Here is a 288358-nt window from a genome sequence, read left to right as displayed (position 1 = left end):
AATTCTGTTAGCATTAACATTGTATATGGAATTAGCTTTTTAAGGGAAAACATGAACTAATATAACAAAACAACATTGCCTCACTGCAGAGTCACAACACACTTCCTAGACACTATAAAATGTGACTTTGACTTTTCATGGTTTAAGTTTCCTATTGTGCATGACCTTCTTTCCTGATTGGTTCAAGACCAAGACCAGTGCAAGGGATCACTTAAGGAAAAAGTTTCAAGCGTCTTAAAAGCACGTCTTCCCTGGAGTAGAATCAGAGGATACAAACTGTCCCATGAGAATTTATATGGGGCACGAGGAAGAATTTTCAGCCGTGAGGTCTTTGCAATATTGAAATAGATTGCTGAGGAGGGTTATTGCTAAAAAGGATTTTCTTTCTCTAGACATTTTCAATTCCAGAGATGTTCCACTCTCTAGCAGCTAGTCAACACACAATTATTAATTGCTCACTGATTAAAACTCTGACTTTCTCCTTATCTTGTCTGAGGTGGTTAGTTGTTGAGCTGGCCATAGAGCTGATAGACTGGATGGATTGTATATTGTCCCTGAGGTTTGGTGACCAGCTTTATGCTCTTACCAAGCCAGAGTGAAAGGCTCACTAAATTGCAATAAGGGAGAGGAAACCAATCTGAAATAGAGAAAAGGAAGAATTTTCTAATGTCTTTCAAGAAATGAAATTTTATTCAAGAGGCCAGAAGTGCCACAGGGTAATGGGACCATGACCAGCAAACACCTATACCAGATAAAAGTAAATTTTAATTAACATATCAATAGTTTGTAGATCTCAGGTGCTTCCAAAGTGCTTGAGGGTGTTTGACAACTTTTTCTTCCCTTAAGCTCTTCTGCTTTCTCTTTGAAGAACTATTTTAAACAAAGAGAACCCCTGTTCCAATCTATTTTGATCTCAAGGATGTCTGATTTAATGTAATTTTCTCACGTTCCTACTAACTTGCCCAAGGTGAGGAATAATTTACTTTGTTAGAGCAAAAGAACAAAGAACTTTTTGGGAAATGGTGAACAGTGGACTTCCTATAAAAATAAAAAGGGGACTGTAGTTTTATATATCCTGGCAAAACTGCCACCCGTCATTTTTAAACTTTTGCATTCTTACATGGTCTTGCATTTTGAGGCCTCTGTAAATGTGTTCAAATAGGCAGTCATGCAAAAAGAGGCTGTTTGCTGTCAGTGGTCTCCTGTGTGTTTGGATTTGGTTGATGGGTGTATTAGGAACAAGCAGAGCATGGGTGATTCCAGCCCATTGGATACCGCAGGTAATTACCTCCCTGATTTTGGAAACAGTTAAATAAACGCCCACTCAAACAATGAATGCAGCCAAGGCCAAGGCGGGCAGAGGCTGGCTGGCTGTTCAGCGACCATGGTCGGGAAGATGCGTGTAGGAGGAGAAGACTCAGTATCTTCTTCTAGGATTATTAGAACTTAAATAGGCCTAAGGGAAGGACCCGGCACATAGCACACATCCCATACAGGTTACTTTCCATCCTCACCCCCTCTTTCTGCTTTGAGTTGCTCTTAGCAAGACCTACTTTCATTCAAACAAAAATACATTTGTTTTAAACCTGCTGCAGAAGCTTCAAGGTCCCTAGGCCTCCTCGGGCTTATAAATAGATGGAGAGGTGTATAATATATACTGAGAAAAAAGTGAAATGAGAGTTATGCGAGGAAAGACGACTGCGTTCAACAGCATCGGCCGTGCAAATGTGAAGTGAGTGGCAAAATCAGTGTGGAAAATAGAAAGAGTTTTGAAAGGAGGGGATGAGGAGAGGAGGAACTGGTCCAGAACGGTTGAGGCAGGCTTCATGGGCGTGAGTAGGATTTGGATGCACGGGGAGAAGGGATCACAGGTGGAGAGAGTTACAAACTCCTGACGAGCAAGCATGTTTTGGCTTTTTAATTCATTGCTTGTGTTTGGTGGATACGGTATCACCTTATCAAGGCAGTTGTTCTCTCTCTAGCTACGTTGTTAGTGCCTGTGGGAAAGGCTTATGTGTAATATTTTTGTATTCCTCTACTGGGATGTTGAGCACGTAGTAGGTGCTGCCTGAACTCTCCTCCTCCTCCTTGAATAAAATGGCCAACGACACAGGATGCTAAGATTTGCTGGAAACTAGAGTTTTGTTGGGCAATTTTAGAAAAAGTTTTTGTAACTGTGGATTGCTTTGCTACCAGGGAAAACAGACCCACCACTAGGACCTGCGTGACCCCAGTGGGAATGAACTCATATATCTACTGTGAGAAATTCCTTACCGCTAGTGAAGAGAAGTCTTGATTTTCCTGACAACTGATTTTGTAGATGAACTTGACCCATACTGCTTCTACATTATGACAACTTTTAGGCATTATAGACTTTGGTTTATGGTGGTCTAATCTGAAGAATGAGAGTGGAGCTAGTAGTTACCTAGTATCTACCGTGTACCAGGGAATGTGTTCAGTGTTTTTAACTTTCACAATAGCCTTGTAGATATTATTTCTACCATTTTAAAAGAGAGAAGCTCAAAGGATTTAAGCTCAGAGCAAGCTTGGCCAAGGTCACGGGAAGAATAACTAGTGAAAGCTGAATTTGAACTTAGGACTCTGATCTGGAGTCACACTCTTTCTATTGTGTTATGCCGCCCATATGACACTACACCTTCCTGCGGGGCTGGATTTGACCAGGCAGAGGGGAGAGAAGAAGCCATTTCAGGTGAAGAGCAATGATCAAGGCAGAAGAGAATACCTTCAAGGGGACTGATAAGAAATAATCTCGAATTCCTAGGGTTGGGTGGGATTCCAGAGGGTCTTGGAAGACTTCAGACTCTATGAAATGTCATGGGAACCACTGGAACTTTTTTAACTAGAGGAATGACATGATGAAATTTTAATTAGGTAATGAAACACTTATTGAGCATATATCATGTGCCAAGTTCTGTGTTGGAGCAAATCGCACATTGTTCCAACTCTCACAAAACTTTTCATTCTAGTGGACAAGATAGATTTTAGTTAAATAATCTCATAAGTAGCATGCATACTTATCACCTGTGAAACATGCTTCAGAATAAATGTATAAGGGCTATGAAAGGCTAAAATATGAGACTCCCCCTTGTCTGAGGAAGTGACTTTTGAGCTGAGATGCAAAGGGGTGAGTAAGGGTGAACCAGGTAAGAAGAAGAGGGCTCCATGCCGAGGAATGGTACATGCAAAACCCCCCTGGCAGGAGGAACTTGACTTATTTGAAGAATTGGAGAAGGCAACTGTCAGTGCAGCTGAGTCGAGTGAAGAGGACAGAGGGGTAAACATGGGTGAGAAGTAGGCAAGAGATATGTCTTCTCAGGACCTTACAAACAATTGGCAGGTGTCAGTCTTTATCCACCTTTACAAGGAGGTTTCGTGCTCCTTAAGTGGCAGCAAGGGTGAGAAGGGAGAAGAAGATAAACGTAAAAGCTGCTAGTGGTGGAACCCGTACGGCCTCTATTCCAGAACAAAAGGCAGAACTCAAAGGCACCATCCTCCTGTTGTGTTTGCAAGCTGTTGACACAACCTGGAGAGGTTAAGAGTTTTCAACAGACTTGTCAGAGTTTGTGTTCTATGGAAACTGACAGAGCCTACAAGCTGAGGGGCTAATTTTAATGGAAATAACCTGGGTGGGTTTGTTAATTTTCTTCATTCCCTCGATGACCTGTCTGCATAGCGTGAAGGTGCTTTGATGTGACGAGGAGAACAGAAGGATATTTTGTGCATAGCCGACCGTGAGAGGAGTGCTGGTTTTGCAGTGAGGAAGCGCAGGAAGATGACAGGTGAGTTGTGCGTGAGGGGGGGATGAGAACGATGAGAACACGCATCGTGTGGCTTTTCCCACCTCCCCAAATGCAGCCCTGTTTATCCGAGATTTGGCTTTCTTCTATCAGAGAAGTAACTTTTGTGAACTCAGGGTGTTCATAGTTCCCCAGGAAATTTTAAAAATTGGTGAATTATTTTGTCATTGGCATAGTGTGACCATCAGAGGAGGGGAAGAAACCCCTTCTGCTTCCCTCTGATTCATTGAGTTTGTTGTTGGTCCCCTTTGGTTTCATAAAACTTGTGGTCCTTGCAGAGGGTTTTTGGGTCCAAGCCGCAGAGTACATTCTGCCCGGGTAAATGGATGGGAGGTGGCCTCTTCCCTGCATGCAGATGATCCTGGGGTTGCCCGTTTGTGGAGGTCTTTGTCTGCTGGCTGCCATGTCTGGGGTCTTTTGAGGGTGGGGCAGTTGCCAGGACAGTTGAATGCCCTGCGAGTGAGAACAGAGCCCTGAGCCTGTGCACGCTCTGCCTTTGGGAGGCAGGCAGAGTCTCCATAGCCTAGACAGGCCAGATGCTGGGGACGGTATGGCTGTGCAGGGCCGCAGTCTTGACGTCTGGGCTGGTGTTGGGTTGCAGAGTCAGCTTGATGATGGGACAGTCTGCTCTGGGTCGCACCCCCCTCTCCACGAGGCCTTGGAGAAAGCCCTCAACCCCATGGTTTACATCTGGAAAGTGGAAGTCATTACACTCTCAGCGCTCAATTGACCAGAATCAGGGAGTGGGGAGGAGCAAAGGCAGGTATGGATGACCCCGAGTCCTATCCAGCTAGGTCTTAACTGTCTGGGGGCCGATAACCAGTGTCACTGTGGGGGAGGCTCCTCCCTGCCTGTCCCTGGCCACTCACTGCCAGTGCCGATGCTCAGTGCCAATGTTCCACTGCCAAATCCTCAGCCCCACCCCGCAGGGCAGGGCAGCCCACGTCCCTCTGTGCCTCCCCGTGGCTAGTCAGCAGGTTGCTTCCTCTTGACTTACCCACCTGAAAATCAGTGGAAGGATTCAGAGAGCAAGGGAGATCTGAGTGTTTGAATAAAGACATCTATTATACGGATATCTCTCTGCCAAGCATATAGTAGACACTCAATAATTTTTGTCTAGCTTTCACCCCACTGAGTATTCAAAATTAAGAGACATTCATATTCTAAGTACAGAATGACTCTGAAATAGAGGAATGGGGTCTCTTGCTGGGGCTTTGAAAAGCTTCCGGTGGTCCCTTTTAGAAAAGCATTCAGTCCATTAACTGGGAGGAATCTGATTGTATAAAATACCATCACGTAGGGAAAAGAATAGCCAAGCAAGAAAAGCTAGAGAGGAGTGTCGTGTATTACAAAAGAAAAAGGAAAAGTAGGTGCATGTTTCCATGTAGGAGGCAGCCCTGGAAGAGAGGGGCTGAGAGATGCTGAGGAGTGAGCCCACCAGCCTGGGGACGTGTGAGCAGAACCAACGAGTTGTGGGTACACAGAAGAATGTGGATCGTTCTCTGGCAAGAAAACAAAAATGTGCTTTTGACAGTAGGGGCCACGTAAAAGGGAAATCGGATATCAAAGGATGTTTTAAGAAGAGCTTTGGATGTCAGGGGGCTGGAGCAGAGGGAATACAGAGCAAAAGCAGAAAGCTCGGGAGGCCAGAGGTCCTCAGCTGCGGCTCTGACAGTCGGGGCAGCCAAGGCCAAAACTCACAATGGGAAGCAGGGCTTTTATTTTGTTATTTTAAGGGGAGGATGTTTACAGGCCACTGAGGAAGAGAAGGAGAGATTAGATTTCACTGTCTGTGTGACATTTCGTAGCCCAGTCATTGGCATCCCTGACTGAGCTTGTCAAGTTGGTAGGGCTCAGGAGGGACTTCTCCTGTGGTAACCCCCAGGGTGGGTGTCTGCACTCTGCTTGACAGGTGCTGCCAAGGAGGAGAGCAGGGATTCTCTCAAGCATCCGCAGTCTTCCGTGGGGCCAGGACGTGGACCAGGGTGCAGAGCCTTGTGCTGAGTGCTGGGAGAACTGTGTGTGCAGCTTCTGCCAGGACTGTGATCCAGGGGGACAACCCAGGGCCTGATAGGGTGCATTCTTAACCAAGGGAGATGGTTTGGGAGATGGGGCTGCTACCACTGCTCCTGGTGGTCCAGGTTGGCTTCGAGCGCGCACAAACCTACAGGCACTCTTCCTCACTGGCATACCGAATCCACCACCAAGACCCTGGGAGCTGTTTCCAACATTCATACCAGACCTCTCCGCTGCCCCCACCCTGGGCCAGGTCCTGGTCCCCAGCTCCCAGTGGCCCTCCGGACAGTCTTCCCCTTTTGCTCTTGCCCCCCACCTTTTCCTCCACCACCTCACAGCAGGGAGAATGGTCTTTTGGAAACGCAGCAGATCTGGTTCTGCCAGTCTCCTGCTGGAAAGGCTTTCTGTTTCCCTGAGGATAAAATTTAAAGTCCTCCCCAGCTTTACAAAGTCTTGCATGGTTTTATTTTGTTATTTTAAAGGAAGGATGTTTATAGGATACTTGGGGGAAAGAAGGAGAGATTAGGTTTCGGGAAGATTAGATTTCCAGATCATACCTTCCTGTTGCTGAATTCTGGCCACATTGATCCATCAGTTTCTTGAACATGTAGTGCTCTTTCCCACCTCAGGGCCTTTGCACATGCTGTTCCCAGTGCCTAGAAAATTTTGTTTTCTCCCTCTCTTCTTGCTAACCCCTACCGATTGTTTTAGTCCCAGAATAAACAAGCCCTTCTTCAGTCTCTCATGGTCTCTCATCGCCCTCACTTTCCTTCCATTCATTTTGTTACAGTTTGCAATTGGGTGTTGACTTCTCTGATGACTTATTGAGTGTCTTTCTCTTTTAACCATAAACATCCTAAGATGTCTGTTTTGTTCATCTCAATGTCTTCAGTATACTTTAAATATCGGCCGAATAAAAGAGCGAATGAGTGAATTATAGCAGGTTGCTCTGACGCTGTGCTTCCATGGAGAAGAATGTAAGCAGTTATTCATGATTTCTTTAATTTTTTCATTTTACAAACACTTGATGAGCAGTTAATATGTGCAAACCAAGATGAAGACGTGTCTCCTATCTTTAAGGAGATTCTGGTGAAAGAGACAGTCTTATAAACTAATATTCCACACAGTACAATAAGTGTTATAATAGAATTATACACAAGGTAAACATCTTGTGCTGGTATTCCAGGCAGATAATTAAGTATAACTTTCTGAAATTAAAGCTGGTAAGAGTCAACGTTATCAGGGATGGTGATTAGCCATTCCCAGATCTCAGAAAGACATTAACCTAAACCATAAGGAGCACAAGGTGAGCTGTGATCGAGTTACCTGTACCATGAGGGCATGCGTTGGTGATGGATAACGTGGTGGCTGATAAGGAATATTGAAAATCAGAGCCACAGGAATGTGTCATTCCCTTCACTCTCTAGGGGAGAGCAGACCTTTCCAAATGAATGGTCCCAGCTGTCCACAGACGACCCTGCAGTGGAGAAGGCAGATTGTTCTGCTTCTTTCACATAAGACCTGAGTTCTAGCTCTTCCAAGTACTATGATTAATTAATTGGGAGAACAATTTAAAAAATTGGCCACTCATTCCTAGGTACTGGTGGGAAGAGGAAAGGAGATAATTTCTGGCTCTTTTGAATTTTGTTCCTGTAATTTAAGATTATTGATGACTTTCTTGGATTCAGTACCAAACTTGTTTCCTTCTTTTTAAATTAAGTTGGACAAAAGATAATAGTAGTGAACCCAAGTTTTCTATTTCAAGAACTGTCTTCAATAACTAGAAGGATGGCATTTAGGTAGTTACTCTGAGAGTGTCCTACAAACGAGTTTCGTTCACCTAAGGGGAGAAGGATTTGAACTTTATTTCCTGACTTGATGAGTATTTTATGATAAACCCGTTCTGGCCCATTAGTTTCATTTCTCAAAACACAGGTTTAAAAAAGAGTGTTTCCTAAAGGAGTTGTCACTAAAAATGGAATGGATCTAACTTGCTGGAAATAAAAATGGTCAGAGCTAAACACGATACACGATCTTGATGAAAATAAATTTTGTTTTTTTTTTTGGAGGGGGTCTGTGTGTGTTAGTATTGGAGTGATAAGTAACATTTTATAAATAACCACCAACACGTGTCTGATCAGCAGCCTCACGTCCCATAGCTGTTTGAGGATGCTTGTGATGTGTGAGCTTACCTTCCCATTCCCTTGTAGCTTCCCTAATTTATCTAGAAAATCAAATAAATAGGGAGGTAATGTTCCAAGAAAGCCTTCCCCCTCCCCTGCTGGAGATTTAGTGGGGGGTAATATAGACTGTCCTTTAGGAGATAATTGGAACCCATATCTATACAGGCATCTGAATCTATAGATAGATTTATGCCAAATTAATTTGCCCAAACCCTGCACTGAGAAGCTGTGAACCAGAACCGCATCACTGAATTCCATATTGTGGAGTGTCTCATCCAAGGAATGTCTGCAATTCCCGTTTCAATTTGAGTAAACAGGCAGCGATATGAACAGTCGCTGGGGTAAACCGTAATTAGGTATGTTCTTTAGGTTTTTAGAGTGATTCTTTCATACCTTTGTAAAACTGACAATACGTGAAAGATAAAATTTCCCCACAGATATTTCAGCTAATTGTACCTTCTAGGTAAAGAATGGCCCCATTTCTTGGTCTGTCTGATGATGACTTTTCATTTTCTGCCATAAACGAACCTAATTTGCAAATGAAAAATTTCACTGAAGCATACGTTGCCTGCGAGGGAATTACAGCCCTGAACCTTTGAAAGTGCTCAGTAGAACACGCAATTGCATTTTAAACAAAAGACTTATGATCTTAATTTACAGTTAAAAAGCAATTGCTCCTAAGTAGTACTTATTATTTTAAAAAGTTTAGACATTCCAATAACAGTAATCAGGAAGGAGATAAGTTCCCTTTAAAGCAAAGCAAAGGAGGAGTAATTGTCAAAACTTGCCTAGTATTTCCTGTTTATTGGGCAAGGTTTTCCTCAAATCACACCACATGCCCTTGGAAGCCCTTATGGCCTGCTGTCAAGAACAGGAGTAGCAATTCTGGACTAGTCCCAGCGTACCATGCAGAAGACTTGGGTTCCAGCCTTAGTTCCTGCGGTGAATGACCTGTGACTACCAAGAATGAAGGTTCTTTGCCCTGATTATCAGTTTTCTCAACTGTGAAGTAGGAACTAAAATGCCAAGCCTGCAGACTGAGATGATCATGTATTCGAAAGCTGCGACAGTACATGGGGAGTAAAAGAAAATGGAAATGGTGTATCAGACTTAATACTAGTTAGTTCTTGTGGTTTAGGGAAGGTGAAGTGATTTATAACCCAGATAGATGTATTTTAAAATTTTAAAACAGCCAGATGAATTATCCAAAAGGAGGTCCTACATTTGTCAACTGTTTTCTACTCTAGTTGAGAACTTTATTTTATCCACTTATTTATTCCACCCAATACTAATTGAGCGCCTACTGTGTACCAGGCACTGAGGATAAAATTGTAAATAAGACAAAGTTCCTGCTTTGATGGAGTGTGCCGTCTAGGTAGAGGGAAGAAGGTAAGTTGAAAAGCCTGAAGCCCCCATGGAGGACAAGGTAGCTGCAGTGAGGGGAGGAAGAGGATGGCTGGAACTGAGGTCAGAGAAAGAGGCAGGGCTGGGAAATGCGAGGCTCTGGTAGATATTTGGGAAAGGTTTGGATATGGTTCCAGGTATGTAGGAATTTTTTTTTTAATTTACTTTGCATGCAGAAAGCCTGTTAAAATTTAGGTATTTAACCACCCTAGTGTGCCAGGAGGCAGACAAGATGAGGCAGGCTTCTCTCTCCTGTATCTCTGCTAGTCGATCTTATCTGTCTTTCTGGACCCCGCTCAAATCTTGCTTCCTCCATAGGCTCCTCCAGTGTCTGCCCATTTGGAACCATTCCCCGCTCTTGTTTGCTTTTTCCTCTTTATAGTGCTTCTCACATTCTGCCTTGTTTTAAAATTCTTGATGTTGGTCTCCCCTGGTAGAGTAAGGAGCCTTTGGGATGCCAAAACCTTAGGTTACTCACTTTTTTTTTTTTGGCATCCATTGCTGTGCACATGTACCTTGTACATGGCCAATGCCCAATAAATATTTATCGAGTTAACTCAACTCTGGATATCAGACTAGCAGAGAAGAGTTTTCCAAAGCATTGCACCAGAGAGAAGCCTATCTGAGAGCACCATGGGAAATGTATCATGAGCACTCGCAGAATGGTTTCGTTATTCTGTCTTTCCCTTTTGAGGAACTACATGGGTCCATTGCAGATGGTTGCATTTACTAGATAGATTTAATTGCAAGGATTGTTAACCTGGCAACTTTTAGAGTTAAATTCCACTTAAAGGGAAGACCTTTGTATCCATTTGTGAAATTACAAACACAATGCATACTTTCAAAAAGTCAAATACCTAACAAAATACATAAAGTGAAAAATTAAAATCACACATCATATCCCCAGTGGTACCCCCTCTTCAGAAGTAATGATTGCTAAGAATTCCTTATTCATCATTGTTCCAGAATTTTTCACCTGATATTCCATTTGTTCTTTGTCCTTCTCAGTACGTATAGATTTGCCTCATTCTATTATGTCTTCTTCCTTAATATGGGTATCTTATTTACACACTCCTTTAGTGGGGGCTATTTAGATTGCTTCCAATTTCTTGCTACTATAGTGAACTCTGCACAGATTGCCATACCACTCACTCTCAGTGGTATATTTTGCTGGGTCAAAATGTGAGTGTACCCTCCATTTTTTTTTAACATACATTTTGATTGCCTACTGTGTGTCTTGCACTTTGTTTCCGTACAGACCACACAAAAATAAATTAGATATGGCCTCTGCTCTCAGGGAGCTCATAGTCTGGGAGGGGAAAGCTGGCTCTATATAAGTAAATTGTACACAGTGAATGAGAGTTAGACCAGAGGAATCTGCAAGGTACCATAGTTACCTGGAGTGAGAATAATCAGCCTAAACTGGTGGGTACTGGGAAAAGCTTTGCCAAGGGGGGCTAAACTTGCAAGGCAGGGGGGGCTTCTGGAGAAGGGCATTCTGGGGCAAAGGAAGCACCATGAATGGTGTGGCTGGGATGCAGGATGTTGTGGGAGGGGGAAAGTAGAAAAGGTGAGATCAGATAGGCCAGGACCAAATCACAGACCTTTTGTGCTGTGTTAAAGGGCTTGAAAGAAACCTGTGAGTAAGAAAGAACTTGGAGTTTTTCATGAGCTTCTTTCTCACTGGGCTGCATTTAAGGCAAATATGCAAGAGATTGCTGCATATTCAAATCCATGTCATAAAGAGCTGTGTTAGGAAATAGTTCCCTGCTATTTCAAAGAAGCTTTGCTAATAAGCTAGTTTCGGAGCAGAGTTGACGGTGCTTTTCAGCAGGACTGACCCCGGGTTCTGGGAAGGGTAACTGGGTCACATTTTTCTTGCCATCCCCCCACTCCCACCCTCCTCTGCCTCTGTGTGGTCCAGCATGTTTTGTGGATTCTGCACATACACGGATGGGACTGGTCCCCAAGGATGTCAGCCTGGCAACCTTTAGAGTGTAAAATCCATTTTAAAAGGGATCAGGAAAAGAAAATCAAAAGGAATGGGAAAGACTGCTTAGATGGGGTGGTTTATACAGTTAGTGGCTTTAATTTTTATTTCCTGGAAAAGGGTTTGCGAGAAAGACATGCCAGGTAAATTCTCCTGTGAAATGCTCATACAATGGCTGTCCCATCAGCAAGGAAAGCGCAGACCAGAGCATAAGTACTGTGAATTTAAAGCAACCTTGGATTAAATTCCTCAGGTAAGCTGGCAAGTCATGTCTCCCCAGTGCATATTTATCCAGATGTCCTTTTGGGATGGGACAGGGCCGATTTTTAATGACTCTGAACCGCCTTCCCTAGGCACTTGCAGGCTGCATTTTGCTGACTGTGAAAGCTCTTTGTGTGAGCTCCACAGACAGCTGTGTGCAAAGGAAGATCCTGCTCTCCTCTCATCGCTGAGAGTCTTCTCACATCAGTTTCCCCATCTCTGAAATGGGGATTATAACCTCTCTCACAGGGTCTTTGCAGTAGCAAATAATTTTGTGGGACTATTTTGTTAAGAAAAATAAAGAATTTATGGTATTAAAATATGCACGTCTAAAATAGCTTCCAGTGCTGTTTGGCTGTCTTTGCCTGAATTTTACTATGTCTGCAAGTGATATTCAGCATTTTCTTGAGGACTGTGAATTGTTGTTACTAAATGAGCTTGTCAGTCTCTGCTAAAGAACAAAATGTCCTTGGATTTACCCCACATTGCATTGCTTTGCCTACTTATACCAGAGCACTGGATATGAAGCGTACCAAATTCCAGTTTTTCCTGAGAAGGCTGCAGCTCTATAAGGGACACTGGTGTACGCAGTCACTCCCCAAAGCCACATAGAAGCTTCGGGAGCCCTTATACCTGGTTCTGCCGCAGACTCCTTCCAGGTGGGTGTGAGGTAGGCGAGGTGCTGTCAGCAGGGAGACTTGCTTTCCTCACCTGGGAAGTCCCAGCTCTGGGATTCACCAAGAGGAGCCAGTCTCTTGCTGCGCTCACTTGTCCCACTTGTGGACACACTTTGGAGGTTTTCCCTTTGGCCTGTGATTCATAACTGAACTTCCTATTGATTATAAAATAAGCAGCAGGAAGTAACAACGCAGATCTTTTGGGGTACATCCCATCATTCTGAGGATCAGGTTTTTAGTGTGGAAGATGGGCCAGTTTGGAAGTTTTCCTGACTTTTGGAAAGAAGTCTGTACCCCAAGAAGCTCCGGGGGAACAAACATGTTTGTTCAGGGCCTGTATGTTCTGAAAATAACAGATCTGGGGTCCCAGGGCCCCTAACACTCCACTTCAAACAAGCATCCCTGTTTATTATCTGATTTGCCTACAGGATTTTGCATAAGATTTTGCTGAAGGAAAGGGTTCTGCTGCTTAAAAGAAAAAAGGTTTTAAACCTCCAGTCAGTGTACTCTTAGATTTTTGTATCCTTGCACAACCTCGGGGCTGTCTTATCTCATTCTCCATAAAATTGGAAAATGCATTTGTCGCTGGGGCCTGGCCCCCAGGCTGAGTTGCTGTTTACAAAGTAGCCGGGATTCCTCCAATGGGTAGCTATTGACTTTGTTTAGTCGTCTACTCTCTTTTTATTACTGGTTTTATCTGTAGCTTCCTTTAAAATTATTAGTGCATGTTATTAAAAGCTCTTTCTTTCCAGGAAGTAAGCCTTTTCAAATGCATTATCTTTTTTTAATAAATATTTTTTAAAATATCTTTTTGGTAAACAAATTTCTACTGTAAGTGCTAAAATACTTCTGAAAACTACCTCCCCTGATAATCTCTGCACACCCTGCTCTTCCCTTCAGACCGTGTAAAGCTTCCTACCTGGGCATTCTAGCTTATCCTTGGACAAGCCGGCTCACTCCTACTCTCCAGACCACCAGAAACATCTTTCGAAAAGGAAGCTCTGACCAATGACTCCCCTCAGTACAGCTTCATGCCCAAATGACAGTCTGTCCATCCATGCCCTGAATATTCTGATTTATCCAGTAACGTTTGCTAAGTGCCCATGGTGTTTCAGGCACTGTCCTAGGCATAGAAGAAGCAAGGTTGATGCCAGAAGAATGTGGGTTCTCGAGGAGATACAGTGCCATCTTTCTGGAATCCTCTTTCCCTCTTCTCTGCCTGGAGAAACCATTCGATACCCAGCTCAAATAGTGCCTATGTGCATCCTTCTTCGTTTAGACAAAGGAGCGCCTCTTTCTTGTTCCTGAGGCACTTTGCACATACATCTATTCTTCTACCTTAGGCTAATTGTAGGTAGTTGTGGGCTGGGTGGACAGTGCCCCTGAAGGGCAACAACTGGGTTTTATTTGTCATCGTATCCCCAGCATCTGGCCCCACCCAGGATACGTATTAGCTGTTCAAAGCCTGTTTCCCATTTCCTTCCTGATCTTTCCTATCTGCGCTAGAAACCACTTATCTCTGCTCAGCATTGCCTTTGCCATAGCGCCCTGAGCATAAGATACACTTGTTGCATTTTGTGGAGCTTTCTGCATCTTGGGTGGGAGAGCTAGTATCACTGATGTTAAGATTCCTTTTCCTGGTCTGCCCTATACCCAGTGGGTGGACATCACCTAGGGCTGGAGCAGAAAAAAGGCTGGGCTCCATGCTCCTAAAATAGACCAGACGGTAACAGCTGAAATATCCACTACCTGGATCTGCTTGATTTTTGCTATGTGGTCATATTTGATTACTTACAATAAATAAGAAAAAAATTTCACTCCTAGATCAGTTTGATGGTCTAGATCTTCCGTCTTGTAACTGGAGGGTGAAGCTCCGCCACCTAAATCTATAGGTCTTTCTGGGTGCAAGAGTTCTCAATATTCTGAGATATCCTTGGAATCTATGGAAATCTCAGTATTTTTCTTCACTCACCTAAAAGAGTAGCTACCCCAGGAATGATGTCTCTTGATGCCCTGTGCTTATGGGAAAAGACTGGATCTTTCTCATGAATATCATACATTTGACCTGCCAAGTTCACCAGCATGAGGCTCCTTCTATGCCCAACTCCTGCACTGAGACAAAGTCCTGGGCCATGTTGAACCTTAGAAAAGATCTCTGGCCATCACATGCCCTGAAGGACTCAGCAGTGGAAGAAGAGAGGTCTGTATTTCTCCCTTGAGGTAATTTCTGTCCTCCATGGGTCATGGTTATGGTAAACATTATTTCCCTTTCATTCAGTATATGCCTGCTCAAACCCCATTTCATGGAGCTCTGGCACCTCTGTCAGTGGGTAGCTGACTTCTCCTAGACCTTGTGGGGCAAGAGAAAGAGTAGACCTGCCCCTTCCTTCCCTTCCAGTTTGTTAGCTTCACAGACGGCCATCACTGATTGGTTACGATGAGAACAGCTTTGCTGTGGCCACCACCTCCAAGGGGTTGATGTGAAAGGTGCTTTCCTCCTGCAAATCTGCAATCCTACAGGAGTCCAGATGAGCATGCTCACTTACAGTTGGCTCACCTGTAAGTCACCACTGTATCATGGAGGTCATGCTGTGTAGGTTACTCTCCCATATGCTTTTCTGCACCTCCTCACTCTCCAAAGTAACCTCTGAGGACAGGGATGAAAAAACCAACAGCTCTGTAGCCTTTGCATTGGCAGCCTGTGTCTCCTGACATAGAGGGTAATGCCCAATCTGCCAAGTGGCCTCGTACCTATATCATTTGTTTGGCTGGTGCCCTTGGCAGACCCACACCTGACAGCCACCTCGTGCAAGCCCTTGAGCTCTGTCTTGGGGAAGCTTTGAGACCAGGGTGCTCTCTTATGGCACCTAATGCATTCATATTGAAAGGAACACAGTCAAAGGAAAGGAAGCTTTTCTTTCTAGTTGGGATTATTTAAGAGAACTATTCAAGATGGAAGAATATTGACCTGTTTTGTTTATCTCTTTGTGGCATAGCTGAGTAAATATTGTGACCCTAGTCATGTGAGTGAGATAGGTGTTAGTCATCAGTCTAACCAGAGGATCTAAGAAAATAACTTCAGAAGAGAAGTCTGGGAGAATTGGGCAGCAGTGTTGACAGCAAATACAGGAGGAGCTGTGGGAGAGTGGAGTGTGGTGCTGGAGGTAGGGAGTGTTTAAACAATTGGGCAGAGAGGGACAGTGTCTTACTTGGTCTGTACCTGCTTCATCGGTCACCTACACTGTCATCCGAGATTCCCCTGGAGTTTATCTGGAGAAAGGAGCTGTGGAGAGCTCCCAGATCTGCAGTCTGAATGACCACACTGAGCACACTGCTTCAAACCCTCAGATGGCATCTGTTGGCTGGAGGGGAGCGAGGTTTTGACTGTGGTTAGTACTCACCATTCTTTGTGTAATGTCGGCACCACCCAGGGCAGTTCACAACATTCTAATTTTCTCATAAAATGTGCTTTTATTTCACAATATATAAGCCCCTGAGATTGTGAAGATTTAAGTAAATGGGGAATGTTATTCAAATGGAAGCTCATGGAAAACACACCCAGCAATCCTTTTCATTCATATTTTTACATTTCTTTTGGCAGCAATAACGTAGTATTTCTACTTTTCATTTTTATGTAGTGTTATGGGGCATATTCTTTGAGGGTTTAGATTCCAGAGTAACATATCTGATTTATACTTTATAAAGCAGTGTTTGCCAAGTAATTTTGTTGAAAAGCAGCCACTTAGGCAGAAAGGGAAGAACCTACTATAAAAAGAACAGCATATTATGGAGCTGCAGTGTAGTTCATTGGGACCAAGAAATGTTGGCTGCCTAGAGGTCCAGAGACTAAAAGTTTGCTTGATTAGTCTTAAGTTTCAGTTTTATTTCACATTTTTTTGGACATTATGCAAGCCTTTAAGTTAAATGAGTTTCATATTTGCAATAGCACCAAGACCCTTGGTTATTTCTTCCCTGTAGGAATGGTTATAAAGCTAAACAATATAGGTGACTATATATTTATTGTATCCATGGAAACTATTGTTGATGATTTATTAAGCATTCTTTCTCCTGATCTCAAACAATGCATTGTGTTGGCCCAAGTTCCCTAGAGGATTGGCTTTTCCCTTATTGTGTAGACCAACTTTAGCTTTATTTATGTCTTGGTTTATTCAATTGTTTGACTATGGTGTTGGCTTCTTGAAACATAAAGGCTAGTCTTGGGGCCACCATCAAGTGTTTAAAAGTGTTTGAAAGTGTTTGAAAGTCGATTTTAATATTGTCGTTGTAGAACACATCAGGAAAAAGTGAACCTCACTTTATCTGCTTGCTTGGATATGAACGCACGGAAATAGTACTTACATTTCTGATAATGGTTGGGTGTAAGTCCTGGCACTGCAAGGCACTCAGCAAATGTATATTGAGTCTACTTTTCCTGAATTAATTCTTGTTACGTGAAGTCGCTTGTGGATAGAGCATGGCACACATGCCTCTGATCGTCAATCTAGGAAGGAGGGCAGACTGAGGAAGCTGGGTGGGATAAATTATTCAGTCCCAGGACCCTTATCCTAGAAGTCTTTTGAGTGTCTTTTGTCAGAGCCCTTCTCTGAGGACCGCCCCTGGGACGGGGGAGTCTTTGTGTGCCAAGCCCCGGGCGCACGGGGCTTCCTTCATTACACAGGCACTAGAATCAGGCTCAGCGGCAGCAGTGCTAATGGCCGCCCATTTTGATGGCAATTTGGCAGGGAGTCAAACTTCGGCCCTACAGCAGAGGTGGTGCAATTAGACAGCTGAGACGCATTCTCCAAACACACACTTTTAATTGATTTCAGCTTGTTCAGTTCACAAAGATAGCGCTCTGACACATAGCAGCCTTCTTAGAGGGGCTTATTTTTACTTTTCCTTTATTCAGCAGCGTAATTCAACAGCAACAGAAGCAACAATAATGCAAAGCTCTAAAGAGCGCGGATTTGGCATGGCTCGGATACAAAAAGTATTATTAAGAACTAATGAGAGAGATAGTTAGATGTTAACCGGAAAAGCATTAATGAGCAGAAGAGAATTCTGGCATCAACATCTGTTTCGGAGGCAGATGTTACCTTGCAAATCTGCTGAAGAAAAGCCTGTGTAAATGGAACAGTGGACTGTTTTAGGTGATAGCAGGGACAGACGAGACTGCGAGGTTTTCAGACACCGTTTGCAGTTCTTCTGAGTAGCACACATGACCGTGTGTGTTGAGGTGGTGAATTTAGGGGGACATCCTGGGGGTGGCAAAAAATATCAAGCAGGGATGAATGACAGTGGCAGATCCCAGCGAGCCTGACTGGATGACATGGTAGCTGGAGACCAGGGATTCCTGCTTCCCAGGGAGAGATTTGGAATTCTCATTAACTAAATAGCTTGTCTCTTGTCTCATCTTGTCTCGAGCTCCATAATCATTTCAGTGTTATATAGATTGTGGCTGCCGTCATCTTTGTGGGCTAGAGATTTAAGACCTGTTCTGCCCCAACACAAATTACCTAACCTTTGGCTGACTTACTGGATAGCTTACTTTATGGCGGTGCTACAGGGCCGATAATGAGTTAATGGGCATGCATTCCCAAATTACACTTTGAGGACAGTTTAGTGTCTTTCAGTCCTTGATCCAAGAATCACTAGGTGGGAGGATTTTCAGAGCTCTCCAGTAGAGGCTGGGGTATTCTCTCAGAGCCCTCCAATGACATTGTGTTGGCAACTGTCTCATTCATATTCAAAAGGAAAACTTGATTTGGGTTATTTTCACTTAGTATCATAAAATAAACTTAGAGCTGGAAGGAAGCTTTAGGATTATTTAGTTGATCCAAACCTCTTAGTGAACAGACTAAAAAAGACGAGGTCCCGAAAGTGATTCACCCAGCATGACCCGGCAGCCCGTGGAAGGGTTAGTCAGAACCCAGCACAGAGCTCCTAGACAGGCAATCTCTCCACTTCACCCCACTCTGGGGCAGAACTCTTGCATCCTTCTCTACCTATTGAAGGTCAAGAATGTACAGTCTTCCCAAGGGGGAGAAGTCCCCTTGGGAGAAGACCCTGGGCTTATCCCATTTGGTGCTTTGAAACTTAGAAGAGATGAGAATGAATTCCAGCCCCCAGGCCCTGTAGTTAAGGGTTACCCTTGTGTGGTTCATTTGTTTAACTATATCCACCCTCAGAATGGTCGTCAGTGATTGGGAATGTTTTACCATCCATCTTTGGAAAGCTGTGTTTGTCAACCGCATGCTGAGACAGTGACTCCCTCAGGGACATATTTGGTGCCCACAGCTTATCATGGTAGGTGAGCTGCAGAGAAACCCAGCAAACACATCCCAGAGACCAGAGCTTACAATGATGGCTTTGCTACAGCTGGATGGGTCTACTCTCCACCACACAAGAAGGGGGCTTCTATCTGGAGACCATTTAGAAGTGATCCCCAAGGATGGACTGTGTATTCAGACAGCTGAAAGGCATCCTTTCCACCTTGCACCAAGTTTCTGAAAGATACAGGTCTCGGCCATGCAGATGCAATGATTCCCTTTTTTCTCTGTGTATGTATGTGCATGTGTGTATGTGTGCATGTGTGTGTGCATGTATTGTTCATTGCGGGGAGTTAGCTACGCTCCCTGCAAAGAGGTTTTTTCTCTTTCTTTGGATCAGGTCTCTAAGTTGACCATGCCAGTTTGTGGGGAGTTAGCTACGCTCCCAGCAAAGAGGTTTTTTATTCCGATCAGATCTCTCAGGCAGGGGTCATCGCAAAGGATGAAAAAATAGTAGGAAACAGAAATAATAATAATAATAATAATACACAGAGCCAAAGATATAGTTTATAAAGTAAAGGTTTATGAAAATAGATAAAAGGAGGGTATCTGGATGGGGATATTTCCTCCTGCCAGAAATATCTCCAAAACTGAAAATCCACACAGGTATTATATAGGGTAGATACATGCTCCCGATACTAACAGGCAGTTTGGTTTAGGGTCAAAGTCTTCTAAAAGGCTACTACAGATCCTTCAACTAACTCTAACTAGGGGAACAATGAGTTGTAAAATCTTCTTGGGGCAAACTTCTAAGTTTTCTGATAAGGCTATTACTTTAGCAAAAAACAGAGACATCTTGGCTCCGGTGATTGTGTTCTTGGAGACAGAGATGATTTCAGAAGTCAACATGAGCTGTGCTTTGTGTTAATTACTTTAACCGCATGGTTCCTTCTGGGCCCGACTTGGGCATTAGCATCTCTCTCTGATCAGCTCTCATCTCTGGGGTCCTTGCCAGCTCCGGCAGTCCATGGCTCTAGGAAGAGGCCTGTCTTGTCTTTCAAACCAGGTGAGAACCATAGGCCCAGTTTACAGCTGTCTCTTTGAAGTGCAGCTATTACTGACCAAGGAGACGTCCTCCTTAGACAAGGCAGCTTTTGAACTAACACATTTCTTTTTTCTTTAAGGCAAAGCCTTATGTGACTTCTGAAATCAAATCTTGTCTCCAGAAATACAGGGGGCATTTCTGTAACTCAGTATTCTTAGGCTCAACAGTTCATGCAAGAAAACACAATGGAAACAGCCACAGTTGGAAGAAACAGGATGGCTTCCCAGGTTACCAAGGTCTGTGTTCTTGTGTGGAGTTCCTGTTCACGTAGACTTAAGGCAGGCCCTGGTGAAGGGTGGCCACTAATCTTTGACTTTTTCCCAGAGTATAGGGATTTACTCATAATCATGAGGGGCTTTTTATTCTAAGAGGAACTGGAAAAGCTCCTGTTAACAGAAAGTTCTAAATTAATTCCTTTTGTTATGCTTCAGGTGCTGAATCATTTCTCCTGAAAGAAACTTTGCATCTGCCGTGTGGCTCCTGGCATGTCAGAAGTGGGTTTTGCGTTACTTCAAGGGGAAGTCTGTTTCGCACCCCGATGGTGCTGGGGACGCGTGAAGCGAGCAAGCTTGTGCTGAGTTTAGACATAGAGGAAGGCGCTCACGGGGCCACCGTTTTGAACAGCGCCGACTGGCTTTGTGATTCTCGTCTCCCTGGCAGCGTTGCTTTTACCTGCATGATGGTGGCACAGGTGGATGGGAGATTTGAGATGTTTTGCTGTGCCTGTCAGTTCCTCTTTTAAATGACTTCTTCCAGCATTCTTCAGTGCTGATGAGGGAGGTTATAGATGGAATTCTTTAAATTAAAAAAAAAAAAAAAAAGATCTTTCCTAACTATACAGGATGAGTATTTTTCCTGCCTGGTGGCCTTGTTGTTGGCTGGTTGGTTTACGAGCCCATTTTGCTCTCAGGACCCAGCCATACATCCCTTCACCTTCATACTAACCCTCTGCAGTATACATTACTAACCAGGATGCTGGGGTTTGTAGGATTTGGCAAGTTACTCAAGGTCGAACTTCTGGTAGGTGATAGAGTCAGACTTTGAGCCAAGATCCAGCTCATGCCTACACTCCCTCCACACTATACAATGTTGTCCCCAGCCCCGCCCCTGCCGCTTTATGCTTCCTCAATACTAAACTACATGTGCATTCTGGAACAAATCATCCTTTTTTTTTTTTTTTTTTTGCAGCTGTTGCTTTGTTTATGCATTTTTTCTTGCATGAATAGCACATGCACACACAGAGAGGCAAACACAAACATACACAGATACACGCACATACCTTTCCTTGCTTACCTGTCCTTCGAGACTTGGTTCAGACATGGCCTCCTGCAAGCAGACTTCCACTGACTCTTGTCCTTAATGCATCCAGTCTGTTTTAGCTCTTACCATGTCTTACTGTGTATATGGCCTAGTGCCTGGAGGTCAAAGGCCTTGTCTCAGAGCCTAGCCAGGCACCTGACGCGTTTAGGCCTTGGTAACTCTGCAGTTCTGAACTGAACCAAGTCCACAGTGGGGTTTCAGACCCGTGTGGCATTGGTAATATAGACGACTGGAACTTCAGGAGCTGGCACAGACCGTATCCCTGAGCAGGTCTAGAAATGGTTTGCTAACGGAAGACATCTGTGTCTCTCTACTTTTCAAGCACTGTGACAATCTCCACAAGCAAAAGGTTTAAAGAACTATAACATTTATGGCTCCCTGGCCATAAATTCACTGCAGAACACATAAAAAATGCCATTCCCACAGGGTTACGGCAGAGATTCAGTATTGCAAACATCTGCATATGAGCAGTAAAGCTAACCTCTGGTGTGCAGCACTCGACTGTTACCGACATATATTAACATTAGTGACAATTGAATGTGATCATCTGAGATGGCATTTTATCTGCCAACTGCAGACTTATGGCTTCTAAAGACCTCATTTCTCCTCTTTCTCATATGTTGTTTTTATATGACTCAAATCACATGCAGAAATTCGTGATTAGTGTGTCTCTCTGCTTTTATTTTTTGGTGGATATGGGGTGTATATATAAATTTTCAGTACTTAAATTGATTTTAGCACTTGAATAGAATAGGCTCTCAAAAGTTTGTTAAACAGCTGAATGAATTTCAAAGCATTATCACTTTACATCTGAAGACACTACTGAGAGCCAGGAAAAAGAATTAGATTCTGACATTGGCTGATAGGGTTTTGATCCAACAGGTTTGTATTATAATTAATTTATTTCGTAATTGGTTGGAGTATGCAGGTTATACATTCACATCTTAAGGTTTAAATTGTCATTATTTCCTTTCCATTATTTAAAACAGGATTTGGCAACTTTTTTTTGTGAAGGGATAGACAGTAAATATTTTAGGCTTTGCAAATCATATGCTTTCTGTAGCAACTACTCAACTCTGCTGTTGTAGAGTGGGAGTGCCATAGACAATGTGTAAGCAAATGAGTGTGGCTGTGTTCCAATAAAACTTTATTTGCAAAAATAGGCAGCAGGCCATAGTTTGCTAACATCTGATTCAAACAAATACAGATTTTTCAAAAGCTGTTGGGAAATTTAGGGAAAAAATATGTTCAGAACTTTTGGGAATGGACCCCTATGTGGCTTCCATTCCATTTGTCAATTTTTAAAGTGGCCAAATCTAATTCTAAGTTAAAGCTAAAATTTTTATGTATAAATTTTATTCCTTATCCTAGTGCAACGGTTCTTAATATTTATTTGATTTTAGTTCATCTGATGCATATAATGCATTCCTAATAATAGTGGCTCACTACAGCAAACATTTTCAAGAAGGGAGAAGGGATGAGAAACACTGGGCTGGTAATGTTATTCTGAGTTCTTTAACTTCTCTTTTAAAACTATGTCTTAGTGTTAGCTATTGTGTTCAAATAAGTAGAATTTCAAATGGGCAGAAATATTTAGGCATCCAAAAGCAGGAGCTTAAAACCAGAATTCCTTCTCAGACATAATTCCAGCATCCTCAGCCCAGTACTGTCTCTCTTTTACACCAGGCTGTGTAACTCTGTGAGAATGGACATGTGCAGGAATTTGCAAATATTTGATGGATGACAGTCCGTTTGCCAAATGGCAGAAAGATTTCTGGTTTTGCAGTTTGAAAAGGATTATAGAGCTAGGAGCAAGGTAAATATCTGAGGGTGTACATGATAATACTACTTTTCTTATTGCTCTAGAGTTATTTTTTATGCTTCTTTACATAGTGCATAAGACGGCCAAATTTATATTGCACTGTTCCAGCTGACTTACGCAGTTGGCAAACTATGACCCGGCATGGCACCCTAGGCAAGTGGAACCCATATAATTTATTCTTATTCTTACTTTGCTATTTTGAATTGTTTCTGTCTTGTAATTTCAAATGCCCTCACCAGTGCAGCAACTACTGTCAGCTTAAAGTTAAGCCAGTTGCTCTCCTCACCCATATCTTTGCTGCTTATCTTTGCAAATAAGAGTAGAAGTTGGGGGTGAGAAAAAAAAAAACTATGCAAGTGTGGGAGAGCCTGTAATTTTTGTAACTATTTGTGGAATTTTTCACAGGACCAGGGCCAAATAGTTCTGACTGCTCCTGTGCTATCCTGGGGACAGAGCAGTAGAATGTTAGGGATGAAAGAGACCTTGGACCAGTGGTTCTCCAGATGTGGTCCTTAGACCTGCAGCATCAGCATCACCAACAAATTCTCAGGCCCTAGGACTAACCTACTACATTAGAATCTTGTCAGGTGGGCCCAGGAGTCTGTTTTAACAAGGTCTTTAGGTGATCACTCTGCATAGTGAAAGTTTGAAAAGTCCTGCTTGATTCATCATGCAGCCAGATGGGTCTAGGCCATTGTTATGATTGTGGAAATTGAGGGCAAGAGAGGGCAGGTGACTTGCCTACCATGAAACAGCTAGCTGGGGGCAGGGGCCTGGCCTCCTGATTCCCAGTCTGGGGCTCTGCTAGTCACTGTGTCCATCCAGGTAGACCACAGGGAAGTCAAAGGCCTTGGAAAGAGTAATGACTTAGGACTGACGTCCATACATGCTGGGGTCACAGGAGATATGGAAGGGTTTGTGACTTCGAGCTCTCCTCCTACCCAAGGTGGCTTCTCTCCATTTAAAAGCCTGGTGTGACCCTGCTATGAACTTCTTCTTTTAAATGAACAGCTCCCGAGAGCATCCTTGGCTGAGCTTAGCAACAAGGGGGGAGGGAACGGGGAGGGGAGGGAGGAGAACGGGCGCCCGTTATCATGTCAGTGCAATCACTGGGAATTACGGTGGAGGATTAAGAGTCACTTGGGGATAATTCAGCCAGGCTGGAGAGGGAAACACACACAAATATACACACACACATATGCACACGCACACACACACTCACTCACAACATAAACAGATTGCTAAAACTCGTGGCAGAAAACAAACAGCATAGGGGGGAAAAAAAGGATGGGTGGAACTGAAAGGGCCTGAATTTTGAATAGGTGGTATAGGTTCCAGAATGATCTGTTTCCTAAACACTTTTGGTGAAGTTGTATACACAGTGACTAGAGCGGAGCAGCTGCTTCCCCGGCTCTGTGCATTGCTCTGTTTCAGAACTCATAGCATCCCTCTCCTCCAGGCATCTGTTCCTGAGAACACTCGAGGGTTCTGCCAAGAGAACTCAAACTGGCAATAGAAGAGTTGAAATTTAGAAAACGAGAGACACACACAGAGATATTCCTTAGCTTCTAAGAAGATACAGCAGATCCCAAAGGAAAGTGTTAAATATTTCCCTATATTTAGGCACCTCTGAAAAAGGTCAAACAAATTACCCATCTCTTGTGGCTATCTTTGGGCTTCTACGAGAAACCTCAGCATGTTAGCGGTCTGCTTTTCGCAGAGGGGGGAAGCCACGTGCTCCCTTTTCGACTTTGAGTCTGTGCACTTGTTACTCTGGTTTCTCCCGACACGATGGGTGAACGTCCGGGTTGGTGGGCTTCTCCCGAGCGTGATTGATGGGGTCCAGAAGAATCGTGTGCTTTTCCAGTGAACCTAGAGAGGGCTAAATAGACCAGAGCGCTCTCAAGGAGAGAGAGGAAATGATTTGTTCGCCATCACTGAGAGGCTTGGCAGAAAATTCGAGTGAGGAGGGTGGCGGAGACAGCTCCCTTTGGGGCCAGTGTGAGGTGAGAGCTCCTTTGGGCCCTCTTCTGCCTCTCGCTTCAGGCCGGCTGCAAGGGAGTAATCTCCGTGGTAGGGAGCCTCTTGCCCACTTCCCCCCCCAGCTGCGTCCTGGGCCTTAAATGTTGGTTAAGCCAGAAAGGGGTGGAGACGGAGCACCAGGCTTTCTGTGCAGGAGAGGCCCAGGGTCTGTGTGTGTCCTCTTAACGTCATTCCGAAGCCAACCAGAAATGACTCATGAGTTATCCCTTATTTTTGTCCTCGCCCTTTATTTTTCTTCATGCCTTTAGACTTGATAAACAAGAGGGGCCTACGTATTCCCATCTTCTATTTGTCCTGCATAATGAGGCTGATTCTAGTTGGTTTTGCAGTCCCCAGAAGGAAGAAAAAGAAGGTGCTTGGAGAAGTGGGCGGAAGTGCGAGCTGAGGGGGCTTTTTTTCCCCTTTCCTAATTTCACCCTTTAGCGTTCGAGAACTACAGAATCCTTTCCAGATGAACAAACACGACAACAGATGTGGTGTCGGCAACAGTGTATTCTGGGGTTATTTGGGTCTGTTTAAATCGGGCTTTTCCTGCACCGAAGGATTTTGTGAACTATGTTAGGCTTTTGAACATGGAGAGATTTCAGCCTCAGATTTGGAGGGATGAGGAAATCAATTACCCCATTCCAGAAAGTCAGTGGGTACATATGGCTTTGTATCAGGGGATACGGCCTCGTGCTCCGGTAATCGAAACGAACAAGCCTCCTCTTTAATCTGATACCCACTGCAGCTAGGCATTTCATAATCTTAATCTTCTACTTTGGGTTCTGCCTGGAATTTTAATCACATGGTCGCTACTAGTGAAGCTGGTGTGACCCATTCAGATGCTCTGGGAGCGGGAGAAGGAAGCCATGTGGGCCTCAGGGAGGGCCCATCAGTCCTGCCTGCCTGTTGTGGAGGTAGGAGGAAGAATCCTGCAGGAACTGTCAGGTGCAGCCCTCATCCACCAGGCACAGCTTTCACAACAATTCCACATCTTTATGACTGGGAGGCTTTTGTGATCTCAGATACGAGCTCCACGTGGAAAGCCAAAAAGGCAGAGTGTGTTCAGCATGGAGTACTGAACAGGGATCGAGGATCCCTTCCATCCCAGCCTGGTTTTGTTCTTCTCCATGTCCCCATGAGGAATTCATCCAGCCTGTCTCCACTTTCGCTTCTTCACTGGCCAAATGAGTGGGTTGGACTAGAATTAGACGCTTTCTAAATTTCTACTAAGGACAACACTCTCCTGTTCTTTGACTCAGTATTTAACTGACCAAATAAATTATGCACAGTTTACCTCTTCTCTTAGAATCTTAGAATGTCTTCCCTAAAAGAAACCTAAAGAAATAATGGATAAAGATTTAGTTATAAATATGATTTAATACTTGAAAAAATACGTTGATGTAACTCTTTCCCTGAAAGAGCAGCCCTGCTGGCATTTGCCCTTCAATTCACATGAGGAACCACGGCCGTCCCTTGGTTGGTAGATGGGGGGATTGGTTCCAGGATCGCCCTCCTCTACCAAAATCTGTGCAGACTCAAGTCCTGCACTTGATCCTACACAACCACATACATGAAAAGTCACCCCTCCATGTACGTGGGTTTCACATCCCCAAAACACGCATGTAATTCAAACCCCTGTTGTTCAAGGGTCAGCTGTAGAAAGATCTGTTACTACTAAGAAGTACAGCACTTTATAAAATTATTTTACATAGGACTGTCACAGCAAACCTGTGAAGTGACTGTGTTATCCCCATAGTGTAGAAATGATTAGTAAATAGTAAAGCTGAAACCCTAAATATCGGTCTTCTGTCTCCCAGTTTCCTAGAATTCTAGTTATTATTCCCAGGGCTAATTTTAACTAACTGATTGTGAGTCCTGGTTATTCTAATCATCAAGTAGGTTTCCAGCACCTACTATATAAGCTCCACTTAATAATTTTCTTTGAGAAGTAAAAGAAAATTGAGAATAGGGATAATATATACTGAGGATAATAAGACCAGTTTGTATTCAGTGATGTGCAAATGTGTATATTTTTTGGAACCAAGCTTGTAAACAATTTTAAAAATGACTCACCCTCCTGCCTTTTTATAAGCCATATCTAGTTCATTTTCCTCTTCCAAATATAAATCCCTAAAGGTTAAGAGTACTCTTATTTTTAAGGCAATAAGGAACAGACAAAGTTAGCCTTTTCAGGTATTTTCATGTAGTCAGGGAAGCTCTCTCCAAGGGAGTGAGGATAAAATGGCCCAGTGCCCTCAGGCCTTTAGAAAACATCTCATGGGGATAAATGCTTTGATTCCCAGTGGTGCAGGAGGTAACAGATGTGAGGCTCTCCATGGTGCTTACCAGAAATATGTATGTACTGTGGGACAGAACAAGGTGCTTTGAAGATTGGAGAATTCGTCGGCCCTGTGACTTCACTTTATTGCTTTCTTCCTGTGCAGAATGTCTCTGGACCCAGAGGGAGAGGCACCAGCCAGCCAGTGAGTCAAATGACAAGTTGACAAAATGGTTGTAATTCTAGAAGCTGCAGTCCCATCCCCATCTCTTTATGTAGAGGTGAGGATGAAGCCAAAATCTAAAACAGTTCCCAGGACAGCAAGAAGATGTTGTTACTAACGGTTGGTGACCCCAATTCTTCCCACATTTATTTATGCTAGACATTGGTATAAACATCTGAATTGTATCTGCATTCATCTATATCTAGCAACAATGATCTTATTAAGAAAGAACCAGCAGGCCATGTAATGCACTCTATACCCACTTTGTGGAGGACAAGCAGCTGATGTTGTGGTAGAAAGTCCTCAAAGTGACACCGAAAACATTCCTGCTTCTTACCCAAAGATTTTAATGACACCAGGCACAAGACAGGGCAGCAAAATTTGATGCCAAATTTGAGCAAGGCCCTTTTTATGAAGGGCAGATTTATGCAGGTTTAGACATGGTATCTCTTTGTATTCATCCGTTTATCTTCTAAGCAAATGGTTATTGAACATCTGCTACTGTGCATTATTGTACTCAGAGCTGGGGACATAGCATAGAACTGACACATGGTCCTGCCGTCTAGTTTCTCACACTCTGGCCTTCCGAGAGAGTCCCTAGGCAAGAAAAATGGGGTCTCTCAAGGGCAAGTGACAGGTACAAAGATAGGGCTAAGCTTAGGTGCTCTTGTGATCAGATGGGAATTTCTGAAAGAAAAGGAAATGGAGGTTTAGATTAGACTGAAGCATAAATAAAGGTTAACCAGGTGAAATTTGCATGAGGTGTGGAGGTAGGGAAGTGAGAGTTGCAACCAAGGGAAGAGAATGCAAAGCTCTGAAAAAGTAAGAGAGAGAAGCTCTGAATAACTCATGGTTCCTGAGCTGCCTAAGAAGTGGCTCCAGTCAACCAGCTAACTTCCATCCAGCTGTGTGCTGGGTCCTTAACTCTAATAATCCTTACTCTATGCTGGACACATGCTGGCCTCCTTGTATACATGGTTTACTTACTCCTCCCCACTCTATTATTGTCTCCATTTACAAATACAGAAACGAAGTTCTCAAGAGTTTAAATAACTTGCTCATGGTTGCACAGGACATAAAGCTATAGAGCCAGGTTTCAAACCAGGTGGAATTCAAAACCTGAGCTCTTCACCACCACCTTGCAGAAGCAAACATAAAGCTGTGGAAGCTGATAATCACTGTATGGTCTGAGCATCTCCCTTCTGCAACCCTCCAGCCAGCTCTTTGAGGATGAGGGCAAGGAATATTCTTCTGGATATCTAGTGCCTGAGACAGAGAGGGTACATTATACCTTCTCAATAAATATTTGCTAACTGAAGCTCTACTCTACCTCTGTTCTTTTTTCCATCCTGAGCACAAGAGTTTAGAAGAAATTCAACAATGAGATTGGAATCATGCATTTTTTACATAATTCTTCTGAAACTGGGTAGGAGCATCAGTAGGAGATGAGCTAGCTAGTTGATGTAGCTACTATTAAGGGACCCTTGAAATCGTTATATGCTACTTGGTGATGCAAGTGGAATCATGATTGCTGAAGAGGGAGAGAGCATATCTTGCCGCCAGGGAAATAAAGTCAGGCTTGTGTTACGGAGAAAGTTTTATAAACTAGATGAACAATATAGAATTGCATTTATGATCAGGCAGTGAAATAAGTAATTTAAATCTCCTTAATTGATCTATTATTATAATATCACCATTATAAATTTCAATTTTGTCGGTTTTCTTTATAGTGAGTACCTTTTACATGAGAATTTGGAGGCAATGTCTAAATGAATTGGTGGCATCATTTTTAATGCTCAGAATATGTAAGATCCTCAAGGGTGTTATAATAGTCCTGGATTAGAGTTAATTTTTCTTTTTTCTTTTTTTTTTTACTGATTAGGAAGAGTATGATAATAATCTGTAATTGGTTAGTAAAGGAATTTTGGGCAAGTGGAGCCAGGAAGGCAGAGTGAGAATCATGTAGACTTCACTAATTTAATCGTTTATACCTACCACTCATAGAGACTTATGCAAGTTAGTCCATCATATGGGCTCTGGGTTTTCTTGTTTGTTAAATGAGGGTAAAAGAACTTACCTTATATAGTTGTTGTAAAAGTTGAGAAACAGCATATGAAAAACAATCGTCTTATTGCCCAAAATGTAGTAGACCTTTAACCCCCTGATTCTATGAAGTAGGTAGGTAGGTAAGTAGATACATAGATGATAGATAGATGAATACCCTCCTTCCAATTGTCCCTGTGTAGAATGCAGGTGTCCTGAAACTATGGCATAGTTTCTGGCCATAAGTAATAGAATATCAGAGCGGGGACACCAAAGTCAGAGAGGTATGATTTCACATCATGACTGTACCCTATCATTAAGACTTCTGCGATCTACTTACCCCCTCCATGGATCAGCTTTCTTCTGTGTATCATAGGTATCATGATAGTATCCACCTAGTAGGGTTATTGTTGGCACTGAATGAGTGAATCTGTTTAAAGCCCCTCGTGTGGACTTGGAACTTATCAAGCACTAAACAGATGCTAATTATCATTAGCTACTTTTTTCTTATTATTCACTAGCATGTAGGTACCAGGCTTCTCCCAATATGAGAGTGCTTGCTCTCTTGACTAAGGCTTGCTTTCCAAACAAGGCTGCGGCTTAGCGTTATTGAGGATGGGACTGTAGCCACTGTGCGGGGGACAGAAAACAGGAGCCTGACCCCACCTTCCCCCATGCAGGGGCTGTGGAACGCTCAGGTAGGAGGGCAGGTCTGCCTGTGAGGGTACAGAAATGGACGGGCTACCCCTGTAGGGCAGTGCAAAGGGCATTTAAGAGAAGAAGAGAGTCCTCAGGAGAGGGTGGGATGGGAGACTTAGAGAAATGTGAGCATTTGTTTTTATTTTAGGGACCTAACAGCACAGAGAAGTAAAAGGGCACATTTTTCAAAACGGACTTTGCTTGGAAGGGCTGCATCTTTCCTAGGTAAACATGAAGAGAAGTATTTACAAAAGGCTTCTCATTGGCAACACGCTTCTCAGTTGTGGCATCCCCTTTTCCAGTCCCTGTAGCCAGTGCCGCCTGTACAGAGAGAGGGCCATGGCTTTGGATGGAATGGCAGTGTGGCCACAGCAGCTTCTGCCTCCCCACGTTCATAACCCTTCCTGGGCACAGGTAGTCTAGAATGAAGGAAATGGTTCAGAATTCTCAAGATGTAATAATTTATCTGGTTCTATCCTGTTACAGGGGTGTAGAAAGATGGTAAATCACAGGAGACTGAATCCAGAATTCTTTGGTTTCCTTAAACAGTGTCTTCTCCATTAGGAACCTGAATCTGCTGGGGCATCCGTAACGTGGTATCCTTCTGAGATGATGTCTCTTCCTTCTCCCTCCTTCTCTTTCTCTGTCTCACTGCTGTCTGCCTCCCCCCATACTCCTGAATTAATATATTGCCCTTGATCACACCTGGTACCATCTACAATTAAAGATTTCTTCAACTGCTGACGGTATCTCAAGCTGTGCTCTGAGAAGGTATCATTCCACTAACAGTGGCCCGTGCCCGCTGATCCCACCGCAGTGTTTTCTCTGCTCACGACATTGCCTCAACAAAATCTGTTTTAGTGTTTCCCTTGCTTCTCCACGCTGAATTACAGTCACAGTCAACGGCCCACTTGTGTGTAGTTCAAGAAGCAATTAAGGGCTTTTTTCTTTGAACAAGCGAGGGAGGGGGGTTGAGTGAAAGATGATCATTATTCTGATGATTCCTCTGCTTAGCTGAACAGTTCACAGATCTTTGATACCGTGAGTCACCCACGTTTAAACCCATTTCTGTAACTGCCTGCTGCAGCCACGCCTGCTGTCAGAGCCACTCGATGGCAGTTCAAGGACTCACGTGCCATTAGGTCGGAGCAGCCCAATCTGACTTTCGAATTGTGATTAAATACAGTTGTAACATCTGCACAGTGATCTACACAGCATGATGATGGTATCAGGGAAAATTAAAAAGTGCAAACTTCAGAGACATCCCGAGGAACCTTGCAGTCTCTGTTGCAAGCCTTTTGTTTTATTCGGTGAGATTTATTATAATCTGAATCGAGTAGTCTTATCTTCCTATGCATGCCTGCATGAATTGTGTCTGTCTTTAGCTTACATGTTCCTAGAAGGCAGGGCCTTTTATCTAACTTTTACCATTGGGTCTAAAACAAAGCTGATGATAGATGCTGCTGAAATGTGTTTGTTGCAATGACCAAGGGATACCCTGCGTAATGTTTGCTCAGTAAGTATCTCTGCTATGTGTGGAGTGGTGCACAAGGCCCTGGGAAGGCACAAGTCACTGTATGTTGATGCATCTCTCTCCAAGGGGGAGTCCCTGAAGCAGAAGCAGCATCACCTGGGAATGTGTTAGAAATACATATTCTTTGGTCCTCCCTAGGCGACTCTGGGGGCCAGGCCCTGCAGCCTCTGCTGTAGCAAGCTTTCCCCATGCTTCTGATGCATGCCCATCTTAGGGGATCATGGGGCTACATCCCTGCTGGCTCTTCAGCACCCCACAGCCTTTCCTCTGATAAGAGGAGAGAGACCTAGCATAGTAGCAAGTCTAGAGGGTAGGGACTGAGCTTTCCAAGGGGAAGGCAAGCTTTGATACAGCCTGCCAGCTGCCACAGGAGTGTGACAACATGCTGACTTCCCTCCTTTGGATGCTGCCTGGCAGCTCCAGGAGCCAAGTAATTCCAGAACCCCCTGTGGGGCGGGTGTGATTTGGGACAATTCCTGCCTCAAAGGGAATGTCTCCTTGCTTCTTCTGTTGAGTATGTGTGTTGAGGCAGAGAAGGGCGCACTGATTCTTGCTCAGGACCTAAGCAGCTGTGGTGTGATGAGAGGAGGTGTAGACGTGGAAGACTTAGGTCAGGGCACAGCTCTGCTCTAGTGGCTTTGAGACTCTGGGAAAATCCATTAACCTCATTAAACTCAGATGGACCTGAGTTTTCCCATCTCAAAAACTGAGATAATTATATCTGCCCTGTTTCATAGGACGTTCTGCTCAATTAAGATAGGAGTTGGGATGGGATTTTGCCCAACCCAAACCCTTACTTCTCCACTCAAACAGATTCCTGACTGAAGGTGCCCTGCCAACGAGAATCATAGCCCAATGGGAGCAAAGTACTTTGATGATTTATTAAGCTGATGCATTTGCATTTAAGTGTGCAAACACACGTGTGTGTGTACAGATGTATACCCACTGCGGGGCTTCTCTAGTAAGGGGTGATAGGACACAAAACTAAGTCATGTCAAGGTGACCTTGGAGGACAGGGACACTGAGGACATTGAGGTCTGATGGAGAGTGCCTCCTTGCTCCAAAGTTCTTAAATTTCCAAACTTTCTCAGTTCATGGTGTCTTTCTGTCTCAGAACTTTTTCATACTCCCCTAAAATAAGAGATGATACCTACCAGTTTCATCATTTATTAGTAGTTACTTTCTTTTCTTTTTTCTTGTTTTCCTTTTTTTAGAGACAGGGTTTAAGTCCATCTTCCAGGCTGGAGTGCATTGGCACAATCATAGCTCACTATAGCCTCAAACTCCTGGGCTCAGCGAGCCTCCTGCCTCAGCCTCCCTAGTAGCTGGGATTACATGCATGCACCGCCACGCCCAGCTAATTTTTTTTTTTTTTTTTTTTTTGGTAGAGACAGGTCTCTCTATGTTGCCCAGATTGGTTTTGTTCTCCTGGCTTCAAGCAATCCTCCTGCTTTGGCTTCCCAGAGTGTTGGGATTCCAGTCATGAGCCACTATGCCTGGCCAGTAGTTAGTTTCGAAGAACTTAATAATAGTACTGCCTGCTGAACCTGACAGATGTTGCTGTGTTATGCAGCAAACTTTAAAATGTCCCATGGCTTTCCTGTGAGTTAGTTGTATCCCACAGCTTGGGAACCATAGCCCTAGCCTCACCTGAGGCAAAGCAGATGGAGCTAGAACATTGAAAACCATTTCCAGGACTCTGCTAACTTCATGACACTTTCCCCTAGAACAGTCCAGTAAGATAATGAGAAAGAATGTTTACCTAGTCCTATGGGAAAGAAGGATATTTTGATGAATGATAAGGGATTGATAGATGTGGTCTATTTCCTTACCAGCATTTTAAAGTCAGGATCAATTTTAGGCCAAAGAACAGAGCTTCTTACCGAGGATCTGTTTAAACCCATTTGTAGACATGCTGCCATAGATTAGAAGAAATGGTTTCTGTCTGAGATAACGGAGTGACTGCCCATATCTCACGTCTATTCTGTGTCTGTATCACTCAGTGGACCTTTGGCTACTACAGGGCAGGGTCTGGGACAGAGTACGTGCTTTTTGTATGTTTTTTGATTTACAGTGAGATGGCTTTGGATAGTTGTAATTCCTCAGGTGGCTTCTCTAATGTATACTACCACTCATACCATTCTTTGATCTTGTTCTTTGAGGCTTGCAAAGGGTCGTGGGAATACATCCAACGCTGCAGCCAAGGCTGCATTTAAAGGCACAGGCTTATGCTCTCAAGAGTTCCTAAGGAGAAGCAAGATCAAAGTGTGCTGACATGGCAGCGGGGGTCCTGGGAGAGCTTTCTTGCTTCTCATAATAGCAGGCACATCCTTGTAGACTTGTATGTAGGCTCCATCCTGTGGTTGGCATTGTTCTTGAGTCAGAAACCATTGGAGCCTCATGCCACCCCACGTTTTACGGTTAAGCTTAGTTATGAGTGGTAAGGCACGGGAAACAGTGTCTTATGTTCCTTGAAATGGAATGCTTGATATTCTGAAAAACGACCATGTCTGAAACCAGGGAATGCCTTTTGAAATTTAGCAATGAATTCAGCAACGCTTGGCATTTGTGATAGGAAAACATGGTGGAGAAGTTGTGTAACTCCAGAAAACTCCAACATTTTTTTTTTCTTTTAAAGTAGATCTATCATGAGTTGCCTGTCCCTAATCTGAAGATGTGTGAAGCATAATCCCATTGATGTAGGAAGTAGCTTGAGAAGGCAACGTGTGCATTCCTACTAAAGGTTTACCTTCCTTTAAGTCAGATACCTGATGAATTGAGATGAGAATTTCAATTGCGGGTTTTCTCAACTCTGCACAAGTCCATTTTCCTTTATCCTCTAGGCCAATATCACTGAGACTCCGTTAGGTTGAGACAAGTCACAGCCCTGCAATATAAGCAGCGTAGCTATTCATGCCATTTGAGAATTCGAACCACTGAGCGATGACAGATAGTGCTACAAGGAAGAGGGCCTAGACAACCTTTAATGTCCGTTCCAGCCCTGAGAGAGTCCATGCTTTTGAGATGTGTGCTATTAACGATCCCACATGGTCATTGAGTATCTTGGTTTTAAATAAAACAGGAGAAGTAAGGAGGCTTGTTGTGACAAATAGTACACCTGCGCTCTGCCCTCCGCCTTGCCTCACAATCCAACAAAAGCCTTTGGCATATGAATCTCAGGAAACTGCTCAGGGGAGCCATTTACAGCACAGAAGCAAGAGAGGGGAAACCATGCGTGGCCCTTGGCCAGTTGTCCATCAGAGCCAACATGTGCTGCCTGCTCTTTCTCAGCTTCTTTTCTGCAATGAGTTAAGAAAAGAGGCATTTGATGTGCTGAGAAGTGGATGGGAAACCATCGCTTTTCAAAGTAGTCTTTTGCTACAAAACTGTCTTGGGTCTGCCCAGACCTAAATTCCTGGAACTCACTTTTCCTGGAACTTCAGTGGAATGGAAACATTGACTATGAACACTTAACATTATTCCAACACTTTTATTATATTTTATTTTATGTGTCCTGTTCTGAGCACATTACATGGGCTTTACTCATTTAATCCTCAAAACAGTATTACAACCAACGAGGCAGGCCTAATACAGTGTTCCTTCCATCCTCCTTAGGGTCATATGGTAGCCTCAGATATATATCTTGACTGCCATTAGTTCACAAAGACATTTTTTATTGTATGTGATAAGAACCCAGCTTATACAAAGCTTCATTTGGGTTCTTTTAAATTCAGTTTTTTTTAATGGTAGACCTTTTAGGATAGATTTATTTGAAAGTCATAGATGTGTGTAGTTCTCAGGATGATTTCTCCATTCAGCACTTAGAGTTATATAACCTGTGCACTCTAATGATGTCATGGAGTAGCTTAGCATATGGAAATGTGAGTGGTTTTGCCTCCATCACTTTGGATATAATCTTATGGTCTAAAGTCATAACATAAAAATATAAACTTACTAGTGTACCCCTTGTAGGCTTACCATGTACTGCTTGTAGCTCATTGATGGCAGTGTCCCCTGAACAACTGAGAGAAGGGGGTGTGATACAGGTAATGATATCGTTTCACGAAATGAAAGAAATGGAAATGTTTTGGCTTTCTTTCAGTAACATATAATTTGTAATGTTCTTCCCCTCATTTATAATCCTGCCCATGTATAAACAGTAATTTGCTCTTATAAACACATACTGTAGTTAGAGTTCTATTGGGAGCAATTGGTGTTCTTTAACTGTGACATCATGAGCATTTAAAGAACAATAATTATAAATATCCTCCAGAGTAAAAAAAAAAAAAAAAACACAGTAAACAGAAAGAATTAGAGGATCTGTCTAGAGACTTTAGCTGTTTCTTATTGCTCTGTCTTTGAGTGTCCTGCCTCCATCTCTATACTGTCCCCGGCCCTGCCGTACACACACATCTTTCAAAACTCAGTGCAGCTGGGTGGCTCACACCTGTAATCCTAGCGCTCTGGGAGGCCGAGGCAGGCGGATCATTTGACCTCAGGAGTTCGAGACCGGCCTGAGCAAGAGCGAGACCCCGTCTATACAAAAAATAGAAAGAAATTAGCCGGACAATTAAAAATATATATAAAAAATTAGCCAGGCATGCTGGTACATGCCTGTAGTCCCAGCTACTCGGGAGGCTGAGGCAGTAGGATTGCTTGAGCCCAGGAGTTTGAGGTTGCTGTGAGCTAGGCTGACGCCACGGCACTCTAGCCCAGGCAACAGAGTGAGACTCTGTCTCAAAAAAAAAAAAAAAAAATATATATATATATATATATGTATATATATATAAACAACTCAGTGCAGATGTTACCTACTTGAAAGCTCTGAAAGTGTTATAACTATTTGGAGAACAGTATTTAGTAACCCTTGGTCTTTACATCTGAAATAACTTGCTGCTATTGTTAACTTTGACCTTCAATTCCAAAATCCAAAAACTAAGCCTGTGTTCCTTTGCATGGCACGTGGGTTGTGTTTTATTTCTTTTCTTTTTAAAATCCAACGATGTACCAATGAAATCAAGGTTTGTGTTTCTCTGAGTGGTTTGAGTTAGAAACAATCTTGTACTGGTAATATTGGTTAGTGCCATGAGACATATGCTTAAGTATGTAGGGGAAAAGGGATCAATGTATCAAAGACATGCTTCGATTCATAAAATTTGCAGTTACAGAGTGGTGTTTCCACAGATGAGATCCTTAGATTACTAATGGGGTATTTACAGAAGAGGGAGCAAAACTAGAATGGAATCTGAATATATAAACCGTTTATGTTCTTAAAGTCCAATTTATACCAAGCTTTTTGTAACTCGGAATTTATTTCCTGGTAGGAACTATATTGTCATGCTTTGCATTCCCCAGCTAGCTTAGGAAAGCCTATGTCAAGCATAATGCAGTAATACAGTTTTTGGGAAAGAGCATGAATTTGATGTCAGATAGCCCTGGATGTGAGCACAAACTGTAGCACCTACTAGATGTATGGCCCTGGGCAGGTCACTAAATGTTCTGATTCTCAGTTTACTCACCTACAAAATTTAGCATGGGAAATGTTTTGTACATTGCTTTCTCGGGTGCAGTGTAGCATTTGATATAGAGCAGACATTCAATAAATGTTTGCTGAATGAATGAGCAAATGAATAGGCATGCATTTTATTTGTGTGGGAAAATCCATCCAAAGAACTAGAAACTTCTACAACCTACATGGCCTCAGGTGGTGATTTCAGGTCAAGGTCTACAGAAATGGAGACATCTTGAGGTGTTCCATGGCTGCTTATATGGTGTTGGAGTCTCCTCTATAATACCTCATGGCTGGATTTCTGGGTTCAGTAGCTTCAGAGGCAAGACTAAGGCTTTTGGCATGAGTTCTGTTATCTTTGGATGAGAGGCTTTTCTGGGAGGCACAGAGTATGTAGGCTCCCATGAGGGCATTCAGGGGTGTGTGTGTGTGAATACCTTTACCTAACCCTAACCCTGTGTGTGAATACCTTTACAGGCTCCTATACAGGTAGTTTCACTCATCAAAGGGGTATAGTAGCCATTTGTACATTTGACTCATGCACAAGTTAGATCCTTGCAAATCGAGAACTTTGTGTATTCTACCTCTGTGAAATATAACAAGGTATAAAAAAGATTATTATTAAACATGAAATAAAACTACATTTTTATTGGCCCAAAGGAAGTAGATTAATGCATTTGAAATAATGAGAAGGAAGAATATAAACATACTTTCAAAAATCAGATTATGATGTTATTCCCAGAAGGGAGCAAAACGACAGAAGGTATTACAGCCTTTGAGGCAGTTGTGCTGACTTTGGGAATGGACTTCGGGTTTATTTTAACATGACCCTGGCTTTTCTAATTATAGTCAGTTGTGCTCAAACAGACACGAGGTGGAGTAGTTTTATATCTATCTTCTATAATATTTCGATAGGCATACCTTCTGAAAATCTCTAAAATTTCAAGAGGAGGTTTTCTTCTTCCTCTTCGTTTTTTTTTTTTTTTTTTTTCCCTTCCTTAAGCGATTGCTGTTTTTTGAGCTCCAAGGGTTGACAGCTGTTCTAGTTTTGCTTGGGGACTTTTTCACAATGTGGATTAATCAATGTTATGAACTGGGTCCGTGGGGTTTTGGGAATGTAATTGGTTTCAGATGACACTTTGCTAGTCAATCTGTGAAACAGCCGAATGTTGACACAGCTGAACAATTCCAGCTGTTTCCACTCGCCCCTTCCTCTTTCCCTGGACGCTACATCCTTTGCCTTTATTTGTGTCTGCCCTCTCTCATTGTGACTTTGCTAAACTAATTTGTTATCCTTTCTGAAATTTCTTTTTGCTCTTCTGTCCTTTGGGATGCCATGGCTGCCTGTTTATTATATCCTCCACCCAATTTTATTTTGCCAAACTTTTTTCTTGGCTAGTATAGTTTTTAAGGAAATGATAGTTTTACCATTTAAATTCTTTTCATTTGTGGCAATCATCTAGATTTTTATCTAAGGGCACGCAGCTACAAATGTAGGTTTTTAAGTAAGGGCTTGGATTCTGCAAATATTTGGTTTCACAACTAGTTGATTAATCTTTTTTTTATATTATCAGAGGCATACCATTGAATAAACAATACAAGCTATTTGCTTTATTGAATTCATAGCTATTTTTGCTATTGTATTTCCCTCTGAAGCAGTGAGAAAAAGAGATTCAGGTGTCAGTATTGCTGCTAGAAAGGTACGTGATTAGAAGGAAGGAATAAAAAAAAAAAGACCAACCCTGAATTACATATAGTATATTAGGAGTTTATATACTGTCAGGGGAATAGTTCATAAATTGCTTTCAGTGGTTTTTCATTATCAGACTAATTTCTCTTTGTTTTTTCAAGAGTACTTGTTTCTTCATCTCACCCAGTGGAAGAATGGCTTTAACTGCTTGTGTACCCAATAAAAATTTTTGCTGTTTTATCAGGTAACGTACTGGAGATCTTGAGCCAAATGAGCTACATCAGCGAATAGGGCTGCACATACGTAGGGGAATGTGGTCATTCTCAATAACTGAAACTCTTGATGTGGGCAAAGAAACCCTATTTTTCCCAGAGCGGTTTATACTTACTATATGAGTGACTCAGATTTATAGGACAACCATGCAGCTGTATATGCTGCTTTGCTTATGTAGACTGGTGATACATAGAGCCATGAAATATTCTGAAGTCAAGTCTCAGATGTCAAAGAACATAGAACAGTTGAACAATTATTGTGAGAATCTGACAAATAAAGGTAATTGACATAGTGAATTTTTCCAGATATTTCCTCCTGCTAAAATTGTTAATGAACGTAATATCAGAGGAAACACTCTCATGGGTGGGGACTCTTATCTTAGAGACAGGAAACAATGGTTAGATAGACAATATTATTTCTCTGAATGTAGAACTATAGCCAGCAGAGACCTTTAAGCATTGATTAGGGATGATCCAGTTTAATACTTTTATATGATCGTTTGTGTAGTGAAACTTCTGAATCTAATAGTGAAATACTAAGCCATCATGGGCCAGGTGTGCTAAAAAGAGACAGAAGAGAATCTGTATTAACGAAGCCTATGAAAAAAATAAATTGTACTTGGAGGTGAGAAGCCAGAATTATAGGCAATCTAGTAAATGGGTTTATAAATCATTGCAAACATTTCTCTGAAGAATTTGACCAAAATGTGGCTTTGGTTAAGAAGGCAGACCAAAGGCTGGGTATAACCATGGAGGGTGCTGGAATAAAAACCAGAAGCATGTCTCTGGCCATAGATTCATAATATAATCTATAGCAGGACCAAGACACTTCAAGAACAAGCTGACAAAACCAAAGAAGCATCTGAGAGGAGTAATTTAAGTAGCCAATGGATTTGAGATATTAACATAGGAGGGTAAATAAATATATTTAGCACCCTTGATTTAGGGAGTTACAAATGGATGGGATAAAGGTCTATGCAGTTACAGAGGGTAGGATGGTGTGAACTTGGACTTATTTCCCAAACGTGGCAGCAGTATAGCTGTATATATTTTGAGAATGGCACCATTTTGTACTTGAAAGAACACCAGTCTCTAAATCCTTGTTCCAGTATTTGTCTGGCCACAGGCATTTTACCTAATTGTTCTGATTCTTGATTTTCTTTCCTGAAAATGGAGGAAATAATCTTACAATGGTTTTGAAATCATTAAATGAAAAGTGTATATGGAACATGTACCATAATTTTTGAAATTTTGTGAAACATTTGACAAAGGACTAGCATTACCCTCATTGTCATCAATATCATCAGTATTTTATTTTATTATCACTATCATAAAACTTGACAAAGGTATTTTTAAATTATACAGATTAAAAATTAAGGGGAGTTTACATGTTTAGTCCAATGCATAGATAATATGCCAATTATGGTTAACTAGGGAGAGCTAGAGACATCTGGGCTAAATGTTTAGCCTTTGACATTGAAATGAGGGTTGTATTCATTCCCTTCCACAATTGTACCTTTAATACAGTTGCCAAAAATGACAGTGCCTCAGTGGACCAAGGCCTAGCCTATCCACGATTTTTTAAAAATCTTATTAACCCTTTTCTTTCACAGCATGGGGATCTAGAAGGAAGAAGTTTTGGAGTTTATAGACATGAGAAACCACATTTTTACCTACTTGGTTCTAAATTACCTGTAACTTCTTGAAAGGATGTTATTTTTCTTGAGGAATATGCTTTCTCTTCTGATAGTTGTATAAATTGTAGACTACTCAGATCTTTATCATTTGCACCTTAAAAAAAAAAAAGTTTTCTCTGGTGAAACTCAAATTTTGTAGTAAATACTTAACATTCTCAAGATTTTTTTCCTGAAATGTTATTAGGGCTAATGAACATGTTGCATAGTCCTGTTCATTTCTGGTTCCACAATGCCTGTCTACCACCATGGAATCATTAAGCTGTGTTTGTTAGAAGTTGATGGGTGATAAGTGAAAATGGGACAGTCATGTTGGACTTGGAATGTAGAAGAGTTTATTACTCCTGAAAAATGTGTCCTTACAGGCAAAAAACCCCACTCGACTTATTAGTAAATTTCTCAAACAAGTAGGCATAAGAAAAAGGCCCAAACCTTACTCCAGAAGAGGAACATTGGCCATGGGATTCAACTGTTGGCTTTCCACTAGGATACTAAAACCAAGTTGCAAACAACCTTGAAGGGAACACTGGACATGGTAGAGAGAGAAATTCCCTGATTTTGGAGTAGAACAGAGAAGTCATTAGAGAATATGAAATGTAGTCAGATTAAAGAACTAGGACCAGAGTCTTACAGGAAGGAAATGGATTATGCAATGGAAATAAGTTCTTAGTATACCATTTTTGTGTTCTGAGAGGGCCTTTCTCTCCCAGTTTCAGAGTCAAAGTTGTACCAGCCTGAGCTTTATACTGGATTCCTTGAATGCAAGAACAGGAAGCAGCCAAGATCAAATAGGGTTGAAACTATCCAGGTATCCATCTCTGCCCCATATTCTCTGACTAATCTCTTCAAAGCTAGAGTTGTTGATCTCTGAATCCATTATTCAGTAGATATTATTTAAGTGCTTTCTTTGTGTTAATCTTCTTTGTTGCCCTCATGGAGCTAGTAAAGGGCAGAGACATTGATCAATCAGTCACTGAAATACATGGAAAACAGAAGCATTATAAAGTGTTTCAAAGGAGAAGAACATGGTGCCATGAGCAGTTACAGAAAAGAGGTTTGACTTGGGTCAGGGAAGTCTCTCCGGGGCAATTGGCAGTTCTGCCCAGATCAGTAAAAGTTAGCCAGGGTAGGCAGAGGGGAACTGAGGATGTAAAGTTGGTATAGATCTAGTACCTACCTGCAAGGAGCACATGCTCTAAATAAAACAATTACAGTACATGGTGATACTTGCCTCCTGTGGTGAATATTTTCCTGGGAATGTTATGTTATTACGTAGGAGGGAAATCTAAGATTCTGTAGGGGGGTGTCCTTAAGGAAAGCTTCCCGGAAGAAGTGACATTTGAGCTGTGTCTTGAATGATAACACTACTGTGAATTCATGAAACATCCTGAAGTCTTAAATACATTGTTTTCTCAATTGCTTTGGACTCATGTTTTCCATGTCAAGTACTGGAAACATGGAATGATTCTTGTTAGTCTCTGTTGGAGGCAGATGAGGAAGAGTGAGTGACTAGCTCAGGGCAAGCTATGAAGCTGCTTTAGGCGTGACAGCACACATAGGGTGGGGAACCTGGGGAATGCTTATTGCTCCCAAGTTGGCTTGTATCTTAGAAATTCTAGAAATCTGCTTCTGTGCCAGGATAGGGGATGGGCAGATTGGGCAGTAGCTTTTCTTGCTGCCTAATGACTAGGGGAAGCACAGAAGCCTCAATCCAGGCAATGGTGGTCCCTCAGCCATCTGCATGGTCTCCACCAATGCTATCCATGATGAATCTTGGGGAGATTTTTTTTTATAGTATAGAACATTGACATCAGAGGAATTTGGGGAGGCTGTGAAAAACAGCACATCCCTGGACTCACAGAAGCCCTGCAGAATCAATATTGGGGACAGGAGTCTGTATTTTTAACAAGCTCCCCAGGTGACTCCCATACACTGTAAAGTTGGAGAACCCTAAAGTCTGCACTAGGGTTTGAGGTTATGTGGGAGTACCAGCTTATGGTCCAGGGATAATGGGATGTAGCTCACCAGTTTGATATAAAGCCAATAAGAATAGGCCACGTAAATGTGCCTTTGTATCACACAGTATTATAAAAATAAAGAACTATTTAAATATTTGGCACCATGAAGGTACAGACTAAAATTACCTGGACAACCTTCTTGGCTAGAAACTGTGACTCCAGTGAATCACAGTTGTTCTTCCCGATGATGTGACTTGAGTTGGTGTCTCTCCCTTCACACTGCGATTGCATAATTGCACACAGGCACTCCCTCCCTGGGGCAGAGGGCTAATTACATAATGCGGGCAGTAGGCCCCATCACTCTGTCCTCTAATTATGGTTTATAAAATGTACTGTGTTGACTTTTGCCATCACAGCTGCCCTAGAGGTTGACTCCAGAATGTTACGGCTGGAATGGGCTTGATATGTTACCGAGCACCAACTCCGCTCACACTTTATTCTGGTGCACGAGACAGGCCCAGCAAGGTGAACTGACACGTCCAGGTCACACAGAGAGGTCACTGAGGACCAGGACTAGAACTTGGCTTTCCCAGCATTTTTCACATTTGCAAAGGCTAAGCCAAACGTGCTCTTGCTTTGTCTTGCAACACTGGCTCGTTTTTCTCTGTTTTCATAGGAAACTTGATTTGGGATTTTTAAGTTGAAAAGCTGTCATTTCTGGTGCTTTTTTCTTTTATAATAACAGTAGTTAATATTTATTGACCACATGCTATGTGCCAGGCAGTGCCCTGAACACTTTATACCCATTCATCATCTGATTCCCTCAGCAGTTCTAGGGAGATAAATGTCTCCATTTTACAGATGCAAAGAATGAGGCTTTAGAAACTTTCAAGAATGTTCCCAAAGATATACAATCTATGAGACCAAAGATTTCAGCCAGGCTCATCTGATTCCAGGATGTCATTTTATATTTTAATTACACTATTTGTGCATCAAGCTGATGTACAAAAATTCCTTTTGTAGAGCTGCAAGGTCAGGGAACCTTATCTGAATTACTTTTTACACTTAAGAAATAAAAGATAGAAACGTCTGTAACAGGTTCTAGGTAACTGTTTGCTTTATCAAGTTACATTTTTATACTCTGGCATGTTCTCCCCAGGTGGTGGCCGTCTTCTGTCTGCCTTTTTCCCTCCAAGATTTTTTTTACAAGCTTGCTTTTTATGAAATAAGATAACCCAAGATAAGGAGAATCCATGTTTTCTCTAGAGCCTGAATTTTTACTTAGGATCGTCAGCAGTTCCACAACGTGTAGGGATCAGATATTATTTAGTCTGCAAGGGGAGGCTGTGTTGCTGGTAGTGCCATTAGGTGGCACGTCGTGATTGTGGGCTTTGCGAGGCCAGCCTGGCCCTTGCAACTCTGTCCTGCAGGCCAGCGAACACACTGAGGAATACGTCTGGCTGTGAGTTCCCCTCTTCATGCCTTACATTGCAATCTTTTCCTCGTGCAGTGGATCTTAGTCTCAGATAATATACTTCAACTGTGTAAATTCTGTCATTTTCAGATTATCATAATAAATAAGAAAAAACAAGTGTGGAAAAGGAGCTCACATGAAGTAGAATGCCTTACTCTACTACGTCTTCATCACAGCCTGTTCATGGGGAGCATGTCCCTGCACCTTGATAGTGAGCACGTGAATATTCACACTCAGAGATGGAGACTTCTCCATGTAGACTTGGAGCTCCTGTTGCATCCCTGTGCAGCTGGGAGACGAGAGGGCCTAACCGCTGTCATCACTCCAGAGATGAATGCTGTGTGTATGCTGAACACATAAATTAATACACACAGGATTTGCAAATACTACCCAGGGACTCCTTGAAACTGCTCACCTGAGAAGCAGTGGTCACAAACATACTGAGCTTTTATCCAAGCTATTGCCTCTGCCGGAAACACCGTTCCTGCTCTTGTCTTCTGGGCTCACTCTTGTCTTTCAGCACTCCCTCTAAGTCCCCTGCTCTGAGACCTCTTCCCTGACTCCACCCAGGCAGGGGTGGCGCTCCGCTCCACTCACACGCTCCGTGCAGACCTTGGTCAGCTTCCACACCATGCTGGGTTCTCATTTTTAATCTACTTGGCCAGTTCTGATTTTCAGAGTTCCCACAGGTCTCTCCAGGGCAATGCCAACTCAGAGGAATGCCTCTCGTCAGCAAAGGAACAGAGGTGAATCCTCTCCTTCCCTCTTTGGCATCTGGACTACTTGCTTGGGGAGCAGGGACCAGCATCATCAGCACTATGGGCCAGGAGCCCCTGGCGACACCCTAGGGCTTATCGCCTAGGTGGGGAGAGAGGGGAGACTGTCGGAAGGAGAGTGGCGCAAAGAGGCAGGGCTCCCAGTGAAACTCAGGACCGACCGGCAGTGCAGCGCTGCGGAGATGAGAGGGTGGCTGAGGCTGGGGGTACTGACCTGCATCTGCAGTGAGAAGCATGGCCCCAGGATCTGTGCTTTGGCCGAACAGAGTAGCAAAAGCTCTGGATGGGGACACAGGCCTTTGTCCCTGTTGAAGGCACTCTTCAGAGCCAAGGTGACTTGGAGAAGAGGTGGCCGTGCCCCTTGGGGTGGGGTGCTGGCTTCAGCTGTAGTATTTCCATTCAGCTCATGGACAGTTATTGAGTCCTCACCATATGCAATGCCGATGCAGTGATGCATAATACTCTAACTCTTTGCAACTAAAGCAGTAGGTTAAATTTTAACTCTTTTAACTCTTGCTATTGGAGAGAGGCTGTGGAAATCTGAATTATTTTTAATATACCTAGGGATGAATAAACCATCAAGGGCCTTAGCCTGGTGCCTAAGAATACTTAAAAGTACAGGAATTACGCTTTAGAGTGAGGGGTGAGGTCCGAAGCCTGTCTACCCTGTCCCACCAAGCCCCCATGAACCCCATCCGTGCCTTGGGTCAGCACATAACAGCTGTGCCTGCCACCCACACCAGCATGACCTTGACATCAGCACATCCTGCCGTGCCCCTTGAACACCAAATTCCAGGGAGGAAGAACAGCCGCTCCTTCCTCAGAAAGCCTTTGGAGATATCTGCTTTAGGTTCAGGCTTGACATTTTACGTTGTCTTTGATGTTGGAGTCCTGCCATTTTTCTCCTTTCACCAAAAAGAATGAGGTGGCCTTCCCGTTGAAGCATCACAAGCTCTTTCCCTGCGTGCTTTTTGGTGTGATAAGCAAAACCTCCAGTGAGGGGTCCACAGTTTCCCCGAGCAGCTGACGGTGATCCAGGGCTAAGAGAGGTGTCATCAACTGGGCAGGGGATCTCCACACTTCATCCCCTGCCATGGGCCTCAGGGTCACCCCTCACCCCTCCTGCCCTGAGGTGTACCTGGAAGGCCCGGTGCCTGCTCCTGGGGTGTTGTCACGGCAACCACCTGGGACCAGGCCAGGGCGAAGCCGGCTCCTGCAGCGCGTTGACTGGCTGGAGCGGGATGAGCAGGAGAGGGAAGGTGAGCCACAGGGAATGTGGGAAACGAGATGCCAGGGTCCCCGGGACGTGTTTATCAGGTGTTCATTTTTGCCCAGCATGATGCCAGGTGTGGGGGAGCTCCCGAGAAGTGTGAAGTGTCTCTCTCTGCAAGGAGTTAGTGGACAATCTACTCACTATTTACTGAGCTCTAGATCCACGCCCTGCTCTAGGCACTGAGGATAAATCAGATGAGGCAGAAACCCCTCCCCGTCCACGGACGTGAGTGGTGAAAGGCAGGGGAGCCAGCCCAGTAGAGAAGAGCAGGAAAGGTATTAATATTTCAGGCACAGGGAACAGCTTGCTAAGAGCCCTCGGCACGGTTGTGACCGCTGTTTCCCCAATGAGTGGCCTCAAGGAGTCCCTGCTGCTATTTGCAAGTTGAGTTGTACTTGTCAGAAAGGCTTTTTTTTCCCCCCAATGTGGAACTGTGGTGTTTGGGTCCATCTTTTACATTTTATGAATTATTCTATTATTGAAAGGAACCAAATCTCTTTTTCTTGATTAGGGCTATCGGCTGCCAGAACTGAAAACTTTGAATCCACTGTAATTTTTCTCCTTGGTACCGTCTGTCCTTGTCCCAGCTTTCAAGCTGATCCTTATTTGGGGGCAAGACAGGTAAAGAAAACTGCAAATAAGAATCTTTTATTATAGCCCATAAATAGCAGGAAATCCTGGGCTCTAATTTCCTGGTGGGAGGAAAGGTTCTGTTGATATAAATCTCAATAGCGTATCTCACAGCAGATTTTGAATGGAGTACGGAAGGTTTCTACAAACCTCTATTCTTTCAGAAACATTCATAATTGATTATACAATGGTCTTATAATAAATAGGTGCATTTGAGTAACTCTCTGCTAGGCAGGAAACATAAAGTGAACTATCTTTCAAAGAGTGACAATTAAATATCATCGTCTACAGCTGAGTAAACAGCACTCCGAGGCATGCAGTGAATCTCTTCTACCTGCATTCATCTGGAGATGGTATAGGTAGGCTGCATTTTATGTGCTTCCTTCAGGAGGCAAGAATCGTGGTTGTTCTGACTCTTACAACAACTGGGAATGACGTTCATCTCTCTCCTCCTCAGCATAGATGCAGGTATCCCCCCAGGGTCAGTCACTGGCTTTCTTGTCTTCTGTCTACTCTTTCTAGGAGACCGGTTTGTCCTCAGAGCCATATCACTCCTCTGCCCCTTGGAAAGGAAAAGCTGTAGTTGATAGACATTAGCAAGGAAGATGGAGGGGTAATTGTGTATTGTTGGAGCGGCAAGGATGGTTAGCAGTTAAGGAAGAAATCAAAGATGACCTCACTCTCCCGAATTTCAACATTAGTCATGCCCGTGGAAATGCATAGTCACCATAAATTCACCATTTTCCAGCTGACTACCTCGTCTTTCTCCAAAATGGAACCTGCCTTGCACAACAGGTATGCATTGAACAGCTCTTTGGGGTTAGGTGTTATGCTTCGGGTGCTTACAACATAGAAAGGCAAATAAGATACAGACTTTGTCCTTGCCTAGTTTAGTCTAATGGGCAGCACTGGCTAATTATAACACAAGCGGTTTTATCTGGTTAAAATACAAAGTGATAAGTTTTAGAAATAGGAACAAAGGGCCCCCTGAATTTCCTGACTCTGTTAATACTGTCATCATTCTTCTTTGCACATCTTTCTTCTCCCCTCAAAGACCTGGTTATCAGAAATTTTGTTCTCTCTTTCCCAACTCAGCCTATGATATTCAATTAGTTTGTAACTTTCCTAGCATTCTTCAGATTCCCTTCTTGCTTTCTTCTGCTATAGCCTAAACACAGGGCTTTTCTCCCTCCTCCCTGTATTTTCTTTCTTTCCTTCTTTTTCTTCCTTCCTTCCTTCCTTCCTTCCTTCCTTCCTTCCTTCCTTCCTTTTTCTTTCCTCTCTCTCTTTCTTTTCTTTGCTTTTCTTTTTCTTTTCTTTTCTTTCTTTCTTTCTCTTTCATTTAGAGACAGGGTCTCACTCTGTCACCCAGGCTGGAGCACAGTGGCATCATCATAGCTCACTGCAACCTCAAACTCCTGGGCTCAAGCAATCCTCCTGCCCCAGCCTCCCATGTAGCTGGGACTACAGACCTGTGCTACCACACCTGGCTAATTTTTCTCTTTTGTGTAGAGCCGGGACTCTCACTATGTTGCTCAGGCTGGTCTCGAACTCCTGGCCTCAGCAATCTTCCCTCCTTGGCCTCCCCAAAGTGCTAGAATATTTTTCTTGCTTTCTAAGGGGATTTGTTTGCTCCTGAACTAACTTCCTTCAAAGGCATCCCGGACTGTGTTGCAAGATTAATGTTCCCTAAAACATTTTCTTCCTCCAAAGATTTCATTTCCTGCACATTCACTCCTTCAGCAAATGGTTAAGGCATGCTGAGGGTCACTCAGAAGCCCCGCATGGATGGACTCTGAACCTCTAGCCTTGTCCACTCCGTGGCACCTTGCTTTTCTGATCTCTATTTCCCCTATCTACACATGACCTTCCGGCCAACACTGTTCCTTAGCCTCACGCCTTGCCTTGCACATTCTCATCCCCTCCTTTGCTCTTGCTCTGTTCCCTACGAGGGCACCCGGATGCCCCAGCACAGTCTGATTGAAGTCCTTCCTGTCCACGAAGCCTCCCTGCCTACCCCAGCCTGCGAGGGGCTGGGACTGAACAACAGAACACACCCTGTTCAGCCAGCAGTAAACCATGCTTGTGTAAGAGCGACTCACAAAACCCCTGGTCCCACTGATTCTGTATTGAATCTCCTCTTTAATGCCTTTCACATCCAGATGCCTATCCTTCAAGCTTCCCCATCCATAGTGGTCTTTTTTTCCCAAATGAAGAGAGAGATTTTAGCAGTTTTAGAGTTCCAAACCCTCCACCTAGCTTTATCACTGTTCTCTAGTAAATCTGGGTGAGATGCTGAAGGTTGAGGGATGGATCCTGATGGCGACTTTGTACAAAGGCTGATATTTTTGTGTGGTTTCCCCTCCCTTCGGTTCCCTGTTTTAAGAAGAAATGAAAGAGGCAAAGAAACAAGTTTCTAGAGATGTGTTCATGCCTAAAAGGTGACCACTAGACCGCGAGCTGAGGGGCGCAAGAAGCGCTGTACCTTAGAGACGAGCCTAAGCATTTGTTGTCACTTTCACTATTACACGTCAGTGTTACAAGCTGACTCCAGATTTCATGTGCTTTCCGTTTAAAAATGCTTCATGACATCTAAAGAAATGCTGAAGGCACTTGCCTTTCCAACAGAAATTCTAAACGTGATCATTCTGAGAAATGCTGGCAGAAAGATCACGTGTGAGTATGGGAGATAGAAGTCAAATATTGGTGTATTTCCGCATTTGGGGGCTTGACAGTCAGAAGTAACATTCTGTCTTTTATCCTGTGTTTCTCTTTCATTCTTGACTATTCCAAAGCCAGGTGTAATGAGGTGCGTAAGATAGAATTAGAAGCAGGTTGAAACGCCTTCATTTTACGTCCACTCTCCAGCGAGCTTGCTCGCGTGTCCTTCCTCCCTCTCCCTCCCCCTGTCGAGTCTAAGGAGACCTGGCAGCCTGAGATACCCTTGGGTGTTCAGGGAGATGGTTGAAGGCAGGCGCCTTTGATGTGCTCACCTACCAAAAATGTCACAGCCCCACTGGTTCTGTTGTTTCACACTGAATGTGAAAGATTCGCTAAAAGGTTAATTTCAATTCTTGTCAAACGGAGATCATTAAAGGCATTGCCTTTTCATGGCACACCTAAAGGACGTCAGGGGCCACTAGGGAAGGCAGATGCAAAGGCTGAACAGGCCAAATACCGTCAAAAGCACTTTGGACAACCGCATCGGGTATTTTTATCTCCACTCAGCAGAAGTAGCGAGTGGTGACTATTTACAGAAGGAACCTGGACGGATGTCTGCTTTTGTTAACATTAAAATAGGCCCTGTCTACTCTAGGACTGGTGCTGGGAACTATTTCTCATTCTTTGCCTTTAGTCTAGAGATTGCCCATGTTTTTTAAAAAATGTTTTTTATGTTTCTATTTGTTTTGATTTCTAGGACCGTGTTTAGATGACAAAAACACCAGATTGAAAGAGGGTCCATCTGGTATCTTTGGCTTTCATAAAAGCCAGTTTGAATCACATCATGGTTGATCCGATGGCTGGAAAACACATATTTACCCAAAATATGGTTAATTCCATGCCTGTGAATAATCCCAGGTTCTGTGTTCTTGAACGGGTCAAGGTTCTTCAGTTTCTCCCGTTTTTGCTTTCCTCGATTTGAGAGGCGCTGTGACCAGTGGAGGGAACATGGGGTCCCAAGCGTTCCAGATAGGAATTTCAGTTTTTCCACTTAAGAGCTTTTGCCTTTGGATAAGATCCTTAGCCTGTCTGAGCCTCAGCTTCTTCATTTCATAGAAGGATGTTAATACCCACCTCATATTTAGGGGAGAGCTGAGAAAGCCCATGGAAGAGGACCTAACGTCGGAGCCAGAACTTTAATAGTACACACTCCAAAACTGGCATCCACTATTGATAGTGTTGTTTCCTAGTTTCTTACTTTCTTGATTAAAGTTCTTTTTATAAAACCTGCTTTTACTCCTACCTTAATATTTTTCTTTTCCCTTTTAAAAAAATAGGAGTAGTATGTGGATCTTTTTATGCATTTGAGTTGGTAAGTGATTAATTGAATATTTAAGAGTTGTTTATTACCTAAAAATAAGCATGGTTTTCTAAGACATGGTGTTTCATGAAAGCATACTTTTCAATAATAATAGTTACCTTGAACAAACTGGGGTTACAGTCCCACGTAAAGGAATGCTACCTGTCAAGAAACATTTGCTCTGCTGGAGGAAGAGTTGAGGAGGACTACCGCGATGTTAATTATTTAAAGCCACTTTTTCTGAAAACATTTCTCAAATCCTTATGATGCAGTTCATTGTCTATAGATATTAGCAATGCCATTCTACACTTTCAATGAAATGTTGCTAAAAATATAGGAAGGAAATTTTGATGTGCGATGAAAGTTCAGGATGATCACATTTCTCTCCCTGTGTTTGTCTAAATATTGCTTTCAAAAACCAGCTGGAATTTTTGAAGCAGCCTCTTTATTTCTAAAATTATTTTGTATGGTGGGCCTAATAATGGCCTAGCACATAACCCAAAACCTCTAAAACACCTTAGAGAAGCTGAAACACCTGCAAGGCGTTGCCAGAGTGGTGGTACAAGAAGTAAGGCGAGTGTGTTTTCTTTGGAAAAGGAAGAAATTTTCTGCCAGACAGCTTAAGGTGCTCTGTAAACATTAGCCACAAAACAAATATTAGTCCTCACTGTGGTCCTGGTCACTTAGTGAAACCATGCTTACTTCATGAAGGGTGAGGGGAAATCTGAATGAAAACCAACCCATAAAACATATTAAAACTCACACTGTGAAACTTCACTACAGAAAGAGTGACTTCAGACTTCAAATTAAAAAAAGAAGAAAGAACTGGGGAAGAGAAGAGGAGGCTTAGGATGATCAGTGGCATCCTTAGCACCTTGAATTTACCTAGATAAGTTCAAGACTGTGTTTTATATTCAGGAGAGTTAAAGCGAGAGTCAACCATTATTTCATTAGTACAGCCCAAAGAATTTGGTCTTTTTCACCAACAGTACCGTGTTCGATCGATGGTGTCATTTACCTATATTATTCGTATGCCTCCAGCTCCACGAAGGTAATTAGACTATTTAAAACAGTACGCTTAATGATAGGAAATAGAACATAAAAGTCCTCATTGAAGGTGCTTTATTGGGTGCTGATTACTGCTTGGAGCCTAAATCAGAATGCCTGGTGTTTCTTGGGGCCAGGTGAGGGTGAGAAGCGCAGGTGCTGTGGGTTCCAATCCTGCTGCTGCACCCCTGGACTTTTGTCTCTGTTATCCCTGCTGTCCTCTGACTTCGTCCTAAGGAGGACACCAGATAGCATTTGAGACTTTTCAGAAAAAGCATATGGCTGTGCTCACTAATGAAGATTAATTCTGTTGCATCTAGGAAAGAACATTTGTTTGGAAAATAAAAGTTCTTTTTCAAATGTTTAGCTTCCTGCCTTACTCCTTCTGTTCCCCACATGATGTTGTTTCCTCTTGTCTTTAGGAGAAGCTACATACATGTAAATGCAACAATTAGGTATGAAGGTGCTGACTAAATCCATCTTTAAACCTTTCCATTTATTCATCACTATTCTTTTCACTTTTGTTTTTTTCATGCTCAATCCAAATGGGTTTGCTTGAAACAAACTATAGTTTTCCAAGTCACATCTACCACCCAGCAGCTTTGGGATAAAAATACAATGGAGTCTATTTTAGTTTAAAAGGATTCGTTTTAAAGAAATAGCTTTGCAGCAAACAAAGAAAATAACCAAAATAAACTGTCCCCCCTACTTCCTCTTTTCCTGAAGTATTGAATTTTCTAGAGGAAATCTTCCCCGAGGAATGCCATATATATTTATAGGAATGTGCTTTGAGAGTGCTAAAGGAACAACTGAGGTCCAGGAACTCTTTATGCTGGATAGATTCTTAAGGGAGCACATTTGTTTGAACCTATGCCCACTTCTTACACTACTTCTTATCTGGCTGCAAAAATAACCATCAGCCGTGTTGTCTCCCTGTAGCCCCTTGAGAAGGGGGAAGCAAGAATTTTGTTTTCTGGAGATAATCTCAAAGGCTGCGCCTCCCAGCTTTGTTGCCGGAGCTCCGCCTGCCTTCCCTGATCTCTGCTGTTTGCTGGGCACCAGATCCGGAACCCGCGGGGACTGGGAAATCAGGAGAGTCATCCTGGTGTCCACCCATTTGTAACTGATCAGAGCCCTCCTGGTGGCTGTCATGGAGCCCTGTTCACAATGATGCGCCCTCTCGCTGAGCTCCCTCTGCCGCCCAGGGGGTTACCTGGGCAAGGCCTAATCATACCTGGACAGGGAGGGAGCAGAGAGAACCCGGGGCCTTTGCCTTTTTTGTCAGCGTGAGTCAGGAGGCCACCATCAGTGTCTGTAGGGAAGGGGTTGGGGTGGGGAAGCCAGATTTTTTGTGTTTTAAAAAAAAATGTTTTCACAGCTGACAGCTGTATGCAAACAGTCACAGTACATTGCGATGAGCATCTTAAAATATGTGGAATCAAGACTGTTGACTTTGGGTGAAAAGCAAGTGATTCTGGACCAAGTGATTGAGTAGCTCCAATCGGGTCTGGTTTTCTTTCTTCCTCATCACACAGGCATTAGTCGTTGCAGGAAATGCAGGAGTGATGTACTTTGGGTAAATCTTTAACAGTAAAATAAATTAAGAATGGTGAATATGGAGGGTTTTGTCCCTTAGGATACTTATACTGTGCTACAATGGAGTCCCAAAGGCACTTTTAGTGCATTAGAAAAAAGTGTCACTTCCATAATCCTATACCAGGTACACAGCTAGGTAACTGGGGGACAGGCTGGACATTGTGTACAGGGCACAACCCAACCAGCTGTGCATGACACACTGCCTGACATTTCCATCTTAGCGTCTTTCTTCCCCATTGGTCTTTTTGTAGACATTTGTGCTTCTGTCTTATAAAAGCCGTATAAAGGCCATCAAGAGTGCATGAAAACACACTATGACTTAGAGTAGAAACAATCAGTGAGGGAACTGACTACTCAGTCTCAAAATACACACTCAGAACATCTAGAATGTTTCCCACAGAATTGGTGATGATGTGTCGAAACAGGCCGTCTTTGATCTAGTGAAGCAAATCCATTTCCAGAAGCTACAATCTGATAAATATCATTCATCCTCCATTTCTCTCCTGGACTGATGTTTCCCTTCCTTGTGGAAAAACACAGTCATAGCTCATCATATGAGCATTGTATGACACTAGAACCACTGCTTGCAAGCAGTGTTAGTGGTACCACTGCAGTAAACTGTAATTCGAAGGTTTGCCACCCGGACTTCTAGAATTCTAGCTTTTCAGTGGACCTCTTGCAAGGGATCTGAAATGGAGAAAGAAACAAAAACATTTAGTATAATTTGACCAGAGTTTCTCCTAAACCTTGATGTGGTTTAAAAGACCTTTCCCTCCACCGCTGTGCCTGGTGGAGGGGTGGTCCCATTTAATGAAAACACTAGTTACTCTCTGCATGCATGAGCTACACCCACATGGCACTCATGATTAGCACCTTTAACTCTTGCCACTCTAGGATGGAGGACAGATCCTCACCAGGCATCCTCTGTCTTTTCTGTTTCTGACTACAGACAATAGCATTTTTATTTAGTTTAGGAAGCAGCAGATGCTGCATGCATAAGACTTCCACGCTGTACGATAAAGAAAGCAGGTTATCGCAGTCACAGTGAGATGTGGGAGGAGGTACCTCTTCCATCTCCACTGGAAAGCAGGATGCGGGGGGCAGTGTCTGCTGTGTGTTCTTTGGAAATTTGTGCTACAGAGTTGGGCTGTGCATTCTTAGCATGAAGACACTCATGTCCTCCAGGGTTTACAGGGAATGGTCAGCGCAGCTACAAGAAATGTTTTGAAGCCAAGACTGAGACTTCAGACTCTTTTGCACATGGAAGTGTTGGCAAGAAATAGCAAACGCCAAGCCTCCTTGAAGCCTCTCCCACGCTGTCTGGGATGCAAACAGTACATGCAAGCATCACTAGGTGGCATAGCTGCCCTGGTGTATTATTCTTGTGGAGTGACACTTAGAACGGCTGTGGGAGGCTTTGGTGATATACCTGATAGGATTCTTGCCCAGAAGGTGCCAATGCAGATCATTCTGGCCAAGGAGAGGATCCCATTCACAGGGTACTGATCTCTGGATTGACTCCCAGAGAAAGGGCAGCTATGCATTCAGCTCTGTTACCGCAAGCACCTGCACACCACAGTTCTTCCTGCCCAGGCCACTGCTGAGTGGAGCTCAGGCTTTCAAGTTTTTAGATCAGTATGCCCCACAAGGTGTGTTTATCTCTGCTCCACCCCCTAGGGGTAGCAGGGATGGGGGAAGCAAAAGGTAGGTAGGTAGATAGCTCCTACCTTCTGCTATCCTCCCCCCCCAAAATGTATATATATTTTGCAAAACCTTCCTGCTTCCTTCTAAGTTGAGAATGTGGCAGTATCACTTCCTATCTACCCTGAGTGCCTCGCCTCTCCCTCCCTTCTGGCGTCCTTCCATGGCATGCTCTGATGCAGTCTTCAGCATGAGCCATTCAGCCCACAGTAACCTCCCTACCACCTGAGTGCTGGAGCATTTCGCTCGGTCAATAAACACGGGCTGGGTGTTGGAGCTTAGAGAGCACTGCCTTATCCACTGCTCTGTGACTGTCACCTCTGGGGAATGCGGAGGATAAGTGATATCCCTAAAGGAGCCACTAAGACATAGTGGTTACCTATCCATCAACTTGTTTGTGTTCTTTACCACTTACTAGGTATGTGCTTTATTTGGATGAGTGAATCAACCTGAGACTCAGTTTCCTCACCCATAAACTGAGCTAGTAATAGCTACTTCATTGTGATAGAATGAACAGAAATCCTTCATGGAAAGCAATTGGGATGGTGCCTGGCACATAGTAAGTGCTCAGTTAAAAGTAGATCTTACTGTTATTTTAGGAGAAAGTGTCACAGTCAAGACTGAACCCAGCTCTTTCAGCTCCAAGTTGCATGTGTGTTTTACCCTTCCACACTCCTGGTTCTTCCCACTGTGTCATATGCCTCCCTTGGTGTTAGGAACACCTCTTGGCCCGAGTTATCTGTGCCTGTTGTTCTCTTTTTCACATACTTGCCTTCCAGACTAGCTTGTGAGCTCCTTGAAGACAGAGGCCATATATAATGGTTCCATGTCTTTCTACTTTATTGCCAAGATCCTTTAAGAGAGTTATTTGCTGTAGTCATTAAACAAATTCTACTACCCATGGTAAGCTTCTCCATGTTGACTTAAAAATTTTGTTAGAAATATTGATCCCAGGAATGAAGTGGGTTTCCCAAACTGTATTTCAGAGGACAGGATTGGCAAACATTTTCTTTAAAGGCCCAGAGAGTAAATATTTTGGGCCTTGTAAGCCATGTGGTGTCTGTCTCACGACTCTGCTCTGTGTTGCTGTGTGAAAGCAGCCATGGACAACACACGTACACCAAGGAGCCTGGCTGTGGGCCAGTGAAGATGTACAGAAGCAGGCTGTGGCTAGATTCGACCCCATGGGTGGTGGTTTTCTGACCCCAGCTCTAAAGAATGATAAAAAGTGTGGTTCAGGGAAGTGGGTTTTGTGGTCAAATCAAATGCATTGGCTATATACTGATTTCAGTCTTCTAACTTCACAGCACTCACTTCACAGCACTTATTACCATATTAAAAGCTCTGAGAAGTCCTGCAGTTAATAAACACCTTTAATTTTATCTAACCTGCCGTTTTCCCTACTTCTGTGAGCATGGAATGCATTGTTCATAGCCTATCAATTAGTTAACATTTTGCAGAACTATATTCCTCACGGTACCAGTTAGAAATGCTGGATTTTTTGTGTTGACTCAATTAAAATCAAACCTACTATATTTTTTTAATGGTAGCATATTTGCATTTACGAAATTATTTTCATTGGAGAATGTGGCCTTGTATGATGACCAACTTCTACAGTTTTCTGTTCGTCCACAGAAAGAATTCAGCTCCTCATCCAAGATGAGCCTTATGCCTTAAATTCAAATGGGAGGATATTAGAGAAGGGGATGTCACAAAGCCGGTCTCTGTGCCGAGCTCCAGTGTAAGTGGGAGTTCTCAGAAGCCGTGTGGTTTAATACATCTGTCTCCTTGGCTGCTGTGCCAGCTCTTCATGACAGTGCTTTCCATCATCCGAAACTTGTAATTGCTTTTGACGACAACAAGAGAGTTGTGGCAAGAGAACTCTCCGCAGTTTCCGAAAACACTGAGCCGCCAGCGTTTCAGGTCCAGTCGACTTCAGCCGATGCAGTGTTGGGACGTGAAGGGTGTTCAGACCCAACGGGGGTCGCCAAGGGGGAACTGTTCAGAGCTGCTACCTCAGCGGCATGTTTGGAAAGTCAAACTTTATGGATGGAGATTTGTCCAGAATACAGACATGATGGAAAACCGAAGCGGAAGGTAGTGAGGAGGAAGAGGTCCAAAGGTGATGCTCAGTGGTGTTGGCAGCAGGGTGACCATGGCTGTATCCAAGGCCGGAAGTGGGCCTTGGCTCCCACCAGGCTCCAGGAAAAGGCAGGTGCTTGAAGAGCCGAGTCCCGAGTAGAAGAAGCCTGAACCCCACTCTCTCCAACGGCCTTTATTTAAAACCGCCCCTTAGGCTTCCCACACAGATGAGAATTGTTCAGAGGGATGATATGAATCCTGCTGGAATCGACCTCATAGTCTCCCTGAGTCCTGAGCTTATGAAGTTTCTAAAGCCGCACGTGCCAGCAGATCGTCCCTTGCAAGCAATTCGAATGACGGGAAGCAGGCTCGCTGCTCCGCCGGGACGCTCCCTGGGCCTTCGGGCCAGGGGCCACCAAGAGGAGATTTGGGGTGTGGGGTGAGAGGAAAAACAGTCCCCTCTGGGACAGGGGTCTTGTCCTCTCTTCTGTGTGGCTCATCGCAGCGGGCCGAGACCCTGCCTCAGGGGCGTGTCTGTGCCACGCTCCCGTCCGTGGTCTCGCTGAGCTGCTGACACCCCGGAAGCCCTGGCTAACCGGCAAGAGGAAACCGGGACACGGTGTTCAGCTCTTGTTCCCGGGATAAAGTGGGCACTCGGAGAAGTGGAACTGCGTAACCTAGGAGCAAGTTGTCAAACGCTTATGGGCGAGAACAGGCCAAGCAGACCTGCATATAATTGAACCAGTCATACCAGCATACTCTTACTTTAAAGCATCGTTGATGTTATTTGGTTTTTAACAGAATTTAAAGAGAAGCAGTCATAAAGGATGCTGATTTAAAATACGCATGTGAGAAGATGAATCATAGTGCACTTTTGGACCTGCAGGTTAGGCAGGTTATTAGAATGCTGGTAGCCTCTGTGAGGCGTGTGCTGTCTTTTCCAAAGCTATATCTAAATACTTAGTTACATAAACACATGCGTCACTTCTGCTTCCTGGAGAGTTTTAAAGTTGCTCTTTTTTTCTTTCTTTTTTTGGAGACAGCCTCACTCTGTTGCCTTAGGCAGAGTACAGTGGCGTCATCATAGCTCACAGCAGCCTCAAACTCCTGGGCTCAAGTGATCCTCTGGCCTCAGCCTCCCAAGTAGCTGGAACTACAGGCGCACAACACCATGCTGGGGTAATTTTTCTATTTTTAGTAGAGATGGGGTCTCGCTCTTGCTCAGGCTGATCTTGAACTCCTGAGATCAAGCGATCCTTCCGCCTCGTCCTCCCAGAGTGTTAGGATTACAGGCGTGAGCCCCTGCACAGGGTCTAAAGTTGCTCATTTTTGTCACTGTAGGAACAAGTGTCTTAGTTAGGATAGTTCTATCCTGGAAAATGGATCTATTAAAAAATGCTTGTTGAATGAATGATTTTATCTCCCTTTTAGTAGCTGGGAAAGCAAGGCAAAAAGGTTGTGGCCAGAAGATCAGGCTTCCTCTGCTTTTCTTCTGAGGATATAAATGATTTGGGGGCAATAAAGGACTGAGGTGTTTTATGTAGTATTGGATGCAAAAAGAAAAAAAAAGGAAAAAAGTAAAACTGATTTTTTTTTTAAGGGAACAATGCAGTAAAAAAGATGCCTCAGATTTTCAATGACTTTTTTTTAAACCATTCTCAACACCTTCCTCCTGATTTATTTCTCAAGAACAAGGTAAGAGACACTCCAAGGAAAAGTTCCATTTGCCCTTTCGAGAAGGTAGAGAACATATCGGAGGCTGCTATTACCAAGCCCTCTAGAGGCACTTCTATGGTTTTAATGCATTTTGTTCCTTCCTGCTTGCAAAAACCAGAGCCCTGTTGTTTTCCTCTTCAGGAAAAATGTGGGTATAGAATGAGAAAAGTGGTCTTCCTTTTGCAATCCTTCAAAAGTCAAGGGACATCAATCAGTCCTATGGAAAACCTGCCTATTTCCTAAATTCTAATCCCATGTGGAAAAGGCTTCTGGGGGGCGACCCAGGCCACGTGCTGGCTGACCCGAAGAGAGGTAGTGCAGCTCCCTGGACGCTGGGCGTGAGGACAGCTGGCACCCGTTCATGCATGGCACCAGAGAAGGCCCTCTGTGCTGCTGGGGCAAGGCTGTGTGTTGCCACTTCTCGGCAGGCCGGAGACCCCCACCCCTTCTAGAATAAAAGGAGAAAATCCTTAGAGGTTTCACAGCAGAAGTGGCTATAGTATGGCGGGTTGCCCCATTCAAGGTGAGAAATGAACATGTGGATGGAACTGCCTGAGATGAGCCCCTCAGGTTGCCCCAACAATTGAGAACACCAGGGCAGCCCTTTTGAGCAAAAATGCTTTCCAAGAAGGGCCTTGAACTTGCAAATACCAATTCCACCTTGACCAGGTAGGCTGTTTGGCAGGAGGCTGGCTCTGAATACCACTGAGAGTCCTTGTTTTTCATCAGAGCAGACTCCAAGTCAGAAGAACTTGGCTTTGAGTTCACACCAGAAGAGGGTCTTCCTTCCCTGTCTGTTGAAGGCCTGTTGGAATTTATCTGGTAGCAGTTCTTGCTCCTTTTTCCTCAGTTCAGTACTGGGTCCTGCTGTGTAATACCCCACCCGGTCTAATTGGAGTTTCTTGACTTTCTTAAAAAATATTGAGCAAAAACTGGCAAAAGATCCCCAGGTATAGTGGCTGGGGATCACCCGCCACTCGGCACGAAGACCTGTAAGTGACCCTCCCGCGGCTCACTGCTGGCTCACTCAGGCGGAACTCCATGCTGCTCCAGCCTGGGTGCAGGTGGGGTGATGGTGACATGCAGCTCCATGTGTCTAAGCCCCGCTTCTCCTTCATGAGAGGCTCATCAGCCAGTAGAAACCTGCTGGCTCTATCCCCACAGCCTCTCCTGGGGGAGCCTGTTCCCTGGGACAATTGTCAGAGTGAAGAAAGAGCTGACAATGTTTTGCCAGAATTGGGTGGAGGAAGTTGAACTTGCACAAGGGCCATCCTGTTTTTCAGTGCTCTCTAGCCAGACGCAGGCTCCTCTTCTTCCTCGTGCTAATGAAAAGGGAAATTCATTTAAGACACACCTTCGTATTCTTCCTCTCCTCCGATCCTGCCCACCCTCTCTTCTCTCTCCCACGCTCACACACGGCTTCTGGTGGAACTTCCGAGACCTGACTCCTTCCTCTCAATTTCTTTTCTTTTCCCCCTTTCTTTCCCTGTTCCCTGATTTCTTGGTCTCTGCTCACTTTCCTCTCTACCCGCCCCCACGGCCCCTCCAGCCCTCCTTGTTCTGGAGTGAGGTTGGCTGGTGCGGCTGTGGATGTCTGGGAGAGAGCGCCAGGAGACACAGACAATAGCTGCGGCTGTTGTTCCCTGCATGCCACGCCGTCCTTTTCACTGACCATTTGCTTCTGATTTAAGGGGAAAAAAATGGCTTTATATGTTTTTATAGCTAAAGTGATCAGACATTCCATTTGTGTTGAGGATTTTGGGTCTAGAAAGGAATGAAATGGAGAATTGGGCTGTAGACCAATCCCTTGTCAGCGCTGTGATTTTGCAGACACTGCCGCGTGCCTTGGGGCCCAGCCTGTCCTCGCTCTCTGCTCCATCTGCCCTGTTCTAAGGTCTTCGTCTCCCCTGTACACCTGGTGCTGCCTCTTGGGGGCTCTGGGTGCCTTGTGATCCCAGCAGAAGTAGTTCTATCCAGCTTGGTCTCCTCACGGTACCCACCTTCCCCACTTTCTGTCCTGGTCTCAGCCTTTTTGCTTCAGTGTGGCGATTGAAAGACCCCCATCCCATGCACTCCAGCTTCTCAGTCATTAGAGTGTTTGCGCGTCACCTAGAGGTCTATATATGACCCAGGTTCTGAATCAGTAGGTCCGGGGAGGAACCCAGGATTTTGACTTTCTAACCTGCTCCTATGATGTCCAGGCTGCTGGTCCGTGGACCACGCTTTCTCTTAAGGACCATGTTCCCTCAAGTCCTGATGCTATGGTCCTGCTAAAATGAAAGGTGATTAATCTGATGGGCACATCCATATTAATGAGCTAAGAGGAAAGCCAGGAACAGGCCTTGCCTTTTCCCCAATTGTCCCAACTGCAGCAGCTTTCTAAACATAACTCATTTATTCATTCAACAAATATTTCTCATGTGCCTCCTGTGTGCCAAGCCATGTTTTAGGCCCCAGGGCAGTGCTTCTAAATGTTAAATGTTCATGCAAATCACCTAGGGGACTTGTTAAAATGCAGATTCTGATTCAGCAGTTCCGGGCTGAGGAACCTGAGAGTCTGTGTTTCTAGCAAGCTCTCCATCGATACTGATGCAGCTGGTCCCTGAAACACATCATAGCTGGCGAGAATCTAGACCAGTGCTGTCTACTGGACATAGGGCATAAGCCAGAGTGACAGCCACGTGTGCAATTTTAGTTATATGTGTGGCCATGTTTTTAAAAAAGGACAAAGAAACCGGTGAAATTAATTTTCAAGATATATTTTATTTAACTCGATATATCCAGAATATTATCATTTTAACATGTTATCAATATAAAAATTATTGAGATGTTTACATCATCTTCCGAATCAGGTGTGGATTTTACACTGACAGCACATTTCAGTTTGGACTGGCCATGTTCCAAGTGCTCAGCGGCCGCAGGCAGCTGATGGCTACTCTATTTGCTTGGGTCCAGATAACGCCCTCATCGCTGGGTGACTCAGGAAAGTGACTCTGAGAGGAGCAGAAGGTGCCACCAAGGGGACTGGCACTCCAGTTACAGGGCCTCGTGGTCTCCTCACTTGAGAAACAGCCTTAAAGACGTGAATCTTAGACCAGCAAACTTCCCAGCCCCTTGAGGAAAAATGAATAAGTCAGGACTCCAGCACAATCTCTTTCTACCGGAGGAAGCTAATTACTTTTGGGCCGGTCAGATTTCCTTTTCTTCCCAAGCGTTGTGCCCGTCCTGCTTCATTAAATTGGGATCTCTCTAAACCCCACTGGTGATGAGTTAGGGAGGGGCTGGAAGGAGGCTGGGGTCCGTGGTTGTGACTCTTTCCAGGCTTGTTTGTGATGTCAAACCCTTTGAGCACAGCTTTGCTCTGGGAACCAAATTCTGGCTTGTACGTTACCACAAATTCTCCTGGTGCTCCAGGCTTCCCAGTGTAATCTGGAGGCGAGAGCCAGGTGCGTGGTGTTTAGGAGTCACCACCTCCACTAGTCACACCAGACAATCGGAGAAAAGGGACAGGTTAGAGGAGGTGGGGACATTTAAAAAAATAAAATCCTTTGCTTCCTGCTTCCTTGCCTCCTGCCCTCCTCTCTGTTCCCCAGCCCCTGTACTCTGTGCTTTTTTTATAAGTGCGTCAGAAGGTACCTTATCCTTATCGACAGTGCGTTGGGATGCGGCAACTGCACCTGCCCCGGGAGGCGACTGTATGACAGGCATAAACCCAGGCCACAGTGCATTTCCATGGTTAGGTGGGATTTTCCCCAGTGCTGTGCCTGATGTCCAAGTATTAAATTGCTCTATTAGAATAAAATACATTCTGAAATGGAGTTTAAGGGCTGGTGTAGTGATAGCAGTTAACATTTATATGCCACTTCCTGGTTATGTGGCTTTTTGACCTTCTCTCATTTCATTTTTACGAAGTTCTTGACAGGTAAGTATTTTCTGGAGGAGGAAAAAGCCCTGAGCTGGAGTGCGCCTGTGTGAGGTGAGGAGTGGGGAAGCGTGGATCTCTCCAGCCCCATCTGTCCGGCATTCTGTCATCTGGGGTCGATTTGTGCATTTCAGTGTCCAGCCCCGAGAGTGAGAGCGTGGGCTCTTGGGTCAAATTTCCTAGACTGGACTTTGGGGCAAAAATGTTGCCCTCTTGAGTCTCAACTTTCTCTATCCCTAAAATGGTAGTGATAATCATACTCACCACCCACGGGTGGGAGAGCATTAAATGGGATATCTACGTAAAGCACTCTGTGGGTGCTTAGACGTCTTCCCATTGTCACCATCGCCACCATTATCATCTCCACCTCCGTCGCTCTTGGCCGGGTCTCCGTGTCTGGCTGCAGTTGTAAACGATGTGAGCAGGGTGAAGGATCTAGATGACATTGCCCTTGCTCTGTCCTGTTTCCCTGCCAGCCTCATGCTCCAATACACTGTCTCTTTCCTGCATTGTTTCAGAACAGGAGAGTCTGGGTCTCTTTGCTACTGTCTCCACTTCCAAAAGAAAAATGGAAACTGGCCCATGGGGAAACTTGAAAGCTACGAGGTTGAATTCCTCCAGGCAGGCAAAAATGAGGTAAATAAAGTAAAGGGCTTGGCTGGCAATTCCCAAAGAAGCAGGCTGGGGAGGGACGATGTACCGGGCAGGTAGGAAGGCTTCTGTGGAGAGGCTACTGGTCCACGCGCTGGCATCATCCCCTATTGAGTTATCACGTGTCTGCTCAGCCAGCTAAGTACAAATTAATCTCTCGTGGCTGACCAATTACGCACAGTCTTTTGTGAGAAAACAAGTTAAAAGAAACGCGTTAAATAAAGAAAGGGCTAGTAGCTCTTGGGGTGGAAAGAGGATGGGCTCGCACAGTGTCAGAAGGCATCACGTCTGTAGTCCAGCTGATCTTATCAGAATGTGTCTGAAAGTGACTATATCTAATCGTGTGTGTGCACACGCATGTGCACGTATTCATTAGGACTGGGGTGCCCTGACACCCTTACCTTCCTGAGACAGTTGCAGGTTACAACTGTCATCCTTGGGTGAATATTAATAGCACCCTCTTTCACTCCCAGGTGAGTTTTGGTTTGGACAATAAATTATATGATCACCTTAATTATGACCACATAGCACGTCTATGTAACAAAAACACGTGATTTATAGTGCTGGGAAAGAGTCTAACAGGCTATTGCTGAGATATGCTTGTTTTGTTTTCTCTAGAAACATAAAATCAAAGTTGTATCCTGGAAAGAACTTGGCCTTTGGGAAAAGGCCACCCTAGAGCCTATTGTAGAGAACGGTCGGTTGTGGTAGCTGAAGAGCCTAAGGTCCAAAGCTGACCGTCTGGGTTCCTGCCCTGCCTCTGCCACTTACCACCTGTGACTACTTGGGCAAGTTACTTAACCTCTCTGTGTGGTTTTTTCCTGTGACTTCTAAGAAGGGCGTAGAGGTGCCTAGCTCATAAGGCTGAAAGGAGGATTCTGTGAGTTAATAGTTAACGCACAGGAAACAGTGACTGAGGTTAAGTTCTCAGTAGTAAATATTTGCTATTACTTTAGTCCCAGCTTTAGTCCCAAGCATCAAGTGGGATAATGTATGTGAAGAGTTTAGTGTGGCACCTGGTTGTCAGTGGATGCTCAGCAAATGTTAATCTCTCCTCCCTCCCTGCCTGCCTTCCTCTTTTTTCCCTAATAGAATGGGAAACATCTCTGATAGCTCTTCGCACTCCTCTTTCCTCTAGTTTGCTTGTTTCATGGGAAAATTTAAAGTTGTTTTCTGTGTCGTCACTGGCATGAGGCTGTGAAACCTACCAGTGAGATTAGATAAACTTCCCAAGGGTCGCCTCTGTCCTGTGCACGATGCAGGGAGGTTGTGAGCCTGGGATGCTCGTAGTGATGACAGCAAAGAGAGTTATTAATGAGGTCTTAATTTTTATGGACTTTTAAAGGATCTATTGCTGAATGCCCTGGTGAGGTTTGGGGTTTTTTTTTCTCCCATCTCCTTATGCCTTTTCCCAATGCCCCCTCCCCTCCACTCACCCAATGTCTGTGAGGTATTTTGCTTCTAGTAACATTTCCATTAAAGTCATAACAAAAATGAAACAAGCTGAAGATTACAAAGAAAAATCTGTATGATTGCTGGGATTACAAAGGAAGGTGTGTTTATATTTGCTTTTGGTTTCTGTGGGGTAAACAACACCTAACCAAGGGTTTTATCAATAAGAACAACCTTTGGAAAGGTGAGTGGTTATCAGTTAACATTACAAACTGTAGATCTTTTGAACTAGCTTTGTTCATTCAGACAGTCTTGAGACAGGTGAGATTTTACTTGTTGTCTATCCTACAGCCATCCTTTCATTCATTTTATTTATGCAATAAATATTCATTGAGCACTTACTATGTGCCAAACACTGTGTGATATTTGGGAGATACAACTGAGAAAAATGTCCCCATAGAGTATACAGTCTACCTAGTGTATACACCATTTGCTTGTCCTTTAAACACACTCCATGACCCATCATCTGTCCTGAAACACATAAGAAAAATATAAAAATTGAGCTGAGAAAGAAATGTAGGGAAAGGATCAGTATTATTGATGTAGAAAGAAACAAAAAGCTTTATATCAGCATTTTGCAAGAAGATAAAATAGGTTGCTTGAGCTGAGGTCATGCAAGCAGACTGGACTACAGAAATGAAGCAAACATTTCATGTTAAAGCTTCCAAACTTCTCTTGCTGCAATTACTGGTTTCATCTCAAACCAGAACCCATATCCTTACTTTGCTTTTTTACCTCATTTGCCTTAGACAGATTTTGATACAATGAACTAGAGTGTCCCATATACCACCTACCTATTTAAGATAAAGCCTACTTTCAGCTAATAGAAAATGATTATACATGTACAAAAGCTTGAGATCATGGCCATTAAAATCGTGTTCTTATGTTACACACAATTTATGAAGTTGAAAGTGGTTCGGAGAAATGTAACTGGAAAACCACCATCAAAAAATGACCCAAATCCTTTACCAAAATAGTGTGAGTTATCAATGTTTTCCAAAAGTGGCTGGCAGAGAAAGTACATGAGAATTACCTGGGCCCCTTGCTAAAAAAGCAGATTCCTGATCCCAGCCTCACCTGCTCGGTAGGATTTCTGGAGGTGGGATCTGGGGATTTGCATTTTTAACAGCTCTTGTAGGTTCTCCTGCACGTTGATGTCTCAAAATGAGCAAGCTGATCCATGTATTTTACCAAGAAAGAGCGTGAACATCAGCCTCGGGAAACTGTTTCTCTGAGAAACAGGCAAAGCCGTCATGCAGTGCCTAAGAAAAAAAGAAAGAAACTAAATGCTTTTCAGCTTCTTCAGAATTCCAAAATTCCAAAATTTCTAATGTTTGAAGTTGACAAGAGCCCAAATGGATTTCGCCAGAAGCAGATTTTTTTCTTTCAAATTTTACCTCCCTCTCCTATGCATTTTTAGGGAATTCAATCCATGTGTTCTTGACAGTCCTGCCCTAAACCTATCAAAAATGTCATTTTGTAACAGTGGTTTGGTAGCCCTGTCGTATTTCAAAGTCTTTTGTTCCTCCTTAGAAACCGGAAGTTGTATTTGGCCAGGGAAAACTAACCCCAAACAGCAAGAGGTTTGGGTTGGACCCAAAGCACAAGCCCCACAAATATCCTGTGAGTCTCCCACGGGCTCTGGGCTCTCTGTTTAGAGTTAGAACCTAACCTTCAAATATTCTCATCCTCTTGCCTCAAAAGAAAAAAACAAAGGCGGCACTAAATAACAGCAGCATGATATCCTAAAAGAGCACTGGATAGGGAGAAAACTGGTGTTTTAGACTTGAGTACTTCACCAGTTAGCTGTGCAGCTTTGGGTCAATATGTTAACCTCTCTGGTGCTCTGTTTCTTCATGTTTAAATGAGGGGATTAAACTATATGACTTTTGGGTCTAAAGTACTTCTCTGTCTTCAGTATCATAACAATTATAGAAATTGCTGCCTAGCATCTTCCACTACCACAGTGTATTTTGGTTGGCCTATCTGTTTATTGCCTTTGCAAACACAACGCATTGCTGTGTCTTTGGCACCTTGCCAGGAAAGACGAGCCAATTTGATGGTGTTTCTTTAGGATGTCAAAACATTCTCATCTGACCGTGCCACAGAAGAAGTTTGTTGAGAGTGTGACTGACTGACATAATGACTGATTGGCTGATAACGGCAGCTGACAGTGATTGATTGAGTGTAAAATTATCTGCTCTCATTACTTCTGAAATTGAATTCACATTGGTTCTATCGGAGGGTTTCCATGGATACCATAACCTGCTGTAGCAGGTGTTTGTGGATGCAATGGTTTATTGTGATCAATACCTGTTTCCTGTGCTGGTCTGAAGAAATTATTAGTGATTGTAGTCAGGTAGAAAGAGGCAGCCATATATAAGGGAAAAAAAAAATCACATTTTGTCTTACTGTACACAAAACAAACTCGGGCCTTCTCGGAGTTCTGCTTTGGCCGACTAGTCCGTGGTACATTTGATGATTTGCCGTCCTTATTTTGTTATTAACTCAGAGGGTTTGCTTTTGAAAGAGGAAAGTATTGTAAGATTCTTTTTCCCTTTGAAGAAGATCAGACTAGTAGATGAATGTTCATACTTGTTTTTCTTAAATGCGATATATTACAGTAACAACAAACATTTAATCAAATCGTAAGCACACCCATGTTAACGCAGAGACAGGGATGGTCCCTTAGGCTTTTTTCTGGATTGTTTCCATGAATGAAAAAGTCATTAAACAATTTCATAGGCTTGCCTTATTGATCTCTCATGATGGCACGCTATGTCTGCTCTTTAGGGAAGGCTTTCCTAACTGCCCCCATCAGAGTTAATTACTCCTTGCTGTGCGTTCATGTGGCGTTCTTCCATCTTCTATTATAGCATTCGGCTCGGGCGACCTTGCCTTCAAATTACTTTTATCTCTTTCACTCTCTAGATTATGACCTCCTTGAGGACAGGGTCATTTTCTTGTTTCTCTTTGGATCATCCTCAGCATCTAGTGGAGTTCCTGATACATCACAGGGGTTCAATAAATGCCTGCTGAATTGAGTTAACTGCATTTGCATTGCAAGGTCATCTCTTCCCAGACTGGTGTCGAATGGGATTCCTATGAAGTGAGGCAGCAGGACGTGTGCTTGGTGGTTCAGTTGCTTTGTCTCCTGCCCTGTAGCTGCGCCTATGCCTGAGAGGGTTGTTAGGAAATATTGTGCTACAAGAGATCCATATTGTATAGGAGGTCTGTACCTTCTAGACTGGAACTGACCATGCCGAAATGATGGCGGAAGGATACCCTAATAGGGATTCAATTTTATGCTTAGGTGGATTCATTTATTGGTTTGGTTGGAATCTGCCTCAGTTTACCCACCCTGCACCACCACCACAAATTTGGCTCCTTAGTTGAAAGCACTTTGGGATGAATCCACTATTAATAGCAGCTAACACTTTTTGAGTACTTACTACATGCTTGGTACTATACTAAGAACATGTTTTTCAATTCTTACACATTGCTACCATTATCCTACTTTAAAGATATGGAAACTGAAGCACAGAGTGATTAAGTCATTTTCCTAAGATCACACAGCTAGGAAGTGGAAGACCTGGGATATGAACCCATGTAGTCTGGCTTCAGACCTCACTCTTAGACCATTTACCATGTTGCCTCTGGACAAAAGTGTTTTTCAAAGTTTAGTGAACTAACTGCATCAAAATCACCTCCAGTGTTTGTTAGAAATGCAGATACTCCAAGACCTACTGATTCAGATTCTTTTGACTGAGGCCAGCAAATCTGCACCAGGATGTTTTATTCTGTTCTGTACTTCAGGGAGCTTTGATGTTGGTTTATTTTCTTGTTTTGAGAGTAGGAGGGACAAGTGATTTCAATACTACAACTTTATAAATCTCTGCTCTAGGGCAAACACACACCTTGAGGCTTCCAAGGCTTTTGGATTGTTGTTTCTTTGTAGTGCCTAACCTTAGAAAGAACTGGAAGTGGTAACACGAAAACATTTTTCAAGAGAGTTATCAGGAATTTTTGGTAGAATGAGTGTTTAATGGAACAGTCCAGAGAACTCAGCAAAGATGCTCATTAAAAGGCACAGACCTGCTCCAAATAAGGGCCCAGTCAATGGTGTTAACAGCAAAGGGACTGTTCCAGAGGCGTGCCCCACAGGACTCCCGCCCCAAGTACCAGGGATTTGCCAGTAACTGGCAAATGAACTTCATGCACTTGAGCTTCCTGAAGCACATACAGATCCTGCTTTGTATTTTCCTTGCTGTAGCAAACACAAACCAATGGACACCTGAAGCAATCTAACAGCAATGAGGCAAACCTCTACATCTTCCAAAAAGGATTGCTGCTTCTTACGTTGTCTTCGCGGACGCTCTCCTCCCGTCCCATCCCTGCCATGTCTTCTTTCCTGTCTTTCTAGCAGAATTGTGGCTGCTCCAAGTGTCTTATAGGAATTTTCCCTGGCTGGTGCCTCCAAAGAGAGGCTCCCCACATGAAAGTTGTAAGAGGCTTATGCCTCTGGGGTTAATTCAGTCCTTGCTCTCACCTTGTTTTCTATTCCTAGTAATCGTTCTGTAACTTGTTTCCTAATCTACTCTGAAGGGCATAGACTGTCTCTTTGAAGCTCTTCTGTTCTTAACTCCCTTACTCATTCTAGTAACAATGACAGCATCTTCCACATACCAAGGCCACACTACCTCTTAGCATGTATATCCATGTCATGTTTTTGTTGGTTTATGTGTTTATTTTCTGCTCCTTAACATTAGATTACTTGTAGAATAGATGAACATTTATGTGTTAATGGATTTTTCTCCATAATGTCCTTATCCCAACTGTTTCTCTCTCCTCAGTTGCTTAGAAATGCTTCTGTTCGTGTATGTATATCCACCTTCTGTGGGGAGGGTCATGAACCTGGTGTTTATGCCATCAGTGGTATTGCAATTTTGTATGTAGCATAACCATTTTAAAAAATGACATTTCATACATAGCCAGTGATTGAGACACCTATCATTCAGCTTACCTGCTGGGCCTTTCAAGGTGAGCAAGGCCTCTGTTTTGTTCTAGAAGCTCATCACAATTGCAAAGTCTCCAGGTGGTTTGTTTGCCCCAGGGGCCCACAACCTTACTGTAGTTCAGGAATGCTTCTTGTGACCCCAGCAGTGTGGTTCATGCAGGATTCTTAGGACTCTTAAGTGAAATGGAACAGAAAATTGCTTGATGTATTTTGCCACATGAAGTACATTTCACTGCTGCTTGGTTCTTTATACTCTTTGGATTAAGAACTCTTCTAACATTGTGTGGGTAAGTAAAAATTCTTTTTATTTTTATTTGTTCTGTTAAAAAAAAAAGAAAAGAAAAAGTCTAAGCATTGTCAAAATATTTGCTTAATCTTGCAGATTTGGGAAGTTGTATAGCTGCTCACTCTGACAGACCAGAACAATGGTCATTAAATGAGAAGCAGATGCAATAAAGTATGCAGTAAAAGCCTTCTATTATGGGCTGGAAGGGGAAAAAAAATTAGTTGTTAACAGAACACAGTGAGCGTTACAGAATAAATCAGAACAAAACCATTCCCAATTACTGTACAAAGATAATTAAAGTCTACAATGCTAATTAAGTTCTGTTTATATCTATTTCTGTTTGTGTACAAACATATGCACGTAGTTAAATATTTTCTATTGTTTTTTATGCAATTCTAACTTCCTAGCTGAATTTTTCTGAATTTAACTTTTGTTTTTCTATCACCAGGAAGTACAATCTGCAGAAACTGAAACTCCAGCTTTTCCTCCTTGATCTTACTTTATTTTTCTTGGCTAACTTCAGAAAATTCTTCAAGTATGTAACATTACTTCCTTGAGTGGATTTTTTTGGTCTGTGATGATTTTAGTAGGATTAAGCAGGGTTCCTGCCCCTTCCCATCTTAAAAAGAAAAAGGATTTTTCCTTGAACTTGACCAATATGCCAAATTATATTCACACGTTAGCGTTACATAGGATTACAGAATGTCCTTTGGATATGAATCTCAAATAAATTCCAACTTGAAGAATGAGAAATTGATAAATAATCCTCCTTACTGGCAATTCCCCAGGGTTTTCTTCACAGACTATAAATATCACATAAATATTCCCTGATCTCTAAGCTATAACTTTTTGGATGGATGTCAATGGTTGTTTTAAGAGGGACAACAGTGAACTATAATTGTCGCTCAGAAGTGATCAGCTAAACAACTGGAAAGGCAATAGCTTTCAACAAAGGTCCAGGAATAGCCTCTATATATTGTACTCGACTCAACCTTGTGAATTGGGAAGAAACTTAATTCTAACTTGCTATTGACTTTCTTTTGAAAATCACTTTATGTCACCAAATGAATCAAGAATCACATTTTAAAAATAAAATGCTTGATACTCCTTTTTTCTTTTGATCTTCTTTCAAACCCACCTACTTTTTTTTCCCCTTAGTCTCAGTCCATCTAGGATTTAATACAGCTGCAATTTTAATACAGTTCTTCCTTCTAGGATTAAACTAAGACAAAAAGAACCTGTATATGACACAGAACTTTAGCAGTCTTTAAATAGGTTTGGCAAGACTTCATTCCAGACCAGGATTGGCTGATAGGACTATAATGCAAGTGGCGTATGTAATTTAACATTTTCTAGTAACCACATCAAAAACAAAAGTAAAAAGAAATAGCTGAAATTAAAAACAAAAGTAAAAAGAAATAGGTGAAATTGATTTTGATAATATATTTTACTTAATCTAATACATCCAAAATATTTTTAATTCAACATGTAACCAATATTAAATAATTGTTGATAAGATATTTTCCATTCCTCTTTTAAAAAATATTAAGTCTTTAAAATCTGGTGTATATTTACATTTATAGCACATTGCAATTCAGACTAGTCACATTTCACATGAGCAATAGCCACACGGGTTGGTGGTGACCAAATTAGACACCATAGCAAGTAAATAATACTTGGAGAAGACCCAGTGTTAAGTTAAAATCTGGAGGCTTGAGTGTCTTGTTTATGTGGAGCTGTTGTCTAGGTCAATTTGGAGATGAACAAAGAATCACCCCTGTCTCTCATTTGGTTGGTGATGGATTTGGAGGAAGAAAATGGCAGGAGGTCTTATAAATTTGAAAGGTCCCACTGAGCATAGCTGTGTGTTTTCAGAATAAAGCTACAGATTCAGGGCTCTTGAGTTTTACTTGTAAGTGAGGACTGAACTGGAAGCATTATGGGGAAGAATTAGTCCTTTCTGAAAAAAATCTCAGAACAGAAGGAACATTTGGACTAAGGGAAACCTCAGTACTACTCTCTGCTGCTTGCCTGAGGCAGCTCGAAGACTCACTTTGCCTCTTCCGCTTTGTATTGTAGCCATAGAATGGAGCCTAAATTCCTTCCAAGCTTAGTGATCAACATGCACAGACTCCTTGAGGTGTAGCCAAGAGAGCATAGACTTTTTAAATTTGATAGCCCCTGGTTTAAACAGCTGGGTAATATGAAGCAAATTGCAGATCTGAATCTGTTTCCTCCTCTGGAAAACAGGAAAGAGAATGCCTACCTTGCAGAGTTGTTTGAGGGAAAAGGTATCAGAAATTATACAAAGCACCTGGCAACGTGCCTGACAGTAGGCAGTCAATAAATGATAGCTATTATTATATAATATAAATATATAGATATGCAATGTTTAAATAGACATAACTAATAAGAAATGATTCCTTATTTAATTATTGTCTCAAACTACTACTCTGGCCTTATTCACAAGAATCCCTTGGATTGCACGATGGTCCATGAATGAAAACTAGTTTCCAAGTTTATGATCTTGTATGAAGATAATTGGTGAGATTGGGGTAGGAATAGGTAGATATCTGGGCTGTGTTAGAAAGCTCCTACACCTTCGTTAAACTTAGTGTCTTCCTCTTTTCATTTTCTTGGGATGACTTTAGCTGTGAATGCGAAATGTGTCTAACATCTATACTTGGTCCAGCCTGGGTATGTGATTGAACTCCTTAAGGTTGTCATCTGAAAAGGTGAAGCAGGCATGCTTTGGTCTACTCTGTTTACCAAATGTAGGTAAAATTCTTGGTCTTTACCTTTTAGGGGCTTGTGGTTTTCTTGGAAACCAACTTTTTATTATTTCTATTCTGTAATTAACTTTCAAGGTTATGAATTTGGCCAAATCTCATACTGACTCATTCTCATGCCCAGAAAGGCACCAAGGCATTATTTGCCGGATTTTATTTCATTTGTGTGTGTAGAGGGGTGAGGGTGGGGGGTAAGGGTAGAATTGTTCTTCAGTTCAATACTCTTTGCTTTAAATTATGTTTGGGCCACATTTTATGGTTTTTTTATGATCCATAAAAGTGGTAACCACAATTGGTTAAATGTGATGTGAGCTACTTGGAAGGGTTTTCTTTGTAATTCTGCATAGTTTCAAGCACTCTGCATGTAATTTTGCTAACCAGTCAATTAACCGAAGAGTTCTTCCCGGGTAGAGCGTGCGCTGAATCTGACGTACACAGCTGACGTGCAATATGTCCTTTTCACAGTGTACTTCCTGTGACACAGAGAGGCAGCGTTTTAAAGACAAACACTGTCAGGTAATCAGTGATAAACTGACCATCCTTGGCAGAATAAGTAGGAGGGACAAATATCTTACAGCTCTTTGGAAGGGAAGTAAATAATATTGAGAACAAAATTATGAACATCTTTCTATATTCTGCATAAACATCTGTTTTTGTGTGACAAGGGTCTCTAATCGTTTCTGTGGTTCTACTCTCATCCCTTGACTCCCCCATCACAATGGAATAAGTAACAGCAGACCTATCCATTCACATCTTTCTCCTTGCTATTACAGATGTACATATGTATAGATTTACAAATAGCAGGGTTCTCTGTTTTTTTGGTATGAAAATCAAATTATACTATGCATTTTTTTTCATTTAGCAGTATACCATGCACACCTCTGAAAGTCAGTAGATATAGCTCTAACCCTATCCTCCTCCGACAATGTGCTAGGAAGATCTTTAACTGCTTCATACATGCAAGTCTAGAACATGCACACAACCGCATATTTTAAAACTTTAGTGACAATATTCCAGGTAGTTGGTTGATTTCCTGAGCTTAGTCAAGTGTCAGTTCAAATATGCATCCGAGCTAAAGCCAGACCAAAAGAGTATTCCCATTTGGTATAGACCAGAAAAGAAATAACTCAAATAAATAAACTGGAAGCATTATCTCTTATAAGCATCATAGATCCTAGATGAAGATGTGTAAAATAAAGGTTTCCTTTGCCTGGAGATCTGAGAAAGAAAGAATATAAATTGTACTTTTATAAGTATCTCATTTCACTGGATTTGATGTTCAGAAAGAATTTTTCTTTACATCATAATTGAGTTTCAGCTAGCTAATAATACCTTTAGATTTAATATTTTTGAGTAATTGAGTCTGTTACCCTTTTCAATTGCTAAAATCTTGTCAAGAGGCTAAAAATTTGTAAATAAATTCAGTCTAGTTCAAAAGCTATGTATTGAACAGTTACTAATGCCAGCTCTTTTTGGTCTTAAAGTAAGTCTTTGGATGATGATATTTTAAATAACCTGTGTTTTTTTATAAAAATGAAATATATGTGTGTATTTGTATATATGCATATTTTATATATATGCATACATACACTGAATTTAACAGTTTTGTGAGTTTTAAACTATCTATGGTTTTCTAATATCTTTCACAATTATTGAGTTTTTTTCAAGTAAAATTAATGGGGAAGAGACACTATAAAGTATAGTTTATCTGTTATTAGAAATAAACTTGTTGACTAAGTTGGATATACACATAACTTAAGGAATCTGTTTTAAATACAACATTTTAAAAAATTTCTTGAATGTGGTTAAAAGTCATGACATTGTTTTGTCCATAATCCCCATCCTGATATGGGCCACAAACCCGCCTGGTGGTCTTCCTCTAATTTTCTGGCTCACTTATTTCCCCACACAACACAACTATTTCAGGTCTCTTCTCAAACTTCCTTTGCTTCAACTCTTCCTTCTCAGCACCTGTGCACAATGGATTATTCCTTCTCTTCTATAAGCTGCTCTCCCTTTCAAGTGGATCACGCCCACTGGCTTACAGAAAAGTAGCAAGACTAGTACAAAGAACTTTGTTTTCTTCTGGATCGTCTGAAAATAAGTTGCCAAACTCATGCCCCACCACCCGGAATGCTTTAGTCTATAGTCCCTGTGTGCAAAGATACTGTCCTGCACATTCATGATACAACCGTCAAAATCAGGAAATTAGCACTGATACATTACAGCCTTCAAATCCTTTCACCCCATTCAAGTTTTACCAGTTGTCTCAATCACGTAATAGATAATTTTAAAGGTCCTGGTTCAGGATTACCTATTATGTTTAGATGTTGTGTCTTTTTAGTTTCCTTTAATCTGGAACACTTTTTCAGTGTTTCCTTAACTTTTGTGACCTTGACACAGATGACTCTAGGCCACTTGATAGAATCAGTTTGGGTTTGTTTTATGATTGGATTCCAGTTATGCAACATCAGGCTATAAAGTGTCAGGGCTCCTCAAAGCCCAGTCTCAGGCCCTCCTGTTTTCCCACTGAGGCAACCTCATGCACACTCACGTTTCCACTGGTCTCTCTTTGAATGAACCACAGATTCACATCTCAAGCCCAGGCCTCTCCAGTGAGCTCTGGAATCATAGCACCAAATGTTTCCCTAGTACCTCCTTTTGGATACCAAAGGCTTTCAAACTCAACGTCCACAACCAGACTCGATATCTCTCCCTGATAACTTAGGCCTCTTACAGTGTCCCATGAATGTCACCACCAACCATCTTGTTACAAAGCACAAAAACCTGGATTCATTCCTCTTCTTGACCCTCAAATCTAAACTATCACCTTGTCCTATTGATTCAGCATTTTAAGCATCTTTCTAATCTGTTCACTTCTGCCTGTTTTATGCTACCTCCACCCTTGCCTTGGACTCTCACAGCCTCTTAACTGCTGTGCACGTACGCTTTCTGGCCCCCACATATCTATTCTTCTTACTTTATCTGGAGTGATCTTTTCACAACACAAATTTGATTGTGTCATTTCCTCCCTGCCCTGCCCCTACCTCTTGTCTGCTTAAAACCCTCCCATGGCATCCCGTTGTGTTTAGGGCAGACAGAGCATCCACGTGGCTCACGGGGCCCTACACCGACTGGCTCCTGTCTCCATCTGCAGTCTGATCTCATGGCTGACCCTCCCTGGCCTTCTTTCTGTCTTTCCAGTTGTGCTCATTATCCTTCCCCCACCCATAGGACCTTCACTCCTCAGCTTGTTATTTTCCAAACCTTTCAGTGTTTTCAAATAGCTTTATTGAGATGTAATTCACAGACCATACAATTTACTCATTTAAGGTGTACAATTCAGTGCTTATTAGTGTACACAGAGGTGTGCAACCATCACCACTATCTCACTTCAGAATATTTTCAGCACCCCAGAAGGAAACCTTGTACCCACTGGCAGTCACTCCCCATCATACACACCAGCAGTCACTCTTCAGCCAGCCTCATCACCATCAACCACCAGTCTCGAACTCCTAATCCCAAGCAATCCTTCCACCTTGGCCTCCCAAAGTGCTGGGATTACAGGTGTGAGCTGCCAGGTCCAGCCAACAACCACTATTCTATGTTCTATGTCTATAGATTTCTCTGTTCTGGACGTTTCACATAAATGGAATCATATAATATGTGGCCTCTGTTGTGTATCTTCTTTCACTTAGCATAATGCTTTTCAGGTTCATCTATGTTGTAGCATGAATCAGCACTTTATTCCTTTTTATGGCTGAGTAATTTTCCATTATGTGGACAGACCATATTTTATTTGCCCATTCATCAGTTGATGGGCATTTGGGCCAGCCTTCAAATCTTGAATCAAGTGTCCCTTCCTCAGAGAACTTCCCTGACCCGCCCAGCTAGGCCAGAGCCTGCTAGACAGGATTTCATTGTCCTCTCTCCTTGCTAGCATTTTTCATGGCTGCAGTCTTGCTTTTATTTGCATGACTCTTGGCCTGACTGAATGCTGTTTTTTTCTAACAGACTATAAACTAGAGGAGGCAGAGACCACATCTGTTTGGACTCACCATATTATTCCAACACATAACAAAGGGTCCTGCACGTAGTAGGAGCTCAGTAGATATTTGCTGAATGATTGAATGAATCCTAGTTAAGGCTGTTAAAACAAGATCATTTCTAGAGTCTTCATGTCTGGGCTATTTGTATAAATTTCGTTGGCATGGCCTCTCTTGTGCCGTAGATTGGAAGGGTCCTCTGTAAACCACTCAGCTTTTCCTCTTGCCCCCAGCATGCTTTATCCAATTTTATTTCTTAATAGAATTCAGCATTTATGGTATATATTTATTTGAATTAAGTTGCACAAATGTAGAAATAACCATGACAGGCAAAAGCAGAGCCACATGCTGAAGTTAATGCATTGCAAGCTAGTAGCAGAGCTGGAGAGATCTGGGTTATTGTCAGATGTCAAGAGAAATGGGATTCCTAGAGCAAGCTTTTGTCAGTATTTGGGGAAAAAAATTTTTTTTAAGCAAGTTTCTTCTTTGTCATTAAAGTGTAGGAAATAATTTATGATAGAAACATTTTTGTTTGAACAAGTGGTTAGCTATAATGACAGTAGCTACCCTTCCTGGAATGCTTACTGTGGGTTAGGCACTGTGCCATGGGCTTAGGTTTGTAGAGTCATTTAATTCTCCCATCCACCTTGTGAGATGAGCATTGCATGTTACCATTTTACAGATGAGTAAACTGAGGCTCTGAGAGAAAAAGTAATTTGGCCTGTATCCCATAGTTTTTCTAAGTCCACATCACATGTTAATTGCTACAGTTTTATGTACCACCTATCTGTTTTGGGGATCTGGGGTCTCTTTTTAAATTGGAAGGTTTAAAACAGGGAATTAAAGTAGAAAATTAAATCTATTAGAGATGATGCTTGAATAAAAAAACCTTTGCTGTAACAGAGCAGAGGAAATAGTTCGGGCCTGGGAGCTAGATGGATCCAGATTCTACCACCTAGGAGTTGAGCACATTACTTACTTTCCCCGAGCCCCAGCTTCCTAAGTTTAAAAATGGAGATAATTCTGTCAATCTCAGTGGTATAGTTAAGGATCCAATGACACAAAAGGAACAAAACCCCAAGCCAGTGCCTGATACAACATAGGTGCTAAAACACACAAACAAAAAAGCCATCTCCCTTTTCATTTCTTCTGCTTCTTTATTAATGGGTAAATGAGTGGCTTCAAAAGAAATTTCAGCTAGCACTCCCAATGAATACTTTTTCAGGCCAAGACTAGAATGAAAAAAAAAAAGGTTTAAATGTTTATTAGAAATAGAAACTTGCATTCTCAGCTTAAGTATTCTTCTCTTCATTTGAGTGAATGTCAAATCAACCAACACCACTGCAGCCCACAGATGAATGTGACAGTAATGGCCCCTTGCCCACAGTGGGCTCATAGTCCAATAGAAGACACATAAACAAACAGGCTTTTACAATCCAACCAAATACAGCTAGCTCACTTCCCATGATTAATGCTGTTGAAGTTGCATGGGGAAATTCAACGGCATTTTTTGCAGGCTAGAAGGCTTTCTAAGTTTGCTTCTGATGTGGTGAAAACTCAAAGGTTTCTGGAAGCCAGTGAAAGGTTTCTCCTCACCTCTGACTGCAATGTAATTTCAAGGGACAGAACATTCAATGTGCTTTATGAGGTCAGGGCTCCCATTAGCTGTTAATGGCATTGTTCCGATGTGCCACCTAGCAACTCCTCCCAGAACCAGAGGTCATCAGCCATCGGTGCTTCCTGTGCCTGGTTTTTAAGAGCTTAAAACAGGAATAGACTAAGGACACCTTTGGTGGCCAACTGGAAAAGTTTAATTCTACTGATAAACATTTCTTATGACTCTGTTGTGAAATAGAATTTGTGAGGCCAGCAAGTGGCTTATTTTCCTACTTAGGAGGCAAGCGTATTAAATATGATATAGACCAACTGGAATTGTGGATGGGATTTCATAAAATAGTGTGTCAAATATTGCAGGCACAGGAGACAGGAAGAAGTGTACTTCAGTATACTTGATTTCCTTGGGAGTCACTTTGCTCTTACCCAAATTCCTAAAGTTTACACACATTTTCGTGATTCCTTTGTATAAAAAGTGAACAGAATGGCTACCATTGTAATTCTGCTGCTTCTAGCAATTCACCAACAGAATACATCCCGAAATAGCAGATATACAATGCAGCATATGCCTTGGTGAATCTAATAATCTCTGTGAACTCCTTCACTGCTGGGTTAGTAATCGACATAGCTTTAACGGTGAACTTTATAAAATTTGGAGCCTCATGAATCAGAAGGGGAAAAACAAAAGTGGACAGTTTTAACAATGATGGATGAGTTGCTAGGGAGTGAAATTAAATGGTTGATAATAATTGTGGTAGCTCACAAAGACTGATGTTATTTACAAAAGCCCCATTTTGCATGTAATCAGATGTCTATTCCCATGAGTTGGGTCATAATTCATATTCCACTTTAATGTTCGTGGAAAATGTGCTTCTCTCTGTGTATGTATTATTTTTAGGATGTTATGTTTCCTTGGTGCATACACAATGAGCCTGAAATCCTTTAGGAATGTGTTTAATTTGAAAGTTTTATCCTCTGGGTCTGGTTAATTCAAATACACGGCTAGGAACATTACTGTGGGGCCTGAAAGAATGTGGGCATGGCAGATTATGTGCACAAAGGAAGCCCAGCTATTCTCACCAGCACTCATTTGGTAAAAGGTAGCAAGGAGAGGATTTTTTTCCTTTCCAAACTTTTTTCTTCATCTGTTCATTTAATTTTTCGTCACTCATTCTTTACCATAATAAGCTTGATTTATACGGGACCAGATTTCTCCTGCTTTTAAACTCAGAACCATCTCTGGTGGCTGCTTTGAATGGTTAAATAAAATGGTCAACCCAGGGACCTTTCATTGACTAGTGTCTTCAACCCAATAGCTCCAGGATGTCCTGTCTTCTACCTAATATTCTCTCCTGTTCTTGGTCACAAAGACGGTCTGAGCTGCATTTTCAACTCTAGAAGTTGGACTAAGTTCTATGAGTGTGAGGTAATAGCTCAAGGACAACAGCTGTCAGCAATGAATGGGGTTTGCCCCACTGCCTCTGAGGAGGTGCTCCCGAATCGTGCCACCGAAGCACAGCTGGGGCCTGGGAACTTGACCCAGCAGCCCTGCAAAGGGATGAGTGGCTGGCTGGGTGCTGAAGTAGAGACATTTTCACAGGCCTTTGTGATACCCAGCCTCACACGTGGACGAAGATGTGTCTTACGATTTGAGAAGTCTGAAGAGAAATTAAATCTTGTCCCAGAGTCAGTGCTGTGCCAAGGCAATGTCTAGAATATTCCAGAGCATCCCGGAGCCTAACACAGGCTCATCATCTCATACCTAGTGGGGCTTTGGCGTCACGGAGGCTGCTTGATTTATTAGATATGTGATCTGGGACTGAACTAAGACTTCAGGGATCTTAAACATCAAAAAGTTTGGGGGGCTTTTGCCTTACCCTCAATCATGTGATACAAAAAACGGAGCAAAATAAACAAAAATTAAACCAGAAAATGGCTTTAAAATCACTTCTCGGCCTTTTGGCTAAAATCAAGTGCAGAAAGGGGGTATGATGAGATCCAACAAATTTCTGCTTTTTTCTACGATGAATGCTATGTGCATAATTTTTTTAGATACCAACTTATTTCTCCCTAAATTTTTCTTGTGCCCCTGTTATGCTTGTCTCCTTAGCTTGGGTTTTGTGTAGAAACCCAACCTGTGGGGTTACCACTTCTCTCTATCTTGGGGTTGTCCATATTAAAGAAACAAAAGTATGTCATGAACCTTGTACAGTGCTGGGTATGTAATCACCTCTCAACATTGGTTAATTTTCTTTCTCATGGCTCACTTTTTGTTTCTTTATAGACTCTTTAGAGACCAGTTTAATGAGTCCCCAGTGCGATGTAACTGGGCATTCTGAATTGAGATTAAGGAGGTAGGAGAATTCCATGGTTATATATATATCAGTGTATACAAATTGGATACTTCTGTTATTTCTTGAGTCACTGGGAGTTATCTGGTGATGAAGACAGTGTGACAAGGTCTCTCATCTCATGTAAAATCATGACGAGGAAGGAGTCAGGGTTGATTATTTCAATAAATAAAGGTGCATTTTTCATAGATAGTTCGTTTTAGTGTCCACTCACACGGAGGGAAACCCAAAATTGCTTAGACAAAAATATCCAAAGCTCTCCACTGGAACATTGCAGGAACACCAACAATAGGTTTGCCTTCTTAAAGGTTTGTAACTGATCCTGAAATAGCCCCACCTTTTCATAGACCTGCAGAAGCCGAGCGTCTAGTTCTGTCTTTCCTTGAGCATTGATTACCACCAGGAGCACTGCTGCCTGCCTGCATCTCTTTCCTGAGGAGCCAAAGGCAAGATGCAAACTTGGATTTATGTTCAACACACCATTTTCTCCTACCCTCGTCTGAACAGCAAAACCACACGTGTGGTTTAGAATGGAATTAACCAGTTAGTCCTCAGTTAACCCTTTCACTTCAATCTGTAGAATCTTTGCCACAGTGTGTCTCAGGGGTCATAGTTTTACCCAGCTTTGAAATAAGAAAACACGAAAGTACAGAAAGATGTGTTATTGATTATGCAGGGCTCTGAATATCACCCCATTGTGTTGATGAAATCCAAACTTATCTTCCTGCAGCGTCTTAGCAGATGACACAATTGCCATGCCCATTTCCACTCATATACATTGTTCACACCAGTTAATGAATGTGTGTGTGTGTGTGTGTGTGTGTGTGTGTGTGTGTGTGTGTGTGTGTGTTAATTAATGGCTGCCAAAATTTGGAGTCTTTCTATGTCAGGCATTTTACATGCACTACTCACTCCATGGCCCCAAACTTCCCTATAGGGAAATTTCTTTTATTGCCATGGTTTTACAGATAGGGGAACAGAGACATAATGTGAGTGAAGTAAGATGTCTCAAATCATACAGCCACAAGTGGGTAACCTAGTATTTGAATATAAATGATCTGACATAGAGCCTTTACCTTTTATACTCCTCCTTTGCCTGAGCACATCCTACTCACCTTTCAAGCCTCCCTGACGTCAGCACATGGTTAATTGACCAAGGACGCTCACTCTGAGCAGAGCATCATAGAAAGCGCACCAGGCGATGTAGACATCATTCACACATATCCCTGCCCTCACCGTCCCAGTGCACTAGTAAGAAGGAATGTGACGGGTGCACAAGCACTGCGGGAGGTTAGAAGCACAGGTGGGATGTTCACACATACTGGGTAGGACAGTGTGTTTTCTTAGTGTAATTAAGAATCATTCTTCCGTTCGCCTTAGACACACCCTACTTAGGATGATACCATTGCCCTAGCCGTAGGAGGACATCAGAAGATTTTAAGGAAGGAAAGGGTGCATCTGGTTGGGAGGATTACAAGCAAGATATTCTTCAAGGAGAAGGTTGTACTTAACCTGTTGCTTTCCAGGCAGCATTGTGCTGTGGCTACAAGTGTGAGATCCAGAGTCAGGCTGCCTGTGTTTGAACCACTCTCGGCCTCAGTATCCTCACCTGTGAGGCTGGTATAACAGTACTCTTACCACAGGGTTATTTGTGACTATTAAGAGTTAATACTGGCCGGGCGCAGTGGCTCACGCCTGTAATCCTAGCACGCTGGGAGGCCGAGGTGGGTGGATCGCTCGAGGTCAGGAGTTCGAGACCAGCCTGAGCAAGAGTGAGACCCTGTCTCTACTAAAAATAGAAAGAAATTATATGGCCAACTAAAATTATATATAGAAAAAATTAGCCAGGCATGGTGGTGCATACCTGTAGTCCCAGCTACTTGGGAGGCTGAGGCAATAGGATCGCTTAAGCCCAGGAGCTTGAGGTTGCTGTGAGCTAGGCTGACGCCATGGCACTCTAGCCTGGGCAATAGAGTGAGACTCTGTCTCGAGAAAAAAAAAAAAAAAAGAATTAATACCTATAAAGCATTTGGAGCACTGCCTGGCCTGTAGCAAGCACTTACTAACTGTTAGCTATAATTATTTAAATAGACACAGGTTTGGAAAGAAAGGACATTTTAAGTTTCGGCAGTGATATCTAGGGTATATATAAGGAACTCTAAGGGTTGGTTACTCAAAGCCATTTACAGAGCCTGCCTTCTCCCTTGCCAGTCTCCCACTATAGAGGCTAAAAAATAACAATCACTTTTCCAGCCTCCCTTGCAGCCATGTGACCCAGGTATGGCCAGTCGGAAAGTGGGGGGTGCTTGAGGAGAACAAGGCAGCCTTCTCCTGCTCTTAGCATTGGAGCATAGACACAGGTGTGGACTTGGCGCTTACAGCTGGTGCTACTGTCATCTCCCCCTGGAGGGGAAGGCCAGGAGAATTCCCAGCTGTGGCTTGGAGCCCTGAACTTGTGCAACCACTGAAGCAAAGTTCAAAGCCATCTGCCTGCAGACTTCATGGAATGTGAAGAAAAATAAAAGCTTAGTCATTTAGGCCACTGTCTGTCAAGACCCTGATTCTTACAGCTGAATTCATCATAACTGATGGGCAACAAGAAATCACCTAGTTTGGCACAAGGGTCGGTTATCATTTGGGAAGTAGAGGAGATAAGTGAGGGAGCCTAAAACGTCCTCACACAATAACAGGGAGACCTTGAAAGTTTCTTAGCTTGGGAATAATGTGATTTGAGTTATGCTTTAAGAAGGGAATTCTGGCTTCAAGTTCTGTGAGGGATTACAGCAGAGTCTCCAAAATCTAATTGTGCACCAAGATCTCCTGGGAAACTTTTCAAAATAGAGATGTGAAGGGCCTTTTGTTGATATTCTGTATCAGAATCTCTGAGGGGGAAGGTTTGGGAAGCACCTGGGTTGGAGAAGCAGGGCCTTGGTGGTTGTCACAGTAGCCAGGCATTATTATTTTCAATAAGTGATAAGAAAGGAGCCTCATTCATATTTTAGAGATGGGAATATTGGGTCTGGAAGGGACCGAGTCACTGCCCAAAGTCGATTTGTGAAGAAGCAGCAATTCTGATTAGAATCCTGGCTGTTCTTTCTCCAGGGCGTGCGTGCTTTCCACTGTGAATGCTGCTTCTGAGACAAAGAGGGCACGTTCCTCCTGGGCTTCAGGTGGGAAGGCCTGGACTTGAGTAGTGGGAGAGAGTGGGGAATACATGTGACAGCTGTGAGAAGCTACGTGGAGGTGCTGCTCCGATGCTGACTTACTGTGGGAACCCAAACGGGGAGAAACAGGAAGACCCATCTAAGACATTTCAAGCCTGTGAAATCCCGACAGTGGGATAGCCTCGTTGGGATGTAAGGAGAAGTAAAGTGCACAAAGTTACATAGGGGATTCAGAGGGGCTTGAAGTAGCCAGATGGTTTACTCTGTTGGGAGGAGTGCTGGAAAAGGTTGGGGTCCGGGAGGCAGGAGAGTTGCTCAGTATCCACCTCTTAAGGAACCATTCCAGTCCAGAACAACCTCTACCTCTTCTGAGCACCAACAGCAGTTACCATCTGAACCAAACTATTCAGCACTAAGACTAAATCATCCATTGTCCACTCCTTGGGGTGCAAGTCTGGTTAAAATCATTCAGACTGTGAGTCAGTAGACAGGATTTGCTATATATATATACTTGATAGTTGACTGACAACACCAGGAATTACTTCACGAAATGGAGGAAGAACCCAGGGGAAGACTTTTTTTTTTTTCCTTTAAAGAAAGGGCATGATGAAGGACAGACATGGGGAAAATTCTGTTACTTTAAACTGTGGGAAGCAGTGCCTGAGAACAAATGGGGTTATCATGACAATGTTAGAAATTTGGGACGAGTGATGCCAGCAATATCAATTTCAGAGGAGCTGCGTGGAGCAGTGTGTAATGTATTCCGCTGGGCATGTTCCGTGGAGCTGTGAAGCCAGTGCAGTTCTTGTGCCTTGCAGCAACTGGGTCCTTTTGTATTAGAGAGCTTTGGAGATGTTAAGAGCATTTGGGGATCTTAGCCGAACTAAAAAAGATCCTTCCTTTCAGAGGGTGTATTAGATAAGATGGAAGGAAACTCAGAGGGGAATAGAGCTGGGTAAGCTCTGTTTGCTTTAAGTTCTTCAGCCTGGATACACAGGTCTAGATTTTGTCTTGGGCCATTTCAGGTACTCTGCTGCCAGGTGCACAGGTTAATCAGCTCAGGTACATGCACATTTAATGTGTGTATTGGCACATGTAGACACACCCTCACAATTTATGAGAGTGTGTGTGTGTCTATATATGAGTAGATGTATATGAGTATATCATCATATACATATATATTCATATGTGTTACATATGTGTTTAATCTGATGTCAGTATATTCATATAAGCATCTGTACTTACCCATGTGTACCTATACATATATACATGTGTGATATGAGCTGAATCTGCATGCAAATGTATGTATAATGTAAATATTCATGAATGCAAATATATGCATATACATGTGGTACATGTGTTTACTACACTACACACACATCCACATCCAAACACACTCATAATTTAGAGACCAGTGACACATTTATGAAATACTTTCCATACTTTTCAGATTATTTCCGTATCCTTTTTCCCCTCTTTTGATTTCCAAAGCAATTCTGGAATGTTAATGGGGGAAGAAAAGCCCATAAAAGAAGGAGGAAATAAGCCATTGAGGCTCTTGGCCTCTGAGCTGTCCAATCTCCAGCTAGAGCCAAGAGAGGTCCCAGGTCCTTGTGACTCTCAGCCCACTACAGTTGGCTGAGGAATTAGAATGTAAGTCCCTCTGAATTAGCGAAGAGCCTGGGTTATGGACAATTATGAAGACATCCAATTTTATCACTTTTCTACTAGCTATAGTAAGATATAAGGGGCTAACAAAGTATTACATAGGAGAGTTCTTTGGGGGGATCTGTTGTGATAAACAGAAAAAGCACTTGAATAGTTTTACCCATTTTCTATATAAACAATGCTCTAAGTGCTTAAGCAGGGCTTATTCCATTTTGCACGTTGAGTAAGCATGCTGCAGTGCTTTTTATGATATTTATTTGCTTTGTCAACACTTTCGCTCTTTAAAGGTAAACTTCCGCTTCACCCCTGTGGGAAGGATCAACGTGGAGGATGAGTGGAACTGAAATTCATAAGGTTTTACTGTAACAGCAATTAGGAAGGCAAGCACATGTGTTTGTCTCCAGGAAGGTTAGAAATGGAAATAAATGCAAAAATATGCTTTCTGGCAAGTCATCATTTTTAATACAAAGATGGAAAGCACCAGACAGCTTTGTTTTGCCTTTTTGGGGGGCTTGTGGCTGATTTTCTTTTTTTGCTTCCTGGTTTTTGTTAGAAAGAAACTTGTTCATTTCCCACCTACTCCACGCCCCCTCCCCCAAGCTGAAATATCCATCCAAGATCATCCTTTCAAGTGTTCAGTCTTAGAGAAGTGAGAAGAAAAGGAACTGTGATTTAAAATATATATGTACATCTTTTTTTTTAAGCTTGCAAACTGGGATTTCTAGACTCAATTTGTGTTCTTGAGACATTGGAGTCAAGTTTATATATAATTTTTGATGTAGGACCTAATTAGGCTCTCAGCATATCTTAATACTTTCTGCTACATCTGCATTAAAGATAACATTGCATACATTTGCATTTCATTTACATAAAAAAGTTAGCCGTGCTGTATGTAACAATCACTTTAACCAAGTACCATTGACAGCAAATATTTTGAATAAGCATGTGAAAATCCATGTCTACACAAAGCCTGTCCTGGATTCGGTCCAATCTCTCACATTTGGAACTTGGTTTTGTGCACCACACTTACTCCAGTGGAGCCCTTGAGTTTAAGCTCACAAATAAGGACATAGGAATCGAAAGAGTATAATATATGTGACATACTCAACTTGGAAAAGAAAGGCTCGATGGATATTCTTTTTGAGTCTGTTTATAACTTTAGCAATAATGATAATGTTAATAATAGTGGTGTGAGTTTTATGATATGTTTTATAGGAATTTGGATTAAAAGTGTTCATTCATTTCCTTATTCATTTATATGTATTCGGCTGAGCCTATATGGGGCAACCTTATTTCCAGGTCTCATTGAATGAGTCTCAGGTTTATTTGGGCCATTTTACTTTAAAAGTAAGGTTTTACCAGGTGACTGCTCTACTGGCTTCTTCAGAATGAGCTGCTTCTTGCCTTATGCCCTGCGTCCACCAGGCACGTTCCTGTGTTTCAACCTGCCTAGCGGCTGCCTCCCCAATCTACCACATTCAGCTATTCTTTAGCCCTCATGGGTCCCAAAACCTCTGGACAGGCTCTCTGGGGTGTGCTTCACTGACATCAGATGAGTAGGTTCTTCTGTGGCCATGGTACCCCAAGCTTATAGAACATACTCCTTCCAAGGAATGTTCTTTAAAAATGATTCTAACCAAACAAATTTTGGAATTGTTACATACCTTTACCTCTTCTTGGAAAGCCACAATGCATAGAGTAAAAATTTTACTTAACTTTCTCTAAGTTGGCATTTCCCAAACCTTTGGAACCACGGAAGTCTTTGTTGGCATGCCACCTGTCTACCCCGGGAGACCAGTTTTCTGCAATGATTTTGGCAAGTACCATTCTATTTTAAGAACCACAAAAATAACAACAATAGCCACAATAATACTAGTGGCTAGCATTTGCTAAGGGCTTCTAGAATGCCAGGTGCAGTGGTTAGTGCTTTATTTATATTACCTTATCTAAATTTTCTCAAGAACTGAATAAAGTTAAATGCCATTGTTAGCACGGTCTTAGAGATGAGAAGACTCAGACCCAGAGAGGTTAATAATTCACTCCACTTTGTGGTTCTAATTAGAGAAAAAGGGAAGATTTGAGAGCGGGCTATTATTTTTATTTATTGTACTCTCTGCAGTCTCTCACAAAGCCTGGTACTCGTGTTTCCCGCAGTCATTTCTCAGTGTCATGACTCAAGTCCCCTCATTGTCTTGGCCACTTTCCCCATTGTTTATCTATAGTCCAGGTAATCTGTGTTCGTTATACTGAAAACAGACGCCCCACATGAATCCTGAGGACCAAGGAGTCAGGCAAGGCCATTACCTCCTTTGTCCTGGACACTGTACTTCAACTAATGCAACCTCAGGCTTCAGTAAGCTCTTTTACAGGTATATAATTAGTTTGTATCATTTGAAGCACATTCTTAGAATTGTTCAGTCTTCTTTTCCCGTGGATGCAGCTGATTTAATAAAACTGAGATTTGTGATCTACAGCCAGTTACTCAGCCTCCCTTTTCTGATGATTAAAACAATAGTACAGATTTCTTAGAGTTGTGGTGGGCAACAGATGAGCACCTGTGCTCTCAGCGTCTTGATAACTTTAATAAATACGAACTAGTATAACCATTATTGTGTCATTGGAAAATTACAAATTGCAGTTGAGCTAAACACTTCTTCCAAACAATTTTCTGTGCATTTCAATGTAATTAATTTTTTTTTGCTTAAAAATTTTGTAATTAATATCTCAACTTATAAGAGCAGCTTTGTCAGTGCATTTTAAATGATTCTCACAATGCTGATTTAGGCATTTTACATTCTGATATGCATTTTTAGCTGGTTTTCAAAGTCACAAGACTCTAAGGAAAAAAACTAATCCTTAGTTGGCAGGAAAGTCCCTCCCTAAATCCTTGGATTAAAATAGAATCTGCCGCCAGGGCTTTCCTTGTCTCCTGTGATTGAGATCTGTCTCAGGCAGTAAGACATCCAATACCTGTGCATGGCAAGTTCATTCTTTAGAGGTAGAATGTGCAACTTTAATATTTATCGATAGGCACACTAATTCTCTTGATGATGGTAATTAATGAGGTGCTTATATCTTATTTTGCGGTAGTGTAACGAGCTTTGGGCTAGGGGGGAGATCCGGTGCTTGCTGTAAATGCTGAGAATCAAAGATGCTGGAGGAAAATGCAGAAAATGAAGCAGAAAAAATAAGGTTTTAGCAGATAAAATGCCTCAGATTAAAAACACTCTGAAAACAAACTTTGGTAAGGCAGAAGCGTTTAAAAATCAGTAAGAGCTTTCTGGGGAGAAAAGTCACATGTTTCCCATTCCTTTTTCCCCTAACCATGCTGTTAATTTTGACCACCTATTTGTCTTTCTACCCCTTCGGCCTGGTCTGTGTTAGCAATGTGAAGTGAAAAATTGATAGGAAAATGTATTTCGTTTCTTAAGGCTTAGATAGTTACAGCCAAAGCATTTTGTCGTACTGGGTTTTGAATAATTGTGCCAAATCTACACTTAATTTTACCTTAGACAGCTAGCCTTATGACCCTAGTTAACCTGTGTTTTCTCTTGCTCTTTCATGCTTTGGAAATGAGGTCCACAGAATACAAATTCGGAAAGGCATAAATTCTAACTCCTCAGAAGAAGACAGGAATAGAAGTCAAAGTGACCTCAATAAATCAAAAGCAAGTTGAAGTTCAATAGGGACAAATGCAAGGTAGGATACTTATGTCCAATAAGTGGACTCTCAAATTTAAAATTGTCTGGGCGCTATTGTGATAGAGAAGTATCTTGGTCAATGACGTGAGGAAGCTACATCCATAGCCTTATCTAAGGACCTACTATGTTCCGGGCATTTTACATGTCAGGTTACTTACAAATATGCTGTTGGAGTCTCTGCGGTAACTTCCTGAGCTCTATATAATTTGTTCTCTCCTTTTATAGACGTGGAAGCTGAGGTTGAGAAAGGTTAAATAATTCGCTCAAGTGTTCACAGTGAGTTAATGATTTAACTGGTTTTGGACGGTGCTGTTTCCACTTGACCAAGAGCACTTCATTACAGAGCTGTTATTTAAAAAGCCAACCCAGTTCTTGGCTGTATTAACTTAGATTTCACTTGAGAACCAGATAATAACCTTTCCAGTATACTATACATTAATTAAAATTTAAAAGGAAAATGAACAGGATAAACTGGAGCAAGTCCGAGAATACCCCACCCAGGAACAAAGGCAGTGAGAGAAAGTTAAAACTGGCCGAATAGACTCAAGGTGTTTGGCATTGCTTAGCTAGGAAGAATGCCGCTATTGGGGTGAGTGACACACTAATTGCCTATAAATGTCTAAGAGGCAATAATAAAGATTTATATTCTACATAAATATTTGCAGTTTACGAAGCACTTCCAGATCACTTATCTTACTGGTTTCTCACCACAGTCTTCTAGAGCAGGAGTCAGCAAACTTTTTCTGCAAAGGGGAAGATAGTTAAATACATTTGGCTTTGCCACCATATGGTCTCTGTCACAACTACTCAACTCTGTTGTCGTAGCATATGAAAGCAGCCATAGGCAGTTCATAAACAAATGGCATGACTACGATCCAGTAAAACTCTATTTACAAAAAAAGGGGGGCAAGCCAGATTTGGTTTGCAGCGTATTAGCAGTATGAACACATATTATTGTTCCCATTACACAGATGAGAAAATTGAAGCTCAGAAAATTAAAGTGACTTGTCCAACACAACTGAGTGAATAAACGATGGCTCTGAAACTAGCATTCAGTTTCTCTGGTTCACAGTGTGCTGCTCTGTGCGCTACATTGAAGACATGTCCCCAGAAAGATTCCTGGGTAGTTTGTCATCCCAAGATACCACTGGCCTGTGATAGTAATTAAAAGTTGGGAGCAGATAAACCAAGAAGCTAGGTGACAACCTGGTGTAGTGAAATAATGTTTGCTAGGAGCTTGAGAAAGGGGTATCTGGTCAAAAAAACATTTCTTGGCTAGCCTGAAATTTCCATTGTTAAACAATTACTTAAGAATTTTCCTGAGACATGAATTTCATTTGAATTACAGCATTCCTGTACCTGGGAGAGAAAATACATTAGGTGGCTTATGAGTTTGCTGTCCAGTTATCTTGTTAGAACTGATTTTTAGCCAGCAGAGGGTATAATGGAGAGGGAGTAAGGCAGGAAGAACAAGTTAGTGTTTGTGGGACTTGGGATGGGGAGAAAGGTTGTTGAGCAAAGGGTATTGTACCAATCTGGGTGCCCTATGGTAAGAAACGGGGAAAGCAGTGACATTATCAGCTAAATTTACTGCATACTTAATATCATCTTCTAGTACACGTTATATGTGACATACTTGAATTAATTCATTTAATCCTCCAAATAATCCTGTGAAGTAGGCGATATTATTATTTCCATTCTAGGGTAGGAAAACTGAGGCACAAAGGCTCGTGGTAAGTATAGTGGAGGTGGCACATAAAAATCATGTTTTCTATAATCTGCTAGCATGAGCCCCCCCTTCCTGGTCAGCTCTGGGGAATGGAAGCTCCACACCACTGGGATGTTTGGACTGTGTCCCCACATAGTCCTTGCAATTGGGGGGACCAGGTGACCTCCAGCTCTTTGTTTCTTTGAGAGAGATGTAAACTGAGGTAAGCTGTGGAGAAAACAGGGCATGCTCTCTGAAAATTAACGCATCGTTCGTGGTCAGGCTTGGTGGCATGAGCTCTAGCTGAAGAATGTTTCCTCTTGTTTGCTGAAAGAATCCTTAAGTGGGCACTTATAGCAAGCTTGGTTAAATCTACCCTGCTTGGGGTTAAACCCTCATAAATCGGAATAGCTCAAGTGACCCTAGTAAATGCCAGGTCCCTAGCAACAGCTAGAGTAACTCGGCTGTATAAGTGTCAAGTAGCTGATACTTTCTTTTTCAACAGTCTTTTTTTTTTTTTTTTTAATGTGTAGGAAAGCTTTTGCAGACATACTTACAATGAGAGTATTTTCCCAGTATCTCCCCTGAGAAAATAAAAGGAAATGCTGCTTGTGTTTCCTCTTTAGATTACGGTTTTATTTCAGACCACACACATTTAAAGTAGATAAGATTTATACATTTAAAATCAAACAACAAATATACAACTTTTGTTGTCCTTTTATTAGTTTTAACAACCTTAGTTTTAAGATATCATTATTAGAATTCCTTCCCAGTATTCTGTCTTCTCTTAGAATTCAGGAACATTAATACCCATTCTGTAGGAGAGAAACAGATTGAGTAATGAGATAATGGATATTTATAAAGTCGGAGAATGTGAAAGATACAGATGGTGGGAGGAGAAAGAAAGAAATACAAAATGGAGATAGGAGGGAAAGGACAGGAAGCCCGGAGTGTGTGCACTTGCATGAGGAGGCAGGGAGGACAGCTGGATGTGGAATCACGACATCTGGGTTCACTTCCCAGCTCTGCCCTTGCCTGCATGACCTCTGCCTTCTCACTTGACCTTCATCAGATGCTTTTTATATCATGTGGGAATAACCATATGAGCCTTACAGGGTGCTTAGGTGACATGATGTGGGTGAAATGTGCTTGGTTTAATCAACATACATGTGTGGAATCTAAGTGTCTTGCAATAACAGCAGAACAGACTCAAGGAACCACACTCAGTGATGTAAGTAGAAACAGAGGGTAAATTAATGCGGGTGTTCCCGGCCAACAATCCTCATCTCCAAGGCATGGGACGTTCTCACTGCCTACTGTGTGTTACACAGCACCCCCTTTGCAACGAAGTCCTAATACCAGCAAGGTCCCTAATTTTCACCAGAACCTTATAAGCCAAGAATAAGGTCCATCTTAGAGATGGATGCTTAAAGGGATAATTTTGGCACTTCAGGGACTTTTTAGATAGGACTTAAGATGTCTTTACTTGAAACAGAACCTCTCTATGATAGTATTAGATTCAGGTTCCAATGTGCCCTAAAAATTCTCTATGGAAGCATATCCCAAATTCTCTCAAATAGAAGTTTTCCCTCCCCAAAGCTAGGGATTTTCATAAGCTAGATTTACATTTAATTCTTCTCTTCCAGTGTCTTTCTTTTTAACTCACCATCTGACAGGGAATAGTTAGTATATAACCCAAAGCATATGTGGTAAGCTTGTTCCTCTCTGCCTAAATATGAGTTTAATAAAAAAAAATAGCAGTTAAACATATGTTAAAAATGAAGCAGTACAGTTGGGGGCAAAGACTAAAAGGCAACACAACTGTTTATTAGTTGTGTTTTTCATTTTCATGTTCAGAGAATTTTAAGACTTGAAATTTTTTTTTCCTAAGCTGCAGCCAGATCTACATGGTTACACACCCTGTTTTGGTCTTTATTTCCTACAGATAAACACTAGATTGACAGTGTTGAAGCTCATGTCCAAAGTCATGCACAATCAATTAGCAATTTAATGCATTAGAATCCTTTTGAAGTGTCAGTTGTCCAGGATAATAATGTTTTACCTTGGGAGAGAGCTTTGGCATTACTTAAAGAAATCAGTTTAAGAAAGTGTTAAGTGACCTTGGTTCCCTGAATTATAGTTCAAGGTTTGAGAGGTCTAAACATAGTCAAGACAAATCAGATGTTTCCATTTCTCATTGCTGTTAACAGCTTTATTAAGACCGTCCATCTGACTTAAAATTAGTAATTTGTCCCGACCTTATAGGTGTAAACAGACAGTCCATTAATTTGCCAATTGTCCTATACTGTGTCATAAGGATGACTCAAGGTAGAGACATCATTCATCTTGGTGTAACTGTCTACACCAAGCCAAACATAGTTGTTTAAGAATAGGACTGTTCCCAGAATATGGCTGTTCTTTTCATTGCAGTGGAACCAGGGCTGCAAGCCCTAAGCTTTTGCTGAAATGTATATTCTTCTGATAATAAATTTTTGCTCTGTGTTAATGAAATCAGTGGCCACTTTTCATACCCATCCTTCCACTCAAATGGGCTGCTTTATAGGGAAAGAAAGGTGGCATCAGGACAGAGAATGGGATGGAGAACACAAAGTTAAGGTTCTTCTTCCAACAGTGTTGGCATTGAACATCTTTGAATACTCAAAGGGATGAATCACTAATGGCGTATAATGTTCTTTCAGAGTCATACTCTAATTTGCTAATCACAGCCATCTTGTGAAGTAGTAGGCAAGGTGTCTGTTTTCAACTCCACTTTAAAGATAAGGAGATCAAGACTCTTGAGAGGATAAGGACTTACACAGAGCTGGCAAGAGGCAGGACCCGGTTCTTTCTGGGTCCCTTGCTTTTCCAATTGCATTGAATGGGTCACTTCCTATTCCTGGAGTTGCCCCTGGTCAGAGTTGGTTGAGAGGAGGAAAGGCAGTATGCATATTCTCATAAGTGTTCTATGTCATTTATTTCCAAGTCATTTTCATCATTTGAGCATGGGTGTATGTAGGCGACTTTCCAAATAACATAGTATACTTAGTGGAATTTTGGCCTAATGAAATTAGAAATCATTAAAAGGTGGTAAGTCAGATGTGGACAAAGGAGAAGAATTCCATCTCCATGCTAATTTTTTCCATAGGATCTCTTCCATTCTTGCAAACGGTAGCATACATTACCTGAGTGTGGCAATAAGACACAAGTGGGAAATTTAGTTTCCTTTCCTTCTGTAAGACAAATCAAGTCCACCCATCAGGGCAGAACCCAATTTCAGACATGGCCTTTTTCCTCGGAGCTGACCCCTGCTCATTCTTGTTCATGCGTTCCTGATCATCTGCTCTACTGGAGACCCAACCAACACCTGGCCTATGGGTGTAGCTGGAGTGTAGACAGATCTCTTAAGAGGACTAAATCAAATATTTTCTTTAGCCCCCTTAAACCCCCCTCAAAATAAATATCATTCTCTTGGGTCTCATGGAGAAAAAAAAACAGTCATGAGATGTAGTAGACGGTGAATTTCATTTTTTTTGTTCATTTACCCCTCCCCCCCATACACAGAAGAAAAAAATGTGAAATTCTTTGTACCATCTTGCACATGTTTATTTAAAATTTGACATTTAAATTATTTCATCATAATTTTATAGTTTAATAGCAAAATATATAATTTCTGGCATATTATAAATATTTACATTTAAAAATAAAATTCTTCTATCAGTTTTGAAATGTATCCAGTAAAATCTAAATACTATTTTTAGTAAATATTTGCCATCATTCATTTTTTAAAAAAATACATGAATAAGCTCTTCAATACCCAAAAATTTTGTATATTTTTTTCTTTAAACTTATATTTCTGTGGAATTTTATCCTGATGTTATATATTTTTATGCTTAAAACTTTTTTGTAGATCATGCTATCATAATTCTTCTTTTTGAGAAGGAAAGAGAAGTTTATTATTTATAATAAAAATATATATATAAATTAAAATTTTAAAAATACTGGGACTGTAAAGCTCTAAGTAATAAAAAATTCTTCTAGATTTATTTATCATTACAATGATTTTTAGTGCAAAGTGGATCAAAACAATACAAATGTACTAAATATTTCAATAAATAATTATTAAACATAAAAGTAAAAATTTATTAGAAATGCATTTCTTAATGAGATGGATGGGACTTTATTTCCAATTAGTTCATTTACCCATGGGTGAAAATTAATGCTAAGGGTTCAATATCAGTTCCATTCTTAGTTTTAGTTTGTATGATATAAATGGTGAGAAACATTGTCTACCTGTTAAGGGATGGGAACAGATGGGGTTTTGTTAGAACAATGTCATTTCTGTCTTTGAACTTCTGAATTATATGCCAAAAACAACCAACCACCAGCAGCAACATTGAGTGATCTGTCAGCAGGAAAAATGATTAAGTCTTTCTTTGATTCTGTGGAAAGCAAAAAATCGAAGGACACGTGGGTCCAAAAGCATGTGTTAAACATTCATACAGTCATCTGCTTTCTCCACCTACACCAAAAAGTGTATCACAAAGACTTTACCAGGATATCAAAAGGCTAAAAATTATATCTACTCTTTCACTTAGTGAGATGCTATGTAACCTGGTCTACTTAAAAACTGATGGTAGTGATTCAGGAATGTTGGTAATTTTAGTATGTCTTTGCCTGCCACACATTATTTGTATATAATTATGGTAAAAATGCATTTTATCACATCTTTTAATATATATTCATCAAACCTTGGCTCTGCAGATTTAGCTCATGTAAGACATAGAAAATATATCCTAATTGTCCTCATTATTTAGTCAGCCAGCCAAATCGGATTTATTTTATGTCAGTAAAAGTTTGACTTCATTTTTCAGTGAACACATTTTTCAGTATGTTAACATGCATCCTTGCAACAACGATTATCACTTCTGAGTTCAAATTTTAACATAGAATTTGACTAAAGTGCACCTATGGGGGGGTACGATTTTCTAATTTTTTAGATTTTTCATGGGTGTGGGTATTGTTCATTAAACATTTGTCAGGGGGGGAGTTGGAACCGTGAGCTTGTGGTGTCATAAGGCTGCACAGCCTTCAGTAGTTGTCATTGACTCCTCTTGGCTCTAGTGGGGTTTCTGATAACAGCTGAGGGATAGAAGAGAAGGTTGTCAAACCATCGTTGCCATCATTCCCACCGCCCCACTCCACAGATTTGAATTCCACAACAGGTCAAAATGCCTTATTTCTAACTCTTCATGTAAGACCCAAAGTCCTGCCTACCTTGGATTTGTAATGCCTGGCTTATGGGAAGCCTACCTTTAGCCCTTGTAGCAAATTGGCTCTTTCGGGAACACTCCAGTGGTGCTCACAGCCCCGGGCACTGCCCTGTAGTGGATTTGCCAGGGGTGAGAGTCACGTCCTGCTGTAAAGTAGGAGAAGGACCATGTCAGCCAGCAGGTGGGTATACTGGCGTGAACCCTTGACCACAGCTGCATTCTCACACAAATTTAGGAAAGAATCAGGGAAATTGAGGTTCTGGATATTAATTCCCTTAAAACTATCTGTGCCATATGCTTCTAGGAAGGATTTTTGTGACACTTTAAGGGTATACAGTTTTTAATTTGAAGACCACTGTAATAGAAAAAGAAAGAAGCTCCCAAACCCCAAGACTATAATTTAAAGAGGGCTAGAATTTGGGAGAGGAGGCACAGTCATTTGCATCTAGTGGGCATTCATGAGGCATTCTTCAGGCAGAATATATTTCCCCTGGATTTTGAGTTAATGGTCTTCCCTAAGACAATGAAAAGTATAAATTACGTAGTGTTTGGAGAATGCCACTCCTGAAATGTGTGTGTTTCAGAAGACTGGCAAGGGAGAGGGAACCAGCATGTCTTTAGCATGTGTTGTGCATGGCAGGGTGGCTTTACATATCTTATTACCTTTATTTCTCACTTTACAGAGTCAAGTGACCTTTCCCAGAGCGCATGGTCAATAAGTGCCTGGCTCCAGAGTCCAACCAGGGGGAAAGTGTCTGTTAGCTACTTTCTCCCTCTTCTTGATAGTTTGGGTCTCAATGAGTCAGAAGATAATCACTGTCAGAATAAAATCTCAAAAGAGGAGCTAATGACATTTTTTTCTTAGTTGCAAAAGAAATACTTGGTAATTGTAAAAATCGTGGAAAACACAGCACAAAGCTATACACAAAGATTATCACTAAGCCTACTACTAAGAGATGACTATGAACATTTTAGAGTATATTGATGAGAAAGGACACATGTACACAGAAATACACATGCTGACACTCATGGTAGAAAGAGTAAGTTTGTTTGGTTTAGATCAGACTACGCCTGGGTTTAAATTTCCATTCTCCCATTTTCCAATTTCTCTATCTGTGAAAGCCGAAAGCCATAAAATAGTAAAATACTTCATGGGGTTATTGTGAGATAATGCAAGTTAAATGAGATAATGCAAGTACAGCTAGCTCCATGCTTAGAACACAGTAAGCATTATATAGATATGGAATATACACACACACACACACACACACACACACATACACACACACATTTTAGATTTTGTTTTTAGGTTAGCAACATTTCCTGAACATTTACCCATTTCACTAGTTATGTATTCCTCTAAGCATGACTTTCAATCATATCCATTGTATGAAATGTAACACAATTTATTTAACCAATTGTTCTATTGCTGAATACTCAGGTTGTTCCCAACAATTTGCTATTCTAAACAATGCTGTGATGAACATCCTATTGCATATATCTGATACAATAAACTGCTAAAAGTGGAACGGCTGCACTGGAATCTACACATTTAAGGCATCTGCAACATGTTGCCTAATTTAACTCCAGAAAGACTCTACTAATTTATATTCCAACTCTGAATAGACATGAGTGCCTGTTTGCATAAACCTTCATCAACATTAGTATTATCTTTCTTTTTCATCTTTGCTAATTGGATAAGTTTTCAAAAGTGTAACACATTTTAGTTTGCATTTCTTTGATTATAAGTGAGGTTTGACATTCTTTTTTATTTCTTTAGACTTGAAAAAAAAAACAGTCTAACAGTGAGAATGTGTGCAGGTGTTTGTTCTTCTTACGTTGCTTAGTGTTATTTACTCCCAGTCCCCGTTCTGTATCCATCTCTCTTTTCTGTAAGAGGCATAAAATTAAAGTTCAGCTTTCCGAGAGCAAGCGTGTATGCATAAGAGGTTTAATCAATAACTGACAGAGGAATTGAGAGTCCAGAGTGCCCTCCCAGGTCTCTGTGGATTCCTTCTCTTTGAATCTGGCGGCTGCCTCTCTGACAGGTGTACTTCCTAGCTCCGGGGACCTGGACCCCACAGGCCTGAGCCCTCACTCTGCCCGATGTGCCTTGGGACTCTGGACGTTGCAGAAATATATATGCCCTGGAGAATGTAAAAGGTCACAGGTTTATTTTTAGATGGAAAAAATAAGACTCCATTTTTAGCATAAAGAATCCTATAATAGGATGCTCCCTCTTGCTGTGTTATTTGTTCTCTAGGTATTATATTAGTCTGTCTCTCTTTTCCCCCCTCCCTCCCACAAATTATATTTTTTCATGATAAGAAGTACTGTCCATAAAGAATGCAAATGCTTAACAAAAATTTAAATAATACAAGAATATATCCCAAACCTAGGAAATCTTGTTTCCAAATGGACAGAGCGAGGGGGATTTTTCTCACTTTGCAAAAAGTTGAAACCTCCTCTTGTCTGAGTTCCCTTCACTCTGGGATCTGAACCGTGTGACACAAGCTCCCTGTGGCTTGTCTTCAGTCCTTCCACAATGGGATCTTGTTTTGTTTCTCAAACTGTTTTTTTCCTTTTTTTTTGGCCATGAGAAAAGATTTCTCATCGAGAGAGAGGGAGAGAGAGAAAGAGAGAGGGAGGGAGGGAAGCAGCAGTCTCTGCAAGGCCTGTGCCTTTCCCCTGCTAGCTCTCCCTGTTCCCTACCCTTCCCACAAACTTCCCCCCAGGAAGAGCACAAGTCTTGTTAGCCACTGCTGGAGCCAATCAGAACTGTTATCTGAAGCTTTCCTTAGATTTCAGCCATTTCTTTCTTCTTCTAAAAGCAGTCTAGTATAAAGATAATTTCTTCTGCCTCCCCCAACCCTCCACGCCTGGCCTTGTTTTGCATTTTGTAGTTGAAAGGACATGAAAAAGACTTTAAAACTTGCTTGGTTAAATAAAGATTCACAGGCCTCATATAGACACACAAGCCCATGTGGTCAGTGTGGCCACAATGAGCATATTAAAGGCGCCAAAGATAAATCTAGTTTGTCTTTGAATTTCAGAAGTTTGCATCTCCCAGCTGGACTCCTTGAGTGGGCCTGCATTCATATACATTCAATACAAGCATAAGTGGGATCCTAATTAATGAGTTCGTTAATTCTTCTTGCCAGCTGAGGACAAAAACCATTGTTTGGTCTCCAGCCATTGTGTGTGTGTGTGTGTGTGTGTGTGTGTGTGTGCGTGTGAATTTGGAATCCCCAGTTTTTGAATCACTAAATCAGCAGATTATATAGTTTCTTCCGTCCCTCAGGATTTCTAAAAGGTGTAGATACTCTTTCTTATAACAGCAAATAATTCAGAACAACCCTTTTTTTTGGTAGGCTGCATATTATATAGCCTGTCATAATTGATATGTAGATTGAAATAGATTGTTAGTTACATCCTTGTATATTCAAGTGACATGTGAAAAACCAGTTTTGTAACATTGGCAAGCTCAAGTTATTTATATTCCCTGGATAGGTGCATCTATTGACCATTTTTCAAATTGAAACATCAGCTTCATTAAGGGGTGGGAAACCTGTGGCCTTCTGATTTCAAGATTATTCTTTTTTAAGCACCCAAGGAGGTAAGAAAAACTTCATCTTTTTCTGCTGCACCCCTTTTAATAAAAGGATTTGTTCTGTAAAATTTGGATTCAGACAAAAGACCGCACCTAAGGACCTAGAAGGCCACGTGAGATTAGTTCTCTGACTAGATGATGCTTTGAATAAAGCAAGAAATGGGCTGATGAGCTCCTAAATTAAAGGCAGGCTGCATTCAGGAACTCTAAGATGTTTTTCCAATATGATACAAGCCCTTTAATCTCTGTGTATGGCATTGTTTTAGCACTGAGCAAGACTCCTCAAAGCCCAAGATTAAATTAGGAGAAATCCCCCTGCTGCTGCTATTGAATTGAATTAATATAATGAGTTTATTGTTAAATTAAACAAAATGAAACTTGCCACGTGGAAGAAATATGGCTGGTATCACAGTGGGATGCTGTGTTTTCCTCCCACCTTGCTTTACGGGCTCAGATGCTGCGACTCCAACGCGCTGTGGCTCGGGAGGTGAGAGCGGACGGGCGAGCGTGGTGTGTGCAGTAGAGGGAACTTGAACCTTTCGGGCGGTGAGACGAGATAACCAGCCCTCTTGTGACCAGCTCCTCCTTCACAGATGTGGGTACTAGCATCACATGCACATGATTTCTGCCTCCCTCCCATGCCTTCTATTCAAAGACAGAGATGAAACCTGTCTGGCCACCTCTCCTCGGCAGCCCAGCAGAGAAATGAGCTCGCCAGGCGGCAGCCAGCTCATCCTGCCCACGGCGCTCCCATGGGGACACTCTCTGTCCCCTGTAACCCGTGCTCTTTCCTCTTGCCCACGTGAGCTGACTTGCCCAGATCGTTGCATGACTGGGTCTTTCTTGTCATTCTGTTCTTGGTTTAAGTGTCACTTCCTCAGAGAGTTCTTTTTCCCTTGGCCACACATAGAAGTAGCCCCTCAGTCACTCTCTGTCCTAGTCCCTGGTTTTATTTTTGTCCCGTTTCACACCACCAAATAGTGCTTCCTCATTAGCTTGTGTTTTTACAGCTGCTCATTCCTCCTGCTAGAAAGTAAACTCCCTCAGTGCAGGGACCATGCTGGCTTCTCCCACTCTATCCCCAGCGTCTAGCACAGAGGAGGCACTCGGTAGATTCATTGAAAGGGTGACTCTGCAGTGTGCCCCCCGTGACCTTGAGCAGGCTTCTTGACTTCTCTGAACTTGAGATGGCTTGCTTAGAACGGTGAAGATAACAAATGCCCGTGTTCTGGTGGCTTAAATTCAGTGCAAGTAAACTAGCCCAGCACCATGTTAGTTTCTTCCTTTTGACCCTAAAATTTCAGCTTCCAGGGTTTTGTGTTCCTGTGGGAGCCCATACCTTACTCAGCCAGGAAGCATATTATTACGTGGTTGATGTTTCCAAGCGGGAAGCTGAGCTGCAAGTTGAGTTTTTAATGACTTTTCTATAGCACATTCTTCCCCTCGCGTGGGGATTTGTAATTCACTTTTCAAATACATCATTTCTTGCAACAGTCCATAGATGGGTGAGTGTCGTCTTTATGCTGGCAGTCACGGGCAGAGTGATAGGACTGCAGCTTGGTGACAAAGCAGGCCAGAGCCAGAATGCTGGGAGGACCCAAACGAAGCCACTGGGTTAGATGCTTGTCTGACATTAAGGAAATTTAAGATGGAAGGTCCTCAGCAACCTACTTGATACTTTTATTAACCTCAGTTGAGAAAGGTGTTTTAAAATTTATTTTTAATTAAAAGGTCATCTTGACCTGGAGGAATCTTAGGAATCATTTGCTTCAACCTTTGTGTTTTACAGATGAGGAAACTGAGGCCCACAGGGGATAAGATGCTTATCCCAGGTCTCCTCACTTATTAGTGACAAGCTGGGTCCGTCCAGGTCTTCTAATTCCCTTCCTGAGCACGCCCAGCTTGGCTGGCCTCCCTCCCAAAGTGCCACCGGCATTTCTCCTGCTTCCATTTAATTTCCCTAAAGGCTCTTATAAAAAGTCAGCCATGCATTTGACGACAGTCATCAAGTTGCCCTTTTTCTTTTCTTCTGAAGGCAAAACCACCCTAATCCCACCAACCTTTCCTCACCAGATCTGTTTTCCATCTAGTTAGCGGCTTCTGCTCCCCGGGTTAAATCCTCTGTGCTGACTTTGCCCTGACTTGAAGAGCCTCTCCCTGCATGTCCAAGCATTCTCCTAGACTGGTCCTCCCTGCCCTTGAGCCTGTGGTCCTGGGTGTGCTTGACTCACCACCGTGAGTCGTTATCAGTTTCAATTATGGAATGTTCACTTTGCATCCAATACCATTCCCAGTCTTGGCGAAGTCTCATCCTTCACACTAGTTGGCTTGGTCAGTAGCACACTCTGTACCCAGGCCGTAAAAGCTATATATTTAGTACCTTAAAATGTCCAGTTAATCTTGGGTAAACCTGTATAAGTCACATGTTAAACCGATTAAAGTATGATTTAGGATAATGAACATTTTTATTTAGTATAATGAATATTTTAAACAATTTTTGCCATCATCATCAAGAAGTACTAACCATCAAGTGTATTTTCCAAAAAGATCTTTTTTAGCTAATAATTTTTTTAAAAAAACTAAGTGCTAAGTATATCCTATAATTTTACATCTGTTAAGTGATTTGAACTGTGAAATGTTAACACTAAAAAAAAAAAAAAAAAGTTTGCCTCTCCAGCTGTTGATCTGCTGGAAACATTTAACATTACTGTGCAGGAAGTCTCCCTTGCAGTCTTGAAGTAGTTCTGTTAGGATGCCTTTTTGAGGGGGGAAAGGGGCAGATTAAGGTATTTTTTGTCTGCAATTCAGCTGTTTTCATTTTCTTTTAACATACAAAGTCTGTTTAGAATTTGCCCCCAGAATCTGATCCTCTTCTACATGGCCAGAAGCCAGTGTTCATGGCCCTCTGTTCAGAAGGGATGGGGGTGTGCTTTGAAGCTAGCAAAAAAAAAAAAAAAAACCCACACAAGCACCCAGCAGCAAAATCCTTTCCTTCCCTTCTTGTTCACATGCACAGTCAAAGGCCTGTCCTTTTGAAGGCTGAGCCCCCAGCATACACAGACAGATGTACAGGAAGTCTTGATAAGCCTGCAGCAGGGGCAGAGGGGCTGTGAGCTTGGACCCACGTGTGGGAGAGAGGGGGCGTGTACACAGCCTGCCAGGTGATGAAAGCGCATGTCTAAACCACCACATGCTGGCTACTTCTGAAAAATGAAGATTTCCCCTTGTACAATGGGAACATAAGTTCTATTATTTGGCCTCAAAGGTAAGCTGACATCCATGAATATAAGCTACCAAAAAACAGATTCCAGGGCTACGTAGGGAGACTCTCTCTGAGAGTCTGGGTTGCCTGTGGTAGAATGAGCCCGAGTGGTAGTAAGCTCCCTGTCACTATTCTTTGGAGAACACTGTGGTCAGATGTGCTCTGGGAAACCTCCCACAGCAGTATGCGGTGAGGATCAAATAGTGAGAATTTTAAACTGCTCAGCAACAAGTTCCTCAGTTCTAATTGCTTTTTATGCCAGGGATCCATAGAAGATTTAATTTCAAAAGGAATTCCAGTGCTTAAAAAAGAAATGCTTGATAAGCACCACACTTGGTAGTTTTTAAACTCTCTATTAGCTCTGGGATCCTGTGACTGTATCAGAATCCAGTGTGGTTGGTCATTGAGTTCTGGGTCCCCCAAACCCCCAGAGAACCACCCTGGTTTAATTGTCCTACCCTTTCCCAAAGAGGTTGACTTCCCTGTAAATGAGAGGAGAGAGTTCTGATCTGAGCCACCTTTGACAGTCCCTTGTCGTTCGGTTCTTGCTCTGTAAAATGAACATCATCACGTTCATCTTCCAAGGTGCTGAGATATTGTTTCGAGGGTTGCCCAGAGATGGGTGGGTGAGCCCTGGCCAACCTCAGACATTTAGGATCTGTCAAGAGTATCACAAATGTATTAGCCTTCCAAAGAGGCTGTCAGAAGTATCCATGGTGAAGTTAGCTTTGGCTAAAAGCAATTGACAAGGCAAAACAAACCCACATTGGGATTCTGAATTTTCCTCTGGGATTTCGACGTTTTTGCCTGGGCCACACCCAGTGGTCCCTAGAGTGGGTTCAGTTTGGCTCGTGGGCAGCAAATCAGCCATCTTTAGTCTGCCAGGTGGGAGTGTGAACATCATGGTAGTGGCTGTGCGTTGTGGCTCACTGTCTCCATGAACAATGTGTTGAATTATTTTTTGATTAAGCATAATAAATGTTTTCCCTGAGATTATGGCTCTTTTAGTTTATCACTGGCAACTCTTAAAGCTACAGTGAGAAGGATGACTTGCCCAATCACTGAAAAAAAGTTAAAGGAAACATCGAGGTCCAGATGGGATAAAATGTGGGTTTGTGGCAACAAAAACACCTTTCAGAATCTTCTATTCTAGGGATAGGAGGATAGGATAACAGCAAACCTGATTTAGAATTTTTTAAAGCCATAACTTTCATGCAGAAGATATACATGAGTATTTTCTAAGAAGATAAACGTGAGTACTTGAGTATAACACTAGACTGTTTTAATTTTTTAGACACACTTTATTTGCGAAGCAACCATTCTCAGAAGAAAATTATTTTTCTGAAGATATTTTAATATTAATAAAAATATTTTCTAGAAATCTGATGGTGCATATAAATATCATATTTGCTTTAAAATATTAGAAGATGTCATTTAAAACAAGAATAATGCAGCCAGGTGCAGTGGCTCACACCTGTAATCCCAACACTTTGGGAGACTGAGGCAGGAGGATCACTTGAGCCCAAGAGTTTGCTGATGACGCCACCGCACTCTAGCCCAAGCTAGAGAAGAGACCCTGTCTCAAAAACAAAACAAAACAAAACAAAACAAAAAACCAAAAACAAAAAATACAAGAATAATGAAAAACTTGAAGGAGAATAAACTTGAGCACCGGAAGATGCATATTTGGCAGGAACTAGTTGTATGACCATGAACAAATTCCTTTCTTTCTCTGAGCTTCAATTTTTATATTGATTTAATGAGGAGATTAGACCATATAATCCTTTCACCTTTGTCATTATCTTCCTAAATCAAACAAATGTTCTCATTTCGTTTTCAAATCAGTATAATTCAAACAAAGCAATCATGTTGCCCCTCCCCTCCAAACTCCCAGAGGGTACTCCCCACACCAAGGCTTTTGAGACCAATTAATTCAAGTAATCAACATATTTTACTTTCAGATTATAAGAATAGCAATAACTAGTCAACTTACATATGTGTGCGTGTATATGTATGTATGTATAAAACAATATCATCTCTTCTTCCAAAAAAACTCATTTTGACCCACTCTGGATTTTATAGGCTCCTAAAATGTATTTGAGGATGGTATAGGAGTTACTTTGGATTCCTTTGAAAATGTTCTGTTGTGGAAAGGGTAATTGATGAAGCAACAATGTATGTGTCTCCTGTCCCTTTTTATAATAGCTGCCACTTCATTGTGCTGGTGTAGACTTCAATGTATAACTGGAACATAAGCTCTTAAATTCTTAAATTTTTATTCGGATATAATTAACATACAAAAAACTGCACAGATCTTAAGTGTTCAGTCCAATGAGTTTTGACAATTGTATGCACCCATATAACCAGCAATTAAAACAAGAATCTAGAACATTTCCATCCCTCTAGAAATTTCCCTTACATAAGCACTTACTGTAATATCTTAGTTCCTCATTTTTGTTCTTTTTATTTAATTGTCAAACAATGCCTAAACAAGAATCACAGGAAAAGGGGACAATTTGATAAGCAAGGAACTTGCACAGCTACTTACAAACAACTTTTTTCACCTTGAACTTGACCCATAGCGTTAATTGCTTTCCTTGAACCAAATGGCCAGATGCACATTCTTATTTTCATGTTCATACTATGTGTGTGGACATAACAGTGAGTAAATATGTGTGGCATACTATTTGGTGTGAGTGAAAATTTACAAGGAAGCCTTCACTGTCTTGTGGGGAAACACCAGGGAATTATGCCGGGTGTCCACAGACTCTGTGGTCTGCTGCAGTGATTGGAAAAGGAATATACACCAGGTGTTCTTTAGCTAGGGCCATCAGATCTGTGCTCAGAGGCTGGGGGACAAGAGTCCTTGTGCTGAAGGCTTTTCACTGAGTGAGCAGGAGGAAGCCCCACCAGTTCAAAGGAAGAAGAGCTTGTCAGTTAGGGGGAGGCTGGGGAGAGGAGGAGGACCAAATGGATGAAGACGCCTCTTCCAAGGTCACCTCTATCAGAACCAGGAAGTAGAAGGAAGCACAGGTGAGACCCTGAAGGCCGGGGAGGCCACGTGCTGGCCGAGGATCTCTCAGGAAGGCTGGGGAAGCTCCGCCGCCACACCTGAGGCAGCCCTGCATTTCTGTGAGTCTCTGTACCCGGTCTGCTAACAACCAGCTCAAATTGGCTGATTTTTCCACATTTGTCAGGGAGCCAGCTGCACTGGCTCAGCTGAGCATCTGCAGAAAGGAAAGAAGAGAACCAGAAAAAAAAAAAAGCTTTTAAGTCATTATTCTTATTCATTTCCCTATTCTCTGCCCCACCCTCCCAGTCTCCACTGCCATGCCTCTTTCTTCTTCTTCTTCTTCTTTTTTTAAAACTCTTTTTATAACAATCTTTTCCTTTCTGTGGCGCGAGCCCTTGGCATCCCTCCAGTGACCTGTCTGTAGAGAGCTCCTCCTCCCTTATAATTAGGCCTTTGTTACACCACTTCCTGATTTTCTTCTCTTTCTTTCCCTTCTAAAGCTTCTGGCCCTTGACACCTCGGTGCCCCAATGGAATAACCACCCTTGTTAAAACGAAGGGTCTTCAAAAGGGTGATGAAGTTGGCTTCCTCGAGGAGGCCTGTGGGTTTGTTCAGGCCTATGGTGACAATGAAGGAGGCATGGACGGGCCCAGAATAAGACATGTGCAGAGATGTCTTCATTCCGGTCCCAACCTCACCTACGGCACTCTCCCAGCTTCCTCTCCCCATCCTGGGGCTGCTGCCTTTCTAGTCATGGCCTCTACATTCCACCACTCCTAGGCTATCATTGCGTAAGCTGGGAGGCAGGAGGATGAGATTTCTTATCAAATAGTCCTGAAACAATGGAAAGAGCTAGAACCCAAAGTAGCAAGGAGAGCCAGAGATGGACACAAGAAGACAGGCTGCCTGGGCCGAGACCACGTTCTCCTGGGGCTCAGTCCAAGGAGAAGGGAGCGATTTTGATCAGGCTTGAGAAGGAAGATGTAGAACTGATTGTTTGCACAAACATTGGTTATGTTCCTTTCAGTCCTTTTAAAGAAAATTGGTAAAAGGATACCTACAACTATAGCCACCACATTTAAGGAGACTCATGGTGTAAGTCAAAAAGTGGTGTTGGCTGGGCGAGGTGGCTCACGCCTGTAATCCTAGCACTCTGGAAGGCTGAGGCAGGTGGATCGCTCAAGGTCAGGAGTTCGAGACCAGCCTGAGCAAGAGCGAGACCCCCGTCTCTGCTAAAAATAGAAAGAAATTATCTGGCCAACTAAAATATATATAGAAAAAATTAGCCAGGCATGGTGGCGCATGCCTGTTGTCCCAGCTACCCAGGAGGCTGAGGCAGTAGGATCGCTTGAGCCCAGGAGTTTGAGGTTGCTGTGAGCTAGGCTGATGCCACAGCACTCACTCTAGCCCGGGCAACAAAGCGAGACTCTGTCTAAAAAAGAAAAAAAGTGGTGTCATCACTGAAGTCTTCGTGTTATAAAGAAGCAATTTTGAGGGGCGTTGGCCCATCCCCATCAGGATTTGTGCCATTCACTTCTGTTCCCTTTGCTCTGAAATCTATAATTCAAAAACAAATTTAAATGCCACACAGATAACCACTCTTAGTGACCTCTCTTTCTCTAAGGTAGATTTTAGAAATAAACCTGTTTGTCCAGTTCAAACTTGGACAAAACATTGGATTTTCATTTGCCTTCAGATTGATTTCCTAGTTAACCCAAGGTGTTACCAAGTGGCTCTAGTGCACTTACATCAGATGAGGCTAACACTAAGGTTTTCCCCCTTTTTATGGGTTTTAGAATTTTTAGATATAGATTATACTTTATTTCCTTTGGAAAATTATGTGTCTAGGGGATTGTTATAAGGAAAAGTATTTTACCAATTTATCTTTTGGTATAGGGGTATCCATCCCTTAAATTGTCTTTATACAAGCCTGCTAGTAGCACTATTTGGGGGTGTTTATTTAAGAATACCAATGTTCTTTCTGATAGTTTAAGAGATTGAGGTTAGATCCCTTAGAAAAAGAGACTGGACTGGTTGAATGAGAATTAAATGGGGTGCTGATTATAATAGCACGGCTACAACATCCCAGGTCTTTGACTTGCTTTGTAAGTTACTTAGCCAGTCTTTAAAAAGGGGGCATTAATACCTTCCTCACAATAACGTTGTAAAGATTATTAAGATCCCATACGTGAAATACCTGATAGAATCCTTGACACATGGTACATGCTAAAAGAACACAGACTTTAGCCATTTTCCAGTGACCTGCAGTGAGCTTTTTCAACTTGGAAAAGTTACCACTATCCAAGTAAAAGCTGAGCCTAACATAATGAGAATATTGTAGGTAGCCAGCTGTTACCTACATCGTTAAGTGACCAATGCCAAGGGTAAGTAAGTGTCACAGAAGAGCTGGACCAGAAGTTGACGCTTTCTATTTCAATATAGTCCAGCGGCTTGGGGGAGGGGTGGATGTTGGGACATCTCCAATTTATGGGACCAGCTATTTTAAGCTGAAGCACTTGAAAATGTTTTTATCTGCAGTGTTTTTTTTTTCTATGAAGCAGGTGTGTTCTGACTTCCAGACACACAACCTTCTCCTACATCCCCACACCCTGCACAAGGGGCTCTCTGACAGTTTCCATGATGTCACAGGTGCTGACTGTGGGACAAGGGATAATGACAGATGGGTACCCTCTCAACAACTGCAGCAGCTGCAAGGGGACGGAAGTGATACCACAGGGGGGTCCCATGTAGATCTAGGCCTGGATTCCCACCCACAAGGGATGGGAGGATCTGGTCGTGACTGTTTTTGTTCCCATTCTTATATATGAGGCATCTGTCAGTTGGCAGTGTGTTGTGTCTGCAGGACCCACCCTGCGTGAGTTGTAATGGCGTGGCTGTGTAGGCCTTTTATCCCATGGCAGGTGTAGGAAATGCACCTACCCAGGTTTCCCTCCGTGAATGCCAGCACTTCCGAATGTGTCCCCGAGGCCAGCAGCATCAGCCTCACCTGGGAACTTACTAGGATTGCAAATTGCAAAGCTCCACCCCAAACCTCTTGAATCAGAAACTGGCGATGGGGCCCAGCTCTCCAAGAGATTCTGGTGGATGCTAGAGTTTGGGGACTGAGCATTCAATAGAATTCTTACGCATACTCCAGTCTTTGGGGAAAGGGATGCTTGTGGAAAGTGGCTTGAGGAGAGTCCCATGGCAAGATGAGGGGCTCAATGAACATGTATGGCTTTTATTGGAAATTTACTTCTGAAAGTAAGGCTGCCAGATAAAATACCGGATGCCCCATTAAATTTCAATTTTAGATAAAGAATAATTTTTTAGCATAAGTATGTCCCATTTGATGTCTTGTGTTTTTATTTGCTAAATCCGGCAGCCCTATCTGCAAGTAAAGCTAGACTGAATAGGAACGTGACAGATACCACCTGAAACAAGTGATCAAGGTTCACATCACCAGCGACATGTCATGTTAACATTACGTACTCCCGATACGATGGGATGACAAGGGCGCTGTACCTGTGAGGTATTTTTCCTCAAAATCCATAACCTCAGTCTATTTATTAGAAAACAAGACAAACCCAGATTGAGAGACTCTTGATAAGTGTCTAAGTTGTGAAAAACAAGGAAAGACTGAAAAACTGTCACTGATGGGGAAAAAAATAGACACGAACAACTAAATGCCATGCCGGATTCTGGATGGATCCTGGAAAGAAAAAAGACATTAGTGGAAAAACTGTGAAATCTGAATAAAGTCGATAACTTAGCGCATAGTAATATACTAATGTTAATGTAGTTCTCATAAATACACTATGGCGTTGTGTGATGTTAATCTTAAGGCAAGCTGAGGAACTCTACTATCTTTACAACTCTTCTGCAGATCTAAAGTTATATGAAATAAAAAGTTTTTTAAAATTTGGGTGGGATATACCCTAGCAGTTTTGTGAGTATCACCTTCTTTTGTTTGCTTATGGAAACACAGAAATATTTTGCTTAAATGCTGAACTGCCTGAGAACGTTTAGATGAGTTGTGAACACGTGGCACATGTATCTCTTCTAGCACTGCAGGGGCCAAAAACGTTGCAGTCGTTTAAAATCCATGGACAAATGGAGTCTTTTCCATGAGTGTGTCCTCTGTTTTGCTGGACATTCCTGGGAATCCATATTTACTGTCATGGCTCATGCCCCCCAGCGTGGATTGAGATGGATTGGTGGGAAGGAGGTGAGGTGAGTGGTCGGGTGGAGGTGTAAGAAGAAGTTGCTAAAGGGGAGCCAGGCAGGGTGTCTTGATTATTCCAGGAAAATTGTGTTGTATTCCCCTAGTTTATAAGTTTGTCTGTAGATTGTGGTCTATGGGAGTCTGTGAGCTTAAAAATACAGCAGTAGCTTTTCAACCAAAAAGCTTTTTCCACATCCTCAGCTTGCAGATGGTTGATCAATTTCTTCTAGAATTAATGGTTTCAGATAAAACCTTCTGGTAAGGTCTCTATTTGCAAGCATTAGGAATCAAGCTGTCACTGATAGTTTCCTTTATTCCCCACCCCTCACTCAGGGGTCCTAGCATCTCCTTGCATGGCAACGTGTATTAAATTACAAATCCCCAAACCACAAGGACCGTGGTGTCTTCTTCCTAGAAGCTGAGGTGTTAAGAGCTCCTCCCCACAAGAGGCCTAAGGACTGCAATCAGCATCTCTGTGCAGGAGTATGTTATTAATAACTTCCTCAAAGCCCAATTCTTAACCAGAAGTGAGTGTGGCCTACATCCTAGCCACCAGTTGGAGCTCTCTGTTTTAATCAAGTCTCCTTTTTTTCCTCTCCTCTCCATCATTCCAAACCCATGGGCCTTCTCTCTGTGCCATTTCCTCCAGCAAGAATCGATTTTTCTTCCTTGTTTGAAACTCTTGTGTTTATTAATATAATAGTGTGTAAATGCATACATTTTAGTACTTATAACATTTTGATACTGATCTTTTTCACTTAACACTGTTTCTTTCACAGCTGCTTCTCTTTAGGTCCAAAGACTTGAGTGTATTTATTCACTTACCATCATTTTCTTATTTCTTATTGTTAAATATTTAGGTTTTGTTTCTAACATTTTACTATTTTAAATAACATTTGTATTCTTGAAACCTCACTACTTTTATTTATTTTTTTCATATTTTGAGCCTTTTTCTTAAAAAAGCTCTTAGATGTAGTGTTAGGACACAAAAACTCTTAAAGCTTTTAGTACCTTTTAGGACTTTTGATACGTATTGCCTGTCAATTCAATTCTTGCTTGTCTAAAGTGGCCCAGAAATGTCCTCTGTTGTCCTCTCTAATCCATGCTTGTCACCTCCTTGAAAACTCACATGGAAACTCCCCTCACCCAACAAAGAATGCTACCTTCGTTATTCTGTCTGTGGTGTTTACTTCATTCATTCATTCATTCATTCAATAGTTTCTACTTGCTTTATTGGTATTTATTCTTTGATCTTTGGCTAGAAGTCAACTTGATGTAGGAAGTTCTGTTCTCTTCTTCCTACCTGCTCCTAAGAAGAGTGAGGTTGTATTATTTTCTAGGTATAATACTTGTCTTCTCAACAGGGACTGAGTTTTCCATTCATTTTTAAAATTTTTACTTTTACAGTGAGCATCCAATAGTTATTGAATAAATGAAAAATGAATAAGATGTGGCTCTTACTAATTTGAAAAACATTTGTTTGCTTTTTTAATAAACGTAACATAGAGATGAGGAATACCTGGGATTACCAGTGAACATGGAGAACAGTTTTACTTAGTTGTTGGTAACCCACTTTAGCTAAGTATATCTAAAGTTGATAATTTGATTTATGCCTGAGTTGTATTTTAATTTTGTGATTCCATTTATTTTAACTCCTTTATGATGTCTAGTGCTTGGTACCCTCAAGTATTGAGTAAGTGTGTATTAAAATAATGGTCCAAGTATTTTTGCTTTTTTGGGAGCCTAGAAAACTCCCTCATGCTGTAGGTGTGGGTGTTTGGATGCAGATGTGTGTGTGTGCATACATGGGTGTATAGGGAAATAACTTTGTAATTGTACACATAATATATTACACACATTGTAAGTTATCTGTTATTTCATTCAGAGAACCCAAGATCTTCCATAATCTGCTGTTTTATGAGTTTATATTCCTGACGAATGTCCAGAATAAAAGTGTTGACTGTTTGATCAGCCATTTTTTACCCAGGAATAATTGTTGTTGAAGGAATTATACCATTTCTTAGCAGTGTATAAGACTCCCAATTATATTTTACTTTTTATTTTGTTTTCATAATTTGCTACAAAGAGCACAGGAGTAGAAATTTACTTTTTTATTCACTTCTTAATAGTTGAGTTACTGCCCAATCATAATGTGAAACAAGTATAATTGTATCCTATAACAATGGCTAATAAAAAAAGAAAATCACACACAAGCCTTCCTAGTTCCAAAGTAGCCTAACACTTTTATACCATTAATTGTCAAATTAAAATTTCATTTATTATCTCATTAAGCCCTCTGAGTGTAGAAACACTGCATTAGGGCATAATTGGAGCTTTTAAAAATAAAAGTTATATTTGACCTAACAAGATAAAGCCTGTTGCTATTGATTTGCCTGGGAAACAAAAAGCTCAGATCTCAGCATGAACCAAATGAAAGTACTGAATCCATGAGTTCAAATTAGTGATATTAATCATATGACCTCAGGGTGTTTGAGTTGAGATTAAAAATTAGTAATCTAGGCCAGGCACAATGGCTCATGCCTGTAATCCTAGCACTTTGGGAGGCTAAAGCGAGAGGATCGCTTGAGGTCAGGAGTTCGAGACCAGCATAAGCAAGAGCAAGGTCCGATCTCTACAAAAAATAGAAAAATTACCCCAGCATGGTGGCACATGCCTGTAGTCCCAGCTGCTCGGGAGGCTGAGGCAGGGGGATCACTTGAGCCCAGGAGTTTGAGGTTGCAATGAGCTATGATAAGGCCATGGCACTGCACCCTGGGCAACAGAGCAAGACTTTGTCTTAAAAAAGAAAAAAAATAGTAATCTTTTATGAAAATAATTATTCAGTGAATTTTTAGCCAAAGAAGCTCTAGGTATGGAAGCTCTAGGTATAGAACTTGTGGATGGACAACTTTTCTTGTGAAAACAAAATAAAAAGTAAAAATGTGGTGGGGAGTCATGTGGATGAGGTTCCAGTCCTGGCTCCACAACTGACAAGCTCAATCACCCTGGGCAGGGTTTCTACCCTCTCTCAGCCTCAGTTTCCTCATCTTCAAGCAAGCTTAAGGCAGCAATTCTACTCCTAGATATACACACAAGAGAAACAAAAACATATGTTCACACAGAAACTTATGAAGGTTTACAGCAGCATTATCCATAATAGCCAAAAGGTAGAAATAATCCAAATGTCCATCAGCTGATAAATGGACACATAAACAGTGGTTTATACACACAGTGGGATATTATTCAGTCATGAAAGGGACCAAAATACTGATATGTGCTACAACTTAGATGAACTTTGAAAATACTATGCTAAGAGAAAGAAGAAGACATACACAAAATTTCACATGTTATATGACTTCTTTTATCTGTTACATCCAGAACAGGGAAATCCATAGAGACAAAAAAGCAGATTCATAGTAAAAAGGAGATGAGGGGAGAAGGAAAGGAGATCTGATCACTTAATAGGTATGGGTTGTTTTTTGGGGGTGATGAAAATGTTTTGAAACTAGAAAGAGGTGGTGATTGCATAACAGTATGAATTTACTAAATGCCACTGAACTGTGTATTTTAAATGGTTAGTTGTATGTTATGTAAATTTCACCTGAATATAAATAAAATAAGAATACCTTAAGGTTATTAGGTTTAAATCAGGGTGATGTACACACAGTGGGCATTCAAAGAACACTTTTTCCTCTATTCTACTTTTATCACTGCCCACCCCCTCAGCCCTTACCCTTTCTGGATGATTCCTTCTTTCCTTGAGTGTAAAAGAGAAAAAGAGAGTGAGATCATGGTATTTTCAACTGAAAGTTGAGTGGAAATGATGGGGGGGGGGTGCCTGTAGCAGTATCTGTGCACCTGGAGTAGGTAAATCTAGGTCAGCCCTTTAAGATGTTAGTGTCTATTAAACCACATTGTGTACCTTGTTGAGAGTGTTTCAGGTGCCCTTTAAACATCACAGAGTCTTCGGAGGGGTCGGAATAGACAGAGACAGCTGCAGCGTCTGGAGCACTTCATCCAGGGCAGGCATTTGCCAAGGAAGCAGCGACTCATAATTCTAATAGTTTAGCAACAGAGGATTTGCCATGGTTGATGGGCTGTTTGTCAGTGAGGCAAGTGTTCTGCCTTTGGCTATGACTTTTATATATTCTTTCCAATGGAGGCAGAACAACAGAACAACAAAAATCCCCAAACAGTACACTCACTGGTTGAAAAATAGGCATTTCCTGAGCTGAATGAAGGTAATTGCCTTCTGACCTATGAGGTGAGCAGTTCATTTCCAGAAGCATCAACTGCGACGCCCTGGCCATTAGCATGCTATGACTGATTGCAGCTGCGTTTGCTCCTGATTTGCCGCTCCAAGGGGAATTAATATTGCCACTTATTTCTAGAAATAGGTAATATATCACTTGCCCCCAGTATCTCCCCTCTCCCAGCCCCCTTGCCAACCTCACCAGACCTGCTTAGGAGTTCTGTCTGCTTCCTTGTTCTCACTCTTCCTACTTAGCTGTCCCACGCAGTGTGGTCTGCTATCTGCCTGGGTCCTTAGACTTGTGCAGCTCTGCACACAATGGCAAGAGGGCAGGAGGGCCGGCGTGGTAAGCACATCTTAGCAGCAAGGCAACAGCAGGCAAAGATCTGGGAACAGAAGGGTGCAAATCAACTAGGGATATGCGTGAAATCCAGGTGATCAATAAATGAGCATTTGCACATGAGCACCTACCGTGTCGAGCACACTTGGGGGTAAAGAGAACTTTGGTTCAAGACCAGAGTGCCAGTCACCAGCTGTGTGGCCTCAAACAAGTACCCTCTAGTTCTGGGCCTCAGTTTCCTCATTTGTAAATGGGATTAAAAATCTCCTCAAGGCTCTTTGGAGAATGAACTGAAAGCAGCCCAGTACTTGCAAATGTTCACTAAGTGGATACTCACTGTAACTGAATCTCTGCTTCAGAGATGTGGGGTGCCTTCATGCCCTCAAGAATCCTTGGGGAGACAAGGCTGAAACCCCTGAAATATTGTACAAATTATCTACATCCTGAAGGATGTGGTTCCGAGTCTCGTGTTTTTGGTATTCATGGGAGAAGGGCATCAGTAGATGGCTGGAATAATAAAAGTTATAACACCCCATTTTTGAGTACCCTTAATCCTCATAGACCCAGCATTTTATGACTCAGAGAGGTTAAGTCATTTGCGCACCTAAGGTCTGTCTGGTCAACCTCAAAGCCCATGGGTCACCTCACCATGGCTTTTTCCAATACCATTTTGGTAGGATTCAAGTTGGGCTTTGAAAAATGAGCTGACTGGGATAGATCATGAATCTGTCCTAGATAACCATGACTGAATAGACCATCTTCCAGGCCCGGAGGAATGGCTGGGACAAAGGCTTGGAGGTGAGAATGACATTGCCCAACAATAAGGAGACACTGGCCATGTGGAGTGGGAGGAAATAATGGGACATCATAACCCCACATCTTTAGTCTTAGAATCTGTTCCAAGCATCAATTTCTCCAGCTGACCACAGCATGCTGCCAGTATCATCCTATCCTTTTTATGTGATTACAGTCTTTCCACAGAGAGTCTAGTTTAGCCTTCGCTAAAGGAACATTTGGCATTTCTGTACATCAGAAGTAGCTGAATCCAAAAATGCTTTAATCACCCAGTCTGAGGATTGTGCTAAATCAAAGTCTCAATGATGTTAGGCAATCTTATGTCCCCCTAAACAGAGACAGAGCAGATATTTCAGGGGAGGCTGGGAATTGGTCTGGGCTCTGGCAATCCTGCTGGCTCACCCAGGCTCCTGTGCGGCAGCTTTGAGAGTCAGCCTTTAGTTAGAGGCAGACACAGGTCAACAACAACAGCCGCAGTGTGCGATGTGCTTTATGATCTAAGCACTTTCAGAGCCTTTCTGAGACTCAGGTTTTGTGTGTCTGGGCAATGTGAGCTTGAACAGAAGCCTTCACCCTGCCCCTGATAGCTTTGCGTCATCACCAAGTGAGCCCCTGCCTGACGCTCCAGTGGCCAATGACAGTTGCTTACTTCTCAATGAGCCATTTTTCTTCTCTACTCTGCTGTGATCACTCAGGACTTTGGCCAGTTGACAAAGAAGTGGCTTCAAGTTGTTCAGAAACTTGAAAAGCAAGTACCTGAAGGCTGATGGTATGGCCTGTCTAATTCTAGTAATGGAAAACTACAAAAGGAAGGGCACTAGATTAGAAATCAGTCAACTGTATTGCCTTTACCCCCAGTTCAGGGTCCTGTGTTCTAGTCCCACCTACTGATGTCTTACCGTGGGACCCCCAGAAAGGCTTAGCTTCTTAGGGCCTGGGGCTCTTCATCTCTGAGTTTAAGTGTCTTGATGTGGATTAGTCATGGTGCTGTCTGGTTCTCGCAGACTTTTAATTTAAAGCTTTATATAAACTCATGCTTTTACAGAACTCTTTGATTTAAACAAAACATGTCAGGATGTGCTCCTTGCTTAGCCTCAGCACAAGATTTTATATATATATATGAAAAAAATGTGCCTTCGCCCATTTCCAAACAGAATTGTGGCTTTTGAAAATACAGGCACTAAAATTGAAGAAGAATTTTGTATTTCTCAATTTGGATCACATATACTGATTACTCTCAGTGCCAAACATTTTAATTTAGTTCTTCTTTTTCTTAGGTGAGAGCAAGCTTTCCTAACTAATTTTTAAAATGAAAAGACACTTAATTTACATGTTCTCCTTCACTCAAAGATACTACCAATCATACTATTTAAATTCTAAATTCCTTCTTTAAGGAACTTCAAAACCAAAGAGGAAATTAAACTATTTTAATCCACTTCCCAATCTCACCCATCATAATGGAAAGAGATTCCTATATTCAGACAAGAGAGATGCAAACCCTAGGAGAATTTATACACATTTCATTTCTAAATTTTAGGAAACTTGATCCTAAGTTGTAACAATGTAAAGCCCCACTTGTTCCTTAAATCCTGCTCAAGCCATTCTATTCCTTAGTGATCTCTCTTTCCCTGCAAATCCAAATAGCAAGTATAGCCCAACCCTTTCATTTCCCAAACCAAGGAGCATAGATTGTCTAAACTAGCACTTCTTAATTATCTGTAGTGAAGGACTGGCACCTCTCTCCCCCTCTTCCCAATTTATTGCAGACCAATACTTTTGTTAAAGAAAAAAACAATCAAAAGGTATTATCAGAGAAATGAAATAAGAAAAAAAAAGACATACATAATGCAAGCCCGGATTTATTACTAAACTCTACAGACAAAACTTTTCATTTTAGAGGGGATGTGCTCAATTGTCAAAGTGCTGGAAGGGGAAAGGCATTTGATAGTACATATTTCTGTGTCCACATCCCCCCACTCCCTCCAGTAAGACTTGTAAGTAGGTAACTGTCAGTGGTAATTACTATAATAATGATGATTATACAATGTTAAAAAATAACTAAAATAAGTAATAGCATTATTACAATAAGTACTGGCATTGAATCACTATTATTACTGCTCTTTTTCAAAACAAGAATAATATACCTAGACTACACCCTTCTTCAACCTCTCTCTATTAATATTAATCTTATACTCAAGATACTCAATTGTTTAAGTTTAATTTTATAGGGAAAGTATAATTTGTAAAATCTAAAGAAACAAAAGCATCTTGTTTATTATCATTACTCAGTCAGGGTACTATATTTCTTATAAAGTGACTCACAAAATAATTGCCTATGAGAAACTTCATACTTGTGCATGTTCTGCAGATCTTGGTTCTTGTTGTGCTAACATATACACAAAAGTAGTTTTTGGTATTATCCCCAATATATTCCAGACCTAGGAGTACTTAAGAGTAAAAATACAGCAGAGTTACAATTTTGCTATGTAATATACTAATTGAAAATTATAAATTATGCTTCTTCCTCAGAAATCCCCAATCCCCACCCCACCCCCAGTCTTCTTCAAGAACTGTAAAGGTAGCTGGCTTCACATGAGATCCAGGAGAAGTAGGAGGTGTCTCACCTTTATGATAGGGGGAAAATACAGAACAAAACAATAGGTGTTGTCAGGGAAAATGGTTGAATAAGAATTTCCAAAAGTCTACCCTTTCATAAAAGCAAGAAAAAAATCTCTCAATAACCATCAGAATTAACTTTATCAAAACTCTGGAACCTAACCAAAGGCTTGAAGGAATCTGGGAGCATTTATTTAAAAAAAAAAAAAAAACACAGTTATTCTTAATAAGAAGAGCAAACTTTTTAGTGTCTTAATTCACCCTGATCCCACCCCCTTCTCCCCAGCTAAGTAGCAGCCTTGAAAATAACAGTCCACATGTCCAGTGCAGGTATCTGAGGGAGCAGAATGGACCTTATTCACAGATAATTCTTATTTGATCTGTCTGGTGGCTCCCTTGAAGACCCACTCAAAAGGTACTTCTTTATCTCTCTTGGCTGGGAACTTGCCTAGTGCTAAGCTGCTCCCCAGGAGCATGGTCTAAAACATTTACAGGCAAATGTTTTAGTATCTGCCACCAGAAGCAATGAATAAGGGCTGGGAGAAACAATAGACTAAACAAAAAATTTGGAAGGAAACGCTGGGGAATGACATCCTATGGGTAATAAAGACTTTGGAAAGCTCCTACATATTCCTGGGAGTCTAGAAGAATATTTGCATGCCCAGGGCTGAAAGAAAAACACTATCAACCAAGAATTTTGTATCTGGCAACACTATCCTTCAAAAATGAAGGAGAAATTAAGAAATTCCCAGATGAATAAAAATTGAGACAGTTTGATATTAGGAGACCTGCCCTGTATTAAAAAAAAAATTCTCAATAACTTAACCTCCACTTTAAGTAACTAGAAAAAGTGGAACAAACTAAACCCAAAGCAAGCAGAAGGAAGGAAATATTGTAATAAAGATCAGAGTGTAGGTCAATGGAATAGATAAAACAATAGAGGAAAAAAATCAACAAAACCAAAAGCTGGTTCTTTGAAAAGATCAACAAAATTGACAAGCCTTCAGCTAGACTAATCAAGGGGGAAAAAAAGAGAGAAGAGTCAAATTAGTAAAATCAGGAATGAAAGTGGGGCATTACTACCAATTTTACAGAAATAAAGAAGTATTATAAGTGAACATGATGAACAACTATATGCCAACAAATTGGATAACCTAGTGAAATGAATAAATTCTCAGAAACATGCAAACTACCAAAACTAATTCAAGAAGAAACAGAATGTATGAATAAACTTATGAATAAATAAATACATAAATAAGTAAATACATTGAGTCAATGATTTTAAAACTTCCTAAAAAGAAAAGTCCAGGACCAGGTGATTTCATGGATGAATTCTATCAAACACTCAAAGAAGAATTAGCAGCAAACCTTCTTAAAATCTTCCAGAAAAATAAAAGAGGAGGGAATACGTACTAATTCATTCTACGAGGTCAGTATTACCCCGATTCCTAAGCCAGACAAAGACATTACAAGGAAAGAAAGCTACAGACCAATATCGCTTATGAATATAGATGTGAAAATTCTCAACAAAATAGTAGCAAATACAATCTAGCAGTACTTTAAAAGGATTAACACCATAGGTAAATGGAATTTATTCAGGAAATGCAAAGGTGGGTCAACATATGAAAAGCAATCAATGTGATATACCATATTGTTAGAATAAAGGGGAAAAACTCAGGTGATCATCTCAATAGATGCAGAAAAAGTATTTTTATCAAATTCAGCATCCTTTCATGATAAAAACATTCAATAAACTAAAAGTAGAAGGGGACTTCCTCAACATGATAAAGGGCATCTATGAAAAACCCACAGCTAACATCATACTTAACTGTGAAAGACTGAAAGCTTTCCCTGTAATATCAATACAGTTAGGTAAGAAAGAGAGAAAGGGAAAAAGGGAGGGAAGGAGCTAAAGGGGGAGTGGGAGAGAGAGAGAGAGAGAGAGAGAGAGAGTGAGCGAGCAGTGAGCATGCATCCAGGTTAGAAGAAGGAAGTTAAAACTATCTTTGTTAGCACATGACATGATCTTCTAGAAAACCCTAATGAACCACACATACACAAACTATTAAAGTAAATAAATGAGTTCAGCAAAGTTTCAGGATATAAGATCAATATCCAAAAATCAGTTGTATTTCTATACATTTGCAATGAAAAATCCAAACATAAAATTAATAAAACAATGTCACCTACAATAGCATCAAAAATAATAAAATAATTAGGAATAAATTTAACCAAGACAGTGAAAGTCTTGTACATTAAAAACTACAAAAGAGTTTTGAAAGAAATTATACCTTGTGTTCATCAATTGGAAGACTCAATAGTATTAAGATAACAATACTCCCCAGATTGATATACAGATTCAATGCATTTCCTATCAAATTCCAACTGCCTTTTTGTAGAAATGTACAAGCTAATTCTAAAATTCATATGAAAAGGGAGGGGATGTTGAATAACCAAAATACTCATTGAAAAAAAAAAAGAACAAAGTTGAAGGACTCACACTTTCTGATTTCAAAATTTATGACAAAGCTAAGGTAATCAATACAAGGCAGTGCTGGTATATGGATAGACACATGGACCAATGGAGTAGAACTTAGAGTCAAGACATAAATTCATATTTGTGTGGACAATTGATTTTCAACAAGGGTACCAAAGGGGAAAGAATATTTTCAACAAATATTGTGGAAACAACTAGATCACACATGCAAAAGGAAGCTGGGCTCTTACCACATACTATACATAAAAATTAAAACTCAAAAAGGATGAAAGACTTAAATGTAAGAGCTAAAACTACACAATTTTAGAAGGAAACCAAGATATAAATATTCATGACTTTGAATTAGGCAATGGCTTCTTAAATATGACACCAAAAGCACAAGCAACAAAATAAAAAATTTTGATAAATTGGATTTCATCAAAATTAAAAACTCATGTGCATCAAAGGACATTATCAAGAAAGTGAAAAGCAACCCACAGAATAGGATAAAATATCTGCAAATCATATATCTTATAAGAGACTAGTATCCAGAATATATGAGTGCTTATAACTCAACAACAAAAAACAAACTGAATCAAAAAAATAAAATAAAATGGGCAAATGACATGAATAGACATTTCTCCAAAGAATATATACAAAGGGACACTATGAAAAGATATTCATGAAAGATCACATACTCAATGTCATTATTCATTAGGAAAATGCAAATCAAAACCATAGTAAAAACTACTTCACACACACTAGGTTGGTGGTGATGATGATGATGATGATGAAGAAGGAGACAATAACAATGATTAGAGAGGATGTGGAGTAATTGAAACTTTTATACATTGCTGATAAGAATGTAGAATGTTCTAGCCTCTGTGGAAAACAGTTTGGCAGTACCACAAAAAGTTAAACATACAGTTACCATTTAACCCAGCAATTCCACTCCTAAGTATATACTCAAGAATTAAGAACAATGTTCACGTAAAAACTTGTACATGAATGTTCATAGCTGCATTATTCATAATAGCAGAATAGTGGAAACAAACCAAATGTCCATCAACTAATGAGTGGATATCCAAAATCTGGTATATCCATGCAATGGAATATTATTCAGCTATAAAAAGGAATAAAGTACTGACATACATTACACGATGGATAAACCTTCAAAACATTGTGCTAAGAGAAAGAAACTGGAGATGAAATGGCACTTGTAGTGTGGTTCCATTTATATGAAGTGTCCAAAATAGATAAAACCATAGAGGCAGAAGATATAATAATGGTGCTAGGGGGTGGAAGGAGAGGGAAATTGAGATTATTGGCTAACAACTATGGAGTCTTTTGGGGGTCATGTTCTGGAATTATTAATAGGTAGTCTTGACGGGCATACAAAACTGAATATACTAAAATGACTGAATTGTACACTTTAATGTGATTAAAATGATTAATTTTAAATTATATGAATTTTATCTCAATTTTAACAAATAGGAAAACTTTTTTGTAATAGGAAAATATTTTAAAATGAATATGAGTAAACATAATTGATTTGGTTTTAACATCATGTTTTATTATTAAATAGGGGATGTTCTGTTAAGCTGTTAACTGACATTTGTTGGTATCTTTTTAAGGGACACAGAATACTATTCTTGCTTGTATAATATTATAACACTAAATTGTACTTAACTACTCCTCCCCACCTATACCTCAAAATAAATATATAACTTCTATGGGTGAAAACTTCCAGTCATTGTGATCTTGAAAAAGTAATCTTACAATATAATCATTGGTGGCTCTATAGGTTTTTTTCTTCTTCCCTCCAACCAATTTTGAAAACAACTTGGGAGAACCTAGGTAAACACATAATTTGTCACACAAATGGAAGAGTTTTCAGCATGAAAGTGGGTACCAACCATGTGGGATGCCAGTACAAGCATAAGCCAGACTGTCCTGGGCAACTCAGGCTATGTGGTCGCCTAAGCAGAAGGGATGTTTACTTCCAGGCATAGACTCATGGCTGGATACCCAGCAAGAACACCTGGGGTGTGAGGGAGGATTGCCTCTCTGAGTATTTCCTGCTGCTGTTGCATATGGTGGTGGTGAGCTGAACCGTGTCCTCCCTCCTAAACAGAACTGGCTCCAGGGGAGCCCCTGTAATCCTTTCTTATGGGGCCAGGATTTGGGTGGAGGTGAGGGAGGTTGGGGTCTCCTAACGGTTTAAATGAGCCTGTCTGGCTTCTCCCCCTGAGGTTATTACCACTTTTCCTGTTCTGCATCTAAGGACTTTGGGACTGACCAGGGCTGCTTTGCTAACATTTGTCTCTTCATTATCAACTTGTGTATTGGAGAGAGAAAACCCACATGGTAAGTCCGGCCCTAACCCACCTTTCCAGGCCTCTGTCTTTCCAGGCCAGCTTGGTCACCACGTCCAGCTGGACAGCATTGCTTTCTCTTCCCCAGATGTGCCAACCTTTCCCCATCCTCTAATGCTAGGACAGCCCCTCCCCTTCTTCACTGGCTGAATCTTTGCAAATCGCAAACTAGCCATGAGGGCCCCTTCTTTAGGAAAACACACCTGATTGATGTCCCCTCATCCCAGGTTGGGGGTTGAGGCTGTCCTAGGATGAGGCCAGACACTGACATTTAAATTTTAAGATGCTGCCACTAAGCTGTGGATTCCCGGGGGCCTCGTTTGGGATTTCTCTACACCTGTCCCCTTACACAGAGCCTGGCACAGACAGGAGGCCCAGTGCACGTGGAATGATTGAGGCCTGAAGCCCCAGAACATATTTTTCATATATTCTGGCCCTTAAGGGTCCTGGTAACTCAGGAGCCACAAAGGAAAATCGCAGAGCGAATGACTTCCGTTGTCACCCCAGACGGGTAATGACACTTTTCTTAGCAGCAGAACTACCTGGCTGGCTGGGTAAAGGGTGAGGCAGGGAGTTCTCCCTGTGGGGATAGACAAGGAACCCAAGAGATGAAACAACTCAACTAAAATGAACTGGCAGAGGGCGCTGGTGAAGAGAACTACTTTGGGTCCAGACACAAACACGGCCTCCATACTTCCTACCACACCTTCCTTAGTAGCAGCCCGGGAGGATAGGAAATGAAGCTCATGAGAGGTTTCAGGGATGACTAATGGAGTTGAGCCTGAGGAGAATTAGGCTCCTTGACGTGGGCTGGGGAGGGTTGCAGGAGGGGAGCTGGGGCATCCATCCTTCTACACCATCTACGTAGTCTGCAGACTTTCTCCAAATTAGTCTTCATCTGTAACTTACCCTCAGGACTCAAGGAGCAGTGCATTAACTAATGAAGTCAATTAAAAGAGGTCTGAAATGCAATGTCCTGCAACTCAGGTATGAATTGGGTACAAAAGGTTTGGCCCCAGAGAAAAGATGACAGTGTGCTAAAAATAAGCCCTGGTATAAAATGATCCCTCCATCAGCTAATTGCTAATAGGAATTTCATGCGTGGGGCTCCACAGCCCCGTGGAAGGGTCTAATTGGGCAGGCCAGAGGCAGCGTCTCTTGTCTCCAACCCACAGTGACAGAAGGGAGTGATTGCAGGAAGCCCGATTGAGCCGCCAGCGGTTCCCAGACCTCCGGTGCCAAGGTGACTTTTCTCTTTGTTCTTCTTGAGGACCGGCCCTGACAGCGTCACCTCCTCCCTGGGCCTGGCTACAAGGGTCTTGAGGGCAACTTCTGTTGTAAGCCGAATAATGTTAACAGCTGGGACGTGCCGTCTGCCAGAGGTCACCGCTGTTACAAGTTTCAGAGTGAACATTTTTAGTAGAAGGTGAGACAGGAGAACTACTGCAGGCTACGCTTTGAGGCTGCAGACTTGAAAAATGAGAGCGTTTTCAGAGCAGCGGGCTAAGGCTGCCCAGCCACCCTGCTCGACCCTCTCCAACCCTTTAGCTCAGACAGAGCCCACTGGGAGGCAGGGACATTGGGCAGGTGGCAGGAAAAAGTCAGCGGCCCCTGAATCAGGAGACAAGAGCTTGAATCCCGCTGGTCCACCGAGGAGCAGGTAACTTGCCCTCTCTGGCTCTTGCTGTGTGTGGACTGGAGTGAGGGTTCTGACCAATCCCACGCTGACATTCGGTGAACCTGTGCTTCTAGGAGTCCTGCATGTTTTTGCATCTTCCACATTCCTTCCTGGGACCCTCCCTGTCTCATTTTTCAATGTCTCCACCTGCTAACATGCACGGGGCTTGACTGTGTCCCCCACATCTTCCCCTAGCGGTGTAGACCGCCTCCACTTTTTGTTTAATCCCGGATTTCCCATGAGTCAGTAGATGATGAGTTGGCAGTGCTCCCTCTTTTATGTTTTTCATGCTTCTCAAAGTAGGACCTCATCGATGAACTGAGGAGAGAAGGGGACTCTTGAATGAATGCTGGGTGGATATGCTGGCGTATCCTCAGGTCAGAGGATAATGGAAGTAACAATTATAATAACAATAACAGCAACAAATACTAAAAGAACTTATTCTTTGCCAGGCCGTGTGCTGAGGAATTAACATGCTTTACCGCATTTAAATCTCCCAAGAAACCCTATGAAGCAAGTAATATTGTTATTCCAATTTTACAGATGATGAAACTGAGCTTAGAGAGGTTAAATGATTTTCCTGGGGTCACACAGCCAGGAAGTATTAGAGCAACATTTGAAACCAGACTAAACACTGTGAGGCATTTTTTTCCCCAAAGACTAACTAGAGAAATCTGGACTTTGATTTTAAGGCAATGAGTCGCACACACTCAGCTATACTCATAACAGGAGAATTTATGCATAGAAGAGAGTTCCAAACTTCAGTGTCATCACCTTGTGAGGTCAGTTTATGTGCTTGTTCCGGCAGTGTCACAGATGCTAGGTTGGGGAGTTTCTCCTGGGAGTGCTTCATGGCTACACACACACACACACACACACACATATTTTTATATCATTGCCACAGTCCACTTTTTTATGCTGTTCTTATTTTTAGTTTGCCATCCAGTGGTATTATTAGTCTTTGTGCTCACAAATCTTTTCACCAGGCTTGGCTCCAAGTGGCTTTTGGCTGTTTCCAATATGCAAATCCAATCTACCCTTGAAGAAAGGATTTGCCACCATTCAACTGGTCTCACTGTATGTTTTTTTTCAGTGGCTTGCAAAATATGTTAGCAATGGAACCATTTTTACTTCTTACTGGAATCTTTTAGAGAAGCCTAATTGGTATGGCAGATGAAAGCAGAGGGTCTGTGTGTGAAGCATGAATGGGAGCCATGATCCGTCCACTCTTCCCTCCTACTCTTCTTGCTCTCCTCTGTGGCCTGGAGGGCCAAGGAAGCTTCAGGTTCCAGGGAACACCATTTGGAAACTGCTGTCCTGGCCCAGGCTACCCAGAGTTGGAAGGGCCGTTGTGAGAAGCGCCACGCCCTCTCTACAGCCCAGCATGAGTGAGTTCTGCCTGTGAATTGAAGGAACATACTCATCTCTCCTAAATGTTCCTCCTGGCCATAAGGAAGGAGAATGTGGCTCCTTAGTGAACACCTCCATGGGGTCTTTAATCCACCATTCATGTTTATAAAAGAGCTTTGAGGGGTTTGCAGAAATGCTTTTAAAAAGGAAGAAGAGGGAGCTTGATGGCTATAAATAGAAAGGTTAGTTCTGAGGTCAAGAATGACAAAGGGGAAGAGAAAAAATGTAAGGATTGCAATGGCATGAGGAAAAGAATCACGAAGATGTTAAGAAAAATAATAAAGAGTGGGAATCTCCAGCAGAAAGGGAAAAGCACAATACATCCAGATCCCAGGCTGAATGCTGGGCATCTGTGTCCTTCATGTGCCCAGCCCCCCACCGCATTTAGGGACATGCAAGATGGGAGGGGTCAGTGTGCACCTGCCTATGCAAGGCCCTGGGAGACACCAGCAGGGACCTCCGAGAGAGGAATCCCTCCCTTCACAAACTCACTGTCTAGTAGGGAACATATTCTAAATCAAAGAGGAAATCAGGAGGAGCAGTAATGGGGACACAAATGGAGAGAGGGGAGATCACGAGAGGGCCACTTTTGGGAAAATGTCCAAGCCCAATCTAGGCTTCTTCTAATGCCTGGCATGGTGTCCCTTTCAGTGCTTAAGTATGGACTCTGGGTGAAATTTTAGACTCTTCAGATTTTATCTTATCAAACTCATTTCGACTCCCTCATCCTAGCTTAGTTCTCCTCAAAAAAGAAGAACTTGCTTCTCTGTTTATACCCCCAAAGGAGGTATAAAATTGTGACTGTACTTTTCCCCAACATGAGTCAGTTGAACCCTTGCTGCATGTCATGATTGCGTGTGGCTCAGGAGTATTGCTCTCCCTCTCTTCTGAATTTCGGTGGAGCATAAAAGGCCCTTCCGTTTTTTGCTTAATTACTTTAAAACCCCTTTGATTTGAGAGTGTCATCGTCTAGTTACCTGAAACCAACACGGAGGGGGTGAAAAAATCTCTGTGGCAGTCAAGGGAATAAAACCAGACCCCTGCTAGTTTGGAGGGCCTCGGCTAATTACTGGTAAGCTGGGGAGAAGACTTTATTACCATATGAATATAATAAAGCCAAGGGAGAGGATGAAGGATTGTTGGACCTAATCCTGCGACTTACTCATTTTCTCAGCAGTCCAATGCTGTGAAACAGGTTCCAAACCAAGTGCCGGTTTCCCCTTGTGACTCTGTCTCTTGTTACAAGTGGAATCTGAAGTAACTTTGCCAAGGCCAGCAGGGGGCAGCATCTGCACTCTTGGCTTTGGGCTTGTAGCAAGGCCTTGTTGCATTCTGTATCCCCAGGGCCTGGTACAGCGCCTGGCACATGGTAGGGACCTGCTCAAATAATGTTTGTGGAATTGAACTGATCGTGAACAAAGGCAGAGAAATGGGAATGTGCAAGGTGTGTTTGAGGACAAGAAATAGAAATAGCTGATGCTTGTTAAACGTTTACTAAAAACCAGGTATCCTGTTGAGTACTCTATGTTACCTTCTCATTTAAAACTCACCAAATCTCCACAAGTTAGGACTGTTAGCATCCATTTTACAGATGGGAAACAGACATAGATCAGATAAGTAGTATCATAGTCTGCTACCATAGACTGGGTAGCTTAAACAACAGAAATTTATTTCTCACAGCTCTGGAGGCTGGGAAGTCCAAGATCAAGGCGCCAGCAAGGTAGGTTTCATCCTGAGTCCTCCTCTCTTGGCTTGTGGGCAGCTACCATCCAGCTGTGTGCTTGCATGAACTCTTCATTGTGCACTTCTTTGTGGACAAAGAGAGTGCACAAGAGCTCTCTGGTGTCTCTTATAAGGATGCTAATCCTATCGGATCAGGACCCCACCCTTAGAACCTCATTTAACCTTAATGACTTCCTTAGACGCCCCATAACCAAATACAGCCACACTGGGGGTTAGGGCTTCAATATATGAATCTAGGAGGGGGACACATTTCAGTCCATACCAGGAAACTAGCACAAGGTTGCAGAGCTGGGAAGTGTCAGAGCAGGAATTTGAACCTCTTATGCTAAAAACCATGTTCCTAACTGCGGAGCAGTACCACCATGATGTGTGGAGTTACAGCTTAGTGTACAGGAGGGGACAGGGTGCCATCCATTGGAGATAATGACGAGGAGGTAGTCAGGGCTCAAATGAACCCTACAGACTGAACTTCTCGCTGTCCCATCTCCATCCTGTCTGCCAGCCATCCTGAAAACCTTGCAGTTTCCTGAGGCTTCTGCATGTTGCCTCCAATTCTTTGACTATGGGGCTTTGATCGACCTGGAGAAGTGGTTCTCAACCTCAGCTGCACGTTAGAATCACCTGAAAAGGTTTTAAAAAAACAAAACAGAAGTCATAACCAGAATGAAGGGCCCCCACTGGCCTCAGACAGCTATGATAGTAACAGATCGTAACCTGATGCACAAAATAAGAAACCATGAGCTCATCTGAGATAGATCACCTGATGAACAAATTGCACATTTGATGACAAGCAGGGTATTTATGTAATTTCAAAGCGCCCTGTACAAAAGACTTATTAATTATAAAAGGAAAATAAATTTGCAGTGGAGAAGCCTGTCAGTCACCACCTTAATCACGTAACCAAAGTGGCCGTCGTCAGTAATGAGACACACAGAAACCGCGGGCCACTTCATAGGATACTGCGGGAAGATACTATGTCACTACTACGATAGTCCTGTCAAAGATGCACAGACTGCAGCTAATCATTAGGAAACATCACACAGATCCAAACTGAGGGACATATTTTAAAACAACAGCCCCATAATCTTCCGAAGTGTTAGGGTTATGAAAGTCAAGGGAAGCCTAAGAACCTGTTTCAGATTGAGGAAGACTTAAGAGACCTGACAACTGCAGGCAGCTTGTAATTCTGAACTAGATCCTTTCACTATAAAAAACATTATGGTTACATTCAGCAAAACTTGAATGGTTGTAATGTACTGATGTGCATGTCCTGATTTTGATGTTTGTATTTTAGTTATATAGGAGAATGTTCTTGTTTGTAAGAAAATACACACTACAAAGAAAAATGATGGGACATCAAGTCAACAAATTACTCTCAAATGGTTCAGTAAACAAAAAAAAGTTATTTATGCTGTGCTTGTAGCTTCTCTGTAAGTTTGAGAGTCTTAAGCTACAAACACAAAAATCCTCAGTTTGCACACAAAACCACTTAAATCATAATCTCTAGGGAGGAGACCCAGGCTGGAGTAGTTGTTGAAGCTCTCAGGTGACTTGGAAGTAGCCTGGGTCGGAGCCACTGGCCTGTTTTCAAACTATGGTCCCTGAACCAGCAGAATTAGCATCAGAGGGAAACTTGTTAGAAATGCAAATTTTCTGAAACCGAATCTTAAGCTCTGAGCGTGGGACTCAATAGTCTGTATTTTAACAAGCCATCCAAATCCGATGGATTTTGGTGCATGCTTAAGTTTAAGAACCATTGGCCTAGAACCTTCTTCAGTCCCCTTCTGTCCACACTTGCTGCCAATTATCCCTCCGGAGTCAGCTGAGACCCTCGTCAGGTTCATCCCCGGGGCTCCCTCACTATCTCAGCGTGCATCTCAGGGCTTAGAAATTGTCTCTTTACATGCTTGTCTCCCCACAATGGTTGCTCCAAGTCTCACTCACGGTCCTTGGCATAGAGTAGGCACCAGTGCATACTTATTTAATTGATGCTTATCGAGTGGATTAAGAGACCGGCCGTGATGTTCAGTGATGTCCCCCATGCCGCACTTAGTTCCATTTGCATGCCCTTAAGAGGCATGCACTGATGTGTCTCAAGTTTGTCCTGTGATGGGAATTTGATAATGGGCCCCTTGGAGGCAGGGGAGATGACAAGCGTATGAAACCACATTCAGGAGCACCCCCGCCCTTCTGGGAGCCGGTTCTGAAGCCTTTTACTAAAAGGTGCCTGCGAGCTGCTGGGCTCTCTAATTAAACCAGATGGACTGGATGATAGCTGATTAGATTCCTGACTTACCGATCCTCCTTCTATTTACTCACATAAATACGTGGATGAGCCAGAAGCCATCTCATTCAGGAAAAGCACCTCGCTGAATATTTTTAGAAAATTAAACTTTTATGGATGACCCAGACTGTGAGCAGCTAAAATGCCAAAGTCTGTTTTCCTACAGCACTTGGATGGGTGAGCTTTCAGCAGGGGGACCATGAGCGAGTTTGTTGCTGCAAATGTGTGCCAGAACAACAGCAACAACAGATTACAGGCCCGTCAATCATCTCGGGTGGAGAGGGGAGCACGTCATCGTGATAGACACAGCCAGGGACACAGACACTCTGTGCTCTAGCTGCCTGTGTCTCTCCTGGCACCACGTGATGGTGTCACATTTTGTTGATGCTGATTCTCAATTCAAATTCTCTCTTGACTGGTAATATTTGGGGCTGGGGGTGATGAAGTAGACACTCAAAAGAACACACACTATATTAAAACACATATGTAAATGCATGCATATAAATATAGCTACATCTGTCCGTGCATAAATAAATATGGATTATATAACAGATGGACATTTCTTTTTTTTTTACATATGGACATTTCTATCAATAATTATACGTCATATTCTTAAAAATCAATACCCAAATAGCAAAAATCTTAAGGAATGATGTGTCTTGAGTGATTCTTAACTTCAGGTTCTGTTACTAATTACAATCCACATCCACACCCCTGTAGAAGATAAGGATTTGGTTCCAGTTGGATCCATGGATAATCATTTTGTGTAATGCACTACTTCAGGGTGTTTCCAGGACAATTCTGCTGAGATGACAGAGTAGTGGGCTATCCTAAAGGTATGACACGAGATTCATGGCCCTGCAGAAATATCATGGCAGTTGGGAGTTCAAACCTCAGTCCCAAGTTGCTCAAATTGGCTTTGACTGTGAAAATTGGTGCTGAGCTGGACCGACTTCCTTGGCTAAACTATATAATCAGAATTCTATTCAATCACATTTAAAGAGTATTTTTGACTGCCTGTTGGATTGCTAGCATGTGTTTACTTCCGTGGCTGATGCGACATATTTAGAACATATCAGGTTCACCAGAAATGTAGAAGCTTTCTCTCTTACAGTGAAAGCCAAGATCAGGTTGTTCTCTAAAAACAAGGCAGATCTCTAGAAGGTCAGAGGGATGTAATCCCAACGTGTAACTTTTTGATCACTTATTCATTCATCAAGTATTTAATATATTCCTGCCATCTGCCAGATATGGTTCTAGGGTTAGGCAGCGGTTCCTAAGAAAGGTACAATCCCTTCTTTCTTGGTGCTTACAATTTTTAAGTGTTAAGTTAACTAACCATTAAGATTTGTGAAAGTAGAAATGAATCACATTGGTGGAAGTTAACAAACTACCTGGGGAGATAAAACTCATCTTCTGAAAACAATCAGAAAGCCATCTCTATAGAGTATTGTTATGGGCTGAATTGTGTCTCCCCCCACCCCAAATTCATATGTTGAGGTCCTAATCCCCAATATCTCAGCATGTGGCCTTATTTATAAATAGGATCTTTAAAGAGGTAACTCAATTAAAATGAAGTGATCAGGCCCTGATCTAACGTGACTGATGTCCTCATAAGCAGAGGAAATGTGAACACAGGCACACACAGAGGGAAGACAATGTGAGGAAACGGGGAGAAGATGGCCATGGAGCAGTCAAGGAGTCGGGCCTGGAGCAGACCCTTCCTTCACGGTCCTCAGAAGCAACCAAGCCTGCCCACACCTTGATCTCGGACTTGCAGGATCCAGAACTGGGAGGCAATACATTTCTGTTGTTTTAACCACTTAGCCTGGAGTACTTTGTTATGGCAGCCCTAGAAAACTGATAAATGCATATTACGTGCTAACATGTGAGCAGGGAATGGATGGGCCCGACTGGGGAGGGTTCCTGGCGGGGACCAAAGTGTGATAGGATGCAGATTTGGTCAGGTTTTGAGTAAGGAGGGAGGATGGCATAATTAGAGTTTCAGGAAAAAAGCCAGCACTTGGAGGGAAAAATAGTGCTTGCAAACAGAGAAATCAAGTTGCAACTCTCTTTGCATCTTAATAGCTTCATCAGTGTGAAAGAGGCTTCTGCCCTCTCCAGAGGACCCAGTCCCCTCGATGTCATGTTTATTGAATTGTCTGTTTTACAAAGAAGCAAGATGGCTTCTTCATGTTGGGCTCGTTCCTTTTTTCCACTCGGATATATTAAGTTCTTCCAACATAAGATGCTCTTTGTCCCTTGTAATTGTACACTTAGGCATTTCCTTAATTCTGGGATTTAGAGTTTTAAGCCGAGTGGGCAGAGACCATTGCTAATTCTGCATTTGGATTTGTGCCCTGGCTACTGATGGCCCTTGGGACAACATCAGGGTACAAACGAGGTGGTGAGAACAGCAACAGAACTGAGAAGAGGGTGATATTTGCCATTCCTGTTCCATCACTGGGCGACTCTATGACAAGATCTTGAAAATTGAAACTGGGCAGGACGGGTAGGACAACAGCTCAAAGATGCCAAGCACCGGTGGAGCCTGGGACTTCGCTGATGCTTAAAAGGCATCACAAACTCTGCAGTGCATGAGTCCTGCTAGCCTGGAAGGTGGTCTTTGTCAAGGGGCCTGGCGTATTTGTGAGAGGGTCTGATTGCCTTTAGCACTGGTTTGGAAGCCCATTGTTCCTCCTCCATCACACCACAGCTCCGGTGTCTTCATGACTTGAACCCTTGGACTTAGGTGCTCAGCCCCTTCCTTCCCTCAGGTCACCAGCAGGACCAGCCCAGGGGTGAGAGGGATTTCTCAAGTCCTCAGAAAGGGGTGAACGCTGCAAGGATCACAGGGGCCCTGTCACCACCCCTCCCCTGTGTCATCATTGCTGATTACTTGTCTCCCCCAATGGAAAGTAGTTCTCTCGGTATCCCCAGAACCTAATCTATGTCTGGCTCGTAGTTGTCATTCACTAAATGTTTGCTACAGGGAGAGAGGGAGGAAGAGAAGCTTCTCTGGTCCAAGGAACACTCCATGGCATAATTCATGTGGCACAATTCTATGTAACTTATGGTTCCTAAGATTCTCCAACAGGACCTCTCCCCACCCACAGCCCCTGCATCACTGCTTCACCCAGAGGTGCTCCTGACGCCATCCTCGCAGCGGCCACTCTGGCCACCACTTCCCTTTCCTCCCACACCAGCATCCACAGTGCTCTTTGCCACTAGGGCTGCCGTGTCTGACACTCACGTGCTCCCCAGTTTCTTCTGGTGCACTTGGAGGTTTGCCCAGCCACTGCTCAGGCCACCACGTGCTGCGCCAGCAGGACATCCCCTCGCCCCAGATCCTGCTGGCTGGACCTGCCTGCATTTGCCACAAGGCAGCGCTGTCTTCCTCACACCCCCCAGGGCCCTGGCGTTTTCACTAGGTCTTTTATTCTTTCTCTCCTCAGGACTCAGAGAAAGGAACATGGCCACAGGGAAAGGCACTGAATCAAATCTCAGAATGACTCTGTCCCTCTGCCTCTGACCCTTGTCCTCACACTGTGATTCCCAAGGCTCATTCCATTAGGACGGGGCCTTGGCAGGGAGCTCCCCAGAAGCCACAGCTGAATCCTAGGGTGAGGACCGGTCAGGCTCAAGCTAGGACTCCCACCTCGTCCAGAAGCCACGGGGCCAGCCCGGGAGAGTCCTCTTCAGCTAGAGACCCACCTCTTCTCATCCAGGTGGGCACCTCAATGCCTTGGTTACCAAAAATAATCCACAGAGCTCCAGAAAGGCTTCAGCAGAGTAGGATAAACCAGTTAGGGGTGGGAATCAGATAGACTCACGCTTGAAACCAGACCGCACCACTTACTAGCTGTGTGACCATGGTCAGGTTACTAGGACTTTCTGGGCTATGGCTTCCCAGTCTGTTAAGTGGGTTAACTCCTGTCTCACAGGGCCGCCGTTGGAGGTGTATGTGAGTAAAAATGTAAAATGAAGGTAGGGAGCTGCCTGCAAATAGTAGATGACAAATCCACCTTGCTCTTCTGGTCTCTCCATTCCCTGAAGTTAGAAGTAAGGAATAACTTGGTATAAATCTTTGACTTTACCCACTGAGGAACCTCCCCTGGAATATCCTGGCCAGAGAGCTTGCCCAAGGGTCCCTGCCACAGCTGGGATGCATACGCACCTGAGCTCGTTCGTGCCAACCAAGGTAAAATCCACACCTGTCTGCCAGAGCCTCCTGAATGTGCTCACAGAGCTAACTGGGCCATGCCTGCTGAGTTCTGTAGTGTTCAGTAGAACACTTTCATCCACGCAAGGACAGAACTCAGAAAGGGCTTGGGATGCAGCTGAGGGAGGACCCCTCGGCATAGTCGGCCAAGCAGGGAGCAGCGGGATGGGAGGGGGACCTCACACATAAGTATAACCTCTTTGTCAGCTGACCAGCCCTAGGAGGCCAGGGGACTAAAAGCTAGATGATGCTGTCTTTCCACCACCACCACCCAAAAATGGTTAATTGCTCTAGGTCCAAGGAGGATTAACATACACCTCTGCAGATTCCCTCCAAACCTGGCCATTTTCAACCATGTGCTCCCACTGCCACCTCATCATTCCTTATTGCTGCTGTTCACACCTAAGGGGTCTGCTTAGTGGGTGGTGGCTTATGACCCATGCCCCATGCCCACACCCTGAACCAGAGGCTCTCCTGCATCTGGGTCAGACAGCATCATCTAGATCATAACTCCCATCCCTCAGAGCAGTGAAGAGCACAGACTTTAGAATCAGACCTGATCTCACTAATTGGCTATTCCATTTGGGGGCAGGTCGTGTAACCTCTAAAATCTTTAATTCCTTCTAAGTGTAAATGGGGACAGTCCTGCCTGCCTCCCGAGTTGGAGAATGGAAACAGATTCTGCATGCCGAGCATCTGTCTGGCACATAGCATGGTTGCTGTTCATGGGTGTCCTGGCAGGGGGAACATGGTGGGGGTCAGGTGCACTTACTCCAGCTGAAGTCGCCTCTCGTTCAGAGTGCTGCCAAGTGCTCATTTCATGGTGTCTAAAATAGTGCATCAGCGTGTCAAGGACAGCTCAGAAGCAGCTAGTACAAAGTGCAGGAGCGCGGAGGAGCAGTCTAGCCTCAGCTAGAACCCCAAGTGCCGTGTCAAGGGGCTGCTCTCGGGAAAGAACGCTTTCTTTGGTCTGTACGTGCATTCCTTTTGGGACCAGGTGATTATGGTTTAAGATGAGTTTGGGAATTTCCAGGCTGCCTGAGACACTGTCTGAAAACCTTCTTAGTACTTAGTTCTGACAGCAAATGCTGAAGCGGAAAAAAATATTTCCATCCATCTGCACTAATCTCTTGTTTCTCTAGCAGTTAGGAAGGGGGGAGGGGGGATGAATTAAAGCCTGCATCAGAAAAAAAAAGCGGAAGAGCCAGGCTTATGCTTAGCCCCTGCCAGGTCATTTTCTAGTCAGGACAGGAAATGCCAAACTGCTGCAGCTATTGGGTGGAGGTGCTGGGAATATAATCATTTGCACTGTGATAATTGAAGGCATTAAAGAAAGCCCAACTGAAAGACTTCCAGAAAAGCAAAGGCACTCAGAATTCAAAGCAGCTCACTCGCTCTCCAGCCTCATGGCCACAGCGAGAAGAAAGCTGCACTTGGTTGGGGCCAAGGCGTCTCTCCATGTTCCAACAGAATCCACCCGTCTGTGGCTGGTGCTCTGTGCCAAACAAAATCCAAACGCTAGCACCTTCTACACGTGTATTTGCAGACCTTCTATGTTTGTGTATATAAACCGGTCCATGTGGTGCCCGTATCAGTTACTGCTTTCAGGCTGGAACTCCAGGGAGCACAACCCTGACGAGGGCTTTGCGCGTCCCTTCGGTTATGCAATCTGTGTCTTGTTACACTGCCCGTCAAGCTAGCATGTGCTTGTGTTGGCTGGGGCTGGCAGTTCTCAGTGCTCCTGGAGGCCGGCCAGGTTGACAACATATATCCGCGGATTAAACCATTAAAGCCGTAATGGCTTCTTTCCCCTCCTCCCTCTTTCTTTCCTTTGGCCCATTCATAGCCAGCAAAGTCTCTCAAAGGACAGAGGCTCCTGCCCATTCATCTCCTAGGCCACATCCAAAGTAGCAGCTGAGACTCTTTATGACAACACAAACGCAATTGCTTCATGTGATCAGCACTTGACTTTTAAGTCTCTGTCATGCATATCATTGGGTGATAAGCATTTCTTCTCGTTAACTTTTTTTTTTTCCCTTGTGGATCTTGGCTGCAAGGACTAGGTGTGTCTGTATCTCAGGTGTGGGAAGATCGAGGCTGGCCCAATGCCTTCAGGGGCCATCAGAGAACCCTTATGTGATCAGGTCTCTATGGAGCACGATGCACCTGGTACCTGACACTATGCAAGGCATCGTAGCAGATATAGAAGTAATAATTTGCCTGGCCCCTGATTTCAGGTTGCCTACAGTCCATTTGGAATCCGTATATCCAAAGATGAGCATGACACAACGTGAGAAAAGAAATGGTCTGTGAGGGAGGGTGGCAAATCAGGAGGAAAAGAGGCTGGGGACAGAAGAGCTCTGAGAACGTGCTTCCTTAAGGAGGTGGGATTTGCACTTGACCTTGATGGAATGATCAGACTGGGGAAGAAGATGCATAAAGCCTCTGTAAACTGGTACTTAAGAGTGAAGACTGTGGAGACCAATAGCCTTGGCTTAGATCCCAGCTCTAGTGCTTACTAGCCGCGTGACCTTGGGCAAGTTACTTAAACTCTTTGTCTGTCAGTCTCCCCAGTTATAAAAGGGGAATGACAGTATCTGTCTTACGGGTTACTTTAATGTTATTTGAAGCAATACCTGTAAAACACACAGCTAAAAAGCAGTAATAGTGGTGGCAATGTGGGCAGAACGCAGAGGACCATCCAGCATGAAGGGCATGTGTTGGGATCCAGAGGGATCCAGAGGGAATCGAGCAAAGCAGCCTCGGAGGGCAGAGAAGTTTGGACTTGGTGAGATAGGAAAGTAAACTGTTTTTAGGGGAAAAAATAAATTGCATGCTAGAGTGTAACATGATGAAAATGGATTTTAGGGGAAAACTGGTGTGTCTTCAATTCATCTTTCCTGGTCACTTAAGTCCCCAATCCCTGCCCCCCTCATTAAATCAGCTGGGCAGATGTCTGATCTGCCATCCCAGTGGGCCAAAGCATCAACCTGTTTTCTGAGCAGGTATTTCACTTTTAATCAGATGCACAAGTGCGTCACCTGAATTGGTGTCGATGTAAAGTGCCATGGCAGATCCTGCACCTGCTTCCTAAGAGGGTCACTCAACTCTGAGGCTGGTTTCAGGGGGACAGGGAAACATGGCTGGCTCCTTTGCTCCTGGCCATTGTCTTGGCCACAGGAATATCATAAGAGCAGCATGCTCGTTAAATGTGTCAGCCGTAAGCTAATGATTTTATGATAAAGTCAAAGATTTTTCTTTAACACGCCTCCATGAAATCATGTAATTTTGGAGTGAGAAGGAACAGCAAAACTAATCTAGTCTTTGTAGCAATGAGAGGGAGATAAAGCCAGGTAGCTCTATAGATGGAGAAGAAATGTCCAGAACCTCATGTCCTGGTTTCAGGCAATTTTTTCCTCATTCTACAAAAAGTCCTGTTTCCATTTACTGTGGGGGCTTCTGAGAAAAGTTTTATCATCCCTCCTGGCTGCAGGAAAGTATAGAAAACACTTCCTTTCATACGGCAAGCCCACACCCTCACCCTAAGGCCAGCAAAGGGAGATGGGGAAGAAACTGTAAGTGCTGAACAGGAAAGGAATGGGGACGGATTGTCACAGGTGTGACTCAGCCATAAACCTGTGTGGCAAACTGAACCCTTTTCCGGAGGATCATGGTTTCAGCAGTAGAAGGAACCTTCAGGACCATTTAATCCAGTGTTTCCTAAAGTGTGTTCTACCAGTTTCCCAAGATGTTTAAAGCTATTACATGTCATGGTCCACTGAATTTGGAAACAATGGCTTGAAGGACATGAACACATCTGTTTCGTCTGGAGTTTCAGAGTCTAATATGCTACCGTGAGCATTGTGACTCTCCTAGAAAGGGACGTCAACAGGAGCCATATTTGTGAGTTTTTGTTGTCATTTTTTTATTTTTGTAAAGAACTCTTTTATTTTAACAACATCTCCCGGCATTTGTGTTCTGTGAAGTTTCAGGACATACTGATTTTTGTCTAATGCTTTAGTTTATGGATAAGGAAATGAAAACAAAGTCACTATCAAGTTCATGGTTGCACGAGGAGTCCAGCCCAGGTCTCCTAAGCCTTCCCTTTGGAGTTCTGGAATGCAAATTAAGCAGGCTGAGATATCCCTTAATTGGAATTGTCTGAATGTTTCAGGGAAATGATTTTTTTTTAAGATATATATTTTCATCTCTTTGGGTCAATATTTCTGTTTGTCACTCTCTTTGTTACACAGAGGCAAGCAGCCATAGAATATCTAATATAGTCCTCTGTCCAGGAGACTTACAGGGAAGGAAAAGGAACACTTAATTTTTATTCCTCTTGCACAGAAGTGCTCAACAGGAATGGCTGTACCGAGCAAGCTGGTAATCCTGGTTTTTGAAGTTTCCAAAATTCTACACATCATTAACCTCAGAATGTGTCCATAAGGCTCTATTAGCAGGTACAACTTTAATAGCTGTGCCAATTTGCAGACTTGGGTGGCGTTTGAAGTATTGTGATGTTCTGGTTTGTAGGGATAGAGTCAGGTGCTGGGGCTCTTGCTCTCTGGTCCAGAAGGGTGTGGGCCGTGGCCTCTCTGAGATCTTCCTTGCCACCTACAAAGTCACCTGAGCCAAGTCGCTGTGCAAACCTGCTGAGTGGGCATCTCAGGGTGTGGCATATACTCACCAACAACCAGGAACCGTCTTCCCACAGCACATTTTCCATATAATACATTTTGTGAACATTAATGAGATTTCCTTACTAACAGCAATGTCTGCCATTATTGCCTACATCTCGGTCACCACACTAGGCATTTTACATTTGTTTTAGCTTATTTATTCCTCACAGCAACTATTGCTAAGTTTTATTATCTGACTTCAAATAAGATATTTAATTCTCCTATGCTTCAGGTTCTTCATCTATAAGATGGGGATAAAATTCCAGCCCCCTGGGGTGTTTGGGAAGATTGGATATGATTGAATATGATCTATCTTCATGTCTGGCATCTACTAGGCAGTTAATATACAGTCATTCACTTTTGGGGGCACAATTTACATTATGTGGGATATTGTAAAATCCCCACTCTGTCTACCTCTAGGCAAGGCAATTAGGCCATAAATAACATTTTAGACAGTCATATGTTTTGGTAAAGAGGCAATGGGCCACATTAGCCTGCTAAATCCAGAATGACTGTCCAGGGCAGCTTCTTAGCAAGGTGAAATGGAATTCGATTCTCTGTGCACATGAAAGCTCAGGTAATTTGAGTCTGGTGTTTAATCCGATATGAACATCCTTTGTATGAAATCTCTGCCATCACCATTTTAGGAAAATTAATACATATATCAAACATCTTCTGTAATGAGATGTGAACCTTTGCCCACCAAAATTCTAGCTCAGATTTTAGATTTGCATGTTCCCATAGTCATATTTCTGAATAATTTATTTATCCAATTGGAGAAATAAAGTAGATGAATGATTTCAAAGGAGACATTGAATCAAAGCAGATCACTAATTATTCCCTTTTCAAGGTATCTTGGATTAGGGGGGAAAAGACTCTGAAATCAAACATGCCTTGTAGGTCATTTTGAATATTATGTTTACAAAGCTGCTTATAGGATAAACCACGAAAAGTAGGGGACATAATGTGATTATATTTGGGGACCAAGTATTTATCCTTGAGAAGAAAATATAGCAGTTCGCTAGAATAATTGGTTAGCTCTTTCGGAAGAGTTTCTACCTTCTTTGTGTTCTTCCCTTTTCTGTCATATACCCACCTCCCTCCTTTTTCCCATCTAACTCGCTCTTACCGTTTAAGATTAAGATCAGGTGTCACCTCCTCCAGGAAGCCTTCCTGACCTCCAGGCAAGTTAAGGGGTCTTTCTCCATTAACATGGAGCCCTTTGCTTACCTGTACCTCAAGCTTGAGTACCTTATTCTGGAATTATTAGTATGTGAGTCTGTCTGCTTCCCTGAATTGCAGCACTGTTGGGGCCTGAGAAGTGTCCTTTCCATGTTTGTTTACCAGGCACAATGACTGTCACATTGTAGGTCTTCAGTATATGCATACTTAAAGGAGAGAAAATAAAGCCTGGGACATTAGGCCCCATCATTGCACTGTGTAGATGGGAAGGGACGTGGTGTCACGGAACTTATGGAACCATAGCTGAAAAGACCTCTTGCAGTTCCTAGTTCTTCCATACTGAAGAAGGATGACAGGCACTATGGAGTCCTCACTTGCCTTTCTTGGTAAAGTTCCTAAATGTGGTTGTTGAGAGGATTTTAGTCCTTTTTCTGCAGTGAGAGTGAGGGCTGAGTTCACATTTTTAAAGCACTCTTACAGCCCCCAAAGTGTCTATTTCAGTAATAGGCACATTGTAATAATGCCTTACTTAAATTCTACATGTCTGTCCCCTCTACTGTCTGGACTCATTTTTGAATCACCACTGTTTAGCACGGTGCCTGGCACCTAAGATGCATGTTGCCAACAGGCTATGAATGAGTGAATGAATGAATGGACTACCTAGTGTTTTCCCTTCAGATCTCACTTGATTTAACCCATGCGGCAACACTGTGAGGCTGATAGGACAAGAGTTATCCCATTTCACAGATGCGGAAACTGGCCATCAGAAAGATTTGAGAACTAGCTCCTGATCTCATAGCTGACAAAGAGTGGGACCAGGACTCATGACCAGGGTTTCCAATGCTTGAGCCATGCCCCTAAGTCACAGCTCCCTCTACTATTCATTATAGACTAGGTATGCATTTGATAACTGAAGGGCTGGGGAACCTACTAAGATACTTTTCCCAGGACAGAAAGAGTAATCATCATAATAGTAACAGCTGCTATTTGTTGAGTCTTAAAGATGAATATTCAATAAATGCCAAGCACTTGATACAAGTCATCCTAACACACTAACACACCATTAGGTAGCTATTGTTGTTAATTGCATTTCACACATGAGGAAACAGAGGCACAGAGTGTTTATGAAACTTGTGTTTGACCACAGAGCTAATTCATAGTAGATGCATGATTTGAACCTAGGCAGTCTGAGTTCAAAGCCCCTACTCTACAACTCTGCTGTTCTTCCCCCCCTGAAAGACCAGTTTTCTTCTAGATTGTCATTGTTTTCTAGCTGGTCAATGCTTTGTGAGCAATTTTGACCTTGGACAAATTACCTATCTTACCTGGGCCTCTGCTTCCTGATTTGTGAAATGAAGAAATTAATATCTACCTTTTTTTTTTAATATCTACCTTTTAGAATTGCTGTGAGAATTAAATGGTAATACATGAAGAATGTGCTTTGTAAGCTATAAAGCATTATACAAATGAAAGTTATTATTGCCCAGTGAAAAAAAGCAACAAGCTATTGTAATAATAATTCGATTGAACAACTGTTTATCGAGTTCATACTGTGGGCAAGGCATGATCAGAATAAGAGAAATAATTCTATTCATCACTGAACATAATGCTATTAAATTTCCATCAAGAGAATCTGCTTTACCCTGGTTCTTTTGTTACAAACCTGCTAGTGAAATTACCTAACAAGAAAGAAAACAAAACCAGGTAAAGCAATCTTGTTTAAAATTGTGCCAGTGATTGCACAGTTGTTTATTATTTTCTAACTGTTTTCAATAATACACCATCCTGCTCAAAAGCTTTGTCTACCATTATTGCAGTCATCTGACCTCTTTGGAGAGGAGTCTGTAAACTGTCCTTTTCTCAGTGGAATAAACAAAATGGATAAACCAAAAGCATGTTCAAAAGCTGCAAGGAAGAAAGAGACATCGGGACTGTCAGGATTGGAAGTCAGCTTTCTTGGTTGGGTCCAATTCTTCTTTCTGCTCCATTCTGGCTCTCTGACCTTGAATGAGGCATATGTGTTGGCTGAGTCTCTATTTCTGCAGCAAAATACAGCAATCGTAACTTGTAAAAATCAGTTTATAAAATCTTTTGCACTGTATAAATGTGAGTTCTTGCTATTAGGTTGAATGACCAAGAATATTTAGCATCTTTTCGAAAATATTTGTACTACAATTAGAACCAGGAATTTTAAAGGCACAAAGTCAACGTCTGGGTAAACTTGTGTATAACAGCAGTACAACAGCTGACATTTACTCAGTGCCTACTATGTAAATAACATATACTAAGTGTTTTACATGTGTTATTTAATAATGTGCATTATTAAAGTTCTTTAAAGTGAAAGAATGCCAGCAATCTGCACTATACATATAAATTAGGAGGGTTTTTAAAAAGATGTAAAACCCATATATTAATAGGATAAGTCAAAGCAAGAAATAACTGGAGAAAAATGCCTAGTTTTCCTCAGTAAGTATGCATTGAAAGTCTTTCATTACTGGATAGCTGCAAGGAGGAATGAAGTAAGTCCCTGCCCTCAAAAAGCTGCCCGCCCTACTCATAGCATGATGAGAGTTGAACAAGACCCATCAAGTGCTTGAGGAGCTTGGCAGAAATAATTGCTCCTGTCTGGGGAGTCATAGGAGGAGTTCAAGAAGAGGTGGCATTTCACCTGGAACTGGAAAGTTTAATAGGATTTTCCCTTGAAGTTTTTGGAAGCAGACTCACTTTTGTTAAATCCAGTAGAAACTTAGGTCAATAGATGATTGGTACCAGATCTATTGGTGACCAACCAAACCAGGACCCTCCTCCCAAAAGTTACCTCCATAAAGCAAAAGCTTTCACCATCCTCTTATAAGGAGGATTTGAGTCCCACCCTTACCTTTATGGGAAATTCTTCTTTGAATATGTCCAGAGATTCTTTAAATTAAGATTTCATTTCCAGCCTACAGAGCTAGAAATGATTCTGAAAAGTTTCAATAATCTCAGAAGATCCTTCTCATCCTTTTGCAAAGCCGGTGTTTGTGACACATCCCAGATGGTATGAAAGGGAAGCTGTGTCAGTCGCTCTCACTTATAAACCAGCTGCAGAGAAGGATGGAAGGAGGAGCAGAGTGGAGGATGCAATGCCAAGGGCTTGTAGGAGTGTGTCAGTGCTGCTGCTCACACCCAGCGCGGGAGCTGTGGCACGTGGAACAGGACACCAGTTGACGAGACGAAGGTGGAAAAGCGTCGTTCCCTCCATCCGTCCTCTGCTTCCTGCAGTGGAGCGTCCAGCCCGAGTTCAGATGAGGCCGTGACAATTGGAGCAGAAGTGGAGGGGGAGCTCTGCATTGCTGCTCTACGTCCACGCACACAGCAGCTGCTCTGGCGACCGTGTCCAGAGCTGCATGGCATTCCCACGTGTGCAGTAATCCTGGGCACTAAATGGAGCGGGGGACGGGAGGATGCTGTTTGGGCAGTTTATTTTTACATGGTGAGTGTTTTCCCCTTTAGCTCTCTGTTGAAAGGTTTTATCTCTGTGAAGCAGTGCTGATAAAACAGCCTAACTTGAGAAGCCAAGCAAGACTGGGGCTGGTGACTTCCAGCATTTTCATCATGGAACCGCGTGGGCTCAGCTGCCTCGTCGCATGAGCCTGTGAGCCTCGTGAGACAAGGGCCCGTGTCATAGGTGTGTGTGCTCCTAGGGGTGGCCAGGTGCTTGGTACGGGCGAGGTCCTTCAGAAATGTTGGTGAAGGAGAATGAAGGACTGAAGCATGACTCTGGCTCAGCTTAGAAAGTCAACTCATACCTTTTCTCCCGATTCACTGCTCAGCGTCTACTGCAACTTGTCCTTGCCTGTGTTCTAGCTGCCTTTTCAAATTCTCATATCTCACCTTCCCTGGAACAACTCTGACAACTCCAGCCTTCACGGGTGTCTGTCCTGCCTGAATTATGGTATCACTCCCTTCTACGTTCATCCTTGGGAGCCAGGAGGGAACATAGGTTCTAGTTTCTAATTGTTTAATGGGTTTACATCTCAGTGTCTTGAAAGCAGAGAGATATGGCTGAGGACCGTACCTTTGTATTTCACCTGAGGGACAGTTGTAGGGCATAGAAAGAATCTAGGGCTAGAATTGGAAGATCCAAGTGGGTGACCTGGTTCTGTCCCTCAATATTTATAGCATCTTGGCCAAGCCACATAACTTCTCTACACCTCAGTTTTCTCATCTTTAAAATAGGAAGAAACAGTGCTTGTCACAGTGGAGTCACAAGGATTAAATGAGGTTGCTTATATAAAAGTGTTTAGCATAAATTATGCATTGTTGTTGTTATTTATCCCTGAAAGACACTAGCACTAGCTGGGAACTTCATCTATTTTTAGTTACTATTTGTTGAGTGACTGAGGAAATGAACCATGGAGAGAGAGAATTTTGCCTTCCAGAAGCGACTCCTATAACTCATTTGTAAATGTTGGCGTTTTGGTGTGGAAAGAAAAAAAATGGTTTTGTTTCTTTTAAATGGATGGTGCCTTGTATTTGCGTCACATGAAAAAAGCAGAGAAATTTTGTTCATTCAGTTTTATTTTGCTTCTTTAACACCTGTGATTTGTTATTCTTGGGTCATATTCGCCTGGGAATAAAAAATAGGGTTCTCCGGGTGGTTTTGTCTCCACCTATCCTCTGGAAGGGACTTTAAACCCTCCCCTTTTCAAATGCCTTTTAAGGCATCTGCACATCTCAAGCAGGTCTCGTGTGACCTGGGTGTCTCAGCTGTCTTCACTCTCTCCGTGGTTCTTGGTAGTGTCATCTTCAGAAGGTGTGGATGCTGAGAACAGCAGCTCAGCCATGATGTTCAAGGAGGGCATCACCCACCCCCAGTGATGCCCATGGATGGCCGTGCAGGTGGTGGTGGTGTGTGTGGATAGTACTGATGCCACTTCTGATGCCCACAGATAGTTGCCCCAGAGGCCCCAAGGCCCCGTGCCCTGCCCACTAATGCTGCCATTGCTACTGCAACTCCTGCCAATACCCGGCTTGGGTACCAGCCCTCACTGCTGGGGCTGCAGGCAGCAAAGCATTCAGGACCTCACCTGGCACTGGCCAGATGCTACTCTTGCTTTTTGGGAAATGGCTGTTTTGGGTTTCATTTTGTTTACCCATGCAACTGCAGCTGCTCTCCCACGGGACACAGGACAGCAGGGGTGAGGGATGCTGTGCTCCACTCAGAATCACACCCGCCACCATCCTGGCCCGTTCTCTTTGATTCAAAATGGTGCACTTGGCATTCACTCTCCCCTCGGAATGCTGCTTCTTCCTGGAGGGTCCAGACCTGCCTGAATCCTAGAGTGAGCCCAGCCTGAACTCAGGGTGAGGATCCTGCTACAAACCTGACTCTTGCGAGGATCCAACTGCTGGGAGAACATGGGCACCATCACCTGGGTGAAAAGGGCAGGAAGCAGATTCTTTCCCATGAGTTAAAAACTAGGTTGATAGGCTGGCTGGCTTCTGGCTCTTCTGGCTAATTGGGTGACTTTAAGTGATCCTGGCTTGCCCACAAGCAGAGGTGACCTCATGCTTTCAGGTCCCATCATATGCACTTAATAGACAAGCATTGCCCTGGGTTTGCCGAGGAAATGCCCCTTGCCTGAACCAGTTATTTTCCCTTCTTTAAAATACAGTTCTGTCTGTATTCCTTTATGTCTAATACCACTTCTTGATGGAACGTGTATTTTTGTACATGTGGGAGAGGAGATGCAAATGGAAGGAATTTGGAGAAAGAGCCCTTTTTCTCCCCTGACGGTGAGAAGGCTGTTCTTCTAACAAAGCACTGTTCTAGGTAGTTGTAGCCTGGAGAGCCTCATCCTGCCCCTCATCTTCTTGTCCGCAGCAGCCACGACATAACGACGTTTCCCTGACAGGCGCTCAGGCAAGCCACTATCTCCCGGATGAAAGCCAACAGGGCGTGCTGGCCAGTTGGCACCACCTGCCTACATGCAAGAAGCCAGCATTGTGCTCTGTCCCCAGAGATACCAGCCCTGCAATGCCTGGCTCCTGCCAGCATTAGCCATGGAATACATATTTCCCTTAAAAAAGGGAGATGAGTGTTCCCATTTTTCCCCATGACACGTGCAGTTTATATGATCATGAGTTTTTGGATTTTCAGAGAAAGGGTAGGAAGGGAAATGATATTTTATAGGTTGTCTCTGCATTCCAGCACCAAATTGCTGGATTTGCTGGGTATATTCAACTACAGCCTTCCTCCCCTCTGCTCTTAAGCCAATCAGCTCCTGGCTTTTTCTGCTCCAAAACCAAAGTAGGCTGTTTGATTTTTTTTGTTGTTGTTTCACTCTATTCATTTTGCTCACACCAGGCATCTGTTACATCCCCAAGCTGTGGACCCTGTGGAAACTGGCGTGTTTGCATGTTCCCCCTGGTGCTGAACCTAGGTCACCATCAGCGGGAATCCAGACCACACTGGGCATGTAGCATCCTCAGCCACAGGGGTCTGGGGTGCAGTTTGTTTGTTTGTTTGTTTGTTTGTTTGAGACAGAGTCTCTCTCTGTTGCCAGGGCTAGAGTGAGTGCCATGGTGCTAGCCTAGCTCACAGCAACCTCAAACTCCTGGGCTTAAGCGATCCTACTGCCTCAGCCTCCCGAGTAGCTGGGACTACAGGCATGCACCACCATGCCCGGCTAATATTTTCTATATATATTTTTAGTTGGCCAGATAATTTCTTTCTATTTTTAGTAGAGATGGGGTCTCGCTCTTGCTTAGGCTGGTCTCGAACTCCTGACCTCGAGCGATCCACCCGCCTCGGCCTCCCAGAGTGCTAGGATTACAGGCGTGAGCCACCGCCCCTGGCTTAGGGTGCAGTTTTAAGTGTTACTCTTGTTGCTGAAATATTTCTAGACTTCTGCAGGGACAATCATTGGGAATGGTTTCTTGCCCTCTGGGAACACAGGAAGTATCAGTCAGGAATTCTGGGCCATGCTGTTTATTGCACACAGATTCATGAATTTTTCCCACCTGCAAATTCGCCCATTAAGACTGTTTGTGTCCCTGGCCCCTAGCACTGTGCTCACTGTGGCCAGCTAGGTCTAGACCAGTGGTCCTAGCTCTCGTACAGGAGAATCTCCTAGGGGCTTTTAAATAATACTGCTGCTCATACCCCCTCTCAGGCCAGTTAAATCAGACATGCGGGTCAGGACCAGTGTGGGCTGGAACTCAGGAATGTTTAAAGCTCCCCAGGTGCTTCTCGTGTTCAGTGCATTTTGCAATTCTTTGGTTTATAGGAATTCTGTGATGGCTGGATGACCTTGTGTAAGTGTGTGTGTGGTTTTCCCCTTCACAGCAATGGAGGACTGACCAGCTGTGGCAAAGGCCTTGGTTTTATGGTTTGTCATGCTGGTAGGAGTGATATATTTATTGCTCATGTTTTAGATCCTCTTGTCCGTTCCCCTTTGACCAGCTACTCACTTTTGTGCAATAGCCGGCTGAGGATGCCATACTTGGAGAACAGAGCTGTATGGGGGCCCTCGCTGGGCCGAGACCCTTGGTCTTATTCTCATACGTACAGTCCTCTAAAACAGTGGTGGAACCTTCACATTGAAAATGTAATGCTCTTGAAACCCTGAGCAACCAATACCATCCCTTTTAAAGTATGACCTTGATTACAGCAAAGAACAAAGTGCCTCAGAAGAGTGACTACAAGAGTCAGAATGAGATTGAATAGAATCAGAATTGGCATTCCTAAGCTAACTTTAAAAGTGAAAAAAAAAAAAATTAAAAAAGTTAAACTCTAAACCTGGCAGTGCACTTTTTAAATGTCCTACAGAAACTGGCAGTCTTCCTTAGCACCCTGGCTTTCCCCCTGACATCGTAGCAAAGTCACCTCTCTTTCTAAACCACTAGTTGAAGGACCAGGTCTCAAAATAAGAAGCTGCTGCTGTGCAGAGGTGCTTGGACTTGATTTAGAACATGATGCCAGCGAAGATAGATACAGGTGCCCTGTCTCCCGCTTCCTTGATTTGGGAGAAGCAATTACAAAGGAGAGCGCATGCTAAAAATAGAAAGTTGTTATTCAACCATTCTACAAAGGTAGAAAAGAAAATCTAATAAATTTGACCTTCAATGAGCTGCTATTTCAACTCTAACAGGGTTTCGTGGGCTTGATAATATTATTAGCCTTGTTTGTTCCGGAATGTGTAAGGGCAGCAAGGGGCAGCCTTGGAGTTGTGTCTTATTCTCTCTCCTTATGCTCAGCCTCCCCCGTCCTCCCCATCCCCACCCCATGTCTCTATTATCACGTTTGCACATGACCCTAAAGATTAAAGACAGTGTGTGTTTTGAAGGAGAATAGGGAGATTAAAGATAAAGAGAAAACGTAAGTGTATGTATATGCGCATAACATACACACAGTGTTCTAACAACCAGACTCCAATTATTATCAGTAACAGGAAAATTCTTTTAAGTGATAATCTTATAAACTGATTACAGGTCACTGCTCACATGAATGTATGCCTGAGGCTACATCCCTAATGCGAAGTGTAAGATACGAGAAACCTAAACATATACCTTTTTATCCATGGACAAATAATTGCAGAGCATCCTGCTTAACACACATAATTAGACTAGCGAATAGAAATGTTACACAGAAGGCTGGTTCTTGAACTTGACAATGAGCAGTAGAGGGAAGAGCACTGATTTTGGATTTGGTCTGACATGGGTGTGTATCCCAGCTCTGCTGTTTACAAGCTGGGTGGCCTTGGGCTTGAGACATGAACTCACTAAGACCCAGTTTCTGCATCTAGTTCTAAGGTGTGAAAGATCTACTGTGTGCAGAGTACCTGACCATTATTTTAGGGGCCCATGAAATAGTTATTTTTACAATTAGCTATGACTTTGCAGATATTTTAGTTTTTAGCCGGATCTATCATGTGAAAAAAAAAATCCACACTTTCAAAAAATTAAGAGAAATCTTCTCAAGATATCATGGATTACGTTTTAATTCAGCCTTCTCGGGAAGGTTTGCTGGAAGACTCATCAGGTTTTATGCCTAGAAGATTTGTCTGCTCACTGGACTGTTGGGTGATGCAAAGATCAATCGTGCACTTTGTAAAAGCTCTGCTTTGGAAAACCATTTCTTGGTAATAACAGCAGTGCTAGCCACCAGTTTCCGGTTCTCATGTCTTTTCTCTTCAAGGGCAAACATTTAAAACCTTTCCTTACCTCCAGGATCTTTGAAGAGATGAAAAAGATAGATCAGTGATGAGAGGGAGGTCTTGGGTTGCTCATGCTAACATGTGGAATGACTCATAATTGCATAAAAAAGTGAGATCAAAAATTCCTCATCTTGAGATCTAAAAGTTTTCTTAGAATACAAAGTGAGCACTCACCAAGGAACTAAAAATAAAGTACATAAGTCACTGGAGATCTTCCAAGAACACCTCTGGGTGAGAATATAATAGAAACTGGCTTCTGTCTCCAGACAGGGAAATCAGCCTTGAGCACGTATGGTTGCGAAGGCCCACTGTTGACTACGGCACTGGCAGCCTTTAGTCCAAGTGTCTCTGGTTCCTTCACCCTGTCCTATAGAATGATGCTATTGGAACCAGCCAGAGTTGGCTTGGGGATGTTAATAGCTAAATGGAATCCAAAGAGGCCTATACATTAAAGAACTGGGAGAGAGCAAAGGAAAGCACAGTTGTATCATGTAAAAGCTTTAATTGTCATTTTATCCAACTCCTCCACTTCAAGAACAAGGAACCTGAAGTCCAAAGAAGTGAAACCACTTACTTTGCGACTGCACCATTATTTTAGTGCCTTTTAGATCCAGCTTGAATTAATTAGAACTTTAACTGAAACTAACAGGGCTTTTTAGTCACAGTGGTGGTTTATTTAATAGCCTATCACCATACCATACAGATGACAGACGTTGGTTCCCAGTTCAGGCTCACAAGATTGGCTTATTCATTTTTATCTAATGAGTATGACTTGTTTTCCTAAACAATACCAATTCTCTCTTGTAGGACTTTGGTCACATAGGAGGAAAAGTTAGGGCCATTCCCCTTAGTCAACACCTTTTTTTGTTCTGTTTCCATTTATGAAGGTACTGTTTACATGTAGTGAAATCCATCAATTGTAAGTGTACAGCTTAATGAATTTTGATCATTGTGTACAATCATATAACCACCACCAGAATCAGTATGTAGAACAGATCCCTCACCCTCAAAAGCCCCCAATTCCCTCCCCTAAACCCTGGCCTCTGGCAACCATGGATCTGCTTTCCGTTACTCTATTTTGCCTGTTCTAGAATTTTATATAAATAAAATCATACAGTGCATAGCCTTCTGTGTTCAACTTCTTTCACTTAGCATAATGTTTTTGAGATTCATCCGTGCTGTTGCATGTATTAATATTTCATTTCTTTTTATTGCTGGAATAGTATTTCGTAGTACGGATGCACAGTTTGTTTATCCATCACCAACTGATGGGCATTTGGGTTGTTTCCAGTTTGGGGCTATCGGGAATCATCTTGGCCAACAATTTCATTCTGGATTTCTCTTATTGACCCAGCCTCTAATTTTTAGGATCTCACCTTGTTTACCATCACTATTATAGTGAAACATTTTGAAAAAGTGCCGATGGGGTGGAGATGCAGGCCCCCGATTCTCCCATCTGTGACTTTGGGAATGATCTTCTACTCATCTTGAAGTAGCACTGCCAAGCCCCAAAGCTGACAGCATGGCCTATTTCGTGTGCTATAATGTCGTTTACCGCCAGGACAGGCCTTCGGGGACAGGACAGAGTGCAACAAAATGTGCTATCCGGTATTTATGGTAGATACACTGGAGTAGTTTTTTTATCTCGCCTTGTAGAAAGGTGCACACGCGGTGTTTTCCAGCCATTCTAAGAGCTGGGAAGGGAGAAGGCGGAAGTCCGGTGAGCGGCGCTATCCCGCGCTAAACGCTGCTATGGCCCACTCGGAGCAACCTGGGAAGAGTTAGCGCTCAGACCTAACAGCAGAGACGCTCCTGAAAAATGTGCTGTCCCCCAGTTATAATTCACTGTAATGAGCGGGGAACAAAAGGTTGTGAAGGGGAGTGGTGACTGATGGCCGGCACGGCCGCCCCGTGCTGCAGCTGGCACGGCTCCCGCTAGCGAAAGGCGTAATATATTATTGCTCCAGGTCGCGTGGTGGTAAATGAACACTTATGGCCGCTGTGGCAACTGGATTGATTATCGCAGCTACCTCAGGACCAGCCCGGCCCGGCGTTACAAGTGAGCACGTGCGTGCCTGCCGGGCTGCAGCCAGAAGAACGTCTCAAAGGCAATTTGTACAAAATGAGGTGTCCGATGACGGTGAGTCCCTCCTCTCCAGCCTTCTTTGTCCGGTAGGGAATTTGGGCAAGGCTGGTTCCGACCATTGGGCCACTCAGACCAGGGAGGCGCAGCCACAGTGTCAAAAGAATGCCTGGCTCATGGTGAGAGCAGGGGAACTATTTGTTGAATACAATAAAATGAATTGATGAATGAATGAATGAGCGAGCCAGCAAGCAAATGAATCCATGAGTGGACTTCCAAGAAGTCTCTGGGACAGTGCTGAGGTCAGAGTGGGAACTGAGGGTGAGGAGGCCAGGGAAGCTGTCAGGGGCTGTGACGCCTAAGCAGAAGGTCTGAGAGAGGAAGAGGGTGACAGCAGGATGTAGCGAGTTGAAATGGACTCGTGCGCAAATAACTTTGATCAGGCCTTGGCCAGTGATGGGACTTTTATTAATACATGTTGCATGAAAGAAGCTTGATTTGTTTAAGAAGTGGGACATGGGCCAGTACATTTTCATTTAATCCGCCGAGATTGCTTGGAATTTACACATGCATTTCAAGTTTTCTCAGTAGCCAAAGGGAAAGAAGCAGTCTGTATCGCCATTGGCAGGTCTAGGCAGATTTGTATTAACATTCTAAATGCACCAATTATCATTTTTGTTTTTCCCAATATTTCATTTAAAATGTGAAAAATGAGTTTTTCCCTCCTCTAGCTTTTGTAAAGTGATCTAAGTATGTACCTGGATCCAGGGTGGAGAGTGGATAGTATTAATGCTGCATTACCTTTCTGTTTTGATTAGCAGAAGATTTATCATTTAGAATTTAAATGTGGAGATATTTGAACTCTTTGCACGTGACCTCTAAGCTAGACCATCCACAATGGCAAGTAAAGTGACCAACACTTTCTCTGGGATCATATTTGAACACAGCATGCAGCCTTTCACTTTAGGAGCCTGACTGGCCTGGTAATAATGGTCATCTTTATTAATTATGGGAAATGGAATGATGTAGTGAAGTTAGACCAGTATTTCTCAAATTTTCCTTCATTGTTGCCTCCTAGGGAGATTTTTTTTTTGACATTGTTTTTCCTAATTGCCCTCCCCGTGAGATTTTATGAATAATACCACAAATACACTGTATATTTGTTTATATACTGTATGTATGATGTATCATACATAAAAACAATAAGATTTTTTTTTTTGCCCCCAAGAACCAATTTTCATCTCTTTGGGGCCATATCAGCTCTGTTGAGAATGCATGAGCGAGAAAAACCTAGGTTCAAATTCTGCCTCTGCTAATTCTCTTTCTCTAAGCCTCACTTTCCTCTCTTTCACCCACAAATGCAGATAGTAATATCCATCTGATGGAGTTCCTGGCACATAATAAGCAAATAATAAATGTTAAGCATTATCACTGTTATTGTTATTTATAGTTATATATGTTTTAACATATAGTATCTTCACTGGTCCTAACTGTGAACCTCAGAGGTATGCAGATTTATGTAACATTATCACAAATATCATCATCCCCACTTGGCTGATAGTATCACAGATGGTCAGAGTGGTTGGCTGATTTGTTCAAGGTCATGCAAATCGTAACAGTGGTTGGAGCTGAGACTTGAACCCAGGTGGTCTGGTTCAGAGCTCTCTTAGCTGCACCTTACTGCCTGCAATGGTACCAGACACTATTGTGTTAGGAAGACCCAAGTTGGAGTTTGGGGGATTGGAGGAATCACCCACAAGAATGGGCTCAAAGGATCAATTATACAATTTCTGTCCACAATGCTTAGAAAACAGAATTATCGAGGCTTTGAACCGGTGGTCACACCCAGTTTTAGGAAATGTGTGATAATCTTTTCCTGTTCTGCTTGATACCTCGTGGGTTTAAGGAAGGAGTTTCCCCCAGCTAGGAAAACCTCAGCTTTCCAGCTGGAAGAGGGTAGGTGCTTTCTCAGTAGGATAAAAGCCTTAGGAAATGAATACTAGTATCACTTAGAGAGGAAATACTCTTGAGCTGCAACCATGTTCAAGCTCTGTGCTATCTAGAAGAATTCAGAGAGTGCCTGCGCTGGGCCCAGGGTTCTCAATGAGCTCAGTGGCAGAAGGGGCAGTCTGAGTTCTGGTCAGACTTCATGGGTTCTGATTCCAGTTTTGCCACTTGCCAGCTGTGTGCCCTGGTTTCCTCATCCATTAAATGGGATATGATAATGGTATATTCTTCATGAAGTTGTCATGATGAAATGAGATAATCCAACATAGAGTGCTCTGTACAGTGCTAGAACACAATAGGTAAATGTTTGCAATTGTTATCATTAGAATAGAAAGATAAGACACACACCCTTCCTTCCCCAAGCGTAAGATCTAATACTACTCCTGTCTGCTAACTGTATCTGACATCAGCACGGTGCTTTATACTTGTTGAAATGTTTTTATCTGAGTGGTTTCAGAAACACAATTCTTGGCATCTGGAGATTTCTACCATCTTCTCTCCTCCTCTCAACAAAATGTCTATCTTCTACATTTTATCAGTATTAGCTGCTCATTTTTCTAACTACCTAAGAAGTACTTAATTCTCTACGCAAGAAAAAGATGAAATGGGGAGGACAAGGCTTGTTTCTTGACCACTGCCATCGTATGGTCACAACGGTCCTTTCTGGTCACAGCACACAGGTGCTCTCAGGGGTGGATAGAGCCTTGTGATCTGCATTTGAGGTGCTAGGCGGTGATGATGGTGACAGAGAAAATGCCGAAGCAAATGTTCGCACTTCTGTAGCTACTGTGGGCACAGAAGGTGGTGACTTTTCTGCAGAAACTAAAGACCTAACAGGTGTGTAAGGGTGCCCTCTGCTTCTCCGTCCAGACTGTTACTGGAAACATACCCTGTGCTGCTAATAACACCAGATCCCTCTGTCAGAGCCACTTCACAGGTTGCCTAGCACCAGGCTAAGCTGAAAACTGGCCAAGAGCAACCTATTATGGTTTGTTCACACTAGGAGAGGGCTGTTGTGAGCAGCCAGGAGGAAAACTGTAAGGAGTAAGGCAAGTAACATTCCTCCCAGAAGTGGGTGTTCCCTTTACCCAGAAGGGCTCCCCTCAGATGTCCTTTAGAGACCTCAGGGACATCAGATAGACAGGGTCCTGGCATGGTTGTTGTTTTCTTTTTGTTTTGTTTTTTGTTTTTTTGCTGGAACTTGGCACAAGGACTCTGATGGTTTCTTTCATGTGCAGACTTCCCCGTGGCTAATATTGCCATGGTGAACCTTTAGGCTGGGAAACTGCAGGGCAGGCCACGTGGGGAAACCCTTGGAGGTGACCCAGAAACTTAGGGCCGGTGATTGAATTCAACAACGTCAATCTCAGCTTGCCCAACTCAAAGAGATTTGGGTTCAAACTTGCTTTGCGGTCATTGTCTTCTACCACAGTAAACGAGAAATGTTCTTCAAAAAAGGGCAAAGCTCACTTCTGGGAGGAACACACATCTTAGGAATGACCTGCCTGGCCCAGTCTCAGAGGGTGGTGTTTTGCTGATCATTTGTGCAGCATCTAGCTGGTGATGTCCACCCCCTCCAAAGCAGCAAAGGATGAAGCTACCAGTTTGAGTCTGATGTTTTATTTATCTGTACGGGTAACTGTATGTGTGGTGTGTTTCTCTGTTTGGGCCTCAAGGCTGGTTGAGCAAAAGGCGGGAAACATAAATAAGTAATAGACAGAGGAGGCTGTCCATTTATAGACTCTCAAAGATGACCTGGTTTTCTGTTCTAATGTAAGCATTAGTGTTGCATTAGAGTAATAGGCAGCAGTAGACGTTTTTGCTGGTGCATTGGGTGGTGACAATCAGGAGACAGGTATTCATGTTCTATTTTTATAATAAAAATTAAGAAACCTCAGGCTACACCAGTGTCCCGCATGGGCAGCGTGAAGACCATGAGCTTGAATGGTCCCTTTTCCTCAGACACTGTGGGATCACTGTGTTCCTTTCTGTTCTCCTCCCGTTTCTGGTTATTATTAAACAACGCTTTGTGAGGGATTAACTCTGGCTCTCCTCCCAGCGAGGAGATGTCTACACAAAGCCAGAATATCCAGCCAATTACAGGCAAACGGGTTATTTGGTGTAGCACAGGAACAAATACTGGCCGGCAAGCCAGTCCTTCACTTTTTCATGGCTGCCCTTGGCACGGGCACCGTCCCTGTAGCACACGGTGTAAATGCTTGTGAGCATCTTTTTGTTCATTCATTCAGAAAATATTTCCTGAGGGCTCCCTGAGGGGTTCATTATTTCTAAAATGAGGATAATAATAGTACCTCCTGCATAGAATTATGTGGATTAAATGAGCTAATAAAGTGTAAAGGTTTTAGAACAGTGCCTGGCACACAGTGAGGGCTTAGTTGATATAAGCTTGGCTGTGGAGTTTGCGTTTTATTTTATAGGCAAGGAACAGGCAGTGGAGCCAGTGGCATAGGTAGTGTGCTTCGGAAGGGTGGTTTCTGTGGCAGGGTAGGGGACAGCTAGTAATGGGGCAGAGCCTAGAGTCAGGGAGACAATCACTCATTTCTTGTCCAACCACTGATGGCTTTCCTTTGCCTTTCTTGGGGTAGCCTAGTGCAGCGGTTCTCAATGTGTGGTCCCCGGACCAGCTACATCAGTATCACCTGGGAATTTGTTAGAAATGCAAATTCTTGGGCTCTATCCTAGAGCTACTAACTCAGATACTCTGCAGTTTTAGCCCAGCAATCTGTGTTTAAACACGCTCTCCAGGGGTCTCTGACCCTTGCTAAAGTTTGAGAATACTGGTCTAGTCTCTTGAGGGAAAGCGGGAAAGAGAGCTTAAGCAACGTCTTCCTCTTCCCTCCCCCGTTTGGCTTCCACTGGGCCAGTGTGGGGCAGGAGCACAAGCTCTGGGGAAGGTCTCCCTGCATGAGGCAGGCAACAGCCTCCTTATTAGCTGGCCACACGGAAGCAGGAGCCTTGTTAACACAGATCAAGGCTGCCTGTTGAGCACAGAGAAACCAAACCTCAAATCTCCTCCTGGCTCGCTGCCAAGAGGGCACTGTGACCCACCCCTGTGGATGCATATGGTGTGGAGCTGGAGCTGGTGCTCTGCTAAGTAGGTGTTTCTTTACCAGAACGACTGTCAGCTGCAAGACGCCAGTGCGCCTCTCATCACATTGAGAAATGAGGGATCCCAGCCTCTCTGGGCCCTTTAAAAGCAGATGTTGCATCTGGTTTGTGGGAGTCTGTGTGCACACACCCAAAGACATCTCATGGCCAACAGAATGGATCGCACCAATGCCTCTGCCTCTGCCCATATGCAAAGCTTGTGGCTGGGCTGGTTTTTATTACTGATGTGCAGCCACCTCTGGGATGAAATACCACAGCTGCAGATAATTTTAGAATATCCGTCTCAATCTTCTGAATTCATTCATTTGTTCATTAGAACAAATTTATATACCCTGGCATGATGGGAAATTAAAACAAGAATAAGACAACCTCTAGTACCCCTCTTTCTTAAGGAGTGTGCCATGCAGGAGCAGAGAGAAGTCATCCACACAAATGCCTGCAATTCAGAACAGAATGCTGTATGTTGATGGGGGCTGCTAACCAAGCGTGGCATGAGAGAGCAAAGGCACCTCACAAGAGATGAGCCGGAGAGGCTGCGTGGAGGAGGAGGTGGCAGTTGATCTCAGCCTGGAAGCAGGGGCAGAAGTTCAAGTGGTGGAGAGTGGACATCTCAAGTAAAAGGAACTACAAAAGCATGGGGGATGCCCAGTACACTGAGTGAAGAGAGTGGTCCAATTTGCCCAGAACATAAGCTACAAAGAGAATAACTGAGGAAACTGAGGCTTAAAAGATAGATCGGAATTTGAACACCAGGCTAAGGAGCTTGGACATGATTCCTTAGGCAAGGGAAGCTAGGGGAGAGTCTAGGTTAGGTGATTGGTGTGACCCTCATGGTGCTAGAGGACCACTGGGCTGATGATGAACTTAGGATGCGTGGTATTTGTGGCCCACAACAGGTTACCTGCTCACGATCACAGCGTTAGGAAGCAGCAGAATCAAAACTAGAACTGGGCGTTCTGTGTCTACAAGTTCATGACTGTGGGAGACAACCTAGAAACTCCTGGGTTAGGAGGAGGAGTAAGCTTTTAAGTGAAAGGTTGCCCGACGTAGAAGGCCATCGAAACTTTTCAGAAATTGAGAGGCCAGAGAGCCAGGCCACTGAGCGAATTCTGTTGCTTTTCTGGTTCACACTCCTCGGTCGCTTTTCAGAAAGAGCATTCATCCCTTTGCAGATGAACACCAGAGGTCCTCAGTATCACATGCCAGCCGAGCTCAGAGCATCTCAGCCATGCCAGGGAGTCTTGGCATGGGGCTGGGCCATGAGCTTGGTTCTGACTCATAAGAATCAGAACCACCTACTGAGTCATTTGCAGGAGCTGTGGTTTCCTGGGAGATTTCCCAACCATTTACCCACCCCGCCAAATGGCTGGTAGCATGCAAGATCTGAAGGTAGCCATACATTCACGATGCCAGGGCTTCAGGCAAACTCAAGTTGCATATCTCGAGCTGTTGCATTGAAATGGAGAAACTTGGCACTTGGTGGCAATACATAAACAAACGAAACTTTTTAACGTACTTGTTAGTTATTTGATCTTAGGGAGACCTCAGTTTCCCCAACTGTGAATGAACAGCTATGAGTGAGCAGTTGTGATATGTGAGGGAATTAATGGTTCCTAATGGTTTCCCTTTAGGAAGTTCCAGAATGACCCAGCCCTAATCTCAGCTGAAAGAGTTTACAAGAAACTACCTTGGAATCTGCTCATGGCACCCCCATTTCTTACATCTTTACTGCTTCTTAAGCCACTTTGCATTCTCAGGCCTCTCAGATTTCCCCATCATTAGTAATCTTGGAAATTTCAAACATCCTGAAATCTTTCCACTCAGAGGGATCCCATAGTTTGTGTTTCAAGGTGAATTCAAAGACATTGGCACTGCGGTGTTATTCGAAATAAAATTTGCCCCTCTCCTACCACTGGTAGATCTTCATTTTGGAGGAAAACTCTCTTGATTCAATATTTTTCTCAAAGAGATTGCTTTGAGAATTCAGGATTAGCACAGGTCCTATGGTAAATTCCAGATTCTAATCTCTGGCATTTGGGTTAGGTTTAGCTGGAGTGCCAAGCCCATGCAATAGCTTAACACGACTCCCTAACATTAAGGTAATGTTGAGTGAAAGAAGATTTAGCTGGGAACTCAGCCAGTTGTTTTGGGTCTGAGCTATTACCATCATAAGACAGAAGAGCTTGGGGAGAAGGCTGAGATTTTTGCCAGACAGTAGCTCTCTTTTCCTGCCCTTGTATTTGGTTACGAGGTCCTCACTGTGGCTGGTGGCCTGTGAGGAGTTTGCCTGTAAGCTCTGTGTGTGCAGGGAAGGCAGTTTGGGCCCTGCGCAAGCTACTCTGGAGCATTAAGTCTTGGCATCAGGCACACAACTTTTGATACCACTGCCTATTTTCTGGAAGCAAAATAAGGCCACTTCATGAGATGAAAGGAGGAATCAAATGTCGGAGACTTGAAAGACTCTGGGAGTCTGGGAGATTGGCAGCGCTTACCTCTGGAAGCTGGAGCCAGGCCTCTCCTCTCCTCAGCTATTCGCCCTGCAGCCATGAGTTGGGGTTCTGCTTCTCCAGGGAGCCAGAGGAGTAAGGAGAAGTGCTTGGGTTGGGGGCAGGGTGTTGTCTAAGGGTGGCAGGGGGTCCAGTGGAGGCCTGTGGGCTGCCCCTCCCTCCTGTGACAGAGGCTGTGTGCCCTTGGGCGGTCGACAGCCCACCTTCCCAGGCAACCCTGGGCACCGTACCTCCTCGTCCTGCTTGGCCCCACCTGTAGACCTGGAGCTTATCTGCTGCGATAGTCAGACACACCTATACTTTCCCAAGTGGAATTTTCTCACAGACAGGGAGTTGCTCCTCAGACCCTTGACCAGTGACTCTTCCATGTGACTTTTTCCCCCTGCCTTTTAAAATATCTGTGTGTGGGGTGGGTCCCTCACACAACACTGTAGAAAGGGAACACCCATGCCCTTTCACCCTCAGAGAACAGACCACTTTCTGTTTTTCAGGGACCACCTGCCCATCTGACTTGCAGGCTCAAGCAAGACTTCGGGGTCCTCACCCTAGGCAAATGTGAGGCCTTTTCATTTTGGAACATACTGGTTCTGTCCTGCCAGGCTCAGCCACTGAGCTAGCTCTGGGCTCAGAGATGAGTAAGTCAGAACCTCTCCTTCTGGATCTCACAGTCCCTATGTGTTGTGGTGGAAAGCTTAGTAGGTGCTCAAGGTGTGGGTGGAGAAAGATTTCTCACACAGAAATTAAGATATATAAAAGTAAAAGAATTTATTTTATCCTTTTAGGGGGGAGAGAGAGAGAAGGGAAAGGGGGTTGAGAAGAAAGCAGGGCAATGGCGTGTCATCCCAAAGAAAGGGAAGAGAGATGCCAGCAACGAGGCCAGGTGGCTTGCTGATTTGAAGGGGGACAAAGAGAAAAAAAATAGCAATGGCAGTTGATAACAAAAGCGGCAGCAAGATGTCAGAGTCCAAGACTTAGTTTCCTGCCTTTCCTTGGAGAAGGGATTATCGCGGGAGATGTGACTCTGTCCTGGATATATGGTTGAGGCTGTAGCTAGTTCTTCTGCTGTTTACTCAGGAACTCTGCAAAAGCAGATTCCCAAGAAACAATTTTGAAAGAGAGAGATGTACATCTCTTTTCCGTTCATTCAGCTCTTTCCAGAAGTCGTGTAAAACAGAACTCCTGCAGGGTACCTGTTAGTGAGAGAACTCAGGATTGATCTTTAACCACTACCAGGGAAATTGTGGGATTAGGTATTTTCCTGTTATTTTTGCAAGGCTGCCCCTTTCACACAGGCCAGCAAGTGAGCAGGTGATGACAGTCACCGTGTGCCAAGTGTGACCATAGAGGTGGGTCCCATTTCAACATGGCGGAGACAGTGGGGAGCCTACCTTGGAGAGTTTAAGGAAGGAATTCTGAAGTCTAAGTTCTTTCAATGAATTGAGCACAATGAACTACTAGGCCGTCTCATTAATTCCAAAGTGGGGAGGGAATGGCTCATGTCTGGAAGTGTTCACATCAGCTAGGGGGGGCTAAGGACTCCTGGCACCTTGCATCTTCACGTGTTTTCTTTTATAGTCTCATAGTGGGCCACCTGGTGTTGGGCCAGTTGTGTATTTGTCTTCCCTCCTTGAGAAGGGAAAGGAACTGGTCCTAAGGGACCAGGGCCATATCTCATTCTCAAAGCCATCCCCCACAGCCCCACATAGAAGATGCTTGAGAAATTGTCTCTGTCAGTCTCTCTGCTTGTGTAGATCTTGGGAATGGAGGTGGGAGGACTTGCTCCTCCCTCTTCTTGTTTAGAAGTGACTACATAGGGCACACCCCAGGGGCTTGCAGTATTTCTTAGCTAGCAAAATAGGGGGAAGTGGGAGGAGACTGGTATATCAGGTCTTATGTGCATGTGGAGTTTTTAGTTTGTGTCTACTCCCCAGAATTCAGATATACAGATTGATGGGTTAGAGCTGTACCATTTAATATGGTAGCTACCAGCCATGTGGCTACATAAATTTGGATTAATTAAAATTAAATAAAATTAAGAAATTCAGTTCCTCTCTCCCACTGGCTACATTTCAAGTGCTCAATAGGCACAAGAGACTGGTGACTGCAGTATTGGGCAGCACAGATAGAGAACATCTCCATCAATGCAGAAAGTCCAAATGGATGCACTGGGGAGTCCAAGCAGCCTTTCTTGGTCCAGACCAGAGGATGCTCCACAAACCATAGGCATCTGAAGGCAAGAGCATAGGAGAGCTTGGCATAATACGAATTCCTGGGCTCCTTCCTAGGCCTCCAGGATTAGAATCTCTTGTGGGTGAGGGGGAAGGCCTGGGAATCTTTTGTTTTAACAAGTACTCTCAGAGGGCTTTTATGCAAACTCACATTTCAGATAAATGCTCCAAGGGAAGCCAGCAGTTGAACAGCAAATTTGGAAAACCTCCTGGTACAGCGATTCTGGGCATTTCAGATACCTTGTAGCACTCTCTACTCCAGTGTGAGACTTTCCAACCCAACACTTCCAGGGCTTGCAGACTGGCAGCTCAGGGTGCCATCTCAGGCAAGCCCTGGCTGTTCTTCCTTCAAGTAGTAAATAATGAAGAAAGAGGCTGTCCTAGCATTATCTCCCTCTCTCCTTATGTAGAACCAGGAGGATGGAAATAACCTCATTGCTCTCCTTGAGCATGTTTGAATTACAAATCCCCTCTTCTAAAATAAATGTATTTCCTGCTGCCTTCATCCCAACAAAGACCAGCCAGTGATGAATACCAGACTTCATAGCTTATTTGTCAAAGCAGCACACCTGTGAGGATTCCCGTGGAAGATAAATTTTGGTGTGGGGGTGGGGGGCCTGGAGGAGGAGGGACCTGGCCAGGAATAAATCTTAACATGTTGCACCAGACTGTGAACCAGCGTCTGCCTCGCAAGGCTTGCCCTTCCTGACAAGGCATGATAAATTACCCTCTTTGTTGACACCTTCATTGGGTTATTTATGGCTCATTAATTGAACCGAAAAGGGGCCTTGTAGACCCAGCAGGGGCACCGTACAATGCTCCTCCAGTGGACCCAGCTCAAAGAGAAGAACAAAGGAGGGAAGAGGGGGAGGGGGCACACAAGTGTGTCTGCTCCTTGGCTGGAGACACTCTTCTCCAAGCATTTCAAGATTAAAAGATAATAATAATAAAAAAATCCTTTGGAAGCTCAGGTAAACTTCTCTGGGCATGATTATCTGTGCACCTCATACCCCAGCCTGTGTGCTGTCTGGCACCTTCTAGAAGCTGCCTTACTGCCAGCATTACTTTAGGAACCGTCAGAAGCCCCAGGCACAGTCCTTATTCTCCCTTGAGCTTGCTGTGGGACTTTGAGGAGGTCACTTGATCTCTCTGAGCTTTAGTTTCTCCCCTGAATGAGGGAGTTGGATTGGATGAACTCAGACTCTTTTCAGTTCTGTAAGAGTCTAAGAAAACAAAAACAGTCTTTTTCTTCACTGCCCATTGCACTATTTTAACGCCTACATTTCTGGTTATTAGTTCGTTTATTTATTTGGCAAGCAGTGCTTACTGAGCTCCTACCATGTATTAAGTTCTGGAGTGGGGGAGGTGCAGGCATACGGAGCATGGGTGGTTTTGTTGTGGGCTTCCGTGAGCTTCCAGTCTAGAATTTTGGTTGAGTTTTCAGGAGCTGATTAGTACTTCAGGATTAAGTTAATCCTTAAATTAAGTAGTTATAGGATAGTCCCTTGGAATAAATTCTCATTTATTTGACAATAAGGGAACATGAAGCAATTCCAGTTGTTGTGTGTGAAAGGCTATTTCCTTAGGGTGCCACTGTGGTGCATGAATATGTTGCAAAAGGCTCTTTCTTTTAAAGTGCCAAGCGTTTTCCCTGTGGCTCCAGCCTTCCAGAAGTTTCCATCTTGTGGAAGAACTCATGAATAAAAGGAGTGGCAGCATGACTTCATTCATTTATCTATTCAGTCATCTGTGTAGTTATTTTTTTATTCTACAGGATTTTATTAAAAATTTACTGTCATTTTTTGTTAAGGTCTGTGTTCACAAGATAAATGGGACAAAACTCAAGAATTCAAGGAAATTATACTGTAGTGGGAAGGTAAATTCACACTCCATGGTTACTGAGTGCAGCTGTAGAGTCATCCCCAGGAGTTTGGCGCATAACTGTGCCTGGGGGCTTAGGAAAGGCTTCCAGATACTTAAATTGGGTTTTGAAGGAAGAGTAGGAGTTTTCTGAGCAAACAAGTTGTAGATTATTCTAGATAGGGCAAAGCGTACGTGTGTACGTGTATAAGCATAGATAAGCATCAGCTGGTTGAGAAATGTAAATAGTTCCATCTGTTTGGAGTATAGGGTGTGTATGAGTATAGGAGGCAAGAACTGTGGAAGACAAGGCTGGAACAGGGGCCAGATCTTGTAGGGCCTCATGTGAAATGCAGAGGAGCTTGGATTTTGTGCTGGCGTCCATGAGGAACATGTAAAGGGATTTACTCCGGGGCAAGATGTGGTCAGATCAGTGTTTTAGGGAGATTGGTGCCAGGGGAGTGAGTTAGCATGGAGGAGACCGGAGGAGGAAAAACTTGCTTGATGACTATTGTAATAGTCCCTTCAAGAGAAAATAAGGGCCCCAAACAAAGGCATGGCTGTGAGGAAGGTGCAAAGAGCACAGGACTGGGAGCTAGAAGACCTTGGTTCTAATCCAGGCCCTGCCAATATCCAACTCAAATTATCTGTTTTCTCCAAACTGTGTGTTCTGCTCTGTAAAATGAGGACAATGGGCTGATGGTCTCTAAATCTGATGCTCACATTCTTCAAGGATTGGGTTTTCAGGTTTTATGTTTCCCTGTAGTTCAAAATAGGAAGAAGGAGGAAGATGCAAGGACTCTATTTGAAATTGAGAAAAGTGTTATTTAGTAATGGTTGGAATGTTGGCCAGCCACTTCCTGCTAAGGATGTGGGGCAGCCATCGTCAATGAACCTTCTAGATGGCAGTAGGCCACGTTTTTTGCCTCCATTCCAAAATGCATAGAATAGAGCTTCCTTAGGACTCTCATTCTATATAATAGAACCCCTGCTTGGCTTCAGAAATCGGTTACCTGGCAGCTAGTAGGAAACTGATGCATACGTGCTACATTACTTCCTATCTGGTCAGTCAGGTGAAAAGGGTGTGCGTGACTAGTGCACAGAAACTCAGAAATTCATTTCAGCTCTTTGGAGAGACCACCACTCTCTCTTTTTCCCCTTGCAAGACTGACATTGAAATTCTTTTTTTACTCCAAACCGAAAATAATTTTTTCCTGTTGTTAAAAAAGGACACACCATGGCTCAATCCATAAAGAAAAATAGAAAGTGCAGAGTTAAATTTACCCCAAATTTCAAGGTCTGGGTAATAAGTTAAAATTTCTGTGAGAATCCTCCCAGTCATCTCTCTATGTATAATCTATCTGGATATATTTAAATGCATGAGTTATATCATATAAACTGGTTTGTTTGGTCAATAATGTAATATCTTGTGTACATCTTTTGTGATATATTTATGCATCATTTTTATGATGCCTAAGATTTCATTCATCAGTAAATCGTCGTGTATTCAACTGGTATATCAGTAATAATGGACATTAAAGCTGTTCTCAATTTTTCTCTAAGACTAAGACTCAAGACTAAGGGACCTCTGCGTACATATATATTTGTGCATTTGTCAAATTATCTCCTAGAAATGAAACTGTAGGAGCAAAGTGTACACACATTTTTAACTTTGCAACATATTGCCAAATATGCTTTCGGGAAAGATTTACCACTGTACTTAAAGTGTAATTTAATGTGTTGCTTCACTGGGAAGCTGGTGTGCCTTGGGTTGGGGTTGGGGCAGGATGGAGGCTGGGAGAACTCTGCAATCTGCCCAGTGACTCTAATCTCCATGCACTGCCGAGTGCATAGGCCTGATGGGGTGTGAGACTTTGCCAAGGCTTATGGAAAGCTGTAGAGAGCCTGGTGCCAGCTGATGCCAGGTCTGAAGGCATTCCAGGTTCTGCTCCAGGGTGGCTAACCCCGGATTGCAGGACGTTTGGCTTTTGAATAGCTGTATGTCACTACATGCACAAGCTTATAAGAAATGCAGATGTGGAGAGACCTCCAAAACTATAGAGAGATACCTGTCAGAAATATTACCTTCTCCAGGCCCACACGCAATGTTTTCTGGTCCCTGATATAGCAGCCTCATGTCCTAGGTGTTCAAGAGCAGTTCCAGTTTAACATATCCATCCTGCTGCCTTCAAAAGCACCTCCATTCATTCCAGACCATGCAAGCCGGATATGGCTTTGGCATTTTTGGTCACCACTTGATACCATGTGATGAGTTAGAGTATAATTCCCCAACCATTGTGTTTCCATTCATGGCAAGCACAGAATTTCCATCCACTTACTCATCATTCATTCATTCACTCAACAGATACTACAGAGAACCTATATTATTACAGCAGTCACGCTGCTGGTACCAGCAGAACACAAAAATGAACAAGAACCTGCAGGTTCATGTCATTTTGAGCAAGTAGGAATCCTGACGGTCATTGGGTCCAATGCCCTCATGTTCCTGGTGAGGAAACTGAGGCCCAAAGAGGCAAAGTGCTCTGCCTCGGGTGGTCAGTCTGCTGATCACTGCCCACATCAGGCGTGGAGTACGCTTCTGAGCTGGGGAGCCACTGGGTCAAAGCTCCATGAAAGCCCCTCTGGGCATGGCCCCAACTCCTCTCTGAGGACAGCCAGCCCACAGGTGCCAGGGTCTTTATGACCGGGCCATACAGACAAGGTGTTGTTAGTACTGCGGAGTCAGAGGGGAGGAGGGGAAACAGAGCAGTGCTTTGTGGCCCCTAACAATGTGCATAACTCAACACCTCTTGGCTGGTCTCACTGATCCAGCCTGTCTCCTTTGGGTTTGAATATGGGAACATTTAAAATGTTCCCTTCAAAGTAGATCCTATTTAGAGAAGATAGACAGTCTGAAGGTGACAAACTCTGAGCTGGGCGATGTTCCAACACTGAGAAACCGCCAACTTTCACAAAAATGCCATCGAGAAAGTATTCTGTACCGTGGCTACTGCTAGGATCCACCTGCCAGGATGTGATATTAACTTTGAATCCTTGAAAATGGTAGCGTGTCTTATTGCTAACCGCTCGTCATATCTCTACAATCATTAGAGTTGACAAGGTATTTTTGCCACATAAGCTGGTTGCTTTCATGTGCCACCCTGTGTTTTAGTGTTTCACTACTTAATTTTACGGTGTGTTCCTGCTTTACTAACTAATTAGGAATCTGAAGGTGGGAAGGTTGAGTGACTTGTCCAAGGTCCCTGAGCTAGCAAGAGGCAGAGTTGGACATTGAAGCCTGGTTTTCTGACTTCAATCCTGTTCTTTTCCTGGTCTGCTTTTGTAGATCCCTGTGTTTGTACACTGACCTGCCACATGCATGGCCAGCCGAGAGGGTCAGCGGGGAGAGAGGGCCCTCTGGCTGGAGACTTGAAAGTGGGCAAGGAAAGGCTCTTTGTCTCTACAATTTGTTCCACCACAAAACATTCCTTCCTTTGTGTCTTGAAGCTTTCTATTGTTAATAATTCCCTCTCAAAATGTGACTCCCCACTTCAGCAAATTAAAAGTGCAGCCATATAATAGAATTGAGTGTATTCTACTCCATTAGAGTAGAAGGGAATGGAATGGAATAGAATAGAATGGAAGAAATAGAATAGAAGTCCATTAAACCTGATGTGTAGAAGTCTGATTATGGGCATGTAAGAAACATATTCACTTATAAACATACAAAAAAAATCTAGAAGGCTCTATTATTTAAAAGGACTATAGTATATGGTAACTTTAGTTTCTCCTTTGTTCAAATCTTGGTCTTTATACTTTTAGACTGTGAGCATATATTAGTGGCAGTGGTGCAATGAAAAAGGTTTTAAAAATTAAGAGAATACTTAAGTTGTATGCTTAATTTTAAATGAGTAAAAATGGACTGAATAAATATAACTCAGCCCTTCCCTTCCATTCTCCCAGCACCTATATTGGTCACACCTTAAGCCTCAGAAAAGCCATCAGCTAACACCTTCAGGAGGGGAGTTGTTAACAGACTAAAAGCCAGGGTTCTTATCTGCAATGGGATACTGCAGAGGGGGTATGGGATGGAGGGCAGGGGGGAGGAGAGGTGCCAAGGGGAGGCTCCACTGCCTTGGGAAGTCTGTAGTGGGCTCACCCTACCTGTGCTCACCAACCTGTGCTCACCCCTCGAAGCACAGTGCCCTGTGCCGCACGTGAAAATGGCCAGGCACCGTAGCCCTGCTCACAGCAGAGTCACACACAAACTGAGGGGAACAGAGAAGCCTTCTGGGCTCTAGCTCACGCCGGCTCTCAGGCAGACCTAGCTGAACCACGTCTGGCAGGAGGCATGCCGTGTGGTGAGTTAGACGGGAGGTTCTCTCCGGCTGTTCTGGGTGGGGTTGTTGCCACTGCGATCTGGAGTGGGAACACAATAGACACGGAAGGTATAGGGCAACTGGCAAAACAGATTTGGTTGCTGTGGAGGGTTCCAAAAGATATCAGTACTTTGCTTAGCAATTAGTCTTTAGATGTAAATTAATAGGTGGATCCACACACCAGAGTAGGAAGTAAAATAAACACATTTTAGAAGTGTGGACTGTCATTTGAAGAGTTTGGAGAGACCTTAGAAATCACTGGAAGCCCACGGAAGTTGGTGGCTTGTTCTCAAGTCACCCTGAGTGTTAGGGGCCGAGATGAGTCCAGACAGCCGGCCTCTGACTCCTAGTCCAATATTTTTCCCACAGCCTCTGTTCACTGTCCTTCACTCATTTATCCCACACATTTGCTTTAGGGCCTACTATGTGCCGGGTGCTATGCTGGGATGGGGAATACACACCTGAATAAAACGAGGGCCCTTTCTTTGGGGAACTCGTGATCTTGGAGGAGACAGAAACATTAGCCAGTTATTTAATAAAACACAGTAAGATGCCTCCTTGAAAGGAAGAACTTTTAGATGCATGCAATCCAGGAGACAATCTGTTTTTTTAAGGAATCAGCACAAGGTAAAATACTGCACGGGCATGTGATCCTGCCTTTGTTCCGACTTCAGAGGAAGATATCCAGCATGCAAGATGAAAACCACAGCTGCTTTGGGCAGTGCTGAAAGAGCAGAGGGAAGAGATACAAAGTGCAAAAAGTGGGTCCCGTGTGCTTCCTTTTCACCTTCATTTGAGCAGTGCATTTATTTGAGGAGCTTAAAACACTGGTTCCGCATAAACAGTGAAACCTGGTCTTGTCTGTCTTCCTGGAAATACCCTTTAGAATTTCCTCTGTATATATGTGTGACAATAGTAGCTGCTCTCCCATTTGTATTCACGGTCTTGTGTTAAAGGGTCTTTCTTTTATTGTGTTAGATCTAGTTTTGACAGTGACAGCAACCGTCCACGGCTCAAAGGAATTCAGAAGAGTGCTATAGACAGAAACTCTGGATGCTTTTAGGAGACTTCATGACAATACCCTTTTTCCTTTTCTACAAAGTATTCTGTGATTGGTGGCCAAATGTCATGGACGACCTCCCTATGCATTGCCCTTGTTAAGACATTGAATGAATTAAGAATGAAAAAATATTAATGCACGCTAAGTATACCTTGTTTGGATCTTGATTTGAGCAAAACCTTGTTTGCATCTTGATTTGAGCAAAATATCTTTTGTAAAAAGACATTTATGAGGTAGGGAAACTGGATAAGAAGTATTAATAGTATAATAGTAGTCTTTGTTGTTCCCGGTATTGTGATTATGTTTTTTAATAGACTCGATTTTTTTTTTTAGAGCAGTTTCAGGTTCACAGCAAGATTGAACAGAAGGTACAGAGAGCTCCCATGTCCCCTTCCTGCCCCCATAGCCTCCCCATTATCAACATCCCCCACCAGATGGTACATTGGCATAATCAATGAACCTATGTTGATACATTGTCATCATCCAAAGTCCATAGTTTACATTAGGGATTACTCTTGGTGATACACATTCTGGGGGCTTGGACAAGTTTATACTGACACGTGCCCACAGTTACAGTCTCAACAGGATCATCTCACTGTCCAAAGACGCCTCTGCCTCCACCTATTCACCCCCCCATCCCGTAACCCTTGGCAACCACCGATCTTTATGATTATGCTGTTAAAAAGAGTTATTTCTTGGAGATGCAAACTGATGTATATATGGATAAAAGTATTTATCTTTAAATTATACATTGTTTTAATGGTTGGGGAAGCAAATATAGATAAAACACACTTGGCCATAGGTTGCTAATTATTAAAGCTGGGCAATGAGTCCTTGAAGGTTCGTTATACCATTCTCTTTAGTTTTGTGTATATTTAATCATTTTCATCAGATCTGAAAAATTTTACTTAGCAATTGACTATATATTAATCATCTACCATGTGTCAGGTTTGATGCTAGCTGTTTTATATGCAGCCTCTTAAATCCTCAAAACAGCCCTGTCAGTGGAGTTATTATGAGTAGTAGTAGCTCTATGAACATTCTTACACATGTCCTTGGGTAGTATAAGTATGGATTTCCATTGAATGTATTCTCAGGAGTGGAATTGCAGGGGCATGGGGTAGGCACGTAGCTCAGGTTTTCTTCTATCATCCATTTGTCTCCAAACAGAGATAAAGAAATTAACTGCTTTATGTGATTACTTCTATAAGACAGGGGAATAACATAGGGTCCTGGAAGGCTGTGAGGTGGAACTAAGATTGGGGTTTGGGATTTGATATTCTAGTCCAGAGTTGATGAACCCCGGTCCAATCCAGACCCTTAGGGCTTCATGATTCTTCTTTGAATTAAGTTTAATGCCAGATAAGCACGATTTTCAAGTGTCCTGCATCTGTAGTTTTGCACAATAGTATGACATTTCAGGACACAAACATCACACAACAAAGGGAAATGTGAATATTCTTATTTAAACCATGAGCAAAAGAAAAAAAAATTATAAAAATTTCAATAAAATGCATTTTGACATTTGGTGTACTTGAAGATTTGTCAATATCATAGCAATAGTATCATCACAGTTTTATCTCTGAGGATGAAAAATAGCGATTGTAATAGCTCACTGTTAACTATGAACCCCTGGGGATGGCCTTCTCCCCTAGGTTAGGTGGTCATCCTCACCTGTCATAACTGCAGCCCCCAACCTGTCCTGCCTGGGAGCCCAATTTGGGTACTGGTAAAACTTGGTGACCTTAGGCCTAAGAGAGACCTAAAATGGGTGGCCTACTAAAGACAATTCCAGGTGATAGCAATTGTCTGAAGATGTAAGTTATGTGGTAGAAAAAAATGTGGGCTTCAGATACAAATGGGCATAGGTTCAAATCCTATGTCTTCTCATTCTTTGACCTTGAAAATGTCACTTAATGCTGAGCCTCTACTTCGTTATGTGTAAAGTTAAAAATGATGAAATCAACCTTAGAGAAATCTTAGAAAAAGGTTACCTAGAAAGATGACGGACGTGGATAATAAAATGATTGATGGATGGATGGATACATAGTGACATGATAGATACATAAATGGATACACAGTGCCAGGCACAGTGCAGCCAGCCAGGAAATGTCAGTGGATTTCCTTTGCTGTTTATAAAATATGTTCTAAGTTATTATCGTTCTCTTCCCAAATCACATAATTCCAAGGTCTCCAAAAGCCCTTTTTTCTGCCTCCAAGTCTTTTGCATGCTGTGGTTAATGGGGCGAGATTGCACTGCTGAGACTATGGTGGGGCTGATAAAGGAACTGGTCTCTTCTGTCTCCTGTTCCTTCCCCCTAAAACTGAGCCTTCTTCCCCTTCCCCTGCGTGTGTGGATAGCACAGGGGAGAGTGTGTGTTCCTTCCCGACTCTTCTGTAAATTCTATAAGATTTTATTTCCTGCATGATTGAACCCCATGAGTCAGGATTTATTATTTGTCTGGTTGTTTTTTATTGATTTTATGGGTTGATAGCCCCACCTGAATCCAGAAATTTTATACTAAAAAACACAGCTACAGGAAGATCAAAATAATTTATATAAAATGAAAGCAGGTATCAAGCAAAAGAAAGGAAAAGAAAACTGTAATGGAAACTTCTGTCCAAGGAAAAGTTGAGTTCTCAGCTTCCTAGCAGCCAGAGAAAAGAGGAACTATTGTGGGCTTCAGAATTCTCATTATCTAGCCCCTGGGGGCATTGCAGGTCAGAGGGAGAAAATGTCTGCCTGCTCTTGACTGCTGACGGGAATTTGACAGAGGAGCCTTTGTATAGGAGCAGTAAATACGTGGAAAAAAAAATTTTTTTTAAATCCTAACAGGTACAATGCACACTATCTGGGAGATGGGCACACTTACAACTTTGACTCAGGCGGTACAAAAGCAATTTATGTAACCAAAACATTGGTACCCCCCGTAATATTCTGAAATTTAAAAAAATCTGAGTAGCTTTTATGATGGATAGAGGCACTCCCCATATAGCTATTATGTATATTTGCCTAGTCTCAATTTTGGAGCATCAACTCCTCCCTCATAAAGAAACTGCATTATGGAAAATCACTCAGAGGTAGCCAATGTGCGTTCCAGGACCGGCTCCACCATTTATCTGCTATGTGACTTTGGGCCACACATTTACCCTTTCTGGGTCCTGGGCTTCTCCTTTGTAAATGAGAGCCCCTGTGCAGTTCTGAGAGCCCATGATTCTCTTACTCTGCACACTCCAGGCACCCGGTGCAGGCTTCTCTTCCCCACGCCCAGTGATATCCAGTGAGAATCGACAGCAAGAGCACCTCAGACAGCAGCTCAAGAGGATGGGAGGAAGGCACGGGGAGAACACTGTTGCCATGAAATTCAGACTGAGGACCAGTTTTTTGGGGGTGTGGGGGGAAGGGGATGGTGCATGCCCAGTATATATTACATGAGCCACGTCACCTGTATTTTCCTAGCACCCATGGTGCATGGAACCTTCATCTCCTCTGCCCCTGGCCTCCTCTCTGCAACTTATGTTCTCCTGGTTGCTACACAGCAGAGGACCAGGCGATCATTCAGTCTCCTGAGTAGTCCTGTGCCCCTTAGCCCAAGTGCAAGTTCTCTGAGCTTCTTCACCCCCTGCCCAAGAAGTTGGTAATTCCTGGCTGTGCCTTGGCTCAGCAGACACGGAGACCAGCCTGCTCCAACTCAGGGCCTGCACCCTTTGCTGAAGCTCACTTTGCCTGCCCCCTCCCTGTCACCAGGGCACCCCAGACATGCCCAGAGACAGGACAAACCTGCACAACCGCATTCTTCACCTGTCAGAAGTAGAAGAAGGAGAAAAAAAAAAATATGCCTGATATCTCCAAGGTTCCTACTTTTCTGTCAATTGGGAATGAAACGATAAAGTCCCTTACATAACAACTTTTTCTTACTAGGCCGAGGAGTCAAGTCATTAATGGGTAATTCTGGGGTAGCCAGTGGTTGGTAATCACACACTTCCAAAGTGCCTAGTTTCTACAGGGCAATTCCAAACGTAATTACCATGAAATTATATAACTGCAAATTATCCTGCCATGTGAGTGGTATAAATAAATACCTGTCTACTCCGTGATAGTAAATTTGAATGACATGGCTGGTTAATTAGTAGCCATTGGAAATTCACCAATGGGCTACCAAACCAATAACTTACTCGTAAAGAAGGAAGAAGGCGGTTGGGGTTTGTTCGGTTCAGTTTAATCAAGGCCTTCATGAAGGCATTGCTATTGCCTGCTCTTTCTTTCTCTTGGGCCCTGCTGTTTGGATGTGGAAAGCGAGGCTCTATTAAATTGGCAACCAGGGCTCCCTAAAATGAAAACAGAACGCAGAGTCCAAAGACGATGGGGCCCACACACTAGTGGTGTGGCTTTGGGACAGTGCTCACTCCCTTGGAGCCTTAATTTCCTCCTCTGTAAAATGGGAGTGATGCTGGGTTGATGGCAACACATACCTCCTGGGGTTGTCACGAGGCTCAGGTGAGGTGACATCCGCAGAGCATGCCGTAAACTCTCCAGCGCTGGCTGCTTCTGGCTGAGCACGAGAGGAGAGCCCCACCGCACAGGCCGTACCACTTCTGCGCTCTGACGGCCGGGGCTGATTCACTGGGGTGTGAAACTCTATCAAAGCACTGTCACGCTTTGTCACTCGAGGGTGGCAGATTGAACCCAGCACTGAACTTTTGCCACTTTCCGAAGGAAGATTATAACTCCATTTCCACCAGGAAATAAGGGGTGATGCTTCAGATGCATGAGAGGAAGGGATTACAACCGAAGAAACTTAACTCCTGAGAGATTATGTTTTCAGCCCTTGCCTTTAACCGGTAAATAAATCAGCCAAGAGTAAACTGACCAGTAAAAACTCCAGTTATGCAATGCGAGGGCTCTGGCCCAGCAACCACAGCTGCCCCACCGCCGACTTTTCCTACTTTCTCCCAGATAGTTTCCTGTGGGTGCCTCAATCAGGCAGCAGAATTCCAAGGGGAGAAAGCGGGCCGGCACCCGGCCATGTTTCGGGAGTGTCTAGGCTAGGCTCAGAGAACTTTCAAATACAAGTAGACCAAGAAAGGCCACCATCCTTATGACAGCAAACTAATGCCATGACTCAGCTTGCTTTTTGTTGCGCGTAAGGGCTGCACCTTGACAAACAGAAAGCTACTTTCGGGGATGCTAGATTTATATTCCAAAGTGCTACTAAACTTGTAACCATAGTAACAAACAAAGCTATTACATAAAATGGCTTTGCCATGTGAAAGCAATAATTATATTAACCAGATGGGAGGAAAAAGGAGAAGGAAGTCTGATCAATGTGGAAGGCACCAGTAAATTGGATTGAAAATGCATGACATTTTCCTAAATTACATCTATTTGGGAAAGGGGGGGGGTGGGCGCCGGTGGATGAAGAACAGTGATGAAGTTGGGCCCAGGCCCCACCAGGTGGCAGTATGCAGAAGTTGTTGGAACAACTCCTCTGTTGAGGGTGTCTGGGCTCCGGAAGCCTGCTTAATACTTCTTCGGGGCTTGGTTTTAAAGCACCACCCCCTCCTGTCGCCAATGCGATGGGGGAATTTCCCTGTCAACACTAACCATGTAGAACTGGCCCGAGTTGGACTTTATTGAAGAGGACGTCGGTGGAGATGGATTCTAGTCGCAGTAAGCAATGTGTGCTAAGCTGAACACCAGCGTGTTCTGATCAGGCCTTGAGCGTGGGATACAGATCAGTGCCCACCGGTGCAGTTAGCTCCTGGGTTTCTCCCCACGTCTCTCCCTCCAAACGCTTGGCTCTCAAACTTAGCTGCGCATCACAATCACCTGGAGAGCTAAAAAAAAAAAAAAAATACCATCTCTGATTTAATTGTAGGTGGTCTGACCTGGGCACTGGGATTTTAAAGAAATTCTCCAGGCACTTCTAATGATGTTAAGGGTTGGATGGGTAGGAAGCTGTTTGTTAAGATGAAGCTGATGCAGATTATTCAGAGTTGGCACATTTGGGGGCAAAGGGAGTTGGGGACTGACTCCCTCATCAACTGCTTTCTCTTTTAGTCTAGTGGGGAGATCTGTTTAATTATGGCAGCTTAGAAATGCCGGCTAAATGAGCACATGAGGTGTTTCAGGCTGTCTGTTCATTTATCACAGAATATCAAGGACTCTTCCCTTGCTTCTAGTGAACTGCGGATCTCAGTGATGATGCCTCCTGTCCCATGCCTGGCCAGTCAGATCTGTTCCTTTATGAGACTGGGAGCATTGCACAACACCGACGCATTGGAGGGAATTTGAATATCTAGCTAGATCTTGTGTAATTTGACCCAATCAGTCAAACGACACCTATAGGAACAGCCCTGGGAAAAACATAAAGTCGGCAAAACCGCCTCCCCTCTGCTGCTCCACCCAGGGGATCTTACAGCTCTCCTTCCTTCCACTCAGTTTTAGATGCGACATGTTGGTGAATGAAGTAATGGGCCATTCAGACATGGAAACTCCCCGACTTCTGCGCTCTTGCATGAATTTTTACACTAGCCTTCCTGTAGGCAGCCCTCTTGATGCAGCAGATAATGACTAAGTGATTTATCTCACTTAATTTTCACAGCAAATTTGTGCGGAAGCTGTTCCCATCTCCATTTTATAGAAGAAACTGAGACTGGAAGAGGTTAAGTGTCTGGGGCTTGGCCCCCTAACCCGTGAGCAGAAGAATGGGCCTTGGACCCACATCCGTGTGAGCTGGAGTCCATTGTGCTCTTCGTCCTCTGCTTCCTAGAGCCAAAGGTTCCTCGCTTTGCTGTCCAGTACAGGAACCAGCAGCCACATGTGGCTATTTCGATGTAAATCCAGATTAATTAAAATTATATAAAAATTCAGTTTTTCAATCCCATTCACCCCATTTCAAATATTCAGTAGGCATATGTGGCTGGTGACTACTGCATTGGACAGTACAGAAATATAGGATTTGCACCATCCTAGAGAGTTCTACAATGCTGAGAAACAATCTGGCAAATCTTTTCTATTAACAGATGAGGGATTCACCTAAGAATGTCCCTGTGGGCCTCCTGGCCCTGACCTCTGTACCGCCACACTGGGCCATATTGCCACTCAAAATCATTCTTTTATTTTTGTAAGACAGGGTCTCTCTCTGTTGCCCAGACCAGAGTACAGTGGTGCAATTGTAGCTCACTGTAGCCTTGAACTCCTAGGCTCAGGCGATCCTCTTGCCTCAGCCTCACAAGTAGCTGGGACTATAGGTAGGTGCACACTACCATGGCCATCTAATTTTAAATTTTTTATAGAGATAGGGTCTCACTTGTCCAGGCTGGTCTCAAACTCCTGGCCTCAAGTGATCCTCCTGCCTCGGCCTCCTAAAGTGCTGGGATTATAGGTGTGAGCCACTGTGCCCAACTCAAAATCATTCTTAATTGTTGAATGAAGGAAGGCTGAGCTTGCAAACCAGGGAGGCTCTGTGTTGTCTGTGTTTCGCAGCCTGGGTAGACACAGGGAAGGGACTTTGAATGCCACTAGCTCTGGATGGCCCTTCTTGAGCCCCTAAGTTATTGCTGCTAAGGCTGAGTTGCAAACATTGTAATACTAAGGAGACATCTCTGTGCTGTGGCCTATGCCCCACCAGTGAAAGCAATGCTGCCTGAGCACTTGCTCTGGGGACAGCACTTTGCAGGTGTGTACACAGCGGTGGCTAGGCTGCAGTCAGACCACTTATTGGTAAAGAAGCCCCAATGCTTCTGATACAGAATGCAGCTCAGAAAACATGTTTTGGTGCTTCTTCTGGTTCATACTGGGGAGAGCAGGCTACAGAGATAACCGCCTTGAGACTTGTCTCTGCCCTGCTGGGATTCAAAATCCAGAAGGACACTGGAGGCCAGACACACAAGTGGGCTGGAGAGAGCTTGGTTTTTAAGTTACATAGATTTGTGTTCAAGTTCTGGTGTGGTGTGGCCGCTTTCCTGCTGGGCAATCTTGGGTGTGTTACATAGTCTCTCTGATCCTCTCCTCCTCATTTGGAAAGTCATGATCACCAAACCACTTGGCAGGGTTTGTTGCGAGACCTGAAATGAGAGATGGAAGCACTTGGCCCAACACCTGACTCAGAGCAAGTGCCAAAGAAACGTGAGTTCCCTTCCTGCCCTCCATGCAAGCATCCTCCTGCATGGCCCACCAGCCCCCACAGTCCTGTGACCTTCCTGTGGTCACTGAGAAGATGAATAATCGCTTTAGGGTGACTGAGATTTTGAGTCTTTACTGCTTTTATTCTCTAAGCATTGGAACTCCTAGGCCTTGGTTCCCATGGATTTACTATCCACTTATTAATCATGTTCACAGATTACTTCCTAGTCAAATGAGATGTTCAATGGAAAATTAATTCTGGGACATATGTGTTTTTAGGGCACACGGAAGAAAAAACATTTTATAAGAAAGAAGCCAGTTGGACTATGAAATATTCATTTGCATCACAACTATTAACTAACTGCTTTCTGTGTGCCGGGCACTGTGCCAAGTATTGGGGATACAACGGTGGACATGATAGATAAAACTCAAATTGCAGAGGGACTTCCATAAACTCTAAATTGAAAGCACACCTTTGTATTGCTTGTCATAGATACAGATCTGACTCCAGAGGCAGATACAGAGGAGTGGTTGCCTTATTCCCACAAAGCATGGCTGTGGCGTGTGCGAATTTATTCTCTTTAGCTAGGAACCTGCCTTCCCCTTGGCCTCTCAGTGGACGAGTACTTTGGGAAAGCCATTTCTCCAAGGCCTCCTGCCCTTGCTCCTGCAATCTGACATTGAAGTTTACATTTGGTGCTTCTTGAGTCCAAAGCAATTTCTTAATTCAACAAATGATCACACATTGGACCCTGGCCGTGTAAAATACGGCAAATTAGCACAGCTGAAGAAGGAAATATTCGCTCTGAATGTGAACCACCACCACCAACAACAACCCCACCCCCACCCCCCATCACCCCCACCCCAGCTTTGTTGCCATAGTCTTTTCCCAGTCAAAGGAGCAGGATCATCTATTGCCGGACACGGTGTTAGACGCTAGGGTTACAAAGATGAGTAGGCATGGTCCCTTCCCCACAAAGCTCACGGTGTGGAAGGGAGACAGAAAGAGAAACACCTCATCCACTGGCCTAAGTTCCATAAGAAGGAGTCCCGTGGAAAAGGGAGTGATTAGTTGTCGGGTTCCTGGAACTATGAGATGAAAAGACAGACGAGAAGAGGAAAGAGAATGCTCAAAAGAGAATAGCATGTATGCAAAGGCAGAAATATCTTTTGTTCAGACCCCCTTTAATAGACTCTAACTCCACAACTGTTACTTTGCCCCGACATCGTAAATCCATGGTGTTTAAGCAGGTTCTTTACTCAACCAAATATTTGCTCATAGCCATTTCTTTACCTGTGTCTGCTGCTAACAAATACTAGCAAAGCACAGCAGTGTCTTTGTTCTAGCATTTGCCTTAAAATAGGGCTGCCTTTCTGTTTTCCACTTGACTCACAGTGAAATAGAAAGACCTGGAATGAGGGAAGTCATTTGGTGCCCTGAGATAAAGGACAACACAGCCTGTCACATGGCCATTGGGGGGAAGTTGTGCTGACAGTCTCTAAGAAATGCAAAAACAATACAGGGCCTTGGCGCCCAGAACGGAATGCCAAGACGTTAGCCAATTTCTTCAAGCTTTCCGAGGAGGAGAGGTGGGTGTAGGAAGCTGGGGTGGAGGGGCTGATCACACGCTTGCTCTACTGGCTCTGGCAACTGGAGGTGTGGCCAAAAGCTTTCTGTAACTTTCCAAGGAGTAGGCAGGAAGGCTGTGCAAGTGGCAGGGGACTTCTGAGACCACACCAAGGGCTCCTCCCTGAGCCTGCCTCCGAGCTCATCCCCCAATCGCAGCACACACTCACTCAGAAGCCAGGGCGAGGAGAGCCTCCAGCACACGGCTGCCCCGTCTGCTGTTACATGGAGCCTAATTTAGGCAGACATCAATACGAATAAATCTTATACAGTCTTGTCGTAGACAAGCAGTATTACCTTTTCAAAGCACTGTTTCTTCACATTGAACCTGTTTCTAAAGCTAAATCGTGGTAATGGTTGCACTACTCTATAAACTTACTAAAAAATCGTTAAATTATATGCTTTTAATGTGTGGATTTTGTGGTATGCAAATTATGCCTCAATAAAGCTGCTCTAAAAAAAATTTTTTTTAAATTCAACCTGTTAATGGATCCCCAAACCATTTCCCTAAAGCCTAGAGGATTTAACAGGCATTGCCTTAAGCAATATAATGGACTAACTTTGGGATTCCTAAAATGCTTATTCTGCCCCTTCCCCACCTCTGTATCCTCCCCCTAAATCAGTTACCTGACACCTTCCTCTTCTCTTTTAGCCATTCTTGCTCCCCCCCAAAAAATATTGCTTAGTATTTTGTTTATTATTCATTAGTGAATGAGTTCATCACCCTGAATTGTTTCTTTAAGGTATTTGCACTTTCAACCTTTAAACCTGCCTTTCATTGTAGAATGATTTTTTTTTTAATCCCCATTCAAGGGATTTAAAACCTTCAGAGGAGAGACAGAGGGGAATGGAAGAAGGGCTTTCTCCTAAGAACCTAGAAATCACAACAGGAAGGCAACTATCTATCAAGTCTGCTGGTAAAATCAACTGACCGAATATGACGAAAGACTGGGTTGGTCCTGTGTTCCCAGACACGGCCGTGGCAATGGCCTTGGGAGCACAGGGTATGCTGCAAGACTGGTCCAGCCGTTTCATCGGTCGACTGGTGAATCAGACACAGCCAGGGAGCTTCCATCACAGAGGAGCTTGCTGTAGTCATAAAGACAGCCAGAGACTCATAAAAATGATTTATGTCCGTGGAGAGGAGTGTGGACTCCTAAATATTGACATGACTGACAGTATGGGGATGAATTTAATTAGTTATTACAGTGTCACTCCTTTAACCTTTATAAGCATTTTGCATGTGTGAAGATAGAAGCCATGTGCTTCGCTGGAGAGAAAACTGGAGGTGGAACTAGCCAATCTAGCCCTATGCCTTCTCTGTTGCTCTCTAAATTCTGTATGAACTTGGATAAGCCACCAAAACCCCCTGCGTCTCATCCTCTCATCTCTAAGACTAGACTATCACCCCCAACTTCACAGTGTTGTTTTGAAATAGATAGTATCCACCTGTTTACAGATATTGCAAGAACATAATTGAGATTGAGGATGGGGGGAGTGGTTTACAAGGTAAAGTCCTCTTCAGATGGAAAGTATTATTATTTACTTACTCTTCCCTATAGTTTTCCGAAAAAGATATTGCAGATGGTTATTACCTATCTACTTGATGGCAAAGAAGGACAAAGAAGTAGCTAAGTGACTTGCCCAGGATTAATATTCACATCTGCTGATAAAAACATGGGGTTTTCTGGAATCCAGCATTTTTAAGATTCAGGGTTAGTTTCCACTGTAGTTCAGGGAATGTCAACATTGGCATTTCAGAACCCTTCCAATTAGTCTCAAGAGTTCAAATATCTTACTCTGTTCAATACAACCCGGAGTGTAATCGTTTGCTGGTAATAACCTAGTCCTTGTTTAGCCTCATGGATCTGACTCTGAACTTGGACATCCTATGGACAAAAACACCACTTGTTTTTTATTGGCATGTTGGGTAGAACGGCTCCGCACAGCTAGGAAACAATTTTATTTTTCCCCTTTGCAACTCAATTATGAGGCTGAAGGCACATATAGATTTTTCCGCAGGAAGCAGAGGGCTTTCAGGCTTACTTGATCGGTAGATGTCTGCATTGCCTTCGTGGTGAAGGGTGAGCTGCTTTTAAGAGGCAAAAATGCCCAGACTGAAATACAGAAGGAAAAAATAATAATGCATTCCAGATTGCCTTGTAAAAAATAGAGGGAGGCGTTCTAAATCTTGGCCTTTCACTCCTGTCTCATGTGAGGACACTCTCCTTCCAGAGGCTCCAGGAGTCAAACAAGAAACAACAACAAGGACTCCGTGTGGTGGGGAGAACTCTGAATTAGGAGGCAGAAGCCCAACACAGGGTTCTGTCCCAAAGTCCAACACACGCTGAGTGGGGACCCTGTTCAGAACCGTCAACGGTCTGTTCCTCCATTTCTCTGTCTATAAAATGAGGGAAGTGGAATCACTGCTTTATAAATGCCTCCTTTGTAACTATCTCGTGACCCTATCTTCTATAGATTTTTTTCAGAGCACATCTTTCTCTATTTATTTGTGTACATGAGGATTAAACAGTTCAATGAAGGCTAAGTTTGAGAGAAGAGGGAAAGGCAGGAATAAGTTTTGGTCCTCTGGGTTTACTGCTAACTTTGACTTTTCCTGCTAGCCCACCTAGGTTCTAAGGAGCCAGGCTCCAAAGCATCAACACCTAGGGTGTGGGGCTTGGCGAGCTTCTCCTTTTGTTTTGCTGTTAAAATCTCAGAAATTCCCTGAATCCTCAGGACGGTTAGCTGGGAGTCTGTGGCTAAGGCTGGCAGAGATAACCCTGCAGAGCATCTGGAATGGAACCCAGAGTAGGTTGACGACTCTCGGGAGCCAGTGTCCTTGCAGTCTGAGTATTTGGGGTGGGGAAGGGTGACTCCCCTACACCCACTGGTGCCAACACTGAGAATGCGTTTGCAGTAATTTCTCTAGGCAAGTTGAGCTGTCGATGCCTTAAGTGGCTTCTCGGAACACATTTCAACCTGCCTTGAGACCGACCGGTGGAGTGAGCAGACCCCTCGGCCTCTCCCTCCAGAGTCCATAAGGGCAAGGAGGTCCCTCCACTGGGAGCAAGGAGACTGGGTGAGCTCACCAGGCTCATGGATCATGGCATCCGCAGGTCTGAGGGGACATCCTTTCTTGTCAGCACTGGGTTGTTTGTCTCCAGTAACCTTAGAACCCTCTGCAAAAAAAATAAAATAAAATACAAATACAGTATTATAAAAGAATTCCCATCTTCGGCACACCAAGCAGCAAGCCAGGGCATCGTCGCCCCGGTTCTCAGCATCTGGCGTGGTGTGCAGTTGGCAGCACCACGCTCTCTGTGTGGGTAATAAGCTCACTCTTTAGGCTGCATGGCTGGGGCAGCAGAGAGGGGGACAAACTGCGAGAGAGACCGCTGTAGAAATGAATATTGAATCCAAACTATTATTGTTGGAATCTCTGGAGAAAATGGCTCCCGAACATACAGGATTTTCAGTACAGTTTTAAAAAAGGAATGACTCTTCTGGTTTTTCCATTTATTGTAGCTTCCCAAAGCTTATTTTTAGTAGCACTAATAGTGCCGCCTACCCCTGTACTCATTTTCTACAGATTTTAAAATTTGGTGTTATCCTGTCTCTCCAGAGGTACCTTCTATTTCTAAAACATTAGTGCCATTGGGGGGAGGGGGTTGCGAAATAGGGCATTTTCTGAGAGAAAGGAGCCTTGGATATTTGCATTCCATTTTGATTAGTATTTTTTGCTTCTCTCAGTTCATTCTGAATCAAGGGGAAATATATTTAAATGGAAATAATGTGGTGTCAAGGGCCTCTGGACACCAAACTCCCACTCCCCCTGCTACACGCACCACAGTCAGCTGAGGCATGAAAGCGAGTGTCCCCCTCAGGGCCAGGGACACAAGGGCAGGCCTCACCACGGTGGACCAACTATAAACCCAACTGCAGAAGGCACCCGGTGCCCAGAGCCAGCTGTGGGCAGAAACCAAGCCCAGGAGCCCGGAACACAAGCAGCCTGTGTGCTTCTGGGTGGAAGAGCAGCATTCCGAGCACGCAGGCTGACCCCGTGCACAGCCTCAGAGGCCAGAGCCAGGGGTCTCCGAATGGAAGGAGTCGAGGGACGCCCATCGCAGAGGGCCCATCTGTGTTCACTGCACACCTGAGGCCAGGTTTCTGACAAGAGTCCGTGGGCGAAGCATTGCTGTACCTGCGATCTAACTGGAGTTACAAACCCCGACGACTTTGCACAGACCTCCTCGCACATGGGCAGCCTTGCCAGATTACACACCGGAAGCAGGTGGAGTGTAGCACACGCTGTTCATGCCTGTTGGCTCTGCGAATGGCGAAATATTCCTGAAAGATGCTAAACATGGGCACCCTCTGCCCAGTGCTCTCCTTTTATCAAGAGGTGGCTTTGGGACAGCCTGGGTGTCTGGGTTCTAACAGCAACACCACACATCAAGTTTTGAGAAAATAATGCCACGTTAGATTTCCACATACAGCATATTTTAGCTCAGTGAATTCACAATTTAAGGGCCTCAAGTGTTAGAGCTGGAAGGGACCTGAGAGAGCTTCTAATCTAAATCATTGTTATGTAGCTGAGGGCACTGAGCCCAGAGAGGGGATGTCACTGGCTCAAGTCCACCCAGCTAGGGTCTGGTCTGGGTGGACAGCCCATGTCTCTTGACCCTCTTCCTTTGCTCTTTCCACTGATCCCTGAAGGTAACAGATGGAATGGCTTCCAGGACTCAAGGTACACGGAGAGAGACAGAAATTCCACTAATCCTCCCATGACTGCCTCTTCCCTCTCTCTTGCCTCCAAGCCTCTTCTTCCTAACTCTTCCACGCTGTGCAGCCCTGAGTGAGTTGCTTTAGCTCTCTGTACCCTGTTCACCTCGTGTGTCAAATGCAGATGATGTTGACAGGTGTGCTGGCGATGATGATGCCTCTCTTCCAAAGCGGTTAATCATTCCAGAATGAACTTCAGAGTTTTAAAATTGGGTTCAGATCCTGGTGGTCCCTTCTTCTAGATGCTTGGAGCATTTAGTGTCACATACTCTCTCTGTGCCTCAGTTTCTCCTTAGTTTTAAAATAGGGGAAATGTTTCCTAACTCATAAAGTTGTGAAGATTAGTTGATGAAATGTGTAGGTGAGACTCTCAGCCTAAGTGCTCAATATATGGTCACTGCTATTACTATAATTGTCAATAGTCCTAGTGAATTGCCTCTGATACAGTCTGGCTATTTCTGACATGGCCAAAGAGACCAAAGAGGGCATTCAACTGCAGAAGAGAGACTACAAACGAGATTTCAGAGAGGGAGAGATTTCCTATAATGTCTGGGACCACCTCCCTGCCGGTTTGATTTCCTGTGCATTTGATGCATGTGTTGAAAAGATTGATGTGGGCACAACCTTGGACCCCTGTTTAAAAATTACACACACAAATGGTACTTTAATGGTACATGTGGTAGTTAGGGGGTTGTGTTAATTACATTTGAATAGAGAGATGGTGATAATTCACTAGCTCAGCCCCTGGTAGTTAATTTTGTTACATCCAGGGGAAAATTCTGTTGGGGTCTATGAGTAGCTGTGGTGCAATTAGGCGGCAAGAATGTTTTTGTCGGTACAGTTGCTATTGATTAGTATTTACTCTAAAAAGAGTAAAACCTATTCCCTCGCGCCAGAGCTGCCTAATCTGTCAGAGACAAGGCTACACGTTTCAGAAACGCATAGCAGGTTTGTTCATATATTATGAAACCCCCCCAAAGAGAGTCCAGTATAAAAAATCTTCCCAACTGGTTTTAATGATGCTCAAATAAAAGGCATATACCACAGCCAAGATCTCATTAAAAGAGAGAAGTCTTTTTGTAGATTTGCTGATTTATTTATGAAATGCCTCTGAAATATTTATAAATGCTTCCCTGATATTTATCTGAAAATACATTTTAGGACTTCTTTGGTGGAAGACGGGGGAAAATAGAGGAGAGGAGGCGGATGGAAGAACGAGAGGTGAATTCAGCACCATTTCTTTCAGTAGGGATGAATGGATGTGGTAGGGTATACGAATGTGTCACTAGGGGGTGCCCCAAGAACCAGGCACACTCTAACCTGCTCAGCACAGGTGACCCAACTTGCTTGCATCTCTTAAACAGAAGCAATGGCAATCACAAGTGCTCTGTTTAATGTTCCTGACAGAACCGGGGCAGATACAGACGCTCTTGAGGCCTTTATCACTTCCTTCACTTTTAGAGCTATTTATTAATTGAAATAATAGTTATGCTACCCCGTGCCTCAGACCTACTTTCATCTGTTTAGCAACTGCTTTCGACGAAACACAAAAGAGCTCAGCGATGACATTCGTGTCTTAATTAACCATTGAATACCTTATAGAGCAGCTGTCACAACTCTTGTCACTTGAAAGGAAGCACAGTGGTCCCTGTTTAAAAAAAAAAAAAACAACACATACACAGGGAAAAAAAGTTAATCTAATGAGCTGTCTTTGACGTTTCTTAAGAATTGCATTTTTTTTATCCTCATGCTTTGCACTCACATAACGATGCAAATTAGGGAATCTCTGGCTGCTCTGGAGAAAACCAGTGAATTTACATTTCTCCCCACCTTTCAGAAAGAGACATTGGTTGCCCAGTGGCTCAGGAAATGGTCCAAGATCAGAGATGATAACAGAGCTAAGATTGCATGTCAATTGAAAGAAGAGGAGGGGCTGATGTCAGCGTATGTAACCAAAATATTTCCAAGCCTTCCCAGCCCACAGTATGAACAAGTCTCATTAACATTAAAGACTGGAGCCTCAAGCCCTCACCTGCTACTGCAGGTATTGCAGTTCCTTGTAAAAGCTCAACTTTTTTTTTTTTTTTGCATTCACAGAGATAGAGGTGTTTTATATGTCTTTAGGAATTAATTATTCTGGGCTTCCACTCGGTGCTGGACTCTGCTTGCTATTCTGAGTCTATTAACACTGTCCACATTGGCCTCGACCACCCCAAACCACATCACCCCTATTTTTCTTGACTGTTACTTACGGACGGCTGCTTCTTGTCCTTATGAGAAGGCCCTAGCCACCAACCCCCTCCAGTCTTTCATTACCGTGACAGAAGAACAGCCTGGGTTTGGAAGTGAGGAAACGGGTTTATGTTTTAGGAATCTTTAGGAAGTCGTTCAGGAGGGTACTTTTACATAGAGTAGTTTGAGCCCCAAAGCATCCTAGAATTTGGTGAGAGATTTCTTACAGTTCACACACATAAGCCTTTTCTCCCCAAGGTATCCACAGACCCTGGAACAGAGGGCTGGAGGGATCCAAACACCGGCCACCATGCTGAAGGAGACCATCGGCCCATCCCAGCAGCTCCCCATCTGACTCCCAGACTTGTGGCTGAGTCTAACTGGCCCGTCATTCTCTCACGGTGACCTTTGTTTTCCATCCCTGCCTCCTGACTATCATCTGCACTCTCCTCCTCAAGCCATCATACTTGCCCATGCATGTCTGAATTTTCGTTGTGCTACAGTTCAAGTCTAACTCCCCGACTAGGAGACTCATTAGCCCCCATGCCAATTATTTAGGGAAAAGACTCTTATCTTACTCTACACACTATGTACCGGAAGCTCAGCTCTGTCCCAGCAAGCACCCCATATCATAAAGGAAAACCTTATAAGAGAGAAGGCTTTCAGTAAAACCCAGGATATATCTTGGAGAGGATAAATGTGCAAAATAGCATAATAGTTGCTTGTTTCAAATATGTCACTACCGTTATATGGTATTTGAAACATTACAAAGGACATCGATGCCTACTAACTGGTCTGCAGATGCCTCAGGGGCAAAACAAATGCTGTTCCTAACACTAAGCATATTGTCCAAAATTAGTACGCAATTAATATGAATGATAGGGAAATCATAGCAACCCAAGATTGTTATTATTGACCTTTCATTTTTCCAAGCAAACAAGATACTCTGTATAGCACTCTATGTAAGTGCAAAATATACCCCCAGCAAGCTTACTAAATCAATGGAACAACAAAGCATTTTATAACAGAGGTTTGCCAGGGAAGTTTTAACATGTTAGAAGATATTATACTCATTGTTACTTCATTTAAATCACTTATGTGAACTTTTAGAGACTGACCTTCTCCTATTTTGCATTCTAAATTCATGGTCCCTAGGAAGCTAATCACCCCTTTAATAAGTATTGCATCTCTGTGTATTCCAAATAAGGCGTGCACTCATCTGCGAATTTACGTTGGGAAAGCACAATGTAAATTTGCCACTTTGCATTGCACAGCACTCGGGGAGATACTTCGTGGAATATAATAGGTTTGCCAATTGAATTTTAAAATAAAGAAGGGCCTTGAAAATCAGTGCCATATTGTGTGCTTGGGGCCTCGAGAGACGGAGGGGCCTGATGCAGTGGACGGAATTAGGGCTCTGAGGCTGATGGGCTCACGCAGGGCAGGATGGTTGCGGAAGACATTTTATAGAAAGCTGCTTGCCAAATCGGCCAGTAGGGCCCATAAACACGTCCAACAGTAGGAAGACCGGATCCTGCTTGTCTCTGCCAAGGGCACCCCTGGGAAGACAGACACGGTTACTTGATTTACTCTGAAGTTGCAGTGAGCAGAGTCTGGAGCCTGCGTCACGTGCAAATAGACTCCTCTCCCCGGCTATATCATCCCCTCCTTCGGGCAGAGTCTACATTGTCTTCTCCTGGAACCCTCCAAAACAGCTAATATAAATTTCGGGCCTGTGGTTGGTGACTGATGAATACCTGTTGACTTGACTTCACTGGAGCGCCACCCCTGAGCTCATAGGCTCAGCCAGAAAGGTCCAGAGAGTGTCCCCAAACACAAAGAGGAAGGCCAGCATTCATCCCCTGCATAAAATGCTTCGGATTAGCCTACTTTCTCTCCAAAGCACTCTTTTTTTTCAACTTTATTTATTGTGTCTGGGAAAAAGCCCTAATTAGGAGCTAATAAACATGAGCGTTTGCACATCTTCCTTCAGCAAAGAGTCCGTTCCTGGATTCAGAGCATTCTGCAGGCAGCTGTGGAAGAGGAGAAAAGCCTGTGTCTGGTGGTGGGTGAGAGCCGGCTCGAGAGAGCTGCTTATGTGCACCTTTACCCAGTTCTGAATTCAGTGACATCCTGCCGCTGTGGTGGGAGCGTTTGTAGAACAGAAGTTGGCAAATGCTACAAATCAGGGGATTTCCTCTCAGAGAGCCATTAGTAAGCATGACTAGTATGTCTTCTGCCCCACCTGGCCTCTCCTTACCACTCTCTTCTTGAATGGGTTGAAGCCGCCTTTGAGCTGTGTAGACATGCCTCCATAGCAACATAGGGTAGAGTCTGAACAGGAGCAGAGGCAAGCCTTGCTGCCCCCCAGACCTGTGTTCTAAATGCAGGACAGAGGACATGCAAACGGAGGTCTTGGGTGTTGGGCTCTTCTCCCATGTAAAAGGGCAGTCCCTTTCTTCATCTCAAATGAATCCAGAGGAAGCTGATCTATCACTCACAAATTCCTATAAACAAGAAGGATCACCTGGTAATCTTAGTCATACAACTGAAATAAATAAACCTCTATTTGAGTCTAAAGAACCTTCACTGCAGGGTTTATATGGTGACCATATGACGCTACTAGGACAGCTTTTAAAAAGTAAAATATCAAAGGCCAGACAGCGAAATAGAAAAGTGAGTTAGAACCCCATTAGAACAAATCTAATTATTATTCAGATTTATCTGTAACGCTGTCCAATTCATAATTATGTGAGATGTGGTACACAGAAGAAGAATCTGATTCAGTACGGTAGATTGGCCTCCTGGTTCCCGAGCTGTGAGCTGAGGTACCTGGGACATTGCGGCAACCTCAAAGGGGTGCCAGGAAGCATCTTAAATAGTTGAGGAAAATACTGCAGTTCTTGACATCTGTCATACACCGTGTGAATTACTAGCTCAAGGGAGTTCGCAGTTTCACTACTGGAATGCACAACATTCTTTCAGTGATGTCATACCTTTACGAAGCTAGGTTTTTGGCAGTTGCTGTACTATAAGGCAGCGCCACAGGAAAATCAACGTGCAGCAGGAAATGAGGGTGGGAGCATCCAACCCGAGGCCAGGGTTTGAGAAGTATAGCGCCCAACAGGCACATGCATCTCATTAGTAAGTACACGTGATTATTTAACAATGAAATGTAATAATTTTTCTTTTAGTTTAAGTGTACTATTTTTTCAAAGGACCATCAAGTTGTTAGACCATAAATTCTTGTTATTTGGGTCTAATTAACAAATAAACAAATACATAGGACCGTTGGGTATTTCTTTGAGCTGAGGTGTGCTATAAGAAAAATGACTGAGCCATTAAGGACATCGTGACTCAAGAACATTCGAGAACTTCTGGGTTCTCGACAGTGTAAAAGGTAAATGATCAATGTTCGTTATTGAGTAAATGATGAGAAATATTTATTGAGTGCCAACTACACATAGTCATAATTTCAATAGTAAAGACACACACACACACAGGGTCTCTCAGACCTAACAAGAGGACAGAAATAATATTAAGGCATAATAGTATATTCCAGGGCCAGATGCTTTCCATGTAATCTTACTGTATCTATGTAAAAACCTAGGAGGAAGGTCATATGGTTCTCATTTTATAGATTATAAGACAGTTTCAGAAATAAGATACTTGCCCCAAACACACATAGGTAGTAAGTGAACAGGCTAGTATTTGACCCAGCTCTGTCTAACTCTGAGGCATGGTCAGCCTCATGCCACCTGTGCACTAGAGTATTATGATGGCAGTATTAAAATGGCAATCCACGCGTTTCAACATAGATATAGAAGATGCCATTTTAGGATGTCTATGACAATCCAAGGCACTTGTGTGCTCTCGGGCTACTGTTTATATTTTCCTATGCTGATCATTTTGTGAGCGTACTTAATTCTGTGTGTGAGCATACATTTTAATGCTTTCTTTTCTCCCTAATTATGTGACTACATCATTTCATTTTGAAACATTCCATTTGGCAGACACAAAATGACCCTGTTAATCTTGGACTTTGTAGCTTGTACTTAACGAAGTTAAAAAGCGCCCAATGATGCCAGTTGTGTTATGGTTGTGAGGATGTGTGATATTGAAGCTTAACCCGCAGCAATTAAAGCAAGTCAGAGAAGGAGCTTTCTATGCAGACTAATGAGAGAAGGCTATCTTGTTCTTTTTAGGAAACGCCTCAAGTAATTCCGCAGAAAATGTGCTTTATTGGTTTTTGCATAAGGAGAAACGGGCTCTGGGGTGGAAGCTAGCATGACTCTGAGCTTCCCTCCCTCTCCTATATTGGCTGGATTAGGGAGTCCTTAACAGCATCTCAAAGAAGAGTTTGACTTTGTGGTCTGACATTTGTATAATGGATATTCTGTACACACATTCCCCAGATTTTGTTGATTCAGAGATTACTCAAACGCCATCCCGATAAAGCTCTATTTAATCTGGGTTTACTTAGTCGTTTGTTTAGCTTGAAGTGTGGGGAGTTGTTTTGGAACGTAGGTTGCTACTCACACAGAAAAGACTTTTTGCTGATGCCCCTACCTGGCGAGATGGGAAGAGGGGGTTTCAGTAGATGGTCAAGCATCAGGTCAGGTATCTGTCGACCTAACTTGAAGAGAGGGCCCTGAAAGAAGTGTGGCTAGAAACTGCCAGGCTACGCTTGCTCAGGAAACTCCCTGTCTGGGTTACTTACCTTTTATTACTAACTTTTCACCCAGTCACTATACTGGATTTCCCCTTTTCCTCTCAGAAAATTAGTAATCATGTCATTTCCAATCCACATTATACAGTTCAATCAGATAAGAGCTGTGAGGGTACCATGTCCATATTGGGACATAGACTCACTTTGGCCTGTCGCATGATAATCAGCTTTTGACATAGCCGGAGAGCTCCACGCGGAGTTCTGTGGTCTCCATGTGGAGGGCTTTTGAAAATGGTAGATTCACAGTTACTTCTCTGAGCTTTTGCCTGGGAGATACTAAAGAAGGATGGGAAAAGATGGGGTTGGAAAAGGACATGCGTAAAACGTGTTTGTACATTGGCTGCCCTGTCAAGACCGAGTCGGTTTCTGTTTCATTGAGGACAACCCCTGTGATGAAATGCCGCTCCTTGTCCCTCTAAGTAGGGTGTGGACCCCCCCCACACACACTCCAGTGCTACTTTACAATAGCATGAGGGCAGTAACTTGCTGGATGCTTTCTGGAAGCTCCAGGAAATCTCTACCATGGTCCCACCTCTCCGTAAGCCTGAGAGCATGCCTTGTCCCCAGCCCCAGCCGCTGTACTCTCCTGTCAGCTCCCTGAGAACTATACACTAGATAGAACCTCTTCACAGTCACTTTGAGTAGATGTTCTTGGAGCACTTCACCATCCAGCCACATGCGATAATACTCCAAAAGAAAAAAGTCAGAAAGTATTGCCTTGTTTTCTGAAGAGTTCTCCCCTGCCTGCCTCTTTGCCTCCATGTCAACCCTGGGGGAACTAAGTTATGCAGGCAGATTTACTAGCTCTATCTACTTCTGCACCTAGAGGCTAGAACTAAGCCCATGCCTCCAGTAAACAGAAGGCCTCCTAAGCCTAAAGACCATCTTGAACCTGCCTCACTCATTCTTTGAAGTCATCAGAACTCAGTTTGAATCATAGTCCTGTCACCTACTAATTATGCATTTGAGCTTCTGCTTCTTTGGCCTGTGAAGGCCAGGAAAGAATCCTGCTTCATTGTGCTCTTACATCGTACAGTAGATGAGTTAGTGCACACAAAATGCCCAGCACATATTAGGAGCTAGAGAAGTCCAGCTTCCTATACTAATCTTGCAGTGTTTTGACTACTACTTAAGATCCCATGTTGGTCATTTGTATAACTCCAGGATAAGGATAAAAGCAAAAAAGGGAAACATCAAATCTTTTTTTAACTTAGTATGGGCTTTGTCTTTACTTTTGACAGGGTCTTCCACTCTTTGTTGTGGGTGCAGTTTTGCTTTGTCCTATCACATGACTTTGGGGCTTAAGAGGAAGCTCAAGGTAGACTGATCATGGAAGAGACTTAGCTCCTTCACTGTGGAAACAGTACCTGTGGGCAAACAGCATACGTTTTCCAGGTTTTTCCCTTTCATTTAAGCACCATCGTTTCAATGAAAATGTAATTTCTTAAGAACATCCACATAAATAAAATACATAAGCCATTTTTGGAAATCCAAATGCTTCCATCTGGGGCTCAGAAATAAATCCAAAGCCACAGGGCATCCACCCAGTGGCTGTGGAATACAGAAACAGAGGGGTTCATCCCTGAGCAACGGTCACTCAGACTGATGGAAACTTTTATCTGCACCTCCAGAATAGGCCCTCTTGGTTTCTGGACCTGTCACCAAGAGAATTGGTTCATGCTTTCCTTTGCATATTCATCTAGGATTCATACCCCTCCCTCTACAAGAAAAGGATTTGAGGCAACTGTTTAACTTGCTCTTCAGTCAAGTGAAGATTTATGTGGTACCTTCTGATTACTCATTAACCCCACAGGCAAAGATCTTGAGATGTCATTTTTGAGATAATGAGTGCAAGGCCCTGATATATAATCAAGTTAGGGCAGAACCGGAGTGAAGCTCGTGAAACTGTGGGTAGACCTGGTTATCAGCAGATGAATGGAGTAGGTGAAAGATGGCCTTCGCTAGCCTCTTCCGGTGCTGCCTCTCCTGTTCATGGCTCTTTCCTCCACTTGGCAGTCCTCTGTCCCAGGAGACGGTATTCTCCTTGTTTCCACCACTGCCCATTAAACACCAATAACAGAAAGAACACACCCCACTGGTGACCAGCTCCTGAAGCTGCCTGTCCCAGGATGTGCCCTGGGGTTTTTAATTTAATTTAATTTTGTTTTATTAATATTTTATTTTTTTAATCACTTCTCAACCTTACGATGATAATCTACCCTTACCTCGCTTTCCCTGACCAGCTAGCCCAGGAGAAGGAGAATTTACATTATTGAGCAAGTATCAGGACCCATAGAATATTCCCTTCCTGTTTCTTTCTTTACTCCTTACAGGTAGAATATTATTATATTATTCTCTTTTATAAATGATGAAGCTGAGCCTCTTAGAGGGTAAGTGAGTGACTTGCCCAAGCTCACAGCACTAGGAGAGGACGGCTCTTGGATTCCAACTCAAGTCTGTATAATCCCAACCCTAAATTCCCTTGGCTATGCAACCAAAATAAAAGACTTGCTGAATTCTCTAGAGTCTTGCTAATTAAATAGACTTAATGGGTTGCCTCTCAGAATAATTTAATATAAAAAGGGTATTTCTGGACTTCAAGTGTCTTAAGGATTTTTCAGTGGTGAAATTGTTAGGAATAAGGTAGATTGGAAAGGCAAATAGTTGGGGGTTGGGATTTCTAGTCCCCCACTCATATCATATATGCTAAGGAGCGGCCTAGTATATTAATGCCTAAAACCAGGCCTGTGACTAAGACTTGCTGTGTGGATATCCAGAGAAATATTTGTGTCTGGCAAATGGATGTTTTTAAAGGGTTTAATGGAAAATTTAGAAACCTAGTCTATATCCAAGGAGGTAAAGTCAGTCCTTGTTCACATAGGGGGTGTTGTGCAAGTGTGTTAGCTTTCCATTGAGTGGTACCAGCGACGCCCAAGATGCATTAGCTTTGAGTCCCGGTAAGAGAAAAGCGGTTTAGGCAAAGTGGAGTGTGACCATCTGGGAGGCAGATATGAAAATAGCTTTGCCAGGTCACCATCTCCTGGGGATCAGACGCTAGCATGTCTCTAAGTGCTTGCAGGATGAGTGGGTCCTCCACATACTCGTCTAGTGGACAGAGACAGACCTCCATAATCCAAGGCTAGAAACTCCAGACACTGCTCAGACACACAGCACGGGCCCGGATGATGATTTTAAGAGAGTGGTTAAGATGCCCCTTTTCTGATAGAATTAAAACGTGTGCTCTTAGAAGGCTGCTGTTGAAAAGGTTCAGGATTACCAGTGTTTGCTTTTTTCTAATTAAAAAAATTAATCACCTACCCATTTCTAAGGATGAAGTTTAAGTTCTTGCCCTCACTAAAGGAACAAATTGAGCAGTTAAACCTTACAAAAAAAGAGACTGAAATGGAAAGAGGGAAAAAGCTGAAGAGTGAGCCCTGGCTTATAAGAGCCGTATGCTAATTATTTATCAGGGAAATTGCAGAGAGGGAGAGAGAGAGAGGGAAAGGACGGCACTTGACCATGTGTGTTGTGGACAAGCCTCTGAAACTGACACTGGTGCCTGTTAAGATTTATTTCCAGCCACTGACTTTGCCGTGAATGACAGAGTGTATTTTATTTTATTTTATTTTTTAAAGCAGCCTCAGCCTAAGGAAACACTCTGCTCCTACTAGATGCAGAGCTATTGAAAGAGCCATTCCGGGAGGGGGGTGAAGGCAGGAGAAGTATATTTTCTAAGATTTTCCGATACTAAAACCCATTTACGACTGTTGAGAAAAATCTCTCTGACGGAGGATTTAGCTCTCACTAATCCTTAAGTGACTTGTTTTGACAGAGCCTTTATAAGAGATTTTCTCAGTAACTTTGGTTTGCTCTAAAGGAGCAATTACTGATTTGTCCTCCAGCGCCTTCTTTCTCCATTTTTTTTTCCTTTTTAATGTATGCCAATTAATGAACTTCATGTATGTTCCAAAATAGCAAGTGAATCCGATCAGAACTGTTTACCGCAAGAATTCAGGAACCTTTGGATTTTCTTGGATCTTCCGTTCTCTTTCTTGCCTCCGGGTATCAAGGACCTGGATTTCATTTCGTGTGTCATGTGGCCTTCTCAGCAGATTCTTTGACTCGAGCTTGTGGAAATCGAGCCCTACTTTCTATTTACACTGCACTTTCTCTACATAAAGACATTTTCTACCGATTGAGGAACGGAGCACGGGGGACCCAGGGTTTTTAAGCCTTCTGGTGTTTGCTTTTGCTCACACAGGCATTATCTTTGCAGAGGGGACGATGGCAGCAGGAGGACACTGCTCACCTCCCTGAGCAAGGACTGCTGGATGCTGTGACTGAGGACAGGGCCCTCCTGTCTGTGTGGTTTTACTTCCTGCCCTGCCTGCTGTGCCAATGAAGGGATTTTTAAATTCCATCCACCTCACATCGTATCTTTCACATTTTAATTAAGTCCCCGCACCAGCAGGGGCCTGAAGGTGTCTCTCCAGCCCAGAGGTTCTCAAAATGTGGTCCCCGGACGCACTACCTGGGAATCAGTTAGAAATGCAAATTCTCAGGCGCCACCCTGGACCTGCTGAGTCACAAAGCCTAGGAAGGGGGCCCAGCAGGCTGTGTGTTAACAGACTCTCCAGGTGATTCTGATACTGCTCATGCTTGGGAAGCACTGTTTTCGGGTCCCTTGCCCATCCTCCAGGAAGACTACAAAGGAACCAGCCTCCAAAATAACCACCACCTACTCCCTCAAAAATCCCCAGCTTTGCGACTCCACCCCCAATTTTGGTTAGTGACTTCGAAAGCCTCATCTACACAGTTAGACTTCTGGTCCTAATTTATGACTGTGTTCACTATTTTTTTTTCCCCCCTTAATGTCAGTAAAACCATGCCAGTTCCAGGATTCTCATTAGGGTGTGGCAGGAGAGATTTATGACTTTTCACGAAAGTGTACAAAACTCTAGACAAGCATTAACATATTGCGTTTTAAATTATTCTTGAGACTTTTTTGAAAAGCCGCCTGCTTTAATCCTCTTGTCAGAGAGCTGCGGCGTTAAAAAATGATCGCCCAAGCTGCTTTGCCGGCTTCACGTGAAAAGTCAGCTGTGAGGGCTCCTCACGGGGAGACCGGGGCCCGCGTCGCCGGCCGGGAGGGTTTGCAGGGACAGTGGGCAGCCACGGCCTGGGTTTGGGGGAGAGGAGTGTCCTGGGAGAGCTTTGGGGGTGGCGTGGGCCGTCCTGCAGGCGCTTCAGTGCTCGAAATGGCGGCCTGAGCGGTGGTGGCAGCAGCCACTGGGACTGGAGAGAAGAGGAAGGGACCCAGCTTGGGGACCTGGGAGAGCTGGGTTTGAGTCCCGGGTGGCTCTCTCTTCACAAGTTGCATGACCTTGGGCAGGTCTGTTAGCTTTTCTGACTTTTAGTTGCCTCATTTATAAAAGAGAGGAGGCTATACCAGGTGACCTCTAAAGATCCTTTCATCTTTGAAATTTATGATTCTGGGATTCCTTCCCCTGTCTGACTTCCTGCACCATCCTCCTCCCCCTTGTGCCGGGGAGCAGTCAAATTTATTGATCCCCCAGAGGCTCTGTCACCCACTTCTTCCTTCCTTCATGCCCCCTCCTTCCCTCCCCCCACCCCGCAGGAGCCTCTTTCTTATAGGACGTAAAGAAAAATAATGACAGATACAAGGGAAGCTCCTCTTTCAGCCGCTTGGAAATTCAACTGCAAAGTGGCTATTTTGATTTCTTGTGGAGGGGTATGGTGGGTACCCAAAGGCGGTAAAGAGCCCAGGGCCCGTAGGGGAGGTGGGGAGGTATTGCTTTGTCCAGAATCCCTTCAGAGAAACTTGAAATGCAAATGTTTCATACCCTCTTCCCTCAGAAAATCAGGGCTCCCAGCCTAATCCCATTCCCTCTTGCCTCGTCCTCTGAAGAAACCGAGCTGCTACACACCCAGCGGAGGTGAGACAAAGGACATGGCTGCTAATTGCTGTTGAGCATCCTGGGATGGGGGGTTAGGAGATGTCCTATCATCATCTCGCATTTGCCTCCAGTTCTGGGAATTCTCATGTCTTTGGTTAGAGCCGTGTCCTTGGGTAACCCGGTGAAGCAGGTCAGTGGAGGTGGAAGCACAGAACAGGGGGTACCCTGGTGATTCTCCTCGGCCCAGTTTGCTGACCTGAAGTTGAAAGGTTAGATGACCCTTCTGCAAGCTCAGGCTATGTGGGCAGAATTCTTCTCTAATCCCAAACTCTCACAGAAGCAAGGGGCAACGGGGCAGAGAGTGGGCAGGCAAAACATTTCATGTTTCTCACCATTTAATGTCTCAGGTAAGCGCATTACAGAATCCTATACAGCGTTCCAGCTAAATTTGTAAGACACTTATGTGACAACTTCTTGTCAGGCTGGGAGCATGCCAGCTTTCCTTCCCTCTTCCCTTGTAAACTCCTGAAACTGGAACCCACTGGAAAATTCCTTTCACAGTAAGACAGGGAAGGAGTTTATCTAACGAAACCATTCTGAGTGTATTTCTTTCTCAGGAAAGTGTCAGCTTCCAGGGTGAGGGGAGTGGAAACTGAAGTTGGGAAAGGTGGCTTCACCATCCTCTACCTTTCCCCCCCGAAGCAAAGGAGTGTGCATCCTTTTTGATTACGTATTTATGATGTCAGGAGAGCCAGCTCAGGAGTCTTCATTTTAACTTGAATCACAGGCGCTGGTGGTACCAACAGCACTGACGAGAGAAAAGCATAAAGATGGAATTTCAGGGGCTTGGGCAGGAGAAAACATCGTAAGACACAGGGGCTCAGGTAGGTGGGTGTCCAAGCAAAATTGCTAAAACCCAAAGCTTGTCTTCTCTGGCTCCATCACTATATAATTGCCCTCCTGTCCTGGAACAGGCTAATAGTGTGTTAAGAGTTTCAATATTCCAGATATAGACACTTTGGGAATCTTATTTAAAAGGAACCCTTGGTTAGGAATCACAAGGCCTGGAATTCCTATGCTGATTTTGTTGTTAACCAGCCTGTAACACTGGACAAGATATTTCCCGTCTTTCAGTCCCAGGGTCTTTGTCTGTCCAATGAGGATGCTGGCCTGGATCAGACATGGCAAAATTATGACCCACACCCGTTAAGTGGCCAGCAACCTGAACCGACTGCAGCATTCTTTCCAAGGGATTCTGGATGTGGTCTCAGACTCATTCTCAACACAGAGCCCTAGGCAGCCATGGCCCTTTCCAAGCTCAAAGTTGACCCTTGACGTGAAACCTCTTTGCCATCTTCCCTTGGGAGGAAGCTTAGAAATTGGCAAGATATCAGAGCACGTAGGAGTGGTACTGGACCCAGCCCGAAGGTTTGGGAAGCGAGGAAGGTGTCTAGGAGGTGGTGACCGTAAAGCTCTATCTTGGAAAATGACAGACATTTTTAGGAGAGGGGAGAAAGGATTTTCTAGACACAGAGAACAAGAAGAACAAAGGCAAGAAGCTAGAAAACTGTGTGTAGAGTAGGCTGCATTTTTATTTGATGGTGTACAGACGTATCGTGGGGATTAGCAGGGCACGAGGCTGGAAAGACAGGCAGAGACCAGATCACGGATGGTCCTGGAGGTGTGACGTTGGAAGTGTGGTTCACCGACTGTCGCTGTCGTCCTTCATGCCCCTGCCTTGCTGCCTGCCTGCCGGCTGATGGCTTCTCAGTCTCTGCCTCTTTCTGCCAATTTCAGTCTGGCTCTGACAGTCCCTGGGCTGGCGTTGTTGCTGTTAGTACCTCCGTCTGTGTGACCTGCCAGGTGCTGTCCCTTAACCCGTGGTTCTCCCTGGTGCTTGCCTCTTCCTCCACACTCAAGGCTGCTCCCCTGCCAGTTTTTCTGCTTTGTATGTTCATGTGGTTCTTCACTACCCCCCCAATCCTCTCCCACTGCACATGTGCGCGCGCGCACACACACACACACACACACACACACACACACACACACACACACACACACACGAGTTCACGCACGTGCACACACATACCCCTCAAAGATGCTTGGGAAATGTTACATAATGACAGTTTCCTTCAGATAAAGTTTGGGCCAGTTAGAAAAAGAAAAATGGGCTCATTTGCAGGATCATATAGGCTCACACATGGTAGAGGGTCTTTGTGAGGCTCTAATGGGCAGGCAGCTGATTCTGACAGCAGAATTCTGGGTCCTTGATCTTCCTGAGACATCTCCCCCCCTGTTTTGAACATTAGCTATGGTGTGGGTCCTTCCCACGGAGAACTGTGAATCCTATTCAGCTGCCTCCTTGTGATTTGGACATGAACAGGGAGCTTTCTCTGTCTACTTAATTCCCTTTGAAAGCTTTCTCGTCCCACTATTGGGCACTTCAGAGAGAGCACTGCATTAATATCTTCTGCTCTGGTTTCAACTTGGTATGGTTTTGTGATCTTAAAATAGATGGAATTACCACGGCAAGCATTGTTCTGCCTTGAACTTAAAGTCTCAAGAGCAAGTACTTCTAAAAAAGTTAATCCTTTCTTATTTGCAAGGATTCTGGACTGTAGTTTACAAAGAAATATGCTAAATTATTTATAATCCAGGATTACTGCAATGCCAAAGATTTCCCTGCATAACATCCCGGAATCACTAAAATGGCACAAAAAGAATAGCCCTTGGCCACACCTTATCACCCCCGCTCTCTGCATTCCCTGTGGAGGGGCCCCGAGCATGGCAAGGGTGGCCGATGCCCTGACCGCAGAACACATGTTCTCCTCTGCAGCAGGGCTGCAGGGCTCACGTGCTCAGATTCTGCCACCGGGGCCTCCGGGGCCAGAGGAAACTGAGATGGTGTGGACATGAGGTCCACCTCTTGATGGCAAGCATGTAATTTCTTCCTCATATAAGATTTTTGTCCCCAGCATTCTTCTGAGAGGATTTGGCATTGTCCACAGTTAAATAGTGGCATTAAATGGGACATTTTGGAAATACACAGTGTTTCAGGCTCACCTCTGCTGATAACACTGAGAAAACTCACTGAACTCTCAGTTTTCCCAAATGTAAAATAAGGGGGTTAGGATCACGAAAGTGCCTTCGGCGTGAACATCTGATGGCTTTACACAAGTCCTGACATAATGCAGGGAGGTACATGTGTACGGCACAGGCAACTGGAAAATAAGACGGTGACCTCTAAGGTACTTACTGTGGAAAGATGGAGCCCGAGAATCCTAATAGGGCCTGCCTTGAGTAGGGAACCTTCTAGAGCATATATATACATATAAAAAATACATTTTCCTCTATTTTCAAAATTGAGAAATTACTTGATGCTGTTTTATAATCTCCTACTTTTTATGAGTCATTCCCAGGTTTCAGAAGTAATCTTCTTATATTTTTGAGGAATTTTTACATCCATTGCCATCCAGAAGGGTTGTTCTGATTTGCACTTGCAGCTGTGGTGTGTACTGGTTTCTGTGCATGTGTTTGTGCATGGAAATTTAACCCTGGTATAAATTTAACTCTGATAACGGGCAAAGGTGAAGGAGGCGAGGCAGAAACTGTGTTGTTCTGGTTTTGGTCTGTTGCCCTTCAACATTTTAACCCGGGGGGTTTTGCCTCTGCCTGCAAGGTGGGCGGGCTGACCTCCAGGGGAGCTGGGGCCTCTCAAGCATCCTCCCCGCACAGCGCTAGCTCTGCAGCTCTCATTTCGTTCACCACCAGGCTTCTCTCCAACTCTCGCTCTACCCAACTCTTCAGCCTTTGCCTTAATACCAAGGGTGCATTTTGTTCTCCCCCACATCAGAGGGTGTCCCAGCACACACTAGCCAGTCTGCAAGGCAGGAAGCCTCACTCACTGGCCTTCTTAGAGGCAAATCAACCGAGTGTCGGATGCCTGACGTGCTCTCTGGCCTGTAGGTTTTGCAGAAGCATGGATTCCTTTCCCTTCCTCCCTCCCTCCCATCCCTGTCTTTCTCTCTAAGCACCGGTTTCCTCCTCTGCAAAAGGAAGCTTGCCGAAATGGTCAGTCACTGAACAAACATTTAGCGAGCCCCCTTCATTGTGCCAGGAGCAGGGCCGGGTGCTGGAAACCCAGCATGGGGCACCTAGTTCCTGCCATCCAGTTCACCTCTCGTTGTCTACGGGCCAGGACAGTTAAACACAGGATGCTTATGGGAGATGGGAGGTGACCCTAACCCTGAGCATGGGGCTGGGGGTGGCGGGGAAGGGTCAGGAGAGGTACTTCTGAGGCAGCCCGCATTTCCCAAGGCATCTTTTACAGTGTGAGCATCTTCTGGGTCCCAGTGCCTTTCTGTACACTGAAGACTCATTTTCTCTCTGCAGGGAAGCCTCGCCCTCTGTGGCCGCCCTCCCACCCCTCTGCCCCACTCCTCGGGGCAGGGGGCCTGCTGCCACATCGGGAAGAGCAGGTTTGCCGCTCACAGGGCACAGAAGGCTTTTCTCTCTGCAGCTCCCTCTAACTGACACGTGCCTGGCGGAAATCTACAAGGGAAAGAGAATCTTGAGGAGGGCCAGGGCCAGCAGGGCTGAAAGAGCCATGGGGTGAGGGATGCAATCGGCCACACGATGCCCAGAAATGCCAGAGTAGGGCGGGCCAGACGGCTGCTGTGACCTTGTGGTTTGGATTTGGTTTTATTTGGTTGAAGAAAAGTGACCATTAGTTGCTTGCCCTGAGAAGATAGCCAACGTGAGCGTGTGTGTGTGTGTGTGTGTGTGTGTGTGTGTGTGTGCACATGTGTGTGTGCATACATGGTCTTCCTCTCCCCGCTCGCCCTTGTTTCCACCCCGTGTAACTCTTCCATGACATTCAGCCATGTCTTTTTCCCCACACTGAAAGAACTTGGTAGGAACACTTGGTAGGAACACCTTCTCTGGGGACTGGTGACACTGGGGACCTGCTGCCATTGCTTCACTTAGGTGCAGTGCCCCCTGGAGGTGGGGTGGTCCAACCTGACAGGTTTGGGGCCACCCAGCCGAGGACTAAGGTGAGGGTTGGGGAGCCAGGCGGGGATGGAGAGAGACGTTCCTAGACCCTTTCCCATAAGCTGGGCTGGGTTATCCAGAGCTACCTTCTATTAGCTAAGTAGGGCTAATTTTTAGTTTTTCTTCATTTCGAGTTCTCATTAGCCTTCTGCTTTTTAGGTGCCCATGATCAGGCTACGTGGAGTGTTTGACTATGTGAAGTAAGATGTGAGAGAATGTGGTCATTCTTAGGTGGAACAAAATACCGTTGCTGGGACCTTGACATCATCTCCTGCTTGTGACCACAGCCAGGTGCTGACAAGGTCACGGTGTGGTATTTGCAGGAGGACAGCCCCACAGCCTGGATTAGTCCTTGGCAACAACCAACCTTTCATGCTAGTGCTGTCCTGTGCCAAAGAGAGTGGGCTATTTTTAAAAAAACCCTTCCCTACCCTCTGCCCATCCAAATGCCAAATAACCATGAATGTGTAACATGCATGAAAAGATGCTTTTTCCTTCCAGTTTTGTACTCCTGCTTCTTTGCTGTTTCCTTCTCTTTCTTCCTGCTCCTCTGTTCTTGTCTATAATATGTAGAACACTGTGGTCGGAGGTACTTGGGTTTAATCCTGGTAAGGGTCTTCGATAATGCCGAGACTTCTGAAATTCCTGTAAAAACGTAGTTTGGCTCCTTTGTATCATGAACCAGGCACGCACCCCAGTGACAGCATGACAGCCAGAGTGGGAACAAGGGTATGCCTTCACAACTGGCCAAATAACTGGATCCCTGCAGGCCACGAAAGGTTGCAAATCTCATATGCTTTACATCCGTGTTAAAAGATCATAGACGTCAGAAAGGCACTTGAAACCTTTTCTTTCTAATTCCAGCTCTCTGTCTCTCTCTCTCAGCTCTGGCAAAGAGACGCATCTTGCTGACAAAGAAACCAGCTTCCTTCTGACCTGTCTTAGTTTTCATTTGTGATGACCTGATGAAGAGCAAATTACTTCCAGAAGCAATAAAAACTATCGAGGAAGACAATCTTGTAGCCCAAGAGCATAAGAGAGATAGTCACAGATGATGTTGTTCCAGTAGGCTGTTAGGTTTAAATGTGGTAACTATGAGTCTCGTCTGGTCTTTGCAAATGGTAGGGATTTAAAAGGTTTTAGTTGTCTTCCAAGTCTATGCCACAAACACTTAGCAGGTGTGCCAAACCATTTCAGAAAGAAACCCAGTTGTCTAGGAAGAGGTTGTAACTATAAAATATATTCGTTGCAAAACCTGGATAAGGACACGGTAATTTTGGTAATGTCTTAAGTTGTTCTTTAAGAGTTTTATTCCTTTCATCATCCTTACAATTGTTTATGAAAGAAAAGTTGCTTTTTTCATTACCCAGACCCACCTCAGATGGAGATCAAAGCTGCTGATTTTGACTTCGCAAACGGGTTGAAATATTTTGCAGGAGGGATTGAAATCCATGGTTGTCACTGGGTGGCCTTTGGCAGGCCAGCACTATAAGGAGTTTAACATAGCAAGTGTATGGAAAGCTTCCATAGAAACCACCCAGGCATGGAATTTGGGCCTTTCATGTGGGATATTTCTGTACTTGGTTGTAGGCAAAAGATGTTGCAGTCTACAGTCTTTGAAACCTAGCTACTGCCTCAGCCTTCATGAGCTATAGGACAGGGAGATGCACCAACATATACAAGGGGCTATCTCTCACTTTGGTCCAGTCACTCAATGAAATTCCGAATTAGACCCTTCTCATTCTGTTTCTTATCATCTCAATTTCCAGAGCCGCTCTCTATTATTTTCTTATGTCTGTATTATGGATATTTAGATGATCTGCCTCATATCAGACCATGTTGTCTGATCTTGTTAGGGAAATGTGATCTCCATATATAACAAGTTCCTGTCTCTTTTTCACTTGAAGGACCAAAATTTTGGATACCAGATGAGGTTCTTTTAAAGATGCCCTCTCTTTACTAGAGGTCTAACAGACAGTCAGGTTGAAATACAGACAAGACAAACAGTGGAGCAGTGATTCCCCAGGCAAAGGTCAGAGTGACTCGGAAACAAGGCAGCAGAGGGACTAACTGAGCTTTGGAAACTGGAAGCTAAAGTAGGCACCATGGTGCAGGGAGCTCAACTGTGGATGCCTGCTCCTGTGAGCCAGGTGCTGTGCTCCATGCTTCATTTGCTTTCTCATATAACATTCCTAACTACTCCAACAAGTAGGTGTTGTTATACTTGCTTTACAGATGAGGAAGTTGAGGCTCAAAGAGTTTAATAATTTGCCTAAGTTACAGACTACTGGACAAGTGACAAAGCTAAGATTTGAGCCAAGACAGATAGCATTTGCATTGCATTTAATTGCATTCCATAAAGAGTACAGACTGTGTTTTATCTCTTATGTCATTAATATATGTGTTTGTGTATGTCTGTGTGTGTGTATGGATTTCTGAGGCAAAGCCAATATTGAAAGTGGGCAGACCACTGTCACCCTCTTGCCGCCTGGACCAGAATATCTATTGCTGTATGTAACATGCTATTCAAAAATTTTATAGCCAAAACTCACAACCATTTTATTACATCTCACAATTTTTTGTGGATCAGCAATTCAGGCAGGGTTAGGCTGGGCAATTCCTCTGTTCAACGTGACATCAATTGGAGTCATTTATTGGTATCCAGCTGCAGCCAGGCTAGTCTGAAGGGTCCAAGATGGCATTCCTGGTAACATGGCAGGGACAGCTGGAAGTCTGGGCTCAGCTGCTCCGCACCATGGTTCTAGCACAAAGTGCTTGGACTTCTTTCGTGGAAGTTCAGGGGTCCAAGAGAGTTGGCAGAAGCCACCACTCTTCTTAAAGCCTGAGCCCCAAACAGGCATAGCATCGCTTCTGCTGTACCCTACTGGTCAAAGCATTAAAGGACAGCCCCAGATTTGAGGACAGGGGAAATGGACCCCACTTCCCACTGAAGGGAGTGTCAAATTTAACAGCCATCTTTAATCTACTGTAGTCATATGTGCTATTTTCCATAGAATCAGATAAAAACGCTGCATTCTAAGATAAGACTTGAGGTGGCCAAACTATGAAGAAAACATTTGGTTTTGTGGCCTGTTACTGCTTCAGTGACTGCCCCCGCCCCCCGCCTCTGACCTTCAGACACACAGTCACCCCTCCCCTATGTCCCTAAAGCCTGTGCTCAAGAAAGATGAGACACCTGTGACTCCCATGCCCTTTGGGGGGCCATTTTTATCTTGAGCTATATCTCTAATTGGAGGATGAAAGGATTTTTCTCTTGCTAAAGAAATGGGTTACTCCTCAAAGTTTTGGGGCGATAAAGAAAGCAAGAGAGAATGAGTTTAAGCAGAGGGCCTTGACAGAGCCAATAAACTCCAGACCGTGCCAGTAACTGCTAATTCTACCCCACGACAGTTCTTGCTGGGCCCACCCTGTTTTATAGGCTGTCCACATTCTCTCTGTCGCTCTCGCTGTATCCCTCTTTCTTTTCTTCACGCTGACTCTTTTACTCTCTCTCCATACACACATGTGGATTTATATTTTTAGATTTGTTTATTTCTTCAATCACCTCACCCGGATGACCACAAGTCGTCAAATATATAAAATCACCCAGCTTTTTTTCTACCCGGGTGACATAGGGATCCAGCCATTCCAGGAAAGGGGCAGATGACACTTTTTTTTTTCAGGGTTGCAGTCCCAAAGAGACATTTGTGAAAAGGAAAAAGAAAGTTCTACAAAGGATGTGAGAATCATATCCATGGGTCCGGGTAAACGTTGGTCTTTTTAGGTTGTTCCAGAAGCTAGCCTCTCATGTCTGTGCCATTTTCTTCTCTTCTCTCTTTCTCTCTCTCTCTCTCTCTTTCTCTTTTGGGATACTTTTTGCCTGTTCTATTTTGAGCACCACAGCATAGCTCTTTTATTCCATTTGTCAGCCGCACACACAATCCTGCTGAAAAGCAGCCCTAGCCTCCACCACCGTCACAATGCCCCTGATGCCACGGGGACCACCGAAGCCTCAGACCGCACGAATCTGTTGATTTGTGGCATGGCCATTGTTTTAGCGCTTGGTGTTACCAGTGGGAGAAAAGCTCAAATGAGGGAAGAATGCTGAAAGAGAAAACAGGTTATGACAAAGGACTGTGGCCTGCCCAACGGACTATATATACTCCCCACATTTTGAATCCATGGTAGGCGTATCACTGTGTCCCTCAATTGCATCATGGAACAGGCTTCCCAAGTACTGGATGTCCTTGCATACACTCTTTGTACTGCATTCTTTTTCTTCTTCCTTACTTAAGTTCTATGTTCTTGTACTTTTTGCAACAACAAACTAATCTATTTTCTATTTACAAAAGTAACGTGCTCATTGGAGAGCTCTGAAACATAAACATAGAAAATAAAAAAGATGCTGATTAGCTGTAATACTATCACTCCTGGATAATCATATTTATTCATTTCATTCATTCAACAATAGTGATTACAAACCTCCTGTATGAACTGCTTTGGATACCAGGGATGCAGAAGGAATTCAAAAGGCAAATTCCCTAGCCTTGAGGACTTTAGTTTAATGGGGAGACCAACACTGAAATAATGACAAACATGGTTTTTAACAGCTGCATACTATTCCATCATTTGTATATATTTGGGGTTAAATTAATACTTTTTAATGTAATTTATAGATTTCATTAAGCCAAACTCTAAGTTATTAAACTAATCGCAGTGTTAAGTGTTTAGATTATTTCCAGTGTTTTGTTGTTATAAATAATATTTCACATAGCATTCTTTATGTAAATCCTTGACATACCTTTTTCCCTTGGGATGAATTTCCTACAGGGTGACAGCTAGGTCAAAACAACATTTTTTTAAGGTTCTGAATATATGTTGTCAGTTTTCTAGAAGAGTCCATATTTGTACCACTTATCTGTCCCTACTCTACCACTCTGTAATGCTAGGTTTGCCTTGTTCTTACTGGCAATAAATATTAGTTGAGCTAAATTCTACTGCATTTTATATAGTTTTTCAAAATGAAAATAGTTTCTTATTTCCTTATTGTATTAATAAAAGCAAAACAAAAATAACAAGCCAAATAAATCCAGGCTAGGCCAGGCGCGGTGGCTCACGCCTGTAATTCTAGCCCTCTGGGAGGCCGAGGCGGGTGGATCGCTTGAGGTCAGGAGTTCGAGACCAGCCTGAGCGAGACCTGTCTCTACTAAAAAAAATAGAGATCAATTATCTGGACAGCTAAAAAAATATATATATAGAAAAAAATTAGCCGGGCATGGTGGTGCATGCCTGTAGTCCCAGCTACTCGGGAGGCTGAGGCAGTAGGATCACTTAAGCCCAGGAGTTTGAGGTTGCTGTGAGCTGGGCTGACGCCACGGCACTCACTCTAGCCCGGGCAACAAAGTGAGACTCTGTCTCAAAAAAAAAAAAAAAAAAAAAAAAAAAAAAAACAAATAAATCCAGGCTAGAGATATTAGAGCAAGGAAGAAAAATCAATGCAATCCTATGTTCAGCAATAATCACAGATTACATTGAGGTGTGTGTCTTTCCAGACCTTTTTTTTTTTTTTTTTTTTTTGTAGTTAAGCTCCATGTGAAGAATAAGTCATTTTAGAATAAACATGCTATAGGCTGAGCACAGTGGCTAACACCTGTAATCCTAGCACTTTGGAAGGCTGAAGCAGGAGGATAACTCAAGGCCAGGAATTCAAGTCCAGCCTGGGCAACATAGTGAGACCCCATCTCCACAAAAAATTTTTTAAAAATATTAAGCAGGCACGGTGGTGCACACCTGTAGTCCTAGCTACTCAGGAGGCTGAGGCAGGAAGGAGGATCACTTGAGTCCAGGAGTTAGAGGATTGCATGATCATGCCACCACACTCCAGCATGGGTGACAGAGCAAGACACTGTCTCAAAATACAACAAAACAAAACAAAAAAAACAAAAAAGAATAAATATGCTATAGAGAAAACATAGACCCAGGCTAACCTGAGTGCTGTGATTGGCTCTCTGCTGCTACTACCTGGCTAGGTAGTTCTGGGCAAATCCTGTGATCACTTTCTGTACCTAGGCTTTGGCCTAACAGAATTTTATTACCATATTTCATTTAGGCCAGAGTTTCTCAACCTGAGATAGACATTTTGGCCCAGATAATTCTTTGTTGTGAGGGATTGTCTTATGCACTGTAGGATGTTTAGCAGCATCTGTGACCTCTACCCATTAGAGGTCAGTGGTATACCCCCTCTTAGTCATAATAATCAAAAATGTCTTCAAACATTGCCAAATGTACCCTGGAGGGCAAAATTGCCCCTGATTGAGAAGCGCTGTTTCAGGCTGAAAAATACTATAATTCCATGTCTAGTGAATTTTAGTGGTTGCAACAAAACAAAACTTTGGGTGTCCGCCAGCATGCTTTGTAGTGGGAGACATAAGAAATGGTAGATTCAGGAACAGCAGTGCTAATCAAGGAGGAAGCAGCACCTGGGTTAAGTAGCCAGCCAGCTGGGGACAGCTCCGGAACACGTGCACAGGAAGACAATACTCTGAACCACATTTAAGTCTCAGGTGTCCGTTCTTGGTCAGTGGTTAGTAAAACACATTTCTTTTGGAGCGGTTATATTGTAAGCCAACAAGGTGATGAATTATTGAATGGGTTCTTTTTGTATGAACGTATTTATCATCTTTCTTTTTTATCAGTGCTGTAGTGAACAAGGGGAAGCAGAAAAAGGGAAGCAATTTGCAAAGAGCCTCAAATGTTAACTCTCTTTGGTGAATGGCCCCCTGGTTTGAGGTGTTATTTCCTTCTTGAGTGGTCTCTCTGCTTCAAGGACACTTTTAATGCAACCATTGTTCAGAAAAAGAGTCACCTGCTTTCTAACACTCTCTCTGTTTTTTTTTTTTTTTTTTTTTTTTTTTATGGTGGTAAAAGAAAGCCTAGAAGTTTATTAAAAATGAGATGACAGTGGCAGACTGGCCACTTTGGGTTTCGAAATGTGCTTTGGGCCTCAGCTGTAATGGTCAGCCTCATAGTTGAAGCCATATCCTGATTTGCTAAGTAATGGTGTTGAGCTTTACTGAATGTTAAAATGGTGTTTCACCCAATGGGTGGGGTTGGGGACTTCAGGAGAGTCGAGTGTGTTGAGAAAACCCCTTGGGAGCAACCATGGGGCAGCACTGGGACCCAGTGGGGCTGGGTGGATGAAGACCTTCCCCGGCAGGGCTGTTTCTAGGCCCAGCCTTGGGTTGGGCAGGAGGAATGCAGCTCAGAAGGCCACAGGAGTATGGGGTCCCAGAGAGGCAAGTGCAGCCCAAAAGCAGAGGCCAGGGTGACAGAAATGAAGATGTAACAAAGGTCTGAAGGTCATGGTGAAGTGGACGGTCAGTAAGACCCAATGTGGGAAGGGCACAGCCTCCTCCTAATTAATGTTTGTATTTATAGATCAGCATTTGCCAAACAGTCGAGAAGCTCTTAGGGAGTCTACAGAAGAGACCCCAAGGTTAAAATAGGGGTAGGAGGTGGAGGCTGACAGGTTGAGTGAGCAGGTGAGTGGCAAAATGTGCTTTGTAGATCAGCACTGCCTCACATTTAAAGAAAAGAATACCCTAAGAAAAAGAAAAAAAGCTAAACCCATTGACAGGTTTTTGAATTTCTGGTTTTCTCAAAGCAGACATATATTAAATTTAATCTTTTTGGACCGTAATTTCAATATCTGTAAAAATCAGCCCTTTGTTGATTACTGTTATATTCATACCTTATTCTCCTTGTCCAGGGGCTTTGAGCTGGCCTACAGCAAATCCATAAACTAACAATGGTAAAAACAGATTGAATCAAATGAAGTTGTTGAAATTCAGTGATTTTTGACCTGCAAAAATGGCAGTAGGTTTAACCTACTGGAAATCATTGCTTAGAAATTCGGACTAAGGGTAACTTAGAGTGAAGAGCTAGATGCCAAACCAAGGCCAGGGAGAAGGGAGGGTAGGGGAGGAGAAATACACAGACTTACGGACCTGCAGGGTTGCTGGTAGTTGAACCTTAAATGTACTCAGAAACCAAAGATAAAAGCGCGAAGTGGTTGGTCAGAAGAAAGAATTTCAAGGCAAGCATATCTACTCCGTATGCTTCCATCTAAAAGAAATTCTGTGTGTAGGCCCTCTTACAGGACTCATGGGTAATAGAGTAGATTATTTCTTCAAAGCATGTTTACAGGAAATGCAGTCACAGATTTTGTAAATATCCTTCTTCCAGCAACCCGGATGACAACCCCACATTCATGGTGATGGCTTGTGTATTTGTTTTTAAAGGAAATAGTATTCTAAAGTGGCACGTAGAGGTGGGAGGTTTATGTTTGTGTCTTGTTTTACAAGTGGTGAAAAAAGAAATTATTTGCTTCAGCTAAGTAACATTTAAAAGCATTTCCTTTTAGCATAGAGGAATTCCTAAAACCCTGACCCTAAACCTCAAGGCTATCAGTCTGTTAGAGCTAGATTTTATTGATATCCTATGTCTGGTCTCCACTGATGCCACTTCATGTCCTCACTTTTTAAAGTGAGCCCTCACCATTTGTGTCTGTAATCTAGATAATTAATCACAGGAACTAACTGTTCCTTTTAGGAAAAATGCTTCAAGTCATATAAATAGAGCAGTTACATGAGGATCAGGTTGCATCTAATTAGATGTTTGTTGTGTCAATTTTATTGACGTTTTCTTTTCCTTTTCCCAGTGACACGAACAGCTAATATTTCCGAGCATTCGCAGTGTGCATCTTCTCCCGTGCTCCACTCAGCAGCCCCATGACTTGTAATTATTCCCATGTTACTTATGAACAAACTGAGGTTCATAAAGGTTAAAAAAACAAAACAAAAAACTCCCCCAGTTCACCTGCCTAGCAACCAGCAAGCCAAGATTGAAACTCCACACTGGGAGCCACACGAGCCTCGTTCGTTACCTCAGTACACTCGTGTCTCCCTGCAAAGAGACAGATGAGTGTTCTTTGCCATGGAGACGAAGCGTGTGCCTCTAATGCACAGAAACAGGAACTTGAGCAGTAGGGGGACTGGGTAGCCAAGAAGGCCAAGGCCAGCTGGATCTCAAAACACATGCCTCCAAGGGATAGAAGGGTCACTGGGGGTCTTCAGGTCCCGTCCCCAAACCTGCACAAGCTGATGGGTGAGTGTCTGAGATGGGGCTTGAAGAGCACCATGGGTCAGGAATCTAAGGAACTCAAGAAAATAAAAATTAAAGATCATAGGATAAGACACCAGTTCTGGATACCTAAAAGGAGATCTCCATAATGAGAATTTGTTTTTTTTTAACCAACCCGCTGCAGGAACTTGGGGAAAAGACCCTTACCTCAGGCACAAGTTACTTCATCTGGAAAAATAAGCACAGTAGGTCGCTAGAGTCACACTGCTTTTGATAGCTGCTGTTTCTCTGGGCCCCAGTTTGCAGACAGAGGTCTGAGCCATACTGGGAAGTAGGGATTTAGCCACGAAGGCTAAACAGAGTACTAGCGGGGGAGCAGGGCTTTCTTTCAAGCAGAGGCTGTCAAGGACCAGCGCTGACCTCAGAGAGTGGCCAGGACTTGGCCGCTGCAGGGAGAACAGGCAGACCCTCGAAGGTCAAGGCAGTTTGAACACATTTTCAGTTTCTGAGCTCCAGTCTTCCTTCCATCTGAGTCACACCTGCCACCAATGGGGTAACGCGGAATCCACAGCTCTTGCTGCATCCCAAGAGGGCAAGGGCTGCTGAGAAGAAAGTCACTCTGTCCTCCTTAACACTGGAAAATTCTGTTAATTTAGGCTCCACACTTGGTAACTCACCAGCCCAAACCCATTTCGGTGGAATCTGTTGTTAAAGTTTGTGCAATATGGTGAACATTTGAAGTAGGGTGTCTGACACATTTGGTTTGCCTTGAATAGAAATGAATCCAAATCAGGTCCACTGGTGTATGATTTAGGCAATGTTACCATTATCTGCCAAGAGAAGATATCATGGCTACGTTCAGACAGAATTCCGTAGCGTAAAAGTGAAATCTCCCTTTTATTGCTTTGATTACTGGATTTTATTTATTTATTTTACTTATGTTGCTGAAGTAGCAAGCATCAGGAACTCAGTGAGTGTGATCTTGAGTTGTTAATGAATTTTTAGATTTGGAATAGATTTGTTATTTTTTAAGGTGTACTGTGGTGTTTTCATTAAAGATATTTGGTTATTTCTTAAATTGAGAAAAGACAGTGGCTTTTTTCTAATAGTCAAAAAAATGTTTATTGAATTCCACTCTGGGCCAAGGCCTGGGTAAGGCACCTTGGAAAGATACCAAAGAGGTAGAAGACAGAGGCTACTCCACAACAAAGTCCTCATAGGCCGAAGTTTCAAAAGAGAAATCCAATCACCAGTTATTTTGTAAAGTTTTCAGCTCAGCACTGGCACGAAGTCACTGCTCAGTAGCTTTCACTATGTTGACAATGATGGTAATGACGATAACAGTGAGGGTGCTAACATCTACCTGGATTTTAAAGAAAATAACAGCTGATTAAATCAGTGAGATATCTTAAGATTACATCCAAATAGTCCCAGACCCTACCTTCAGAGAACTTACTAGCTCATAGGGATAAAATGCATGCAAAAAATCATAAGAACGCTCATTCATTCATTTGACATCATTTTTGTGTTCTTGCAAAACATCAGGCACTACGCCAAGTTGTGGGGAGACAGAGACAGATAAGAAGGATGAGAGTGTATGACACGAATGCGGGTAAAAGAAACACAAGATTTCAATTTTTACTAATACAACAACAGATCCTAAGAGGTTCTAGAGTCTGTATTTTGATTTTTTAATGCTCAGTCTGGTGTGTGCTTCCTGTTTACTTGCCTTGGTGAACTACTTCTCAGCCTTGCATTGAGATGTCCTTTCTTCTAAAAAGTCTTCACCAGTACCCATAGAGTTGTAAAGGCACTTAGCATGTTGAATTGCAACGAGGTGTCTGTCTTACTAATCCTTGAGGAAAGAAGCGAGGTTTTCATGACATCATATACCTGATAGTTTCAGGCATAGCAGGTGTCCCATACATGTGCATTAAACAGATGAATAATTGAAGCACAAACTCTAGATGGAGTTTCTCTTTGAAAACTTCCTGTAAGTGGTACTTTACAAATCTTGCAAATTATTTCAGAAAAGAAAATGAACAAAAGTCTCAATCAGTGCTATCTATCGTGTTACAAGTGGACTGAAGTTTCGTGATTCTATCACATTGTCTCCATCTGATAACAAAGGTCTAAAAAAAAAAAATATGGCGAGAGGAGGATGTATATGGGCACCGGTGCAGTGATGTCCAGGATTTCCAAAGAGAACATTGTCTTTGGCCTGGGAATAAAGACCTTAAAATCAAATGTAAGCCCAATATGGCCCAGATGTTTCAAGTCAGCAAAACCATTTGTCAAAAGAATGCTAGTGGCTCTAACAGTGTGGTGGTCTTCTAGCACTCCCATTTCCTGTCAGTGCTCACAAATGATAGATCCCAGAAAGCCAACCTCAGAAAAAAACACATTTTTTGGTGGGGGGAGACCAACTTCAGGAAATTAATTCTCTGCATGCTAGCTGTCACATTCACAATTAATTAGCCTAAGGTTCCTTGAAAGAACGTTTATGCTGCTGTGGCTTGATTTGCTTGAAATAGTAGAAATCTGTGGGCCTTCCGAAGGGTGTGGTTGTATAAAAACCCTTGGCTCTCACAACTTTGGTTTTTCCCTTTCCCTGAGGATAACTTACATTAAATATACTGAAAAACTGTGCTCTTCCAAGAGGTTTTTGGAGAACCTGATCCTTAAGTGAAACAAGCAAAAGGTTGAAAATAATTACCATGGAAAGTAATATTTCAAAGCCTTCCTTGGGTGGTCTGCTGGAGCACGCCATCAGGTGGAAAAAGCCAAAGTGCTGAAGCTCACCCAGGCATCGTGGTTCGCAGTGAATCTACCAAAGGCCTGGCTTCATTCACGTGTAGGCCTCCATTGCAGAATTTATTCTCTAAATGACCATAGTCTTCTCGTGGGTAATTTCCGTTGGTTGCTTCACCATTGGACATATTGATGGGACAACAGCAGACACATTTCTGACAGAAAGGTTTAGGGTGGGTCTGTTTCCTTGACATGCCTCTCCATGTATCACAGGCCAGCCCTAAAATTCCCTGGATAACTAAACTGTGAGTCTTGCTACCATTTGTACAAATGTCTAGTTTTTATTACTCACAGATCGTGTGATTTACTGAGATCCAGGGAGAAGAGCAAGTGCATTAGACAAGACCCTGAGTTTGGAGGCACAGTGCCTGGGTTCCCATCCTGATTTGGACACGTTAGCTACGGGGCCCTCTGCAAGCCTTGGCACCCCTCTGAGCCTCAGTGTTTTGCTGTTAGCGTTACTGTTGATGTTGTTCTTCTGACAAATAACTAGAATTTGTTGTTCCTTGTCAGCCGTATGCTCTGATCAGTGTTTTCCTGGATTATCTCAAGAGCCTCTTCAGTTGCAGGTGGTATTATTCTCTCCTTTTATCAATGTGAAAAAGGAGGCCCAGAGAGATTAAATAACTTGCCCAAATCACCTATTGTAAGTGGAAAAAGGATTTGAACCTTGACAGGCTGACCCCAAAGGCCACACTCTTAACCATGACGCTACTCCATGAGGAGAAGATAAGGTTAAAATGAGTGGCTGTCCTTTTTCAGCTCCCAATTTCTGTAATTCTATAAATCATTCCGTAAATTCCATAATATCCCTATTTAATTTCAGTGATTTATAAGAAATTTTATAAGCTAGAACAGGAGTTACCAAACTATGGCCTGCAGGCTACATCAGATCCCATGCCTGCGTATATTAATAAAGTTTAATTGGAACGCAGTCACACTCATTCCTTTATGTATTGTCTATGGCTGATTCGGTACCACAAGGGTGGGTTGAGTATTGCAAAATACAGTCTCCCTGCAAAGCTAAAAATATTTGCTCTGCTGACACTTTACAGAAGTTTGCTGACCCCTAAGCTAGAATGTAAGTCTATGAAGTTGGAAACTTTATTTTGTTTCCTGCTGTATTTCCAGCACCTAGAACAATGCTTGGTACATACTAAGTGCTTAACATTATTTTTCCAAAAAAAAAAAAAGGTAAAATCTTGTGTTTGTGACTTCAACTATACCCTCAAGGACACAGCTTCAGTAGGCATATAAGCAGAATTTTAGTATAATATACCCTCCCCAAAAACAAAACCTATAAAATTTGATGTTCAAATCTATAAAATTTGTGAGAAGTGTCTTTAGAAAATGAGATTTTTATCAGTTTTCTTGAGTATTTGCCAAAGGAGAGGGGATACTAGATGTAAGATAAACAGATGTTTTAGGTTTTTCTTTACCCCTCTTCAGCACTTGGTGCCTTGGCTTGGTAAAATTAATATTGACATTGAAAACAGGGTTATTTGTTTTAGGTGGGTTCCCTGTAAAGCTAATTGGCAAATATACCTACAAGGACAGATAGCTTTACATTCTGTATCTGCCCCTTCTTTTGTGAAGTACTAAGTGAAAGATAGATTCCCTGGTATTTTGCACCTGTTACCTACAAACTTTGCTTTTTGCCCCAGCAGGTATTATTTGGGGTCGTTTAAAACAGCATCTGGGTGTCTCTAGGTGTATCCCAACTTAATAGAGCTAATACAGCTAATTGGAGGTGGGAGTTATTCAGTGCAAGGTGCTTTATATTCCAGAACAAACTTAGAAACATAATAGCTATGGCAGCTTTTCCCCCCAAGTTTGTATAGTCATTTATCTTACCAGTGAATTAATTAATTTTCTTTCATTATCTGGTACTTAGTCATAAAATGTTGTCATTCTCATTATGTCATTCCACAAAATGCTCTGTACATATTGTTAATCCTACTGAACTGTGTGAGCTCACTACTAGTTGTAGGAATGTGTTTGAAAATCATTCTAACAGAAATAACATTCAACATTTAATACCAAGTTCTCCCAGCCTTGTAGAAGCACCTGCATGGCATACTTCCTTCCGCAATAGATCTAACCGGCATGACCATTTATTCACTCATTCATTTACTCGTGAAGCCTACTTTGTACCGAATACTTGGCTAAATTATTAGGATACCGAAGAAAACACCATGTGTGTACACACACACACACACACACACACACACACACACACGCACACACACACACACACACAGCCTTTACCCATAGAAGACCACAGTGTAGTGTGGAAAATGTTAGGGAGACAGTTGGAAAAGGAGATGAACACTTTAGGCATGGGCGAGGGGAGGCTCCGGGCACAGGGAAGGGTATCAGCTGGGACTGGGAGAGGCAAAAGAGCAGGGAAGAATCTTTAAAGACTTGGCTCTTGATGCCAAAACTGAAAACCAAGAAGAAGGAACAAGAGGGAAGGGAGGGAGGCCATAAATAAAAGAATCAGGAAAAGTGGGAAGAAAAGGTGAGTGGGGATTAACGCAGGTGAGGAAGATCTGGAGGGGACTGCAGGCAGGAGGAAGAGCAGACGAAGGCACCCATCACTGAACAGTAAGTGCACACAGGAAACAGCATGCAGGTGAGCAAGGCTGCGTGTAAGGAGGAGAGTGCAGGAGATGAGCCAGGCAGGCAGATGTGAGGGATTTGTGCGCCATGCTAAGGAGTTGGATTTGACAGTGTTGGTGCTAGGGAGTCATGGAAGAATGACCAGATGTTCTGCAGTAGGAAGGAACTAATTATTTAGAATGGCAAATGGGCAAGTAGTGATGCTAGCATTTGGGACGGCAGGAGTCCCTCTGCCTATATATGAACCACCTCTTCAATCACTGGTTAGTGAGGGGATCCCACTCTGCAGCTTCAGAGATCCCAGGAGATACCAAAGTCTTTGCTGCTGTCACTGCCCTGCTTTGCGCTGAATCGCTGAACCCTCTCTGTGTGCCTTGAAGCTGCCCTGGTGTGATCGCTCATGCACCATTTGAAAAGTTTTCCTAGCTGCCAGCTTCCAGAGTTGAGACCAAACAACTCCTGCCTATATGTTTCCCTGCGGATCATGTCTCTGTATCTTATCAAGATACTCAGCGCCTTGTTCAGACCACCTTTCCAGTTTGCTGTGCTTTCAGGTTTTCATTGCATTCCCCATAGCATCTTTGCATGGGATCTTCCTAAGCCCTTGTGAGAGATGCAGAGCCTATCACAGATGCAGATGCTCATTCTGGAAGAGGTTAAATGGCTGATGCAAGGTCACACCTTTAAATAGGTGTAGACCTGGGCCTCAGACATAGAGCTCCTACCCCTTAGACTAGCACCTGCTCTGCTCTAGCACACTTGTTTTCTGACAGAGATTTCCTCATGGCACTGCCAGTGAGTTACCCTCCAAAGCAAAAGTTCATCCATAAAGTTTTTTAATAAGCTGTTTATTTTAGAATAATTTTAGATTTGCATAGAGCTGCAAAGACAATGCTGAGAGTTCCTGCATGTCCTTCACCGAGTTTCCCCCGATGTTAACGTCTTACCCAAGTGGGATTGATTTGTCAAAACTCAGGATTTAACATTGGCATGTTACTATTAACTAAAGTCCAGACTTTATTTAGATTTCACCAGTTTTGTTCATTAATGTCCTTTTCCTGTTCCAGGATCCAATCCAGGATACTGCAGTGCATTTACCGTCCTTAAAGTTTTTAATTACACATGCTTGTGGCATATGGAAACTGACTCCTTCACATAAGGGGCTTCCAACCTGGCTAGACCAGACAACAGAAAGCCAGTTCTGTAAAAGGGAAAAATCTTCCTTTTTAAGAGGAAAAACCACCCAGCCTTTGGGATATAGAAGCAACATTTCCCTCATCTACTCCCTTAGGCTGAGTGGTTTCAACAAGGAAGAAGAGTCAAAATCTGAGTTTGTGATATTGCTTTGCTGAGAGGCATTAGAGGTAGTCTGACTGGCTGTGGCTCTTGAAACAAATGGGGCACATAGAAATACTTGAAACTTCATGTAGATGTCCTCTGATTCCATAGCAATGCTTTGTTTGCTAGGGCAATGGTTCAATGAAACTCGTTATTTGGTGCGCCTTAAGCTTGTAAGCTGAACTCAAAATTAACAGGAAAGTTACCAAATACTTCAAGTGCCCTTGAAGAGTTTGGCCTTCACATGTGTGCTTTGGTGTGGTTTGAAAAAAAACAAAACAAAACTTTGATCTGCAAGAGGAATGCAATTTCGGAAAGTGTGTAAAACTTCTGTTGCCTGGATCTCTCCCTGGTAGACTTGAACTATTGTGCACTGGGTCCATTCTGATTACCACTCCACATGCTTGTTACCCTGTGCTCCAGAAACCATTTCCAAAAGGTCTCACTTTGGAGAAAAGAGGATGTGGCTGTGCTTGCACAGAATAGCAGAGCCTCTCCAACTTGAATTGTCCAGGAAACCAGTCAGCTGTGATGTGTTTTCTTAATAGTACGAGCAGAGGAACTGAAAGAGTTAAGAATTTGTTTAAAAAATACTTCTTGGCAAGAGATCACATTGTCTTGGAATAGAACAGTAGGGTTAGGACTTTTCTCCTACTATGGCCAGAGGCAGGCATGTTACGATGTCACAGGCACAATTAATCAACTCTATAAGTGACCCATTGAGTGTGAGGATCGGGCCGGCATGAAATGCCTGTGACCCCTGAAAACCAGAATGCCCAGTGGGAAGGGGAAAACTCAGGCCGTTGTCTAGGAGAGCTTATGCTTTTGTGACACCAAGTCTGTTTCTGTGCAAAACTGTCAGAGCACCATCACACACGTACAGTTATAAACTGACTGCCCAGTCGGGTGGCAAAGTGCCTCCTAGTCAAATGTCTCCTTCCAGAGACGTTCGCTAGCCAAAGACCCCTCTGCTCTACGATTGCTGCCACTACCGCTGCACCTCCACCATCTTCTTGGGTCCAGGTTCTTTTTCTCCATGAATGACCAGCACATGAACTGCCTCTTCCATGCAACCTGGAGATACCTGTGTAGACAGAAGACATCATTGCTCCTCTAAAATCCCAAAAGTCTGTCTGTAGCCCTTAGATGCACTTGTCACTCTAGTTATTTAAGTAGGCGTGTAATTCCCCCTCATATAGTACAATTAATTTATGCACAGGATTTATGTTTAATTTACCTTTATATAGCCCCACAGTGCTTAGCATGCTGCTTGGCACATAATAATAGTTCAATAAATAGCACCTGGTTTCTGTAGCCAGTTGCAGCCGATGACAGAATATCCCAAGCCTTACTCATCCCCAGTGAGTGAAATCATGAATAATAGGGAGGCCAGGCCAGTTGTCTGATTGAATTCTAATACCATTGTTGTAAAGCTCATTTCATAGAGATCTTTTCCTTGGCCCAATCAACCATGATTAGCTTTTAGCAGGGAGTGAAAACAGATAAACCAAAGAAGACAGAGAATCCCAAAGTCACTTTTTCTTGATACTCCTGTGAATTCTGAGGGGTGCACTGCATGCTTGTCAAGTTGACTCCTCTCTCTGGGACATAGGTGCAGAAGGAGGAGGAAACGTGACACACTAAAAGCCAGAGGGCACAAGAGGGTGAAGGCATGGATATCAGAACCAGAGTTCCCCTTAGGGAAGCATCATTTATGCCATTTCTTGTCTATTTTATGGTTTTCGAAGGGGAGAAAGAGAGCTATGATTGCCCACTAGTGCTTTTTTTTCTCCTAGAAGTCCAGGGAGTCTCCTATATAAAGGCTTTGTTAAAGCTATAACCTGGGAACAGCTATAGCAACTTGAAACTTTGAACAAATATTTATAGTACCTATTATGTGGCCAGCCACATACTGGACACTGCATACCACCAGACCTGCCCACTAACCTTTCGAGAGACTCTATCAACAAGAGATTGCCAGTCATGTTTAGTATTGACTAAGCCCAGGAATATTAAGCTGAAACACGTTCTTCATTATTGAGACTGCCATTTCTTCTCCTGTTGGATGCACCTGGACCATCTATATTGTGGACTACCTGGGGTGACACCTATAGTCCCAACCTCTGTAATAGATGCCCCTTCTGGGATTTTCATGGAAAAGAAAAATCCATCTTTAAAATCATGAAGTCAACCTATGGCCTCTATATCTCCGGGAAATTTCCCACCTATTAATTCAGCCCCATTCAGGTGCCTGACAACCCCTTAGACAAAGATCAGGGGAAATAGCAGTTACCATGGTTGCCATGGGGACTTGCAATTTTATGGTCATTCCAACCAAAATATAGGGGGCTGCTGTGTTCTTTTTTCTTAGATGTAGCACATTTTCTGAAGGACACTACCATCAAAATACTGTAAAATACTGGGGGTGCATAATGGAGCCACCTGGTCAGAGGTTAACAGTAATGAACCTGGAGCGTCCATCATGTTCGGCATGGGTTCCGGACAGCTTCCTTGTTTGAAGTGCGCTGTCTGTGCCTTAGTGGAAATAATCAGGTTGCCAACCTGTGTTTGGCAAGCCGTGAAGAAGGTAGCTCTTTACTTACAGATAGATAGGAAGGCATGAAGTGCTCTCAGACATTTTCTCAATGCTCTTCTTCCTGGCTGTTTTCTCCCTGGAAAATGCTTTAATATCCAATTGATAAGATCCCAAGTGAAATTTACACATGAAAGAAGAGAGGATTTTTCTAATAAAATGGTATTCAAATCCTTCCCCTCTCCCAACACCTTTATGCTAGCTCTGACTGAATGGATTTGAAACCAAAAAACTGGGGTAGGAAGGAAGCCTAAATGCTGCCTCAGCCAGCCCCTCACCTGCTGTTTAAATCCCTGTCACAGTGGCCACACAAGCAGGGTTGGTCCATGACTCCAAGTCTGTGATGCTTCTGATGACTGAGAGCTTGCTAACCCAACACAGTGGTCAGGTTTAGAAGTTAACTTCAGCTAATAAAACGGCTTTCAATGCATCAGTCCTCTTTAATAATAATAGCTACTTTTTCAAATGTTCTCTATATGCATCACTATGCAAAGAGCTTAAGTGCTAGACAAGGATCAACTTATACTGTTCACAATAACCTCAAAGGGAGATACTGTTACTACCATTATATGGTTAAAGAAACCAAGGCTTACGTAAATTAGCCAAAGTTTATTCACAGATTGTCCAGTGTATTCACAGATAGCTCCAGTGACAGGAACTATGCGGTTCTTCTCTAACCAGCTTTGATTCCCAGAGATTACTTCTTTCAAAAGTGAAATGTGTCTCCCTATAAATCAGGCAATTGATATTACCTGCTAAATTTCAGGCACTATGCTAGGCATTTTAGAGTCAACAAAATTATGGGTTTTATTGATGTATTTATTTATATTTTACCATATTTTAAGACGTATTTGGGGCAAATAAAGGGAGACTTCTGATATACAACAATGGCAAAATATAAATAAAACTAGAGAATCAGGATCAGAGAAAGTATAAATAAAATTGGAAACTATCATGACCAAATTAAAAATATACTATACAGATCATATGGAGCAAGAACGGTTATATCCATTCATTTCAGATTTGATCTGGACTTCTGGCAGCCAAAACAAAAAGGTTGACATTGTCAATTCACGATATTTAATAAAATGATCATCAAAATGGGGTAGCTGTTTTCCTGAAATTGTAAAAGATATCTCTCCCATGTGATTTCATATAGAAAACATTGAGAGATCAAGTTAGCTGTAGTCTCAGCAAAATTCCTATAGGGTATGCATTAATGTACATAGCACGTTGATACACTTATGTTCTTATGGCATCTTTTGTTAGAACCCAAGAGCAGAGCACTAAAATAAACTTGGTAAACAGTGCAGCATAGGTCAAATATGTAGCCTGTGGCCTTCCATCTATAGGCCCTAAGAGGAAAACAACTCTCTGCTACTATTCTCATTACTTTACTTCTGACACCAGCTGCGTGGGTTTTTTCTCCCACAACAATTCGATTCAGTTCTCCAGCAGACACCAACTGGGTCTTACAAATTAACTCAAGTCTGACACTACCTATCTGAGGATAGTGTCCGATCATACAGGTTCAGGGCTCAGTCCCACAGTACTGTCCCCACTTCAGATGACAATCCAAGTGGAGGTTATCACCTGTGCTTCTGGACCCGCTACCCTCTCCTCAGGTTCAATCATTTGCTAGAATGGCTCCAAGAACTCAGGAACACAGTTTTCTTTCCATATTACTGGCTTATTATAAAAGGATAGAGCTCAGGAACACCTGGATGGAAGAGATGCGTAAGACAAGACATGGGGGAAGGTGCGTGTACCTTCATGCCCTCTCCAGGCACGCCACCCACCCAGCACCTCCATGTGTCCGGCAACCTAGAATGTCTCCGAACCCCTTTCTTTTGGGTTTTTATAGAGCCTTCACCATGTAGGCATGATTGATTCAGTCATTGGCCATAATTCAACTTCCAGCCCCTCTACCCTCCCTAGAGGTCTGGGGGGTGGGGCTGAGAGTTCCAAACAATCACATGGTCGGTTCCTTTGGCAACTGGTGCCCTGCCCCCTCCTTAGAAGCTTTCCAAAAGTCACTTCATTAACATAAACTCCCCTGTGGTTGAAAAGGGCATGTTATGAATAACAAAAGATGATTTCTACACATTTATTGCTCTTATCACTTAGGAAATTCCAAGGGTTTTAGGAGCTCAGTGTCAGGAAGGGATGAAGAGCAAATATATATTTCTTATTTTAAATCACAGTATCACCTCCCACCCCACAAATGCAGAAAACATTATCCCTGACACGAAGGATCTTCATTATAGCCCTCAGATGTTGAGGCATAGAGATATGCCTGAGTCCCAGACTGTAAATGATGAGCGTATTACAGAGCAGGAACTCTTCTGTGGTTCAGTGAACCAACCCATCACTGTGGGCTGAGACTGGAAGGAAGGACTGGCCTTCCAACCGAGCTGGACTGAACAAGCACTGGGAAAAGGGTAGAGCAAAGATGAGTCAGACTGAACGTGCCTGGTTTGATTTATTCCTTTCACTTAAACTGTGTTGTGCGCCTCAGTTTTATGTATCTGCCGAGGACGCTCGCCCTTGGCGCCAGCTGGAAAGTGTAACTGCAGGGGGTTCAGGTTCTGGCCAAGCAGCCATCAGCAGTCCCATTACCAATGCTCACAGTGAGTCTCCTAGGGCAGATTTGGCTCCAAGCAGAAACCACAGCTCTATTTTCATAAACTAATTTCACTTGTTTGCCCCAGTTAATATTAATAAGCCCAGGGCTATATGCCTTCTACTTCTCAGAGCACAAAGATAGTAGAATCATGGAATGTTCAATCTGAAACGGACCTTGGAGATCTTCTAGTCCAATGTCTCCGTTTGATAGATGAGGAAACAGAGGTGCGAGGAAGCAAAGGGCCAGGTTGCAGAGAGTGAGATTGACAGGCTGGGCTGGAACCCAGGCTCTCTGACAGCCAGCCCTGCATGTGCATGGCCCATCAGATCTGCCTGACACCTTCATCTTCCTACCTCACCTAAAAACTAGAGTGTGGTGGAAAGAACATTGGACCATTCAATGGAAGAACCAAGATTTAAACATATCTGCATTAATTTTATCTTGAGTTTCTCTAGCCTCTTATTTCTTTTTCACAGCATCAACTTCCTTGTAGAAGGGGATGCCTACTCCTGTTCCCCAAAGCAAGAAGCAAGATAAAACAAAGTCTTCGACATATGAGCAACACCATGGTCCTTTTGAATCAGCCCAAACTTTGAACAAATCCCAGTGGTGATATTACTTGGTGCTCTATGACTTTGAACAAATTTTCTAACCTTATGGAGCCTAAGCTTCACTAGACTGTTACAATTACTCAGTAAATATAGTACATAACACAAGGCCTGGCACCAAGATGCTCACAATATACTCACTGTCTTTACTGTGCTCCTGTCTTCTTCCTTCCTGCTAGATCATATGTCAGTCTATATGTCTCTCTAAGGGACATGAATCATCCAGAATTCCAGGTAGTCAGAATGCAGAGTGATATAATGTCCCTAAGTTACTTACCTCTTTCCACTGAATAAGTCAGCCTGCAGAACTCATTTCCATTTCTCTTCAACTAGCCAAACATCCATTTTCACCTACATGGAACCTTCTACTGGCCCGGGGACAAATAAATCACATTTGGAGTGGTCCCAGGACAATTCAACTTTAAAGGAAAAAAAAAAAAAAAGGATGGTAACATGAAGGACATTTGCTGTGTTGGGCTGTCACCAGGTCCCCATGAAAAATTATGGCCAATAAAATAACATTTTTCAAAATGTGACACTACCCTTAAATTTATCTTGGGCAATAAATGGATTTTGAAAAGAATATTTGAGGGCAATCCATTCTTCAGCCACTCAATAACACATCATAAATGAGTTGCATTATTAATTTATAATAGAATAATTGTTTTGTCTCAACAGTCATTTTCACAGCTCTGACATTAATTTTCTCTTTCTTTATAATCATCTCAAAATAATAGCACTTACACCAGCCCCAGCATGTCACCCAAACCTCTCCACCTCCTCCTACAAAGTATAAAAATGATTCTGACTGGTTGGCATACAGAATCTTCTGGTCATCCTTTTGCAGTAATGAAAAGTATAAGAACAAAAGCAGATAGTATTGATTGAGGTTGACTCTCTGCCAAATAGTACGCTAAACAGTTTAACTATATTATTTCATTGCATTTACCCAAGAATCCTGTAAGTTAGGTGGCATTATTATACCCATTTTACATATGAGGAAACTGAGGCAGAGAATCATTTTTTTTTTCTAAAGCAAAAACCAAAAAAAAGTAAAAAACCACCCTCCACATTTATTACAGGTTTCATAGGCCCAGTTTGCTTAAATAAGGATATGTTTGAGTGCTGTTCCTTTTTATATAACACAAAATGTAAATATCTTTAATAGTACCAAGTCTCAGTAGTTAAGGGCAGAGAAAAAATAAGTGAAATACCTATTGAGTTAAAACTACCAAAACAATGTCTTTGGGAAGGAATTTTTTCTTTTTTTAAATGAGTGATCCAGTTAGACTACTGGTATGCATTGTAGTGTTAGGATGACATTATGACATGCACAGGTGTTTTCATTGTTTTGCTTCTGGAAGGTCAGAATGCCTATGTATGTGCCAGTGGGCTGTGTCACTATCTGTGCCCCATACTGAGGAGGTCACTTTCTTTTCTATTCTTTGCTTTTTTTTTTTTTTTTTTAAGAGAGACAGAGTCTCACTCTGCTGCCCAGGCTGGAGTGCAGTGGCAAGATCATTGCTCACTGCAGCCTCAAACTCCTGGGCTCAAACCGTCCTCTAGCCTCAGCCTCCCAAAGTGCTGGGACTGCAGATGGGAACCACTGCACCTGGCCCATTTTCTGAATCTGCTTTCTCAATTCTCAAAGATTAGCCCTAAGATTCTAACATTCACGGAGGTTATATTGACAACAGGATAGATCCAAGCAACAGTTTACAAACTAATCATTAAAATAAGGGAAAAACAGCCCATTTTTAATGCCTAGCATTTGACACACAAGGACTTAGTCTTGTATTTCCACCTGTCTGAAGGGAGAACCACATAGTTAGACAGCAGAGAGGATAAAGCCTGGGTGAAAGCTTAATAATAACAATAACCAAAAAAAGGCGGTCTTAAAGCATCATGACACTAAAAGCTCATTAAGATCTCGGTCCCAGCTATTACACTTCTAATTGAACAGTTACACAAATAGACGTACAATACAATTGTGGGCTCTAATTAAGGCTCCGACCTCAGAATCTAGGAAAAGCTTGTATAGTTCTTGCTCCCCCTTTAAATAGCTCTTCCGGGCGAGCTCTGGGAAGGGAAGCTGTCCTATTATGACTTCACTGAAATAACATGAAAACTCATACAAGTGCTTCTTTTTGTTTCTTTCCCCAAACACACCCCCACTCTCCACTTTTTTTTTTTTTTTTTTTAAGCTTCTGGGAGTACGATCCTTTGGCAGGAGAGAATGCAGTTTTCTGACCCCAGTAGTGCCTGCCATATTGCTTTCTACATTTTTCTACAGTGCCCTCCACCCGTGCCTTCATCTACAGCCCTGCTATGGGTCTGAGACAGTCTTGTCTGATCCTCTCAAGCTAGGCTCTCTCCCTATTGGGTAATTGGCTTCCTTGCCTACATTAGTGTACTTTCTCTTGCCTATGTTTTCCTGCCCATATATACATCCAAGCTAAGATTTTAACAGATAAACAGTTTTTAGTTTCTCTGAGCTTTTTCCTCTTTCGGCTTGTCCTGACCTTTGCAGGGAGAAGGGGTGTCATTACCCATAAGAGGTCACCTTGTGAGAGGGAGTAGAAAGCAAGAGCTGCCTTTGAATCATGGAGAGCCCAATGAGTTAGAAAAATTCTAAAGGGGGAAAAAGGTGGTTAACAGTTTGTATATAGCAGATATTCATAAAGTACCCATTTCTTATCACTGTGAGCAAGTTGCCTTGGATGTTAATGGAAGCTGGGAGCCAGATAAAATCTACAGTGAATATAATTTAAACTTAAAAGTGCCAAGATAAAATCTGGAGTGAACATAATTTGAACTTAAAGTTGATCACCTCCATCGTGAATTATTTTCCTTCCATTCTAAAGCTAAAGATTTTTTTTCTTTTAATTTTTGAGACAGAGGCTCACTTTGTTGCCCAGGCTAGTGTACAGCGGCATCATCATAATTCACTGTAGCCTCAAACTCCTGGGCTCAAGTGATCCTCCTGCCTCAGCCTCCCAAGTAGCTGAGGCTACAGCCACTGCACCTGGCTAATCTTTCTATCATATTTTTAATAGAGACAGGGTCTCACTCTTGCTCAGGCTGGTCTTGACTCCTGAGCTCAAGCCATCCTCCCACCTTGGCCTCCCAGAGTGCTAGGATTACAGGTGTGAGCCACTGTGCCCCGCCTAAGGACCTATTTTGAGGGCAGCTTAGCATACCTATTGAGGAGAGCCCAGTGACCTGGAATACCTTTAAATCATTCAGTCCCCTAAAATCTGAGTGGTGTGGCCTTTTTAAGTGGCAAGGCCACTGAAATGGAGGAGAGTTTAACACATCAGGATACTTGATATCAAATGATATAAAGAGGAAGGTAAGTTAGATATTAATGGCTTTGATATCTGTAACAGACATTTTAGAATTTTGTACTTAGATAATATTAGAACTAAGGATTGATACTTGTTTAGCATGTGACAGTTAAGGAGATTTAGCCAATAAGGCTGAGGATATTGGTTTCACTTCCCTGGATTTCAATGACATCTCCATACCTCATTGGGCCATGTCTATGGGATGCTGTTTCAGGTACCCGTATAGTCCTCTGGGGCAGAAGGCATTGCTTAAGTTGTTGTTTTCCTTAACAATCTAGCAAACAATTTAGCCATTTTAAAGGGACAGCATAGTATGTGCCTGTTTGTGCTGGACATTGGGCCAAATCCCCTTTATTTTTCTCGGAAGGTTTTACTGAGAGCCTTTATTACTGAAAGCTTGAGGTTTGGCACAGTCTCAAGGGTGTCAAGTTTCTCGCAACTTTTGACCTTATGATATACACTTAGATTTTCCATTGATGAGCAGATTATGCATCTGCTATTAGAGAAATGACTATACTATCTTAGATCGGGTTATACGGCAAACTAAAACGAGTGATTAACACATTTGGAATGGTTTGAGGACACAGATTTGGTTTCGGGCCTCATCTAAAGGTTTGGATGGTTATCTGAATTTGACTCATCTGATCTCAATCCGGACCATTGAATTAGCAACACAACCCTCGAAACCTCAAGAGGGAAGGCTCCTGACGTTTCTGGTCATGCCAACTTTCCATCAGACCAGCCACATTTGATGAAATGTCCGCGGGCATTTTGGCACATCCGGTTCCATTCCAGGTCCAGGTTGTGGTTTCTTTGAAAGTAGTAGGTGTAGGAGGCAGGTACATGGAAACAGGCCACCGAGCTCGGAGGAGCTCATGACAGAGATCCGCTGCAGGGCTGAGCAGAGAGGGTTGCAGCACTTGCATTCCTCAACCTGTTTGCTGTGTCTTCCTGGAGGACAGAGAAATTCAGCAGGAAGAATGGGATGAATTCCACAAACATTGATTAATTCCACCCTGTCCTGTTCTAGTGAGTCTTAGACTTGAATGTGGCCACAGATCACCTGGGAATCTTGTTAAATCGAAAATTCAGATTCAGGCATGGGGTGGAGCCTGAGATCCTGCACTGCCCGGGCGGCACTGATGCTTCTGGGCTATAAACCACGTTTTGAGTTGCAAGGCCCCAGGTGCAAAGCACTATGCCAAGTATAGGGAACGCAAGGTGAACAAACACAACAAAGACATTAGCCTTCGGGAATCATCTTTGTGGGGAGACAGGCAAGCCACACTCCAGTGCTCAAGGTGAGGCCTGGGGTGGATGGAGCCCAGGGGAGCCCTAAACTGGGCCTTAGAAGGGAGTAGGATATGACCAAGTAAGGATGCCAGAAAAGCATATTTCCGGAAGAGGCAAGAGCCTAGGTAAAAAAAGAGAAACCAAACGTAAGCTCAACATCTTTCTGTAAAGCAGACACCTAAGAAATCACCCAGTTCATTCCCGAGCCCTCAGAAAAAAACAATAACTAAGCATATGAAAGCATAGCACATTCCCATGGCAAGTAAGCAACTGCCCCCATCCCAGGGCACCGGGCCTTCTTTCTGCTGCACAACATAATGACAGCGTTTGAGACGTGCAGTCGGGAGAAGCACCAAGCTGAGGGTACTGTGAGCCAGCAGAAGCTGTGAGAAAGCAGAGCGTTCCCATTCTCCACGCTGCGTGCAGCCTTGACTTTCATTTCTTGTGGACTGACCAAGCTGGGGTTTTGCTTTTTGTTTTGGGGGTGCAGGGGGGGTGCATTTTCTTGCTTTGTAATTAATCTGAAAATTCAGAGTGAAAGCCAGACAGAGGGTTTGATTTCCCCAGGTGCTTTCCTCTGCTTCCTACAGCCCACCCCTGCTTCGCCCCATTCCTACCATCCCTCCCACCCAGAAACAAGACCCTCTGGCATTGAATGTACTACAGCTGTCTTCTCACAATTTCTCATCCTGATGGACAGAGTCCAAACATTGCAATCCAACGGTTGCCCGAAAGAAAACTTCCCTGGTGTTTCTCTTTGACTGCATGTGTCCTGCCTGGGCCCTGCCACTAATCAGTAGGGAGGCCCAGAACATGTCTTGCTATAACAGGAAAAATAACAATAACAACTTGCTTAGAAATTTACACAACTCTCACCCTCAAGCCTTTCACCTGTCCTAGCAAGTAATTAGGGCAGGTACTAGCATTGTTATCCCCATTCTACAGGTGGAAAAACTGAGGCCCAGGGAACCACAGCTCATAGGGGGTGAAGCAAGGATGTGGGCCCCGTGTCCTAACTCTCCATAGTAACATTATGTACCTACTCTCCTGAGGTCAGTGGATTCCAGACTTGAGCTACAAACCCCAATTTGTCTGATCTCAGAGCCCTCCTTCTCACCCCGATGCTGTGTAGCTGATACCATTCCACGAATCTCCGCTTCCCCTCTCTCGGCCTTATTTTCTCCATCTGTGAAATGGAGGCGGCCGTCTGTGAGCTCTAAGACCTCCTCCCAGCTCTCTAGTATCCTGTGATCCCCTTAATTTTGCCTCAGAAACCAGAGTTCTTCGCTGCCAGCCTCTACTCAGTGCTAATCACTTTGCTTAATTATGTTGAACTCTGAGTGTGTTTTACCGCAGCTGTCAACACACTTGAGTTTGCTACGCCGCCGAGGCTGATCGCTGGGTGACAGCGCCTGCGTGCCACTTTGCAGGACGCGCGCGGCAGCCAGGCAGGCCTGCTCCTTGGCTGTGTGCTACCTGGTTGCGACTCGATGCCAGCTTCGCTTCTCTGTCTGTGCTAGAAAGGACCGGGCCTACCTTCAGCTACAAATACCCGGAAAGCAACGTCAGTAACCTTTGGCTGAATGTCAATTGCTGCTTGTGTTCAAAGCCTGGCACGTGGTGTCAGCGGGATGTTCAAGGTGAAGGGGGCGAAGACACACATCTGATACACCGACTTCCATTTTGGGTGCCTGAGCAGAGGTAGTTTCAGCCTCAGGCTCAGCCAGGGTAACTTCCCCTCCTGGGCAGCTCCCCTCACTGTTGAGATCTTGGCACCTTGTTTCCCTTCGAGCCTCAGGGGCCGCCTCGTTATCTAGGAAGCCTGCCGTGGCTTGTGCTGCCTGCATTCACGTGCCATTGTAGGCCCCTGAAATTCTATCCGTCATAGCCCTCGTCCCACCATCATGAAATGTCTCATTTTTCTGGCTGGCCCACCAGCCTGCAAGGTCCTCGAGGCACCACCTCTATATCTTTCATCCCTGGACACTCACCCGCTGTTTATTGAATGAAGAATGGAGGAATGAATGAGCAATAATGTGTGACTTTCTCTGTATCCATCCATCCAGTGTTCTCCATGCAGGTTAGCAACAAGATTTGCCTTTGTGTCTGTGGTATTTTCCCATTATTCCTCTTCCTTCCTCTTTTGATGGACGTGCTCAGTTTGCCCAGTTCTGGAGAATCTTCCCTTGAGGCCTCTGCCAAAATACTTTGTCTCCAGAACAACCCCCGTTGTCCCTCTCTTTCTTTACCCAACCCACGCACTCCTCTGATGGGCCGGGTCCCACCTCTGAAATGACACCTAGAGCTCTGCTGGTTCAGGAAGTGTTCTCTGGCCGGAAAAGAGGCAGCACTTTCTCTCTTGCCCCATTTGAGGTAAACATGCAGTTTCCAGGATGTGTCTGAATTCACACTCTATAGAATACTCTTTTTTCCCCTCTGCTTGATCCAAACACAATGGCAAATTTTATACATTTTTTTCAAATTGTAAAAGTATTATTAATAATTCATTTGCATCAGTGACTTTTCTACAATCTGGCTTGTCCTGTTAATATGTTGATTATATCTAAAGATGCTTCTGTTTCTAAAACAAAACAAAATCAGCGATTCTGTAAGTCAGTGACGATCTCACTCCAAGAGATTCCACTGAGGAGATCTGCTACTGGGCTTCAGATCTTAGCAGGTGACTGGCTGGTCCAGGGGAGGCCTGGCAAGGTCAATACCTCTGAGTGTTATTGCCGTGGGGAGTGTTGGGAGGGAAGTGAAATACTGAGTGGTGGGAGGCATCTGGCTGGCATCCTCCTTGAGAAACAAAATCTATTATGCCACTTAATAGTGGCCTCGAATATGCCAGGAAGGTAGTGTCACCTGAGCTTTTCTCATTGTCTCCCAAGTTTCTCTTCTCCACCTCATTAGTTTGCCCAGTTGGTGGGGATGATGCTCAGGTGTGTTCAGGGCTGTGGCTGGTGAGGAGGGATCACCATATTTAACTGGAGTGGGTTTAAGGATCTCTTGAGATTGTTGCAAGTCTAGATTCCCAGGCCCTTCGCCCTAATTCCTGACTCAGTGTATATGGAGTTAGGCCTTATTTAGTGTTAATTCAGTTTAATGCATAAACAAGTTTTTTAATAAGCAAACATTGCAAAAGAATAAATAATAAAGTATAAGACACTACACATTTGTCCTCCAGGTCCAGAGTCAAATTTTACCTGCACGATGGGAGAGCCATGGCAGAGTTATCTCAGATACACCTGCCTCGGTTTCTGCTCTTGTCCTTCTTCATAATTATTTAACTAAATCTGACCAGTTTTACCTGCTGGCATTCTACTGTATTGGTTCTTAGCTTTTAATGGTAGGGGGCAGGGGTGGAAAAGACCCCTTCACAAAGTCTGGTGAAAGCACAAAGATCTTAAGCCTATGCATGGATTTCTTTAGGGGTAAAGATAGGGGGTCCATGCGTGTCAATGAAAAGTCTTGCCCATGTCAAGAACTGTTTATCTCTTCCGCATGGCTCCTTGCAACCATAGAGGACAGAAGCACCTGGGCAATGAGTCAGAAGTTAGGCAGGCGCCTATACGATCTGTCATGTGGTTTCCGTATTATCGTAAAAGTTGATCCTAAGCTTTAGCTGCTCTGCTAAGCTGTGTCTCTCTCTCTCTAGTTTGCAACATGAAAGGTCAGGGGACATCTCATTCCTTTGATACCCAGTGCTCCAGGAAACTTTAAAGTACAGATCTCTCCCACATCTTACCAAACAGCTGTGTCTACCAATGAGTTATATACAGGCTAATAAAACAAACAGTGCCAAGAGCATCACCCATATGGTCAGCTACACAGACAAACATGATCTTAAGCTCTGCCCCAGCCTCGGAGCCTGAGTCAGCTACTTTGAGTTACTATGTGATGCTCAAAACTACTACCAGCATCTTCTTCTCTAGACCTGTTCACCAGGGGAAGGCACAAAACTTTCGAAGGAAAACCCTTATTGTTTTGTTGGGTGGTTCTCAGTGTTGGAGTAGTGCTGATGCTACCATTGATTTTTCTTTCTGGAAAGGAAGTGGGGTAGATATTCTGAACTACCGAGGTATCCCTGCCTCATCCTCTATACTTGGCAGTTTTAAGCATTAGATTCTCCATTGCTAAAGTAATTGAAAAATGTCAAATGCTTTTAGCTAGGGCCCACTTGGAGGGGCCAATATCACATGCTAATGTTATGGCGTTTTTAGGTATAATTGTCATAAGTATTTGTCATTTATGTGTTTGTGTTGCTGGGAAGCTTAGCTGAAGTGCTACAAGTTGCCAGTTTTTTTCCTGATATCCACCAAAGTCCCCTTTCAGCCATATGCTCATGTCTGTGCCGTGTGCCGTATGCCTTGGTTTATTTTCTTCTAGTATTTTATGTGTCATCCCACCTAAACACTTCTGTGTGTAGGATTTTGCAGATTCTATTTAGCATCAACAGCAAAAAATCATCCTTCCTGGAAGGTCTAATACAGAAAAACAATGTTACCTCCAAGTGGATGGGGCAGAGATTACCCGAGGGATAGTGGATACTATTTCTAACTAATAATAATAACTGTTAGAGCTTATGTTTGTATTTGTATTATACCTGATTATTGATAAGGACTTTTCCATCTTTTCTCACATTTAATCTTCACTAGGACCTTGTACAATACATGTTAAAATCGTTCCATTTCCAGATTTAAAGAACTATTGAATCACTGTACAAGGTGGTGAAATATCATATTCTATTGCCCACCAAATATGGACAACAACTGAGATTTGAATGCAGATCTGTCTGACTCCAAGTCCAGTGTTCTTCCAGTTCTTCCTAAGTTTAAATTTTCCTGAAATTCAGCAAATTAGGTAGTGGTATGGTTGGTCATGTTGGGCCACAATGATTGAAATATTCATGGAAACATGTGGCTACTTCCCTGCTCTTGGGTCAATGCCTGTCCAGGTATATCATAAGCCAGTTTCCAGTTTGCAAGTTCAAGGTGATGTCATGAGATGTTTTAATCGCTACTTTTTCCTTCCTCTTTGATGTCTTCTTGTTGGCAACGGTATAGCCATTTGTTACGCACTCAATTAAGTCAGCAGTCTTGTAGTCTTTTGTAGAATGTGGAAACTTCGCGTTTTATGCCTTGTGACGCTGCTTCATGGAGCCGACAAGAGAGATGGCGGAAAAGGTTACAGTCACTCCGTTTCTCTATTACCGTCTTCTGCTGAGAGCTTATCACTAATTTTGGTGTCAGAGCAACAGTCATTTTGAGGCCTTGTGAAAGCCTACATACTCCCCTGCAACGCAGACAGCCCCACTGACCTTTGCAGCTAGAGATAATGGCCAAGGCTGTGGCACGGTGACCTTTAGGCCAAGAGTGGGTGGCAGCACTTTCTTTTCTGTGACATTCTTTTTGCTTTGCCTCTGTTTGTATTTTTTAATTGGAAGCATGTACCATGTGAATCTGCCTGGTTCTCCCTCCGCCCTGAGCTCTGAGCAGAAAAGATTGTGTCTGACTGGCTCTTGTCATAAAGGAAGGCTCTCACTGCTAAGCTGGGGGTCATTACTAATTGCAGCAGTTACAGACACAAAGGATATTACCAGCAGCCTTTCAAGGGGAGATGCTGTTAGCAGAAGAGGGCCTTTGTCCCACCTGGGCCAGCCCATGTTTCCTTCTCATGTTCATTTTGCCCCCATAATCCCATGAGACAAATCAGATGTTTGATTTTTTTTCCAAAATAGCATACATTATTGCACAGAAACCTTGTTATCCCAGAGGAACCACAGCCATTTCTTCAAGTTCCATCTCAGATTTGTGTTTACTGTGATATTTACTACAGACTCACCCATGCATTCTTCATTTCCCTTCCAGAACATCTTTTTATTTATTCCATTTAGTTCTTTATTATTTACTAACTCTATCATGATCCCAAATTGTTTTCCGTGTCCTCTTGTCTCCTCAAATAGATATTTTTTAACTACTTATCAAAGAGAAGCTGACCACAAAAATTTCATAAGCACCTACTATGAGCTGGGCCCTGTGGTAGGTGTTTTACATATATAGTTTCATTGAATCCTCACTACAAACCTGCAGGTTAGATGTTGTTATGCTCATTTTATAGACACCAGACTGGAGCTTCTATATACCATGAACATTATGAACTTGCCAAGGGTCACACACAGCTGTTGAGCAGAGAAGCCACCCTGCTGTGCACCTGGCACTTAAGGCCGATCCCTGGACATCAGTGGGAGGAGGCTCAGAGCATGTGCGATGATAGGCTCTCCGAAGCCCCCAAACATGGATTACCTTACCCTTCCGTCGCCCACTCCACAGTGCCAGACACATGGCTGGTGTCCGATAAGAGCATCCATGATGGTGTTCTTGAATGTGATGCTCTTCTGGCTGAATCACGCAGAGAGGGGCCCCTGCACAGAGGTTCAAGCACTGGGTGTACAGCCAGGGCAGGAGTCCCTCTGACAGGGCCTGACAGGGTTTGTGAAATTGGAAAAATGCCACCATAGTGTTGCTTGTTCCTCAGCTCACCAGCAAATACTCTGCAACGTGGGCACGGGTGGGCACTGGGGAGACGTCATGGGAAACACGGCAGTTGGAGGCCTGGACCTCAGAGAGCTGAGACATCACCAGGAGACACTTCCTCCTTCCTCGGAACCATCCGGCGATCCAGAAGGAAAGTTCTCAGAACTTAGATCTGGTGGGCAATGACCTTTCTGACAACAGCTGGAGGAAAGAAAGCTGTTATAGGAAAAAAAGTTCTTTCTCTCTCTCTCTCTCTCTCTCTCTCTCTCTCTCTCTCTCTCTCAACACACACACACCACATTGCTGTAAACCAAAGCCACTGAGTTATCTTTAATAAAAGACAATTTACAATAAATGCCAAGATTTCATTGGCAAAAGGAAGTAAATGCCAAGATTCACTTCCTTCCTCTATTCAAAATTTCTTTTTATTTTAAGAAAACTCAGAGTAGGCGATAGGTTTTACTTGTGTGGTTTGGACAGCCTGGGACCTCAGACTCTCCCCACCCACCAAGTCCGTGGCTGCCCTGCCACGCAGGGGCCTTTCACGCTCACCGGCCGTGGACCCCGGGGTGCCAGAAGAATGACAGAATCCTGCCCTCTCCCTGGGCGGCAGGATCTACGCTGAAGATTGTCGAAGGGGACAACAAGCTGCCACACGGTCTTAGAAGAACACTGTGCTTTTATGTTCTGCCAACTTTTGAAATCCAGCCTCTGCTCTTAAATTGCCGTGTAACCATGTCAAGGATTATGTCGGGTTTTTATATCTGTCTATGTGCGTGTGCATTGTCGCCCCTGATGACTCAAGCAGCGGTGCCGGTGGGGAAGCGTGGTCCACCTGGAGAGGTGCTTTAACAAGGGCCCTGACAACAGCAGTATGTTACGTCTTTTGTTTGTCCCGTGTCTTCACACCCACTCACTCAGCAACAGACTGAGGGAAATGTGCGCTGGTGCTTTGTGTGGGGGAAAAAGAACGAAAATAATGGCCATTCAGGCAAAATAAGGCTTTTTGGTGCTTTTCAGAAAGCAGTCTTGTTTGCATTGTTGTCCCTGTGTTCACATAATGGCCTTATCCTTGTCTTTCATTGAAACATGCCCAAAGCAAGGAAAACGTCTCACCCTGCACACTGACGAATGCCCGCTCTTAAAGTGATCCACAGGGCAGGCCTGGGCCTGGGAGGACAGCGAGGCCATGGGTGGTGACTGTGCATGGGGGCAGGGCTGGCCGGAGGTCCTACGACCGGCTCAGTGAATAGGGACTGTTCCCTGCTGCTCTCCAAGCTGTGGTGGCCTGCGCTCTCAGCTACACTCACCTGCTAACACGAGTGCTGGGCCGGAAAATCACAGAGTCCTCCCGGCAATAAAATCCCTTGCTCCTGAGTCTCTCCAAGTCACCCTCTTTATGTTGACATCAGGTTAGTCGCTCATTTCTGTTTGTCTCAATGACACGGATCCCATTGGAGCCACAAGGGCCTCTGAGACCCTACTTCTCTATCCCTGCAGAGATTCTTGCCTTTGTGTGCACCACGCCTCCTCCCCTCTCCTCGGGCCGTCCACATCCTGCCAGCCCTTCTAGGTCCAGTTGACATCCCACCTCCTCGACAAGGCCCTCCTTGTGTTTATCTCTTCCCAGCTCCATGTCCAGAGAGGTCACTACACTAGCTTGAAATCAGTCCTTGTAGGAATATTTACACCACAGAAATTGGCAAACACTGCAGATCAGGCCTTTGCTGTTGTTGCTATTGTTTGGAGAGCTGGTTTCCCGGCACACCACTGCCCAGATCTCATGCCCCACCACTCATTGGCCCCAACAGTGTAAGACCCCACTTTGGCCATTGTTTTCCATGTTCCCGTGCTTGTCTCTTTGTGGAGACTGTAGAAGTATCAGCAGATTCTTTGTATTTCCGCAGCACCATCACGGTACCTCCTAAATAATAAGCGCTCCCTAGTATCTGCCAACACGGTTCATTTCATCTATTTGGGGTTTCTCTAGAAGTTTTCAGATACTATCCAATTGGTTGAAAGTGAATCTTTCAAATAGCCAATTGTCATCAATTCATTCATTCATTCAACCATTTATTCATACCAATGAGCACTTACTAGGTGTCAGGCAGAGTTCAGAGCAGAGAACCTAGGGGTAAGCACAACAGAGGGGGTCTCTGTCCTCAGGAAGCTCACCTTCTACTCAGGAGAGACAGAAAATAAACAAGTAAACATATGGATTAGATGCTGTCTTATAGCAGTAAAAGATATGAAAAGAATAACCTAGAAGGATGGAATGGAGGGTTGGGTGGTACACAGTCTCAGATGGGCAGGTGTGTTGTTTTCCTATTGCTGCTGTAACAAATTAGCACAAAATGTTTGACCTACAACAGTATAAATGTATTCCCTTACAGTTCTGAAGGTCACACGTCTAAAGCAGGTTGGCAGGCCCGCATTCCGCCGGGAGCTCTGGGGGACAATCACTTCCCTGCCTTTGGCAGCTTCCGCAGGCCACCTGTACCCCCTGGCACATGGTCCTGCATCTCTCCCACCTCTGCTTCTGTCATTCTGTCTCCTCCTCTGCCTCTGACTCTCTCTCTCCTCCCTCTTTTTCCCTTGTGAGGACCCTTGAGATTATATTGGGTCCACGTGGATAAGCTAGGATCGTCTCCCCATCTCAAAATACTTCATCACATTTGGAAAGTCTTTTTCACCATGTAAGGTGGCACAGTCACAGTTCTAGGAATTAGGAGGTGACATCTTTGGGGGCCTTATTCTGCCTACCATAGGAGGTGAGGGAAGGCCTCTCTGAGGAGGTGACATTTGAGATGAGACCCAAATGACAAAAACACATGAGGGGAACAGCCTGCAAAGATCCTGAGCCCAGCACAAGCCTAGAGTTTCCGAGGAACATGCCGGCACGACTGAGCAACCAGAGGAAGGCAGCATGGCGGGGGGGGGGGGGGTGGGGGTGGGGCACAGGTGTCATTCTGAGCATGCGGGGAAGTGGGCAGAGGGCTCAGCAACTGTTTTCGATGGGTTAATTTGGATGGTGGTTATCTGGAGCAGTGCCGTCCAGGAGAAATATAATGTAGCCACATCTGTAATTTTCAATGTTCTAGTAGCCACACGTTAAGAAGCAAGAAGAAACAGGTGAAACTAATCATAATAAAACATTTTATTTAACCCAATATATCCAAAGTATTATCATGTCAATAAGTAATCAATATAAAAACTTACTAATAAGCTATTTTACGTTGTTTTTTTATATACCACATCTTCAACATCCCGTGTGTTTTATGCCTAAAGCACATCTCAATTGAGACAGGCCACATTTCAAGTGCTCGGTAGCCACATGTGGTCAGAGGCTGTCATCGTGGACAGTCCACATCTAGGCGCTGTTCTCAGAGTCCTGTGCAGAGTCGACTCAGGCAGTGTTTGAAAAAGTGAACAGTGGGGTGCCGTAGAGAGTATGGGCCACCTGTCACTCTCATTAGTCATCCTCAACTTCAGAGGCTCTGAGGAGGCCACAGGAAGTGGAGGATGGAACAGTAGATTCTAGAAAGGAATGTGTCTCCTGGTGGAACTGGTGGGGCTCAGTCCCAGACCCTGATGGAACTCTGGCCTGTCTGCAGCCTCCAGGAAACACCCAGCCTCTGTCCATTCCATTCATCTTTAAATTCATCTCTGTGTTCTCCCCTTATGCCTTTAATCCTCTAAGGGAGTTGTAGCCAAAGTCAGATTTTTCCCACTTCTTTATAGACAGGGCCATTTGTTCAACTCATTATACCAATATTACTGAAAGCAAGGGCAGAGATCAAGAACAGGAAGAATTCAATGCAGCAATGAGAGGGTATCAGTTGCTAGGACAAGAAGGATATCCCAGGCATTTCCATGCTATACCCATGCTCTCTTGAGCTCTTGCTATGACCCTGATATTAACCACAGCCGTCTAGCCCAAAAAGCTTAATACCAAAAGAACATCATGTACATTCATTTAGATTTTTACAGTGATATTAAAAGGGTTTATGAAACAGAAAATAAAGATCTAAATTAAACATTTAGGTCATGGTGGTTTCCATAAAGGCTAGCTTATAAGAAGCATATCCAATATTGTACAAGACAATAAAAATAGCAGCAACGTTTATTAGAATATCCTCCTTAGAACTGGCTATCTGTGCAACACACTCGGCTTTCAGGAGGAGGATTGGCACCAAGTTACCTTGAGAAGATGAATTTGGTGAGCTGGCATCTCCACCCTGACATCCAGGCTGTGGGGACCAACAGCCCCATCAAAAGTCAGCTTGACCATTTTGATATGCAGTGACAAAAGCACTAATGTGCAAAGACAAAGGTGACTTCTGCGAGTGCTTTGGGGCTTTAGAGCATCAGTCAAATTACCAGTGGCTCTAATTAGTGTTCCTGCAATCTGGAGCAATCTATATCTGCATTCCAAAAAGGGGTGGAATGTTTCCCTCTGATAACACATTAGCACAAGCCCTTTCTGGATGAGTTTTCCAAAATTATAAGGACATGATAGTGTGGCGGAGAAGTAGTTGTAATGCAGAAACCTGTTGCTTTGAAAATCAGTGGTGATCTTTGCAATCAGCTAATTAACATATATTTATGTAGTACCGATGAAGTGCTACACTCTTTGGGTGGACTTAAGAAGCACAGGGTCCCTGCTTTCCAGGGGCTTAAGACTTGGCTGGGGAAAAAAGATAACTATGCAATGATAAATAACAGTACATAACACCAACGTGGTTCACCTCTTACACCATAGACCTGAGTTTTGCCATTAACTCAACCAGTTATGAGTGCTGCTATCTTCAGTTTAGGCATTGTGTAGCAGGTGCAATAGCTACTGGATCACCCAAGACTCATTTCCTTGGAACAAGTCACTTTACCTTTCTGGACCTCAGAATCCTCTTCTAAAAATTGAGAGGGTCTGAATGGATGGATCATGCCGGTGGTGATAATAAAAACAGCTCCACAGAATGAGATCTAACTTAGTGCCGATTATGCTAAGTACTTTGCACGAATTAATTCATGTATTTCTAAAGCAAACTCAACCAGGAGATGGGTTCTGTTATTCCCAATTTATAGATGAGAAAGCTGAGATTTCAGTTAAGTAACTTATCCCAAATCAAAGAACATTGACTAATATCAGAGCGGAGATTCATAGCAAGTCTTTGAACCCGAAAAGGTTTGGGATCTACACCTGCTGAGGGCCATCCCAGCTGTCCCGTCCTGTAGTTCTGGGGACCTTAAAGAATCATTGGAAGATTGCTTGGGGGGATAAAAACAGGGAAGACTGACTGGGGGAAACCGTACTGCGGTGATATAGGGATGAAGCATTTGCAGAGCTTCAGGGAGGAGAAACCTACCCTTATCTGTGGCTCAGAGAATTCAGAACCAAACTGTTAATATATCAAAGTACCACGATGCTGAAATTCACTATCTCTTTCTGGGACACCCCAATCAATCCAGGCTGATATCTCAATTTGTGTTAACTTAGTGATGGTCATTCCACGAGTGAACCTTCACACAACAGGTGGAGCCACTTGGAAAGAGACCTCAGGGCTGCTGCATGACAACTAGTCTCACCTTTTCAACCTTTTCATTTTATACCAGCGTCAGCCGCAGTGGGGGGAAGCTGTGAATTTCACTTTAAGTATAATATTTAGTGAAGGACACACACACACACACACACACACACACACAGAGACACACACAAATTGTCACCCACAAAGTCTTCACGTTGAAAAAAGGGTGGGTTTGGTTTCCTTCGCTTACGCAACTGATGTCTCCCAGGGACACTTTTGTTGAGATGGCTCCCTGGCCACAAACCGTTTCATTACGTGTTGCCCAGTTACCTTGACTTCCTGCACATTCTTTTGCGCAGATAGTTCATCTCCTTATCTGACAGAATTGTTTCCCCAAGTGTAGCCCTGGAGTCAATAGCTTTGATACCATCGAGGCAAGAAGGCATTAAAACCACCTTTTTTGTAATTGTCTTAGTCGTGCTTTTTCATGTCTGTTTCATGAAAAGATGATGTGGTTAGATTTAAGCTGGGCCCTGCCGAGGGTGTCATCTATGCCTGGGGTTACCCACACCATCACGTGGCTCACCTTCTTTTGCAGTATGGTGATCTTATCTTCTTCGCTGCATCTTGCCAGAGAGCACTCAGCTCCCTCCAGCCCCTATGAGGTGCGTGCATGCACACAAGCGTGCATTCGGCGTACGTGGAGCTTTGCTTGTGGCAGCGGCTTGTGAAATGACACTTTACTATTCATCTATAATAGGAACTGACTGGTTAGAGGCCTTTCCTATACTCTTAGGATAAAAAACAATTTTTTTTTTTAATCCTTCATTGATTGCCTTTTCCACTTGGGAATTTGGAGCAAAGTTTTCTTTAAGCAGATGCACTTCTGTTTGGTTCAAGCTGGTAATTCTTTTGCTCCCTGTATGTCCCAGGAACTGAGCTGGCTGCTAAGGGTACCAAGATGAATATGACTGAGCTGCTGTCCTTGAGAGATTCTCAATATAGCCAAGGAAAGGAAGCATGTTAACCAATAGCTAGAATTCCACTCAGGAAGGGCCAAGGAGGTGCCGTGAACAAAGTTCTGCGGAGAGACAGATGAGGGGGACTAGCAGAGAAGGGCCCAGGAAGGCTATGAACAGGAGCAGGCGTTTAAACTCCATCTCCAAAGTCAAGGACAAGTTTACCAGTTAAAGAGGGAAAAAATATTCGAGGTGGAGGGAATAGAAAAAGATGAAGAAGAGGATGTGAGAGTGTGGACTTTGACGTGTGCTGAGCAGACTAGGTATATCAGGGTGAGGGTGTAGAAAGCTCGGCTGGCCCAGCGGGGGAAGGACTGTGTGTATTAGACGTTTAGCACTTGCTGTATGCTTTAAGATTTAGTCCACCCAGAGCACCAGAGACCCGGGAAAATCAAGAGACTTTCATGGATGTGGCCAAAATGGGGAACTTTGTCCCCCCAGCAAGACAGGGCTGTGCCTGCCAGTCCATCCCCGGTTCTGACTCAGCCGTTGGCTATCCTTTCACAAGTCACTTAACCCTCTGAGAACCTGGTTTGCCGTGGCCAGAGTGTGAACCTGGAAAGTGTCCTTGACCCCTGCTGAGAACTGAAAAGACACAGGGGAAGAATCGCTCCTGTATCTCATCTGGCTCTTGGGAAGCTGTGGACACTTAATTGTGACACGTATAATGGGAACAGTTGGTTTGTGTGGCCGCCGCTGCAGCATCGCAGGGCGAGGGAGAGGGCCCTACGCCTGGGAGCCAGGGGCCTGTGGTCTTGTCTGGGCTCTCCCACGCTCATGCTGAATGACCTCAGACAGCTATTTCTCTCCAGGCTCCAGTGTCCTCACCTGCAAAATGAGAGAGCCGGGCTTTACGGCTGTTAAGAGGCCTCCTGCACCGCGTCTGATTCTGCCTTACCTCTTTAATTTTTAGAAATTCAGAGTGGAAGAAACTGACCCCGAAGTATCTCATCTTAACATGGGGGCTCTGGGAATTTTTTGCACCTCGAGCAAGGAAGAAAAAAAAAATCACTGAGTGACCCAGGGAGGCTGCTCCTTCCTCCATCTCCCTACAGCCAAACAGCAGGGTGGGGAGGGGGCAACGCCCCACTTCCTGGCTTAGTAGTCCTACGGTTGGGAGATTTGGAGAACTCACCTTGGGAAGGGAGCTTTGTGAAGGGTGCAGAAGGAGAAAAAGGAAGGTGGACAGAGAGAGAGAGAGGCTGCGGCAGGATGCAGGGAAAGGAATGCAGCCAGCCCAAGCCCCCCACCACCCACTGTCACACAGCAAGGGTGAGGGGCCGATGCTCACTGCCCATCCACGTGAGCTTCCCAGGCTGCAAGTCTTCTTTATTCACCCTATTTTTTACGTCGAAGGCTGAGAACTTTCAACTAATTGCATTGAGGGCTTCTTAGGGCTCTTTTGCGCCGGGTGCCAGCTTGGATTTGGAGGGGTGATGGGTGTGGAAGGCAGGTGGGTGTGGTCTGCCTGCAGCACAGGGTGCCCCTTCGGATGGGAGGGGCGGAGAAGAGGGCTGGTCAAGGGCATGGGTTTTGACATTGTAAGACCTGGGTTCAAATGTACCACTGACCACTGACTCGCTCTTCAGCCTTCCGAAGTTGGTTCCTCTCATTTTCTCATCTATAAAGTGCAAGTGAGAACCCACACAGATAAAGCACTCGACACTGTGCCCAATGTGTAGGAAGTGTTCCATAAATCATAAGTGGTAGCCATAAAAATACCTATTATGATTAATGTCTAGAAAAGTAAGTTAGGGTCAAAATGTAGATGTTCCTGTCTGCCGAAACAAGGTATTTAGACTTTACCCTGCAGCCTGTGGGCAGCCAATGAAGGTATTTTAGCAGGGATGACATTAAAGAAATTGGTGTTTGGGAAAATCGTCACCTGTCATCATTTTGGGAAGCAGCGACAGAAAGAAGGAATGTTGGCAAGGAGGCTCGTCCATGTCCAAACAGAGTGAACGATGGCCCAGGGAGGTGGTCAGGGGTGGGTGATTTATACTTTCCTCCTAAGTAACAATGCGCTGAAACAGTGATAACCCAAGAAAGGAGGAGACAGCAAGTTGAGTAAGATGGGGAGAAGGGAATGAAGGTAGAAAATGGACTGACCAAGGTAGGGGGTTGCTGATCCCAAAATGTCCACTCGTAGCCTTCAAATTATTCTATTATTTCTAATCCACTCCCCTTCTGAGGGAACAGCCCCTCCCAGAAGGGACAGAAAACCAGGTATTTCCCATCTTTTCTAACTTCCAGAATCACAGTAGGATATTTCTCAACGGCATTTATTTTTAGTGTTCCTTTTCTTTGCAATGTAAGAAGGAATGGCAGGTGCCTCCTTCTTCAGAACCAATACAGCCCCAAGAAAGGAGAGAGATAGAGAGAGAAAACGAGAAAGAACAACAGAAAGGGGGAGAGAGAGACAGAGGGAAACCCATCGCCACCAGGCACTGCCAGGTTACCCGCTGGTTGGGTGGTGGCGGCGGCAGCGGCTGCCACAGAGCGATCCAGCTTGTGGCTTTGCTTCCTCTCTTTCTCTCTGGTTAGTAGCACAGAATCACTCAGCTCTAGATTCCTCAGTGTTTCAGAACCCAGGAGGTGGGTGAGGGCGTCCTGCAGCGCCTGAGGGCCCCGGGGGAGTTCACGGCCGCCCCAGAATGTCTGGCGTCCCTGGGCGTGTGTCCTTTTCCAAGCTGGGTCAGCTGTTGGGTGGCACGGAGAGAAAACAAGAAAAAGTTGTTTCCCTCAACTCTCTGCTGAAAAATGCTAACGAGAGTCACTCCACCTCTGGTAAGTGCGCTGAATGTTTTTACTTTCAATGCCTCAATGTCTCGGGCTTCCGTAAGGTATCGTTGTCGAGGAAGGAGGTGGTATTATCGCCACCCTCCCTTCCCGTGTGGTGTGACAGAGCAGAGATAGCTATCTCTGCACCCAACTCGGTGTTGCTTTTTTTTGGGTAACAGCTTTCGAAAAACCATCGCCTGGGCTCCAGCTGGCCGGGCTTCGAGGGCAGTTGCCACGGTGCCAGGCAGGTTGCTTTGCCAGGTGGGCCGCTGGGCCACGGAGACAGGCTTCGGGAGATGACGAACGCATCCTCCCCTCGTCATAAACCAGATCCCAAACCCACCAGCCCTGGGATGCAGAGAGAGAGGAGGAGTATGAAAGTGTGCTAGTTCATGCAGAACTCACTCCCTCCTCTCCTGTGCCCGCCGCGCCACGCTGGGCACACGCAGGCTCCCTGTCTGGGGAGGAGAGGCAGCGTAGCCAACACCTCGCCCTCTTCATCCTTTGCCACGGGAACCCCGAGGCCCCGAGTACTGAACTAACTTTCCCAGGGCCCAGCTGCTGCAGGTTAGAGCTGGGACGTGGTTCTAGGGGTCATGGCTCCAAATCCAGCATTCAGAGACTTCATAGCTGAGTGCAGAGAGCCTGGTTTTGCAGCCAGACAGACCTGGGCCAAGTCCTGCCTGAGAACCTGGGAGCTTTTGCCTTCACCTGGCCCACACTGAGCCCTCGGTCCCCACCAGGGGTGCTGCTGAGGGCATCAGGATGAGGGGACAAGGCACCAGAGGAACAGGCACCCCTGCCTTTCCCCCTGATGAGCAGGCCCTCCTAGGAGCAAATGGACAGCCCCAAAACTGGGCTGTCAAAGGAAACCAAGCCCCCCACGTGAAGGCAGCGAGTGGGGTTCACCCCAGAAACCATTCTAATTGCTGTTGCAGGTCCAGGCCTTGCTCTCCCCACAGAGAGCCACCCCGGGCCCAACTCCACACTCTGAACCCCACTTCCTGCCATCACGAGGAATTCCCTCGGATGGTTCCAGGACTTTCCCACCCAGCCCTGCCCCAGCCTGCTAACCACAGCAGAACATGGCTCTTAGTTCATCTCCCAGTCTGGGCATCCGCCTTCTCCATTTACATCTTAAAATGTAATTATTTAATTAGGCAAGCAGCAAAAATGTAAGAGCACCTAGTGGACACCAGCCTCCATCTTAGATGCTGCCTAGCTCTGCATAGACATAGGTACATGTACACACAGACACTCAGACCTACCCCTATTCAGAACTTCTTTCCCTCCTGTGCTTCTGGTGCCTGTAAGTGAACTCAGGGTACAGCCACTGTGTCTCACAACTCCAGGGGGAGTCATTCACCTGCATCCTGTAGAGCTGCGTTGTAGCAGGTGCCAGTGTCCTGGAGTACAATGAATGGTGCTCTCTGGAGTTATGAACTCCTCTCTGCCACAGGTACCATGCACACGTGCAATGATACAATGCAGGGAGTTAAGGGTGTGGTTGCTGAACTCGGGGAGACTCACGTTCAAGTTTGGGCTTCACTACCTATAAGCTGTGTGGCTTTGTGCGAGTTACTTAATCTCTCTGAGCTTCCCAGGAGATAATAATTGTATTTATTTTTAGGGTAGTTTGATAAATAAAAAATACAGTTAAAGAGATTATTCAGTGAGGCACATAAAGACAGGGTCAATACATATTTGCAACTATTATCATCATCGTCATTAATATAATTATTGTTTAGTCTTATTGTCATTATATTCATTACGGGTACAATATACTACCCCCACGATGCCTGACACGTAAGCACTTACTAAATATGTGTTGAATGAATGTTTTGAAGGATGACCAGGTGGAAAGCCAGATGTTCCCTTGCAAGACAAAGAAGAAAATTGTCTGGGGGAATTGAGTTAAAGCCAGAAGACTTTAAAGTTTTTAATGTGATTTTGGTTAAACCATGTTCCCTGGGAACTGGAAGAAGAGAGGGAAATATTGAGCTGGCCACACTATTGGCACCTGCAAATATAAGGCCATTGTATCTGGTGTGAGTGGGGCTCAGTGTGAACAAAATGCTGCTTCCCTCGCTTCTTTTCCAAAGAAAACTCCCAGAAAGAGAGGCCTTTAGGTCTGGAGGTTTCAGGTCAACTTTCAACCTGCAGAGATGGGGTGGTAGTCTCGGACCACGACATCTGACTCCTCAGCCCTGTGACGTGTGGCCTTTCTGCACGGACAGCACACCCTGACCAGTGGGGCAGGTGCTGGGATGATCCTTCTTCCCATGCCAGACATCTGGATGTTTAGAAAGAGCTGGTAGCTGTTTTCCTCCATTATGGATAGCTGTGTGGTCACAGCCAGAGTAAAATCCACAGCCCAGGCCATGTCTGGGTCAGCCTGTGTTCAGTGATCAAAGCAGGAGAGTCCAGGACTCTACACGCAGGGGCCATGCTTCATCCAGCAGGTGGGGGTCAGGCCTGAGCTGATGGTGGCAAAAATTATGCTGCTTTCTAGGGTTGTCGGTAGATTAAGGGGACTATAACATCTGGCAGTAGAGGAACAGCGTGCTAGGGGGTAGGGGTAGAGGAAACGATAGGGTGGGGTACTAATAGGGGAGGGGACACAGTCCATCCCGCAGCCTAGGATGGCTCGAGTGGATCTCAGAGATCAACAGAAGCAGTAAGAACAGAATCTCCATTCAGAGGCGAGCTTGGGAGCCCAACTGGAAGGATGTGGACGGTCCGCTGTGCCCCAGCTCACAGTGTATCGCCCAGGGTCTTTGTTCATAGGGCACCTTCTCAAGCATGCACGGGGCTTTTCTCTGCCCGCCCCCATGCTAGGCAACAAAGACACAGATATGAAGAAGACAGTTCTTGTCCTTAAGACTGTACCTTCGCCTGCCTGCACAGAAAGTGAACAGAGGTTTTCAAATATCCAGTTTTTTTGGCGACATGAGAAGAAATAATCAGCTGCTAACTTGTTAGGTGGGGCCCCGTATGATTTCACAGCAGACAGAGACGATGAAGACTGTGCCCCCAGTGGGCTCTTTAGAGGGGTAAGTGGTGCACGGACGCTGTGGTCGACAGGAAGCCCAGGGCCAGGCCACGGGCCAGCTGAGACATGACTTACAGCAGGTGCATCTCTACGCTCCAAACAGGCTCCCCCTGGAAGGCAGGGCAGGAGGTGGCTATTTTCCTGCTTTTTGTTTTTCACATGTTAAACTCGTAGTACCTGCTACCAAGCCTGTATTGACGTGTGCAAGGAGGGGTGAGGCTGGCAGTGTGCCGCGTGCATTGATTGATACACCTGCAGCCTCCCGGCTCTGTCATTATTATTAGAGCCCCACCTGTGGAGTGGCTGGTGTCATCCACATCCGGGCTCACCTCTATCAAATGGGCTTCACTTTTTTCCTAGTCAGTTTCTCTTGCTATTATGATGTATTGCCAAAAAAAAAGGAAATATGGGGTAGAAAAAGAACAAGAAAGAAAGAGTTTCAGGGACAAGAGTTGCAGATGGGAAGACGAGAATGCTGGGCTCTGGCCCGGGATCTGCTCTAACCGGCCAGTTCCTGCTTTGTCCTGGTCTCCGTGTTTGCCTTTGCCTGGGGCAGGGGCTAAAGGCGAGGTTAGAGAACACCTTGAAAGTCAAGGTAGGGATTTTGTATGTGATCGTGAGCATAGGGAGCCGTTGAGGGCTTTTGAGCGGGGGAAGGCCCTGGTCAGAAGCACCACCGGCTGCATCATACACAGGGTTTGGGCTGGTGCCTCAGACTGGGCGAGGGACGTGGAGGGCCTGACCTAGGGCAGAAGGGGTGGGAAGGCAGAGGAAGGAAACCCTTGAGGCCTCGGTGACTGTGGAAAGATTCCCAGCTTTCCTGCTGGGGTGGGACGACCGTGTCCCCAGCTGAGATGGAGAATGCAGGAGGCAGAGATTAGGCAAGAAGGCCATGAGTTTGATTCTGAACATGGTATGTCTGGAGTCTCCACCAACCATGTGGGAAATGTTCAGGGAGCCACAGGAGAGTGAGCCTCGATCCAGGGTTGGGGAGGGAGAGCTCCGGTCTAGAGACTGATGCTGGGGACTTGCTTAGTGCCCCGGGAAAGCGTGGAGCATGGGACGACCAGCCTGCTGGCCAAGGAAGCCCTGTGGACCATTACTTCAGGGGCAGGCAGAGGAGGAGAAGTCTATGGCCAGGATGTAGAATGGTCAGAGAAGTTCAAGGACAACCAGTGTGACTTTCCAAATCTCTTCTTATTATGTCATCACGTGCATTTAAAAAAAAAATCAAGAGTAAGAATGAAGTTCCTCTGCCTTGTCTCCTCTCTCAGTGTGCACATAAAGCAACGTGGGCCAGTGCAGACCGCTAAGTGACGTCTCAGACCACATCGTAGTTCTGTTCAGGGATGCCCCTTTCCCGTGGGCTGGCATGGGTGCCAGCATGTGCTGGCTAGACAAGAATTGCACCATGTAGACTAGATTTTCAGCTGAATGCCATTTATTTAAAAAACAAAAAACCAATTTTGCCAATCAACTGCTGTGACCAAAGCTTAATCATCAGAAATATACCTATTACCAGACATACTGTAATAAACGAGGTCAGTGTAATGCAGTAACTGAGTGATTGGGCAACACTCTAGGTATTCACCTGTACCTTGAACCCATGGAACTTGAGTTTTTCAGGCAAAAACGGATAAACACCAGAAAGGCTGTGTGCTTTTAAATTGGTAGTAAGTTTTCATCTCAGTGCCAAGTTTTGGAAGTGAAAAAAAAGATTAATATTTTTTTTTCCTACCTGTAGAGGTGAATCAAAGGACACGGGCCACCCATCTGCCAGGTTGCATATGAGGATGGTAAACAGAAGCAGAAGATTGTAATGATCAGACAGACAGTTTGAGTTCAAAACATACAAATGAGCGACTGAAGAATTTGTGGAGGGAGGTAGGAGTCTAAAGACTTGGAGTCGCAGAATCCAAGTCCCCCTACCCCATCCTTGGGCTCCTCACCTATGAAGTAGGATGATAAACTGAATCCACCAGTTGCCATGACCATTAGATTTGTATGGAAATTGCTTTATGACATGGAGTGGGTTGGTCATAGGTTGTTTTTATCGGTATCTTATCTCTGGGGGAGGACTTCATGCTCAGGTATGTCTCCTGGCCAATCGGAGAGCTGATGGTGCCTCTGCGGGTGATGTTTTTGAAACCTTCTTTGGCCCACACGGTTTTCGCTCACCCTCTCCATTTTACTAACGTCAGAAAGATTATATGATTGACTGATAGAACACCAGCAACCCAGAGAGATACTGTACCATGGCCCAAGGCTATACTTTCCATTTTTATTAAAATTCTTATTAACTCATAGCCCAAGAGCTTTTAAGCCAAGCCTGATCTCCTTTAGGGCCCCTTGATTTGATCAGAGCAATCTGTGTGCAGTGTTCTGGTCCCACTTTGTGCAGATGCACTGAAGACAGAACCAGATGATGGTATTCTGAAGTGACTGGGGTCTCTCGCCCTTTAAAACCACTTTCCCCTAGAACACCACTGCCCCCCATGACCAAGTGGATACGTGAGCTCCACAATTGCGTGTCCACTCCCCGGGTTGAAGACCTCCAGTCCCTTTGAAACTCTAAATATTTCTAAGAAAAGTAACTACCAGTCATTTATAGTTCAGTGATGCTGAGCTTGTTGGCTTCTATTCTGAGAACAGGGATAGCTCTTTGCGGGGGGCTGTGGGGGCGGGGAAATCCTTATCTGTGGATGGAGTTAGGTCCATTGTCTAGGCTGTTGGGTGAATCTATATCTCAGTTCTTCCCCCATGGGTTTCACAGTGATTTTTATCCTCCAATTGGTGTTTGCTTAACTGGCCTCACTGAATTACTCGCATTTATCATTCCATTAATAGGCAGTCTTAAGCTTAATGTCATCACCTTGGTAATCTGCTAAACTACAGAGCACCTGAAAATAGCAGCTCTCTTTGCAGCTTGCTGAGTAGAAGCCATTTCTTTCCTGACATAAGATGTATCTGAGCCTTTTTGATTTTTACTCATGTTCATGTCAAGGTACGGAGCACACAGAACTGCAGCTGAGAAGGGTAATGCCCTGTTCATAGGAGCTAACCTTGAATCTCTAACATTACTGACTTAGAGGTTATTAACATGAATTAATTAGTAATGTGTCTCTTAAAACCACTTATAAATGAAAACATGAGTCTAAGACCTCAGCTTGACATATGCTACTATTTTGTGCCTTCTTAGAATTTGAAGGCGATGTCCAGGCAGAACCTTACTCTTTGCAATTTCATAATATTTGAGGAATGGTTATTTTTCCTGGGTTTTTTTTTTTTTTCTCATTTACTCATTCTACAAAGATTCATGGAGCTGTCATTCTCTAAGTCCCTGGCACGATGGTAAGAAAGGGCTGTTTGGTGGAATATTAAAGGACAGATTCTCAAAAATTTTCAAGAACAATGAACATGGTTGTAGTGTCTAATGATTGATGATGTCCTCTCATAGTATCTAATTGTCACAGCACAGTGCAAGAGGTAGACGAGATATTATAATCACTGCCACTTTATAAATGAGGAAACTGACGCCCAAAACTACCTAAGCAGCAACTGTTGGAAATCAGACTTAAATCTAGATTTTCTCACTTCTAAGTCATGTTCTTTCAACTACTCTGCCTCCCTGGATCTTAGAATATTCCCAGAGATACAATACTAAAACCCAGGATAAAGATAGTACAAAGAAGTTTGTGATTAAATATCAAATGCGCACAGGTCTTGTCAGAGTCCAGGAGTGGAAACTCATAGTAACCAAAGGTGATAAAGGAACTGGGGCTCGGTGGGTTTGGATAGCTGAAGAGAAAGTAGAAGAGACCTTTAACTGGAGAGTGCCAAGTTTGCAAAGGGACACAGAAAGGAAGGAACCAGTGTGCTGCTGTCCAAACACAGCCAGAAGACACAGTGGGATGGGACAGAAGGCTGGAAGGCAAGGGACACAGTGTGGGCAGAATAAGGCGGGCAGTGGGGGGATACCAGGTGAGGATTTGGACTTTCATCCTATAGAAGTTGTTCTACATTTTTTTCCTCAATAAAATGTGATAGATGATGTCCTCAGATATGACACTTCCTCCGGGCATATTCAAATTTCCATGAATCAACCTCCCATCTCTCTCTTTTTTTCCACCAGAAAAGTAAATCGATGAAATTAGATACATTAGTTAGGGTATAGGTATCTCAGGGTATGCTAGAAATCTCAGAAACTAGCAACAAGATATTAATAGAAGCTGATTTATCTTTCATATCACAGTCTGAGCTGGTGTAACAGTCATGCTCTATGAAGCTGGGATGGTCCTGGGCTCTTCTGTCATTCCTGGGGTTACCTTCATCTGCATGTCCCAAATGGCTCACCACCTAGTCCATATTCCAGAAAATAAGCTGAATAAAGAGGGAAGTGGGAAGGTAGGTGACCGATAGCTCATTTTTGCCTAGAACTAGGAGGTTTCCCAGGACACAGGACTTTTGATGCTAAAACCAGGAAAATCCCTGGCAAATTAGAGGGTTTGGGGGCCTTGGGTAGAGGGGTGGGTTGTCACTCTAGTTCTAGGACCTCACCTGAAAGTTGCTTGCTGCACTTGTATTTACATCCCATTTTCTAGAACTTAGTCACCTGATCACACCTAGTGGCAAGAAAGGCTGGAAAATATGGTCTTTATTGTGGGTGGCCATGGGCCCAGGTACAGTCTTAATTCCTATAGAAGGAATTCCATACCTTCCATAGGTATGGCCATAGGTATAGGTATTGGGCCATAGCTAGCTGTCTTTGCAATAACACATACATATTGGCCAGGTGTGGTGGCTCATGTCTGTAATCCCAGTGCTTTAGTAGGCCAAAGTGGGAGGATTGCTTGTGCCCAGGAGTTTAATACCTGCCTGGGCAACATAGTGAGACCCTGTATCTACAATTTTTTTTTTAAATTAGCCTGGCCTGGTGGCACATGTCTATAGTCCCAGCTACTCAGGAGGCTGAGGTAGGAGGATCACTTGAGCCCAGGAGTTTGAGGCTGCAGTAAGCTGTGATGGTGCCACTGCATTCCAGCCTGGGTGACAGAGTGAGACCCTCTCTCAAAAAAAAAAAAAAAAAAAAAAAAAAAACCCAAAACAAAACAAAATAAAAATACAAATATTTTTGTTGCTAGAAGAGAATAGTGTTCACAAAAGTTAGCAGGCATTTGTGAGACTGTTGGCAATGTATCAGTAATTGTAGCTCTGTAAATACTGTCCCAGAGGGTCAGGCTGTGGGTTTTGTGTGCCCGTTATCATGTTAGCTGCAACTTCACCCTTTTCCCAATTCAGGAGGCATATCTGAGAGTGATGTTTTATAGGAGAAACCTTGAACCCTACTAGCTTATTTTTAGAGTATCAGTCAGCCAAAATATTTCTTATGATACCTTCAGAATTGATCGCAACATACCATTATAGCCGGACATGGAAACTCAGGTGCATTCTAGTCTGTCACTAAAATGGTTTTGAGTTCAGGAATCAGGAAATGACATGACAAAAAAGTATTTGAGAAAGATTAATCTGGAGGGTTGGAGTGTTTTTCTTCTTTGTCCCCAGATACCCAACTGAGGTGGGGACGAATACATGTCTGGAGTTTTGTGTTTCAGTATTATCACACATGTGTAACTTTGGGCTTCTAGAAAACTCAGCTCTAGCAAATTTGAGGACCCACCTTAACCCTGCCCTCTGGGAAAGATTTCCATTTAACTAGCCAGTTAGCATCCCAGCAACAGCTTTCTGAGAAAGGTCTGCTGTGTGCCCTCTGCTATTAAGCGATAATATCAACCCTCAAGCTGACACGTCAGGAGAGAATGAAGCAGTGGACATAGGTGTGACTGCTGAGTTGTGAGGGTGACCAGCTCTGCCATTGTCCCGGCCGTGCTGGAGTGAGCTCTCCGTGTAAACCCCCTAATTAGAGGTTCAAATCCACCCTATCAAATGCTTCAGCTTCAAGGCAAATAAGACTGGATTGGGGTAGGGTGGGTGGGACACAGAGAGTAAAAGAGAATATGGCAACGTTGGGAAGACCAGTGGTTGCTTAGAAGAGAGCCTGAGACACAATTATTTAATGTTCCCTGTCCTGGTAAAGGCCTTCATCACCCCTTCTGTCACCATCACCTCACTGGGCACTCCCATTCTCCCCACTGACTGGCCACATGTATGACCGTGTGTCTATATTAAATTGTGTTTGGATGGATACACACATACACATGCACACATCCATATTTTTAGCAAAATCACTTTGCTGTAGAGAACATTTTAGTTTCTGTTCCATTAAATTGAGGTGTGGTCCCTCATGCCCAAGCAAACGTGGAGTGTTTTGTGAATCAACTAGACACTTGCCATGTGTTTCTCATCACATCCTGTTTTCTTGTGTACCCTTGGAGGTTCCAACTTTAAGAGAATAAACATTCCAAAGACATTAGTGTGCTTGTACGAATTAGTAGCTTTGAGGAGGGAAAAGCTGAAGATGAGATCCAGCCATACTTGCCACAGCTTTACTTGCCTGGCAATATTTGTCATTTTGTAAAAGTTTTCAATCTGCATCAAGCCACTGAGACAGTTACAGAAGCCTGGGAACAATTTTGGTTGTGCTGTGATTCAGGGACTTATTAAGAACAATAAATCTGCCTTAGTTAAGAATTGAAGAGCTGCAGTGTAATATTATCAGTGTAACATTTTCAAAAAATGTTTAATGATGTGGTAAAATGCTCCTGATATAATGTTAAGCGGAAAAATCAGTATCTAAAACTTGCATATACGGCATGATTCCGATTTGGTAAATTTGTAGATGTAGAAAAAAGACTAGAAGGAAATTCTCCAAACTGTTAACAGGGTTGGTGGGAATTATGGATAGATAAGTTTTGGTTTTGTCCTTAAAATGATCTATATTTTCCTACATTTTCTAAATAAATGACTATTCCTTTTGTTTTAATGCAGATACATACTATTTATAATTATATAAAGTTATTTATGTTTAAAAAGAATAAAGACAAAAATGCCATCTTACAAATACGTGAAGGTATTGAGGGAAGTAGATAATTTCTGCACACGTCCAAGACAAATGGTGTGACTCTTCACCTTTGAGTGAATTCTAACACAAAGTCATGCGCTCCGTGGGATCTCTTTAAATTTGTTTGTTCATTTATTCATTCATTACTCAAAAGCTATTTGTTGTGTCCCCACTGCACGCCAAGCACAGTGCTACACTGAGTGAGGCCTAGGTCCCAACCTTGAGAAGCCTGCAGCACCTTACAGAGACATTCACCACTGCTAAGGCAACATGCTGATTGTCTGAAAGTGCAGGGCACGAAGTCTGTGCTTACTGAGTAAATTAACAGATGGGCGAGTTAACAGATACAAAAGTTCACTACCAGCACTGACCTTTCTGGAGTTTCCTGGTGCTCTGCGTGATTTCTCCCATCTCCAAGTTGGAATTTCAGGAGTTTGGGCCCTATCGTTTCAGCTGATTGCTTCATAAAATGACAAGGGCTCCTGGAAGAACTGACAAGCTCTTTCCATGTGCTGTCCTGGGGAGCTTGTGCCATTTAAGGAACGGATGACTCGGGAAGGAGTCACGGTTGGAGGCTTCCAGATGTGTGAAGTTTCTCCCTGGTTAATGCAGGGTTCCTATGGGGCTAGGATTCAAGCAAGAGATGTGGCCAGACCACTATTTTTTTGGCAGAATTGCACCCACGTGGAGATAGAAGTTAGTACCCCTGAGGGTGTGATCCTGAAGGTCCTTAAAAGGCCCTCTGTCACCCCCTGTCCCCTGCTCACTGGTGCAGTAACCGAGGGCAACATCTCCCACTCCAGTGAGATACACAGTTTAACGGGCCAGTGCCCCAAGGGGCAGTGACCTGCTGAATTCCATTAGCCCTAAGGTATAAATGAATGCCAGAGGAGATGAAGACTTCCTGCTCTGACACTCCCTGGGGCATCTCCTGCCTCCAGGCTGGCAATAATCCAGGTGAGGCCTGAGCCAGGTTGGACCAGAGCAAAGACATCTCCTCCCTGATAGGTTTTTACTAAATGCTGCGTCTGACTGGCTCCCTCACTCTCTTCAACACACCACCTCCCCTTATGGGGTATGCAAAACTTCCCCTGGAAATTTTATGGGGCGGGGGATGACTAATGTCTTCTTTGCAGGACTCCTGGAAATCCTTCAATGATCTAAGTAAATGAGTAGCTCTTTGGATATTGCAAGATGAAAGTAAATGAGTTGCCCCGAGACCATAATGAATGCAAATGAATTCTGCACCTTTGCACAGGTTTGAGAGAGACTAGAGGAACTACTGGTGGCGAGCCGTTGTCTGAACATGAGAGAGAATCAAAATCAATGGGAATCAGGAAGAAGAGAGGGGAGGAAAATGTAAAGTGGTGGTCCTCAGAGAAGCTATTAACCGAGACTTGGCTTTTATTACTTTCTTCCTAAGGTTATAAAAAAATATTCTGTATGATTTCCGCCCTAGCGCCTCCCGAGAGCTTTCTCTCTGAGGGTCGCAGAGTTCCCGTGGGTCTGGACAAGGAGGTGTGGGGCCTCCATTCTCTATGCAGGGCTTTCGGAAGGTGTGGCTGCCCCACATCCAAGGTTGCCTGGAGATTGCTGGAAGCAATAGACCATCCTGCCATGGCCGAGTCCCCACTTCCCAGACACTGAGTCCCTTCACATCCCCTTCCAGTCTCTTGCCCTCCTCTTAGACTCTCCTTCCTCCTGGGAGCCCCCGATGCCCTCTGTGCCTGACCCAAAGCTTCCTTTACCTGGCGCTGATCACTAGATTGGCAGGGCCACCTCCCTCACCTACTGCCTCTCTTTACCTGCCCCCTCCAGGCTGAGATTGGAGGCAAGGCTGAGAGGACAGGGCAAGGTCGCCGCTGCCTCTCCTGGCCCTGACTCTCCCCCAGGCAGGGCTCCCTGCCCCACACAGCTTCCCCACTCCCCCGTAGCCATCTGCTCTGTCTCAGCTCCCTGCCCGTCTCCTACCTGATACCTTCTTCAGGCATAATGCCCCCCACTCCTGGCATCGCCCATTCTCACCCTAGTGACCCTCTACAGTGAAATGCCCCACATAGTTGGTACTAGTTTTTCTCGGAAATGTACACGAATCTTTCTCATGTCATGCAGTACTAACTGAGCACTTCATGCATGCCAGCCACTGTGCCAGGGTGGCAAACCTGAAGGAAAGGTTTATAAAACATATCAAACAGTAGCTGTATTAGTTTGTTGACTGACTGCTGCAAAGGGGTCTTCAGGAATCCCGACGGCAAGCAGCAGTAGCAAGCAGTCAATAACCCCTTGGCTTGGTGAGGGGGGGAGCAAACATCCACAGATGAAACTGGCCGGCTCCCAGGGACCCACACAGGCAGCTGCTTACCCGACTCAGATTCCTCGGAAGTCCCCTGTCCCCCAGGAGGCAGCTCCGCACCCACTATGTCACTGCGGGCAGATTCTCTGGCGCAGTTTCCCGTGGAAGCCTGGCCGTGCGGGAGGTTAAGGGATACCCTGTAGGACTATACTTCAAGTCCATTATGGTTATAAAACATATTTTTTCAGACTGTCCTCTGGGAACATAACCACTCTTCATAACTTTGGGTTTCTGGGGAAAAGCTTCCAAATAACAGATAAACAGATGAGTTCATTTTGGATTTCATATATGCCAGACGTTTCCTTACCAGCTCTAAACCCTTCCAAACTCCCACTCTTTTCAAGACTTCATTGCTACAAGCTAACTCATTGTTTAAAGTCATTTATGCTTAGGTGGTATTGGGTTAAACAGTGGTCCCCAACCTTTCTGGCACCAGGGATAGATTTCATGGAAGACAATTTTTCTGAGGACGGCAGGCTGGGGAGAGGGTGCCAGGGCCATGTAGGGGGGTGTTGCGGAGCTCAGGCAGTGAGGCACGGCCTGTTTCCTAACAGACCTCAGACCTGTCCTGGGCCACGGCCCAGGGGTTGAAGACCACAGGGTTAATATATTACTTTCATAAGTAATGTGTATGTGTTTTAGCAAAGCTTTCGGACAGACTAATGCCTTAACCCTCAAAAACAAAAAAAGGAATTCTCTCCATAGCTGTAATGGAGGGAATCTCAGGTAGATATTAAGGAGAGTCAGTAATGGGAACATTTGGGAAGAGGGGATTTGGGGCACTCTGAAATCATACATTTTGAATCTGGTCCCCAGTACCTGTAGACACAGCATTAATATCATTTTCCAATTGGGCTTAATGTTCTACTCCTACAAAGCACTTGACATTACATCTGCATCAAGGGGTGAGGGGAGGGGGTTGGTCTACCCAATTAAATGCCTCTAATTCCAAAATGTAATTGAAGGTTGTGAAATTTCTGAACTGAGATTGCACACGTCTTCCATTCTGCGGTTGTGTTAGGGCTTGGGAACTAAAACTAAAGACAATAAATATCTTAAGTTTGAAATGTGATGGGAATAAAAAAAGAGTATGTCTTTAAAAAAAAAGAGAGTAGGTAGAATAATGTCCTCAGGCCAGGAAAGTACCAGTCATTTTCAGATAAATTATACCCTCCTCCTCCTCCATGGGAAAAAAAAAAAAATTCATACTCAGACTTAACTGTCCCTTTGGCACTTTTGTCAAATGAGTTTTAGTAGCAGGAGCTGCTAAAAATATAAGCCAATTTCTTTCTTCATTTAAATCAAGTGCTTAAAAAAAGTGTAGCGCCTAGAACTGGTGCAGGGCTCAGCATTGCAGCGGCCTGGGCTGCCTAGGTCCCTGAATAGTCCTCAGTGACAGCCCGGTGCCCTCTCAGAGCTGAGAGAAGTTGGCAGCAAGGCCGGACGTTGCCCCTTGAGAGCAGGGGTTATTTTTAACACCTGAGACTCAAGTTCAAAAGGTGCCCCTGGGTATATACTGACCAGGTCAGATGTGAGATGTACTCTCAAGAGTGAGTTCTTGTTTATTCATTCATTAATCCTTCCTTCCTTCTTCTTTTTCTTTTCCTTCTTAAAAAAAATTTTTTTTAAGTGCCAATACCTGTACTAGGACAGGATTCATGGCTATGAATGAGACACAGTCCCTATTCTCAGGTAGAGTGGGATTCACTCCATCCCATCCAATGTTCCATTCCCAAAGGGCCTGTCACTCCCCATGTTTGGAAAGCAATCTGACCAATCAGACCTGCCTATAAGGCGAGACCTAGTGATGCCATGAATTGTTTTCAGTTACCTGCCTTTTAACAGAAGACTTTTAAGAATTTAAAAGCTTTTGGCTGGGCCTGGTGGCTTATGCCTGTAATCCTAGCACTCTGGGAGGCCGAGACAGGAGGATCCCTTGAGCTCAGAAGTTCAAGACCAGCCTGAGCAAGAGCAAGACCCTGTCTTTACTAAAAATAGAAAAAATTAGCTGGGTGTGGTGGTGCACGCCTGTAGTCCCAGCTACTCGGGAGGCTGAGGAGGATCACTTCAGCCCAGGAGTTTGAGGTTGCTGTGAGCTAGGCTGACGCCTCTGCACTCTAGCCCTGGCAACAGAGTGAGACTCTGTATCAAAAAAAAAAAAAATAAATAAATTTAAAAGGCTTTGAAGCCCAGAGAAATATATTTAAAATGGTAAATTTTCAGAAACTGTGATAGGGAGAGGAGGAGATATCTTTTTAGCACGGAGACTCCTCATGTTATCCTGTGTGGCAGCTGTTTGTTCTGCCCAAGAATCAGACAAGTTTCATCTAATTTTAGAAATGGACAAGATCTTAGAAATTGACTAATCTCATTCCCATAGTTTTACAGGTGAGGAGATTCCAGAAGTGGTGGGCCTACTGGGTTGCACCTGCTGTGCTTCCCCCCATGCCATGCTCTGCGCTAGGGGGAAGGCAGCATCATGCCACTGCAAGGACAGAGATGCAGGCCGGGGAAGCAGGCCTACTCGGCACTGACTGTGGGTTATGCTAGGGTTTCACTATAACGCCTCCGGTTCTCGGCCTTAGGACTTATAAATGAGGCCACCTTGAATCAAACCCCCTATGGAACATCAGTGATTCAAACCAACCTCCTGAATGAGACTCAAAGGTAGCCTTGCCATAGTTCAGGCTCTGGTCTCTAATGAACAGCGAACATAGTTATTAATGTCAAAGTGACATCCACAGAATCGCTACATCATTTTTACTGCAGTGCCTATCAAACCTGATGTTTCTATATGATAATTGTTTTTAATGCCTTCTCTGTGTGTGCATGATGAGGATATAGATGTCCTTAGCATGTGTTCCGATGTGTGGTTTGGAAGCAGTGATGGATTGTGGCAAGCCATCCAAGTTCTGCTTAGTAACAGTGGCTCAAAACTTTAGAAGATGCTCCTGTTGACAACAGATACCCCTGTGGTCATGGCACAATAGGAACATCAGCTGATTTAACTTAGGATGAACTCTGTAACCTTTTCTGCCTAAAAACAATGCTCTAATCACCTGAGCTAGTTCCCAAGTGTTAGCACGAGGCAACTCCAGCAGTTCCCGGCTGCACAAGAACTTAGCCCATTTGGACTATCTTTATTTGTGATAGTTTATATTCCACCACTGAAGTCACTGCTGTGACCTTTTCCACGGGTATCAGGTTATTTTGTCCGAGGACAGCTGCTATCCTGTTCCTTAGCAGAATTGCAGTTCATTTTAGGTGGTCTTTTGGATAAGCAAATAGATGTTAACAGCAGACTGCGTGGGTGTGAGTTGAGAGGTTTGGTTTCTAATGATTGCTTAACCCTTCTGTAGCATTTCTTAGGAATTTTTACATAAATTACCTCACTTAATCTTCATAGCAATAATAATATGGGAGTGGTATTATTTTTAGTCCCATTTTACAGATGGGGAAACTGAGGCAAAGGGAAGTTATGTAACTTGTCTAAAGTCACACAGCTGTTAAATGGCAGAAGCTGAGATTGGAGTCCAGCTAGTCTGATTTAATCACCACAGCATATGTCCACTAGCACACTAAGTTTTGAAACATGGATTTTATTATTAAATATAACCGCCCAGTTGCTGGCACTTTAGGGTTCCTTTTACAAGGGAAGATATCTACGAAAAGAGCCAGTTGGCCTCTGTCAGCAAAACTGTATTTGTAACTCACAGAGACAATTGTGTCTCCTCATTTGAACCCCCAAATCACATCCAAGAACAAAGTTTGTCTTGACTTCACAGACTAGACCTCTTCTCCACACAAGGGCAAGGGGAAAATGTTGACCACATTAGCTTCCAAAAGCTTAGTTGAGGTAAGAATGTCTCCAACCTCTTCCTCTTCTACAAAGACCCCCTGATTATGCCACCCCATAATGACACCCCTTCTGTGGATGTCTTCCTCGCATCTCCCCTGAACCTCAAGCAGGACGGCTGACGGGTCAGCACACGTACACGCGTGCACCCTCCACACCTGCGTGTTAGGAACCACACCTCGCTGCTTACTCATTCATGTTCCCCTTCTTGTGAGTCCACATCCATAAGCTCTGTTTTCCCAGCAAACTGGAAGGCCATGAACCATGTCTCATTTCTCACAAAGGCGTTATTAATACGCTGGGCACCCCCAAGCTACATTTAATACATATTTAGGGACTTGATCTAAAGAAGAAGTATTGTTTTGAGCAAAGACACTCTTTTGGCCAAAGTTGTTACATTGATTTTTTTTTCTTGTATCTGCTATTGATTGGTTTTTTTTTTCTTGTTTTTTTTTTTTGTCTTTTCTTTTTCTGGTTGTTCTTTAAAAAAATTCCTAGTTACCTGCTACATTGAATTAAACTTTCTTATTTCTGAAGCACATGTTACATATGCTTGTGTTCTGTCTCTATTAAGCCACAGCAATGAATTCTAAAAAATGAAATATTCAATAATCCATATGTCTTGCCTATACATACCTAACATCCATCCATCCTTTTAATCATTGAACATATTTGAGTGCCCACCCTGTGCCCACTCACGAGGCACTCTGAGTAACAAGACAGACATGGCCTCTATCCGTGAAACCTTCCACCTGAGGTTGGGGGGGCAGGCAAGGGGCATTACATGAATAAATGTATAATTTCACATCTTGCTGAGTGTTATGAACACTAACAATAGAGTGCTATGGGGGAAAAGAAACCCAGGGCATCTAATGTAGAATTTGGATTTCTAACAGGTTCTCAGGTGATGCTGCTAGTTTGGGAGGAGGACATTTCACTTGACCTATGGATCAGCTCAGCGCATATTTAGAATCACCTGATGGAGTGGGGTTTAAACAAAATACTGATGCCTGGCCCCACCCCTAGAAATTCTGTTAGAATTTGTATAGGCTGGGGCCTGGGCATCAGCATGTTTAAAGGCATCTACTGTGCATAGGGGATTAAAAAAAAACTACTGATGCTAGATGGTGCCAGAAAGGCTGGGTGCTGCTTGGTGAACACTGGCTGGTGTGTGTATCCTGGGCTGATTCGCCACCCAAATGCTGATTCACACCCTCGCCAGCCAGCCTGGTGGTAGGGAGTTCTGCCTTCTTCCGGGGTGGATCTCATAAATCCCCAGTTGCAATGTGATTCTGTAATTCTACCCACCTGTCACATGAAAGAACTGGATCTTGATGGACCTGCTTGCCTTGAATTTGAGCTCCAGTATGGAACGTTTCTACTAAGCTGAAATCATGGACAGTTGGACTCTCTGTTCCTGGGCTGGGAAGCTGGGACGAGAGGGCGGTGGGGGATGGGCTGACTAATGGGTCTGTGGTAGTGTAGCCGGAGTCAGGAGACTCAAGTTCACTTCCAGCTCTGCCCTGACAAGGTAGAGACCTTGGCAAGTCACATAACTCCTCGGGCTACAGCTTCCTCGTTTATAACATGATGCCCTTGAAATAGGAGAGGATCATGCTTCTTTTAAGTGATCCAATTCTAGCAATTTTAGTTGTGGCAGTAAGTGTGAAACTGAACCCCAGTTTTCTCCTTGATAAAGTAAGAGTTGGATTTGTGATTTCTAAGACTACGGTCATCCCCCTGTGCTATGATTCTACAAATAATATGAATAGCTAACATTTAAAGAGCATTTGTTATATGCCAAGCATGGTTCTGAGAGACTTACATCATCTTATTTAATCCTAACAATAAAACAATGAGAGAAAGTCTGTGATCATCATCCCCATTCTACAGATGAAGAAACTGAGGAACGAAGAGGCTAAATGACTTACTTGCCCAGGCTCAACACAGATAGCAGGTGACAGAGCTGAATTCTGACTCAGGCCATCTTCTCCATGCTGGGACTCCCACCCGCCCCACCATTCACCACCACCCCTCCTCACTGCTCTCACCTTCAATTTCTCCAGCAGTAAAAGCAGGGTTTGGACTAAATGGTGTTCAAGTTTCTTTTAGCTCTAAAAGTCAGTGCTTTTATGGACATTGCTTCTCTTTCATTTATTCATATTTTCATTATTAGTCAGCAAACATTGATTGAGCTTCTAGTACGAGGCCCAGGAGTCCAATTCCAATCCTTCGCTGACCACTTCCTAGCTGTGTGGCTTTGGTCAAGTAACCTAAACTCTTTGGCCTCACTGGTCCCATTTATTCAAATGGGATTAATAAAGTGTGCCTTGGCATAGTGTGTGTTGCGTAACTGCTATACTGCACCTAGCACACTGCCTGCCAAATAGTAAGCACTCAATAAATGTCAGTATCAGTATCATCGGGCCCCACGCTAGTTGCTAGGGAAGCAGAGATGAGTAACACACCGTCCCTGGCATCGCTGGGCTCACAGCCTAGGCAGGGAGGAAACATGGGTACAGAGCATTAGAATATGATGTGAAACCATAGAAGCGTGTTCCAAGCCTTTGAGGAATGCAGAGGAGGGAGCGATTGTTTCAGGGGAGGGGGGTGAAAGTGGTGAGTTACCACTCATGTGGGAGCCTTCGGCCCCTTTGGGTGGTAAGAGGAAGAAGTAGAAGGCTCTTAAGGTGAGCCCACCTTCTGAAGGGCCAAAGGCTAGGGGACTACAGGTGCCAGGACAGGGGTAGCAGATGGAGTGGACCCAGCGTAGAGCACGGAGGCTAGGAGCCCTGACCCCCAACAGCCCAGGAGGCAAGAGTCAGCCCTGAAAGGGATGGGCGGGCAGCAGGGAGACACAGAGAGGCTGCAACAAGGGTGAGTGGGCCGGAGGTAGAGTACACACCACGGCCAGGCATCCACGAGCCGGGGGCCCTGGAGGCACCTTCGGTGGAGATGGATCCCTATACAGCCACCTGGCCCTGCTGGCTGGTGGATGGACCCAATCTTGACCAAAGTCGTAGCCCTGCAGCTGGAGATAGGTAATTGGTGACACCTGGCAGAGGTGAGGTATACTCTGGCAGTGGGACAAGCACAGTTTCTGGTGGTGCTCCTTTCCTGGGAGTCTAGAACGATAGACTAGCAGAGCCAGGGTGGGGTGTGGGGATTAGAGGTCAACCACCTCACTTACAGATCCCTGACCATACCCAGAGTCCTTCAGGACGGGACTTTGGAATCTGCATTTTAACAAGCCTCCCTCGTAGTTCTAACATCTGCGGTCTCTGACTACGCTTTGAGAGACTTTGCACTTTCACAGACACTATCGTCAAGGGAAGCTCGGTAATGAAAAACTGAGACTAGGCCGACCGATGAGTTGGGACCTCCGTATTTGCAGTTTTTACGGTTTAGGGGAAGCCTGTGTTGTTTTCCTCAAAGTTTCCTGTAAGACCTATACGCGTGCCGCCTCCGCCCCCACCCGCTGCCTTCATTCTCAGTGTGAAAGCTGCAGACCAAGAGAGGAACATTTACCTTAAAAATAATTTTTAAAAAAATTTACAGGAAAGAGAATGCACCTTTTTGACCTCAAATTTTAAACCCCCTTCACACAGGCCTCATTCTCACCAGCCCTTTGCCACGTATGAAACATTTAATCAAAGGTCTGTTCGCTTTCTTGAAGACCTCCCTGCCCACTGAGAGCTGGGGTTGGGGTGGGCCGTGTTCCTGTCTCTTCTTTCCTTCTTTCAACCCAACCCCTTAAAAGCCAACTCCTCATACTGTCCAGTCTTTTAAAACCTAAGGGAACTGGCATATAGCTTTGATCAGCAGTGTTTACCTATCTCTGGGTAAAAAAAAAAACAAGCAACTTTCAAAACACATGCTAGGACCTGTGCTGAGCGAAGAGAAACCCTGTAAACTGCCTGAACTGCCCTCAGGTTGCTGGGAGGTAGAGTGGAGCGTCCTGACTTGCAGCATCACTTGTCAGCTTGTCCCAATCTACTAGTTTCCCAATTGCAAGATATCTGGGAGGGCTTCAAACTTCTGTGGCCCAGAGGGGCCTGGCTGCACATGCCCACGTGCACACACACACACAAACACTTTTAGTTTGGGCTGTTAGGGAGGGGAGGAGTTGCGTGAGAGAGAGTTCCCTCCAGATTGCCCTGGGACATTCTCAGGGGTGGAGTCGCAGGCTCCAGAAGCAGGCAGGGTGCCTCCAGGACCCCTTCTCCTTCCCCATGGGGATTTGCCTAAGAGGCCTCCCTCCTGCCTGATTTGGATGCAGGGTCCTCTGAGATGGGGCAGAGAGGCAGGCCAGGAGCTCCACCCAGGAAAATGCAGACTTGCTGGAAATCAACTGTTCATCCAGCTGGGGGGTGGTCCCAGGAAAAAGGGAGGGAGTTTGCACCACGTTCCCTGCGTCCCACAGATAAGCCCAGCCTCCAAAGGGCGCCAGCAGCGGACAGACAAGATGCTGGGCAAATTTCTCTAGGGAAATCTCACCACGCAAGCCTGTAAGAAACTTGACCTCATTTGCATTTTCTGATTGAATCACTGATAGTTTTTTTTTTTTTTAGTTCTCTCCCTTCCCTTTACAAAGACAGGCCCAGGAATGAGGAAAGGTTAAGTTACCTAGTATTTTCAGGAGAAATGGATTATTACTGATTGTCAACCCGGTTCTCTTACATAGGATGTTTCTAGGCCTTGACTAATTCCACAGTGGATGTGTGTCTGTATGGTGTTATTTTAAAATCTTTCTTCCCTTCTTGCACATCAGGGTTTAATGAAAACTTCAGCAGCACACAGAGCACACTCCTGAAGGATTTATTAGTTAACAGAATCTTCATCCTCATTATGGTGGTGATGGAATTTCTTTCAAGGACTACAGTTCCAGTAATAGCATAAATCAAAGACAAGACTGTTGCTTGCTCTGCTCAAGATTTTTGTTTTTAATCTCATGCCCCCGAAGGGAAGGGAAATTTAGCTGGAGAAAACCAGAGAGTGAGACCAAGTTATTTAGATGTCACTGATGCCCTGGACTGCTAGAATCTATTCACTGGTGTCAAGGAGCCTTTACGGAAGGTTAACGATGGTGCAGAGTTTGTTCTTCAGCACGCCTGCTGGCCTTCCTTGTGCTGGTTTTGCAGAAGTCCGTAAGCACAGTTCTGTCTGCCTGGCCCAAACCATGATGGAAAATATTGCTGTGACAAGGAATTAGCAACTTTCTTGCTGGGCCTATGTACACAGGACTCTGAGACATGTACCTAATCTTAGGAAAGACAAAACTAGCGCCAAGGAAAATCAGTTCAATTCATTTTCCTTCTGATGAAAGAACGTAGGAATCCTTTTTGTTTTCTCATGCAAAAGCAAGAAACTACTCTTCAAAGTGCAGCATTTCACACCTTACTGGGTGCTAAGTTCATTTTTCTTCTTAATTGTTAGTTACTCCCTTTCTCTGCATCCAAAGAGAAAGGACTTTTGAGAGCTCCTGAGTCCCAAAGGAAGGATATTCCATCAGTGGAGTGGACATCGTACACTTCTAAATGGACAACGTTGGTTCGGACACATTCTGGTTCTTTGCTGGGCTTAGCCACTTAGCTGTGTGACCTTGAGGAAGGTACTCTACCTCTCTGAGCTTCCATGTCTTCCTCTGTTAAATTGGCTCAAATTCCTGTCTAGTGGGGTGAGTGTGAGGGAAGAAAAAGATAGTGTGTGTAAAGACTCTAACAGGGTTCTCCTTCCCTCCATATTTCTCTTATATGGAAAATTCCTTTAAAACAAAATCTAAGGATGGTTTTATTTTAAGCGTCTTAGCATATTAGAATCCATGTACCTGTTCCCTGATTTCATTTCACATCCTCCCTTCTCAAATATTCCTCCTTTTTCACTTTGCCTTGTTCCTAATCCCTGTTGCCTACAGTATTTCTCTCCTCTCAAGAATCTGCTCCTTCATTTTCTTTTCTCATTTCTTCATCCATTTTACTCACCTGTGATTGGTGTAGGAGAAAGGTGGGGAAGGATTAGCGTTAGGGCCGGGGCATAGAATATAAGAGAACAGGATATGAAAAGAAGAAGAAAAAAGCTATGTTCTTTCATTCATTCAACAAATGTTGATGATGCACCTACTGTGTATAAACCCAGGGCACAGGACTGGCACGTGTCATGCCCCCACAGAGGTGCACGGGCAACCCTGGAAGTAAATGGGCAAGTGTGATTCTCTCTGCCAAGTGCTTTGGCACAGGAGACAAGCACAAGGTGTCGTGGGTGCACCTTGGAGGGACCTCAGCCTACACATGGGAAGGAGGTAACATCCACCTGAAACTGAAGGTAAAAGCAAGAGAGAAAGGGCTTGCCAGGCTGGGAGCAGGGTGTGGTAAGGCACCGAGGAGAGACTGAACCTGGTATGTTTGAAGAAATAAAAGATAAGGATGGAGACGGGGGGGAATAAGTTCTGGCGTTGCGTTGCACAGCATGGTGACTACAGTTAATAATCATGTATTATATACAGGCATACCTTGTTTTATTGCACTTGCTTTATTGCATTTTGCAGATCCTGTGTTTTTGACAAATTGAAGGTTGTGGCAACCCTGTGTCGAGCAAGTCTATCGGCACCATTTTTCCAACAGCGTGTGCTCACTTCGTATCTCTGTGTCAGCACTTCTTAACAATAAAGTATTTTGAAGTTAAAGTATGTCCGTTTTTTAGACATAGTGCTATTGTACGCTTAATAGACTACCGGATAGGGTAAACATAACTTTTAGATGCACTAGGAAACCAAAACAGTTGTGTGACTTCCTTTATTGCAGCGTTTGCTTTATTGCCAGGATCTGGAACCGAACCTGCAGCGTCTCCGAGATATGCGTGTGTTTCAAAATTGCTAAAAGATTAGATTTTAAATGTTCTCACCACAAAGAATTGACAAGTATGTGAAGTGATGGATATGTTCATCTCACAATGTGTACATGTATCATAACATCACATTGTACCCCCCATAGATATATATGATTATTATGTGTCAATGAAAAATAAAATTTTTAAAAAAGGGGTTAGGATGGAGGAACAGAATGCAGGGGAGAGGGTGTCTGGAGATGGACTGGAGGGCTCTGCGTGCCTTGGGGGGTTTGGCCTTGACTCGAAGAGCCAGAAGAAGCTGGTGGGAGTGAATGGGGGATGGGGAAACCAGTGATCTGATCTGTGACGGGGGCGCCTTGCTCGGGCTGCAGGTGGGGAAGCTGGGTTTGCTCATCTTTCCACATTGTAGGTTGGGCCCTTAGAGTTGCCAGGTCCTGAGCTTTGAAAACAAGCCGCTTTGCTGAAGTTCAGTGCTGCCAGTGGTCCAGCGAAGTGAGATCAAAAGAGGTCCCCCTTGGCCGGGCGCTGTTTTAAGGACTCTGCTGAGGGTTTAAACGGACTAGTTTTGAAATGTAAGACAAACCATAATCACCAGGCAATGCTCCCTTGTTTTGCCAGGGAGAGACATTTATAGGTATTAAACTAGTTCCAGAAGGCCTCTAATACAGTTCCTTAAATGCAATAATAACACAGAATTATTAGGGGAAACTATTATTATTATTCCAAGTAATAACATAATTTTGTGCCCATGGAGGACATCCAAAGTGCTGAGAGAAATGAGCATTGGTTAATTAAGCCTGGCCACTCCTCCATGAGTTAAAGCAAAGCATCATTAGGCTCGTTTTTATAGAGGAGTCAACTGAAACACTGTCGAGCTCTTTGCCTTTCTTAAGGTCAAACCATGGGAAAATAAACTGGGGATCTTTACGTTTTATCAACCCTTTTGCCTCATGCATCCTGCGTATGAACATGGATTCAGATTCACCCAGTGCCTAAGCAAAGGATAAACCTCCAGGGTTGGGAAACCTTAGAGACCCGAGTCCTGCCCTCCCTACCCCAGTGTTGAGGACTAAGAGGAGAGGAAAAGCACCCAGAACCAAGCCTGACAAATGTGTTTCCTCCTCCTCCATGCTCTCACCAGCCTTTATGCACAGAGAAAAGCCAATTCACAGCAATGCCAAAGGCAGCCCTTTGGAGGAAAACCACAGCACCAGTTGAAAATTGGCAAACAAAGCCAAGTAGGGTGGGGAGGGGGTGGAAGTTCACAGGGCCACTGTGGGGGGGCTTCCTGTCCTGATGGCAGGAGTAGAAGCCCTGCAGTTCTTAAGCATCTGCTGATACAGCCCCTTTCTTCTCTTCCACCCACATTCTTCAGCTCTGGCCTCCCCGCCTCTAAAATTCCAGGATTCAAGCTTGGAAAAGACACCTGTGTGACTACATTGGGCATCGTAGGAAGCTGTGTCCTCTCTTCCACATCATTCATTTATTTTTTCCTCCCATGAACCTTTAACTCATGTCAGGAACTGCACTGGGCCCTAGAGATACAGAGCAGAACAAGGCTTGATTCCTACCCTTGGGAAGCTCGAGTCTGGAGGAGAAAAAAATACCACCCATCCCCTTCACTCTGCCCCCTTCCACTAAAAATCGGCATCCTGAGCATGGGATTTGTGCTCCAGGATAAGAGAGTCACACGCCGTGCACCTTGGAGAACGCAGGCTAATTCTACCTGGGGAGTTGCAGAAAGCTTTGGGGAGGAGCTAGCATTTGAGCCAGATTTAGAAAGATGAGATTATTGGGCTGAGAACTAAGAGAAAGTCCTTCTGGGCAAGGGCATGGAGACATGATGCTATACTAGGTTTGGAGACTATTTAAAAACTTAGGTCTTCATTACACAAAATTATTCCTTTGGACTTGAAGAACTAAATTAGTCCCTAATTATATATCCTATCATAATTTTCATAGATTGTTTTATAACACGTAGTACGCCTCTTTATCCAAACAGATTATAAGTTACTAAAGTAACTTATAGGAGAAGTTACTTTATAGGAGAAGTTCATAGCGTAGAATTGAGCAGGACTGAGTATCCAACATATACCTAAGAGATGTGAAGAAAAAGTCAAAGTTAGACACAAGTTTGAAGACCTACGTTCAAAGGTCACTTCTGCCACCAGCTCACTGAATGATCTTGAATGTGGTGCTTCTGTTCTCTGAGTCTTGATTTTCTCATATGTGAAATTATGGTAAGTATGCTCCTCAGGATTATTTCAATGATAAAATAAGGCAACACAAGTAAAAGTGCTTTGTAAGCTATAATATATCATATAAAATACTCTTTATTATGCCTGACCTGATAAATAACTATAATAAAGAGATAATATTGTAGAATAGTTGCTGTTCCCTCAACTGTGGCCAATTAGAAGCTCTAAGACATGCTGGGATTGCGCCAGCAGACTGATCGGAAGAGGTGCAAAGGTTGGAGACCAGATTGCAGTCAACAGATTGCAGACCCCACTCACCACTAGGGGTGGATCTCCTAACCCATTGCCTGCCTAGATTCTCACTGCCTGGAAGACTGGGAGAGCTGAGCATAGATTTCAAGTCTTTGCCATCTATAGATTCCACCAGACTGGAGCCGACAGAGCCCACGGTGCACGACCCGCGGCGCTCAATGAAGAGACAGAAAGGTGGTCCCTGGAGAAAGCAGCTGGCTGTCCAGATAGATCTCCACAAAGGAGGTGGCTGGCAGGGAGCTCTGGCTTCAACAACCTGTCTGCTTTTCGTGGGCACAGAGGATATGACATTTCCCAGGCTCCTTGGGCCCGTGAGACTGAGTCCTGGCAAAGGACGATGTAAGTGGACAAGGTACAAGTTCTCCTTCTTCTGCATCTCCTTCTTGTGAGGGCTTTGGAGGCCACGTGTTCCAGATGGCAGAGAAATGAGACAGAGAAGGACTACCGATCTGCATCAGACTTGGTGAAATCACGAAATAAAACATTTTCCGTTAAGCCACTGAGATGGAGGGTATGTTTGTTATAGAGCGCAGCCTCTTCTAACCAGTACGGTGTGGCATTGCCTTGGTGTTGTCAGCAGAGTTCAGAATCTGGGAGTGTCCCTTTTACTACACTGGCAGGGCATGCCCCTTCTGGATGACGTTTATGCATCCAATGTGCAAATTCCATCAGTCACAGGACACTAGGGCTCTCTGACCTAAGACTTCTTTCATCCTGACTGTATATTTCTGCTCAAACCCACTAGGTGCTGAATTTACAGTTTCACTCTCAGGTGACGCTATTATTTCTCTTCTATCACTGGTGGGTGAGGAGCTGTCCCCTTGTCTCCCTAAACCACATAATGCATATTTATTGATGTTATTCCTAAGTCCTTAAAAATATGGGATGATAATGAATAACTTTAGCTAACATCTATTGAGCTTTTTCTTTGTGTCAGTCACTGGGAAAAGTGCTTTATCCATATATTATTTAATTTAATTTTCATAACAAACTTATGGGGTGGGTACTATCGTTGTTTCCATTTTACAGATGGGGAAATTAAGGCACCAGGAGGTTAAGCGAATTTTTCAAGGTCAAACAGAGCGAAGCAGACATTCCAGTCCAGGTAGTGGGATGCCAGAGGCTGTGCTTGTAAACCTGCTATGTTTCACCACAATGTGCACAATTCTTAAAAACTAAAGGGTGCTACCCTGTGATTCAATTTTTGCATTCTTAAATAATTAAGGAAATTTGCCATTTCAATATTAAAATGATGAACATGAAAATGATTCAACTTTCATAAATACCCTGAGATGAAAAGTTGTTAGTCACCCAAGAGACAGTAAGTGAAATTAACATCCTTTGGTCTTTGGCTGGCTTTGCACATTGCTTACCATGGATTAATGATCAAATAGATATTTGAAAGGTGTAGATTATAAATCCACTGGGCAGGACCAGGTCTACAGATAGGTACTAGACAGAAATAAGAATTGAGATGTGGGCAATAATAAAGGACATAAAGAAACTGTCAGTTTGCTAGTGGATTAAAATTTCTTTTCAGATAATGTTTCTGTATTATACTGTTGGTCCAAAGTATATTTGACTATTTTACTATGTTAAACACAGAATGAAGGAGCTTAGACAGAATGGTTAGAGATAGCAGATTAAACACACATATAAAATTCTGTTCTCTCCTCAAAATCTTCAAAAGTGATTTGTAAAGAGTCTTTTTAAAGGATAACCCGCAAGACCAAAAAGAACAGGAGAGAATATATCAGCAACAATATTTTGGAAGCTGGAAAGCAGATGGAACAGAGTTGACTGACTTACCAGAGATGAGAAAGCTGAATCCCAAGCCAGCAATAGGAAAAACCTGGAACATCACAGAACCTGGTGCCACCAAGTTTCAAGAATTGATGACACCAGTTACCTCTGAAAATGGAGAATGAAAATTTTAGTTGGGCTAAAATAAGATTGATTAAAAGTCTGTTTAAGTAGCAATTGGATCCCAGATCCACTCTGGGAAACTGCCCATCCCTTCCCTGAGTCAGAGAATTATTCTTTGGATAGAGTAAAACTGAGTATCTCCGGACTTGAGGCACCGTGTGCAAGCAGTGGGGTTAAGACATACATTTATATATTTAATAGGAGGCTCCTTCCTTTTTTCCTTGGACTTGTCTCCCACACGGTAGCAGCCAGAGGTGTACCTCTAAGCAGCAATGGAATCTTCTCTGTGGTATCTGACTATTCTAAGAGGACTAAAAGACTAAAGAAACTGGCATTGGAGCTCCCCAGGGAAATGGCCCAGCAAGTTATTCTACCAGTGAATGAACCCCTCTCATGTGCTCAGAAATTATACACAGCTTCTTAATGCCCCACTCTCACATATGAGATCACCAGGAATTACCAGGCATTTGAGGAAAGCTTCTAATGTGCAATACAGAGATTAAAAAAAAAATAGAAGAAGTTAGAAGAGAGAGAAACCATGAAAGGAGAAAAAGAAATTAGAGGCTGGGGAGTAGAATATTCCTGTCTTTAAGAGACATAGAAAGACAAGTAGAGATATCACGATATAATTCAAGAAAATTTTTCAAAACTGAAGTTTCTCATTGAATCTCTCAAACATCCAGTATAAGGGGTGAAGCTAGATCCTCTCTCAGGCAGTATCACTATGTGATTTCAGAACACCAAAGACAAGAAGACCCCTGGTTTCCAAAGAGGAACAACAGCTTTCATATAAGGGATCAAGAATGAGACTGGTATTAGACTTCTCAACAGCAACTTCACAAACTAGAAGGTGATGATGCAAGGATTTCAAAGTCCTAAAGGAAAATGATTTCCACTATAGAATTCTAAGTCTAACCAAACTATCAATTACAAGTCAGGTTAGAATAAAAACATTTTCAGATATGTGAGGTCCCCAAAATTTTACCTTCCATACATTCTTTCTCAGGAGACTACTGAAGGATGTTCCATCAAAATTGAGGGGCCGGGCACAGTGGCTCACACCTGTAATCCTAGCACTCTGGGAGGCCGAAGTGGGAGGATCACTTGAGCTTAGGAGTTCAAGACCAGCCTGAGCAAGAGCAAGACCCCTGTCTCTACTAAAAATAGAAAAAATTAGCCGGGTGTGGTGGTGCACGCCTGTAGTCCCAGCTACTCGGGAGGCTGAGGAGGATCACTTCAGCCCAGGAGTTTGAGGTTGCTGTGAGCTAGGATGATGCCACAGCACTCTAGCCTGGACAACAGAGCGAGACTCTGTCTCAGAAAAAAAAAAAAAATGAGGGTGTAAACAAAGAAAGACAGGAGGCTCTAAGAAACAAGGAAGCCAACAAAATAGAGAGTGAAAGAGAAATCACAAGACAGCAGCCATGAAATAGCCCAGAGAAAAACCAGTGCAGAGTAGAGCAGGCCAGAAGCCTTCTGGGGAAATAGCTTCAAGCTGAAATTGATAGAATACCTGATATGTTTGAATGTATTGAGACTTACACAACTAGGAGAGAGTTTGGAGTTTAAGTAATAAGTAGATAAAAAATTAAGCAAGCAAAAAAGTTAATTATTAATACCAGGAACAACATAATATTATACAGAAAAGAAAGACTACTTACTGTATACAACATGACCTGGGAGTAAATAGCATTTAAATTGTCATAAAACCAGAAGCACAGAATATTGATCCAACCAAAATTGTGGTAGAACTGCACTGGCAGGATGGGGGGGGTGGGGGGGGTGGACAGGAAACGTACATGTGTGTGGTGGGGGTGGAAGTTCTCGAAAGAAGGCAGAAACCTCATCTTCTGTCTTGGAAGGTCAATAGATAAAGCCTAAAACAGCAAAGTCAAGAAGTAGTTACATAAACCTGTTATTTGGAGATATGGAGGTAAATATCAAAAGAATCAGCCAAAGGAGTTGAAACTGGTTGCTCTTGGGGCATAAGAGAGGTAGGGAAGGACTGCTGGTTTTTCTACAAAGCTTTGTAGAATTATTTGTCCTTTTAAATGATGTGCAGGTATAACTTTAAAAAATGAATTTTCAAAAAGACAATTAGGATTAACTGCACACATTGCCACCAGTTGTGGCAGTTCAGGCCGCTATTATCATATACTTTGCCAATCCGAATCTGACATCAGCTTGGTCGTTCCAAGGAGGCATGGAATTTTTATTTATAGAATTTAGAGGTGATGGGCATCTTTTTAATAGACAAGAACCTCAATGTAAAGAAGTTAAGCGACTGGTCCAAGGGCTCCCCCGCTCACTTTAAGCAGAATCAAAACTGAAAACCAGAGTCACTCACACTGGGCCCAGTTTTCTTTCTTGACTCCAGACCTAGCCTGCTCCTAACCTGCTGGTCCTTAACGTCTCTGAGCATGCTGTTTTTCCATCTGTAAAATGGTAATGATAATACCCGTGGTGCCTACTTTGTAGCATTGCTGTGGGGATCAAAGGATAGTATGGGGAAAGCACTTTGTGAAACTGTCAGGCCTTGCAGATCCCAGAAGTTGCTGTTCTTATTCTCATTACCGCCGCAGCACCCTGGGAGAGAAGACAGTTAAGGCAATTGGAAAGTTCTCTTTAGTAATACTGATGAGGGTTCTTCTGTGGTATTGTAAGACTGGCATTCTAGAAGGCATGGCAAGAGATGTTTTAACCATTCCGTTCTGGTCTGCCCTAGATTTAGCCCGGGTGCCGCTGCTGTTCATGGGTGGAGGTGCAGACACCTTCACACAGATAAACTTGGAGTCAGAATGTGTGGAATTGTGGGTCCTTTTCTCTCAGGCACATCAGCCAGCCAGCCAGTAGAGTATGTACTTTTCTCTGCCCCAGAGTTTTTGTTTTTCTTTTTAAAACTCCTTGCATTTTTTTTCCCCCTCTTGGGTTCTTACCAAGAAATCAAAAGCAGAAGAGTAGACTCCTTCTGACAGTCCTGACTTTCCTGCTGAAAGGAAGATTTCAAGGCAGCACGTCACCGCCTAAAATGCTTACGAGAGCGATGCAGTGAGATTGGCTGGAGCACTAAGAGGAGGGCCTTTGCAAACAGGTCCCAGGCACCAAGTCCTGCCCCAGCCACCCTCTGCGTTGCAGGGGCGGTGGGAGGCTTGCAGAGAGAGGACTTGGTGCTCCAGAGGGGTTCCTCAACACCTGCGATTGAAACCTCCGTGGCTCCTTTTGACAATTTGATGTTGAACAATGGGGAGGGGAAAAAATTTCATGTTATAGAACCATAAAGGGAGCTTTGGAAAGCGTCCAGTCACACTCTTACTTGGCAGAATTGGAAACTGATGCCAGGTAATGTGATTTGCCTCGTCTAGTCAGCAGCAAAACCAGGACTGGAATCCAAGGGTCTTTTACATCCTTCTTAGTGGTGTCCTGCTCAGTGTGCCAGCAGAGGAGCCCACTGGGCTCTAGAATGTTCACTAATGTACAAGGAAGGCAGACCTACCATATAATCCTGTATCAATAACGCAATATAACATCAGCTAACACGGATGGAGTGCTAACTAGGTGTGAAGTGTTTTACATAAATACTCAGAACAACCCTATCAGTTGGTTCCTTTTATTACTCTATCCTAAAAATGATAAAACAGGATCAAAGAGGGTACGTAATTTTCCCAAAGTTGCATCCCCTGTAGATGCTGGGCTTAAACCCAGTCTCTCTGACTCCTTACTCCACCATCTTGCTGTTCTCTTCCTCCTGCATTTGCTGCGTCAAGGTTTGGTGCCTAAGTTTTAATTGTCGGTGGCAGCAGCCCTTTTCCGTCTCTCTCTCTGCCTTTTCGATGACTCTGTCTGAGTTCCCCAGCCCTGTTGGATTGTTGTTCATGGTTTAAATGACTGACACAGTTTTATTTGGGCTGTTGTCAGAGTGACTGGGTATGATGAAGTCACCCTCTGGCAGGTGTTCCCTTGCCTGTCAGAGGTGAGTGCCGTCATGGTGAGAGGGGATGGCTGCCTATGGTGGGGGCAGAGGGCCGAGAGGAGCCTGGGACACCCCGGACTGCAGGTCAGGGAAGTAGCTGGTGGAAGCAGTGATTCATTACCCTGGATCCATGGGATTTTCAGCAATTTTCACGCCCTAAACAAAACTGGTGCATTATAAAACTGTAGCAGGGAAGTCATTTTCCCTTGATTTACTTGGGCGTTGAGGAAACCATTTTTAAAGCTTCCCATATGAGGAGGCCAATGAGTACATTAAAAAAGAACAATGAATAAATTTGGATTTTAGGTTTCTGGTTTCTTCTGTTGAAAGAGAGAGCCTGCTTTAATAAGAGTTATGATCATAGGCTTATAAAGAGATATTAACTGAGAAAGGATCTCTAAATTTACAATTCAAATATATAAACCCTGGCTAAAATGCAAGGAGGCTAAACTTGGTGTGTGGCTCTGGAAATCAGTCATTTAATCTCATACATATGTAATTTTATAGTCACACCCCATTGTTTGTGGAAATTCAAAAATATTGGTAATCACCGGTGGAGTTTAAGCAATCAAACTTAGCCACATTTTCAATGACCCTGATTCATGAACTTGCTCACTCAAGCACTGTGGAAATAGCCCTTATTTGGGAGTCATAGCACCCTGGGTTCTGATTCAGATTCTGCCATTCCCCCTTTGATCTTGGCCAAGTTACCTCTCTGAGCCTCAGTTTCCTAATTTTTTCAAATGAAGAGGATTAATTTGGGCATCCAGAGGTTGTTTGGTGCATTAAATGATGGTTGTATTAAATAATTATGCTATAATATAATAGCTAACATAGAGCACGCATGTATTGACTGTTGATATTAATGCCAGCACTGGAGAGCACTTTGTCTATTCCTGACATACATGGAAGAGAGAGACAGTGAAACACTTATAGTAAGAGAGAAAAACAGAGAAAAAATAGAGTGGAAATACAAGAGGAGAAGACCAAATACAGACTTCTGCACCCAGATGTATAAATACCAGTTCTCCATAGTATAGGCCAGAAACTTACAGTTTTATAGTTGTTCCTACTCCGTCTGTTTTGGGGTAAGTGGAGGAAACAGTTACACCATGAGGGTTGTAGGGCGTAACGAACAACTACTTGCTCTCGAGTTAGACTCATAGGATGTCAAAGAAAGAAGAAGATCTTGTGATTCTTTTATTTTACTACTAGGGAAACTGAGGCCCAGAAAGATGGCGTGACAGGAAATTAGCACCCAAGCTAGGACTCCAACTCCGGGCAACCTCTCTGGTGTCCCTTCCACTCTGAGGTGCTGTGTGGGCTCTGTACCCTGCATCTCACGGCTGCCCACTTCCTTGCCTTTGGTAGGTGCAGCAAAAGCTGACACACGTCACACGCAGGTACCTCCTCTTTTGTCCTGACTTGTCTAGTGTTTCATAATAGGTTGTGTCCTTGGATAACGAACATTAGGAGGCTAAACAAGTGAACTTGAGAGGACTGTTAGGCCCTCACTTTCTTTCCATTACCTTCTTCTGCCTCCTCCGAGAGTGAAGAATTAAACAGGTTCTTCCCTGCCTGGGCTGTGACCATTTGGTCCTCAGGGGCTGCAGCTCGGGATGTGCAGAGGAGAGGGAAGGTTTCAGCCAACACGAATTCTAATTTGAGGCATAAATTAATGCACACCTGAACAGGTGACATTATCCAAATGATAAATTGCTATAGGCACAGGCCATTGTGTTCATAAGGGTGATTTATGGCCCAGGTTTGGAAATGAACAGAAAAAGAAATATTTAAATGTAGCCATTTAAAAACCAAGCTGTTAGGTTTAGGGCTGTCTTTAAAAAATTGAGGTGTCTTTCTTTTGTCGGACTTGTCCATATTAATCAAAAAAGAGTGGCATGGCATAGTTAAAAAAATTTTTTTTTTTTTTTAAACAGGGGAAAAAGCATTTAGGTTTTAAGTAGGACATGTAAGCGTTTTCCTTCCTATTTTACTTTTTCCAGAACATAGAACCCAGAATGAAACCTCCAGGAGTCTGTACATACTTTCTTTACTTAGGCCTTCTCTCAGCGTCTTGTCTTTTGAGGCTAAGCAGAAAATGAAAACCTTAATTGATTTCCTGCCTTACTGAATCTGTGCAAAGATTTTCATCTCTGTAGACACAGAAATATCTGAAAAAGACAAAGGTGGTTTGTCAACAACAGGTGAAAATCATTTCAAATGTAAAGAGCAGTAGAAGAAATAACCCACCAGCTCATGACATGCACACCCCCTCCAAATAAATGTATACACACGCACACACACACACACACACACACACACACATACACACACACACATATGGTTCCTTAAAAGGCATGGTTTTACCTTCTGAACATGGAAACCAGATCCTTGAGCTATTTGTCCTTGGCTAAGCCCCTATAGGGGGAAAGAGAGATGGGTCTCATGAAATATTTAGGAGAATTCCCACCCAGGCAGAGTCACAAAGAATAAATGAAATCAGCCCTTTACAGGGTCAATAGCCCTCTGCAAAGCTGAAAATAATGATAAAAGAATGATGGCTGCCATTTTTTTGTCTCCTATCATAAACTGTACATGATCTGCCCCCCACACACATGATCTGCATATCAATCCATGAGATGGAAATTGTTATTCACATATTCGGATGAGGAAATTGACCAGAAGGATTACAGTTGGCCCAGGACCGTGTAACCTGCCTTGTCAGGGCCTAGGTGCAGAGTCGGGTCCGTGGGACTCCAGCCTTTGTGCTCTCTCAGATCCTCCCTGCATACAGTGGTGCCTCTTCTTGTTCCGCTCCCACCCCAACCCCACTCCCACTCCATTCCCAGCAGGCATCGTAAAGCAGCTCTGGTTTCTCGTGCCAGATCCCCCACTGCCTAGCAATTAGACCAGGAGCCAGCCACCACGCCTCTCTCAGCCTTCATTTTCCACTTCTATAACATCAGTCATTCATTTCTTATCTAGCTAACACGGTTGCCATAGCCAATAAAACCAGGTAAAATGTATGTGAAGACAGGCTTTTACACTGACATACACCACCATCGTCATCATTATCATGATCATCCTTATTTTATACTCTAAGATTTTATGCTACACAGTTAAGGAATTACCCCGCACAGCCCTGCTTGTATTCTATTAGGAGATTCCTGTAATCTTAAGAGGACTGTGAACAGCAAGGAGGCTCATCTGAAACGGTAAGGTTGCTTTGCAGGATCTGCTCACAGATTCCACACCGTGGCGTGCCTCTCCCGGGCTTTCGGGCGGCCTCATCAGGGCATTTGAGGCCAGAGAGCTTCATGTCTTTATAACATTATGCATTACAGTCATCTGTAAAATGAAGAGACATTCCAAATAGCCCTTATGTTTTTTATTTTTTCATCTTGGCATGGGGACACAGAGCAATTTTCCAGAATGTTTTAAATAGGAAAAAATGGTCATTCTCAAGACAGCCGTTCTGTATTCCTGAGCCTCTGGGTCATATTCACATTCAGAAATATCTCAGCCACTAAAGTCTGTGTTTCTTTAAATGGGCTATTTCTTTTATTAAAACAAATGAAGGCAGCATTCATTCCTTATATAATATTCTTACCTCTGAGCCCCGTGGGCAGGGAGGGTTCAGAGTTCTTGGAACATGCTGGGGGGAGGGGAAGGGGAGGCCACTATTTAGAAGAATGTCTCCTGTACTGCCTAATTGATCCTTTCCTTCCAAGCCCCCCCAGGTCCATCACGAATTTTATCTACTGGCGATTAAATCCTTTAAGAGGGTCTGCACCAGGGAAGGGCTGCCCCTAAGGGTTAGCAGTAGTTGCCACCCTATTTTGTGATCTTCCCTTGGTAATAGGTCTTTGCACTTTACAGATTACATTCTCAGTTTAAAAGTCTACTTTTTTTCAGTGGTTCACTTTAATAAGCATGCAAAAATCAATTACTGTGTGCCAGGCACCAGGGAAAGTATTGGGAATGCAGGCTCAGTGTGGCCCCTGCCCTTGAGAAGGTCATAGAGTGACAGAGGAAAGACCAAATCCATAAGAGCCAACATAGTAAATGCTGGAGTCGAGACAGGAATGATGTGGTGAGGGGCCTGCACACTGAGGGAGCAAGCCCTCTTCCAAAAGAGTTGGGGTGGCTTTGGAACAGCAGCAGAGGGAACAGGGTCATGTGATCTGGGTCCTGAAAGATGAATAGGAGTTTGGTAATACGGGGTCACCCTCTGGGGTAGGCAGAGGGGGTGTTATTTACTAGCCTATAGCCGGGAAACCCGGACTCAGAGAAAGTCACTGACTCCCTGAGGTCACAAAGAAGAGGCTGCTCTATGTGACTGCTCTCTGCGAGCCTGGTACCCTTCCTCTCACAGACCTGTCCCAGCACTTAACATAGTTCTCGTTTTAACATCAAAAGAAATAAACATCAATGTCAAATCTTCACCTCTTCCTTGTGGGTTTATAAGGTTGATACTTTCCACCAGAGCTGAGTCAGAGCCACGATTACCAAAGCGAAATTTTGTTTTAAATTAGTCTTCCTGGCATTTCCTTCTCGGCTTCATAACTAGATCCTGAAGCTTGTCATCCTGTTGTTGAGAGGAACTTACAGAGGGTGTGCTATGATTGGGGCCAGAGAGGTGTTGGAAATGGTTGAATGAAATGCGACAACTGTCATTCTTCCTTTGTTTATTTAACAAATATTTGTGGCATACCTATGATCAGTGGTGTGCTGGTAAATGTTTATTCTACAGAAGAAGAAAGAGAGAAAAGAAAAATCCCTGCATTGTAATGTTTGCCAATTTCCATGGTGTAAATACTCTCATGATAGCCAATATTGGGCGACTGAGGTAGATGTTGCTGAGTGCAAAGTTAGGAGGAGATGCACAGACGAGGTGCAGGCCACATCCCTGCAGGCTCTGGAGATCGACTGATGAACAAAACGGACATAGTTCCAACCCTAAGAAATCAGAACCCCTGATTGTTGGTCAGATGAAATGTAGACAGTATTTTCCATTTGATCCTAGCAATATTCCTGTTATTGTTCCGAAGAGAAAGCCAGGGATAGAGGCTCTGAGACACAGAAACAGGAAGTCGGAGACAGAAAGGCAGAGGGCGAGACAAAAAGCCCAAGACATTCCAATGCACATATCTTGGTAAATTCTAAAAAGCTCCAGCCTTTTGTCTCTTCCTGTGCCCCTGCCTCCTTATCTACCTGTCTGCTGTTGCAGTCTCCAGCACATGGGTGTTAAAAGAACATCAGATTGCAGGGGAAGGAGAAAAGGAAAAGGAGACAATTGCCACTTTTTAGTGCCTCTTAGCATGAAGCATGATGATATATTTCGTATTTTGGTGTTGGGATTTTTTGACATCGGAACTTATTTACCGACTCCCTCCACCCCCAATATTTTTGGACTAGTGCAGAATGTAAATAAATACATATGAATCTATCAGAAGGGGAGCTATAATGCTTTGAATGCGTATGTATCAACGTCTAGTTCTTGTAAGGAAATGCCAGACAGCAGCAGCCACCAGTGCTTGGGCCCTGGGAAGAAACTCCCTTTGAGGTGTGATTGAGAGGGCACCCAGAAGGCCTTCTGACCCCAGGCTAATTCCTCACTGGCCTGTCACCTTTGCTGAAATGTCACCATTGGTTTACAGCAGTGTCCCCTGCATTATACTTAATACCCACGAAAATTTGCTTCGCTATCATTGAGCATTGACACCTTAGGATAAATTAGTTTATCAGATAACTTATAGAAGAGTAGTTTAGCTGCAAGTAGGTTTCAACGAGAGAGAGACTCTGAGTGTGGCTCCAAAGAGCAGCACAAGGGCACAGAGGCCTGGTGTCCCAGGGGGCCTGGGGTAGGTTCTCACTGAGAACACATGACTTATGTTAACCTTGTCTGGATGACTTGAGGTTCTCCTTGTGAACACAAATAATCAGACCACACCATAATACCCTATCCTTGGGTCTTTAAAAAGTCCCTTAGCAAGCAATAATTAGATGCCTTTGTTAGTTCATTACATAAATTATCTCATTTTCACAAAAATCCTGTAAGGTAGAAGGAAACTAGAGGTCAGAGAGGGAAAGTAACTTACCCGATATTGCACAGCTGATAAGTAGCAAAGTCTCACTTTCAAACTTGGGTCAGTCTGATGTATAAGCCTGCAGTCCCTCCGCTGAGGATTGCTGGTACTTCACAGGGCTCCAGGCTTTGGGTGGCTCTGGTGACCTTTTTGATGACTTCAGCTTGCTTTTAGTCCTTTTTGATCTTCCTCCTCTGGTGGTCAGTAATCACTTGTTGCCCAGGGTACCTTGTCAGGGGTTTTCCTTCTCTCTGCTTTTCATGAGCTAGTGTTTCAGTTTAGGAACCAGATGACAAGCATGTTGTTTCTGTTTCTAAGAGTCCACAAATGCTGAGTAGAGTCAGTCCTAAGGTTTCTCTAAGTTTAGTGCTTGATTCTTGAAATATATCTTGAACAGGCTTTTTAAACTTGTTTTCTAATTCTTTGCTATTTTCTAAATAAATTAAATTATGAAGTATATTTTATTGGTAACTATCCCATATATATTGTAGGTACACTACAGGTGGAATATATATATGTGCATACACACATATGTATACACGTGTGTGTGTGTGTCTGTCTATGGTGGGGGGAGGGAGGGAAGGCATGGGAGAGAGCTCATGAGCTCAGTTCATTGTTTGGGACTCACGCATTATTTTTTTTTCCATGTATAATAATTATTTTAGTGACTGTTGCCAGGTGAAAACTTTTGAAATATGGACTCTGCTTAATGCCAGAGTTCAAGCTCAATCGATCCGACCAGTCATCCTCCCGCTTGGGCTGGGGCTGGTCCCGTGGCACAGCTGCAGACCAGCGATGATCACGTTAATGTTTTAGATCTATGGTTGACTTTAACGCTTTCAGTACACCACACCAAAGGTTGACCTAGATCCTGGGGAAAGACTGGAACTTTTAGTTGAAGCAATTTGCATGGGCAAGTCCCTTCCCCTGTCTGGGGGACGCAAGGGACTTGTGTGAAGAAGGAGGGAACTGGCTGGACGCTGCCATTGCTCGATGGGCCCATCTGGATCCGGGGTTCCACTGCTACCTCCCATCAACCGCGTGCTGGGTCGTGGTGGAAACGAGAGCATGCTCATTACTTTAGAAATGACACGGTGTCCTTGGTTGTGCCGGTAAGGAGTTAACAGCTCGTACACAGAGTGCGAGAAGTCTTACATAACTCATTCAGTCTCCTCTCATGGGTGTTTTTCTGTAAACTCTGCCAGAACTAATTTCACGGTTTTAAAACAACTCATGTTACCAAAAGAATGCATAATGAGCTGCCATGAGATACGATTGTTTCCCATTTGTAGGGAAAAGACCTGTAGCTCCTTGGGACTTATTAGGAATTATTTCTCTATTAATCCACCAACCCAGGCCCTCGGAAGGGCACACACAGTGCCGCAGAGGTGGCTTTAGAAGGTTCTCCCTCTACAGGAGCTCTAGAACCCTCCCTTTTATCTACTCATCCCTGCCTTTGTCTGGATATCTTTTCTTCCATGGTGTGACACAAAGTACAATTTACCATTTTAACCATTTTAAAGTGTGCAATTTAGTATATTTATAGAGTTTTGCAACCATTACCACTATCTAGTTCCAACGTTTTCATCACCTCCAAAGGAAATCCAATACCCATGAGCAGTCATTCCCATTTCCCAGTCCCCTCTGCCCTGGCAAGAGGCCTTATCTGCCTTCTGTCTCTGGGTATTTGCCTATTCTTGGTATTTATGTAAGTGGAATCATATACTGTGTGGCCATCTGTGACTGGCTTCTTTCACTTAGCATAATATGTTGAAGGTTCATCCATACTGTAGCATGTATCAGCCCTTCAATCCATTTTTGTCCCTGAGTAGTGTTCTTTTGTATGGATTTTGTTTATCAGCTTCTTAGCTGATGAGCATTTGAGGTTGTTTCTACCTTTTACCAATTGCGAACTGTGTTGTTCTGAAGATTTGTATAAAGCTTTTGTTTGAACACACACTTTCAATTCCTTTCTGTATACGCCCAGGGATGAAATTGCTGGATTATATGGTAATGCTATGTTTAATTTATTGAGGAGCTGCCACATTGTTTTCCACGGTGACTACACCATTTTACATTTCCCAGAAACGTATGAGGGTTCCAATGTCTACACATCCTTGCCAGTACTTATTTTCCTTTTTTAATTTTTTTCCAATAGCCATCCTAGTGGGTATGAAGTGGTATCTGTCTGTCGTTCTTTCCAGAGGTGGGGGCTTACATCGCCTGGTCACTGCAGGGCACGTGGGGATGGCCACAGGCTGTCGTAGCTCTCCCAGCAACTTCACTCCTAGGTGTGTGCCCCAAAAACTGAAAGGTTGAGCTTTCAAGTCCCTTCCAGTTTGAATCATCTGTGCCTCCCACCAGGGCTAGAACACGACCCTCACTGTGATGCAGAGAGGCACTGAGCCGGACCTTGTTCCAGCATGTAGGATAAGAAATGGCAGAACCACGGCTAGGCCTTGGCTCACTCCGACCCCAGGCTTCTGTTGGTTCTGTCAAGAACCACAAATGCACTTCACTTCCCTTTTCTGAGGATGCAGAGGTTTAAAACATTGTGATGATGATGGCAACATTTGTATAGGCTTTAGACATGTTGATGCCCACAATCATCCTGTGATGTAGGCCAGATATCAGGGAGTACTAATCCCCATGTGAAAGATGAAGAAATTGAAGCACAAGGCCATTCGGGTAATTTCCCAGAGCTGTTGCCACTGTATTACCTTGTCCTACATAATATTTCCTATTGGTACAGAGTCTCACAGTCTACAGGGCACCTTCACATCTAGTAGGGCTGGAGGTCGGGGAAGGTCTAGGGAGGGGAGTTGGCATGCACAGGGTGGGGCCATAGGGAGGCCACCTGTGATAGTCTGAGGTTGACAAATCAACCTGTTGTTTCTGGCCAACTCACCGTGGAGGGAGGGAAGGGAGGAAGTGGTTTGAAGTTGCAGTCTTAGGAGGTTAGCGGCTGCTCCGGATCCTTCTGTCATCATTCAAACACAGGATCAGCTGCACGTGTACCACCGTGGTATTAGACCGTGCCCCACAGCAATGACGTTAAAGCTCCCTCAGGGAGCTTCCAGTCCGAACAGTCGTCAAGTTCTTCTCAAAAATACTCTCTTGAGATTTGGCCACCTTTTCCGAAACAGGTCAGAGGAAAGAGAATGGAAGCAAATTATATATCTCAAGCAAGACAGCTAGGGGATGGGGTTTTATTTCTGCTGCTGTTGCTGCTGCTGCTTTTATTGTTGTTTTGTGGTGAGTAAAGGAGTAAAATCAAAGCATTCCTGCCAGCCTGCAGAAGGTGAATAGCCCATTTTGAACACTGGCTTACGGGTGCCATTTTGAATTCTCTCCATAGCTGTCCCCACCACTAGCCACAAAATTCAGGTTGGCTCTTTAGAGGTAAGGACTCTTTGAACTGATTCCTGAGCTGCAATACATCTAGTGGGTGGGGATTTGGGATAGCTGATATCACCCCAGGATGTGCATACCAAAATGGTGATAGATTATAAATCCCAAGGCTTATGGCAGTGTCTTCTTGAGGTTTTTATACAGTTGGCAAGCAGTGGGAAGCAGTGTCACATTTTAGAAACTAAGGTCCATGATTTGTTTTAGATAAACTCCTCTGAGAGCAGAATCTCAGCACTTCTCATTCCCCACATTTGCTTGGTTGAAGGATGGAACATGGAACGACTAAACTGTAGGTCTAAGCTGCATTTGAGCAGTGAATTCATGGATATGGGCAGATGAGCCAACTCCAAACCACCCTTCTAAACAGAGAGCTGGGAAGGAAGCCATGTGCTTTTCGCTCTGTCTCTAATTAAATGACAACTCCGCACTGTCAGAATAGAAATACCATTATTCAACAGCCAGTGGCCAATAGCTTGAAAGTTTCTGGTTGTCATTTTGAAAATATATTGGATTTTGCTGTCAGAAACCTGCAGGCAGCTCACAGGGGCGTTGGTGACTCAGTTGCCTGTGACGTCAGTGGAGGTTTGGATATCTGAAAGCAGGCTTTGTCTCACTGATTGTGTACCCAGTATTTTCCCCTAGGGCTTTGGAGTTACCGCTTTTCCCCAAAGGACAGCATAAAAGCAGGTGTAATGGTCTTGAGGCGGCAATGTTCAAATCTATCGAAAAGCCATTCAAAAACGCAAGCGATAGCTGTACCGCATCATGTGCTGCGAGTTGGGAAGCGGGAGCAAATTAAAAAGGGAAATTTAACCTGGAATGTGTGTGTAGGAGGGAGGAAAGGTTTACCAAGAATGCTGCGAAATAAGCAGAAAATTATTCAGCATTTCTCTGCTCTATTCATTAAAGCAATGGTGTTAGGCTTTGAAATTTTCTGTTTTAGTCAGACCTTTATTTCATTTATGCCAGTATTTGTAAATAATTATATGAAAGTGACATTTTAAGTAGACCTGTTTCCAAACAGCATGTTATTCACAGTGACTGTTTTCCGGAGGAGAAAAGAAACAATTGAACACACTGCACTCAGCAGAATTGTGAAGCTACTGCCAAAAAAGGGATTGGATTTTTCTACCTTTTCCCTGCTGCCTCAGAGAGGCAGCTGGGACCCAGGTCCGCAGAGAGCCTGTTCTAGAGTACACCGTCTAAGTCAAGAACGTCCCACTGCTTGCTTAATCCAGCAGAATCGCAGGTGCACTGAGGCGGGAGGGAAAGGCTGCACAGCTCAAATGTCACAGAGCATCAGAACTGAGGAAGGCTACCCCAAGGCAACCTCCCGGAATCTGGTGGCCAGTAAGCCTGGGAGTCTAGCCTGGCTTAAGTCCGTGTCTCTGGCATGTCACCAGAAAGCTCTCTGAAGGTTCCACAGATTCTCCCCCCGGTGAAACATGGACACACTGAATATTTAATTAACTGTTCCCAGTCCTTGGGGGCTCATAGCTTCCTTACTGTCTGCCTCTCACACTGGCAAGACTTGTGCAGTGAACTTTCGCACTTGGCTAAGCACATTCTGATGTGGTTTAATGTAGTTCCTCGGTGTTTAAGATGACTAAGAAACTGGCATCCAGCATCAATATATTGCAAATGCGAAAGGGAATCTGAGAATTGGGATAATAAAACCACCTCACCTCTGTCTGTATTGGGCTTTACAGTTTGCAAAGCACCTGTATTGTGGCTTACCTCATTTGATTATTTCAGCCATGGCAGTATATTATTGGTTATTTTTGAATGATGAGGCACAAAAGGGTGTTAGTGGGTCTAAGATGCTTCCAAGATTCATTAATTTTGGGGAGACTTTTATGTCTTTGATCATTGAGAATAATACTTAGTTATTTGAACCATAATAATGAAAATCAAAATTAAATGAAGACTAACATACTGCTGTAGTTTAGTCATAGAATCATAGTATGTGTGGACCAAAAGGAACTTTTGAGATCATTTACTTCATCTTTTCGTTTTATAAATGGAGAAACAAAAGCACAAATAAGTTAACTTTTGCCCAAGATCACACAGCTAGAAAATAAGACTGAGTTTTCTTCTCTCTCTCTCTCTTTTTTTTTTTTTTTTTGGTGGGGGGGGATGGGGAGGGTGATAAGGGAGGGAGTAGGAAGAGACAGAATTTATAGGACTTACAGGTTCTATGACAAAGAGGCCATGTGTCATTTAGTCTAGGGTAAAGTAGGATTATGTGGTATAAATTTACTACCCATTGGGAAAACTAAGAACTTCTTACATTAAAAAAAAAGCAACATTTCCTCATTCTTCCCTGTAGATCTGAGTTACCATTTAGTGTCATTTCCCTCCAGACTGAGGAACCTCCTTTACCATTTCTTTTAGAGTAGGTCTCTTCTCAATGAATCTCTTAGTTTTAGTTTATCTGAAAAGGACTTTATTTTGCCTTTATTCCTGAAGATAGAATTATGGGTTGACAATTTTTGTCTTTCTGTACTTTAAAGACACCATTTCATTATCTTCTGGCCTTTGCTGTTTTATGAGAGAAGTTGGCTGCCATTTGTATTATTGTTTCACCTGTGTGTCTCTTGTTGCTTTTAAGATTTTCTCTTTATCTTTGGATCTCAGAAAATTGAGTATAGTGTGCTTGGATATGGTTTTCTTTGTACTTATCTTGTTTAGGGTGTGTAGAGCTTCTTGGATCTGTAAGTTGATGTCTTTCACCACTCTTATTAAATTTTCAGCCATTCCTTCTAATATATTTTTTGTTCCATTCTCTCTCTCCTGTCCTTCTGGGACTTCTGTTTCATGTATGTTGCACTGTTTGATGGTCTATGATGCATGGGTCACTCAGGCTCTGTTCACTTTTCTTCAATTTTTTTGTTGTTGTTTTTCTTAAGATTGGAACTTTCTATTGATCCATTTTCAAGTCCATTTACTCTGTCTTCCCATCTTCCATCTGCTGTTAAGCTCGTACAGTAATATTTTTTTCACTGTACTCATTTTACTTTTCAACTCTAGGATTTCTGTCTGTTTCACTTTTATAGTTTCTGTTTCTCCCTGAAGTCCCACATCTGTTCATTTATTATATATACATTTCCTTCAATTCCTCAAACATATTTAGAGTAGCTTCTTTAAAGTTCTTATCTTCTAAATTCATTATCTGAGTATTCTTGGGGTTAGTTTCTATTGACTGCTCTCTTTTTTTTTCTTGAATATGAGCTACATTTTACTCTTTATT

Source organism: Lemur catta, chromosome 1, assembly GCF_020740605.2.
Source record: "Lemur catta isolate mLemCat1 chromosome 1, mLemCat1.pri, whole genome shotgun sequence".
Classification (NCBI taxonomy): Eukaryota; Metazoa; Chordata; class Mammalia; order Primates; family Lemuridae; genus Lemur; species Lemur catta.
Note: the sequence above shows the minus strand (reverse complement) of the source record.